The 267,666-nt window shown below is 43.3% G+C and overlaps 3 protein-coding genes and 1 non-coding gene across 9 annotated transcripts; 3 read left to right on the forward strand and 1 right to left on the reverse strand.

The window, feature by feature from the left end:
* The first annotated feature begins 44,255 nt into the window (after positions 1 to 44,255).
* LOC137348179 (gasdermin-A2-like) lies at positions 44,256 to 91,517 on the forward strand. Of its 4 annotated transcripts, none has more exons than XM_068013497.1 (12): positions 44,279 to 44,341; positions 65,781 to 65,872; positions 68,986 to 69,140; positions 71,732 to 71,943; positions 74,649 to 74,841; positions 75,740 to 75,893; positions 76,831 to 76,939; positions 78,161 to 78,223; positions 81,395 to 81,525; positions 86,088 to 86,262; positions 87,356 to 87,429; positions 88,216 to 91,517. In XM_068013497.1, the coding sequence occupies exons 4-12, from the start codon at positions 71,733 to 71,735 to the stop codon at positions 88,432 to 88,434; spliced, it is 1,329 nt and encodes a 442-aa protein (XP_067869598.1). In that variant the 5' UTR covers positions 44,279 to 44,341; positions 65,781 to 65,872; positions 68,986 to 69,140; position 71,732; the 3' UTR covers positions 88,435 to 91,517. The 4 variants fall into 4 exon arrangements, with proteins under 4 accessions (XP_067869597.1, XP_067869600.1, XP_067869598.1 ...); XM_068013498.1 differs by having other exon boundaries at positions 44,321 to 44,341; positions 65,785 to 65,872; XM_068013496.1 differs by lacking the exon at positions 65,781 to 65,872 and having other exon boundaries at positions 44,256 to 44,341.
* A 6,865-nt stretch (positions 91,518 to 98,382) lies between these two features.
* Positions 98,383 to 175,250, reverse strand: rapgefl1 (Rap guanine nucleotide exchange factor (GEF)-like 1). 3 transcript variants are annotated; one of them, XM_068013009.1, is made up of 18 exons: positions 158,509 to 158,594; positions 153,276 to 153,312; positions 145,595 to 146,172; positions 127,818 to 127,896; positions 125,387 to 125,537; positions 121,333 to 121,430; positions 119,854 to 119,890; positions 117,233 to 117,311; positions 115,207 to 115,380; positions 112,992 to 113,089; positions 112,660 to 112,782; positions 112,190 to 112,368; positions 107,992 to 108,082; positions 106,475 to 106,525; positions 105,736 to 105,823; positions 103,714 to 103,778; positions 101,373 to 101,427; positions 98,383 to 99,735 (listed from the first exon to the last, which is right to left on the reverse strand). In XM_068013009.1, exons 3-18 carry the CDS (start codon positions 145,980 to 145,982, stop codon positions 99,611 to 99,613), a joined length of 1,881 nt encoding a protein of 626 aa, XP_067869110.1. In that variant the 5' UTR covers positions 145,983 to 146,172; positions 153,276 to 153,312; positions 158,509 to 158,594; the 3' UTR covers positions 98,383 to 99,610. The 3 variants fall into 3 exon arrangements, with proteins under 3 accessions (XP_067869110.1, XP_067869109.1, XP_067869111.1); XM_068013008.1 differs by lacking the exons at positions 153,276 to 153,312; positions 158,509 to 158,594 and adding an exon at positions 175,218 to 175,250; XM_068013010.1 differs by lacking the exon at positions 153,276 to 153,312.
* A 163-nt stretch (positions 175,251 to 175,413) lies between these two features.
* Positions 175,414 to 241,576, forward strand: med24 (mediator complex subunit 24). The gene is made up of 26 exons (XM_068013500.1): positions 175,414 to 175,514; positions 178,057 to 178,204; positions 179,269 to 179,351; positions 181,568 to 181,606; positions 182,895 to 182,968; positions 187,517 to 187,740; positions 188,629 to 188,740; positions 194,945 to 195,092; positions 196,160 to 196,273; positions 197,667 to 197,714; positions 200,180 to 200,262; positions 202,703 to 202,789; positions 203,639 to 203,750; positions 205,644 to 205,786; positions 206,538 to 206,575; positions 207,592 to 207,674; positions 208,487 to 208,662; positions 209,974 to 210,073; positions 211,509 to 211,684; positions 215,689 to 215,953; positions 219,111 to 219,292; positions 220,347 to 220,440; positions 230,522 to 230,621; positions 232,964 to 233,044; positions 234,895 to 235,043; positions 237,208 to 241,576. Exons 2-26 carry the CDS (start codon positions 178,075 to 178,077, stop codon positions 237,322 to 237,324), a joined length of 2,958 nt encoding a protein of 985 aa, XP_067869601.1. The 5' UTR covers positions 175,414 to 175,514; positions 178,057 to 178,074; the 3' UTR covers positions 237,325 to 241,576.
* Positions 206,998 to 207,097, forward strand: LOC137348277 (small nucleolar RNA SNORD124). The gene has a single exon (XR_010969110.1). It is a non-coding gene; the product is annotated as a small nucleolar RNA SNORD124 (small nucleolar RNA).
* Positions 241,577 to 267,666: the final 26,090 nt, after the last annotated feature.

The raw sequence follows: 267,666 nt of genomic DNA on the forward strand, positions 1-267,666 counted from the left end.
AGGTGTTGCAGTTACCCACTGGGCTATCAGAGGAGCCTGTAGAGGCCTAGAATGTTTTGGATTTTGAAACAAAAATATTTTCATATTAAGAATATACATTTGGCCATGTGGTCACCCATCCAGAAATCACCATCAAAACAGTCACGGCAAGGGTTGCCACCTCTGGTTGGACATACTTCAGGAGGTTTCATCACATTACCTCCCACCGCCAATTGCCCCACCCTCACGCTCCTACCGTCGGTTGCCAGGCCTGACCATCATCACAGTGCACCATCTTCCCAGACAATCCCAGCAAACAAACTCTTCATTAAACAGTCCTTTTTATCCATTTAGAGTCATAGAGTCATAGAGTTAAACAGCACAACAATAGGCCCTTCGGGCCATCGTGTCTGTGCCGGCCATCAAGTACCTAACTGTTCAAATCCCATTTTCCACCACTTGGCCCGTAGCCTTGTATGCTATGGCATTTCAAGTGCTCATCTAAATACTTCTTAAATGTTGTGAGGGTTCCTGCCTCTACCAACTCTTCAGACAGTGCATTCCAGATTCCAACCACCCTCTGGGTGAAAACATTTTTCCTCAAATCCCCTCTAAACCTCCTACCCCTTACTTTAAATCTATGCATCCTGGTTATTGACCCCTCCGCTAAGGGAAGAAGTTTCTTCCTATCTAACCTATCAATGCCCCTCATAATTTTGTATACCTTAATCATATCTCCCCTCAGCCTTCTCTGCTCTAAGGAAAACAACCCTAACCTTTTCAGTCTCTCTTCATAGCTGAAATTCTCCAGCCCAGGCAACATCCTGGTGAATCTCCTCTGCACCCTCTCCAGTACAATCACATCCTTCCTATAGTGTGGTGCCCAGAACTGTACACAGTACTCCAGCTGTGGCCTAACTAGTGTTTTATACAGCTCCATCATAACCTTCCTGCTCTTATATTCTATGCCTTGGCTTCATTTCTGAAGTTTTTATAACTAATAAACCAAGCTGTTCAAAGAAAATGAAAAAAAAAACACTATTGTTTTAATGCCCAATGATTTTTCTCCTGAGCTGCTTGAACAGTGTTCTGAAGGGAAATGTTCAATTCCTGGAGAGTCCAGGACAGTCCTGGAGGGTTGGCAACTCTCGTTACAGCACCAACACTACAGGTCCTAAAACCAAGGCCAGGACTGCAGATTACAAACCTGAGTCTGAGCGATGTTCACTCATTGAACCCGCAAGTCCTCAAAACTGGGGATTAATATATGAAAAAAGTGCTCAACATGGGATATCACAGCACCAGGCCTAATCTACACATTCTCTACCTTCTGCCATACTTTACAACTTATACCTCAGCAATTTAACACCCAGAGGGATATGAAAAGGCATCAAAATGAATACACAAGTTCAGAAAACTCACTCACATGAAACAAATGGGCCCTTGTCAGGGATGTTCCTTTTTACGCGGGCTCCTGGTGCTGGAGTCACGATTATAATAGTGATTGAATCTTGTGCATTATTGATCCATGCCGCATACTGTGGCATTTGCATTGATATGAGGACATTGCCAATGCCAGCTGCCAAAGCCTCCACCTGGCAGGGCATCCCAGTGATTGACACCTTTCCCATACACTAACCAACAAGAGCTTCTTTCATTTTGCCCTTGATAAAAGAAGGTTTGAAAATGGCAGTGCCACCAAGACTATTGAACTGCAAAGGGCACCGTTAGATAAGTTCTGTTCTGGCCTCACCTGACATCGCCACCGATGCACTTTTCAGCAAGATTTAATGGACAATGGTCATAAGCAGGAACTCGGGCTGATTTTTCTCTCCCAGCAATAGAAAATCCAATCACACAACATCCACCTCTGCCTCACCACAGACCAAGGCTCAGACTTATTGCCTTCCTCATCTGTACAGCTAACTATCACATCATGTGATGTATTCGCCGGCAGGGAGCTCATTATTACAAGTCATTAATTAAGTACTGAAAAGACTATGGTGCTGATTCAACATTCACTTGCAAAATGAAACGTGATAGATATAAGAGCTTAAGAACATAAGAAATAGGATCCAGAGTAGGCCTTACAGCCTCTCTGATCTGCTCTGCCATTCAATACGATCAATTCCACTTTCCTGCTCCATCCTCGTTTCCCTTGGTGTCCAAACATTTGTTGATCTCAGTCTTGAATATACTCATTCACAGCCCTCTGGGGTAAAGAATTACAAAGATTCCTCTGAATGAAGAAATTTCTCCTTATCGCAGTCCTAAATGGTCAACCTCTTATCTGAGACTAGCTCTAGACTCTCCACCCAGAGAAAACATCCTCTCAGCATCAGTCCTGTCAATACTTGGGAATCCACGACTGTTAGAATACTAATGGAGCATTGCTGCTTTAAATGGCTTGTTTAAGTTTATTTTCCTGTTGAGATGTGACAATCTGTCCTCCTTTTTGGCTGCCAAATAATTTGCAGCTTCATTGCAGGGCTGAAAGAGACAGCTTGCAGGGTTCACTCATGAATTGAAAATGAAACTGCTTACAAGCCATAAAATGTAATTGGTTTCTTAACAGAATTTACTGGTGCAAAAAGTTACAGGGGAGAGGAAATTTTTATTAGGGTCAGTGAAGATAGGCTTTAATGGCTTAAATTCACAGAAGCAATGGGCGGTTACATGCTTAATATGAAAAAGCTGAAGCTCAGTAACGATTATTTCATTACAATGGACCATACGTGTAATGGGAACGTATGTCATCCTCCTTTTGCCTCATTCCGGGAGAATTACTTTCGATTGCTCCCTATCTGCTGTTTTGCGGCATTTATATTGGCATTTGGCCTCAGCCTCCTAGTAACGCCTCTCGCTGGGTGGCTGCGGGCAAGTCAAGGGAGCTCCTAGGAACAATTCATCATGAAGTGAGTAGCAGGCCTGGGAATTGACACTGAGATGGTTCCGTGTGTCAAGGTGTTATTATTGAAGTGGCCGCATGGGACCAAAATTCCTGGGAGCTGGGCCGGGCACATCTAAAGTGGACTATCTGCTGGAGGAGATGCCAGAAAATTGGGTAGAACCTGCATCCATTAGATTTCTATATTATTTCTGCCACATCCTAAATTCTGGGATGAATGGGGAAAGGGTTGACAGGTCAATCTTTTGCTCCCCCATTCACTACTGGCAGAGACTTTGGGGCATCCCCGGCGGTGTTACTGTGCTCCTCTGGGGATTACGCCCAGTACAGCACCCGATAGGCATGGAAGAACCTTTACCTTTTGATGTAAGCCCCACACTGGGCCATGAAATTGCCAGCAAGAATGGTAATCAATCCCAGAAGTGATTGGTTACCATTCATGCAATGCCCCTTTGCTCCCTTAGTGTTATTGGAAAAAAAATTATACACCCTTTTATCTTTGGCTCTTTCCCAGCCCTAGCTTCATCCAGTTGGAGTGGTAGGAGGTGCCCGCTGGAAACAGACAATGTATGTTGCAGTAGCAAAGGGATGAGAGGTTCATGTACAGAATGTAGAAGAACCAAATGGACTGGGACTTTGATCAGATTGATCACAAGATCAAAGGAAGGAAGGGACACCAGAGACTTGAGAGTGTCTGACACAGCAGAGTTACATCAAAGCATATCTCTGCCAACAAGCAGTTAAAGTGATAGATCACTCAGAACAGTGGTTGAAAGTAGAAGAATGTAGTTTTCAGACATAAACAGTAAGCTAGAAAGTGTGAAAGTAGTAATGCATGTGTGTGTGTGGCTTTGATGCATCCTTAGAATCACCAACAGCTGTACCGCCTATGGAAGAGGAAACTGGCTGTCACACTGGTACAAGATAAAAATGTTTAAAGTTAATGCAAACTTTGCATAGGTGGATCTGACCTAGGACTTTCAGCATCTGCTTCTGTAACCTGCTCTGTTCCCAGGCAAATTACACTCTGGTCAGTAAATACTGTTAACAGTAATGAATAAAACATTACTTACTTCTCTATAAACATATTTGTTAGATGTCTTGAATTGATAAAGAACTAAGAGTTTGCATTCATATAGCGCCTTTCACAACTTCCCAATGTCCCAAAGCTCTCTACAGTCAATGAAATACTTTTATCAGGACAGTTCTGATAAAAGGTCACAGACTTGAAACATTAACTCTGTTTCTCTCTCCACAGATGCTGCCAGACCTGCTGAGTATTTCTGGCACTTTCTCTTTTTATTTTAAACTCTTTTAGTGATATTGGTTGAGGGATAAATATTGGCCAGGCACCAAAATAGTGCCATGGAATCCTTTGTGTCCATTTGAGAGGGCAAACGGGGATTAGATTTACTGTCTCAACCTTGTCCTTGATCAGACCCTATCTGGAGTACTGTGTTCAGTTCTGGGCACCAGATTTCAGGAAAATATATTGACCTTGGAGAGTGCAGCACATTAAACAGAATGATACTAGGGCTGAAAGGGTTAAAGTATAAGGACAGCTTGAATAAACTTGACTTGTATTCCCTTGAAGATTGAGGGGCAATCTAATTGAGATGCTTAAAATGTAATTGGACGTGATCAGGTAGATAAAGAGAAATTATCTCCTCTGGTGGGAGGAACCCAGAACAAAGGGACATCACCTTAAAATTACAGCAAGGCCTTTCAGGAGTGAAAACAAGCACTTCTTCACAAAAAGGGTAGTGGAAATCTGGAACGCTCTCTCCTACAAGACTATGGATGCTGGGCCGATTTGAAGCTTCCAAGACTGAGATCAGCAGATTTTTATTTGATAAGGGTGTCAAGGGATATGGGGCAAATGGGATTGAGGTACAGATCAAGCAACCCTCTAACTGAATGGCAGAATGGCTTAAGGGGTCGAATGGACTACTCCTGTTCCTATGTTCCTGAGGTGAATGCTCCAACATTTCACAATTTTACAATCCTAATTAATCAGCATCCAGTATTGTAGCTTTCATTTCTGTTGATGAGCACTTTCAATCGAATACAACTCACCAGCTGTCAGGTAAGTTGCTCTTGCAGTTCCCTGATTAATGTGCTTCCTACTTATAGATCTATATTTGCTACAGAATAAGTTTACTGTAGCACATTTTGCTATCTGGCTACTATACTGAAGTTTTTGGAGATGAAATCACTTCAACGCCTTTATGGTCTACGCACATCATGCCCACGCACAAAGGGAAGTCAATGCCACTGCCCAACCAGCTTGTTGTGAGGTGTGCAAGTGAGGGCAGGACAGAATTTGAAACCTGTCATTGGATCTTAATAAGTTCTGATCTTATCCAACAATCATTTGTTCGTGAATTTTCACCAGCTTCACGGTTATCACAGTCAGCTCCAAGAAACTGGGGGTGAAATGGGTCGATGCCTGTAACGCGAAAGAGGCTCATGGCAAATTGGCGGCACATTTTAAAATGTGCCTGGATGTTCCATTGTGGAAAAGAAAAGGCAGCATGCTGTAAAACGGGCTGTCAATTTGCTGTTTGTGCTGCTGGTGCATTTCGCCCCTTTTTATGTTGCGTTTTAAAAACTACAGGGTAGAAATTGGATAGCCGCATTTGTTGGGCACAAGGGGTTGAGGGTCATGACCTGCCTGTGCCTGTTCAGATCGAGGTGGGCAGCACACAATTTTGGTGTACCTAGCTCATTTGAATGATGGTAGCTTTGGGCCGAATGGGTCCTGCATTGCTCTCCTCTCCTAAATGCTGCCTGTGGCCTCTACACTCTGTCCAGGTAATATTGTTTGCAAATTACATGGCCCAGCCAGCCTTCCTTTCTTAAAGGCAGACTCCCTATTAAAGGGAAGCTGCATTGCTGAAGAGAAGACAGCTAGCCAATCAACTGGGATGATTGCAGGAAGCAGAATAGCACAGCACACAAGGGTGCGCGCTCCCAGGTGTAGCGACATCACCTTGGAGGCTCCGGTAACCGAGGTGGGGTTCAGGAGAGAGGCTATATTTCCCCAGGTATGCAGGAAGCCATCACATACCAGTCTGACGAGGAGGTGAGAGCATGGTGCAAGGGATGTCAATGCCTGGAGTCTGGTGCCAAGGACATGGCGGCAGTGTTGGGAGAAGTACAATGACCTCACACCAGTGGTCAAGATGAGCGAATGCATCCTCACATTACTTCTCATGCCCACCACATCACCAAACTCTCATTCTGCTCAATGCACCACACCCCTATCACTCACTCAGCAGCACTCCCTGGCATTCAGGAGTCACACCTAACATACACATACAGCACCTCACCCTCATACACCTACCAATGCTGCCAGCATCACATTCACCTCTCGCTGCCTTGACAGACCTCCAGCTAGTCAGCTATGGCAGGCACATCGCCCAAGCACAGTGCCACACAATCACTGGCAGACTGCCCTCTCTCTTGCTGGGGATGTTTACGCACAAGCCAGCCAACCCACACTGCTGCCGCCCATTCTGTGATAGTGCAGTCCAAAGAAGGGCCCTCAAGGCCCAGAGCTGCTCGAGGGCTTCCTGTAAGGCCATCTGCAGTCTCCCCCAGTGAAAGTCAGCAGCCCTCCGCCAGCCATGCTGCAGCCACTGAGGTCGCTCTGCATAGGAGCACTAAGACAGGCAAAGGCCCCCGCAAGACGGGGAACTAAGGGAATAAACATAGGTTAATATTTTATTGTTGTTTGTATAATTAGATGGGTTGCTGTATATGGATGTTTTGTGAAGGCTTTTGTTGTGAAATTCGGCCAAGCGAATGCTGTTTTGGGAAGTGTGAAATGGATGTGGTGGTGGATCCATGTTGGGCTGGGGAAGTTGTTGAAGTGGAAAGGGAGCCTTGCAAATTGCTCACACACACAGCCCGTCCACTTACACGGGGTCTGGGATGCCTCCTCCCCGCCTCCTCCTCCCTCCCTCCTCACAGAGCTTACCTTCTCTGCTGTGCAACAACTGCCCCCATCCCTGGGTCAGGTAATCGTTTCTCCTTCTTGGCTGTATTCAGAAAATGGCAAAACAAAATACCTCCAAGAACCCAGCGCACTGCCTCCACAAACCGTACCTAAGACAAAGTTACTCAAAAACACCTCACCTGCAACTTCTGGCATGGCCCTTTAATTAGCACATGTTCAGGTCCCATTTTACTCCCATACATGCCCTTCGCTTCCAGCAGCAGCATGTGGATAGTGCAGGAAGCGGCTGGCGGTGCAGCCCGCACAAGAGGAATGGCGCAAAGCCTCCGTAGCACCACTGCAAGCAGGGCTACACGAGGTAATTTCACGCCTAACATATTTGCTTTTGTTTAGGTATGCATGGCTCAATAAATTTAGCATTGGGTTACAGTAAGTTGAGTGCCGGAATGACTTAATGCATTTCATGTGATAGCAAATCAATACACCTGAATTTTTATGTTGTGTGCTATTTATTCAGTATTAGAGGGTGTGCAATGAGAAATATCTGTCCAATATGCTGAAATGGACTATTAATCCAGCATTTGTGGATCTTCAGAAAAACGCACAGAAACAATCTTGAAATATGATATTCTTTGATTAAGATTCACCTTCAATCCAGTTCCTCTCTATATAGTTTGTTGCATCAATTTCACACCAAATCATCTTACATAAAGTAGCTATTGCCTTCTCCCCATCTTCACTTGCCATGTAAAATATGCCAGTGAGAGGCTCTAGTTAGGCTGATTTTTCTTCAATGCTTGAACCATCTTTGCCAACCGCCTGTTCCTTGCTGCTCCCCCTCGTCCTCCAGCCCCAAAGGCAGCCCTACCAGACCACCCAGCAGAACTGCTGTGAAGGCAGCCAAAATCAGTGCAGCTCCAACAAAATCTTCCTCTCAGCAGTAAGAATAAACTTTTGTCAGGAAATAAGCCAAAAAAAAATACACCCTGCAGTTAGCCAGCAGTGTAAAAGGAGGATAGAGCAACTAACCTGCATGTAGTGGATGAGCCCTGTAAATAGCAGTGCTGAAGGGTCTCTCCTACTGTAGACCCAGTAAAAGCACATATAGCAAAAACACATAAAAACTTAGTCAAAACAAAAGGGCTAGTCACACAACAATGAATAATGTATTAAAGCATAGGGAGGATGAGTAGAAAGGGGCCACAGCACACAGATAGTCAAGGAATTGTAGATAGTATAGATAAGACATATTGATGATACCAGACCCTGTCCTTGCACGTAGCAGATAAAGAGAGTTGTCATGGATACCAGATAAGATTTGACTGATAGTAGATAATGGGGAACTGTGAAGTTTTGAACAGGTTCTCACTGAGCCAAATAAGGAATTATCATGATGTCATTATACCAGATCGCTATGAGTAAGTAAGAGGGGCAGGTCTTGGAAACAAGATTTAACCCCTGCCTGAAACTGCGGAAGGTACGAGAACCCTGGGGAAGAACACTCGAGAAGATACCCTGAGCCAGGGGCTCAGAGAACAGAAGAGCAGCCGTAAGTCCGAGACTGATCACCTCGTGTCTTGACGGGTAGTATACTCTACAAGCAGTGAGAGCTTGTACTTTGATGAGGTTTGATACTGTACAAGTAGTGAGAGCTTGTATTTGATGATTTAGTGTGTGAATAAAATATCGATATACCTTTCACCAGTCGGATTCCGCGGATTTTTAACAGTAAGTGTATATTAGGCACCACACTACCTCTTAGCACCACAAGTTGCTGGTCAAGTTTAGCCTGTGGTAAGGCAGCTGAATATCAGAAAATATTTTAATTAGCCATTTGAGTAGTTCTGGCGTGTTCCCTGGACACCTAGGGAACAGGCCCATCCAATATGGTGGAAGCCATACTTGCGGCTCCCAGTGATCGCACACATTGGATGTTAGGCGCCTGTTTTGTGCATGAGAAACGAGTACAGTGCCATGGAATTTCGGCTCCATCATCTTTCCTCCTTTCAGGTGCCAACAGAGCTGCTGAGCCTTTTAACCACTGTGGTCTTCTATTTTTAAAATGTCTTAATGGCCCATTTGCAAGTATTCCACTTACAGTCCCGTTTGAGTCTTGTCTCAACATGAAATCACGTGGCATTGACAGAATGAAGCATTTTCATGTGGCTTTCACAGCTGCATCAAGCATTTGTAAACAAATATAAAAGGTTTTGCCAGGTATTTTTTCATTAAAATGGCACCAGTGAGGACATCCTGTGCAACAAATAGATTAGAGAATGGAGGCAGGCACTTTGAGCTATTGACATCATCGAGAGCCATGTTTATAATGCAGCAATGGACCAGCAAGAAAATATATCACAGCATTATATTATTTATTCAATTGGCTTAGTCAGTGAATAGATAGTTTATCAAGAGAGACAAATCTAAGCAATGACACTGAAGGAAATGAAAAACTCTCAAACCCTTATGAGATCTGATATATCATGCCAGTTTCACCATACATTCATTCAGTATTTACTCATTTTCTTCAGATGAAGGCCAATCACTTCTCCCAAGCCCCTGCAGCACAATGTAGCAAGCAGTTTTTTATTTTGTTGATCTACATTTTTCATTCTGTGGACTTTCGCTTCTGTTTTTCCTTACTTCCTCTTGCTGCTGTCATAGCAGCTCAAGCTGCTCTTATATTTCTCTCCCCTCATGGGGTCCTTATTGCTAGAGCTGGTTATTTTCTGTTTGTAATAGAATCTGCAAAGTTCTATGATGTCGCCGGATGCCCTGTGAAATCTCTCGGAGTCTACAGAAATTAACGTAAAAATGAGATTGATCTCAGGGGGTCCCCTGACTCCATGCAAGAAATGCAACCAATGGAAACATTTGTTTTATTTGTTCATGGGATGTGGGCGTCGCTGGCTAGGCCAGGATTTATTGCCCATCCCTAATTGCCCTTGAGAAGGTGGTGGCGAGCTGCCTTCTTGAACTGCTGCAGTCCTTGGGGTATAGGTACAGTCACAGTGCTGTTAGGAAGGGAGTTCCAGGATTTTGACCCAGCGACAGTGAAGGAACGGCGATATAGTTCCAAGTCAGGATGGTGTGTGGCTTAGAGGGGAACTTTCAGGTGTTCCATGCATCTGTTGCCCTTGTCCTTTTAGATGGTAGAGGTCACGGGTTTGGAAGGTGCTGTCGAAGGAGGCTTGGTGAATTGCTGCAGTGCATCTTGTTTATGGCACACACTGCAGCCACTGTACATTGGTGGTGGAGGGAGTGAATGTTGAAGGTGGCGGATGGGGTGCCAATCAAGTGGGCTGCTTTGTCCTGGATGGTGTCGAGCTTCTAGAGTGTTGTTGGAACTGCACTCAGGCAAGTGGAGAGTATTCCATCACACTCATGCCTTGTGCCTTGTAGATGGTGGATAGGCATTGGGGAGACAGGAGGTGAGTTACTCGCCATGGAATTCCCAGCCTCTGACCTGCTTTTGTAGCCACAGCATTTATGTGGCTGGTTCAGTTCAGTTTCTGGTTAATGGTGATCTCCAGAATTTTGATAGTTGGGGATTCAGCAATGGTAATGTCTTTGAATGTCAAGGGGAGATGTTTAGATTCTCTCTTGTTGGAGAGAGTCATTGCCTGACACTTAAGTGATAAGTAACATTTGCACCACACATCAGCCAAATCCTGGATGTTGTCCAGGTCTTGCTGCGTATGGACATGGGCTGCTTCAGAATCTGAGGAGTTGCAAATGGTGCTGAACATTGTGCAATCATCAGCGAACATCCCCACTTCTGACTTTATGATGGAGGGAAGGTCATGGATGAAGCAGCTGAAGATGGTTGGGCCTCGGACACTAGTCTGAGGAACTCCTGCAGTGATGTCCTAGGACTGAGTTGATTGACCTCCAACAGCCTCAACCATCTTCATTTATGATAGGTATGACTCCAACCAACAGAGAATTTTCATCCTGATTCCCACTGAATCCAGTTTTGCTAGGGCTCCTTGTTACCATAGTCAGTCAAATGCTGCCTTGGTGTCAAGGGCAGTCACTTTCACCTCACCTCTTGAGTTCAGCTCTTTTGTCCATGCATGAACCAAGGTTGTAATGAGACCAGGAGCTGAGTGGCCCTGGCGGAACCCAAACTGAGCGTCACTGAGCAGATTATTGCTGAGCAAGTGCCGCTTGATAGCATCATCGACAACCCCTTCCATCACTTTGCTGATGATCGGGAGTAGACTGATAGGGCGGTAATTGGCTGGGTTAGATATATCCTGCTTTTTGTGCACAGAACCTACCTGGGCAATTTTCCACATTGCCGAGTTGTAGCTGTACTGGAACAGCTTGGCTAGGGCCACGGCTAGTTCTGGAGCACAAGTCTTCAGTATTATTGCCGAATGCTGTCAGGGCCCATAGCTTTTGCAGTATCCAGTGCTTTCAGCCGTTTCTTGATATCATGCGGAGTGAATCAGATTGGCTGAAGACTGGCATCTGTGATGTTGGGGACTTCAGGAGGAGGCCGAGATGGATCATCCACTCGGCACTTCTGGCTCATGATGGATTCAAATGCTTCAGCCTTTTCTTTTGCATTGATCCACTGTCATTGAGGATGGGGATATTTGTGGAGCGTCCTCCTGTCAGTTGTTTAATTGTCCACCACCATTCACGTCTGAATGTGGCAGGACTGCAGAGCTTAGATCAGATCCGTTGGCTGTGGGATCACTTTAGCCCTATCTATTGCATGCTGCTTATGCTGTTTGGCATGCAAGTAGTCCTGTGTTGTAGCTTCACTGTACGCCCTAGTCTTCATCATGAACAAGCTGGGATGTAGTGTTCATTATGTAGTTGGAAGGTTACTCACTAGCTTGATTAATGGCATATCCCAATTACTTATTCAGTCTTGTGGTTCAAGCAAAATGTTCACATCTGTCGTCTTCTCTCCATTTCATTCCCACACAGTATACAACAGAGGAACAATGAAACTTATTCAACTGAGGCAAGTGACTTTGAAGAGTCTAAGGGGACTGAATTCTCACCTGGGAATCAAGCATTCAGCTGTTTGAGTTACTGAAGCAACCTATCGATACAAAACAACCTGGAACAAGTCATGTCTTGGCAAGTCAAGACATTTCACAAAGAACTGAAAATGGAATTCCCCCTTGATATTTTATAACATCACAGTCTTTATCATGTTTATGCCACAGTGGCAAGCTGGCCAACTGCCCATTTTACCCTAACAGTCTTCTTAAATAAAAGATTGACACCTGCTAGTCAACCATTTTGCTGTGTCTAGCCCAAAACTTCTTTCCCTCTCCAACCTTTTCCATTGAGATAAATGCTACTATTGCTGATCTGAACTAACCATTTCCTAAGTTCCAAATGCACCATTCTACACACCTGTCCACCACTCCACCTTACTGAATTGTTCCTGTGTTGACTCATCATTTTATCTGCTACTTTAATCAATTCTGTATCTTTCTTTTCATTCTATACCTTCTATTCTACTGAAACTCCTTATTTGTCTCAGCTTCCTCTTCCTCCTATAAACTACAGGCTTTCAACACTCAAATTTGGTGTCATCAAACCAATGCTTATTAATTTATCACTTTTTTTTGGTCATACCGCACTCTTGCCGGTGTCCTGGGCCTTGATCCATCGCTAGGCTTCTCAATTTAAAGAATCTTTGTGTCGCGTACTTATAGCTGATACCATTGGTACAATAAATTGACTATGTATGTCATATGCTCCTTATTTGGGGCTCACCATTCTGTCTAGGTCCAACAACAACTTGCATCTATATAGCACCTTTATCAGCCACGTAAGGAGACGTCAAAGACAAAAGCTGTGTCAAAGAGGGAGGTTTTAAAGAGCGTCTTAATGGTGGAGAGAGATATAGAGAGGTGGAGAGGTCTTGGGGGGGGGGGGGGGGGTGGTGGAATTCCAGAGCTTAGGGCCTCGGCAGCTGAAGGCATCATAATAGGATTGTTCCATTATAAGGTGGCCTGCCACATAGTCAGGCCTGCAGCTGCTACAGATCCCCATGTCGCTACAGTGTCGCTGATGTACTGTGGGAAAAATTAGCTTTGTCTTGATTTTCAAATAGACAAGACCATGACGGATCCACTGGTGCTATTTGAATTTTCAACAACTAACCTCACTTAGCCTCACAGTGTTTATATTAGCAGATTAAAAAGCTTTACAAGCTCTGAAGAATTGGAGCTGTTATAAGTCACTGGACCTGACTCTATATGAAATTGCATTCCTTATAAGTCACTGGACCTGACTCTATATGAAATTGCATTCCTTGCTTTTATAAAAGCTTGTCAGAATCATCGTAATAGCCTGAAGGATTTTGTTTTACAGGCATATAGTAATTGCATTCATAACTAGCTAGAAAGTCGTCAAGAGACAAAATTCCAAATTGCATTGTCTAATGTAAGCCCAGTCAAAATTGGCCTCCCTTAAGGTTCTGTTCCTGTACCATCACTATCCCTTTATGACAATAACAACCTCCCTAAGGTGCATTCAGATGCCAAAGCTGTTTCATATGCTGATGAGATAGCATTAATAATAGCTTCACAACTAAAGTAAAGCTTTTTAAAAGGTTTTAATTCAGAATATGATAAATGTGTCTCAGGCACAGATCTGTCTATCCATAAAGAAGGCTCAATTCTACTTGGTTGATGTAGTCCCTCAGTGATTATCCTCGAGGATACTGACTCTCCGAACTAGAAAGGATACAGCATCCTTTAGCGATCACCTTCAACCATAATATATCAGCAAAAACTTTCAATGTTTATTACTTTGTCTAACAGAGATAGTAGCAATGATAGTCAACCCTTAGGATATTGACAGGTCCACCTGGGCCAAATAGCTCTATGCATACTTGGATCACTCAATGAGATGTGCTAAAAATATTACAGCAACAGACATCTGTCTTTAAGGTAACTAAAGCAACCTTTGAAACATTTTTTCATACAAAAGCAAACTATTGCACATGTTAGAAATTTGAAATAAAACCAGAAAATGCTGGAAACACTCAGCAAGTCTGGCAGCTTCTGTGGAGAAAGAAACAGAGTTAACATTTCAGGTCTGTAACCTTTCTGATGAGTTCTGATGGAAAGTTATTGACCTGAAACGTTAACTCTGTTGTCACAGACCTGAAACGTTAACTCTGTTTCTCTCTCCACAGATGCTGCCAGACCTGCTGAATATTTCCAGCACTTTTTCATGCTGGTCAGGATCTGGCCACCAAATTTTCATCAGTTTCCCACAATGGAGAGTCCCTGAATGTAAACACAGCTACAGCTGTGCTATGGGAAAATAATTCTACCTTATGTTATGACCAGGTGAGAAAGGGGTCCAGCCTTCACCTGGTCTTACCATAACAGGGTTTAATTTTAAACACACTATTTTTTTTAGCTCCCCCTGAGTGAATCCTTGTTCACTAACTTCCCATTTTAAGGCAAAGAAACTAGCCAAACAGGTTTTCTTGGGTTTAAAGAAAAAAGGCTGATCATTATTAAACTTAAACTCTAATTTGGTTAACGCCTACTGATACGCGAAGCACCCACACTAACATGCATATGTGATACACACATGCAGATAGAGACAGAAAAGAGCAGAAGAAATAAAGTGGAAATGTTTGAGGCAATATCTGAAGATGGTTTTGGTTACTGTTCTTTGAACTCGCTGTAAAGTCCTTGATTGTAGGTAGGTCTTGCTTTTCGTTGGGGCCCAGTATTCTTCTTAAACCTTGTTCGATGTAGGAGTCTTTTCTCTCATGTGGTTCATGTGTCCTCAGTGGGTCCAAGAGGCTTGTGAGAAAGAGATGGGAGCAGACAGGAGAGGTCCTCTTACTCCAGGAGCAAACAGTCTTTTTTCCAGTACAAGCTCTTTGTACAATTCAGAAAATCCCAGGTTGCCAAGCAGGTTAATCACGTGACTAGCTGGTCTGACCACATCTGTTTGTGGATTCTCTTGTCTTAGCTGACCCTGGAATGTCTCTTCTTACACACAATACCTGGTGCTCAAAGTCCATTGTGGGTTAAATTGGAGCAGGGAATAGCCCCTTTGTCCCTCCAAGCGCTGATTGTTGAAATAGATTTTTAAATTTATTCCCATTTGACAGATGTGCAGATTACATCTACCCTTTTCCTCTATGGTATGTATGAACTTCTCAGGGGAACGACAAATTGGCAACAAATGCTGGCCTTGCCAGTGATGCCAGCATTATGAGAATAAATTCAAAGAAGCATTTAAACTTCACCAGACTCCATGTGGGTTCCTTTGCCCACCAGAGAAGATGAGTATCTCCTTTTGGCAATGGTGAGTCCTACTTACACGCTGGAAAATTCTGGTCATTTAAATCAGTTCAAATGGGAATAAATTTAAATATCTATTTCAACAATCATGATTGCTTTACTTTATTTGCATTTGAAAATCTCAATGACCATTAATCACAAAGGATCTGAGCACTTGGTTAACTACACCCAAATTAACCTGCAAATTGTCAACTTCTTACATCTGGGATATCAATATGGAGCAAGTTGGCTAGCAGTTGTATTCATCATGCAGAAGAGTTCTGAATCCAAACCTGAATTCGACTAAAATTTGACGCATTTAAATTATTGTCTCTTTTTAACAAAATATCCATCTGATCATCGACAACATTCCCATCCCACCAAAGGTTTCCCTTCTGCCATGGCAAAACAGGTTAATTAACAACAGAATATGCACTTCGTTCTTTGGCAATTTGGAGGAGGGGGAATTGTACATCAAAACCCTTGTGGCAACATTGTGGGCACTGTTCTGATCTCAACAGTCTCACCAGGGGGTTCGGAGGTCATAGTCGGTTAGTGCGGGAGATTGGATGTTTTAATGGGCTAGTGGTGAGGTAGAGTGGTGAGGGGGTTAATATACTTAATCTACCTGTTGAATCAAATGCCAGCATGTGTCCAAGTCTCTGCTGGGTTAGGAAAGATTTCCTTCTCGTTCACAGAACCTCAATATTAAAACTTTGGACTATGCAGGTCTGAATTTTTAAAACCCACAGATCTCATACTGTTTGAATGCTCCTTTTATCTAGAGCAACCTCAGTCTAAATGATTGCAGCTTCCTCTTGTGCTCTATTCAATCTTTAATAACTTCAGGCTTTAGCTCTCTCCCTAATTGTCCTACTGCATTTTCCATGTTCTACATTGTACTGCCTTTTCTCTCATTCTTCAGCTGTACAACTCACCTCTCATATTTCCAATATTTTCTTACACTTGTGAGTGAGAAGATATTTGTATTGTACCCAATAATGATTTGAACTTATAAAGTTCCATTACTGTAGCGTCACCCAATGAGGAGGAGTAAAGGTCACCAAGTATGAATTGGGAGAGGACTGTGGGGAGCTGCCTGAGGTGCAGTAAAGAGGTGGGAAGAGATATAGCAAGGGCGAAGAGCTTAGGGTGAAAGTTACAAAGTGAAGGAGTGAGGGAGGAATTCGAAGAGATGAGATGCAGGAATAGAGGAGGTTTCAGAGGCAGGGTGGTGAGACCATGGAGAGATTTGTGAATGACAGTGAGAAATTTGAAGCCAATGAGCTGGAAAATCAGGACCCAGTGGTCCTGGTTGACAGGACTGATTAATAAAGGATAAGATGCAAGCAGCTGAATCCTGGACGAGTTAGAGTTTGTGTGGGGTGGATCCTTGGAGGCCCTGGTGAATGTTACCCTGGAGGATATAAATGCATTGATGAGAGATTTAAAGGCTGTGGGGGTAAGGCAGAGGCAAGGTAGTCAATATTAGGTGTAGAAACAAGCAGTCTTGAAGATGGACAGCTCAGTTCAGGATCAAACATCACCCCAAGGTTGCACATCATCAGGCGCGACAGGCAGTCAGCCATCATAACAACACCCATGGAATCAGTGGTGATGACAATAAAACTGGCATCATCAGTGTATAAATGGAAGCTGAACCCATATTTATGGATGTCGCTGTGAGGTAGCATAAAGATGAGGAATAGGAAAGGGACAAAGGTTACATATTTGGAGCAGTGTAGAGGTGTTGGAGTGGCCAAGGGAGGAGACTTCTCTACAGGCAATGGGCGCGTATGTTGGGACAGTCGCAAATGGAACCATGAAAACACAATTCCATGCAGGTAAGCTGCAGATGAAGAGGATATAATCATTGATCATATAGAAGACCGTAAAGAGCTTGACAAGCACAAGGAAGAATAACACATCGAATATCATTGGTCACTTTGGTCAGTATAATCTTAGTGTTGTGGATGAGACAGAAAGCAGACTGAAGGGGTATAAACAGGGTGCGATGGGGACAGAGTTGTTTAGAACAGATAGAGACCTGGGTGTCAGATCGTGTGTGGGGAGTTAAATTGCAGGGTGATGTTGATTGAGAACTGAAGGATGGAGTAGTCAAAGGAGAGGTGTCGAAGCCATATCATTCTTCTTCCAGTTTTACAGAGAAAAAAGCCCCAAAATTAAGTGTAGGTTGAAGTTACTAAGAATGAGCAATTACTCCACCCATCTAGTGGTCATCAAATTAAATAGGTCCCTCTTTTTCTGTGGTCTTCCTCTCTATCTATTCCCCTCCCCTTCTCTTTCTGTTGATAAGTCCTATAACGGATCTCTCCAGCCTAAGCAAACCAAATCTAAAGCATGAATCTGTCTTTCTCTTCCAGATGCCGAATGGCCCGCTGGGCATTACCAGCTGATTTTTTTATACATCAAGCTTTCTAATTCTGGTGTTTTTTCTTTAAATCTCACAATAAAACAGTTTGAAGGGAATAATGGGATACTTGCCATTATTCAGACTGCCAAAAAACAGGCCCAGTTTACAATGCACGAGTTATTAAAGTCAATCAGGAAGTGCAAACCTATTTTACCATAAAGAACGATTTCTGAATTCATTAAACAATAACACAAGTCTGCACTGTACACTATGCTGATTCACACAATGAATGAAATCTGAGCGTCACTGATAATCAGGGTGTTGGTGCTTAGCTGGTGACGGTGAAATTAATGAGAAATGTGGTAAGGGGATTACGGCTGACAATCTCATTTACTTTTGTATATTCTGAGGGCCTCTGACATCTGCTCAGAGTGGTAATTCAAACCAGAGAAGTAAATGGTAATTCAGGCTTCAATTTCATCCACTTCTTAAAAAGACAGGGTATGATGATGGATGGCGTTATCGGTTAGTAAATGATTCTATCACCTCTGGGAGCTGGGTATGAATCCGACACAGGCATCACTGAAGAGATTGGGGGGTTGAATTTACTTGTAAAACTGAAGAAGAATGATCGTATCAAGGGAGCCTAGACGAGTGATTCTCAAACTTTTTAAGTGGAAGGACCCTTTACAAATGCATTAGTAATCACGGACCCCCCCAACCCACCCCGTCTAAATTATAATACTTTGTAATACTCATAATATGAAGAGTTGCGTGTAAAGGGTGTTTTAATAACATTTTTAAGAAAACAGGTATTTGCTTACAGGTATAAATGAGATGGGTGTGCCTGCTTCTCACTGCACTGTCTGTCTATCCTTGGTATGATTTTTGCCAGTGACGTTCATAAATCATTCTAGATAACAATACACATTTCTTGTTTTCCAGGGGGAAAATGGTTGAAATTACAAATCACCTGTAAAATCCCAAGTAATAAAAATTAGAATTTGATTTACTCAGTCTGGTTGATCAATGGCAGAGCACGAGGAAAGTGGCTGAAGTATGGGCTGAGGATTAGCTTGATTGCTTTGTGCTTCTCATTGAGTGACAGTGTACCCCCAATGCAAGACACTGCAGACTCGGGTAGCATTTGCCATATCACCCCATGTGGGGCTTTTAAACAGAAAGCTCAGGCCTATATCGCTGGGGTTTAAAAGAATGAGAGGTGATCTAATTGAAACATATGAAATTCTTAAGGGGCTTGACAGGGTAGGTGCTGAGAAAATGTTTCCCCTGGCTGGGAACACAGGGTCACCATCTCAGAATAAGGGATCAGACATATAGTACTGAGATGCTGTGAAATTTCTTCACTCAAAGTGTTGTGAATCTTTGGAATTCTCTACCCCAGAGAGCCCTGGATGCTCAGTAATTGAGCATATTCAAGGCAAAGTTCGATAGATTTTTGGGCACAGTTCTCAGCATCTTAGTCCTGAGTGGCTACTAGGTGACAAGGTGAGATCCAAGCCCTAACCACATTAAGGTTGGCCCTGCTCGGTAGGCACTCTCACATTATTTCACAGACCCTGTATAATATCTTTATGACCCCTAGGGGTCCACGGATCCTAGCTTGATAACCATAGACCTAGAGAGTTTGGAAGCTGTTGGTTTTTCAATTCCAAACATAGCGATTTAGCTTCCACTTTTACCCTTCCACCTCTTTCATCCTTATGGTGCTGAAATTAAAATAGGTGCACGGTCCAACTTATTCGTGGACCTCAATATTCAAAAAAGAATTGGATAAGTACTTAACAGGAGAAAAAAATTTACAGGGCGAAAATTAGGGGACTGGGATCAATTGGAAAACTCTACGAGCTGGCACAGGCTTGATGGGCCAAATGGCCTCCTCTGTGCTGTATTTTTCTATAATGGCACCACTGTTTACCTCTCTCTGCCTGTCTGCCATCATAGAGGCTTTTAAAACTAATGCTTGCCACTGCTTAACCAATATATCTTGTTTTACTTCAACATCTTACTCTCGGAAGAATGTCAAAGGAATGGACAATATACAGAAGAGATTCACTGATACTGAGGTTCAGCAAAAGCCAACATTTAAAGGGGAGCTAACATTTGGAACACTGGAAACTAATTTAATTAATTATTCTGTTCGATGCCTCACTCTTTCTACTGACCTCACACTGCCTCTGGACATTCTCATTTGTTCATAGTTAACCTGACCCTCGTTTAAAAAAATGAATTTAATTATCGATCTCAATTTATTTTTTAACTCTGAGCTGTCCTGTCCCCCTATATCATGTTTTGTTCTTTCGCTTTCAAGGGCGCTGGTTAAATAGCTGTTGAGCTTGAAGAACTAGTCCATGCTTGCAATTTAAATGATTTTACCAGAAATGGCCACTCACCCTTTAATTCAATATTGAAACCCACCCTGCACTTATTTCAGGTGGGTGCCAGGGCGACCTAAAAAAAAATCCCCGACAAGTTTGGCAGCGGGTGGAAAGCAAACACAATTCAGATGCGGGTTGTCATCCTGCAAAATTAATCATCATTGCGCCTGTTTTACGTCATAAAACAAGAATGACTATATTAGCTTTCCGCACCACAGTTCTGTTAAAAAAATTCCTCATTTACAATTTAAAAGATTAAATATAAAATGTGTGCTGAATAGCTTCTCTTGGAGTGTGGAAACATTTAAATGCAATTTTAGATTGCGTCACTTTCCAATTTACTTACCATAGATTAAGTCATTTTATTGGTTTTCAATTTCTTTTTCACATCATCCTATTTAATCTGAGTTTAGTCACCAGCGTTTTGGATGAATCTTTCACATTTACTATTGTGGCTTTGAGGGATTCAGTTTGCACTTCAGTAATCCCACAGTTCACCTCATCTCGCATCACTCCAGAATAATTTTGCAATGATTTCTTCACAGCTCCAGAGAACCATTCTTTCTACTGCTGACATTTTTTATTTGTTTATGTTTAAATCTTCTTACAAAAAAAACCCCAATGTTGCAACACAGAATTAACAACATAAGAGGGATTTTATAAGTCTCTCTTCCTATGAGTAAGTTAATGGTCCTGAATCATATACACAATACACACATTTCCTTGTCCGTAAGTCATGGAAAGCTAACATGCAGGTACAACAAGCAGTTAGGAAGGCAAATGGTATGTTGGCCTTTATTGCAAGAGGATTTGAGTACAGGAGTAAAGAAGTCTTGCTGCAATTGTATAGAACCTTGGGGAGACCGCATCTGGAGTAATGTGTACAGTTTTGATCTCCATACCTAAGGAAGGATATACTTGCCATAGAGGGAGTGCAACGAAGGTTCACCAGACTGATTCCTGGGATGGCAGGATTGCCCTATGAGGAAAGATTGAGGAGACTGGGCCTGTATTCTCTAGAGTTTAGAAGAATGAGAGGTCACCTCATTGAAGCATACACAGTTCTTACAGGGCTTGACAGGGTTGATGTAGGAGGGATGTTTTCCACAGCTGGGGGTGGGGGGGGGGGGTCTATAATCAGGTGCACAGTCTCAGAATAAGAGGTAGCCCATTTAGGACTGAGACGAGGAGGAATTTCTTCACTCAGAGGGTGGCGAATCTGAGGAGGCTCAGTCATTGAGTATGTTCAAGACAGAGATTGATAGATTTCTAGATATTAAAGGTATCAAGGGATATGAGGATAATGCGGGAAAATGGCATTGAGGTAGAAGATCAGTCATTATCCAGTTGAATGGTGGAGCAGGTTTGAGAGGCCAAATGGCCTTCTCCTGTTCCTATTTCCTATGTTTCTTGATACTCTTAACATATCATGACACCGTATTCCTAACTCTTGTGATGATCTGTAAATCACTGGTTTGGCCTCAGCTGGAGTATAGAGTCCAATTCTGGGCACCACACTTTAGGAAGGATGTCAAGACCTTGGAGGAAGAGTACGGAGGAGAATTATTAGAATGACACCAGGGATGAGGGACTTAAGTTAATTGAAAGAGTAGAAAAGCTGTCATGAGAGCGGAGAAGCAAAGGAGAGATTTAATAGAGATATTCAAAATTATGAAGAGTTTGATGGAATAAATAGGGGGAAACTGTTTTCATAGGCAAGAGGGTCAGAACACAGATTTAAGGTAATTGGCAAAAGAACCAGAGGCGAAATGAGGAGACATTTTTTTTGCACAGCGAGTTGTTCCAACCTAGACTGCATTGCCTGGAAGGGTGTTCAAAGCAGATCCAATAGTAACTTTCTAACGGGAATTGGATAAATACTTAAAGGGGAATAAAAATTGCAAGGCTATGAAGAAAGAGTGTCGCAAATTGGATAGGTATTTCAAAGAGCCAGTACTGACATGATGGGCCAAATGGTCTCCTTCTGTGCTGTGATTCTATCTTTCTCCATTGCCTGCTTCAATAGGCATGGAGTGTGGAAAGACAGTTAGTCAAATTATCAATAAGTTCACAAACCTCAAATACCTTCAAACCCTCTACCATATTCCTTGTCCCAACATTCACCAAACTGGCTTGCCACTGGGTTTTTTATATACACATCAGATTGGTGAACATGTGTAGCTAGCTAATTTAGTGACATTCAATAAGGTAAATAATTCTTTTCCATAGTAATGCACATTCTGCCTGTGCATTTTTTAAAGCAAAAAAAAAGGTTTAACTTGGAAGTGCAGACAATCTCAAAAAGATAGGCTCAAATGAGGGTACCTAGAATCCCCTCCCATCACAATACCCAACTGCCCCCTGAATGATTCCATAGGTGTTGTCTCCACCCCACCCGCAGACCACTGCAGATATTGGTCACTGTTTGTGAGTAGAAGTACTTTTTGACATCGGACCTGAACTTACCATTTATCAGTTTGTACCAATGTCCTTATCTGCAAATGTCTTTAACTTGATGTGGTGCTTTGGATTTTCCTTTTCTATTCGATTCAGTATTTAATAAATCTCTACAAGATCTTCTCTCCTTCACCTCTTTTCAACACTGAAGGGTTTGGTTTTTTTCTAAGCTTTCCTTCCAGCTCAGTCCTTTTACACCAGGGTCAGATTTGTGGCCCTTCTCATCTGGGGCCTTGAGCTTTCACTCATGCTTCCATGGCAGAACTGATATAAGTTCACTATTTTAAATACCATGGCGTGTTCTATCTGCAAGGGTTTCCATATATGCAAGTCAATTTGGTAGCTTAATCATTACATTATTCAGATAAATCCTTTTCCTCGAGTCACTTTTAGTCATTAATGAGTCAATCCTCTATGTGCAAAAAGAAAGACTTGTAATTCTCTAGTACCTTCCACAACAATAGGAGTTTTCAAAATTCTTTACAGCCAATGAAGTGTAGTCACTTTGTCATGTAGGAAATGCAACAGCCAACTTGCACACTGCAAGCTCCCACAAACAGCAATGTGATAATGATCAGATTATCTGCTTTTGTGATGTTGATTGAGGGATAAATATTGACTAGGACATTATGGATAACTCCCCTGGTCTTCCTTGAAATAGTGCCACGGAATCTTTTACGTCAACATTTTTTTTAAATTTCTAAAATATACTTTATTCATAAAAATCTGAAAAAATTACATTCCCAAACAGTTTAAAACAGCATCAAGTCAAAAAATACAAACATTGCAAGGGAGATCAGTGTCCTTCGATACAATCATGAGTTGCCTCCCAACCCTTCCATTTCATTGTCATGCCATATACATTTTTACATTTACAGCACTCAAAATTTTCCCGATACAGTTCGAGGGGTTCCCCATGGATCCAGCCCCTCAGTTCAGCTTGGTGGGGGGACCTTACACTGTGGTTTTTCCCCATTGAGCCTTTGCTGCAGCTGCCCCAAGCTTTAGTGCGTCCCTCAGCACGTAGTCCTGGACCTTGGAATGTGCCAGTCTGCAACATTCGGTCGTGGACAACTCTTTGCGCTGGAAGACCAGCAAGTTTCGGGCAGACCAAAGGGCGTCTTTCACCGAATTGATAGTCCTCCAGTAGCAGTTGATGTTTGTCTCGGTGTGTGTCCCTGGGAACAGCCCGTAGAGCACAGACTCCTGTGTTACAGAGCTGCTTGGGATGAACCTCGACAAAAACCACTGCATCTCTTTCCACACCTGCTTTGCAAAGACACATTCCAGGAGGAGGTGGGCAACCGTCTCTTCCCCACCACAGCCACCGCGGGGGCATTGTGCAGAGGGGGCGAGACTTCGGGCGTGCATGAAGGATCTGACGGGGAGGGCTCTTCTCACCACCAGCCAAGCTACCTCTTGGTGCTTGTTTGAAAGTTCTGGCGATGAGGCATTCCGCCAAATGACTTTGACGGTCTGCCCGGGGAACCATCCGACAGAATCCAGCGTCTCCTTTTCCCGTAGTGCCTTGAGGACATTCCGTGCAGACCACTGCCTGATGGATCGGTGGTCGAAGGTGTTTTCCCGCAGAAACTGCTCCACGAAGGATAGGTGGTACGGCACGGTCCAACTGCATGGAGCGTTCCACGGCAATGTGATCAGGACCATCCTTCGCAACACCGGGGACAGATAGAACCTCAGCATGTAGTGACACTTGGAGTTTGTGTACTGGAGGTCTACACACAGCTTGATGCAGCCGCACAACATGAGAGGGCAAATGCAGCCTCAGCTTAATATCTCATTTGAAGGATAAAACCTCCAGCGGTACAGCGCTCCCTTGGTACTATACAGTAGTGTCAGTCTTAGTTTTTGTGTTCAAGTCCTAGAGCGGGACTTAAATCCACAACCTTCTGACTTATAGGCACAGTGGTGCAGTGGTTAGCACCACAACCTCACAGCTCCAGCGACCAGGGTTCAGTTCTGGGTACTGCCTATGCGGAGTTTGCAAGTTCTCCCTGTGACCGCGAGGGTTTTCGTTGGGTGCTCCAGTTTCCTCTCACAGCCAAAGACTTGTAGGTTGATAGGTAAATTGACCATTATAAATTGCCCCTAGTATAGGTAGGGGGTAGGGGAATTGAGGAAAGGTGGGGATGTGGTAGGAATATGGGATTAATGTAGGATTAGTATAAATGGGTGGTTGATGGCTGGCACAGACTTGGTGGGCCGAAGGGCCTGTTTCAGTGCTGTATCTCTAAATAAAATAAAAGTACTATCAAGTGAGCCACAGCTGACACCACTTTGAGCCAACCACACTGTTATCCTGATCCACCTCTTCGAAAAGGGTTTTACAAAAAAGTTGGTCAGCGATCTATTCAAAGCCAGATCTTCAAGGACCACGGAGAATCTTAAAGGGGATAGTTTCCATGTAACCTTTTAGGCTAACTCTCTTTTCTTTGAGTGGGCACAGGAACATGGGTCATTCTAACTACAATGATGTCACCTGCAAATGAAACAATTATGATTTTTTTCCCCCAGACACAAGAACAATACTATCTGGACCAAATTGATTTGTTTTGAAATTCAGGTTCAAATTCAGTTTCAAAAGTCCAAAATGGAGTGTATTTCAGGAGTGAAATTTGACACCCAGTTATCTAAACATTGCAACACAGCTCAAAGCGACAGTGGCTAGTGCTCATGGTCCTTGCTCAAACTTCACTTCCACAAAAGAAGTGAGATTTTATATAGTTTCTCCCACTTCCCCAAAGGAAATGCTGATGGTGCAATTATCACTCTGACTTAGTCTAAGTTTTCTTTCTGTAAGAAGTAACAGATCTGATCTGTCTATTGCACTTTATCGTCACCGTAATCATATTGTCTGCGCAGCTGGTTGAGTGGCCTTTTGCCTGTGTGGTGGATCTTCCAGATTTGCCTCTGCTCAGCATGTAAAAAAATGTTAACCACTTTTGATCCTGGACTGCATGAGCCTTATTTCTGGTACTGATAGCAACATCTCGGAAAGTGGAAGTTCTGGTCGTGGGTTGGTCACAAAAAGGAATTCTGCGCAGGAAGTTACATAGGAACACAAGAACAGGAGTCGGCCATTCAGCCTATTGAACCTGCTCTGCCATTCAATACGGCACATTCAACTGGTACAACGGAATTCTGGCCGATATGTTGGCGCATCCACCAGCACAAAGGATTTTATTTTTATTCATTCACAGGAAGTGGGTATTGCTGGCAAGGCCACAATTTATTGCCCATCCTAATTGCCCTCAAGAAGGTGCTGGTGAGCCACTTTCTTGAATACATCCGAGTGACTTCTTAGGTTTTTTCAGTGGGAGGTTAAGAGTCAACCCCATTGCTGTGGTAAGGACGGTAGATTTCCTTCCCAAAAAAATACTTTGGTGAATGAGGTGGGTTTTTATAACAATCTAGTAACTTCATAACCACCATTACTGATACTAGCTTTTTTATGCCAAACTTTCCTTTTGATTTAATTAACTGAAATGGAACACTGCAGCTGCTATGATGGGATTTGAAAGCAATGCATTAGTTGATGTCTTTGGATTACTAGCCCGCTAACATAACCCCTATTCTACCACACCCAGTACAGGCAGCAACTTAGTACCATCATCTCACATGTAGGTATTCTAGGTAGTAGGTTTGTACACTCGCCTCAGAAAGGATGAATTCCAGGTTGTAGATTAATACGTTCACCTCAGCAAAGAGGAAATCTGGGTATTTGGTTGGTTCTACCACTTCCCAGAGACAGTTTTGTCCAGAGTCAGTAGTTCTCTAGACACATCTCTTTATCCAATCCCCTTGTTCACAAAATCAGGAGATTGGGGGATGGGAAGAAGAAAATCACGGACATACTTTTAGCTTATTTCTGTACATCTCACGGATCGATTCCAGCTGAGGAGCTGCATATTTAGAGGATATATTAAAATAAAACAACAAATGACTTCATTTGGTAACCATGCCCGAATATTTAATCCGGTTTCAAATATTAAATCAATTCCTGTCACTGAAGAAATAAAAAACATTTTCAATCTGCAGTGAAACTCGGAGATCTGATATAATAGAATGCTGGAAAATGTGGCTTCTGGCATGAGACCCGACAAAACTGTAACAAAATAATATTCAACCCTGTGCCTAAGGAATGACAGGAACAAACACCAAGATAATGGGGTAAATCCTGGCAGTTGATAGGTTTGGGACAGATGCACACTTCAGTGTTTCAGAATACCATTAGTGATTCACAGCCTCTGGGATAAATGTTGGCTCATGATTAAAGAATATTAAAAGCAAATCCTCATTTATTAAAGTAAAGATCTTGTCAGCGCTTGAGCCTAAGACTTCAGCATCTGTTGCACTTCATACATGGTTATAGACTGCTTGAGACTTCAGGGAAGCAAATTGTTGGCAGCCTTGGTCTGGTTACAGCAGGTACTGAGTAAACTACAAATTAAGAAGTGTGCGACATACTTGGATATTACTGGAGCGTAGACATTACCTGAAAGGCTGGTGCAATCATATTCCAAAGGAACTTTCGGAATACGGTTGCACTTGCACTTGAAGAGGACTAATTTGCAAAGCTGTGGGAGTAAATTGGACAGCTCTGTCAAAGAGTTGGTACAGACCAGATGGGCCGAATGGCCTCCTTCTGCTCTGTAAGATCCTATGATTCTTTGGGCTGAGACCCGAAAAGTAGTACTGTACCCCTGAATGGCAAAAACCTGCATTCAGAGGGGTGATTTTACTAGCAGTTAGTTCTAATGACTCACCAAGCAGTGCCTCACCCTGAGGCCTTGCCTTGGTTCACATGCTAAGCATAGTGAGAGTCTCCAGGGAGTAATGTTTGAACGCTTGGCGAATTTCAGACTTTTGAATGCGGCATTTCCCGCCCCCAGGGTCCTGATCCCAGGAAAGGTCCGCTGGTGGCCTCTCAGGTGCCTAATTGGCCCATCACTCGACAGACATTCCCCAAAGGAGGCAATGGGGGTCTCTTGCTGACTCTCCAGCCAGTGGCCGAGACCCACGTTGCCTCCATAATATTCCACCCTTTATTTCTCTTTCTCTACCTAATTTGACTCTAATTCACCCTATTTCCATTCTCCATCATTCCTCTGTTCCTTTCCCTATCCTTAAGCCTTATTGGTTAAGGAGATAAACTGTTGTTCCCACTGTTCACCAAGGTCCCAGGTGCCCCATTGCCTGTGCTATCAGCTCGCACTTCCAGCAATTTGCAGCACAACAAATTTGAGCTGAAGGGTCATTTGATTTCCTCGGGACTACAGTGAGGCTTAGCTGAGTTTAGGATAAGGTATGAAGCAGAGACAGAGACTGCAGCAGGCAGTTGAACATAAAGGCTTCTTCTTTATTCTGTTTTACTTTCACTTTCCCTTTGCTAGACTGTGTGTTCTACAGGAGCCTCTAGGAAGCACAATGCAATTGCAGTTTCAAAACACTGCAACGCTACAGGTGAGGGCAAAATTCTAACCTATAGGGTGCACCGTGAGATGCCGTGCTTCAGCAAACTCTGGGCCAGTAAGTTGAAGACGTTTAAATCATATTTGAGGCCCCTTTGGTCTGCTGAAAATCAGCTGCTGGACAAGAGTGGTGTCTAGAGACTCTCAGTGCTGGCGTTCAGATTTTATTGTTGATGCATGGGGGAGCTGGGTTGGGGGTGAAAGGGGGTTGGGGAGTGGAGGCGTGTAGAACATTGAGAATTATGGCGTGGTTCACTGAATGCAAGCTGCTGAGATGTCTCACTGAGCTCATCCGGAATGCACACCCAGTTTACAAAATATTTTGCTTTTATATATAACTGTTCTCCATTGCAATCCCGGGGCACATTTCATCTCAAACGCTGGGCCCAGGTTTAGAACAGGTTATAAATACAGCAATAAAATGTTAATGGGTGGGGGAAACATGCAGACCAAATTAGTTCCAATGAAACCTTCAGACAGCTGTTTTCCTCAGCATTTGGAGCACAGGCTGCCAACTGTCACTGTCCAAATCATTTCCACTACAATTAAAGTTCAATTTCTACTTTTAGTAACAATTTCTGAATTGCATCCACTCCACACCAGACTTTATCGAGATTAAAATTGTATGTTAACCCCTAGAGTACTGGATATTGTCCCAAGATGCTGTGAAGCTCAGGATGGTTTTCCTTGGCTGTCGTCTACAAGGAAGATATACGATGATCATAGGCTGCTGAATTTTAGTACCAATACTGGGAGGAAAGACACAAACTGCCAGTGCCCTGCTGCATTCATACCAACCATCAGCATTTGTGGTGCTTGTTTCAGTATTTGTGATGAGTCCGTGTTTGTGGCATTGTGTCCGCGTTCGTGGTGTTGTGTCCGTGTTTATGGTGTTGTGTCCATGTTTATGCTATTTCGGTGTTTGTGGCGTGTCCGTGTTTGTGGTGTATTTGTGTTTGTGCCGTATTTGTGTTTAGTGTGTGTCCGTGTTTGTGGCATATTTGTTTTTGTGGTCTGTCCGCATTGTGGTGCGGTGTCTATGTTTGAGGTGTGTCCTGTTTGTCGTGTGTCCATGTTTGTGGTGTTATGTTCATGGCAAAAGGAGGAGTGCAGCCGATTAGGGACCAAAAGGAGATTTTACGCATGGAGGCAGAGGGCATAGCTGAGGTATTAAATAAATACTTTGCATCTGTCTTTACCAAGGAAGAAGATGCAACCCTGGCAATGGTGAAAAAGGAGGTAATTCAGACACTTGAAGGGTTTAAAATTGATAAGGAGGAGGTATTGGATAGGCTGTCTGTACTTAAAGTGGATAAGGCACCAGGATGCATCCAAGGATACTGAGGGAAGAGAGAGCGGAAATTGCAGAGGCACTGGCCATAATTTTTCAGTCTTCCTTAAACTTGGGAGAGGTGCCAGAAGACTGGAGAATTGCAAATGTTACACCCTTGTTCAAAAAAGGGTGTAAAGATAAGCCGAGCAACTACAGGCCAGTCAGTTTAACTTCAGTGGTGGGGAAGCTTTTAGAAAGAATAATTCAGGACAAAATTAATAGTCACATGGACAAATGCGAGTTAATTAAAGAAAGCCAGCATGGATTTCTTATGAGAAAATCATGTTTAACTAATTTGCTGTAGTTTTTTGAAGAGGTGACAGAGAGGGTTGATGAGAGCAATGCTGTTGATGTTGTATACATGGACTTCCAAAAGGCATTTGATACAGTGCCACACAACAGACTTGTGAGCAAAGCTCATGGTATAAATGGGTCAGTAGCAACATAGATACAGAATTGGCAGAGTGACAGGAAACAAAGACGCTTTACGAGCTGGAGAAGGGTTTGAAGTGGAGCTCCCCAGGTGTCAGTGTTGGGACCCTTGCTTTTCCTGATATATATTAATGACCCAGGCCTTGGTGTACAGGGCACAATTTCAAAGTTTTGTGGATGATATGAAACTTGGAAGCTTTGTGAGCTGTGAGGAAGATATTGTAGAACTGCAAAAGGACATAGACAAGTTGGTGGAATGGGTGGACAGTGGCAGATGAAGTTCAATGTGAAGAACTGTGAAGCGATACATTTTGGTAAGAAGAACATGGAGAGACAATATAAAATAAAGGGTACAATTCTAAAGAGGGTGAGGAACTGAGGGCTTTGGGTGTACATGTGAATAAGTCATTGAAGGTGGCAGGACAGGTTGAGAGAGTAGTTAATAAAGCATACAGTATCTACAGTATTTACCGTGGAGAAGGTCATGGAAGCTAGCGAGTTCAAGGGAGGGAACAGCGATATCCGGGAGCATATAAACATTACAAAGGAGGAGGTATTGGAGGTTTTGAAGCGCATTAAGGTGGATAAATCCCCAGGGCCTGACCAGGTGTATCCTAGGATGCTATGGGAAGCAAGCGAGGAGATTGCTGGGGCCCTGGCAGAGATTTTTGTATCATTGCTTGCCATGGATGAGGTACCGGAAGACTGGAGGATAGCTAATGTTGTGCCTTTATTTAAGAAGGGCAGCAGGAATAAGCCAGGGAACTACAGGCCGGTGAGCCTTACAATAGAGGTGGGAAAGTTATTGGAAGGGATTCTGGGAGACAGGATTTATATGCATTTGGAAAGGCAAGGTCTGATTAGGGAGAGTCAGTATGGCTTTGTGCATGGGAAATCATGTTTCACGAATTTGATTGAGTTTTTTGAGGAGGTGACCAAGAGGATTGAGGAGGGCAGGGTGATGGACGTTGTCTACACGGACTTTAGCAAGGCCTTTGACAAGGTCCCGCATGGTAGGCTGGTCGAGAAGGTTTGAACACATGGGATCCAGGGTGAGCTAGCCAATTGCATACAAAATTGGCTTGGTGATAGGAGGCAGAGGGTGGTAGTGGAGGGTTGTTTTTCAGATTGGAGGCCGGTGACCAGTGGTGTGCCACAGGGATCGGTGCTGGGCCCTCTGTTGTTTGTAATATATATTAATGACTTGGTTGTGAATGTAGGGGGCATGATTAGTAAGTTTGCAGATGACACCAAAATTGGTGGTATAGTGGACAGTGAAGAAGGTTATCTAAGGTTACAACAGGATATAGATCAACTGGGAAAATGGGCAAGGGATTGGCAAATGGAATTTAATGCAGACATGCGAAGTGATGCATTTTGGGAAGTTAAACCAGGGCAGAACATATACATTCAGGCAGGGCCCTGGGGAGTGTTGTTGAGCAGAGAGACCTTGGGGTGCAAGTACATAGTTCCCTGAAAGTGGCAACACAGGTAGACAGGGTGATGAAGAAGGCGTATGGCATGCTTGCCTTCATCGGCCGAGGCATTGAGTACAAGAGTTGGGACGTCATGTTACAGTTGTACATAACGTTGGTTAGGCCACATTTGGAGTACTGTGTGTAGTTCTGGTCGCCGCACTACAGGAAAGATGTGATTAAGCTAGAGAGGGTGCAGAAAAGATTCACAAGGATGTTGCCTGGTTTGGAGGGCTTGAGTTATAAAGAGAGATTGGATAGGCTGGGTCTGTTTTCCCTGGAGCGAAGGAGGCTTAGAGGGGACATGATCGAGGTATATAAAATTATGAGAGGCTTAGATAGGGTAGATAGCCAGAGTCTGTTTCCCATGGTAGGGGTGACTAAAACTAGAAGCCATAGATTTAAGGTGAGAGGGAGGAGGTTTAAAGGGGATCAAAGGGGTAAATTTTTCACACAAAGAATAGTGGGTATCTGGAATGAGCTGCCTGAGGAGGTGGTGGAGGCAGGAACAGTAGCAACATTTAAGAGACATCTGGACAGGTACTTGAATGAGCAAGGCACAGAGGGATATGGAATTAATGCAGGCAGGTGGGATTAGTATAGATAGGCATTATGATTGGCATGGACATGGTGGGCCGAAGGGCCTGTTTCTATGCTGTACGACTCTATGAATCTATGGTATCCTGGGCTTCATTAATAGGGGCATAGAGTACAAGAACAAGGAGGTTATGTTGAACTTGTATAAGATACTAGTTTGGCCCCAGCTGGAGTTTTGCATCTAGTTCTGGGTGCTACACTTTAGGAAAGATGTGAAGGCATTGAAGAGATTAAAGAAATGATTCACGAAAATGGTTCCAGGGATGAGGAACTTCGGTTATGAAGATAGATTGGAGAAATTAGGACTGTTTTCCTTCGAGAAAAGAAGGCTGAGAGGACATTTGATAGGTATTCAAATCATGAGGGGTCTGGACAGTGTAGATAGGGAAAAACTGTTCCCACTCATGAAAGGATCGAGAACGAGAGGGCACAGATTTAAAGTCATTGGTAAAAGAAGCAAAAGTGACATGAGGAAAAACTTTTTATCCAGCGAGTGGTTAGTGTCTGGAATGAGCTGTCTGAGAGTGTGGTAGAGGCAGGTTCAATTGAAGCATTCAAAAGGAAATTAGACAGTTACATGGAAAGGAAGAATGTGCAGTTTGGGGAGAAGGCAGGGGAATGGCACTTAGTGAATTGCTCATTAGGAGAGCCGGTGCAGACACGATGGGCTGAATGGCCTCCTTCTGTGCTGTAACAATTCTGTGATTCTGTGTTAATGGTGTGCCTGTGTTTGTGTTGTGCCAGTGTTTGTGGCATGTGTCAGCGATTGTGGTGTTGAGTCCATCTTTACCCCGGATGTGGCACAGAAAATAGGCATTTACATAGTGCCTTTCTCAATCTCAGTACGTCCCAAAATGGTTCACGGCCAATCAAGCACATTCAAAGTACTAAAAGAACCAAAGTTCCCTACAACTTTAACCCAACCTGCTTTTCAATTCTATCCCTTTAGAAAAGAAGCCCAGCATTCTGTTGCTTTTTTATGGTGTTATTAACCAGTGCCGCTACTTTTAGTGATTTGTGCAACTGTCCCTCAGATCCCTTTATTCCTCTACCCCATTTAGACACATTTTTCCGAGGAGTATATGGCCTCCTATCAAAATGAACCACCTCACGCTTAACCATATTGAAATTCATTTGCCAATTACACGACCATCCTGCAATGTCTTCCTGTATTATCTCGCTGTCCTCATCTATATGAACTATATCTCCCATTTTGGTGCAAATTTGGAAATTGTACTACTCATTTCCAAGGCCAAATCATTTGTGTCAATGGTGAACAACAGTGCTTCCAGCGCCGATCCTTGTGGAAGACCACTTCCTGCCTTTTGCTACTCTGGGTAACTCAACCCCTACTCTCCATTTTACACCTCTTTGACCAAGCTTTTGGTTGCATGTCTTACCAGCTCAGTGTCAATTTTTGCCTTAGTATGCTCCTGTCAGGCACCTTGGGATCTTTTACTACCTTCAAGGCATTATAAAAATATATGTTGCTGTGATCTAAGCTCACATCAGATCAGCAAAGCTCCAGTACCATTTTAGTGGAAATTTAGGGAAAGAAATATAGTTTTGGGCTGACCCGACTTGACCCAGGATTCGGCTGAAATTCAGAAGCGACACCCTCCATCTCCAGTGCTGATTGTGAGTTATAACCACCTTTACATTCTTTCTGCTAATGGCGATTCATCAATTATTGATGGTGGGCTTGAGGTACACAACAACAACAACAACAACAACAACAATGTGTACCATTTCCGCCATCGGCAAGACAAAATCTGAGGTTAATCGAGTGACACAATGGAATCCAGGTACATGGAAATGTAAACAGCAAAATTCTGAGAGAGAATGTTTCAGATGTGGTAACTTGGTGCACTATGGAAGACATGCCTGCTGCCCTGCCAAGGGAAAGATATGCAGAAAGTGTAGAGGCAGAGACCATTTTGCCAAGAAGTGCAGAAGCTAAGCTGAACAGAGTGAGAAGCCTAGCAAACCATGTAAAAGAAAGAGAGGTGGAAATAGTACAACTGTGAGACAAGTTGAAGAAGATGCAGAGAGTGAGGACACGAATAGCAATCATGGATACATGTTTTCTGTCAATGGAAGCAAACATGAGAAAGTTCCAGTGATTGCTGTGGGTATCGAAGCATTATTATAGATTCAGGCAGTGACAGTAATGTCATCAGCAGGGCACTGTAGGAGGAACTGAAGACAAAGAGAAACATAGAAACATAGAAAATAGGAGCAAGAGTAGGCCATTTGGCCCTTCGGGCCTGCTGCCCATTCAAAAAAGATCATGGCTGATCGTCTGATTCAGTACCCTGTTCCCGCTTTCTCCCCATATCCCTTGAGAATCAAGTGCTCATCTCGAAAATGTGTCAAAAAGCTCTATCCTTACACATCTAACACTCCACTTCAAATGGTTGGATGTTTCACTGAGAGTGTAGGAGCTGCAGATCAGAGTGTGGAGGCAGAATTCATAGTGATTGAGGAGGATGGTGAACCGCTTCTGAGTAAGGAAACTGGCCAAGTCTTTGGGTGCTACATATTGGATTGAAAGTGAATTCTATGAAATCCTATGCGGAACTTCAAGAGGAGTTTGGACCAGTGTTTCAAAGAATTGGGAACTTACGCAACCGCCAAGTGAGATTAACAATTGACGAGAACATGAAGCCTGTAGCTGAGCCTCTTTGCAGAACAACTTTTGGTCTGAGTGGGAAAGTTGAGGCAAAGATCAAGGAACTGGTTGACCAAGACATCATAGAATTAGTTGAAGGACAAACACACAGATCCTCACTAGAGAAGGAAGCTGAATCGTTCGTGTGGTTTGTGGCAGTTCATGCTACACCGAGAGCAATCACAACTAGAGAGATTGAAAAAGAGTCAGACAAAGATCCGGAATTGAATGACAACAGACAGAGAATCCAAGTTGGAAATTGGGAGAATTGCCCATTCAGAGCATACATTATTATATGAGATGAACTGTGCACAATTGGGAAGTGTGTTCTCAGAGGTAACAGACTTGCCGTGCCACAAAAGCTTACGCCAAGACTAGTGATGCTAGCTCACGAAGGTCACTTGGGAGTGGTTGGTACTAAGCAAAACTTACAAACCAATGTATGGTGGCCAGGGATTGAGAAAGATGTGGAAAAGTTTGTCAAAACATGTTATGGATGCCAACTTGTCAGTACTCCGAATCCACCAGTACATGTTACCAGCTGGACCATGGGAGGATGTAGCAGTTGACTTCTTAGGTACATTTCCATCAGGAGAGTCCATACTAGTGGTGATTGACTATTACAGCCTGTTTTTCTGAGTATGTGGTAATGAAGTCTATAAAGGCAGAGAAAACAGTGTTTGCATTGACTGAAATATATGCAAGGCATGGTCGACAAGTCACTTTGTATTCAGACAATGGACCACAATTCATTTCACAGACCTTTGCAGATTATATGCAAGTCACAAGTATTCACCATTACAGAGTAACACCTGAATGGCCTCAGGCAAATGGGGAAGTGGAAAGACAAAACCAATCCTTAGAGAAACGGATGAGGATTGCTCAGTCTGAGGGCAAAGACTGGAAGGAGGTGTTGTTGTCCTTTGTGGCCATGTATAGAGCAACTACACATATGACGGGGAAAAGCCCAGCTGAGTTGTTATTTGGATGCAAAATACGCACCAAGATATCAGAGCTGAGGAACATCAGAGTTGATCAGGATGTTTGAGATCATGATGCTGAGAAAAAGGGTGCTGCAAAGTTTTATGCAGACCACAGAAGGAGAGCTAGACAGTCTGATGTGATGCCAGGTGATGAAGTATTACTGAGACGGGAGAGTCCGAGTAAGATGGATACACCATGTTATCCCAAGCCGTACACTGTCATTACCAAGGGAAACTGTGTGACTGTGCAGTCGCAGGGGTATGGTATGACAGAAATTCTTCATGCATCAGAAAGTATCATGGTGACAAAGACACAACAGATGAACCAGACGTAGGAGCTGAGGCGAAGCTGAAATCCAGCAATCCAAAATTCCAAGCCAGTGATGCTGATGGCAGGCAGACAGCTAGCAATCCAGAGGGAGAAACATCGGTTCCAGAGGGACTGACTACATTTCTTAATACCAACTCTGGTGATCAGAGTTCCTGAGACAACAGGAAGCCCACGGTGCGAGAGGAGATCACCAAAACGATATGAAGATTTTGTGCTGTGATTATGTTCAAAAATCAGGGACATGTTTTGGTCTGATAAGGGAGGGATGTCATAATGGTACGAGTGGGCTTGCATATGAGAGAATGTATGGTATTTGGAATGGAAACTGAAAGGAAGTCAGTGTTTTGGGGAAAACATTTGACCTGGGATTGTTGTAAGGTCAGATAGCCTTTGTAGCCACAGTGACCAGCAGTAAGCAAGAACTCTACAGAAGTCTTTAATAAAACACTTGTTAAATCTTGTTAAAGTTAAAGCTGTGATTTCAAGTGTGATTCATTTCAGCCTGAGAAGTGACACACAAACCAATAGGAGGAGGAGGCTATCCGGCCCCTCGAGCCTGCTTTGCCATTCTATTTGATCATAGCTGATCTCTTTGTGGTCACAACTCCACTTTCCTGTCTACCCCGGATACCCTTTGACTTCCTTGTTTGTCAAGAATCTGTCTTCCTCTGCCTTTAAAACATTCAATGACCCTGCCTCCACCAGTCTGCGGGGAAGAGAGTTCCACAGACTCACAACCCTCTAAGAGAATAAAGTTTTCCTCATCTCTGCCGTATATGGGAGACCCCTTATTTTTAAACTGTGCCCCCTAGTATTAGTGTCTCCCACAAGGGGAAACATCCTTTCAATATCGACCTAGTCAAGTCCCCTCAGTATCTTATATGTTTCAATAAGATGGGCGGCACAGTGGTTAGCACCACAGCCTCACAGCTCCAGCGACCCAGGTTCAATTCTGGGTACTGCCTGTGTGGAGTTTGCAAGTTCTCCCTGTGTCTGCGTGGGTTTCTTCCGGGTGCTCTGGTTTCCTCCCACATGCCAAAGACTCGCAGGTTGATAGGTAAATTGGCCATTAGCCATTGCCCTTAGTATAGGTAGGTGGTAGGGAAATATAGGGACAGGTGGGGATGTGGTAGGAATATGGAATTTGTGTAGGATTAGTATAAATGGGTTGTTGATGGTCAGCACAGACTCAGTGGGCCGAAGGGCCTGTTTCAGTGCTGTATCTCTAAACTAAACTAAGATCACCTCTCATATCAAAACAAGAAATGTTGGAACCACTCAGCAGGTCTGGCAGCATCTGTGAAAAGAGAAGCAGAGTTAATGTTTTGGGTCAATGACCCTTCTTCGGAACTGACAAATATTAGAAAAGTCACAGGTTATAAGCAAGTGAGGTGGGGGTGGGGCAAGAGATAACAAAGGAGGTCTAGATTGGACCAGGCCACATAGCTGACCAAAATGGCACTGAACAAAGGCAAACAATATGTTAATAGTGTGTTGAAAGACAAAGCATTAGTACGGATTAGGTGTTAATACACTGAATATTGAACAGCAGCAAGTGCAAACCTGAAGAAAAACAACCTGAAAAAAACAGTGGGTGAACAAACTAAGATGAAATGAAATAAATACAAAAAAAGATTGTAAAAAATGTAAAAAAGAATGTAAAAACAAGGAAGAAAAAATAACTAAAAATGAAAGTAAAATGGGGGGCTGTCATGCTCTGAAATTATTGAACTCAATGTTCAGTCCGGCAGGCTGTAGTGTGCCTAATCGGTAGATGAGATGCTGTTCCTCGAGCTTGCGTTGATGTTCACTGGAACACTGCAGCAATCCCAGGACAGAGATGTGAGCACGAGAGCAGGGGGGAGTGTTGAAATGGCAAGCAACCGGAAGCTCAGGGTCCTGCTTGCGGACTGAGCGGAGATGTTCTGCAAAACGGTCACCCAGTCTGCGCTTGGTCTCCCCAATGTAGAGGAGGCCACACTGTGAGCAGCGAATACAGTATACTACATTGAAAGAAGTACAAGTAAATCGCTGCTTCACCTGAAAGGTGTGTTTGGGGCCTGGGATAGTGAGGAGAGAGGAGGTAAATGGGCAGGTATTACATCTCCTGCGATTGCAGGGGTTGGTGCCATGGGACGGGGACGAGGTGGTGGGAGTAATGGAGGAGTGGACCAGGGTGTCGTGGAGGGAACGATCCCTTCGGAATGCTGACAGGGGAAGGGAGGGGAAGATGCGACTGGTAGTGGCATCACGCTGGAGGTGGCGGAAATGGCGGAGGATGATCCTTTGGATACGGAGGCTGATGGGGTGAAAAGTGAGGACAAGGGGAACCCTGTCACGGTTCTGGGAGGGAGCGGAAGGGGTGAGGGTAGAGGTGCGGGGAATTGTCCGGACACGGTTGAGGGCCCTGTCAACCACAGTGGGGGGAAAATCCTCGGTTGAGGAAAAAGGAGGTCATATCAGAAGCACCGTCATGGAAGGTAGCATCATCAGAGCAGATGCGTCGGAGGCGGAGAAACTGGGAGAATGGAATGGAGTCCTTACAGGAGGTAGGGTGTGAAGAAGTGTAGTCGAGGTAGCTGTGGGAGTCGGTGGGCTTATAATGGATATTAGTAGACAACCTATCCCCAGAGATGGAGACAGAGAAGTCGAGGAAGGGAAGGGAAGTGTCAGAGATGGACCATGTAAAGGTGAGAGAAGGGTGGAAATTGGAAGCAAAGTTGATAAAGTTTTCCAGTTCGGGGCGGGAGCAGGAAACGGCACTGATACAGTCATCAATGTACCGGAAAAAGAGTTGGGGAGGGGGCCTGAGTAGGACTGGAACAAAGAGTGCTCGACATATCCCACAAAAAGACAGGCATAACTAGGACCCATGCGGGTACCCATAGCGACACCTTTTACTTGAAGGAAGTGTGTGGAGTTGAAGGAGAAGTTGTTCAATGTGAGAACAAGTTCAGCCAGGCGGAGAAGGGTGGTGGTAGATGGGGACTGGTTGGGCCTCTGTTCCAGGAAGAAGCGGAGAGCCCTCAAACCATCCTGGTGGGGGATGGAGGTGTAGAGCGATTGAACGTCCATAGTGAAGAGGAGGCGGTTGGGACCAGGAAACTGGAAATTGTCAAAATGATGTAGGGCGTCAGAAGAGTCACGGATGTAGGTGGGAAGAGACTGGACCAGCGGAGAAAAGATAGAGTCTAGATAGGAAGAAATAAGTTCAGTGGGGCAGAGGCAGGCTGACACAATGGGTCTGCCGGGACAGTCCCGTTTGTGGATTTTGGGAAGGAGGTAGAAGCGGGCTGTCTGGGGTTGTGGGACTATGAGGTTGGAAGCTGTAGAGGGAAGATCTCCAGAGGAGATGAGGTCAGTGACAGTCCTTTGGACAGTGGCTTGATGTTCGGTGGTGGGGTCATGGTCCAGAGGGAGGTAGGAAGAAGTGTCCGTGAGTTGGCGTTGAGCTTCTGCAAGGTAGAGGTCGGTACGCCATACGATAACAGCACCACTCTTGTCTGCAGGTTTGATGACCATGTCGGGGTTAGACCTGAGAGAACGGAGTGCCTCAAGTTCAGAGGGGGACAGGTTAGAGTGAGTGAGGGGGGCAGAGAAATTGAGATGACCAATGTCTCGCCGACAGTTTTCAATGAAGAGATCAAGAACGGGTAAGAGGCCAGGGGGAGGGGTCCAGGTAGAGGGACAATGCTGGAGGCGGGTGAATGGGTCTGCTGGTCGGGGGGAGGACTCCTGGTCAAAGAAGTGAGCCCGGAGGCGGAGGCGACGGAAGAAGAGCTCAGCGACATGCCGAGCGCGAAATTCATTGAGGTGGGGGCGTAAGGGGATAAAACTGACACCTTTGCTGAGGACAGAACGCTCAGCATCAGAGAGGGGGAGGTCAGAGGGTATAGTGAATACACGGCAAGGGGTCAGATCAGAAGGGGTGGGGTCAGAGGGAAGTGAAGCAGAAGGAGGATCTGGAGGGGCATTAGTCCCCATCAGCTGCTGGAGCTTGCGTTCCTTAACACCTGAAAGGATGAAAAAAAGTTTTTTGTTAATGCGTCGGATGAGACGAAAGATGAAATGAAACTGCGGAGTAGAACAGCTTTGCGATAAGGTGAGGCGGTGCTGCTGGAGAGAGAGGTTCAGTGTGTGCATGTGGCAGCGCATAGCACTGAGTGTGGATCTCAGGATGCGGCGAGAGTAGCAGTCCGAGGAACGTTGTATTTCTCGGAGATACCTGTGATCCTGGGTGGTTTCAAAGCATGATGGGTGAAACTGCAGTTGGAATCCACGTGGAATAAGTCGGAGCCGGAGACAGTCACTGAGGAAGGAGATGTGGCTGTGAAAACGAGTTTTGGTAGATAGCTTATCAAACACCAGGAGGGAAATAGAAAGCAATGAAGGTGAACAAGGTAAAAGAGACAAACGAAAATCCATTCGGAGAGAAGAGCAGAACTTCTTCAAGGTAGGGATTCCTGGAAGAGAAGTGGCAGTGAATTAAACACTAAAATAAAAGCAAAATACTGCGGATGCTGGAAATTTGAAATAAAAACAAGAAATGCTGGAACCACTCAGCAGGTCTGGCAGCACCTGTGAAAAGAGAAGCAGAGTTAACGTTTTGGGTCAGTGACCCTTCTTCGGAACTGACAAATATTAGAAAAGTCACAGGTTATAAGCAAGTGAGGTGGGGGTGGGGCAAGAGATAACAAAGGAGGTCTAGATTGGACCAGGCCACATAGCTGACCAAAAGGTCACGGAGCAAAGGCAAACAATATGTTAATAGTGTGTTGAAAGACAAAGCATTAGTACAGATTCGGTGTTAATACACTGAATATTGAACAGCAGCAAGTGCAAACCTGAAAAAAAACAGTGGGTAAGCAAACTGAACAAACTAAGATGAAATGAAATAAATGCAAAAAAAATTGTAAAAAATGTAAAAAAAGAATCTAAAAACAAGGAAGAAAAAAATAACTAAAAATGAAAGTAAAATGGGGGGCTGTCATGCTCTGAAATTATTGAACTCAATGTTCAGTCCGGCAGGCTGTGGTGTGCCTAATCGGTAGATGAGATGCTGTTCCTCGAGCTTGCGTTGATGTTCACTGGAACACTGCAGCAATCCCAGGACAGAGATGTGAGCACGAGAACAGGGGGGAGTGTTGAAATGGCAAGCAACCGGAAGCTCAGGGTCCTGCTTGCGGACTGAGCGGAGATGTTCCGCAAAGCGGTCACCCAGTCTGCGCTTGGTCTCCCCAATGTAGAGGAGACCACACTGTGAGCAGCGAATACAGTATACTACATTGAAAGAAGTACAAGTAAATCGCTGCTTCACCTGAAAGGAGTGTTTGGGGCCTGGGATAGTGAGGAGAGAGGAGGTAAATGGGCAGGTATTACACCTCCTGCGATTGCAGGGGAAGGTGCCATGGGACGGGGACGAGGTGGTGGGGGTAATGGAGGAGTGGACCAGGGTGTCGTGGAGGGAACGATCCCTTCAGAATGCTGACAGGGGAAGGGAAGGGAAGATGCGACTGGTAGTGGCATCACGCTGGAGGTGGTGGAAATGGCGGAGGATGATCATTTGGATATGGAGGCTGATGGGGTGAAAAGTGAGGACAAGGGGAACCTTGTCACGGTTCTGGGAGGGAGGGGAAGGGGTGAGGGTCGAGCTGCGGGGAATGGGCCGGACACGGTTGAGGGCCCTGTCAACCACAGTGGGGGGAAATCCTCGGTTGAGGATAAAGGAGGTCATATCAGAAGCACCGTCATGGGAGGTAGCATCATCAGAGCAGATGCGTCGGAGGCGGAGAAACTGGGAGAATGGATTGGATCCTTACAGGAGGTAGGGTGTGAAGAAGTGTAGTCCAGGTAGCTGTGGGAGTCGGTGGGCTTATAATGGATATTAGTAGACAACCTATCCCCAGAGATGGAGACAGAGAAGTCGAGGAACGGAAGGGAAGTGTCAGATCACCTCTCATCCTTCTAAACTCCAATGAACACCGGCCCAACCTTTCCTCATAAGGTAACCCTCTCATCCCAGGAATCAGTCAAAAAACAGGGATGTGAATTTTGAAATTGACACTGGCGAAGCAGGGTAAAGTGAAGTTTACCATTCCTTCTCTATCTGGCCTGTTGGAGTGCTTGATGAGAATATTGGGTGCAGAGTGGATAAGAACTGCTGTCCCCAGCACTCACCACACTTAACGCAGTGAAACTACTTGAGAAAGATAGCTTCAAAACTGAACAAATCTCACTACCAAATAAAGGGAGTTCAAACAGAGACAGAATTCATCATCTCCTCCTGATTCAGCTGCCTTGCCTCACAGGACAGGAATATTAAAAGTAGGTAATCAATGGCAGGCTTGATTTGCTTTATAAAAATCCCTTTTTGGAAGAAATCACTTGAAAAGCAGCAGGAAATGCATCTTAATGTTTCATTGTAATCAGTGGGAAGTTGCAAACACTTCAGGAATAATACAGGAATAGTGGGACATCAACAAAGGCCATCTTTTAAAGCAGATTTTCATTTTATTTAGTTATGTTCTATTTAAATGGTCACCATCACCAATGTTAATGCTATGGGGCAGCTGTTCCTCCGGATGGGTTTGCTGCTGGGGGTGGGGCGGTGTGGGGCTTCTGCCCGCTGCCCAACCCCCGAAGTTAACCCTTACAGCACCAAAAGAGGAGAAGGCAGGTTAAAGGAATTTATCTTAAAGGGGACATGTTAAAGGGGCAAAAAGCCCTGAAGTTTTCATTTTGTTTTCAATTGGCTACAGCACCAAGCAGAGCCTTCTGCTGTTGCCCACCCCTCCCCCCACCCCACTCCCTCCAGCAATCCTCTGAGCAGGACTAATGTAGTGTTTGATTGATCAGGGTTTGATTGTATCACTCTGTCCACTTATCTGTGTTCACAGTGTTTGATTGCTTAAGCCTCCGGGTGGAGCTGCAAAGTCAAAAGTGAAACTAAGAGTGCTGGAAGCTTTTACAGAATACTGGCTGCTCTGAGGGACATGTACTGAAATTGTGTAAGGACTAATGTAGTTTAAAGTCTTGTAAATAAACCAGTTGGTTATTTAACACAAGTGTGATAACTGCATTGCTCCGAGTCAAATCAGATATTACAGACTAAACCCTGCAACCCGGCATAAACATAACAACTACTGTTGCTGCCCTCAAAACTACCATCTTCTGGAGGCTCCCAGGATTGGCAATGACATGAGTGGCATTGAGAGAATGTGAAATGTACCCAGGACGCAGCTCCCTCCAACATGTGGGCTGGGCAGTCTGAGCAAAGGAAACCAGGCTGGGGAATGAGGCTGCAGGCCTTCATTTCGTGCCGGCAGTAATTGTGCAGGAACTTTCAGCCCGTCTGGCACATGCCAATTTCATCACAAACAAAAGGGTAAAAATTATGCAGGCCGCTCTTTTTACTCAAATACTTTCCAAAGGAAAGTACAGTCACTAAAAATAAAGGCCTGCTACCCGATCCGAACCCGATGGGACCCGACGACATGTGTCGGGTTCGGGTCGGGTCGTGCTACTCTTCCGGGTCCGGCTTTCAGGCTCGGGTCCAGTCGGGCCAGGTCCGGGTCGGGGTTGGACACACACAGTAATTATTACATTTTGCTCTGCTGGGAAGTTGAGATTAGTAAGTGTCAAAAGTTGAAAAGCCTACCTGAGGTGGGAGTCGGGACGTCAAGGAGGGAAATTCTGAGTCTGCGCAGTGAGTGCGTGAGCATCTCTAGGACGTCATCGTGCTCATGCTGCAGCTTCCTGCAGATTCGGAATCGGAAGGTAGGTAAAGTGAACATTCCAGTGGTCGGGTCAGGCTCGGGTCGGGCTCGGGGCCGATGTTGTTCTGTTGGGTTCGGGTTGGGGTTTTTTTCCCCTTACCTGAGCAGGCCTTTAACTAGAAGTACCAAATAGAAGAATGTTTCATCAATGGATTTGTGGTGCTTTGACACATGGGAACAATGAGTTATTCTTATCACAAGGGATTTGTATGGAATCTCAGAACAATACATAGGAGGGGGTTGTAGGCTGTACAGATAACCTCAGCACCCTTAGCCTATAGAGGGGAAAACCCTTCCAGAATTCTCTCCTGATCATGATCTAGTGACCCTTGCTGGTAAAGTACATGTTGGAAATCAATGTAAAATCAGGATATGAAGCCTCATCTAGTCGAATAGTCTGAAAGCGTCGCTGCCTGGGCTCACAAGAAAATGGGCTCCTGAGGAGAGAGGGGTGGGGGTGTGGGTGGGGCATGGAGGGAGGGGGGAGATAAAAAAAACTGTTCAATTGGTTACATACTAGAAAAGGAAAAAAATGCAGGGCTATGGGGAAAGAGCAAGGGTGTGGGAATAATTGGATAGCTCTTTCCAAGAGCCAGCACAGGCACGATGGGCCAAATGACCTCTTTCTGTGCTGTATGATTCTTAATCCCCAATCATTAGTAAGTATCATAAAATCCAGCTGGCTGTTTAAATATATCAAAAGTCTAATCTCAGTGTAACAAACCCCAAAGTATTGGAGCCTCCTCATGAAACTGTTTCATTGCAGAAATTAAGTTTAACCACATCCTGTGAAATTGCTTACAGCCGATGTGTACATATCAAATGCTAAACCAGACGGCGAATAAACAAGTTGCTGAAGGGAGCACAGCCCATCTCTGACTTCAAGGTAAGCCTTAAACTCTTTTTATTTAGGGTCAGTTTGCCCCTTACATTATCCTCTGCCTTTCTTCAGACAGGTCTTGCCTTTTTAATTTCATTTCTTAAAAAAAAATAATTCAAACAATGGCACGCCAACTATTTTCCATACTGGTAAAGTGTGATCTCCGCAGATGGTTTCATGTTCATACCGACGTGCTACACAGGGGAAGTTGACACGGAGAAGCCTCAATGATTTACCACACTGTGACCTCACCTGATTTAAATGAGGACTGGTGTTAAAACAAGGCCAGGCACATCCCCACAGGAAGGGAAGTAAAAACGTCTGCTAAAAGCAGCTGGTTTATCATCCACTTTCCTTTTTTTGATACAGGAAGAACAGAACAGCACTAAATCCCTGTAAATGTGCAATGTAATTCAACTGCATTAGCTGTTCTAACCTGTTACATATTCGCTGATTTGCAGGATATTTTATATCTCTGATTTATCTCAGAGCAATGCAGAGAGGACACTAGTTCTAAACCAACAACAGGTTTATTTACAGTACTTGAAAATATCTTAGCACTTACAAGATTTCGACACATTGGGGGGAATTTTATGCTGTTCCCCCATGGTGGGTTTATAGGCGGGAAGAACATAAAATCGGGTGGGTTGGTGGCGGGGGAGGGGACCCCGCCACCAGCCAAAATTAAGTCCGGGACGGGAAGGCCTATGAATGGCCTTCCTGCTCCACCACCGCTTGAGGCCCTTAACAGGAAATTAATGCCCAATTAAGGCCTTCATCCTGTGGCTGCCGCTATTAGCCATGTGGTGGCCCTGTCGCCTCACGGGAAGCACAGCATGAAAAACTGTGCAGGCTGCTTCCTGGCTCCGGGGTGGTCCCTCATTAAAAGGCACTTAGTGCCTGAACAAGGAGCCTGGCATCGGGAAGGGGGGGTGCCTGCAGAAAGCCACCCCACTGTCCTTGCTAATGCCCCCCACTACACCCACCTCCCCCACGACCCCCATCCTGTGAGACCCCTCCCACCCTGACCTATCTGTAGCCTGGGTCCAGCAATGCTTCTGGGTCTTGCGTAGGTGTTCCGCCGGCAGCAGCCACCACTGTCCGCGATGGTGCTGCTCAGGTGGAAGACCTGTCAGTCTCTGATTGGCCAGCAGCTCTCCAAGGGCGGGATGTCTGGCGCCAGGGTTCTTGATCCTGTGGAAGTTCTGCTGCTGTCCACTTAAGTTCCCGATGGGCACTAGATTTGGCGGGCCTTCTGGAGAAGAGGTGACACAGGGATCTCGACGTCACCTTTTCTGGATGTCAAGACCCCTGTCGCCATTATAAAATCCCGGCCATTGTCTCAACCAGAACTCAGGTCTGTTTATTCCAGAACCTTCTCTATGGTTTCAGTTCCTTAACTTTTAAGCTCCACCCACAGGCTTAAGCAATTAAGCACACTGAACATCGATCAGTAAACAGACTAAAACAATCAAACAGATCAATTGAACACTACATAACCAAATATTTAAAGTTACCGTTTAAGTGAGTACAGTCAAACAGCAGTCACCGATGGAGCTTACAGTAAATATTTGATAGCAGAACGGACACAAAATCTCAATCTTCAATTAGTGATTGATTTCATTTCTTAAAAAATAATGGCACACCAACTATTTCCCATATTGGTAAAGTGTGATCTCCGCAGATGGTTTCATGCTCGTACAACGTGCTGCACAGGGGGCGTTGGCACAGAGTAGCCTCAATGATTTACCACACTCTGACCTTTTCGATCAATGAACAACACAAAAGGCATATTTTACTGAAGACTTTATTTTTTGCTAAGATTTCACCTTTTCCCAGGTTAAAGGCCCCAAATATTTCTTGTGTATTTTCTAATTCATGATCTGGCAATGAACTGCACTTAAAGGGTGGAATCTTACCAACTTTGAAATTTTTCTGCAGCTAGGACCAAAAGTAGGTCCTGACCCCCTGTGGTGTTGGCTTGCTGCAAAGCACCACGATCGCATGGGAGGCAGCCGGTTAAGAGACCGCCTCCCTATTTGCTGTCCAATTAAGGATGGCGGGCGAGTTCCAGAGGTGGGAGGCCCAATCAGAGGGTCTGAAGGGTTGGATGGAGAGGTGGGCGCTGCTGAGGTAGGTAGGGGAGTGCGAGGGCGATTCAAAATGGAGGCACCCACTCTGAAGAATGGCCAGGGCTGTCAGCCCATCGTGGTAGAGGGGGAGCTCCCTCCACAGGCTTGCTTGTTGTCACAGCTGTGCCCTTCTCATTCCAGTGGTTCCTTGATGGGGGATTAAGAGGAGGCGTTGATGGCCCCCTGGCCTGCTGCCAGGAGGCTGCCTCCAAGTACCTGCCAAGCTCCGGCCTCAGTGGGGGTCGGGGGGGCGGCGGAGGGGAGTGTGGTCCAACGAGGAAGATCCTGATCGCATGAGAACCTGCCCCCATTTGATGTCTTAATTGGTCTAATTGGCTACCTGCTGCTGTCGGGCGTGTAGCCACTGCCACGTTGACCCTGCCTCCAGCAAGATCGCTCAGCGGTGGGAACTCCAGGTAGCCAACTCAATGCATTATTTTCAAATTTTGCTCCCAGTTCTGTCTCCAACCCCGCCTCCGTGGGGCTGATAAGATTCCGCCTGCAGTGAGAGCAACTCATGGAAGCTGCGAAGCTTGCGGCTGTGAATTACCACCCATTGAAAGTTGACTTAATTGCCTCCATGCCAATTTCAACCTGACCCTGGCCAGTTTCCTGGTGCGGGCCTCATCCTAAGTGTAGGTTGGGTTTCTGGCAGTTTGGAAATCAGGCACAGAGCTGTGACTGACTTTTGTTGCTGGGGTTAAGTAGCATCTATCGGGCTGAGTGGGTAAGGGGAGTTAATTGGCCCCTACATACTGTGAGGTGGACAGAAATTCTGTGTAGTAAAGAGATGAGTTACTGAAACACACTAAATAAAGACTATAACATAGAATCATCGAGTGTTACAGCATAGAAGGAGGCCATTCATCCCTTTGTGCCTGTGCTAGCTCTTTGAGACAACAGTCTCATCTTGAACATTTCTGGTTCCTAAAGCAGCAGAGAGAGCTGGCTGGCGAGCCAGAGTTGCCAACCCTCCTGCACTGCACTGGAGTCTCCAGGAATTAAAGATGAGTCACCTGGAAACTGCTATGAGCATTCCAGGAGGAAAATATACCGGGGTTTTCCTTTTTCAAATGTACGCTATTTCAACTTACATGGAAACCCATTCATTTAAAATGGGCTGTCACTCAGCTAAAATAATGAACATCAAAAACTCATTAGAATGCGTTAGATGTTTTTCTGCTAATATTGGTAATTTCTAGACTATTATGTGAGCACTTATCAATGTTTACAGTAAATGCTAATTGATTTGAGCATGTCATTTTGAGTTATTCTCTTAATCAGTGTCTAAATGTCATGGGGATGGTAGCAAAGTGGTAATGTTACTGGACTAATGCTCTGGAGACCTGAGTTCAAATCCTAGCACAGCAGCTGGTTAAAATGCAATTAATTAATTAATAATTGGGAATAAAATGCTACTCTCATCAATAATGATGTGAAACTACTGATGCTGAGAAGAGCCCATCTGGTTCACTACTGCCCTGAAGAGCAGGAAATTGGCTAACCTTACCCAGTCTGGCCTACATGTGACTGCAGATCCACAGCAATGTGGTTGACTCTTAACTGCCTGCTGAAATGGCCTAGAATGCCATAGCAGAAGAAAGTACTGTGGGTCCACCTACACCACACAGCCTGCAGTAGTTCAAGAAGATGTCTCAAGGGTGATACCCACATCCCAATAATAATGTCTATCAATTTAACAAGTGGATTGAGACAGAGTGTTGTAGCCAGGATTGAAGATGGAGTTTGTTCAGGTTTGAATGGCTGCAGTTGCCTTTTGCAAAAGGGGCACAACTAATGAAAAACTAAATCATAAAAAGACAAACGGAAACTTATAAACTTAAATAATATTATTACTACCTGTGTCCAATACACAGTCCAGTCCCTGTGGTGCCCGCCAATCACAGAAGACCTCAAACTTACCGGCTGCATGCTCCTTCTCCAGGACCACCTGGTCATGCAGATTGCTGCAGGAGAGAGGCCGACAGACAGACCATCCCCACAGTTCATGCCCATCCTGGACCTGTGAAGGGCCACCTTGGCCAGACCCAAGAGCAGACTCACGAGGGGGCCCTTCAATTCTTCACCCACCCCTTTCCCCGCCACTTCTGCAGCGGGTGGCCAAAGATCAGGAGCTTGGAACTGAAGTGGAGCCAGTGATTGAGAGCAGCTCCCTTCAACTCATGACAGAGGATCTGCAACCTCTCGCATTACACAAAGGCATGGACCACAGTCTCGTCCAGGCCGCAAAAATTACAGGCACCCTCAGAGTCTGTAAAATAGCTTAAAAACCTATTAGATGGACTGCTGTGTGCAATGCTGTCCATCCCAGACAGCTGCAGTATGTAACATGGTTTTAAAGTTTGATGAAGTCATTCAATTTTAATTCAATGTTGGATAACAAAGAGCTCGGTAAGAAGTTTAAAATAAGAACATCACTCACTCAGCAGACATCCATGCAATCTTGGTAGTGATCAGGATTGGGAACCTAGGCTAATGATTTTGTTTCTCCTTCTAGCAACTCCAGGAGGTTTAATTTCCTTTGGTAGAGCACTCATTAATGTCACTTTAAACGCTGTGCTCCCAGAGAAAACTAAACTCCAACAGGTTTAGATTAAAATTTACATAATGTGCCTTACACAAACATATGAAAGGATGAAGCAAGAAAGGGTAATTCGATCCAAAGACTTGCTACTTCAATAAAACCAGTGCAATCTACAATATGAGGCACCATATCCCAGCTATTTAGTCCCATAAGGGAAACCTCTGCATGTATAGAAAAATGACAGTATTGCATTTAGTTCGCACTTTTCGCGACCACTTGACATCTCAAAGCACTTTATCACCAATGAAATACCTTTGAAGTGTAGTCACTGTTGCAGAAAAGGTGGCAGCCAATTTGCGCACAGCAAGCTCCCACAAACAAATGTGATACCGACCAGATAATCTGTTTTCATGATGTTGATTGAGGGATAAATATTGGCCAAGACACCGGGGAGAACTCCACTGCTCTTCTTCAAAAAAATCTTTTACATCCTCTCAAGCAGGCAGACGGGGCCTCAGATTAGCATCTCATCCAAAAGACAACACCTCTGACAGTGCAGCACGCCCTCAATACTGCACTGGAGGGTCAGCCTTGATTTGTGTGCTCAAGCCCTGGAGTGGGACTTAAACCCAGAACCTTGTCATTCAGAGGCAAGAGTGCTACTAACTGAGCCACAGCTGACACATGCACATCTGAGAAAAGAGAATTTTTTTGATGGTACATAGTTCAGAAGACATAATGAATCATTCGCATGGTCCTGAGACTGACATTCTGAATGAGTGCTGATGAGTGAATGATCGGGCTGTGATGCATTGAGCAGCATGAGAGGTTTACACACAGCTGAACAGGCAGCTGGGGCTTTGGTTTATTGTCTGGTCTGAAAGACAGCATCGCTGACAATGCTGTACTCACCAGCTTTTTACAGGAATACAGGAACCCAACATTTCAAGTACAATGCTGTGGATGCCGGAAATCTAAAACAAAAACAAGAAATGCTGGAAATACACAGTGTTTGAAATGTAATAGGTTTTAAGCAAGCGAAAGTGGGGGTGGGGGGGGGGGGTGGTGGTGAGGGTGGTGAGGAAGAAGAACAAAAGGGAAGGCCTGTGATATGGTGGGGGCGCAGGAGAGATTAAATGACAAAAGGTTTTATGGTACAAAGCCAAAGGAAGAAACAAAAGATGTGTCTGGATGTTGCAAATAGCCGTCCAAAGACAAAGAAAGAAACAAGGTGGGGCGGGGGGGGGGGGGTGGGGGGTTGGGGGACCAAACCAGCAAAAAAAAAGAAAAAATGGGGGCAGAGGTTATGATCTAAAGTTATTGCACTCTAATGTTGAGTCCCGAAGGCTGTAAAGTGGGCAATCAAAAAATGAGGTACTTAAGTTGAGCTTCATTGGAACATTGTAACAGGCCAAGGACAGAATGGGAACAAGGTGAGGAATTGAAGTGACGAGCGACGGGAAGCTTGGGGTCACGCTTGCGGACTGAATGGAGGTGTTCCACAAAGCCGTCACCCAGTCTGCGTTTAATCTTTGCAATGTAGAGGAGACCCCAACATGAGCAGTGAATATAGTATACTAAATTGCATGCAAGTGCAGGAGATGCAACACCTGCCCTTTTACCTCCTCCCCACCGTCCATGGCCCCAAACACTCGTTCAAGGTCAAACAGTAATTTACTTGTACTTCTTTCAATTTAGGATACTTGTATTAGTTGGATTTTCCAGTCAGCCTACTGGCCCCCCAGCCCCATCACTGTGGCATGGGGAACAGGTCAGCTGTCTGGAGGCCCCTCCCGGCAGCAGACCGACGGTCTGGGGGCCAATGCTCCAGGTTGACATTGAGGCCCTCCCTTCCTGCCTGGTCACAATGGTGGCCACAGGCCACCCTGGGGAGGGGCTCCCCCTCCACAATAGTGGCCCGGTATCTGTGGCTATTTTTTAATTGAGGTTATCTGCAGGGTGCCTCAAGATTCAGCCTCAAGATTCTCTTACCTGAAACGGCAGGCTGCAGCTTTTTCCAGCTGGAGGGCCTCCCATCGGTCCTCCAGCTTCAAGAACCCGCCCGCTATCCTTAATTGGACAGCGAGTGTGCCCTCTGGCCACTCATTCACCTCTGACAGTTCCCCACAGTGTGTGGGATCGGGAAACCCATTTGACCCTGACTTCGGGGTCCCAATCCAAAACCCAAAATCCTGGCCTCTGTTTGTGACAGTGTGAAGCAACAGGGAGCATCGACTCCCACCAAGTTCAGTGGTACACAGATACCATCTTGGGGTCATCTTGTGTTCACAGATTATTGTCTCATAGGCCTTAGAGAGGGCTTTAAGAAGGATCTCAAGCCCTTAGAGAGGTTGCAGAAGAGATTTACTAGAATGGCACCATTGATGAGAGATTTCAGTTATGTGGCGAGACTGGAGAAGCTGGGGTTATTCTCTTTAGAGAAAAGATGGTTAAGAGGATAATTGATAGAGATTTTGAAAATCAGAATCACAGAAATGTTACAGTGCAGAAGGAGGCCATTCGGCCCATCGTGTCTGCACCGGCTCTCCAAAAGAGCAATTTACTTAGTTCCATTCCCCTGCCTTCTTCCTGTAACCCTGCACATTCTTCCTTTTCCTACAACAGTCTAATTCCCTTTTGAATGCTTCAATTGAACCTGCCTCCACTGCCTCAGGAGCGCATTCTAGACTTTAACCACTCGCTGCGTGAAAAAGTTTTTCCTCGTGTCGCTTTTGCTTCTCTTACCCATTACTTTAAATCTGTGCCCTCTCGTTCTTGATCCTTTCACGAGTGGGAACAGTTTCTCTCTATCTACTCTGTCCAGACCCCTCATGATTTTGAATACCTCTATCAAATCACCTGTCAGCCTTCCCTTCTCCAAGGAAAACAGTCCTAACTTTTCCAATCTATCTTCATAACTGAAATTCCTCATCCCTGGAATTATTCTCATTAATCTTTTCTGTACTCTCCCCAATGCCCTCACATCTTTCCTAAAGTGCGGCGCCCAGAACTGGACGCAATACTTCAGCTGAGGCCGTAGTGCCTTATATAATGTTATGACCGAGGCGGGAGGAGTGCATCGTTTATCCTAGTTCCACTTCTCCACAGGTCACAACATATATTTAAAATTTCCCACTTCCGATATGGTCAATCATATACTCTATTTTTCCCAGAATAAAACACACTAAGCAACTTTCTTTAATGAACAACAAAATTATCAGTTTATTATAAAACAAGTTTTAACCAATAACGAAGTAAAGCATAAACACACAGATTAAAATTTTAAAGTCCCCTTTTTACCTTAGCCCCTTACACTCAAACACACATATACATCGGTTAACTGGAAACATAAAAGGGATTTTTGTTCAGAGCTCTGTTACAGACAAAAAAAAACTTGGGCTGAATACTTGCTCATTCTTGAAGAAAACAACAGATGAGATACATTGTGTTCCAAAACTGGCATATAGTCTCACCTCTGAGTACACATAGACGGGTAACTGGGATTTTTAGAACAGTTCTTTTCAGGCGGCGTTGAAGAACTAATTTAATAGGGTTTTCTTCAAAGATAGGAGATGAGATGAGTTGACACAGTGGACTTCTCAGGATCTTTTAGAGAAGTGCTGGAAAGCTGAACTGGGTTGTGGTCTTCTCTCCATCCTTGGGAATTCTCTTCTCCTTCTGCAGGCTTGACTCTTTAAACATTCAGCAAGAATCTGGTCTCTTCCTCTATGACACTTCAACAGCAGACACTAACTTTATCTCATTCCAGAAGGTAAACACTGACACTACAACCAAAAGATTGCATGTCTGCTGCTCTGTCAGGTGTGCGTGGCTGCTCCCGGGCTTGTCTGTCAAAAGGCACGTGACTGTCACTTCTCTGTACACATCTTCCCCCAGTTACCAGGGTTTCGGTTCTATTTTTTAACCTGAGTCATGTGACAACCTGTAAACATTGTTGCCAAACCAGTTCTTTCAGTGTCCTCTTGAAAAAAAAATTGGTCCAACATTTCTTCAGTTTGTCTATGAATTCCTCAAAAAATATTTTTTAACGAAAAACAGAAGCATCAAGTTCAACATAACTTCCTTGCTGTTGTACTCTATGCTCCCACCAATAAAGCCCAGGATACTGTGTGTTTTATTAACTGCTATTTAAAATATTTTGTACAGTAAATACAAGTATTTTTGGTGTCTGTTTTACCACTTTTTGTAATACTTGTGCTGAAAATAAGGGAAATGGAACACATTCCCAGTTCAGCATCACAAACTCCAGCATAAATAGACAGAAAGTTCCCTGAGCTCCACCTTAATAATTACCTCAGCTCCAACTCAGAACAGTGCCCCATATTGCACTGACGTGATATTTTTCATTTCCCATACTGGCCACAACGGGGCCTCTCTGTAGGAGACTGCTAAACTCATACCAATCAGTGCAGAATACAGGAGCAACTTTGTGCCCATTGCTGACTGCCTGCCTGACTTTCCTCTCTGCTCGGAGAACAGCGCGTGTGAAACAAGGAGATGTACTGAGAAAGGGAAAAAAATGTTAGAATTCCTTAGAAGAAAAGGCCAACTTGTTTTAAACATGGAGTTGTATTTGAAGAAAAAATAATTAACTGAGTGCAATTCTTGTTTGCATTACGGTGGAGTCTAGACAAACAAATAACCCACTTGAAGGAAAATTCCGATCCAATTGCAGAATCCCAATAGACCAAACCGCTTCCCATTTTTTCGTATTGTATAGACTTCCCAATCCAAGTATAATATTTAAATACAAAGTCTTGACCCTGGCATAGAATGCTTACTCCATTTTATTAGTGCTCAGTACACTGCACAAAGGAATAAATCCACAGCCACATTTCACCTAAACTCAGCAGCACATTTCAGAGCTCTTGCTGATTGTGTGTAAGATTTTTCTTTTTTGTTTGTAGTGTTTTCTGTTGGTTTGGTCTAAATTGATTTGCAGAACAAATTATTTTAGAGTCTGATCTACAACGATTTGCAGATCAACACTGATAGCAGCCTGGATTTGGAACGAGTTTCGATAGAGTAGATAAAGAGAAACTCTTTCCAATGGCGGAAGAGTTGGTAACCTTTGGTTTAAGGTGATTGGCAAAGTGTCAGAGGCCTTATGAGGAAACAATTTTTTATGCAGCGAGTTACTGTGATCTGGGATACACTGCCTGAAATAGTGGTGGCAGCAGCTTCAGTAATAATTTTCAAAAGGTAATTGGATAAAAACATGCAGGAAAAAAGAATTACAGGACTATGGGGAAAGAGCAGGAGATTGGGTCTAATTGCATAGTACCAAAGAGCCAGCACAGGTACGATGGGTCAAATGGCCTCATTCTGTGTTGTATCATGCTATGATTCTATGTAATTCTACCAAGAGACAGATTGAGGCACAAGTACTGAATGCAGCAGATTGATCCTCTGATTTGTAAAGGATTTAGTGATTTTATTTATTGGGTAGTGACTTCCTTTAGAAATGCAGGAGGGAAGGCTAGGAGTGAAGAAGAATCCAATTACTTTTAAACCTAAAGAAATGATATGAGTTTTATTTTTCTGTCAAGATTGATGTCAGTAAGGTCCATAAATCCACTTTTCAGTCATGTGGAGCTCATCTCCCTGAGCTTTTCCACTTATGCCCTGACAGACAAGCCTCCACATTCTGTTGGAAGTGTAAATGATGGATAGATGATAGTCTTTTAAAGGAGCATCCATTGCACATCTGACTTATTTGTCTTTAACCCTTGCTCTCCCATCAAACAAATGGCTCAACCTTTATTATATTGAACAATTCTGAAGTCTTTGCTTGTGGAAGATATGTGCACTCAAGGGGAAGCTAGATAAGTACTTGAGGGAGACGGAATAGAAGGATATGTTGATGGGGTGAGATGTCGTAGGGCGGGAGGAGGCCTGTGCGAAACTTGAACACTGGTATAGAGCAATGACCTATTTTTATGTTGCAATTCTATATAATAGGGCAGATAGATTTGTAATTCTCAAAAATTTTACCATAAAATTCATAATAGTACAATCATTAAATCCAGACCAGTTTACAACCATGATAACATTTAGTTTTCACTAAAATAATTTAAACAATGGACTGGAGGGAATTTTTTAATTGTGGTATTAGTGGGAAACACTCAAGCACTTGGCCTCCACTTAGCGGGCTGCATTTTACTTTGCCGCCGCCAAAATTGGCGGCAGATGTAATCCCTTCGCGGAGCCACCACGATATTCATGCAGTGGCTCGTTTAAATGGGCAGGGCAGACACCCACCCTGATGACATGGTGGGGGCAGCTAGCCCGTCTGTGGCAATGGCATCAGGCACCACTGCGCAGGCGCCAACGCCATTTTTAAAGGGCTTCAAGCACTAAATTGCAATTTTTAAAAAATTCATTTATGGGATGTAGGCGTCACTGGCCAGGCCAGCATTTATTGCCCATCCCTAATTGCCCTTGAGAAGGTGGTGGTGAGCTGCCTTCTTGAACCGCTGCAGTCTATTTGGGGTAGGTATACCCACAGTGCTGTTAGGAAGGGAGTTCCAGGATTTTGTCCCAGCGACAGTGAAGGAACAGCGATATAGTTCCAAGTCAGGATGGTGCGTGACTTGGAGGAGAACTTGCAGGTGGTGGTGTTCCCATGTATTTGCTGCCCTTGTCCTTCTAGAACATAGAACATAGAACATAGAACATACAGCACAGAACAGGCCCTTCGGCCCACAATGTTGTGCCGATCCTTTGTCCTCTGTCAAGGACAATTTAATCTATACCCCATCATTCTCCTTTATCCATATACCTATCCAAAAGCCTTTTGAAAGTCCCTAAAGTTTCTGACTCAACAACTTCCCCGGGCAAGGCATTCCATGCCTCGACCACTCTCTGGGTAAAGAACCTTCCCCTGACATCCCCCTTATATCTCCCACCCTTCACCTTAAATTTATGACCCCTTGTAACGCTTTGCTCCACCCGGGGAAAAAGTTTCTGACTGTCTACCCTATCTATTCCCCTGATCATCTTATAAACCTCTATCATGTCACCCCTCATCCTTCTCCTTTCTAATGAGAAGAGGCCTAGAATGTTCAGCCTTTCCTCGTAAGACTTATTCTCCATTCCAGGCAACATCCTGGTAAATCTCCTCTGCACCCTCTCCAAGGCTTCCACATCCTTCCTAAAATGAGGCGACCAGAACTGCACACAGTACTCCAAATGAGGCCTTACCAAGGTCCTGTACAGCTGCATCATCACCTCACGGCTCTTAAATTCAATCCCTCTGCTAATGAACGCTAACACCCCATATGCCTTCTTCACAGCCCTATCCACTTGAGTTGCAACTTTCAATGATCTATGCACATAGACCCCAAGGTCTCTCTGCTCCTCCACATGCCCAAGAACCCTACCGTTAACCCAGTATTTTGCATTCATGTTTGTCCTTCCAAAATGGACGACCTCACACTTTTCAGGGTTAAACTCCATCTGCCACTTTTCAGCCCAGCACTGCAACCTATCCAAGTCCCCCTGCAGACGACAATAGCCCTCCTCGGTATCCAGTTGGTAGAGGTCGCGGGTTTGGAAGGTACTGTCTAAGGAGCCTTGGTGCATTGCTGCAGTGCATCTTGTAGATGGTACACACTGCTGCCACTGTGCATTGGTGGTGGAGGGAGTGAATGTTTGTAGATGGGGTGCCAATCAAGCGGGCTGCTTTGTCCTGGATAGTGTCGAGCTTCTTGAGTGTTGTTGGAGCTGCACCCATCCAGGCAAGTGGAGAGTATTCCATCACACTCCTGACTTGTGCCTTGTAGATGGTGGACAGGCTTTGGGGAGTCAGGAGGTGAGTTACTTGCCTCAGGATTCCGAACCTCTGACCTGCTCTTGTAGCCATGGTATTTATATGGCTACTCCAGTTCAGTTTCTGGTCAATGGTAGCCCCTAGGATGTTGATAGTGGGGGATTCAGCGATGGTAATGCCAATGAATGTCAAGGGGAGATGGTTAGATTCTCTCTTGTTGGAGATGGTCATTGCCTGACACTAGTGTGGCACGAATGTTACTTGCCACTTATCAGCCCAAGCCTGGATATTGTCCAGGTCTTGCTGCATTTCTACATGGACTGCTTCAGTATCTGAGGAGTCAAGAATGGTGCTGAACATTGTGCAATCATCAGCGAACATCCCCACTTCTAACCTTATGATTGAAGGAAGGTCATTGATGAAGCAGCTGAAGATGGTTGGGCCTAGGACACTACCCTGAGGAACTCCTGCAGTGATGTCCTGGAGCTCAGATGATTGACCTCCAACAACCACAACCATCTCCCTTTGCGCTAGGTATGACTCCAACCAGCGGAGGGTTTTCCCCCTGATTCCCATTGACCTCAGTTTTGCTAGGGCTCCTTGATGCCATACTCGATCAAATGCTGCCTTGATGTCAAGGGCAGTCACTCTCACCTCACCTCTTGAGTTCAGCACTTTTGTCCATGTTTGAACCAAGGTTGTAACGAGGTCAGGAGCTGAGTGACCCTGGCGGAACCCAAACTGAGCGTCACTGAGCAGGTTATTGCTAAGCAAGTGCCATTTGATGGCATTGTTGATGACACCTTCCATCACTTTACTGATGATTGAGAGTAGGCTGATGGGGCAGTAATTGGCTGGGTTGGACTTGTCCTGCTTTTTGTGTACAGGACATACCTGGACAATTTTTCACATTGCAGGGTAGATGCCAGTGTTGTAGCTGTATTGGAACAGCTTGGCTAGGGGTGCAGCAAGTTCTGGAGCATAGGTCTTCAGTACTATTGCCGGAATATTGTCAGGGCCCATAGCTTTTGCAGTATCCAGTGCCTTCAGTCGTTTCTTGATATCACGCAGAGTGAATCGAATTGGCTGAAGTCTGGCATCTGTGATGCTGGGGACCTCAGGAGGAGGCCAAGATGGATCATCAACTCGGCACTTCTGGCTGAAGATTGTTGCAAATGCTTCAGCCTTATCTTTCGCACTGATGTGCTGGGGTCCCCCATCATTGAGGATGGGGATATTTGTGGAGCCACCTCCTCCAGTTAGTTGTTTAATTGTCCACCACCATTCACAACTGTTTGTGGCAGGACTGCAGAGCTTAGATCTGATCCATTGGTTATGGGATCACTTAGCTCTGTCTATTGCATGCTGCTTACGTAGTTTGGCATGCAAGTAGTCCTGGGTTGTAGCTGCACCAGGTTGACACCTCATTTTGAGGTATGCCTGGTGCTACTCCTGGCATGCCCTCCTGCACTCTTCATTGAACCAGGGTTGGTTGGTCTCCTGGCTTGATGGTAATGGTAGAGTGGGGGATATGCCGGACCATGAGGTTACAGATTGTGGTTGAGTACAGTTCTGCTGCTGCTGATGGCCCACAGCGCCTCATGGATGCCCAGTTTTGCATTGCTAGATCTGTTCGAAATCTATCCCATTTAGCACGGTGATAGTGCCACACAATACGATGGATGGTATCCTCAATGTGAAGGCGGGACTTCGTCTCCACAAGGACTGTGCGGTGGTCACTCCTACCAATACTATCATGGACAGAAGCACCTGCGGCGGGCAGATTGGTGAGGATGAGGTCAAGTATATTTTTCCTTCGTGTTGGTTCCCCAACCAGCTGCCGCAGACCCAGTCTCACAGCTATTTCCTTTAGGACTCGGCCGGCTCGGTCAGTAGTGGTGCTACCAAGCCACTCTTGGTGATGGACATTGAAGTCCGCCACCCAGAGTACATTTTCTGCCCTTGCCACCCTCAGTGCTTCCTCCAAGTGGTGTTCAACATGGTGGAGTACTGACTCATCAGCTGAGGGAGGGCGGTAGGTGGTAATCAGCAGGAGGTTCCCTTGCCCATGTTTGACCTGATGCCATGAGACTTCATGGGATCCGGAGTCGATGTTGAGGACTCCCAGGGCAACTCCCTCCCTACTGTATACCACTGTGCCACCACCTCTGGTGGATCTGTCCTGCCGGTGGGACAGGGCATACCCAGGGATGGTGATGGCAGTGTCCGGGACATTGTCTGTCAGGTATGATTCCGTGAGTATGACTATGTCAGGCTGTTGCTTGACTAGTCTGTGGGACAGCTCTCCTAAACTTGGCACAAGCCCCCAGATGTTAATAAGGAGGACTTTGCAGGGTCAACAGGGCTGGGTTTGCCGTTGTTGTTTCCGGTGCCTAGGTCGATGCCGGGTGGTCCGTCCAGTTTCATTCCTTTTTATTGACTTCGTAGCGGTTAGATACAACTGAGTGGCTTGCTGGGCCATTTCAGCGGGCATGTAAGAGTCAACCACATTGCTGTGGGTCTGGAGTCACATGTAGCCCAGACCAGATAAGGACAGCAGATTTCCTTCCCTAAAGGACATTAGTGAACCAGATGGGTTTTTACAACAATTGACAATGGTTTCATGGCCATCATTAGACTAGCTTTTAATTCCAGATTTATTAATTAAATTCAAATTCCACCTTCTGCTGTGGTGAGATTCGAACCCATGTCCCCAGAGAAATACCCTGGGCCTCTGGGTTACTAGTACAGTGATAATACCAGTCCGCCACCGCCTACCCGCGGAACATATTTAAAGGAATAGTGAATGTAGAAATTTATATAAAGTGATCCTGACCCTCTCCCAACCACCCCCGATAAGCATAGAAGTAATTACCTGCCGTCTCCCCCCTTACCCCCCAAAACAATTACCTGTGCTGCCGACCTTCCTCCCGCCCCACAAAGTTCATCAAGTTTAAACTTTACCCCTGCCCACTACCCCCTATACCCTTTCTCAACTTGAGAAACATGCACAGTACAAAACAGTCACACATATGGAGCGAGCTCCCATGGGCTGCTACCCACATGGTGTCTGATTTGAAATGCGATTCATTTCGCTGATTTAAAAGGAGTGCTGCCTTCTGACTGCCTTCAGAGATGCTTCCATCTGGCTTCAAAAAGGAGATCTGTGCATTGCAGGCTGGCACAGTGCCACTCATACTTAGAAGTATAGTTTTGCTTCCGTCAAGGCAGCTTAGTGTATCAGGACCCGCACTGTCACCTGTGGATGAACTGGTTATGATTTTGCCCCGTGATTGTGTATCTAATTTTGTGCTATGGTTTTGAGTGAGTGATTTTAATCAATGTAACACATGATTTTGTTTGAAAATAGGGTTGTGGTCATGACTTGGGTGTATTTAAATAATCAGGAGATCATTAACTGTGGGCTGTGTTATCTGCCCCAACACAGCTGAGGTTACTCTTGCAAGAAACTCTGATGGATTTAAAGATGTCGGCATAATTTGGCAAGATGAAACTCTATTTAGCCAGTAGAATTTTCACGCTACTTCTCATGTAAGACTCAAGATGAAACTTCCCTCTATTTGCAATTATGGTTTTACTTTGATCAATGACTGGTTACAGGAAGCATTTAGACAGCATCTTTTAACAGCATCTTTTAAAGCCCCAAGGTGCTTCACAGAGAGAGCATCAGACAAAAGTGGATGCTGAACCAAAGAAGGAGGTATTAGAACAGGTGACCAAAAGCTTGGCTAAAGAGGAAGGTTTTAAGGAGGGTCTTAAAGGAGGAGTGGGAGCTGGAAAGGCGGAAATGTTGAGCGAGGAAATTCCAGAGCTTTGGACCTCGGCAGCTGAAAACATGGCCTCCAATGTTGAGTCGATGGCGTGGGGGATATACATGAGGCCACAGTCCGAGGAACCAAGTGTTCTGGGAGAAAAGCCATGAAGAGGTTGAAACATGAGGGTGACATTTTTGAATTGGAGGCACTGGGGAATTGGAAGCCAACGTAGATCAGCAAGGACATGGATTTTTAGAGGGGATATGCACATCATGAGAGTGGATTGACATGTTATGATTTTATTTTATGGTTCCGTGTGTGTGTGTATGTGTGTGTATATACACTTATGTGTGGTGTATATTACTGCAAGGGTCGATGCATGTGTTTGAGGCGTGTGCATGAGTGTGTAGGCATGCTTCACGTGTGCATGGTCGCAAAGCTGTGCTGTAGTAAGTTTATCATTAAATAAAGCACCATCATTATTACAGAATAAGGGAAGCAGTTAGCTAGTGTTTGGTTACTTTAAAATGTAATTCCAAGTTTGGCTGGCACCACGCCAGCTTGCCCTGCACAGATCTCCGCTTTGAAGCCTGTTTGAAAGCTTTAGTTCAGCATCTTATCTCTGACTATTATTGCTGCTTGCTGCTCATTATGTTAATATTTGCTAAGATTTGTTGTGACAGGTTATGTTGAAATAAGCAAAGATTCTACTACTATTTTCATATGATGGGAAAGGTTTATAACGGGATGTCCAGCTTGACTTTCTGAGATGCCGTGGAGTGAAATGAGGTGCCTCCCACAACAGCCCTTAGTGGGAAGGTTGTTGTGATCCATTCCATGGTCTGAGAATTATGGCCACAATCACACTTCAGTTCATCCCTCATCATCCACTTAAGGAGCAAGTGTGGTAGGTAATGATTTGTTGGCACTCAAGAACTGGCATGTCCTCTCCATTTGGGACTTGGTGCAAAGTTTTTCTGCTGACATCCACCCATTCTACGTCTCCAGATTTAGAAATGTAAGTGTCCATTTGTATATAACATTTAAAGGTATGGAGCAATTCGGTCTCCTTTAAGGAATAATCACTTTCACCCATAAATTTCCGTTTTACTTTTGTTGTCAGACTCTTGTCATGCAGAGGGAAGAGTTTCAAGTCAATGGAGTCTCTGAATAAAACTGTGTTGTTGAGGCTTCAAGCGGGAAATCCATTCAAGCTGGGAATAAGTGAACTAGATCCTTCTGTTTGGGAAGCTATTATTTTTCTTGCTTAAAGAGACATGGTTTACCCGAAATGTTGTTGGCAAGCCTAGTAGTTACTTCAGACATGCCCAATGTAACTGTGTGCATCCTATGGATTTACATTATGTCAGGCAAACACCCCACCTGCTAAGACTGAGGCACACATTATTTCGCCACATGAATATTAAAACTTTAAAAATTGCAAGTGCTTGACTGGAAAGACATTTGCATAGAACCAGACAATGTTGAAACACAGGGAACCAGTCCCTGCCCCGATACACAGAAGACACCTGGTCAAGTCAGTCAGTCACATGACCACCTGCTGGCCAACTAGGGGAGTTTTAAACTGGAAAAACAGATTTTGAAGCGATAAAGCCGTGTGCTCATGGAGTAAAGATCTCTCCTGGAACTGAAGCAAGAATTACAACCTCCCCTGTCTGCCTGCTTCCATCTCCTTCCCATGGAACTGAATCTTGTGAAAACACATGAAACTCAAAGAGAGAAAGGTTTCCTACGTGAACAAAGCTTTAAGAAGACTACTGGGCCCCAACGAAAAGCAAGACTACTTACAAAAGGACTACAGTGAGCTCGAAGCACTGTAATATTGCCTCAAACCCCTCTCTACTATATTTTCCTCTTCTCTTTTCTGTCCCTATCTGCATGTGATATCACATGCACATGCGAGCGTGGGCACGTTGTATATCCCTAGGCATGAACCGAATTAGAGTTTAAGTTTTAAGTTTTAATAAAATTTCATCTTTCTTCTTTAAACCTGAGAAAGTCTGTGTGAATTGGTTTCTTTGGGCTGAATTTTATTTGGGCGCCATGCTGCACGGTGGCGCTCTTTCAACTCGGCGCAGCACCTGCATTTAGCAGCCACCACAGAGCCCACGTGATATTACGCGCAGATGCTCATGAGCATCACTGCGCCAAGCCTCCCCCCTGATATTACGTGGGGAGAGGCAGGACCTTCGGCGCAGTGAGGAACCCTTTGACAGCTGTGCAGCAGGTGCTGGGGCCCCATTTTAAGCACCCAGCACCTGCTTCCTGACAGCTGTCAAAGATATACTTACCTGACTAATGAAGAGTCGGGCTGCTGTCAATCTGGCAGCAAAGCAGAAAGTCCTGCAGAAATCCAGCAAGTCAGGCAGCAACTATGGAGAGAGAAGCAGCGTTAACTTGTCCAGGTTCACAGACCTGAAAGTTAACTCTGCTTCTCTCTCCACAGATGCTGCCTGACCTGCTGAGTGACCCCTAGCACTTTACGCTTTGCTACCACATACTTACCCTGCTGTGTCCCAGTGTCCTGTGAAGTTGCGATCCTCTTCTCCCACTGAAGTGTAACATTCCTTCTTGTAGACGTGCTGCACCTGGGTGAATAAACTTAAATTTGTACATTCCATGACGTGAGACTTAAATAGACCATAAAAGGTATTACAGAGGTTGAAGAGAACACACTGACACAAATGGGAATGCACAGGTGTCACAGCAATGTAAATATGTCTCTCGTTAAATGTTCCTCACCAATATGTGTGTCCTTTTCTCTGTGTGAATGATGTGTGCCAGCATGTAGTGCCAATGTCACATCTCTTTGCACCATTGGCCCTTCAGAAGAGCCAATGTATGCAATAACATCATTGCCATGCCACCATTACACATGAGCATCTCCACGGATGCAGTGACATGGACATTGGCTCAGTCCAGCTGCTGCCTCTAATGGTTTACACAGGGATGCTGCAGATGTGGACTGGTGCACAGCAGGTGAGCGAGGGTGATGTGTGGTTTGCAGAGCTCATGTCGGTTCCTATGGAGCAGAGAGCCTTTGTCTGATAAGCCAGTTCCGTACATCCCTAGCTCACTGCTAGCCCTGCATGCAGAGCCTGGGTGCCATCTGCCCTCCCATGCGTCTTTCACGTTGTAGGTCCTCAGCGTCCTCATAGTCCGAGGAGGAATCCTGTTGACGTCTCTCCTCATCATGCGAGGCTTGGCCCCTAGTGGGTGCATGGTTGTGCAGAGCAGCAAAGAAAGGAGCTGGACTTTTCAGCCTGTAGTACACAGGCGTTGGAGGTGCTCTTTCAGCACGGTGATCTCCTGCTCAATGGTGGCTCATGTAGCTCAGTGGCTGGCTTTGATCTCTCTTCTGCAGCAGTGGTGGGAGCCATGTCTGCAAAGGATAGCCCTTATCTCCAAGAAGCCACCCCTCCATCTGAGCCAGTTCAGTGAACAGTGGTGGCAGCCAGGACTGGCGCAAGACCCAGGTGTCATGGCAGCTCCCTGAGAAGCAGTCACACAGTTGCTGCAAGCATCTGCAGTGTTCACATACCAGCTTCACCTAGACTGAGAGGGCTCCTTTAACAGTGACATCTGCAGGTGGTAGCCTGGCAGTAGGCCTGATGGCCACGAGTGTAGTCTATGAACATTACAACCTATGGTTGTCGGGCAATGGTGCCAGAACCAATAGCCATCTGGGCCTGGCTGTGAGAGTCTGTGCTGAAGTGGGCATCCTCCCACCCTCCGGTGCAGGGCATTGGTGACCTCCCTGATGCAGTGATGCACTGCTGACTGTGTGACCCCACAAAGGTCTCTGGTGGGTCCCTAAAAGGCTGCAGAGGTATCAGGCTTGAGAACCGCTACCAGTATGAGGAACAAAGGCATGGGATGTCCACCGGAGCCCATGAGGTGCAGGTCATCCTTGAGCAGAGCACAGAGACATGTCACCACCCTCTCTATATGCGCAATCTCCTCTGACGCTGGTGCTGTGACATCTGATGGCATGTCATGTGGGGCCTGTAGATGCACGGCAACCGTAATGGCGGGCTCCCCTTGGGGGCTGCTGCTCATTACTGGGGGCCTCTACGTGGATCACACCTGCCTGTTGATATTGCCTCTGGCACATACGGATCCTCATGTGCAGAGGATCACACAATGTAGGATGAGCCATATCTATTTCCATGTGATAAATAAAGTTGAACCCTGCATATATATGAAAGATCCTAACAGGGCATGGATTGGTGTTGACGGGTACATCAGTTGCTTCCTTGGATCAACTATGTGGCCTGCCATGGCATCGCCCATCTTGGCCAACACTCAGAGTGGCACAGCATGACCACATCAAGATGCGACCAGCTGTATCGATTGCCCCCACCATTCATATAACCTTAATGTTCCTGCCCTTACTGGCACAGGGTGCCAAGTGTGCCATTGCCCCCTAATAAACACAGAGCGCACACTGTTAATGGAGGGATGGTACACGGTACCTCCCTTCATGCCAGCATAGCTTTCCCTCCAGTAATCCCAGACCCCCTCCCTTTCAGAATGCAGAGTGAAACCCCTGTGTATTCCCCTCCCTCCTCCCTTCCATAATGCAGAGTGAGGAACCGTCGGCTTTTCAGATCGTGAACGGGACGGCAAGTGACGGTCGCCTGTTCAACGAAAAATCCGGCACTGTCGGTGGAGAGGCAGTGGGCTGCATAATCAGCAAAGGTAAATAATCATTACTATATGTTGATTGTGTTGCCGCCTTGGTGTGGCGGGGGGTGGGGCGCACCGAGGTCCCGCCGCGGCCGGTAATATGCGGTTGGCCCCTCTCGCCGTCACGGGTCGAGGTGGGCCTCTCCCGGCAACGACGACGAGCCAGTAAACTTCAGCCCTTTGTCTTATAATTGGAAAACTGTGAACAAGGATTCATAATAATGGGAGCTCAAAACACAGTGTGTTTAAAATTAAACCCTGTTACAATAAGACCAGGTGAAGATAGTAACAGACCCCTAGACACCTTTCGCACCTGGTTGTAACAATTATTATGTGATGTGTGTAGGATATCATCATGATGGAAATTACACAATAGTTTTCGTTCTGTAAATTACCTCAACTGCCCACCCTCAAGCAAAACAAATTGTGAAAAAGTTTCATGAAGGGCGTTCCATTTGATGTCATCGGAATTTTCTCAACTTCTGTTAAGGCAGGTTTAAAAATCTGAGAATCAGCACACCAGATAACAAGACCTTGGACCGAGGACACATAGATGGGAAGAACTGCAACAAAATAAGAAGTGTGAGTCTGTGGGATATCACTATAGTGTTCAGGGAGGGACAGAGTACCACGGTGTACGAGAGTGTGTGCAACCATTACTTCTATCTGTGTTTGTTTTGGCCTGCTGAATTCAAGTGGTTTTGTATCCTCTGTGTGTGCGCAAGAGAGAGAGAGAGTGTGGGGAGAGAGGAAGAGGGAAAGAGGAGAGTGGGAGAGAGAGGGGGAGAGAGCAGGGGAAGAGAGGGAGAAAAGGAGGTGAGAGAAAGAGGAGAAACAGAGGGGAGGAAGAGAGGGTGTGGGTGGAGGAGATTTGGGGGTAGAAAGGTGGGGAGAGCCACAGATGGGGGGGCAGAGAGAGAGGGAGGGGACAGAGTGGGGAGAGAGAAGGGGGGAGAGAGAGTGGGGAGAGCTGGGAGAAAGAGGGAGGAGGGGGGTGTGAGAGGGGGAAGAGAGGGAGCAGCGGGGACTGCCAGAGAAGAGAAAGGAGGGGGGGTGGGGAAAGAGCTGGGGAAGAGGGGGAGGGGGCAAAGGGGGGAGACAGATGAAGGGAGGAAGTAGGAGAGGGGAGTTTTTTATTTGTTCATGGATTGTGGGCATTGTTGGTAAGGCCAACACTTATTACCTATCCTTAATTGTCCTAGAGAAAGTGGTGGTGAGTCACCTTCTTGAACCACTGCAATTTGTACAGTGTAGGTACACCCCATTGCTGTGAGATAGGGAGTTCAGGATTTTGATCCAGCAATGATGAAGGAATGGCAATATGTTTTCATGTCAGGATGGTGTGTTACTGGAGGGGAATTTGCAGGTGGTGGTGTTCCTATGCACCTGCTGCCCTTGTCCTTCCAGGTGGTAGAAGGTGGAATTGGAAGGTGCTGTCGAAGGAGCCTTGGTGAGTTGCTGCAGTGCATCTTGTAGATGGTACATACTGCTGCCATCATGTGTCAGTGGTGGGGGGAGGGAAAGTTTAAAGTGGTGGAGAGAGTGCCAATTAAGCGGGCTGCTTTGTCCTGGATGGTGTCGAGCTTCTCGAGTGTTGCTGGAGCTCTACTCATCCAGGCAAGTGGAGAGTACTCCATCAAACTCCTGACTTCTGCCTTGTAGATGGGGGAAAGGCTTTCGGAATTCAGGAAGTGAGGTATTTGCCAAGAATTTTCAGCCTCTGACCTGCTCTTGCAGCTACAATATTTATTTGGTTGGTCCAGTTAAGTTTCTGGTCAAGGCAGACCCCCAGGATGGTTGAGTATTAGGCGATGGTCATGCCATTGAATGTCAAGGGTAGATGGTTAAATTCGCTCTTATTGGAGTGAGTGCATTGCCTGGCACTTATGTGGTGCAAATGTTCCTTGCAACTTATCAGCTCAAGCCTGAATGTTGTCCAGGTCTCACTGCATGTGGGCACAGACTGCTTCATTATCTGAAGAGTTGCAAATGGTGCTGAACACTGTGCAATTGTGAGCAAACATCCCCACTTCTGACCTTATGATGGAGGGAAGATCCTTGAAGAAACAGGTGAAGATGTTTGTGCCTAGGATATTGCCCTGAGAAACTCCTGCAGCAATGTCCTGGGACTGAGATGGTTGGCCTCCAATAACCACAACCAACTTCCTTTGTGTTCAGTATGACTTCAGTCAGTAGCAGAAGAGAGGGAGAGACGGAACTGTATTTTAGATGCTATAGGGACAATTATAACCCACCCAATGGGATTGAGTTGGGTGTCTTCCCAACGGACTCCTGCCCGCCACCGTTTTAACTGCCAGATTTCTGGCAGCATCTGGCGCACTCGGCCGAGGCAGGTGTTAACCTCATCAATATGTAAATATTAGGGTCCTATGATGCAATTTGGACACCAGCACAATTTTAACTGCTGATTTTGCAAGTCATGCCCATTGCTGGGCCCATTGGTGGGAGGCAGGAGAGGGGCCAGAACAGGCCCCCACAGTGAATACATTTAGATTTTTTTAGTTTTTTTTCTCTGAGGGCTCAGAGAAGCAGGAATGTTCCTCAGACCACACCAGGAAAATCTGGGCCTCTCCCACCCCAGGCTTCCCTCTCTCTTTCCTGTCCGCAATGCCCCCTCTGGACCAACCCACTAACCACTTACCTCAGTGCTGGGTATCATTGCCAGACGACCCTGGCGATAACTGCCTGACTGCCCGGAATTCCATTCCAGACCACCTACCAGCAGGGGCTTCAAACCAACATGGCAAACTGGGTCTGGGAATCTGCCAGGTCTCACACTGACACCCATCCTGTCCTGTGCCCTCTTGGCTCCCACCTAGAATTAAAATCTGGGCTCAAGTGTTTGAAACCACACTGTGAGATATTAGTAACAAGAGTATTAGTGTGAAATTGCTCCATGTGTTGCTTTAACAAAGGTATGAATCAGTTGGTCAGAATATCAGAAAAAGCCGTTGATGCAGTTTTTTCTGTTAGTGAGTAAGCTGGATCCCATACTGGTTGTATCAGAATCTGTTTTATTTGAGAATGTTGTAGCAAGGATCATATTGTAACTTTACTTTGCTGAATAACAATAACATTTAATTTACATGGAATTCTAGCCCGAGGGTAGGTTGTAGGGTTGCTCAGTGTTAGTGAGTCACACTGCATTGCAAAATTCTGGAGAACCATAGCACATCAGTGATTTATTTTAACACTTTGATTGCACATTTTCCAAAAGGAAATTCCTTCTCCATGCCACAAACAGCCTTACACCGAAGGCTGGAGACACTGCCAGGTTTCCTGTACTTCCCTCCTCCTCTGTTCTTCGGCTATAACCATTTGCAACTTCAATGTAATTCTTGACTTGTTCCATTATCACCTCCATTTGCATTGCACCATCATCACTTTTGGCATTTAATCACTCCTGCCTTCCACCCTATCACAGACCTTCCCTTCTGTCCTTTATCTGCCCCCTTTCCCCTGGCCCTGTGCTTGTTTAAAAGCTGTTAAATCTCTAACCTTCCAGTTCTGATGAAAGGTCATCGACCTGAAACGCTGGCCCCAATATTTACCGGGTCGTTTGTTTGGAGTGCAGAGCAGAGGAGTTATGGGCAGTAAACCCAGAAGTGCGGATTTCATGAATGTTCTACAGTTACAAACCTTTACATTTTTCCTCCATGTTTCCCACCTGACAGCCAGGCTGATCGACAGGCTGCTCGACGGGTTGATTGACAGGTTGACCGACAGGCTGATCGACAGGCTGCTCGACAGGTTGATCGACAGGTTGATTGACAGGTTGATTGACAGACTGGCTGTCTGTCAAGTGGACAAGGCCACCGCCAAGCTGCAGGTAGGGAGAGATCGTTGTCAGGGATTCTAATGCAGAGGGAGAAGAGATTGTGGAGGAGTGGAGATGGTGGTCTGGGGGAGACCTCACTGTCAGAGTGGGATCGAATACGGTGGTCTGGATGGAGATCCAATTGCAGGGGTGGGTTGCAGATATCGTGGTGGGGTGGAGAGGGCAGTCGGGGTAGAGATCGCGAGGGGTTAATGAAGGTAATTGAGGAGGATGTGCGATCATGGGGTGGGATACAGACAGATGGGGGGGGCGCGGAGGGGTGAACGGTTTACAGCTTGCGTATTAGGCCTGGAGGAAACACTCTGCTCCTCCTGGCCCACAAGCAGTGCTGTAAAGCACTTACCTAATGGATCCATCTCTTCTCACCTCCTCTTACCTGTTGGGTTTCCCAAGACGAGGGAAACTTGACCGACATGAGTTAAAAATACAAAGGTTGTCACAATGGAGGCATGCAGCTTCCTTAAAAGACTTTACCGACTGACCCCTGCCTCCTGAGAGCCGATTGATTGCCAGCCCCCATCTCTCCTCCATTAAAACCAGAAATGAACTGGTTTGAGGTGCTTTGGAGTGACGTTTGAAATGTTCAACATTTCAGCTTCTCACCTGACCCAAACTTATCCAATTCTGAACGGCTTTTAATTTCAAAGAAAGAATATGATTTCCTTCCTTGTAGCCAAATTCAGGGCTGAGTTCATCCAGGAACTAATTGTAGCGCTGCTTTGAGATCAATAAACTCGTTGTAGAAGCAGAGGGTGGGATTTTCCCAGAAACGGGGAGGTCCTGATGTCGGGGAGTTTTTCGGTGGCTAGCAGGCTCAAGCGGGACACCAGACTTCACCCGCGATGTTGTCAGGAGGAGGCAATCAAGAGCTGGCTGGCGGGGGATGTGGTTAGTTAATGAAGGCAGGTGGGCTTTCCACACTGCTGGCTCAATCAGAAGGCTGGCAGCTCTGGAGCCTCGGCAGCACCACCGAGAGAGGTAACTGCTGCTGAGGCAGCAGGGGAACCGTGAGGGTGCCTTTATTTTGAGCAGGCTCCGGCGATTGGAGCGGAAACCCCAGCAGGAGTGTCGGGGCTGCGGGGGAGGCCCTTGCTGCTGGCAGCCCCCTCCTTTGGCCATCTGGCTCCAATGACCTCTTCCCTGGGAAGCCGTAGGGAGGCTGCCTCCTTGCAGCTGATGGCCTCCCCATGTGGCGGCCATCTGCTCCGTCACCAGCAAAATGCCAACGGCCTGGGAAAATGGTCCAACCGTTAATTGCCTGAGTTGGCTACCTGCCTCCAGTTGGCAGGCAGCCGAGCCACTGGTGTTCCCGCTGCTGGGAAACTTCACCGGTGGCAGGACTCCATTGGGGAGTTGTCCCGATGCGACTCCCTGGTTTCTTAGCAGCACCCCCCCCCCTCCTAACCCACCACTTGGGGGCCGGTAAAATTCCGCCCACTGATTGAGCTTGGGGCCTCTCTCATCTGTGCTGCTCAGTATCACATTATTTACCCACTCAGACAGTGAGGGAACTGCTGTGTCCCTTTAATTGACACCAGATTATTTAGAAAGACACATCTGTATATTTACTGGCAAATTCACCAATGAAGGTTTTCATAACTTTCTTGGTCAGTTCTTACCTGATCGACGCAAAGAAAGTATTTATTCTTAGGTTATAGAACAACTCCTTCCAACAACAACAATTTGTATTTATTTAGCACCTATAGTAAAATGTTCCAAAGCACTTTACAGGAGTGTTATCAAATAAAATTTGACAGTGAGCCACAGAAGGAGATATGAGGTAGATGACCTAAACCTTAGTCTTATCATATATCTTCATCTCTCTCTCTCTGTCTCTTTGTCTCTGTGTCGCTCTCTCCCTCTGTGTGTGTGTGTGTGTGTGTGTGTGTGTCTCTGTCTCTGTCTCTCTCTCTCTCTCTGTCTCTCTCTCTCTCTCTGTCCCTCTCTTCTGTTAACTACCGAGTGGTCGAAAGAATGCACTCGCTGACCTCCTTTAGCAACCAGTTCCGAAACACCTCGATTTTAAAATTCTCACCCCCGGTCCCTACCCGTTCAAATCCCTCCATGACCTCATCCCTCCCTGGTTCTGTAACCTCCTCCAGCCAGACAACACTCTGAAAATTCAGCATCCCTCCAATGCTGACCGCTGGTCCATCCCCTACTTCCTGTCCCTCGACCCATCAGGCCCCAAGCTGTGAAATTTCCTCCCTAAACCTCTTTGTAACTCCACCTCTCTCCTCCTTTAAGAAACTCCTTTAAAGCTACTTCTTTGGCTCAGCTTTTGGTCACCTGTCCTAATGTCTCAATCTTTGGCTTCGTGTCAATTTTTGTCTGATTACTCTTCAGTGAAGTACCTATGTTAAAGATGTTACGTGATTGCACGTTGTTGTATGGATGGATTCTTGCTTCACTAATTTTTCATGCCACTAATTCACGGTCTCTGGTATGATGGGATAGTGCCAAGCAGAGCCAACATGGAGAGAGAGGAAGTCACACTAAGGATGTGAAGTTCTGCCACGTCATAGGATCTGGATGTATCGTCAGATGACATCTAATTGAATATGGATTTTTCCTCATTTTAGGATGTTTAAAAAGGCAGTGCAGCACCTTATTGCGCAAATCGATTCCGGAGGTGGTATGATCCCAGTGGCCAGTGCGTATGACTCAGACAAGTATAAACCTCTGCGCCTGGTCTGCAGGAGAACAAACGGCCCATTCTGGAGAAAGCCCAAGTATTGCTACACTGAGTTCGAACTGAAACATGTATTGGTTGATGAAGACAACTTGGTGCCAGGTGAGTTACCTCCTGTCCAAGAGTGAGTTCATTGAGCAATATTGTCAGGGTCCTCAACAAAACAGGCAGGCAGAGGGCTGAATGAAGAGTTTTGTCCATTTTGCCAAGTCCTTTTCTCCCTAACGTTTTTATCTCCTTTCCTGAAAGTGTTGACTCGTGTCGGTTTACTGTTTTGCCAGTCCATCTGGTACTCACCCAAGTGGGCAGTCTTCACACATGAGGCCAGATAGTGAGTCAGGTGTTTGTGGGTTCAAGTCCCACTCCAGATCATAATCCATGGTGATACTTCAGTGCAGTATTGAGGGAGTGCTGTAGTGTGGGAAGTCCCATCTTGCAGATTGAACCCTTAAACAGAGCTCCCATCTGCTCTCTTACGTGGGTCCAAAAGATCCCATGGCACTATTTCAAAGAACAGCTGGGGAGTTTTCCCAAGTGGCCTGGTCAATATTTATCCCATAACCAAGGCCAATAAGAAACAGAAAATGTTGGAAATATCCAGCAAGTCAGGCAGCATCTCTGGAGGCAGAAACAGGGTTAATGTCTCAGGTCGATGACCTTTGATCAGAAACAGTCTGTTTCTCTCTCCACAGATGCTGCCTGACCTGCTGAGTATTTCCAGCATTTTCAGTTTTTTTTTTCAGATTTCCAGCATCCACAGTATTTTGCTTTTGTATCAATGAGAAACAGATGGTCTGGTCAATATCACATTGCTGTTTGTGGGAACTTTCTGTTTGCAAATTCTTACATTACAACTATAACTACAGAAGAAGTATTTTAGGACATCCTGAGACTGTGAAATTACCTGTATAAATGGGAATTTTTCTTCTATTTGATATCGCAGCAATGCCTGATCCTCCGCTATCTGACATCCATATTTAGGTCATTGGATAACAATCAAGAAGGGGAACTCAAGCTGATTTTTTCCCACTTTAGCATTTGGAATAATTGGAGTACCCTAATTGATGCCTCAACTCAGACCACCTAACTGAACATAGATTATGGGTTGACCCCAGAGCTTGCTTGTGTCTGTAATTCAGAAGCCCATCATGTGGTGTTTTTGCTATTAACTTAATCACAGAGCATTCTTTTAAACCCTAATGGAAGATCTTGCAGAGTCTCAGCACGGGGAGGGTTATTATTATTGATATCTGCATAAAGAATGATCAAAATTATGGAAGTGAACTTTACAACATCTGTCATAAAGTGAATTTGTGCTCTCAACCTCTTGTTCCACTGAGCAACTTCTCGGAGCTGTGTTGCTATGGAAAAGAACTGAATGGAACTGAGGAGTGGAAGGGGGGGGTGGGGGGTGAAACTGTGGAGTGGAGAGGTTGGAAAGGGGAGCGGGATGGGGGAAAGAGGTAAAATCAAAAGGAGATCCAGTCCAGGCCTCTCCCATCATGGTCACAGTTTTTGCTCAAGGATAAGCTGAGAGGTAACCAACCATGGCTTTCTTTTTGTCAGAGGAGTAAAGTACGACAGCATCAGTTTAGGAAACACTGAGCCTATTTGAAAATCTATGGAGGAGAAATACAACTTGCGCCTAAAATAATTGGCAATTGCTCTGCACCATCCTGAGGCCCAAGCTAAAGTTAGGCATTCGGACTCATTTCAGTGGCAGCAATGAGCTGTGGACACTAAACAGGCTACAAGGAGGCAAGGCCACCTGTTGAGTTTAGATTGGGCAGTCTCTTTGCAGGTTATTCAGACAATTCTAAAATATAAACCAAATACCACCTGGCGTAAGTAGACAGCAATTTGTACTGTATTTCTCCATCTTAAAGGGTTTAATCATTGGTTATATAAAGTCAATAAAGATTACAATGAATTGCCATCATTAGAAAAGATAATTATACCAACAACAACAACTTACATTTATATAATGCTTTTGATGTCCCAAGGCACTTCTCAGGAGCATTATAAAACAAAGTATGATACCAGGCCACAAAAGGAGATATTAGGTCAGATGACCAAAAGCTTGGTCAAAGAGGTAGGTTTTAAGGAGTGTCTTAAAGGAGGAAAGCAAGGTGGAAAGGTGTAGAGAAGGTATTCCAAAGCTTGAGGCCTAGGCAACTGAAAGAGCGGTGGAGCGATTAAAATCTGGGATGCACAAGAGGTCAGAATTACAGGAGTGCATGTTATTTGGAGGGTTGTGGGACTGGAGGGGATTACTGAGATAGGGAGGGGCAAGGCCATGGAGGGATTTGAAAACAAGGTTGAAAATTTTAAAATCAAGATGTTGCTTGACCAGGAGCCAATGTAAGTCAACGAGCACAGGGCTGAAAAGGGAACAGGACTTGGTATGAGTTAAGACATGGGCAGCAGAGTTTTGGTTGACCTCAAGTTTGTGGAGAGTAGAACATTCTACGCAAAGAAAATTGCGCAACCACAAAGCTGCCCTCAGCCCCGTTTTGCACGCCTCACCACTCCTTGTTTTTGGTTTGGAATTTACAAAAGGTTGAAAGGCTGGGTGTCTATTCCTTTCCTCACATCTTTCCCCTTGTATCTCTCCCCTTCCCTCTGTTGCTTCGCACTGTGTGCTATTGCTGGTTGCAAGGCATTAACATCAACTTCAGTACCAGTGGGAAAGAGATTTCACCTGGCAATTGTTGCTGTTACTGAATGAAACACATTCAAAAAACACAACAGTGGGAAAATCTCAGCCTTGTTACATTTTAATGAGCACTTCATTTAATTTTATACAGTTCAGCAGAAGGAGTTGTCCTTCAGTTTCTTGGAGGCAGTGGATGGATTGATCAATGGGAAGGCAAAGGTCGATTTAGATCTGCTATCAGGAAAAGTTGAATGTATGAAAGCCATGTGCAACACCATTGAACTTCAAGGAACAGAACAACTTTATGTCAATATCTCAGACCTAATTGAAAGTTTGAAAAAACGGTAACGTACAATAATGAGGATATACCTTTAGTGGTCATTTTTTGATAAAGTTGCTTTAAAATGGATCAATTGTTACTATAATACAAACATATGAAATTGACAGACTGGAAAAGACAGGCTGGTCCATCAAGCCTGTCCCATATTTGTGATGGGTAGAGCATCACTTGTTCTTTCCCCCTCTTCCCTCAACAACTAGGGTTAGTACATTGTCAATAGAGAACATTTCACAGTTTTTAGCTAAACAAGGTTTAAAATTGTGTTAAAATGAGCTTTGTGGAACTCATTAAAAGATTTTTTTGGGGGTCGGGGGTGCCGTACAATGTCTTGAAGTAAGCTACATTCTTACCATTCATAGAATCAGAGAATAGTAAGTACAGAAAGAGGCCATTCAGCCCATCAATTTTCTGCCAGCTCGTTTGAGGAGCAATTCATTTAGTCCCACTCCTTCGTAATTTCCACATATCCCTGCAATTGTTTCTCCTTCAGGTATGTAATTCCCCTATGAGAGCTACTGTTGAGTTTGTATCCACCAGGCTATGAGGCAGGACATTCCAAATCCTAACCACTCATTGTGGGAAAAAGGTTTTCTTCATATTCTCTCTGGCTGTTTTGTCAATCACCTGAAAACGGTGTCCTCTGGTCATCCATTTTTCAGTGGTTGGAAACAGTTTCTCTTTAATTAATCTATCAAAGCCCTTCATCATTTTCTTGTCATGCATCAAATAGTAATAGGTCAATTGGTGTAACAGACTCCAGGTGTACCTGGAATCATCTAATGATGTTAATGGTGTCCTCTAATTCTAGGGTTGTCATTGGGTTTGGATACCAGGATATCAGGTAGATTTGTAGATTGGATGTTGTGAAATTCCACTTGTTTACAATTTTCTTTCTCTTTCAGAAAAATTGGACGCTCTTGGGAGCTGATTAAAAATAGTTACTCAGGAGATCTCTGCGTGGTAACCGAAGCATTAATGGCTGTACAGCCCATCACAGTGAAGAAAGTTAATAAAGGGGGATCAGAATTGCACATCACATTACCCTACATCTCCAAGGTAAGAGTCGCTGCAACCCTTGGGCATGAAATGACCAATGACACCAAGTCAGTATTTCCTTTCCAGGACTGCTATGATTTCCCTTCTACATAGATGAATGAAAAGAAAAAATGGTTAAAGAAAAAAGGATTTTTTTGTAAATAGAAGTTTTGGACATGAAACCATCTACTGGTCCATCCAGCCTGTTCTAAACAGATGCCTTGTGCATCACAACACAATAGCCTGCATTTATATAGAGCCTTTAATGGACTAAAATGGCTCCAAGCACTTCACAGGAGTGTTATCAAGCAAAATTTTGCACCCAAATCACATCAAGAGTTATTAGGACAAGTGACCAAGTGTTCAGTCAAAAAAGGTAGATTTTAAGGAGTTCTTAAAGGAGGAGAGAGTGAAGAAGTTTAGGGAAGGAATTCCATAGCTTAGGTCCTAAGAAATTGAAGGCATGGCCTCTAATGGTGGAGCGACTAAAATCTAGGATATACAAGGGCCCAGAATTGAAGGGTGGCAGAGATCTCAAAGGGTTGTAGGGCTAGTAGAGATTAGAGAGTTTGGGCATGGCAAGTCCACGGAGCAATTTGAATACTACCCACCTCACCTGAAGCCATGTAATGTCCTGGGAGAGGTAATAAACCAGAGTAAAAATCCAAACCAATTAGCAGGAAAAAGATCTGGAAAAGTCTGCACTGAAACCTCTTTGGTGATCAAAACTAGTACTGGAGACCACCCTGGCCCTGATTAACATTATAAGGTTACTGAGATCAACCTAGCTTTGGAGATCCTGAAAAAAAAACAAGAAAGTTCAAGACGGTTAGATACATCTTTGGACTACAGAAGAACTTAACTCAATGGTCATGCTCTCTTAGTTTATGAGGGTTGTAAATCTCTATTGTTCCATGTCTCATGTTCATTTCATCTTTTATGAGTATGCCTTTTTTAGGCAGGTACAAAATGCTGTATTTCGACAGAGAAGACACTGAATATTCCTAAAGGAACGGTCCTTGCCTACAAAGTGTGGGACCTGACTATTTCAGAAGATGACACACTCAGTAAGTGATTGTTTTTTTTTATTTAGAGATACAGCACTGAAACAGGCCCTTCGGCCCACCGAGTCTGTGCCGACCCACAACCACCCATTGATTGCGCAATTGAAGTGTTTCATCGATTTCCCCATGCCAGACACATTCCCTTCTAAAGGTTTGGGCAGTAACCCAGCACGATGCCTCCTTCTGTAAATGGCAGCTCCATGCTGGAAGTCTCTTGCTGGCGAGCCTTTTCGATTGCTTCTAACTTCTGCTGTAGTAACTTTTTTTAAATTGAGAAACTATAGTGAAGAGTCAAGGCAGAAAAGGATAAAACTGGAAGACTTTGTAAATCAGGAACTAGTGACTAGGCAACATTAAGCTTGGCTTTTAAAAGCCCGATGATTATAGCAAAAGGAAAAAAAATCAAGGAAGGGCTGGAATTCTCTTACTCTGGAAGTATGAGAGTGGGAAATGGTGTGATGAGCATTGATTTCAACACGGCAAACAAGCCGGCAGTTAGATGAGTGTCTGGGACAAGGGGAACAAGAGAAAAGGAGCCATAGTGTGGACAAAATAGAAAGAAGTGGGAAAGGCTGTGTCAGCAGGAGCTTGGTGAACACAAGAGAGAGGTGGGGGGGTCATCTATAAACAAGAGGTTTTTTTCGCATATCCTTTCCAGGTATGTGAGAAGTATGCCCAGATATTTGAAGTTTTGCACGGACTTGGGCTTTGGAGCTCAGACACTTGGCCATCTTTCATGTGTAAATATTGGTGAGAATTTTACCATGAGGGACATCATAGCCAAGCTCCATGTGCTCACTCAACATCCACATATGTACAGGTGTCAGTGGACAGTATTCAGGAGTGGGAAGTATGGCTGATTTATTTTTTCTTCCTAGTCCAGGGCCAATTGCAGTGTCCCTACCTTTGTCCCAGATATCACGAGCTAACTCAGCTCAAAGCAAGGATTGAATCAGGAACCTACTGTGTCAGCAGGGGTGCTTTTCACTCAGTAAAGGGCCTCACTTTCCTTGCCTTCTACATTATCTGCAAAATACCAGAACTTCAGAAGCAGTTCAGTCGCTAAATCGTACATTTAACCACTTCAATAAATATCAGAAGCTCCATCAAGTAAATATTTCTGTGTACACAAGATAGTAAAATATTCGAAGTTCGTGGCGAGCAGCTCTTACAGGCTTCCAGGTTTCCTTTAACTCAATGGCTCTATTTCTTTTTCTTTTTCAGGAATCTCAATACCAAAAAAGAAGAACCTACCAAAGTCTTGGTTGTGTCTTGACAATATAGACGGTACAGTCTCTGGTGTATCCAGTAGGAAAAAATTGAAAGATTAAGCAATGGTGGTGTTGTGTATTAATGAAGAATTGAACAACAAAATGTAAAGCCAGAGAATGAAGGAATGTAGTTTCAGCTCCTCCATTCCAGCAAAACAATGCCAGCTGTGTCTCAGTTGGTAGCACTCTGCCTCTGAGTCAAAAGGTGGTGGGTTCATGTACCCACTCCAGGACTTGACACTCCAGTGCAGTCCTGAGGGTGTGCTGCACTGTTGAAGGTGCCATCTTTCGGATAAGATGGTAGACCAAAGGCCCCGTCAGGTGGACATAAAAGGTCCTGCAGAATTGTTTCAAAGACTAACAGGGGAGTTATCCTCATTGTCCTGGCCAATATTTATCCCTCAATCAATATTCACTTAAAACAAGAGTCTGGTTATTATCACATTGCCGTTTGCGAGAGTTGTGTGCAAATTGGCTGCCGCGTGTCCTACATTTACAACAGTGACTACACTTCCAAAGTACTTCATTGGCTGTAGAGTGCTTTGGGACATCCTGAGTCATGAAAGGCGCTAAATAAGTGCAAGCCTTTCATTTCTTTCAAAATAGTCTGCAATCAAAAGGCAAGTTTCCATATGTAACGATGACTCTCAACACTGCCTCACCAGAGCTTTTGGTGTATCAGACAACAAGACCTGCAACTCAACATTGACATTCTATGTGGCTCATCCCAGCACTTATGTGCTCTGATGCCGACTCCATCAACCTCCTTGCGTGGTTGCTTGGCTAAGCCTGATGGTGTGCTCTCTTGTTGTTCTCTTTGACTGTGAGCTGAGCTTTATTGCACCCCCCCACCACTCCCACCGCCCCCCCCACAATCCAGTCTCTCATGAAAGCCATCTCCTTCCACGTTGACAGTATTGTCCAACTAACTGCTGAAACTCTAGTCCACGCTATCATTCCCTTGAGAATCAACTTTTTAAATGTTCTCTATGCTGTTGTTCTGTCTTCACCCTTCAGCTATTCGAAACTTCTACAGTTTGAGTTCTCCCTAAATTTGGTCTCTAACAGCATTATCCTTCAATGGTTCTCTATGTCCCAAAAAAATACGTTTGAGATCTTAATTTTCAGTTTTACATTCCTCTGTGGCATTCCCCAGTCTATTTGGGAAGCTGCCAGTCATAGCCACGACTCAGTGGTTGCTTGCTCACATCTTGAGTTGGAAGGTTGTGGGTTCAAGTCCCCCTCCAGGGATTTGAGCCGATTGGAAAAGTAAAATACTGCAGATGCTGGAAATCTGAAATAAAAACAGAAAGTGATGGAAATGCTCAGCAGGTCTGGCAGCATCTGTGGAGAGAGAAGCAGAGTTAACGTTTCAGGTCAGTGACCCTTCATCAGAACCTGAGCAGATAATTTAGGCTGACACTCCAGTGTAGTACTGGGAGAGTGCTGCACTGGCAGAGGTGTCATCTTTCAGATAAGACATTAAACTGAGGCCCTGCCTACCTTCTCTAGTGGACATATTAGATCCTGTGACATTATTTCATTGAACAGAATATATGCAGCAAAGAGCAGGGCAATTCCCCCTGGAATCCTGACCAATATTAATCCCTCAACCAACATCACCAAAAATAGATTTTCTGGCCATTATGTCAGCACTCCCTTGTATTGCACTGAAGAGTTAACCTAGATCTCAAATGCCCAAGAACAGCCCTAACGAGCCCCTACCGTATTATCACTAACAGGTAAAGGCCAAAGTGTGATCCAGTGCTTCCGAAGCCTTTGCTGAGCTTGCCCACAAATGAGCTGACCTTGTCTCATAATACAAAGTCATCTCGTTATAACATTTAAATCTTGTTCCTCGTGTGTTGCTCAGACTGTGAGAGAGTCCATGGACTTCCAGTGCAGCAGTGTATAGACCACTGCTCCAGAGGAAAATTGGTCTTTTGAGGCACCAAAGCTGAGCGAGAGTTAAGTTGGATTATCCTGGTGGAAATTCAGGTCACCCAGTTTACCTCCTGCTCCCCTTATGTGCCTTAATTTTCCCCCAGGACAGTGGCCGGTCCAAACTTTTTCTACAGTCCCTCCCTTGCAGCCCCCATTTGTGACAGGAGGTGAGCAATTGTAACCACATTATCTGTAGCAAACCAATTACATTAAAATGTGGGGTCTTACTGAGACTTCCGCACACTGTCTACACAGACCCCTTTGTGTTGGCTGGACAAATTGGGGTGTGCTAGGTAATTTAGATGTACAGTCATCTTCGGGGCTTTCATGCCTGATTACACAGGGAGCTGAAGCCAGATTTTGTACCATTGTGTTATCAGCCCATAGAGATTTCTCCCAGCCTTCAGTGATATTTTCATGTGTTGATTTCATAGAATCTTATCGCACAAAAGCAGGTCATTCTGTCCATGGTGCCTGTGCCGGCTCTTTGAAAGAGCTATCCAGTTAGTCCCACAACTCCACTCTTTCCCCATAGCCCGACAAATATTTTCTTTTAAGTATACAGCCAATTCCCTTTTGAAAGTTACTATTGAATCTGCTTCAGGCAGTGCATTCCAGATCATAACAACTTGCTGTGTTTTTTTTAAAAAGTCTCCTCAACTCCCCTCTGGTTCTTTTGCCAATGACCTTAAATCTATCTTCTCTAGTTACCAACCTTCCTGCTGGTAGAAACAGTTTCTCCTTATTTACTCCAGCAAAATCCCTCATAATTGTGAGCACATATATTAAATCTCCTCTTCACAAGAATGAAAGCTGCAATACGTTTCATTCAAGAACCCTGTGAACAGTTTATTTCAAAAAGTGGATTTCGAATGGTGGCTCTGGGGAGATGTCAACCAAGGGCTATGAAATGGAAAAGATTAACCAGAGCTTCTGCTTCTGACTACTTTCCGATTGTCCCTGCTGAAATGCATGTGCATGTCTCATTGCATCGCTCTTCCTTCCACCAAGGATAGAGATTCATGTGCTGATCTTGTACAACATGACTACTAGTCCTCCTCTTTGAAAACTTTCCATTTGAATTTTCTACACATTGTATCCACTATTGTCTGTTGGTTGGTGCAGTCAACACTAATTCCATTATGCCAGGGTTTCAAAAAAATTCCACACAACATTGGTAATGCTTCTCCAGAATTTTACTGCTTCTAACACACCACTTTTTGCTGAATTCTATTTCTTTCAGTTAAAGGAAAGGAAGGATTTGAAATCTGCAATGAATTTAAGTGTCTGGAAAATGTTTTGAAGCGTCAATTCCTGGACCTCACATGTCAGATTATTGAAGACTCTGAACTTCATTCCGTTCTCAGTGACACGGTAAGATGAGATTTTGATTTAAGTATGGAAAGGAAATGTTGCTAGAGAAGGACTGATTCCACATTTGATCCCTCAGTCGGTGCTGTAATTGTCTCAAGTGTCTCTGGATTAGGGAAGAGAGTAGGAGATGCTTCTGATCACTATTTCATAAATCCATGTGGAAAACATATGTGTGGGGAAGTTATGTGAGACAGGATTGAGTTTGGTTGCAATGTTCCTCAAATAAGCTGCTGATTTTGTTGTCTAGGCTGACATATGCAGAATAGCCATGAAGAAGCCTAGGCAGTGAATGTCACCAAGGCTTTTCAACTGTAGCTGAACTCAGTCCTGTCCTTTGCTAACATCCACATTCATACAGTTTTTATTCAGGGTCACTGTGTAATGATAAGGCCTGGCCAATGTTGGCCCAACCCCTTCCCAGCCCACACGCACTGAGGCTAGTTCCAACACCCAAACCATTGTCTTCACTGAGATCAGGTTGGTGACTTAGCAGAAATAAAGAAATACATAAGAACATAAGAACTAGGAGCAGGAGTAGGCAATTCAGCCCCTCGAGCCTACTCCGCTATTCAATACGATCATGGCTGATCTCATCTCAGCCTCGACTCCACTTTCCTGCCTGTTGTCCATAACCCTTCAACCCATTATTAATTAAAAATATGTCTATCTCCTCCTTAAATTTACTCAATGTCCCGGCATCCACCGCACTCAGGGGTAGTGAATTCCACAGACTCACGACCTTTTGAGAGAAGTAATTTCTCCTCCTCTCTGTTTTAAATCTGCTACCTTTTATCTTAAAATTATGACCTCTCATTCTAGATTGTCTCACAAGAGGATACATCCTCTCTACGTCTACTTTGTCAATCCCCTTAATCATCTTATGTACCTCAATTAGATCTCCTCTCATTCTTCTAAACTCTAGAGAGTAAAGGCTTAAACTGCTCAATCTCTCTTCATAAGACAAGGCCCTCATCTCTGGAATCAATCGAGTGAACCTCCTCTGAACTGCCTCCAATGCAACTACATCCCTCCTCAAATAAGGGGACCAAAACTGTGTGCAAAACTCCAGGTGTGTACAGTTGCAGCAACACTTACCTACTTTTATATTCTATTCCTTTAGCAATAAATGTCAAAATTCCATTTGCCTTCCTTATTACCTGCTGTACCTACATACTAGTTTTCTGCGATTCATGCACGAAGACACCCAGATCCCTCTGTACCGAAGCACTCTGAAGTTTCTTTCCATTTAGATAATAATTTGTCTTTCTATTCTTACGACCAAAATGGAAAACCTCACATTTATCCACGTTAAACTCCATCTGCCAAATTTTGTCCCATTCACCTAACCTATCCATATCCATTTGTAAATTTCTTATTTCTTTATTGCAACTTACTGTCCCACCTATTTTAGTGTCATCTGCAAATTTGGCTATAGTACCTTCTATCCCTGCATCCAAGTCATTAATATAGATTGTAAATAGTTGGGGCCTGAGGACCGAATCCTGTGGCACCCCATTAGTTACACCTTGTCAACCAGAAAAAGACCCATTTATCCCGACTCTCCGTTTTCTGTTGGTTAGCCAATCCTCTATCCAAGCTAATATATTGCCCCTAACCCCATGTGATCTTACCTCGTGTATTAACCTTTTGTGCAGCACCTTATCAAATGCCTTTTGGAAGTCCAGATATACTACATCTACAGGATCCCCATTATCCATTTTGCTTGTTATATCTTTGAAGAACTCTGGCAAATTAGTCAAACACGATTTACCCTTCCCAAAACCATGCTGACTCTGACGGATTGCTAAGTGTCCTGTTATTACTTCTTTAATAATGATTTCTAACAATTTCCCCACGACAGATGTTAAACTAACTGGCCTATAGTTTCCAACTTTCTGCCTCCCTCCCTTTTTCAATTCATGAAGCTTCTCATTTCAATTGCATCAGTGAAGACAGCTCCTTCACATTATCCAAACCAGCTCCTTTAGAATGGAGATGATTTGTCACTTATATGGAACCCGTCTAAATGTTGGTATTTTTATTAGAAGCATGCAGAGATCTGTAATGCAGTGCACTGGTAACTTCACCTTTAAGAAATTGTACCTTTAAGAGAGCAGGCCACTGATGGAACTGATGATGTCATCAGGCATATATATGGAGACACCATTTTGAAAGGCTCACTTAACACATGGCTTTCCAGAGAATAGATATACACCAGTGAGGAAAAGACCTGCACCTGAAATCATGCAAATGTACATATGTAAGACAATAAATAGTGCTTGTGTTGAATCCAAATATAATTCTTGCAGTTGTAATTTAAAGAAGACTTAAGAACACAGCACAACACTACAAGATCAATCAACACTTCCATTTTGGGCACTCTTAATTGGCATCAAATATTCCCCAGTGAAGGGTCAGCTGTGGGTCGACATTAGATACCGGGGGGCTAGGTACAGAATAAGCAGCCGTCTACACTGTTGCAACTATGGGGTGGAATTTGTTGAAAAAATAATAGTGTGAATTGCCACAAGTTTCTGAACGGTTTACTGTGCTGCTCCATTAGCTTCACAAAAACAACACCTCACACTTTATCACTTCATGAGTTCCGTGAAGTTGCTGCATTTGCACATTAAGCACCTATTGAACTTGTCACAGAAAGTTAAGCCTAGTAAGTAATATCACATCAAAAACAGGTTAATTGCAAATGACTTCTGGCCCAGAAAGCGAACAATTAAGTTAGGATTTAATAGACATGTTAGGAACAATTAGTGAATTATTGTTTGGCAATTTTAAAAATGGCAAATTTTAAAAGTAACAACTTTTAAAAAATTTCTCCTTTCTGTCTTTTTCTCTCTCTTATTCCAATCTTTCTTTACCTCTTGTATTTCTCTTTCTGTAACTGATTTGACATTAAGTTCACCCACTCTAATTCACCCTCCTTCTCAGTCCTTCCTTTGTTTAGATCTAAATCCTTAAATCTCATTGGTTAAGGAGAAAGACTGTCGATCCCATTGTTTATCCAGGTCCCAGATGTCCTGTTACCCTCCCTGCGCTGTTGTTAGTTTGCATTTCCAGTAGTTTTAGAGGGCAAATAAAATTTGAGTTGAAGGGTGCAGGAGAAAGTTTATCTAACTGGGCACGTCACAAGATGCTCAGCTCAAGCAAACTCCAGACCATTATATCTTAACTGTATAAAAGGGCTTTCTTTAAGATAAGTGTACATTTTTACTGTTAGCCATTCTTGTGGTCTTCTTAACTAAAGTTGTCAATTTAATGTGTTGAATTATGGGCTGCTTTCTGCTGTGGATTCATGTACTGATATATTCAAAGAAAGAAAGAGCTTGCATTTTTATGACACCTTTCAGAACGTCCCAAAATGCTTCACAGTCAATGAAATACAACCACTATGGTAACGTAGGAAAACACAACAGCCACAGCAAGATCCCACTAACAGCAATGAAATAAATTACCAGATGATCTGTTTTAGTGAAGTTGGTTGAGTGATAAATGTTGCTAGGATACAGGGAGAATGCCTCCACTATTCTAGTGACATGGGGTCTTTCACATCCACCTGAGCAGCAAGGCAGAGCCTTGTTTAAATGTCTCATTTAAGAGACTCCCTCATTATCACACTAAAGTGTTACCCTGGATTATGTGCTCAATTCCTGGAGTAAGGCTTGAACTCACATCCTTAGTCAGAGGCAAGAGCACCACCACTGAGCCAAGGTTGACACTTAATTCAATGTACACTTGCCAGTCCATTTACATTCCACCAGCATCAGCTAAACCGTATACTAACCGATAGAGTAACTCCAAAAGTAATGTGGCTCTTGTTTAGGAGATAGTCATATTCCCTTAATTTTTAATTGGGGAAATCAAATAATTTCACAGGGATTGCAGCTCTTTTATGACATGATCAAGTACTGATTATTGGGTTTCTTGTGTGCTATTGGAACCCTCATCTCCAGGCTCAACTATTTCGATGCTTTCCTGGTAGGCCTCCCATCTTTCACCTTCAATAAATCCCAGCTCATTCAAAACTCTGCTGCCCGTATCCTATCCGATATCCAGTTCTGCTAACTTATCACCATCATGCTCACTGACTTATACTGGCACCAGGTCCCCCAACATCTTTAATTTAGAATTCAAATCCTTGTGTTCAAATCCCTTCATGCCCTTACCCTCCCTATTTCTGCAACCTCCTCCAGCCCTGCAACACTTTGAGATTTCGGCATTCCTCCAACTCTGGCGTCTTGTAAATCCTGAATTCTCTCCACCCCTCCATTTGTGGCCATCTCTTCAACCATCTAGTCGCTAAGCTCTGCAATTCCCTCCCTAAACTTCCCTACCACCCTCCATTACTTTAAAGCCTTCCTTAAAATTCACTTTTTGACCAGGCTTTTAGTTTGTCCTCCTATTATCTCCTTTTTTGGCTCGATTGTTGTTTGGTTACATTTCCGTGAATCTCCTCCGGATGTTTATCCATGTTAAAGATGCTATTTAATTAGCAGGAAGTTGTGGTGTTAATCATGTTTTTACACTTACACTCTTTTGTTTCCCAGCTCTGTGATGCTTGTGCTGGAATCAAATATAAACTCTCTGATTTGAATAAGTTGGATAAAAAGGGAAAAGAATGTGCCGAGAAGCTGTTGGGAATCTGGAGTGAGGATCAGTTGCAGAACGCAGTTGAGAACCAGCTTCTCAAAGCAGTTTGTCTTCTCATTACAGCATTGGAAGGTAAGGAGCCAAATCTGAACCTTCAGTGTGGACCGACAAAGAAACATCCAACCCTTCCCACACTGAGCTATCCTGGAATAGGTGCAAATGGGCACAGTCTTCTAAAAAGGGGGAAAGGTTGTAGTGTATAGTAGTGTGATGGTTATGTTACAGAATGAGAGGCCTGGACTAATAACCCAAAGAACATGAGTTCAAATGCTGCAATGGTAGAGTGAGTTTGAAAAGAAAATTAGAAGCTGCCAAATTGATGTAAAAAACCAAATGGTTCACTAAAGTCATTTCGAGAAGGGAACTTGCTATCCTTATCTGGTATGGCTTGTAGAGTCATAGAGAGATACAGCATTGAAACAGTTCCTTCGGCCCACCGAGTCTGTGCTGACCATCAACCACCCATTTATACTAATCCTGCATTAATCCCATGTCCCCTACCACATCCTCACCTTCCCTTAATTCTCCTACCACCTACCTACACTAGGGGCAATTTACAATGGCCAATTTACCTATCAACCTGCAAGTCTTTGGCTGTGGGAGGAAACCGGAGCACCCGGTGGAAACCCACGCGGTCACAGGCAGTACCCAGAACCAAACCCATGTTGCTGGAGCTGTGAGGCTGTGGTGCTAACCACTGCGCCACTGTGACTCCAGTCAGTCTTAACTCTCCTTTGAAGTAGCCCAGTAAATCACTCAGCTGCAGCCCTGCATCATGGTGCACTCACAAGGCTCCAGAATGGGAATTAATTGGCAGCCTTGCCAGTCATGCTCACATCCAGGAAATGAATTAAAAAACCTTTTGATTTGTAGAAACTGTGGCCTTGATTTTAAATCCTCAGCCAATCCCGGCCCAACCAGACAGGAAAGGGTCAGGCAAGGGGTTAAAATCTTGAAATTTGAAAAGTCGCTGCATTCTTGACTACTGCAGTAGTAATGTCGGCGATTCAGGCGCTTGGCAAAGATCCCGCTAAAAGCATGCAGGGAGCTACTTAGGATGCAGAAGTCATCAGGACATGCGTAGAAAGTTGAAGAGAAAGCAACAGGAGCTCAGGATGGTTCTTACTCGAGGATCTTTGCAAACGTTCTCTTTTCCTGTTTACAGATCTGCCACCAGCAACGCTGCCATTGTTGGTTCAGAGTTTAAAGATGCAAATTCTACCTCAGCAACTCAACATGGTAAGAAGTGAGCTGATACCGTGAAAGGGGAAGGAAAGAGGCAGATGAATACATTTGTGGTAAAGAATGCCAGGGAATTAACTAAACTAGAAATAGTGGACACATGGGAATTAACAAAATAGAAAATAATGAATACCTGAGAATAAATTAAAAGGGAAAATATAGATATTTGAATTGAATAATGGATATTGGAAATAAAATAGGAATAATTGACACTGAGTGCAATAAATGGAAGTAAAATACACTCAATAATTAATTAAATTGAGATAAATAAAGATAATGAATGAATTCCAATTGGAATCCTAGATACCTGGGAATGAATTCAAATGAAAATAAGGTGGCATAGTGAATTATGTTGGGAATAATCAATACCAGGAAGTGAACTAAATTGAAAGCAATGGATATGTAGGAGTGCTAGCCAGGCAAACTAAATTCAGCAGCTCAGCTAATTTTATATATGTGAAGAATGAGCCTCCCATTTACTGTACTGAGTTGCCTCTGACAGCAAGAGTACCCTGTGAGTGGGGTACAGGGAGTTTTTCATAACTCCAGGTTATGAATGAAAATGGCAATAAGCAGCCACTTCTGGCAGTAAGATTGGATCTGCCATTTGGTGTCTGGCTGTGAGTACGTTTAGTGCTCAGCATAGACCATACATGCAATAAAAATACTTGGCTGCCCCCTTTATAGCTGCAATCATGTCTCAGTGCTGGGCCTGCCTGTAAATCTTGTTTATGGAATTGAAAAGGTACAATCCTATCATTTACCTGTGTGCTCTTTCTGAAGGTCACCAGTATCGTCGATGATCTAGAGCATAGCCAAGTGGGCCAGGTTCTGAAAGTGGATACCCGAGGTTTGACGGAGGGTGCGTTTGGAATAACTGCAGAGATCCTGAATGAAATCGGAATTCAGCTGGAGAAAGAAGGTGTTCAAAAAAAGAGAGAAACGAATCTCTGTGAACTGTCCATTACTTTATACTGTCTGGAAGCACTGAGCAGTCACTGATAGAGTGAATCCAGACAGACTCAACATGCTGATTTGTCTTGTCTTGGTTATTGCTGCGGAGCTGAGAGATGGTCTGCGTGCATTTATGTCTGTTAATTCTACCTTCGGGACGTGCTTTGAACTAATAATCTGAGTGTCTCTCATAAATACTATTTTATCCTTACTGAGAGAAGATTACAAATGGCTAACTTTCTTTTGCATTGTTCTGAAAGGTACAAAACAGTAAAGTAATCCGCCAAAAGCCAAATAGGTCCCTCAACATAGAATTTATAGAATATACAGCACAGAAACAGGCAATAGGCCCAAACAGTCCATGCCTTCCCCCATCCTTTCTCATCTAACTCCATCTAACTCATCAGTCTTCATTTCCTTCTCCCTCATATGCTTCCCTTTAAATGTATCTATGCGATTCACCTTAACCACTACCTGTGGTAGCAAATTCCACATCCTCACCACTCTCTGGGTAAAGAAGTTTCACCATTTTCCAAGAGATTCATTGGAATATCAGAATAATTTCCATTACATAATCCTGATTTGTATATAACTCACTTTATTCTGGTTAATTTGCATTTTATAAGCTACAAATATTAAGCTATTTCATTGCTGGCTTTATAGCTTTCCTAAATTTGTTTTAAAATTTTAGTAACCATTCCATTTTGTGTTTATCAAAACAACGACAGGCAGAAGAAAAAATTCCCTGCCTTGAAGGGCTCATCGCTCTTCCAAACCACATGTATCTTTCTTGTGACATGATTACCGAAACAGAACACAATATTCTAAGCGTGGTCTGACCAGTAATTTGTAAAATTGGAACACGAGCTCTGTGCAGGGCTGTACATCCTGGAATTGCATGTTGATCATTGAACATGACATGATGACTATTAACCCAAAGTTACTTCCAAAGACTGCCTGTGTTCATTCATTGCATTCTTAAAACCTGCAAATTTGAAATTTGTGCGCAATGTTTTACATTTCTCAAGTGTTAAATTTTGTCTGCCAGCTTTTGTTTTATTCATTCGTGGGATGTGGGTATCACTGGCAAGGCCAGCATTTATTGCCCATCCCTAATTGCCCCTGAGAAGATGGTAGTGAACTACCTTCTTGACAGCTGAATGGCTTACTAGGCCATTTCAGAGGGCAGTTAAGAGTCAACCACATTGTTGTGGGTCTGCAGTCATGTTAGAATGGCAGAGTTCCTTCTCTAAAGGACACTAGTGAACAGATAGATTTTTACAACAAGTTGGTAGTTATAGGGTTACAATTACTGCTACTAGCTTTTTCTTCCAGATTTATTTAATTAACTGAATTTAAATTTCCGAAGTGCCGTGGTGGGATTTAAACTCATGTATCTGGATCATTAGTCCTGGCTTCTTGGATTACTAGTCCAGTAATATAATCACTATGCGACCATACCCCTGAGTTGATAGCAGTTGAGACAATAGTTAGTATTACAACTGGCCCAGTGCCCTGGGCTAGGGAAGTGACAAGTGGCCACAGTTCTAGGTCAAGGAATTGCGATCCATTATTACGCTTCATTATGCATGTATGTGGATATCAGCTGAGTGAAGGGTCAGACTGGGCTGTGATATCTCCCATGCTCAAATGACCAGCTGACGTCCACTGTCTAGACTCACCACTGAAGAATTGCTGCTGTGGTAAGGTAATGGAGAAGATTGGTGCCTCTGTCAGGTGTAATTCTCAGCTCCACAGGAGGAGCAACACTGATCAAAGTGCTCCAACGGTCGGTTCTTAAGGGCAATTAGGGATGATTAATAAATTCTGGCCTTGTCATTGATGCCCTCGTCACATGAATGAATAAAAACAAACTAACTCAGCAGAGACTGAAGATTGTATCTGGGACCTTCTGGTCTCACACACACCGTTTGTGATGATGAACAATTATTTTTGTAGATTTACCACGAGGTTTCGTATTTCAATTCCATGGAGTATCTTTTTTTGTACATTTATATGACCATAGAGTGTTATTCACATTTTTGCTAGTAAATTAAAAGATTTACTGTGTTGAAACCATTGGCAGCTTCAGTAAGAGTGTCAAACCCATCAAGGGAGGATAGAAGAATGAAGTGCTTGCATTGTGAGAAAGTACTGCGAATTGTTGGAGAGAGAGAATAAAAAAGGACTGGGCACAAATGGGTTTTGGGGGAGCAAAGGACAAAGCTACTTGCATTTTAAGTAAGCTTTATGAAGTGCTGAATAATATTCCAGATAGTAGTTCTATGAGGCACTGTATCTTCAGGTAGAACATACACTGCTTCAGTAAATTTGCTGTATTACAATGTTTAGCCGACAGTGGAACTGCAGTGAACAGAAAGCAAACTTCAAGTTCCAGACAAGGAACAGGAGGAGGCTATATAGTCCTTCGAGCCTGTTCTGTCATTCAGTGAGATCATGGCGGATCTTCCACCTCGCTCCATGTACCCACCTTTGCCCCATGTCCCTTAATACCTTTGGTTAACAGAAACCTATCAAGCTCAGATATAAAATGAAAAATTGACCCAACCATTTGCAGAAGAGAGTTCCAAACGTCTACCACCCTTTGCATGAAGAAGTGTTTCCAAACTTCACTCCTGAGAAGTCTAGCTCTAATCTTTAGATGATGCCCCCCAGTCCTAGATTCCCCAAACAGTGGAAATAGTTTCTCTCTATCTACCCTATTTGATCCCCCTAATATCTTGAAAACTTCTATCAAGTCACCCCTTAACCTTCTAAATTCCAGGGAATACAACTGTAGTTTGTGTAATCTCTCCTTGTAATTTAACCCTTGGAGTCCAGGTTTCATTGGAATAGAGCTACACTGCACTCCCTCCAAGGCCACAATATCCTTCCTAAGACTGTCCATAAGCAATGCCAGAGGTGATCAACTGATTAATGTATATGTAGCTTGTGTTTAAAAGACTTGAGTGTCAGGGACTGGAAAACAGCAGAAAAATTCCAGAGCTGTCACATCTTTCAGTGTTTTCTGTAACTTCTTGTGACTATTACGCATTCGGGGTGTAATCAATTTGGACTTCCTTGTCTGCCTGCCCCGGCACCAAGAGGAATGAATAGCTTTCTGTAAATGATCTCAAATGTGCCGTCTCTCATTTCTGCTGAGCACATTGCTCGCATAAATAAGCTGCAAATACCATCCCAGCTGTCCTGATGGTGCCAATGCATTCATTAACTTCGAGTGTGTAGCTGTTATCTGTGCACTCTGAGGGCAAGACATTCCTGGCCCTGGGATGGAGGGGGAGGAGGCAGTGGAGGGTGGGGGTGCTGGAAAATAGCTGGGAGCCACGTCAGGACGGCTCCCCGACACATTCCTGTTGCCGGAGAAGATTCCCCAGGGCGGGCAGGAAAGTAGATCGGCTGCCCTCTGCAAGGCTGTGGGCAGCCAGTCTGCATATTGAGGGCCCTAATTAAGGGCCATTGACAGTGCTCACCAGCATTTTGCCAGCAGCATGCGGAGGCCACCAGCTTAAGGGAGGCGGCCTTCCTCCGGCAGTCCGGAGGAACCATCCCGCAAAGAGGGGGCGCTGGCAGCAAAGGTTGAACCTATGGCCCAGACACTACCACAGGAGGGGGTTTCCCCTCCAATTGGAGGGGACTGTCTGCTTAAATTTTTTTTAAATTTAATTATTGTCATCCATTCGAGGCAGACAAGAGAATGTGAGGGTGCCTTCATTTTGAGGCATTCTCCTACATGCCTCAGCTGTGCCATCACTCTCAGGGCTGCTAGTCTCTAGAGCTGGCACCACCAGGAGCCCGGCTGCCATCCTTAATTGGATGGTGAGCCAAGTAAGAGGCCGCCTCTGTGAAAATAGCTCCCCCAGTCTGGCTCCTGGCAAGTGCGGTCTCAGGAGCTCACATTTGATCTCGATGTCAGGACCTGGAGCCTGATGGAAAATCCTGCCCTAAGAGTCTGCAATAGGATTCTGTCTATTATTGAGGCTGGAGGTTATTATTGAAGTCACCTTCCCTTCCTCCCGTCTCTGACTTGAGCTGATATAATGCAACAGCCATCAGTCACCGTTGGTTGTCTCATTATTCACATGCAAGTGCGGAGTGTGAGTATGGGCTTGTTATTTAACTGTGGGAACAGAGGAGACTATCACCAGATGAGTTCAGCCCTGTCCTCGCCTCAATTTAATTTGTAAATCGACAGGTAAATGACTTAAACCACGAGCGGATTTATAAACTGTAGAGAAATAGCGGGGAAGAATTATCAGACGGTGAAAGCAGAAATTTGCCAAGCTCGTACTCTCCAGCCTTCCCAATCAAACAACACAATTTCCCTCACAGATACGTGCTTATATGCATTTTCCAGCAATATAGAAATAACATTTATATAGCATCTTTCAAGACCACAGGACATTCCAAAGCACTTCACAGTCAATGAAGTACTTCTGAATTGTGGTCACTGTTGTAATACAGGGAAAGGTGGATGCCAATTTGCGCACAGAAAGGTTCCAGAGATAGCAATGCAATAAAGGGTCAGGTCGTCTATTTTTTTAGTGATGTTGGTTGAGGGGTAGATATTGCCCAGGACACTGGGGAGAACTCTCCCGCTCTTCTTTGACTAGTGCCATTGACACCACAGTATTGCAGTCATCTAATAGGTCAGATAGGGCCTCATCTGAAAGCTGATATCTCTAACAGTGCAGCACTCCCTCAGTATATGAGGGGCATTGATGGGATAGATAGGAAGAAACTTTTTCCCTTCGTGGAGGGATCAATAACCAGGGGGCATAAATTTAAGGTAAGGGATAGGAGGTTTAGAGGGGATTTGAGGAAAAATATTTTCACCCAGAGGGTGGTTGGAATCTGGAACACACTGTCTGAAGGGGTGGTAGAGGCAGGAACCCTTACAACATTTAAGAAGTATTTAGATGAGCACTTGAAATGTCATAGCATACAGGGCTATGGGCCAAGTGCAGGAAAACGGCATTAGAATAGATAGGAGGAAGCACTGAGGGTGGCAAGGGCACAGAATGTACTCTGGGTGGGGGACTTCAATGTCCATCACAAAGAGTGGCTCGGTAGCACCACTACTGATCGAGCTAGCCGAGTCCTAAAGGACACAACTGCTAGACTGGGTCTGCGGCAGGTGGTTGGGGAACCAACACGAAGGAAAAACATGCTTTACCTCATCCTCACCAATCTGCCTGCTGCAGATACATCTGTCCATGACAATATTGGTAGAAGTGACCACCACACAGTCCTTGTGGAGATGAAGTCCCGCCTTCACATTGAGAATACCCTCCATCGTGTTGTGTGGCACTACCACCGTGCTAAATGGGATAGATTTTGAACAGATCTAGCAATGCAAAACTGGGCATCCATGAGGCGCTGTGGGCCATCAGCAGCAGCAGAATTGTACTCAACCATAATCTGTAACCTAATTGCCCGGCATATCCCCCACTCTACCATTACCATCACGCCAGGAGACCAACCCTGATTCAATGAAGAGTGAAGGAAGGCATGCCAGGGGCAGCAACAGGCATACCTCAAAATGAGATGTCAACCTGGTGAAGTCGCAACACAGGACCACCTGCGTGCCAAACTGCGCAAGCAGCATGCGATAGACAGAGCTAAGCGATCCCATAACCAACGGATCAGATCTAAGCTCTGCAGTCTGCCACATCCAGCCGTGAATGGTGATGGACAATTAAACAACTAACTGGAGGAGGTGGCTCCACAAATATCCCCATCCTCAATGATGGGGGACCCCAGCACAGCAGTGGGAAAGATCAGGCTGCAGCATTTGCAACAATCCTCAGCCAAAGGTGCTGAATTGATGATCCATCTCGGACTCTTCCTGAGGTCCCCAGCATCACAGATGCCAGACTTCAGCCAATTTGATTCATTCCGCGTGATATCAAGAAACGACTGAAGGCACTGGATACTGCAAAGGCTATGGGCCCTGACAATATTCCGGCAATAGTACTGAAGACCTCTGCTCCAGAACTTGCCACGCCCCTAGCCAAGCTGTTCCAGGACAGCTACAACACTGGTATCTACCCTGCAATATGGAAAATTGCCCAGGTATGTCCTGTACACAAAATGCAGGACAAGTCCAACCCAGCCAATTCCCACCCCATCAGCCTACTCTCAATCATCAGTAAAGTAATGGAAGGTGTCATCAACAGTGCCATCAAACAGCACTTGCTTAGCAATAACCTGCTCAGTGACATTCAGTTTGGGTTCCGCCAGGGCCACTCAGCTCCTGACCTCATTACAGCCTTGGTTCAAACATGGACAAAAGAGCTTAACTCAAGAAATGAGATGAGAGTGACTGTCCTTGACATCAAGGCAGCATTTGACCGAGTATTGCATCAAGGAGCCCTAGCAAAACTGAAGTCAATGGGAATCAGGGGGAAAACTCTCCCTCGGTTGGAGTCATACCTAGCACAAAGGAAGATGGTTGTGGTTGTTGGAGGTCAATCATCTCAGCTCCAGGACATCACTGCAGGAGTTCCTCAGGGTACTGTCCTAGGCCCAACCATCTTCAGCTGCTTCACCAATGACCTTCTTTCAATCATAATATCAGAAGTGGGGATATTTACTGATGATTGCACAATGTTCAGCTTTATTCGCGACTCCTTAGATACTGAAGCAGTCTGTGTAGAAATGCAGCAAGACCTGGACAATATCCAGGCTTGGGCTGATGAGTGGCAAGTAACATTCGCGCCACACAAGTGCCAGGCAATGACCATCTCCAACAAAAGAGAATCTAACCATCTCCCCTTGACATTCAATGGCATTACCATCGCTGAATCCCCCACTATCAACATCCTGGGGGCGACCATTGACCAGAAACTGAACTGAAGTAGCCATATAAATACCGTGGCTACAAGAGCAGGTCAGAGGTTAGGAATCCTGAAGCGAGTAACTCACCTCCTGACTCCCCAAGGCCTGTCCACCATCTGCAAGGCACAAGTCAGAAGTGTAATGGAATACTCTCCACTTGCCTGGATGGGTGCAGCTCCAACAACACTCAAGAAGCTCGACACCATCCAGGACAAAGCAACCTGCTTGATTGGCATCCCACCAACAGACATTCACTCCCTCCACCACCGACGCACGGTGGCAGCAGTGTGTACCATCTACAAGATGCACTGCAGCAATGCACCAAGACTCCTTAGACAGCATCTTCCAAACCCGTGACCTCTAGTAACTAGAAGGATAAGGGCAGCAAATGCATGGGAACACCACCACCTGCAAGTTCCTCTCCAAGTCACACACCATCCTGACTTGGAACTATATTGCCGTTCCTTCACTGTTGCTGGGTCAAAATCCTGGAACTCCCTCACAGCACTGTGGGTGTACCTACCTCCCATGGACTGCAGCGGTTCAAGAAGGCAGCTCACCACCACCTTCTCAAGGGCAATTAGGGATGGACAATAAATGCTGGCCAAGCCAGCAATGCTCACATCCCATGAATTAATTAAAAAAAAGGTGCTTGATGGCCGGCACAGACACGATGGGCTGAAGGGCCTGTTTCTGTGCTGTATAACTCTATGCCTCTATTTCACTGGAGTGTCAGCCTGAATTACACGCTCAGGTCTCTGGAATGAAATTTGAGTACATGCTATTCAGAATCAGAGGTGAGAGTGTTGTCAACTGAATCAAGGCTGACAAAGAGTCACATGTGTAGGAATCCTGGATCAACTTTCCCCTCCATAGGCCGACTGTAGCTGCTTACTAATGCTTCAGGGTAACACAGTATAGAATAAGTGATCAAGTGCAGAATCTCATAGTCTGTGAGATTCAGTTCCAACCTTGCAGCATCCCCTACCCACCAGCAAGAGGCTTTATTTTATTCTTGAGGGATGTCAGGGTTTGTACGATTTGCACAAGGGGTTGTTGTCAAGCCCTTCCCAATTGGGGGAAGGTTACAAAGTAACTCTGCTTCTAATCTGTGCCTAAACCCCACGGCTCAGAAAAGCACCCAACAACAACCATCTGCATTTATATAGTGCCTTCAGCATAGCAAATTGCCCAAAGGTGCTTCATAGGTGCGTTATCAACAAAATTTGACACCAAGCCACAGAAGGAAATATTAGGTCAGGTGACCAAATGCTTGGTCGAAAAGGTAGGTTTTAAGGAGCATCTTAAAGGAGCAAAGGTAGAGAGGCTGAGAGGTTTAGAGCCGAGGGCCCAGGCAGTTGAAAGCATGGCCATCAATGGTGCAGTAATGAAAATTGGGGATGTGCAAGAGGCCAGAATTGGAGGAGTACAAATATCTTGGATGGTTGTGGTACTGGAGGAGATTACAGAGCTGGGTGGGAGGTGGGGGTGGGGAAGGGGAAGGGGGTGTGGTGAGATTGATGAGGCCATGGATAGATTTAAAATCAAGAATGAGAATTTTAAAATTGGGATGTTGCTGGACCAGGAGCCAAGGTCGGTCAGCGAGCACAGGGGTGACGGGTGAATGGGACTTGGTGCGAGTAAGGACACAAGCAGCAGAGTTTTGGATGACCTCAAGTTGACGAAGGGTAGAACATGGGAGAACGGCCAGGGGTGCATTGAAATAGTCAAGTCTGGAGATAAAAACGGCATGGATAACGATTTCAGCAGATGACGATGAAGCCTGGCTACCTGACCTAAACCCGACTATATGTCTCGGGTTCAGGGCGGGTCGGGTCTGTATTTGACGTCCAGCATTCGGGCTCGGGTCAGGTCGGGCTGGACTGTACGGTTTTGTTCCATATTGTTTTTGTTTTAATTTATGATCTTTTTCTGTTTCAAAAATATGTTTGTTATTTTCGGGTCGGGTCGGGCATTTAAAAAAATTAAAGGACTCGGGTTGGGGTTGGCTGTTGTCGGGTCGGGTTTTAATTTTATACCCGAGCCAGGTTTTAGTAGATGACCTATGCTGAATCAGTGTGACTCCCATTCCTTACAAATCTGCATGTTTAACATTCTTCTGATTACAATGTGTAACACAGGCCCTTTTACCGCATGTGTCTCTTTTAATTATTTGTTCACAGCAATGTATGCCTTGCTGATGAGGTTGTATCTACTGCCAACCCCTAGTTGCCCTGAGAAGACGATGGTGGGTCTTTCTCCTGGAATTGCTGGAGTTTTTATGGTGATGTTTTTCCCCACAGAGTGGTTAGATTGAGTGTTCCAGGATTCTGAATGAAGGATTGGCAGCAATATATTGTGCATGACTTGGCAGGAAACTGAGAGATGATATTGCTCCTATTAAATAGTTGCTCTTGTTTTTCACCAAGGAGGGGATTGTAGGGCTGGGAGATGCTGTTGAAGTAAGCTTGATGTTTTGCTGCAGTACATCTGGTATATATATAGCCCATACTGTGCAACAGCCCCGACAAACAAATTTCTCTGCAGCACCTGTGGAAGAGCCTGTCACTCCAGAATTGGCCTTTATAGCCACTCCAGGCGCTGCTTCACAAACCACTGACCACCTCCAGGCGCGTATCCATTGTCTCTCGAGATAAGGAGGCCCAAAAGAAAAAGAACTGCAGGCACTGGGAGCTGGAGGTGGAGGGTATAATCTACAGAGATGCTAACATTATAGAAAAGGGAATTGGATAAGTATTTGAAAAGGAAGAATGGAAAGAACACTTGGGGAAATTCGATCAGATAGCTCCAATTGAACAAGAACAATGGGCCAAATGACCCCTTTTTCAGCTGTAATTTGCATGATATTCCATAATGACGATGTAAATTCATTTGTCACTTTTAGAAAAAGGTCAAAACACTTTCTAAAGGAACCTGATTCTGAATGTGTTACCGATCGCGAACCTTCATTACAAATGGCAACCAGAGGAATTCCTAGCCCCGCATTCCTAATTCTGGAAAATAATCCGAAACATTAACCAGACTTTTAAAAAAAATTGTTTATTTCTTTACGCATAATTTCAGTCTGATCTGTAAGTGCTTTACAAGTAGACAACACATAGATAATTTGATGAACACTGAATATATCCCATAAACTTAAAATAAATCCAAACAAGTAAAAGCATTCTTCGTACAAAATTTAAAAAAAATCATAGAAACTATTTCCTAAATGCAACATTGAAAATAAAAACTGATAGAAATAACTCATCCCTTTTATATTACAATGTAAATTCTACAGCAAATCAAATATGGATACAACTCTAAACAAACATGACTCAGTGTCAGACAGTGGAAATGTTCCCCTCCAATGGCAAAGCCTAATAATGCTCTACCTGTTGGTAGGGTATAAAATTGCAATCATGAATCCCCCGAGAGATGGTATACAGCAGCTCGTAGCTTTTCCACACATGGAGGCAAAGGGGCATAAAGAGTGTGAGTGCACCCTCCCCATTGAACTTCAGGTCACTCTCACGTCTGTCCTCCTGTCTCAGGGTAGCATCAATATTGAGTGAGAAACTAGTGACCTGTCTGTCATCTGAAGTAGGCAGTGAGGTGGGAGGTATTATAAACAGGGGGAAATTAATAAATATTTAAAATTGGAAGGTGAGGGTGAGTAGTGTTATTACCAGTCACTGGTTTCACATTTGTAATGATGCAACTGCTTTAAAACTTACACCATCTGTTACTTACCAACAGAGGGAGCAAATGTCCTGGGTCACTGTAGTATAAATACTGAAGACATAGGATTTACAGCTACAGTTAAGTCATTAGTGAATCATACGGGTACACTCAGAAATGAGGATATTCCCGAGAAAGACACGCACACATATATCTCCCCAGCCTCTCCACTTCCCCACTCTGTTTTAGTCCTGTGTTGTTTGATAGTATCTCTTGGTTTCTGAATGCATTACCCCATGATTTTGTGAAACAAAAGACATCAAAAAATAATTGTCCTAGATAGCTTGCAGGCATTCAGTGTTCTCTGTTTAAGGTCCGACATCAGTGCACAAAACTCTTTGAAATACTGGGCACACACCACAAGCATTCCTGGCTTTCTGCAGTCCAGTGTAATATATAGAATGCGTGAATGTGTCTGGAATAGGTCTAAACCAGGTCCGGTTCACTTTGAGAAGATCAGCTTCTCTAGGGCACATTCAGCCTGTGGCAGGCGCAGATCTCTTTTGGTAAGTTGGTGGTTCTACACAGTTACACACAGTGAGTTCAGATCTGCAGTGGCACAGCCACGTACACTTTCAATGCCATTGGCTAGCATTGCAGACTGGCAGCAAGGCAGAACGTCCCATGGTTATGGGTCCTTGGGCTCTAGTCTGTAAGAGAGGTCATAAAGCAACTGCTGATTGTCAATCACGTGGAGCTGACGGATGTACGCCTTAATCTCGATGTGGTTTGCAGCCGATTCGGATTCTAGCCCTATTTGAAAGGGAAAGAAAAGCCATTAATAAGAGATTACAAATTCTCAGCTCCAAACGGCTCAGTTAGTCTCACTCTCGTCTCTGAGTCAGGAGTTTGGTGGGTTCAAGTCGCACTTCAGATACCTGAGCACAAATCTAGGCTGATGCTTGCAGTGCAGTACTGAGGGAGTGCTGCACTGTTAGAGGCGCCATTTTTCAGTTGAGGCATTTAAACAGTGGCCTCATCTGCCCTCTCAGTTGGATATAAACGATCCTATGGCACTATTTCGAAGAAGAGCATTGTTCTGACCAATATTTATCCCACAACGAACATTAATAAAACTGCCGATTATCAGCTCATCGTCACATTGCTGTTTGTGGGAGCTTTCTGTGCGCAAATTGGCTGCTGCCTTTCCCACATTATAACAGTGACTATGCTTCAAAAGTACTTCATTGGATGTAAAGTGCTTTGGCAAGTCCTAAGGTTGTGAAAGGTGCTATATAAATGTAAGTTCTTTCTTCTTCCTTTCTCTTAGTTGCCAAATGCAACACCCAGTAATAAGCTGAGTGACACAGACCAGGAAAATCATGAGTCCTTTCTCAGGCTGTGCTGCTTTAGCTGTTCGTGGCCAATATAGTGATGGGGGTGATACAGATGCTTTCAGCAATCCCTGGATCAGGGAGGATAAATATGAGCCCAGTCTCTGCCCCTACTTGCTATCCAGTTACTCTCGCCAGAGCGTGGATGTAAGGTGTGACTATGATATCCTTCCCAGTTGATAACCTACCAACATTCCTACCTACAGTTGTCACTCAGGCAAGGGACAGTTGGAATGAAAAGAGCCAGCACCTTCAGTGGTGGGATATTTGTCACACCAGAGTTAATATTACCGGCCTATTGACTTATTAAATTATCATTAGCTTTTCAAACATTATTTACCGATAAGTCACTATTTGTGGAGTTTTCACAACTGATTGAATTACCCTTCCCCCCACCCCCCCCCCCCCCCACCGCTTTCAAAACACTGGATTGCCAATGTCATGGAGTGTGATACTAGAGTGTTTATGATACTAGATTCGGAACATCAATGTCAAATCCCACCACGCAAGCAGTGAAATCTGGTAATTTGTGGGCTGGCACCCGACAAATGACCATATAAGCTGCCACTCGACTGGTTCACTAATGACCTTCAGGGAAGGGAGCCTGCCACCCCTATCTAGCCTGGCCAACTCCTCTCCAGTCCCAGTGGTTGACTCTTCATGCGGTCTTAAGTAGCCCAGCTAACCACTCAGCTGAAGAAACAATTTTGAGGGGAATGCCCAGGACCGCCTTCTCAGGCAACTGTAGCCTTAGCAACGTCATCCACATCCTGAGAACAAAGTGTTATTCTAAAAAGACAGCCCCTCAACACAACATCAAGTACACTAAAGCTGGGTCTGGCTTTGGACAAACCCAGCAACCTTAGTCCCTCTAAGAGAGAGGAAAAGCCAGACAGGCAGAGTTATTTACTTTGTTTGAACCAATATAAGTTGGGTTGTGTGGCCCCACATCATTAACCCTCAGGGTCACATGCAGTGACATCTATTCCCACTAAAGTTGACAATCTAGTGTTACGGACAAAGAGCTGCCTCTTTAGTTTCTCTCTGTTAACTTACTGAGCGAGGTACTTCGATATTTCCTCATGGTCCGCACTGCGTTTGCCACCATGTGCTGTAAGAGAGAAGGGGATGATTGATCCAATGCAAATAGCTTGATAATATACCAAAGATCAAGATCTTTTTTGACACAAAATTACACGTCAACTGCCATTGCCCTTGTACATAACTGTTTTCCCACTCCTCGTCAATTTTTGTCTGATAACATTCCTGTGAAGCACCTTGGCATGTTTAACAAAGGTGCTACATAAATGCAAGTTGTTGTAAGGATGGCCCTCGCTATGCAGCCATTCCCTTACTCACCTTGGCCTCTGCTGCTCTGAATTCCAGCTACCTGGACATGCACTGAGAGCAGCCAGGCCAACTGTACACCCTTCTCCTCCCCTTCAATAAGATAGGGAAGAGACAAGGAACTCACAGTTTGTGGAAATCATGAGTATTCATCTACCGAAAGTTCGCATTATTGCGGTATCACAGCTCACCGAAAGTACGAACAGCCCACAAATTTAACTATTTGCGCTGCAGAGTGAATCAGTGTTTCAGAACTGCTGCTTGTCAAATGTGTCTTCAGAGTAATCCATTTATCTGTCGGACGGAATCATCTCCCAGTCCCTCAGGACACAATGTACAGCAGCTAGGAATCCTGCCAAGCAACTTTCACCAAGAGACCCTGCCGAGTACCCCACAGTGCAGTTTTCTGGAAAACAGCTTTGTGCAATGAGCACGCTCTGACTAAGCGCTAGGGTTAAATTCCATTTCAGGGGTATGCTGAAAAATAAGAGAGTTCATAATCACCGATTAGCAGTGGTGGACCTGCACTCTAGGCATGAGCTGGGGAATCTCATTGATGAAACTGTCTGTAACTTCCTGAGATCTCTCTAGAGTCTGGTTTCTTGGCAAGATTCATGCTAAATGGAGTTATATCGGACACCATATTCCATCCTTTGAGATACTTTACGTAAAGGTGCAATAATGTTACAACTGTGACTACTAGTACAAACAGATGCTTTTAATGAAATGAACTCAAGCACTGAAACCAACGCAGTGCCTGAGCCAATTAGCAGAGAGTTAGAATTAAACCTGGCATCTTTCTGCACTTTGTACCTTCACGTCGACTGAATACCTTCTTAGAGTAATCAGATATTACAAGTATGAATGCTGTTTCAAAAGAGTTTTGTATTAAATCACAGTGTCTGCATGCAGTGTAGATCAGCATTGTGCTTCTGAGGTGCACTTTTAAAACAACACTCTTCCACAAATCGTGCCTTCCTGAAAAGCGCCTAACGTTGTGACTGGCAGCTGGCTGGCGTGCCCGTTACTTTCAGGTAGTTTCAAATGTCTCAATATCCTCATCAAATCATACGATTCAAATGCATGGACGGTGTTAGGCTACAGCGTTCTAGAACATGTTCCCATTGGAGATTGAACAGATTGGGTGGTGCATTGTTCTAGACCATTGTCCCTTTGGATACTGGGTGGTACAGTGTTCTAGAACACAGTTCCTTTCAAGACTGGGTGGTGCGGTGTGCTAGAACATTGTTCCTTGGTGCAGTGGTCTAGACCACTGTCCCTTTGGAGACTGGGTGGTGCCGCGTTCTGGACCACTGTCCCTTTGGAGACTGGGTGGTGCATTGTTCTAGACCACTGTCCCGTTGGAGACTGGGTGGTGCCGTGTTCTAGACTACTGTCCCTTCGGAGACTGGGTGGTGCAGTGTTCTGGACCACTGTCTCTTTGAAGACTGGGTGGTGCCGTATTCTAGACCACAGTCCCTTCGGAGACAGGGTGAGTGCTGTGTTCTAGACCACTGTCCATTTGAAGACTGGGCGTTGCAGTATTCTAGACCACTGTCCTTTTGGAAACTGGATGATGCAATGTTCTAGACTACTGTCCCTTTGGAGACTGGGTGGTGCGGTGTGTTAGACCACTGTCCCTTTGGAGACTGGGTGATGCGGTGTGCTAGACCACTGTCCCTTTGGAGACTGGGTGGTGCCATGTGCTAGAACACAGTTCCTTTCGAGACTCGATGATGCAGTGTTCTAGAACACTTTCCCTTTGTTAAATGGATGGTGCAGTGTTCTAGACCACTGTCATTTTGGAAACTGGGTGGTGCAGTGTGCTAGGACTCTGTTCCTTTGGAGATTGGGTAGTGCTGTGTTCTAGAACATGTTCCTATGGAAACTGGGTGGTGCAGTGTGCTAGGACACCATTCCTTTGAAGACTGGGCAGTGCAGTGTTCTAGAATACTGTCCCTTTGGAGACTGGGTGGTGAAGGGTATTAAAACTCTGTGCCTTTCTGGATTGACTGTTGGAGTGTGCTAGAACAGGCAGAGAAATACTCACCATTTTCTCAAAGTTCACCAAATGATTCAGGAATGTTTTGTTGCCCTCATGTATGAATGTCATGTCTGCAAAAGTCACAAAGGAAAAATCATTGTAAATAGTCCAGTAATTATAACTATCTCAAGCCACCAAGATGTTGAATAATTCAGGCATTCTATACCCCTTCCCAGGATACATGAATATTTAGCACTTAAAAAAAAATCAATCTATAACCTGACAGTATTTCTCACCCCTCTCTTTTTCCACGGCCTCTGTTTCACTCATTGTTCTCTGGTCCTTTCCACACAGAACTCAGAATGCACCTTTTATTTCTGGGCAACAGACACAGTCAAATTTGAAACTATTTCTCAATAATTGTGTTTCCAGAAAGTTAGGGATAATCTGCCTAGCTCTGTGAATTGCCGGCAAAAGGTTATCTTGAGACTGGGCTGGCTTTGAATCTCGGGGCTCACTTATATCAGGAAGCACGGCAGCTCTGCTCATTGTGAGGAGCCATCAACCTTTCTATGTTCTATCCAAGTGACTGTTGAAGGGTCTTCAAACTGCTTCGCTGCTGAGCCATTCATCATTCTACTGCTGAATGTTGTGTTCCTATTGAGAATTTGCCCCTTATGTTTCTCTCCAATCCCGCTGATGAAGGAGCTGGTGTAGTTCCGTTGGCAATGGCCCCCCCCTGGTTCCTTGAAATTTTTCACACATGAACCTAGATGTATGAATGCAAATATCAAACAGTTGTCCGTCTTTCGGATAAGACGTTAAACCGAGCCCCCGTCTTCCCTCTCAGGTGGACGTAAAAGATCCCCTGACCCTATTTCGACAAACAGCAGGAGAGTCCTCCCTGGTGGCCTGACCAATATTTATCCCTCAGCCAATATCAATAAAATATTTGGTCACTACCACATTGCTGGTTGTGGGATCTTGTTCTGCGCTAAAATAGCTGCCGCGTCTCCTACATTCCAGCAGTGACTGCACTTCAAAAGGTACTTCATTGGTGGTAAAGTCCTTTGAGACATCTTGATATCGCGAAAGGTGCCATATAAATGCAAGTCTTTCTATTACTTTTTCTAATTCAATCACAGCATGGATCAATGTTGCACTCACCCAATGTCCACTAGCACAAAGCTTCCAGTTGGGTTCAATGGATAGTGAAAGTGGGCAAGAACCCTGGATGATTTCTTCACCCCTTTCCTTAGCCCAGAGGTGTTAAGGCTAATCATAGAGATCCTGTCTCCGGGGAGGTATGTCTGACTCTTAAATGCCCTCTGAAATGGCCTAGCATGCACTCAGTTCAAGGGCAATTAGGGATGGGCAATAAATGCTGGCCTAGTCAGTGACGCCCACATCCCATGAACAAATAAAATAAAGTCCAACTGAGTTTTGATCGTAAACCAGTTGTGGACCATAACTACTCTTATAGCAGACGGAGCAGGGCTTGCAGTGCCTCTGGAACCAGCTGAATTGGAATAACCCATTCCAGTTTTACAAATATTGCTTCCTTAAAAGGGCTTGTCATTAGTCCTGGTTGGGATGAAGTCAGCCACTTAGCGTCAAACTAACAGCAAGCAGCTCAGAAGATGACTTCAGCTGGAACACAGCAGAGGCCCTTCGCACTGAAGTGTAGTGTGCCCGAGCTCTCAGGGGTTACAATAGAGTAAACAAGGAGAAACTGGTTCTCTGGCAGGAGGGTTGGTGACCAGAGGACACAGATTTGAGGTTATTAGCAAAGAAACCAGATGGGAGATGTTTTTATACAGTGAGTTATGATGTTTTGGAATGCACTGCCTGAAAGGTCGGTGGAAGCAGATTCAGTCGTAATTTACAAAAGGGAATTGGATACGTACTTGGAAAAGAAACATATGCAGAGATATGGAGAAAGAGCAGGAGAGTGGGACTAATTCGATTGCTCCTTCAAAGAGCTGGCACAGGTACGATGGGCCGAATGCACATATCCTGTGTTTTAAGATTCTGAAGCCAATCTGTACCAAGACAGACATGATTCTAGTGACAGTGCGACAATCTTACCTTTAAGCAGCAAGGGAACAAAAGGAATAAGGGGAGGGTTCATTCTGGCAATGGTGTCTCTGTAGGATTTATGATTACGTGAGGGATCCTGCAAAAAAGAAAAGTAATTTCATAGTTAGGTATAATAAAACTGAGAATACCCACGTCATTTATCTGCCTTCCTGAATATTGGACCGAATTTTCCTGGTTCAAAGTCTTGCATGAGACATTGTGCCACAGGCCATGAGAGATATGTTGCCGCAATTTGGATCTGGGATGAAGTCCAGCCAGAGAAGAACGGAAGGGTGTTTGCCTTCTGCAACTGATAGTGAAACTATTAGCCCAGTGAAGAGGGAGGGGCCAGTACCAGCCGTGGACTTTAAATATTACACCAACTGTGGTGCAATGGCAATTTCCTTTCCTGCATTATAGAGGGGGCGGCCATGACATATGGCTCAACATAATTCTAAAGCTGATAGATGAACAGTCAATCAAAAGGTGGAGAGCTCAATACTATTCAATAGACCAAGGGCTGGAAGTGTACAATCTCAGTAGACAATCCAACCACTATGGGTGGGGGTCAGTAGTTTGCAAAGGGCTCCTGCTGACTTTCCAAAAGTGCGAGTGCCCATTTAGCATCTGGTCAGTTCCAATGAACGTCTCCCTCATGGGGATTATTTGTTATATGCAAATGAGCGTGAAAATCCAACATCCCCAACCGCTGGGACAGACCATCTAATCCAGAGTGTCCGCTACTCACCGTTAAGCTCTCGAATTTCTGGAACAGCTTTTTGCATTTTGCAGGCAGTTTCTGTAAAGCAAACAAGACAAAGTGGAAATAAAAATGTTATTTTTGGGAAGTTCAGTAAAAATCAGAAGCTGTCAGGGACAGCGCATTCCACTTGGGCTACATGTGCTATTTACAAGCTCGCGTATCACGCTAAAATCTAGCTTGATAAAGACTCACAGTGACCAACATTAAGGCCATGAAAAACTCTTGGGTTGATGAACAAGTGATCTCTCTCTCGCCCTTCAACCTCTTGCTTTCCATCTGAAACTTCCTTCTTTCTCTATCTTATCTGAACCAATATCATCATTGTTTTTAGAAACTTTCCTCTTTTGCTACACTCCATGATCCTGCACGATCTTCCTCCACCCCATGCCGTTACCTCTTGGCATCACTGTCCCATCATCTACTCACTTTCCCAAGCCCTTAGCATTTATATTCATATGTGATGCTGCTACCTTCTTCTGGAGAGAGAAGTTTATGTGCCATTCTCTCACTTGTACATTCCGGTAGGGGAGAGCTAGTCTCAGTCGGCTGTTGGGCACTATAGAGAGCAAACATATGGGACTGTGCTCTCCACACTACAAAACCAGCCTCCCTTATCCTGAAGACAAGATTGTACAGCCACTTTTTCGCTGAGACTGGACATGCTCACACAATGGATCGCAGCCAATGGACAACTGCGTGTCTGTAATCAGCAGCACTTCAATAGTGTAAAAGCCCCTTCCTCCCAAAATCGACAACTATGGATATTTTAGCCGCCACAACCACCTACATTCACATAGTGCCTTTAACTTGGCAAAATGGCCATGATGGTTCACAGTTGGGGGAAAAGTGAAATTAAGCTGAAGTGCAGTCAAAGACATCGATTTTTGAAGTTAGAAAGATATAGAGCAAAGCGGAGGGTGCTCAAGAGAGCAGACGATAAATGGTTGAAACTCTGAGCTGATTATAGAGGGGAGAGGATTGCGCAGTAGAGCATATTTAGAAAAGTGGAAGACACACAGTAGGGACATAAGACTGAAGAAGGTTGTGAAAGTAGGATAGACAAGGTCATTTGAAGGATTCAAAGACAAATATTTTGAAAAAATTAAGGCTTTAGGGGACGGAAGGCCATCAAGAATTGGGATGATTGGTCAGTTGGATGAGAGGTGGGGAATAGAGCTCAGGATGAGTTGAAGTTTATTTGTTGGAGTTTACTTGTCAGTTTGGCTGAGCTGGGTAGCACTGTCTTGCCTGAGACTGAAGATTGAGAGTTCAGGCTCCATTCCAGCAAAGGAGAGGGGAGGAGAAAAGTCCAGGCCAGAAAACAAAATCTTCCATTTGTGATAATGAATCTGGTGAACTAGATAGCAGAACACCAAAGATAGTCAGAAAACTTAATGGATTAATTAGTAATATTAACATGTTCATAATAACTGTGATAATGAGTATAAACAATGCAATACATAGAATTCAGGCACACTTTGATTGTTCTGTGGTCCACTTACCTCCCAGGTCAGACAGAGGCGGCTGACTGCTGCATTGCACAAACCCATGATGATGGCAAAGAACGAGAACAGGTTCTGCTTCTCCTTACAGCTGGAGGGTGAAGGAGACATTAGGATTGACATGGAAAAACAGGTGAAACATTGCTGACTAACAGGGAAGGGCAAATCAACATAAGTGTTTTCTCACGTCTAAGTCCAGTAACGAGCACCCAAGGTGCTTCACAGCTTGGTCTAAGGAAAGGAGTTGCTAAACCAGGAAAGGAGTGACTGGGAGGGTGACAAAAGCCGCTTGGAAAAGATGGGTTTTGCAGAAGCTTCTCAAAGGTGAGGCGGAATGCTAGAAGGGTTTAACAAGGTAAAGTCTGAAGCCAAAGGTTAGGGTCGCCAGTAGCCAGGAAATATCAGTTTCAATAATTGGGAATCAAAGATCCCTCTGTTCATAGCTATATTCAACAAAGCATGTCAAATCATCAACTAACACTTATATATCACCTATAATGCAGTAAATGTTCTCAGGCACCTCACAGGGGACAGGCAGACATCAAGACTCTATTTTTTCTCTGCTGGTCCAGTCTCTTCCCACCTACATCCGTGACTCTTTTACACCCTACGTCATTTTGACAATTTCCAGTTTCCTGGCCCCAACCGCCTCCTCTTCACTATGGACGTCCAATCGCTCTACACCTCCATCCCCCACTAGGACGGTTTGAGTGCTCTCCGCTTCTTCCTTGAACAGAGGCCCAACCAGTCCCCATCCACCACCACCCTCCTCCGCCTGGCTGAGCTTGTTCTCACATTGAACAACTTCTCCTTCAACTCCACTCACTTCCTTCAAGTAAAAGGTGTTGCAATGGGTACCCGCATGGGTCCAAGCTATGCCTGTCTTTTTATGGGATATGTCAAACAATCCTTGTTCCAGTCCTACTCAGGCTCCCTCCCCCAACTCTTTTTCCAGTACAATGATGACTGTATCGGTGCAGTTTCCTGCTCCCGCCCCGAACTGGAAAACTTTATCAACTTTGTTTCTAATTTCCACCCTTCTCTCACCTTTACATGGCCCATCTCCGACACTTCCCTTCCCTTCCTTGACTTGTTCTCTATCTCCATCTCTGGTGAAAGGCTGTCTATTAATATCCATTATAGGTCTACTGACTCCCACAACTACTTCGACTACACTTCTTCACACCCTGCCTCCTGTAAGGACTCCATTCCATTCTCCCAGTTTCTCCGTCTCCAACGCATCTGCTCTGATGATGCTACCTTCCATGACAGCGCTTCTGATGTCTTCCTTTTTCCTCAACCGAGGTTTCCCCCCCCACTGTGGTTGACAGGGCCCTCAACCGTGTCTGGCCTATTTCCCGCAGCTCTACTCTCACCCCCTCCCCTCCCTCCCAGAACTGCGACAGGGTTCCCCTTGCAATCACTTTGCAACCCATCAGCCTCCATATCCAAAGAATCATCCTCCGCCATTTCCGCCACCTCCAGCGTGATGCCACTACCAGTCGCATCTTCCCCTCCCTTCCGCTGTCAGCATTCCGAAGGGATCATTCCCTCCGTGACACCCTGGTCCACTTCTCCATTACCACCACCACCTCGTCCCCTTCCCATGGCACCTTCCCCTGCAATCGCAGGAGGTGTAATATCTACCCATTTACCTCCTCTCTCCTCACTATCCCAGGCCCTAAACACTCCTTTCAGGTGAAGCAGCGATTTACTTGTACTTCTTTCAATGTAGTATACTGTATTCGCCGCTCACAATGTGGTCTCCTCTACACTGGGGAGACCAAACGCAGACTGGGTGACCGCTTCGCGGAACACCTCCGCTCAGTCCGCAAGCAGGACCCTGAGCTTCTGGTTGCTTGCCATTTCAACACTCCCCCCTGCTCTCATGCTCACATCTCTGTCCTGGGATTGCTGCAGTGTTCCAGTGAACATCAACGCAAGCTCGAGGAACAGCAACTCATTTACCGATTAGGCACACTACAGCCTGCCGGACTGAACATTGAGTTCAATAATTTCAGAGCATGACAGGCCCCCCATTTTACTTTTATTTTTAGTTATTTTTTTCTTTTTCCTTTTTTTTTTGTGTTTATTTTATTTTATTTCATCTTAGTTTGTTGAGTTTGCTTACCCACTTTTTTTTTCATGTTTGTACTTGCGTCTGTTCAATTTTCAGTCCATTAACACCTTTTCTGTACTAATGCTTTGTCTTTCAACACACCATTACCATATTGTTTGCCTTTGCTCCACGACCTTCTGGTCAGCTATTTTGTGACCATGTCCTATTTACACCTTCTCCTTTGTTATCTCTTGCCCCACCCCCGCTTTACTTGCTTATAACCTTTCACGTTTCTAATATTTGCCAGTTCTGAAGAAGGGTCACTGACCTGAAACGTTAACTCTGCTTCTCTCTCCACAGATGCTGCCAGACCTGCTGAGTATTTCCAGCATTTCTTGTTTTTATATCAAGATGAGTAGCACAGCTAAGAAAAAGAACTTAAAGTCTAGCCAAAAAGATAGGTTTTGATGGAGCTTTAAAAGGGTAAGGAGAGACGGAACAAGGCAGAGGAGTTTAGGTAGGAAGCTTTAGAGATTAGGGCTGCGATTGGTTAATGTCTGTGACATTGATGGAGGGACCAGGGATGCATGGGAGCCAGAAATAAGACTAAAGGCCGAGATGGACGTAAAAGATCCCAAGACACTATTTTGAAGAAGAGCAAGGTGTTTTCCCCCAGTGTCTTGGCTGATCTTTATCCCCAGCCACTAAAACATATTTTCTGGTCCTTATCACATTGCTGCATGTGGGATCTTGCTGTCTGCAAATTGACTGCCGAGTTTCCTACATCCTATACAACAGTGACTGCACTTCAAAAGTAATTCCTTGGCTGTAAGGAGCTTTGGGATGTTCTGAGGTTGTGTAAGGCGCTATTTAAATGCAAGTACTTTCTTTCTTCCAACTGCAAAAATAAATACTGGAGAAGATCCTTAAAGCTGCAAGGGCCAGTAGGAATTGTCTTGCAGCAGCTGGATGATTTCAGTTCAGACAGTTCAGAGTTGGGATGACAGAGATGCAAAGTAGGAGAGTGCAAGTGTGTGCGGGATCCAATCCTGTCAGGGTGCCTCACCACACAGCAGAAGCTTGGGCAGGCCCTGCCTAAAATTTTCCAACCAGCATTTTAAAGTTGTCAGAAAATCATGGGCAGCACATGACCAACTTTCTGCTCTTGGACAGTGAGACTCACTGCTAAATTGGAAAAGTATCCTTTGAAAGTAAGTTTACATGTGCAAAGATGCAGATGAATATATCTGAATAGAATTAATTTTTTAAGGCTAATTTAATATTAATTATTACTGTTACTGCATTTCTCAGAGGGTCTGCGCCGCCTACCAGTATTAGGTAATGATGTGACCCTGTTGAGTTTATCGCCCCGTGTGGATTAACAGTGTTTAGAGTGCTTGGAAGGCTCTGCTACGTGCTCATGCTTGCTGCTGTGTTTGTGAAAGTTACGATGGAACATCTATTACTGTCGGTTAGTCATTAACTAGCGAAGTTTTACTGATGACAGATGTTCAATTCTACACATTAGATTTCCAATGTTGATGTTTAGGTCACCTGAACAGGTGCTGAGGGAGCTGTCAGGTTAAGGAATGTGAATTTTAAAGAACTGGCCTCATTGTGTAAGTGACTGTATGTCACCTGCTGTGTGATTCACTGGGTGGAGTCAGTGAACCCTGGACCTGACACACAGACACCCCTTAAATTCTGGGAATGGCAGATGTTGTGGTTGCCCTGAAAGTGAAGCCTCTGATTATCATGTGCGATCTGTGTGATATGTCTAGACTGCCTGCAGAAGGTAACATCTGATTAATGCTGGGTAGAGCACTCCCCTTGCCTTATCACAAACAACATCCTTTATCTCAACTGCTTCAGCTCATACACCTGACAAGGGCAATTCTTTATCACTTCTAGTAAACTGAAGGATTTCTTTTTTCTGTCCCTCCTCTCTTGACTTGTGGACACAGGCACGGGATGAAACATGAGTGACTCCTCGTCTAAATGGCATGCTGCTAAAACCATATTGTTACAATTCTTCAAAAGCAAAAAAGGTGTTACAATTCTTAATGCATTCTACCGGCTTTCCTGGTCCCCTCCCTAACAGACACTAATTGCACCCTTTAATTCCAGGTGAGCACTTACAGAGCAGCGATATTAATGAAGGTTTTGAGAAGCTGCACTCGTTTGCTGAGGCGTTCACACATCAGTATTTCGGTAGCGACCCAGTGCTGCACCTCACTGCACCGCTGCAGCACCAGCTCCAAGTTCGCTGTTCGTCTCCGAATGCTCTCATTCCGGAAGACATAATGGATCAGCTCCAGCTGTAAGGAAATGAGCATGCATGTTAACACAGCATAGAATTTACAGCACCGAAACAGGCCATTTTGGCCCAACTGGTCTATGCCGGTGTTTATGCTCCACACGAGCTTCCTCCCACTACTCTTCATCGAACCCCATCAGCACATCTATTCATTTGTCCCTCATGTGTTTATCCAGCTTCCCCTTAAATACTCTTTGCTATTCGACTTTCCGATTTCCCTTTAAGCTGTACGCAATAAGTAATATTATACAGTGAGGTTTGAAAACGTGCAGGAGGGCCCTAGGCTTTGTACCTCATGAACGCAATTTAGAAGCTCCCAGTCAAAAGTCGTGATCTGATTGGCCATTTCCACCATGTTCATTTCGTTAACTTCTGGCCCTTCATGAGGGAGACGCTCGACAGCTGGCGGCGGAACCTGTGGTTAACACGAGACGGGAGAAACAAGAGTCAGTATTCACACAGCACGTAGTCAGTGTTACATTTGCCATCATTTTAAGCAAGGATGAGGGCTCCTATTTAATAGTGAATGTCATCATTTTAGCTCCTGAAGGTATAATGTGACATAAAAGCTGATAAAAAATCAAGGATGAGAATTTTAAATGTGATGGGATGTTTCTGCCTCACCAGTGATTCCACAGACTCCCTTGTGCAGGCGAACAGATGAGTGTTAACGCCCAAGGTCGTAAACACGGAATCCTCGTCCGACCGAAACATCGTTTTCTCTGCAAAATTAAAGCAAAATGTTTGAGCATCACGTTGGAAACACAGGCTCTGTGTTACTAAGGCAACAAAGAATCAGAAGATGGAGGTGCGTCAGAGAGTTTTACCAGTCCTGGCTGAAAGTTTTGGCCTCGGTTGAGGGAATAATATGGACATATTTGAAATTTTTGCTTGGATAATTGTTATCAGCTTTGATTTTCACCTTCCTTATAATCCAGTCACCCTTTTACATAGAGTCATAGAGTTATGCAGCACAGAAACAGGCCCTTCGGCCCATCGTGTCTGTACCGGCCATCAAGCACCTATCCATTCTAATCCCATTTTCCAGCACTTGGCCCGTAGCCTTGTATGCTATGGCATTTCAAGTGCTCATCTAAATATTTCTTAAATGTTGTGAGGGGTCCTGCCTCTACCACCTCTTCAGACAGTGTGTTCCAGATTCCAACCACCCTCTGGGTGAAAATAGTTTTCCTCAAATCCCCTCTAAACCTCCTGCCCCTTACCTTAAATCTTTGCCCCCTGGTTATTGACCCCTCCGCGAAGGGAAAAAGTTACTTCCTATCAATGTCCCTCATAATTTTGTAACCTCAATCATGTCCCCCTCAGCCTTCTCTGCTCTAAGGAAAACAACCCTAGCCTTTTCAGTCTCTCTTCATAGCTGAAATGTTCCAGCCCAGTCAACATCCTGGTGAATCTCTTCTGCACCTTCTCCAGGGCAATCACACCCTTCCTATAATGTAGTGCCCAGAACTGTACACAGTACTCTAGCTGTGGCCTAACGAGCGTTTTATACAGCTCCAGCATAACCTCCCTGCTCTTATATTCTATGCCTTGGCTAATAAAGGCAAGTATCCCATATGCCTTCCTAGCCACCTTATCAACCTGTGCTGCTGCTTTCAGTAATCTATGGACAAGTACACCAAGGTCCGTCTGACCCTCTGTACTTCCTAGGGTCCTACCATCCATTGTATATTCCCTTGCCTTGTTAGTCCTCCCAAAATGCATCACGTCACACTTCCCAGGATTAAATTCCATTTGCCACTGCTCCGCCCATTTTACCAGCCCATCGATATCTTCTTGTAATCTAAAGCTTTCCTCCTCACTGTTTATGACTCCACCAATTTTTGTGTCATCTGCGAACTTACTGATCATACCTCCTATATTCATGTCTAAATCATTAATGTACACTACAAACAGCAAGGGTCCCAACACCGATCCCTGCGGTACACCACTGGTCACAGGGTTCCACTCACAAGAACAACCCTCGACCATTCGCCTCTGCCTCCTGCCAAGAAGCCAATTTTGGATCCAATTTGCCAAATTGCCCTGGGTCTTGTCTTTCAGATGAAATGTTAAACCATTTTCTCTCTCAGGTGGATGTAAAAGATCTCCAGACACTATTTGAAGTGAAGCAGGTGAATTCTCTCTGGTGTCCTGGACAATATATATCCCTCCACCAAGATCACTAAAACTGATGATCTGATCATTAATTTATTGCTGATTGAGGGATCTTGCTGTGTGTAAATTAGTTTCTGCATTGCCTACAATACAACAGTGATTACACTTCAAAAGTACTTCATTGGTTGTAATGCGCTTTGAAATGTCCTGAGGCTGTGAAAGGTGAAAAGTAAATGCAAGCCTTTCTTTCTCTTCTACTCTTTTTAAACTTGGTGGTGTCCTACATTACCAGCCTTGGCCTATGGCTAGGGTACTCAATAAACTATACCTAGACCTGATGTTGACAGGTTAACCGCTGACGCACATGTGTAGTATACTTCAAGAGTCAGGAGTATCTTATATTTCAGAGAGTTTTGTACAAACGGAGTTCTTCAGCAGATGTGAGGAAAGACAGTGTGACTCATTTACAGCAATTTACTGATTCATTTTTGCAGAAAGCACACTTAAGTAATGTTCATTTAACAGAAGAGATGAAGGGATGGCATGGGATAATACTATGAAAACCACACTGCCCCACTGAAAACCAAGATAGTTGGAATCCCACCAACAACAGGCAGAGGCTCAGGACAAAAGAGTAGCACCAATATTTACTGAGTATCAATGTATAAGCTGGACCTACAAAGAGAAAGGGTTTCACACATGTCGAGTAACAAGGTCTTACCCCCCGACGATCTTATAGCAACCAGTAGCAGGTTCTTGTGCACCGGCTCCTTTGACTCTTCTTCTGAGTGCTGAAGTTTTTCAGCTACAGACAACACAATCTCCTGGACCGATGCTGATAGTCTGCTCTTGATGGTCACGTAGGAATGGTCACTTGCGTAAACACGGCAGAAAACTGGTGGGGGAGGGGGAATGAAATGAACAGCAGTGTCAGGGTAATTCAGATAGAATCTGGCATCTTAGCAAACACAAAACATGGTCTGAACAGAACCAGTAACAACAGAACCTTTTCCTTTAAGAACCACGTACAGTTCTGTCTGTCGTTTATAGGATATGTCCAAGTCCATTTAATTTTCGCTTTCCACTAACATTTCAGCCAGACTGCGCTGTACCTGACTAAATACTACATTTAGGTTGTTATAACTCAGATCGCCAGGCAGTTAAGGATATAACTGGAACCACAGTTCTGCATGAGGATTCTTTGCCTGGTGTCATGCAATCACTCCCTGCTAGCTTATCTCCTCTCCTTTGCTGTGTGCAAATTGGCTGCCATGTTTCCTACATTACAACAGTGACTACACTTCAAAAGCTTTTATTTACAGAGACACACATTACATATCGTGTATGTCCAGTCCAATAACCCAGACTGCGATCTTCACTTTGCTAGTGTAAATTATTATTCTGTTGTCAGATTTGGATTCCCACAATTAATGAGCAGAAAATTATGGATCTGTGAATTGGGCACATGCCTGAGTTCCCAATAAGCACTCCCATAGAAATGTAGCAACATAGGAACAAGAATTGGCTATTTAGCCCTTCAAGCCTGTTCCGCCATTCAATGAGATCACGGCTGATCTGTGACCTAGCTCCACAAAGCTGCCTTTGCTCCATATCCCTTAATACCTTTGGCTCACAAAAATGTACCAATCTCATCATTTATCGGTCAATAAAATTAACAACTGATCTAGCATCAATTGCCGTTTGTGAAAGAGAGTTCCAAACTTCTACCATCCTTTGCATGAAGAAGTGTTTCCTAATTTCCCTCCTGAAAGATCTGATTCTATTTTTCTGACAATGCCTCCAATCCTAGACTTCCCAACCAGCAGAAATAGTTTCCCCCAATCTACCCTATCTGTTCCCCTTAATATCTTGAAAACTTTGATCAAATCATCCCTTAACCTTCCAAGTTCCAGGGAATACAACCCTAGTTTGTGTAATCTCTCATAATTTAACCCTTGGAGTTTAGGCATTATTCGAGTAAATCGACACTGTAGGCCCTCCAAAGCCAATACCAATACATCCTTCCTAAGGTGTGGTGCCCAGAACAGCTCATAGTACTCCAGGGTGTGGTCTAACCAGGGCTTTGTATAGCTGAAGTAGGACACCTGTGCTGGGAACAGTAGAGAGGAAAATTTACACCACAGTTCTGCATGAGAAGTCTTCACTTGGCGTCAGGCAATCACTCCCTGCTAGTTTACCTCCTCTCCTATGGGATCTTTCTGCGTGCAATTTGGCACTCATGTTTCCTACATTGCAGCAGTGACTACACTTCAAAAGCACTTCATTGGCTGTAAAGCATTTTAGGATGTCCTGAGGTCATGAAAGATGCTTTAGAAATGCAATTTTTCTTTTTTTAAATGGGTTTATTTAATTAGCAATTATCCTGCTTCATGTTGTGAATTTTTTGATGCCACAGCTCTTGCCTGAGTGGAGTCATACACTTGGAAGCTCTTATGATGTTGATTCATCACCTGCCTCTTACCTGAACACACCAGAGCAGCGGCAACAACTGTTTTTGCATTTCTGAATCAGCAAGTGAATCAGTGCTTCTTGGTCACAGCTCAATGCAAACCAGCTCAGCATGAATGTATCTATGAGTTTCAGTGAGAGGGCGTACCCACTTAACATGGGTTGCTTCAGTTTGACTGAAAGCATTTACCTGTCTAACATGAGTTTGGTTCACGTGTGCCTGTTTCAGTTCAACGCAGCTCCTCATACAGTAACAATGAAGAACGATTGAAACTTACTCTCATCTGTGCCACGTAGAGGCTCCCTCTGCTGTAGGCAGATATCAGTACGACTGAAGTGACGGAACAGGGGCTTAATCTGTTAAATAGAGAGAGAGAGAGAGAGAGAGAGAGAGAGTGTGTGTGAGAGCATAAACATCCTTTTGCTGTCTCCTAAATATCAAGTAGAATTTCTATTCATTAGAATTAACATATTACTGAACAGTTTATCGAGAAAAGCCTAAAAATACTTTGCAGAACTTATAGCAGAAAGGGCTGTCCATTACATTGCAGATTTCTTCCTCTGTTCCTCTCTAACCATTTTGCATCTCTGGTTGGTTCCCATTATCATCACAGAAGCAAATCGTAATGCTGTTATTTAGAGCTGAGTTGCTCAGTATTACCAGACCGTGCTTATCTTAAGGTACCTTCTAGGTCCTTGCAGCAGTTACATTTTCTGGCCTTTTGCCCATCCAATGGTGACACAGCCTTCAGCCACCTAGGCCCCATTGTTGGTAAAGATCTATCTAAAGGCCACCAATTTCCTATTTCTTCTCTTGCCTCTCCAAGCGCACCTGTGAGACTGTGCTTTCATTGCTCGCTCTCACTGCTCGCCTTATCGCTCTCCTTTGTGAAGCAGACTGGGGTGGTTACGACATTAAAAGTACTGTTTAAATGCAGTAAATGGATAATCTTGGGCAACACTTCAGTGCAGTAATAAGGGAGCACTGCAATGTCTGAAATGTCACCTTACCGGTGAGATGTTAAATCAAGACCATCTTCCTGTTTTGAGATGGACGTAAAAGATCCCCTAACATTATCTGAACAAGAATAGGGGAGTGCTCCTGATGTCCTGGAGAACGTTTATAAATAGAAATTACCACATGGTAATAGACCACTGACCCCAACCAGTCTGTGTCTGTGATTACCCACCGCATGAGCAAATAATCCTGCCCTGTTCCCATATTTCTTTATCCTCTTTTCTTTCAGCCACCTATTCAATCTAATCTTGAATGTTGACATAGTTTCTGCCTTAGTCAAGGACCCTGGAATTAAATTGCACAGCCTAAGATCTCTATGTAAAAAGCTTTCTCTTGCTCTCTCGCTTCTCAATCTGTTACCTTTAATCCTGTACCTACTGTAGATTGACTAGTCATTCCTTTTAGTGGAATCTTGCTGTGTGCAAATTGGCTGCCATTTTTGTCTACATAATGACAGTGACTACATGTCAAAATAACTCATTGGCTATTGGTTGTGAAGCACATTTTAGACATCCTGAAGATGTGAAAAGTGCTAGCTAAAGGTGCGTTTTCATAACTTGTTGTGAGTCTTGTGACCCACTAAATGCATGAAGCCAATTTGGCTCTTCTGGTGTTATGGAATTACACAGATATCACAACATGGAAACAGGCTGTTTTAGCCCAAACAGTTTGTGTTGATGTTTATCCCCTACACGAGCAGTGCCATCCTCCTTTGTTCCTCTTTCCTTCAAACACCTATTCTTAAATATTCACACAGTCTCTGCTTCAATCACTAACTCCAGCATTCCACAGCCCACAAACTTCTGTGTAAAAGAAGTTTCTCCTGCTCTTTGTCTTAAATCTCCTATGTTTAATAGCATCAAGATATCAATATTCTTAATAACTATCTACTCAAAATGCTTAAGATTTGAATGGAGAACTGTAATGCCTTGAGTATACTACAGACATGGTCTCCATATTCCTAACTAATGTTCTATGAGTCTATGGTGAGTGTGTCAGGTAGGATAAGATGAACAGTGAAAAGTAGAGTACAAAGGCTAGTAATAGTGTCGCTCTCCCAAACCTGGATTTTTATTAGCAGTAAGGTAACAAATGGATTTTTAAAAATAATAAGCAATTGAAGTTTCATTTATTATCCCTTCTCCTTCTAACGCTCTCTTTGCTCACTACCATAGTGATTGGGTTCAGTTCCACTGACCATGTTGAGCTGCAAGTTCTGGCCAATCCAGTAAACTTATCTCCATTCCACTACATCAAAAGGCATAACTCACTTTTTTTTAAATAAGTTAAATTTGCATTGTTTGGACCAAGAGGAGGGACATCAGTGCTGGGAAGTGTAATACTTCCCATTTTGAAACTCTTCTTTTCAGGAGGAGCACAGGTCAGATGTAGAATACATTAATTTAATCTCAGAGGAGTTCCTGGTGTGGGTGTTTGTATTTTATCAGATTAGCCGTCCTCATGGGTCCTTTGAATGAGATCGCCAACTCATTGCCATTTTGTGCCATAGTTTTGGGCTACGTGCTCACTGGGTTCAATTCTGGCCCACGAAAAGCATGAGCTAATTTAATACATCCAATGTCATGATGCCAATGGCATTATGATAACTGTAAGGTCAACAGCTACCCAATTAAAAGGTTCAGAGTGAAACCTAGAGCTAAAATGAAATTGATATGCTGCTCACATGGTCATGAGTCTGGCCTGAGATTTCCTACACTTATTTCACATAGGTCAGTAGGCAGAGGTCTTCAAACAATCAATCTAGGCTGGATTCAACATAAAACTCTGTGTGTTATCTCACCACTCCCCTCAGTTCCTTTTATAAACAATCCACCCATCAGTTCATTCTTTAACTATATATAAAATGAGGGGAGGTTTTACCTGTTTCTTTCTCAAGTGGCTGCATTCCTCAGGTGGCCTGCATTTGAGGTAAATAAACGGTGTTAATGCTGTAGCCTGTGTCGCACTGAGTCAGTGTTACAATACAGGGTAGAGAAAAATGTTTAGGCACTTAAGTAAACACCCACACAGCACTGTCAACAACTAATAGAGTGTTAACAAACCTCACCATTTTAATGAACTTCTCAGGATAATTCCACCAATGCCAGAGGGTGGTTTATTTGCTGTGCAGTTATCATAGTCAGGCACTACAATCTATTATAAAACATCACTTAAACAAGCTAGGATTTTGATCTCCCATGGATGTGGACTGGACCTAATCTATTCAACTAATAAAGAATATCAATAAAAATGTTTGTTGCAATACTAGCATAGTTTACCCTTTGGATAGTTGAGATTGTCTTTTGGAAGATAGGTCTCTGGGAATATGCCAGTTGGGCTGCCAACTCTGGTTGGAGGTTTCAGAATATGCCCTCCAGTTTCTAACCACCCCACCTCCATATTCCCACCGCACATGTCAATCCACACAGTGTATCACCTTAAATAATAAAAACAAGAAATGCTGGAAATACTCAGCAGGTCTGGCAGCATCTGTGGAGAGAGAAGCAGAGTTAACGTTTCAGGTCAGTGACCCTTCTTCAGAACGGTTCTGATGAAGGGTCACTGACCTGAAACGTTGACTCTGATTCTCTCTCCACAGATGCTGCCAGACCCGCTGAGTATTTCCAGCATTTCTTGTTTTTATTTCAGATTTCCAGCATCTGCAGTATTTTGCTTTTATTTTAGTGCATCACCTTCCTACACGTCGGATGTCGGAATGTGAACAGATTCTTTCTTAACTTTCAGCCAAAGAGCCTTTTATTGCCCCTCTCCAATACTTCTCCAACTAATAAACAAAGCATGCAAAGATCATTTAAGAAGCACACAGATAATGTCATAGGGCACGATAGTGTCATGGTTGTTACTGGGCTTGTAATCCGGAGGCCTGGATTAGTAATCCAGAGAATGAGAATTCAATTCCCAAATGGCAGTTTGTGAATTTGTATTGGGTTTAATAAAAATCTGGAAATAAAAAGCTGGTATCAGTAAAAGGTATCTGACTATTCATTAGCGCTTTGTGCCTGAGCCTCAATGGCGTGTGCTACAGGCTATTTGGCTATCACAACCAAGCCAGATTTTACCCTCACCTCAAATCCTTTGCATGATTGAGCAATTTACCCTGGAGTCCTCCTTCCCTCTTTAGCCCACGAACACGAAGGTCAACGTCAGTCCTCCTACCAGAGCTCTGGCTGGGAGTGGCCAACTCAGGGTAGACGAGGGTTTCAAATTTGGAGTCTACACTTATCCCCTTAATTTCAATTCTATCAGATATGTACCTGACATAGCGTTGAATTTCGCATGCGTATGGTTCCCCTGCATTGTGCTGTCTATAGCTTGTATCTACACAGTTGCACTCCTAACCTGTATTCCACTGTTTCCACCATATGCTGAAGCCTTGTCAGCTCTGCATTCAGATTGGGATAGAGGCGCAGGTCCTTTCTGGCGATAGCATTCAGGTCCTATTTGATGTAAATGAATACATAGGTATATATTTTTTTAAACTGCCGAGTTAGCAAACCTGCTGAAGAGCAGCAATGCTTGTCTGAGCTAAATATGGAATTTACATATTTCACAGCGTGAAAATAGGATATGGCTCAACACACAAGCAGCAAGCAGAGAATGCAGGCGTTTTATTAAAATACTGTCACCAACAATGATATTATCTAGATTTCACAGAAGGGAATGACAGTGCCTTTGGCAGCATAGAGTACAAAAATATTAAAATGGAACAGATCAGGCAAATTCAGAATTTTAGTTAAAGTTCAGGCCAGTAGAACAGGAGTGCATTAATTTAAGACGTTTACAGTACAAAAGGAGGCCGTTCAGCTCATCGTGCTTCTGCCGTCTCTCGGCAGGAAGAATGTTAGAATAATCCCACTGCTTAGAACCACTGAAAAGTAAATTTAATACAGATCTTAGAAAATGAATCTGTATTCAAGGAAGATAAATGTTCGGAAAGATCTACTGGGTCAGGTAAAGGAATTGAAAACATTAGGGGATTTCTAGATGTAGTCGGAGCTAGGTTGGTAGAGGCGAATGGACTTTCTGGCCATAAAGGGTGTTTTCTCTTTCCTCTCCCTGGCAGCAGTGAAGTGTGAGCTCTGACAACCTGAGCTAAAAGAGGTTGCTGTTTATTCCGTCAAACTGAACACCCAGCCAGCCTGCAAAGGCCAGCAGTGTGTGGTTTGCAAGTGCTAGCTGGTATGGGCCTTCCTGCAACAGCTGGGCAGGGGTGCAGCCAGAAAACCAAAGTCACGCTCCTGACTTCTCAATAACTGTGCACATGCTGTTGTTTTTCTATGAACCAGGAACCAACACGTACCAAACAGCTTCACTTGAGGTAGGTCTGCACAACATAAATTGGCTACAAGTTTCATGAAAATGATTTGACAATTACTGGGATTTGTGTGTGAATGCCAAAAGGCAATTTCTGAGGCTTCTAGTGGCTTTGTGTGCGTTCTTCCAGCCCTGATAGGACTGAAGTTGCAGACAGCAACATTGCGTTGAACAACAGTTTAGCAACTTGTATCTCAGAATATCATACACAATGTGTACTAGCTGTGGCTCAGTTGGTAGCACTCTCAACTCTGAATGAGAAGGTTGTGGGTTCAAGTCCCACTCTAGGACTTCAGCATCAAAAGCTAGCACTCCAATGTAGTGCTGAGGGAGTGCTGCACTGTTGGAGGTGCTGCCTTTTGGATGGTACATTAAACTGAGGCTCCGTCTGGCCTCTCAGGTGGATGTAAAAATTTCCATGGCACTATTTCTAACAAGAGCAGTGGAGTTCTTCCTGGTGTCCTGGCCAATATTTATCCCTCAATCAACATCACCAAACAGTGTCGTTATCACATTGCTTGCTATGTACAGATTGGCTGCTGTATTTCCTATAGTTCCAGTTTATATCCTCCAGTTACTGTAGCACTTGTTCTTGCTAGCTCCCAGAACATCAAGGTCCCATCCTTGTTTCCAAAATTTCTCCAGGGTTATACACCACCTTATCTCAGCAACTTCCACCAGCCGTACACTCCACCCCTCCAGCTCTCAATTCTTCCTCATTCCCTGCTTTCTCCACTTCACCACTGGATTTCTAACTTTCAGTCACTGAGCCCTCGCTTACTAACACACATCACCTTGATATCCCTCAAACTTCCTGCATAAGCTTTCATAAGAACCTACTTTGACTGCGTTTTTTCTGCACTCCACCCAAGTCTTTCTGATCTCCTGCTCAACAAACACCTCTCCCTCCCCTGTAACCTGCTCTGAGGAATGTCTTGTACTTGAAGAGAAGGGATCTTATATAAATGCAAATTGTTGCGACTGCATTGTTAAAAAGTAGTCGGACTGTTCAGCTGATGAAATGTTGCTGCTGTGTTTTGCTTTCCCTTGGACAATAGGTTTTCCAATTTCTGCAAGTCACACATTTTTCACAGCCTGGTTTACAGCATTTTAGAATGAGATAGGTCATAATGTCACAAACAAATTGATCATGCTCACCTATCACTCTGGGTTTTAGAACAAGTATATCAGTTTGAATCATAGAAAATTTACGGCACAGAAAGAAACCATTTGGCCCATCATGTCTGTGCTGGGCGGAAAACAAAAAGCCACCTAGCCTCATCCCACTTTAGAGCATTTGGTCCGTAACCCTGCAGGTAATCTCATTGAAACATATAAAATTCTTAAAGGGATTGATAGGGTAGATGCTGGAAGGATGTTTCCCCAGGCTGGGGGATCGAGAATTAGGAGTCACAGTCTCAAAATTTAAGAGGTCAGCCATATAGGATGGAGATGAGAAGAAATTTCTTCACTCAGAGGATTGTGAATCTTTGGAATTCTCTACCCCAGAGAGCTGTGGATACTCAGTCATTGCGCATATTCAAGACTGAGATCGATTTTTGGATTCTAAGGGAATTAAATGATATGGGGATAGTGCGGGAAGGTGGAATTGACATAGGAGATCACCCAGGATCGTACTGATTGGGGGTGCAGGCTCGAAGAGCTGAATGGTCTACTCCTGCTGCTATTTATGCTCATGAGTCACGGCAGTGTGTACCAGCAGACTATTGAGTCATGGAAAGCATCACAGCCAAGTCCAGTCTTGTGCACATGTGCACACTTCCCAACAGGGGCTGGGGCCATTAGAAATCAATCTGGCTGATTTTGTCCCCGTTAAGGCCCGGAACACAGAGGCCAATTGGAGTAGCTCTAGCTGAGATCAGCTAACTCAGGTCATGGTTCAAACCCAGGAGCTGGCTGGTCTCTATGGCTCAGTAGTTCTTGACTCCACAGCCAGGGTAAACATCCTTTCAGCATCTACCCTATCAACCCCTTTAAGAATTTTACATGTTTCAATCAGATCACCTCTCATTCTTCTAAATTCCAGGGAATATAGTCCCAGCCTACTCAATCTCCCGTCATGGGACAATTCCTGCATCCCAGGCATCAGTCTTCATTGCATTCTCTCCAAGGTTAGTGCATCCTTCCTTAGGTAGGGAGATTAAAACTGAATCACAAATGCCACGTTGGAGGGCTGCTGGTACTCAGGGAAAATAGCCCAGCAAAAGTCAGCGGTATCCAGTAGCGGTGGCCACTGCTGGAACTGCAGCCCAGCTGAGGACATGGAGCCAGGACTGCAGGTAAGTTTGGGTTTCCTTGCTGGGGTAATCGGTCGGGCCCCGGCGAGGCAAGAGTGGTCGTTTGGGGGGCGGGGGAAGGTGGGGGGGGTGCGTCTTGGGTCCTGGGAGTGGTTAGGGAAGCAGGGATGGCCCTCAATTGGGCACCCTGTGCCCGATTGTCAGGCGCCTCCATCCCCATGGCGCAGAGAGGCCGACAACTCTCACCGGCGGCCTTTCCCAGCTCCAGGACGCCCACTTGCCATGGGTAAAATCCTCGTGGAGGCAGGCGAAAGCCCTTAAGTGGCTGTTAAGTGGTCACTTAAGGGCCTTGATTGGCCTGGGGCAGGCTGCCTGTTTTTCGCCCCCCCCCCCCACCCTTGCCCTACGTAAAGTGGGGCTGAGGCGGGAGCGGGTCGGGTTGGCCTCCCACTCAATTTTAGGCCACCACCATCCCCCCCACCCCCTGCCATCATCCGACTCGCTGGGGTGGCGTAAAATTCCGGCCCATGTTGCCAGGTGATACTGAGCTGAAGAATTAAGGCATTAGTTTCAGAGAATTAATAAATATGCTAAAAGTCCTTGGTATATTCAGTTCTGATGAAAGGTCATTAACCGGAAATATTAATGCTGTTTTTTTCTCCATAGACACTGCCTGACCTGCTGAGTACTTCCAGCATTTTCTGTTTCTATTTCAGATTTCCAGCATCTGCAGTATTTTTAGCATATTTTTCACAGTACAGTAATAGAATTTCAGTCAAGAAATACAATATATATATATATAACCAGGGAAAATCGCTTACCTTCAGCAACCTTACAGCAACTTCATCTTCCAGCAGAAGATCCTTGCACTTCTCTGCCCATTCAACTGTGATTCGCAGGACATTCTGTTTCTTCAATTGAGGGTAGGCTTCATTCCAGTTTTCAGCTCTTTCAGAAGCACACGTGCGGTACGTAACATGCTGTTAAGGAGAACAGCCTTGAAACCTTATAAGGCAATCCTGCTATAGTTCAGTGAACGGGTGAAGGGCCATTTGGAAAATTTGAAATCAGCTAACGTTTTACTACATTGAAATCGCTATATAAGTGCATGTTGTTGTTGAAGGTACAGAGAGAGATCCAGATGTTATCATATCTTTTACCACTTTACTGGGTGTTCATTATGATATATGGCTTGTGCAGGTGGTTTTATGCATTGAGTTTCTTCAGTACTGTATCAGGCATTTCGATGGTCAAACCAGACCTTTTTTTTTAGCGATTAATGTGCTGAGCCCCTTCAACCCATTGATCAGCACTGGATTATAATTCTGTCTCTACAAATCAGAAGGTAGTGTTCCTTTCACCTCACCCCCACATTCTCCTTCTCCCCTGAAGGCACTAATGCTTGTTAGTGTTGTGTCCCATAGTGTGGGGCAGCCCTCTGGTTCCTGGCTACCCTGCCCATGTGAACCTTGACAGGGGCCGACATAGCTGAACCTCACCTCGTCCTCATCCAACACGCTAATGTACAGACACACGTGCACCTACGCACGCACGTGCACACGCATTTCAACATAGATCAAAAGATGGTGATCATGAGTGCTAACTACAGCTAATATTATTCCCTGGTTCCATTCCAAGGATATTGAGTTCAGTGCCCCTACAGCTGCCTTGGCTGAGTTCAGCAAACTCAGCCTAGACAGGGAATAGAAATGGGACCCTTTCCACTCGGAGTCCCTCAGTTCCCCACCAAATGATGCAATTCATCTACTTTGCTATAAGAGCTCAGAGCATGTCACCAGGAGGAGACTTTATCACCGCAGGGACCGAGCCTGAATGCAGGTCTCTAAGGGATTGCGCTCCAATCTTGGGTATCACTGTTGCGTTACTATAGCGAGCGCCATAGAAACATTTCATGCAACAACAGGTTGTTAATTGTGGAATGTGCAGCCTGGCAGCAACAACATTGCTAATGTAGGACTAGGATTGGATATAGGGCAGAACAGGATGGCTGGGGTTATTGTGGGATGCTTATTAGGTTAAGGTTATATGAGAACACTGCTCTAGATTTCACATTCCTAGAGCTCCCTCTCATTGATGGAACTCCTGAATGACCAAGCATTGCTCAAGCTAATGGGAGCAACGATTGACAGGAGGTACACTACCTTAAGTGAAATTCAGCCATGCAGGGCAGAAGGGGCTCAAGTTTGATCCCAGACAGAGCTAAATCGACTGACCTTGGTAATGAGTGAGGTCGAGGTGCTGTATTTATATTCAGCACCACTCAATTGGGGAAGCAGAGAAAAGAAAAATTCCTCTTCTTGTTGATTTCCAAGCAGCCCACCCTGATTGGACGTCAGGTGAGGGCTGAGCTTTGTTCTTTCCCTCACAGTCGAACAGCCTCACTATAATGGCTCATACGTGAAAACTGGCCACTTGGACTAAGAATCAGATGGTGGCAGGGACGCATGGAAGCATATGCCAGGAGTTGGTGGCCCAGAAATTGGCAGTCGCGCTGGTTTTCCATCGCGATTGGAACGTACATTCATAGGTGCTGGCCCAAGGCTCACTAGAAATTGGTCCTCTGGGTCTCGTGCGTGTAACCAGCATGCTGACGGTACCGACTGGGTGTCCTGATGTAGGTCGCCGGATGGGCCATTAAGAAATACATCTGGCTCCGACACCAAGCCGGCCCACAGGTAATTCCTGTAGCGGGGTATGGGGGTTTGGGTGAACCCAGGTCAACAGAGGTATGCGGCATTCTGTACAGCCAGGAGAAACCGTCCATTAAATACTGTACGCATATCCTGTCTGATTAGGACAGGAACTGGGACCCTGATTTGCATATTCTAGGCACATAACGTCTGCTCTAGGGGCTCCTTAGACACTTGGATTTGCATCCAGCGCACTTCTGGGGAAGATGGGGTGCATCAGATCGGGACCCCAAATCTGTTCCCCCAAAGCTCAAAATAACGGGCGCAACGAGGGTTATTTTCTCCAGAAGTAGGGCAGAGAACATTAGGGAGAAAAAGAGATGGAGGAGTTGTGTTCAAATGCCAGAGATTATGGGAGGCCTCCAATTAAAACAAAACAAAAGTACTTGGATAATCATTAATGTGGGTGTATATTTGTTTATGGATAAAAGACTTTTTACTCAATAGCTGATGATAGGAATATTGCAGGTTTCGCCAAACAGATGTAGTTTCCCGTTCGATTTAATAATGAGTGGTGCAATGTTTTCCAAAGGAAGGATATTGTTTGTGTAAAACCTGCAGCAGCTTGTCAGTTGGCATGAAGACTGAGTGGGTGAGAAGGAAATCATCCAGCAAAATCTCTGTAAGATGACGAAAAACCATCAGAAACAGACCCAGGTTCACTGCTAACAAATATATATTTTACACACGACTTTAACTGTGGTGAACTCACTGCAGCCAATGACACCATAACGCCCGGTCAGCTATGACATCTGGGAACTGAATGGTATTAAAAAGTCATACACCAGCTCTGCAGGATCTGAGCTCTCGCAGTGAGGTGTGAGGCAGAATACAAATGAGGTGTCCCACCCGAGGAGCTGCTGCAGCCGCTAATTGGGAGGTCCTGGGAACAGCTACAAAGAGAAGCTGTGAAAATAAATATTAACAGGAGTGGTGTAGGATTCTTGGCAGCCTGATCAAGGGTGTAACACAAGATTTGGTATTCGGGCGGCTTTCGCTATGGAGTTTCCAGGCTTCATTTTTGCTGTTTAGTGTCGCTGGCACCCGCCACCACTTTCTTCACCCTCACTAGGCTGTCATGCTTTTCCTGAGTTTTACTCTGGAAGTTTGTATCGTGTAACTGCAAGAGAATATCAAAATGTAAACGCATTAGGAAGTTGCGTCAGGAGCAGTGGATTCCGCGCTGGCTTTTTACAAAGCCAAGTATAGATCAGGGAGGTCATTCCTCTCTCATTGCCTACCCTACTGTAGGCAACAAGGTTTCTCCCCATCCCCACACCCATAGCATTTAACTGCCTCTTGACCGATTCCATGGTGTAAAGGAATTAAACATTCTGTGCACATATTGCCAAATGTGAATTTTGTTTGTACATATTAAACTTTTCCTGCAATTGTGGCTTAATTTGAAAACTGTTTTGAATGAACATTAATCTAATTATCTTGGCTCAGTGGCAGATATCACTCTTGTCTCTAACTGTCGGTTTAAACCCTATTCCAGTATTGGGCACACAATCTAGGCTGACACGTCAGTGTAATACTGAGAGAGTGCTGCAATATTGGAGGAGGTGTGTTTCAGATGACACGTTAAACTGAGACCTTGTCTGGCTGGTTCTGGCAGATCTAAAACATTCAAAAGCAAAATTTGAATAAGAGCAAGGGATTTCTGGCCAAGGGTTATCCTTCATCACCAAAAACAGATAAACAGTCCAGTTGTCTCAATTGCTGTTTGTAAGATGTTCTTGTACACAAATTGGCAGCTGCATTTGACTACATAAGAACAGCGATGCACTTAAACACTTAATTGGTTGTGAGTTATCCTGAGATTTGACAAGCACTATATAAATGCAAGAACACTATTTTTACTTCTTTCTATTCCACTCACTATCTTATATATATCTCTAAGTTCTGAAATGTGGATTCAAATCTACCTTAGACTGAGCAGGTGAAGGTTTCTTCAGCCTGATGGCTGCAAGGATTCTACATGAAATGATTAACCCTGTTCTCTCTTGGGAATGAGCCCACAGCACGAAATAGCCCTAATGTAGCACTAGATTGACAATTTCAGGCAGACATCACAGGGAAGCTGGTGTAGCATTATTGCAGCTGTTAGAAAAAGGAGACATTTAATCCCATCAGTCTGGCAGGAATTGAGCTCATGTTTTAAAATCATATAATCATAGAATGACACAGAACAGAAAGAGGCCATTCGGCCCATCGTGCCTCTGCCAGCTCTTTGGTAGAGCTACCTTTAAAGGTGATGCACCCAGTCTCCTATGCAACTTTCTAGATATCTAACTATCACTTCTGAATGAAAGAATTGCATTTCTACAGCGCCTTTCATGATCTCAGGATATCCCAAAGCACTTCACAGCCAATCAAGTAATTTGAAGTGCAGTCACTGTTTCCTTATATCACAACAGTGACTACATTTCAAAAGTACTTCATTGGCTGTAAAATGCTTTGAGATGCCCTGTGGTCGTGAAAGGCAGTATATAAATGCAAGTCTTTCTCTCAGAGGTGCTTACCATGCTACACTTTAATTGTCCCCACCCCTGCCTTAAAACCACTGAACACAAAACTGCCAATAAGTTAACTGTAAACCGTGCGTGTCTCATACACCACCACTAAACATGTCTGTCGCAATCCCTGATGCAAATAAAATTAGTTCCATTGCAAAAAAAAAATGTTGTGGCTGCTACTGCTTCTTTCACTGAGGGATATCACGGGAAATGTTCGTCTTCATTTTACACATAGAATTTAAATCTGCATCAAAGCAGCATTGTTTCTCTCTGACCAGGCAATCATTTAATTACAAGATTACACAAAAACACCAAGCAAAAATTATTTACCAGGGATATAAGCACACCTACTCAATGACCTTTGTTGTACAGTCATATTGTTTTCACATTGCACAGGAGCAATTACTGAGACACAGTATACACAAATCTGTGTAAAACAATTTTAAGGAAATACTTTTGACATTTTATAAAGTACTGATAAGGACACACTCAGGAGGAATACTGTACACTGTTATGAAGGTGCTTCTGTTTTTTGTTAAAAATATTTTTTTAGTGGAATTCATAGTCAAACTGAATAAATGTTTGACCAGTTTTTTTCCCCCAAGAGTCATCAAGGGGACACTGAAAGAACTGGTTTAGCAACAATGTTTACTGGTTGTTACATGACTCAAGTTAAAAATAGAACAGAAACCCTGTTAACAGGGGGAGATGTGGGCAGAGAAGTGACAGGCACCCCTTTTGACTGGACTAGCATAGGAGCCTGAGAGGGCAGCAAACTCACAAGCTTTTGGTTGGACTGTCAGTGTGTTTTACCATCTGAAGTGAGCAGCTGATAAAGTGAGCCTGCTGCAGAAGAAGTGAAGGAAGACCACAACCCAGCTCACTTTCCAGCATCTCTAAAAAGACCCTGAGAAGTCCACTGCGTCAATTCATCTCGTCTCCTATATTTGAAGAAAGCCTGCTAAATTAATTCTCAACTCCGCCTGAAAAGAACTGTTCTAAAAGATCCCAGTGACTGTCTATGTGTACTTGGAAGTTAGACTGTATGCCAGTTTTGGAACAACATATCTCATCTGCTGTTTTCTTCAAAAATGAGCAAGTAATCAACCCAAGTGCTTTTTTTTGTCTGTAACAGAGCTCTGAATTTTTAAAAATCCCCTTTATTTTTCTGGTTAACTAGTGTATATATATATATATATAATATATATATATATATATGTGTGTGTGAGAGAGAGAGAATGAGGGGCTAAGGTAAAAAGGGGATTTAAAAAATTTAAATGTGTGTTTATGCTTTACTTCATTACTAGTTAAGACATGTTCTATAATAACCTGATAATTTTGTTGTTCATTAAAGAAACCTGTTTGGTGTGTTTTATTCTGGGAACAGTAGAGTATATGATTGACTATATTAGTAAGTGGGAAAATTCAAAAATATATGTTGTGACCTGTGGAGAAGTGGGACTAGAATAAACAGTGCACTCCTCCTGCCTTGATCGTGTTGGGAAGTGTACCTGTAATAGCGTCAGCCATGGCACAGTTGGTAGCACTCTCAGCTCTTGAGTCAGAAGGTTGTGTGTTCAAGTCCCACGCTAGGGACTTGGGCAAAGAATTCCAGGCTGACACTTCAGTGCAGCAATGAGTGAGTGCTGGACTGTCAGAGGTGCCGTCTTTCGGATGAGACATGAAATCAAGGTCCTGTCTGCCCTCTCTGGTGGATGTAAAAAATCCCATGGCACTACTGCGAAGAAGAGGAAAGATCTACTGACTAACCCTCAACCAATAGACTAAAACACAGATTATCTGGTCATTATCACATTGCTGTGCCATGTCCTGTTGTTGTCATTTTTATGTTGAAAATTTAGGTGTCTGATGTGGATGGAAACCCTGCTTAAGAATCTCCAAGCCAAGCTCCTGAGAAATCCATAGAGGTGCAGTTTCTGTTCTCCCAATATGGAGTTCACACTCTCTTCCTGTAGAGAGATATATCAATTATATAAGTCCAGAGTGCTTCGGCACAGGTTGGTTGCAGCCAAGGCTCAACAACCCTGAAGTGCAAGTGTTTTGCCATCTTGCTTCTAAATGAAGCATGGGTGCATAGCATGTTCCATTGAATGGTGATTCCACCTGTTGAAGGGGCAGAACTTTAACTGCAACTGCCCATTTTGCTGCAGCCCCACCATGGTAGGGACAAAACCCCTGGTTATATGACCATCTATATCATATTTGGACTCCGTATAACGTCGTCCAGCAACTGTCATCTCAAGTGGTTGTACTTTGGATAGATGGCGAGACAAAATGATCCTCCTCTGTATAGAATTGGTGCAAAAAGTCCATTGATGTTTGGCCTTGATCAGTCAGTCGTGCCTGTAGAGCTTCTGAATCATCCTAATTTGCAAGCTCATTAAATTAGTGTAGAATAACAATGTGTGGGTAGGCAGGTGGACATTAGAAGGAAAAGAATACAATTGAAGGTTTTGGATGATACAACATTGATATTGACAACTAATGCAAGCATTTTAAAAAAAATTTTATTTAGAGATACAGCACTGAAACAGGCCCTTCGGCCCACCGAGTCTGTGCCGACCAACAACCACCCATTTATACTAACCCTACAGTAATCCCATATTCCCCACCACCTACCTACACTAGGGGCAATTTACAATGGCCAATTTACCTATCAACCTGCAAGTCTGTGGCTGTGGGAGGAAACCGGAGCACCCGGCGAAAAACCCACATGGTCACAGGGAGAACTTGCAAACTCCGCACAGGCAGTACCCAGAATCGAACCCGGGTCGCTGGAGCTGTGAGGCTGCGGTGCTAACCACTGCGCCACTGTGCCGCCCAAGTTTTAAAGAAGTTTTTTTTAACTACGAGATCTTGTTAGTGTCTAATTCCTTCCCATTTGGGGATTTTTCCAATTTTTGTTTCCTCTTTTACTGGAAGTAATGACTTGTTGAGGGCACAGTTCCAAGAGTGCTGGCTACCTACTGGGACCCTGTCCAACTGAGCCAAGACAATGAGCATTAAAAGCTGTTTGATTGTGCAACAAGGGTTACTGGATAGCAATAGGAACGCTGACGAACCCAAGCATGCTAAGGCCAACTGGAGAACCCCATCGGCTGCTCACCTCCCTTTTGCTCAAAGATACAGTTCCCTCTTATTTTTCTCCAAACAGTCTTTCTCCTTTGGTTGTTCACCTCTGTTGTCTGAGAAAGGGGGCACCCTGCTATCAGGTGACCACCAGTCACTGTGGGATGTGTGAAATTTGCCTCTTTTCAATAGAAAGACAGAAGAGGGCCATTGCAGATAAGATCATAAACACAGCAGAGAGTGAGAGAAGTGAACCTGGGGGTCTCACTAATCCATCACAGCACACTTACTCTAATACGCTCTGTTACACATGACTACGTCTGGTTATAGTTACATCTAATGCATTACGGTAGAACCTTATCTGTATCATAAGGCTACACTTACTGGTATAAAACATTATTCGTGGTCTTTCAATGAGCTATTATATCAAAGAAATTTACTTGTAAATGACACAACTATTATGGTGCCATTTTTATGTACAAATGTGCTTGTTATGACCTGTTCTTAAAAAATTAAGGCAAGGTTTTTGGTTTCTGTGGAATGGAATATATTTCCACTTCATCATCAATATGGCGTCAAATGAAGTTTAATGTAGGTAAATGCGAAGTAGTACATGTCGGCAGGGCACATACTCCGATGAGTCTAAAGGGGTCTGTGGGTACAGATACACAGCTCACTAAAAGTAGCAACCTAGGTTAATAAGGCCATAAAAAAGCAAAAAAAAAGCACCACGGTTCATTACTACAGGGATAGAATTGAGAAGCAGACACGTGTTAAATTTATATAGAATCGTAGTTAGATATTCGAAACCACACTTGAAGTTCTGTGAACAGTTCTGGTCTCTATTTTATAAAAAGGATATGGAGGCGCTGGAGAAGGTGCAATAAAGATTTACTAGAATGATATCAGAACTGAGAGTTGGGGCCTGATTTTTAAACTCTGTGTAAGTGAATGGATTTTTAGTGAGTTAAAATCTTGCCTGTTAATTCTCTCAGGAAACACCGAACAGGCTGGGGTTCTTTTTTTTATTCATTCATGGGATGTAGGCATCACTGGCTATGCCAGCATTTATTGCCCATCCCTAATTGCCCTTGAGAAGGTAGTGGTGAGCTGCCTTCTTGAACCGCTGCAGCCCATGTGGGGTAGGTACACCCACAGTGCTGTTAGGAAGGGAGTTCCAGGATTTTGACCCAGCGACAGTGAAGGAACGGCGATATAGTTCCAAGTCAGGATGGTGTGTGACTTGGAGGGGAACTTGCAGGTGGTGGTGTTCCCATGTATTTGCTGCCCTTGTCCTTCTAGCTGGTACAGGTCGCGGGTTTGGAAGGTGCTGTCTAAGGAGCCTTGGTGCATTGCTGCAGTGCATCTTGTAGTTGGTACACACTGCTGCCACCGTGCATCGGTGGTGGAGGGAGTGAATGTTTGTAGATGGTGTGCCAATCAAGCGGGCTGCTTTGTCCTGGATGGTGTCCAGCTTCTTGAGTGTTGTTGGAGCTGCACCCATCCAGGCAAGTGGAGAGTATTCCATCACACTCCTGACTTGTGCCTTGTAGATGGTGGACAGACTTTGGGGAGTCAGGAGGTGAGTTACTCGCCTCAGGATTCCTAGCCTCTGACCTGCTCTTGTAGCCACGGTATTTATATGGCTACTCCAGTTCAGTTTCTGGTCAATGGTAGCCCTTAGGATGTTGATAGTGGGGGATTCAGCGATGGAAATGCCGTTGAATGTCAAGGGGAGATGGTTAGGTTCTCTCTTGTTGGAGATGGTCATTGCCTGGCACTTGTATGGCGCGAATGTTTCTTGCCACTTATCAGCCCAAGCCTGGATATTGTCCAGGTCTTGCTGTATTTCTACACGGACTGCTTCAGTATAAGGAGTCGCGAATGGTGCTGAACATTGTGCAATCATCAGCGAATATCCCCACTTCTGACCTTATGATTGAAGGAAGGTCATTGATGAAGCAGCTGATGATGGTTGGGCCTAGGACACTTGCTTCTTTAGAGAAGAAAAGATTGGAGGGACAACCTGATAGAGGTCTTCAAGGTTATAAAAGTGTTTGATGGGGTAAACGCACAGAAGATGTTTCCACTTGCAAGTGAGACCAGAATTAAAGTCCATAAATATAAAATAGTCACGAATAAAACCAATAGGGAATTCAGAAGAAACTTCTTTATCCAGAGAATGCTTAAAATGTGGAACTTGGTACCACAAGGAATAGTTGAAGCAAATGGCATAAAAACATTGGAGGGAAGCTAGATAAACACAGGAGGGAGAAAGAAATAGAAGGATATGTTAGTGGGATTAGGTGAAGGCGGCATTGGTGGAGCATAAACACCTGCATGGACTTAGTGGGCAGAATGGCCTTTTTTTTCTGTAAATAGTTTGTAAGCAAGAACTCCAAACCAGGTGTAGGATATTGGGTAAGACTCATTCTACTTTTTTTTCCCAACAATGCGCCTAGTTGTCAACTTCAGAAGAGCAACTTCCACAGCAACAGTGTGATTCTTTTTCCATTATACCAGTTAGGTAAAACAACCAACTTGTTTCCAATTAGTACTAAATTGTGGCCAGTTTTATTTACAGACAGATGCCCATTGCGACTGTCTGAATTATTTTCATGTAAAAACTTTATGCTCGAGAGAGAGGGAGAGAAAAAGAAGGAAAAGAGACTTTAAGTCCATCAGCCTGGGCTACACTGGACCTGAATTGCCAGTGCTAAAGGAACCCATCACCGCTGTGTGTGACTTTCTGCAAGATTTCAGCAAATTAATGAACAGCCTTCAGGGGCCTGTTGTATTTATTCAAATGTCCATGTTAAAGGGCAAGGTTCTCAACTGGCATGCAGTAGTATGTGAGATTAAAGACTCACTTTATTGTTTTATTGTCTTCATTTGAGAACAATTCTTTAGAAGTCTATCTGACTGTTTTATGTCAAAAAGAGAATTTCCATCTGGCGAGATATCAAGATCTTTTCAAAGTTGCGGCAAAGCCAAGGTGAGCTCCAGGTGATTCATTGAAAAAATGAAAAAATAGGTTAATACTCAGGTTCCTTGTGTCAGGTCTGGTTCACAATGAAGTTTACAAAAGCCAATGCGGCTGTTTACTAGTGTTGATCTGTGCAGTGTTAAGCCTGCAACTACTGGAAAATACTGGCTCAAAAAGAGCAGACAAGGAGCTACAACTCAGCTGTAAGGCTGCACAGGGAAGAAGCAAAGGAATGCGGACGGCAGCTACAGATGCTGAAACTGAAGGCTGCAAAGGAGAAATGAGAGGCGAATGAATGCTGAAAAGTTGAGGGAAGAAAAAACGCTTCAAATTCGAGCTGATAAGAAGAAACATCAGTGCAGATTGAAGAGGGACGAATGAGAGAAACAGGAAACGTGCTTAGAGGTCTTATGCAAAGAGCAGGAGGTAAGCAGAGATTGGCTTCAGCTGTGGCTCTAGAATGCTTGTCGATGGCAAGAGGAAGCTGAGACGGTCGTGGCGGGGCGCGTTCAGGAGTTCTGATGTCCGAAGAAGAGTGAGTTAGAGGAGACCACAGCAATTAGTGCATCCAATGGCAACACAAGAAAGATGTGGGGAGATGGAAAGCGAGTGTCAGGCCGTTGCTCAGTACCTCAGTACAGATTGGGTTGTCTGTGTGTGCTGATCACAGGCACAAACCCTTGACCTACTGCTCCATGGCACAGCAAGCAGTGTCAGCTTTTTCCCTTTATTAATACTATAATGAGTGTCTAGGACTAGTTATACGACTTAAGGGATTTAATCTGGCTAGACTTTAATAGGTTAATGAACAGTTATCATCTTAACATTTTAAACAGTGACAGTGGAGAGTCTGGGCTGCAAAATAAATATACACTCCTCATTATTATCCACGTAACAGAACAGTCTCCCAGAGGTACGAAGCAAGAGTAAATTTTGGCAATGAAATGCATATTTGATTTAACAAGTAGAAAATGGAATTGGACAAGAAGAGAGAGTTTGATAGAATGCATATTGTGTAAGTGCTCATTTTAAAATGGATTTTCCTAGTACTTCTCAACAACGCTCAAAATGAGCATTTTCTTTTACTATTGGAAAGAGATAGGGCTCAACAGCATCACAATATTTCATTTTCAACTGATTTATTACCTAGCTCATTAAAAACGAGGAAAAGTTTAATTTTTGTCTGGAAACTAAATGCCTCATTGTACTATAATAGCTATCCTTTGCCATTTCATTGACACAATTCCATTTATCTTGAGGTTAGGCAAATTGGCTGCCCTGTTTCATACAACAGCGAGAAACTTCAAAAGTAGTTCATTGGCTACAAAGCACTTTGGAACATCCTGAGGTGATGAAAGGTATTATATAAATGCAGCCCCTTTTTTCTTTTAGTAACTACTGGTAACATTCCCAAGAGGCGAAACAAATGCAGGATGTCTCTCAAAACTGCAAGGTAACTTAGCAGAGCACCATTCCAATATTACAATCTGCTTTCTTCCATCTTGACCAGTCACGTTCCAAAGATGACGGGCTGGATCTGGGGCTGGTGGCAGTGGTCTCGCTGCCGGCCCCGAAAGAGGAGTGGGGGGGGGAGGGGTGAACCCGCTTTGGTGATCAGTGGGATTCAGGGCTGCATCTCGTTAGTGGCAGCCAATTAATTGGCTGGAGGAGGAGGGCACATCAATGGACGTGCGCCCTCGTAACCAGGTAAGTGGGGTCTGGGTGGCTGGGGTGGTGGGGGGGTGCTGGTGATGGAGCTAGTCAGGCAGGCCCCGGCGAAGTCGGGGGTAGTGGGGTTGGTGAGGGCAGGTGGCCGCTGATGCCAGGGGATCTGTTCCTGGGCCAGAGAGTTCCCAAAAAGAAGGGGCCCCCACTCTGGAGGCCGCAAGGGTTTTCCTGGTGCTCTCCCCAAGTGGTGGAGGACCCACTGCTGCTGATTAAATGCCAGCAGAGTCGAGAAGGGGCCCTTAAATGGCCATGTAAGTGGTTCAATTGGGCTGCGGATGGGAGGGATATCTGCCAACCTTCCCGCCGCTGGCAAGATGGCAGCGGGAAGACAACAGGCATGCCACCCACCGCGTTCCTGCACCATCTTGCCAGCCTTCCCACCTCCCAGCCCATCCCCAAGGTGCTGGTAAAATCCAGCCTGTCATTTCCAAACTCCAACATCACAATGCCCACTATGTTTCATACAGTGCTGGTTGTATACATTTCAACTTATTGCTACAGCCTTCAATTCTGTTCTTAGCTGTCCATTTATCCAGCCCTAGTCAATGTCGCATTAACTAGTCTTATAGAAGGATTAAGCAGGTTGTGCTCCATGCAGCATGAAATCATATTCAAGTGCATCTGACTTGTCACTCCACACCCGGCCCACAATGGCTTTCGGAGTAAAAGACCATGTGCCTGTGCTGAGATAGCTGAACTCCGTCTATAATTTTAGTAAATATCAAGCTGATGTCAGACTGGGGAAGAGAACACTTTTCCACTTTACCCATCTTCCAGATGAGACATTAAACTGAGGCTGTGGTTGCCTGTTTAGATGGACATAAAAAATCTATGGCACTATGCAAGGAGATGTCTCGATGTTCAGCCAACATTTACAAGTAAAACAAATTAATTGGTCATTCTACTCATTTCCTGTTAATACCATCGTGCTTTGCGTAGATTGCTGTGTTTACAATAGTAAATACACTTCAAGAGTAATTTATTGGCTGAAACATTTTTCATCTTGCTGTTACGCATCCGACATCAGTAATAGGCATTCCCAGGTCAGGTACAGAATGGATGTGCAGAATAAACACCCTTTCTTTTGTCCTAGGAATGAATACACCTTAATAGTAAACCCTAAAACAGCAATGCAAAATAGATCAGTGATACGTTGGGCAGGATCTTCCCCTCGGGCTTCAGGAGCCTGCCGTCAGGCTCAAATAGGGGTCAGAAGCCCGCACTGGGTGGGGAACAGTCACTCACCTGTGATTTTCCCCGAATTGGCCAATTAGTGGCCAGAGGGCGGGCTCGCCATCCAATTAAGGATGGTGGGCAGGCTCTCAGAGCTGGAGGGCCAATAGAAGGCCTGCCAGCTCCGAAGCAGCAGCAGGATGCCATTGCATGTAAGTGAGGTCCGAGATGGAGACAACTTCTCTCCAACCTTTTTTTTTAAAGTTTAAAATTTTAAAAATAGAATCAGCAACCGGGCCACCATTGTGGAAGTGGGGAACCCGTCCAGAGGGCGGCCTGCGGCTGCAGCTGAAGCCATGCAAGGAGAGAGGGCCTCTAAGCCTTGCCTCTAGTCTGCTGCTGGGAGGCTGCCTCCAGGCAGCTCCCCTATTCCCTGCTGCCTCTGGGGACCTGGAAGTCAAGTGGAAAATTCCAGTCAGCCTCCAAAAATCAGCCTTAATATGCCCTCATTAGCTGAATCGGCTACCCGCCACTTGCAGGCAGGTAGGTAGCTCTGCCAACCCCACCCTGCGCCCGTCCCGCCTCCGGGAAAATGGCCCAGGGGTGGAACGGTGCCCAGGCACTGGCACGCCAGTTAGCAGCGCAAAGTTCCACGCCCGCCCACACCCATTGGGGCCTAAAAATTCAGCCCCTTATTTCTGCATTAAGCTATCTTTATGTCCTTCCTAAATGAAACGATCGATTTAAAATCAGAGAATTTTTCCACATTTATGCTTGCACCTGAGTTTAAAAAACTTGCAGAATCATCCCTAAATGATGAAAAACTATTGCCATAGGTTTTTTAAGTTTTGTAAAAAATAGAAAAAAGGACTGAATTTCTGTAAGGAGTCGCCTTCTCGTCTGCTGTAACCCACTCTATCACCACATATCTTAACTTTAAGTGATAATTTACTCTCAAAATTGGTGGTTTCCACACAAACAGCAAGACTGAGGAATGATTATTTACTTAAAAAAAACAATTAAAGGTAGGCCTCAATAAAAGAGCCAGGTTAAAGCAGCTACTTGGCACTTGCAGGAGTCAGACTGCTTGGCGTGATACCGGACTAGGGTGATCCTCCTCCCATGACTTAGTGGCTGTTTATTTCTTCTCCACCTCAAACATCAACAAAGTGAGACTTGCTGATGCATCCAGGTTATTGTGTGGACTGAAACAGCTGAGTGTGTCTCTTGTTCTGCTATGCATTGGATTAATGCCAACTGTCTTTGCTGCCTTAATGTTACCTTCGAGCAGGTGTCATTCAAATAATGTGGGTTTGAAAGCAAATGCAAATTTGCATGTCCACCTTTAACTGAAGAGTAATGAGCCCTTAAAAAACAATAGTTAACCCTGGGTCTGTGGATTAATGTGCAATAAACTGGTCCAGTCCCCTGAGGAAATTTGGGGGATCAGCCATGATCTAATTGAATGACGGAATAGGGTCGAATCACTGAGCAGCTACTTCTAATCCTGTGGGAGGATAAACAAAAATGCACTGATGTTCTGTTAGTGCTCAAACAACAAATCACCGCATATTAATGCTCACTTAGAGAGTGTGTTAACTCTAACACATGGTGTAATTTCATTATTCTGCATTTTCTGGTGAATGCTTCCATTGATGAAAGTAAGGGAAGTCAGTGCAAGGGAATGAAACACTACTGTTTTGCACTGAATGTTGGCATCACATTCAACCTCGGTAAATCACGACTCAGAGTACAACTTGCATCTGAAATTTGAACACAAAGTTGAAATGAGCTCATTTGCGGATGTGGATCATTTTGAGAGATCAGCCAAGCAGTGAGTTTCTCTAATGCAGCAGAAGTCACTTAGACAGATATCACATGTTAAAAATATGCCTACTCAGGATACAAAATGCAACAATAACCTTAACTTTACGAACGTTATCATGTGGCATTGTATTAACATATAGGCAAATATCTCCCTACTAACGGCTTTAGTTGGATTTTAATCTTGTGTTATACGTCACCTTGCATTTGTAAGACTCTGTACAGTATAACCCTCATGAGTGTGAAATTGTTAAATCAATAGCACGCTTGAGTATATGAGTAAACTGTAGAAGATGGTGCAATCTGAAAATAATGGACACAAGCTACTTATTGAATAACTTACAGTTATTGAATTGGTTTCTCAGCCAAATTGAATTTCCACTTATGGAAAGTGCTTACATTGTGAGCCCAGTCCAATAACAGAGAATTCTTGATGCAAAATTAATGGCAACGTTTAATTGCACTTTGACTTATGGCTTTCCTTACACCAGTGATTGTCAGGTCTATACATCCATCAGGGTCTTCCAGTGCTTACTCTGAGAACAATGTGGTAATAAATTTTTTTAAAGACCTGCATTTATCTAGCATCTTTCATGACTGCAGAACATCGCATTTTACAGCCAATGAAGCACTTTGAAGTGTAATCATTGTTATAATGTAAAAAATGCAGCAAGGTCCCGCAACCAACAATGTGATGATAATGACCAGATAACCTGTTTTTTGTGATGTTAATTGAATGACAAATATCAGTCAGGATGCTGGGGATAACCCCCCTGCTCTGCTTCAAAATAGTGCCATGAGATCTTTTACAACCACTTGAGAGAGCAGACGAAACCTTGGATTAACATCTTACCTGAAAGAAAGCATCTCCAACAGTGCAGCACTCCCTCAGTACTACAGTGGAGTGTCAGCCTGGATTTTTGTGCTCAAGTCCTGGAGTGACTTGAACCCACTAAGTCGAGAATGCTACCTGAGCCATGGCTGACATAGGAAGTTCCCACTTCTCCTGATACATGTGACAGCCTTTGATCTTTGGAAAACTGTGGTTTCAATTATTTTTCTTAAGGAATTTTCAATTAATGGTATGTTATGCTCACAAATATGAATTTCATGAGCTTCCTTCTGCTGGCATGTTCACTTATCTGGCGGAGAGTGTATAATGTGATTCATACCAGAATAAAAGGACGAGGGATGAGCACTCAGATAAACACATTCAGATCCGTTAAAACTACATCTCTTTACATTCAATTTCCCTTTCTCATTCTACAAGGGAAGAAAGGGCTTGCATTTATTTATTGTCTTATCCTATCTCTTGCAAAGCCCTAAAGTGCTTCACATCCAATGAATTACCTTTTGAGGTGCAGCCATTCCTTTTTGAAGTGCATCGTGCTCTCAGTACAGCATTGAAGTGTCAGAATAGATTATGTGTGCAAGTTGTAGATTGGGGCTTGAAGCCACGACCTAATGACTTAAGAGTTGGGATGCTGCCAACTAGTCATTCATCTATATGCACAACATTGACAAAACCACCCATGGTGTACACAACTACAAGACCACCTGAGACTCTTTTGTGCATCGAACATCGAATGGGTCACATATTAAGTCAGAGGCACATTGGGAGACAGGTGTCAGATATCGACAGGTGTCCGATATCGCATGGGAAATCTGGATGTAAGTTCAGCCTGTCTCAGTGGCATTTTAAAGCAGCCACCTGATTATTGTTTTACATTCGGGTTTGCTGTCAATTGCGCAACAACGGGCATGAAGAGGACCTGCGTGACTCGATCTCAACTCCAGTATTTAAAGGGCCAATCCAAAGATGGAATTTGGAGGAGTAAGTAAGTTTGGCACAGAGACAGCAATTGCAGAATATGGACTCAGGATGCTCAAAAGCTGTGTCCTATTTAAATGACACCTCCCTAGATGTACTGCTGGGGGCTGTGAAGAGTGGAGAAAGACACTGTTCCACAGCAGTGGGATAAAAGGAACCTGCTGCTGCCACATAGAAGGTGTGATTGGAGGTGGCCCAGGAGGTCAGCAGCAGGAACACAGTGGCACGCTCCTGGATTCAGTGCAGGAAGTGCTTCAATGACCTTACCAGGCCAGGAAAGGTGAGTAGTGTTGCACATTCACCTGCATCCTGCTGTGCGCATCACTCCACCCCGTCACTCTGCCTTCTCAAGCCCATTCCATCACGTCAATCCTCGCGTCCACTTACCTGGCAGGCATACCTGTCCTTCTCTTTCTGTGCACCTCCTCACAGCCCCATCCATCCCTCAAAGTCACCCTCACCAAATGCACTGTATCCATCCGATGAACATATGCTATTACAGTGATTCATAGTTCTGTTTTTCTCTGTTGCAAAAGACAGCACAGAACACAGGGAGAGGGAGAGAACGGGAAGTGGGCCTCCATTGATTTCCCAGTTGACAAGTGCAGAAAAGGAAGAATGGAGATCAGTAACACCCTTGCAGTTCTCGAATACTCCTGGTTGATCTAGGGGTGCACAGATTGCCACGTATGTGAAATCAATGCCATATCCTGCACTCATGGGAAGGCAGGCAGAGACTCAAACCCAAGCACCTGCTCACTCTGACTGGCATCATCACAGGCAAAGTTTACAGCATTGCCGGCCCTGGTAAACCACACATCAGTCACCTGTCTTATACATCTCTAGTCCACCAATTGGGAGATCCTGGATATGACCCTAGCAAATCCCTGGAAGGATTCAGAGGTCAAGGGTGGTGGTCACTTTGACAGCCACTGTTAATGAGTGGTCAACAGGCCCAGCTGTGAGTTGGTCTTCTTATAGGAGGCTGCAGATGTCTGCCACCACCTGACAAGACAACCTGAGCCCCCTGAAACACTGCTGTTCCAATATGTCAAGAGAAACTCAGCCTCTGCCTGTAAACCCTGTGTGGACGGTTGTGTCTCCTGGGAGCTACACCCTCTGCTAGTCCCCTCTCTGCTGTCCCACTGCAGTCTCTTAACAGCATGCCACAGTTGCTGCTGGTCATATTGTTTCTCGTCCGAGATCCAATCTAAGGCAGCTAAAGCACCATCCCATTATAATGTGATCTAGAAAACCGCTACGTGTAGAAAGCAACCGCTCAGCAAAACTACTGACCAAATCCTTTTCCACTAGTAGGTAAGAAAGCAGCTGAGGGTACTAAATATTTATTGCAGTATTTCCAGGAGATTGAATCAGCCCTGTATTCTCACCTCACTTTCACTGGCAAATTTTAGGAGGCCCTGGAAACCCTTGGATTCACATTAAATTCAAAACTGGGTTGAAATATCATTCCAACTCAATGAATAGCACAATTTATTTTATTTGTTCATGGAATGTGGGGCATCACTGGCAAAGCCAACATTTGTTGCCCATCCCTAATTGCCCTTGAGAAGGTGGCCTTTTAACAGCTGCAGCCCATGTGGTGTAGGTGCACCCACAGTGCTGTTATGGAGGGAGCTCCAGGATTTTGACCCAGCGACAGTGGAGGACCAGTGATATAGTTCCAAGTCAGGGTGATGTGTGGATTGGAGGGGAACTTGCAGGTGGTGGTGTTCCCATATGTCTCCTGTCCTTGTCCTTCTCGGTGGCAGAGGTCGCAGGTTTGGAAGATGCTGTTGAAGGAGGCTTGGCGAGTTGCTGCAGTGCATCTTGTAGATGGTACACACTGCTGCCACTGTGCACCAGCGGTGGAGGGAGTGAATGTTGAAGGTGGTGGATGGGGTGCCAATCAAGCGGGCTGCTTTGTCCTGGATGGTGTTGAGCTTTTTGAGTGTTTGAGATACACCCATCCAGGCAAGTGGCGAGTATACCATCACACTCCTGACTTGTGCCTTGTAGATGGCGGACAGGCTTTGAAGAGTCAAGAGGTGTGTTACTCAGGAGAATTCCCAGCCTCTGAGCTGCTCTTGTAACCACAGTATTTATATAGCTGGTCCAGTTAAGCTTCTGATCAATTGTAACCCCCAGGAAGGTGATGGTGGAGGATATGTTGATAGGCAATCTGCTTCTCCTGACAGGGTTCCGCGCAAACAGCCTAATCCGCTCCAATTAAATGCAGAAATCGGCGGGTTGGAGCTGGCTTCCCAATGCGTTCATATTTTTTATGCTTTTAAACCCCTACCACCTGCACCCAAACCCAAACATTCCTCCAGGTTAAAAATCCCTCCCCCCCCCCAATTGCTTTTCCATTACAAAGGGATCAGATCCACCATGACCTGCAGGGTGAATGCCCACTACCAGACTGCTGGGAAAAATGGACAACTACCCAGCTACCCACTACAGAACCAATAATAAAAACATGTGAAGCATAGAAACCCAACAACCCAATTCCCTCTCCCCGAAAAAAAAACAGCAACTACCTTTAGAGTGACCAACACTTGTCATGATGCAGGAAAATAGTGTGACTGGACAATGAAAACACTGCAGAAATTACAAGAACATTACATCCTCCTGTTGCCATGATTTTGAAAGAAGCAGACACATTTAATCTAAGTTTGCTCAATTTTCTGGAATATCATCATTTTGTCACAATTGAAGTCTCAGGTTCAGCACTCACGTTTAATGGAGAGCCGCAGCCTGGTTCACATAGGATTGTAGGCCCACACATTATCCAATTGCAAAGTATCTTTCAAAGGAGACCACAAAGTCATTTGGGTTTGGAACTAGAATGGCATTTGGGAAATCCCAATGGAGCTTGAGGCACTAATAATGTTTTGCTCTGATCTTGAGTAAGCTTTAAGCGTGCTTTCACAACCTTTGGCACAGAGCCAGGGAAATTGGCGCCGGATTTGTGGAAATTGACCTGAATCGAGATTCAAAAATAGGACATATTCAAAATTTGATCGATTGATATTTCTAACTCTGCTCAGTCAGTGCTCCTTGTCAGCTAGCACTCTGACCATGGTTTTTGACAGTTGTATTGCTGTTCAAATGCATAAGTGCTACTTCCTTCAATTCCTAGTTGTTGGCAGCGTTTTCACACTTACCTGCATCAATGCTGTTCTTACTTGTCTCCACCAGTCCCTCCAGCACATGCTCCACGATGTTCTCTGGGGTGTCTGAGAGATGCCACAACTTACTGCTGAGTGTGGATCCATTGGGGCTGATTTCTCCTGATGACAGGGAAGGGCTGGTCAGGTCATCCTCTGTGTCTGTCCACTTACTATCCAGGCATCCAATATCTGGGCTAAACTCATCCTTGGGGCTAGGGCTGTCACCCCCGGACACTGTATCCTTTAAAAAAGGGAGTATTTTGGATGCACTCGGCCGTCGTTTCAGTGTCCCCGGGAAAAAGCCATCCTTATCTACACGGCTTCTGGTCAGAGTCGAGGTCTGTTTCTTCAGAAATTTTTCTATCTGCTTCATCCCTGTCATCGTCTTTGAATACTGATCAGGGCTGAAGGATTTCAGCGAGTCTCAACGCCTATGTTTTCTGGGCGGGGCTCTACCTCATCACGAAGGCTGTTTGTTTCAAATGAAGGCGAACACAGTGCTGGAGGGCAGTTCACTCCCATTGACTGTTTGAAGCAAAACAGGAATTTCCATGGTAGTCTGCAAGCTGATACTAGTAGGTGAGAGGGAGAAAGAGGGAACAGAAGCAAAAACAACACAGCAATAATCAGACAAGGTGCTAGACAGTCGGAGTGAAATTAATTCCAAAACTTGAAAATAATGCAAAGGGATTTTTCAGAGACTCAAATGCTTGACTTTTGACATTCTTAATTTAACCCTTTAAATCCTCCAGTCGGATAGTTATTCTCTGCCTTCTTTCAGCCCCCTCCCAGTGTCATTTATCGTTTTGAGCTCGAAAGGGCAGTCAAGGAAGGTTTGCATTTATATAGTGCGTTCCATGAACTGCTGGATGTCCCAAAATCCTTTACAGCCAATATTTTTTGAAATGCGGTCACTGTTGGCATGTAGGGAGCTCTTCCCATGGTCCCACTAACGCTGATCTGTAATTGGCTACCAGGAGTGATGGTGAGAAACTCCGGATGAAACGCACACCAAATTTTCAACCCTCCCAGGATCAATGTTTAGCTCTTACTCGACACTTTTGCCCTGTTTCGCATCTCCCACACCTCCAAACCCCTCCACTGATGACCAGGCCGAGAATGGGAACTCAGCACATGGGGGGGGGGGGGTGCTGTTGCAAAGACAAATCTGAATCCACAACACCACGTAGGTCAGTGTTGGTACAGCATTAAACCTCCGGTTCCTACCCTGCAGCTTATGACAAGAACATGTAACTCCTTAGATGTATTTTTTTTTTTACATCTCTTCAAACTAAAGTTATCTTTGCTCAGATTGGGAAAATTTTCCCTATTTAAATCAAATCTTTAGGTGATTTCAACTGGATGTTACAACTGTTCCCAGTATCCCAGGATTATAAATCAGCCAGGATTCCTGCTCCTGATTACAATCCAATGACTTTTGCTGGAAATGTGCATTGAATCATAGAATCTTACAGCACAGAAGGAGGCCATTCAGCCCTTCATGCCTGTGCCAGCTCTTTGAGAGCAATCCAATTAGGCACACTCCCAATGGCCCTGCTGTTTTTTTCCTCTCCAAATATATCCAATTCCCATAAGGAAGTTACTGCTGCATCTGCCTCCACTGCTCTTTCAGGCTGTGCATTCTAGATCATAACAACTCACTGCATTAAAACAAACATGATCCGTGAGCAAGGATAAGCTCCAGCTCTGTTGTGATGATTCTCCCAGAGGTTGAACTGTGTCCTGTCTGCCCCAATGTGAAAATTGGGCCCTTGAAAGCAGAGGATCCAAAATTCATAAAACTGTCCCCAGCATGTGTCAGCAAGTTCAGGAGAGGAAAGAAGCCAAAAGAGGACAGTGGCCAGAAAGAAGATCATATTCTGATTGGGATAGCACAATCTAAGAGGTCCTACAAGCTTCTGCACACTTGCGAAATAAGTTGCACTGACAGATTACATGAAGTCAATTCAACCATTCTCTCCCTGGCCAAGCTATTATGAAAATGGGGTTAGCCTGGAAGATGGTCTCAATGAGGGATAATGGTCTCATGGTTAGCAGAAGTTATTTTCTTTTAGTTTAGTTTAGTTTAGAGATACAGCACTGAAACAGGCCCTTCGGCTCACCGAGTCTGTGCCAACCATCAACCACCCATTTATACTAATCCTACACTAATTCCATATTCCTACCACATCCCCACCCGTCCCTATATTTCCCTACCACCTACCTATACTAGGGGCAATTTATAATGGCCAATTAACCTATCAACCAGCAAGTCTTTGGCATGTGGGAGGAAACCGGAGCACCCGGAGGAAACCCACGCAGTCACAGGGAGAACTTGCAAACTCCACACAGGCAGTACCCAGAATTGAACCCGGGTCGCTGGAGCTGTGAGGCTGCGGTGCTAGCCACTGTGCCACCCTAGAGCCATTTCTTTACACTATCCGCATCTCCCTTCCCCCAAGAAAATTAGAAAAACATACTTAGGTTAATTTGACAAATTTTTAGCACGGCTGTTTCACTGCTATCATGTCCTGCATTAAACACACGTTACTGCCTCATTAAACAGCCCGGCAGAAACTCAGATACAGAAGCATCAACTGAAAAATATCAAAACAGGGCGGAGACTAAATTTAAACAATGTTAATTATTATTATTCACATCACTGTTCATCACTTAGAAAAGCAAACTTCAGTGACTGACAGGAAGAGTAAGTTGCTTCAGTCTAGTTAACCTTTAATTATTGGAATCGTTACCAGACTTGATATGAATATTGCATATTGTAGGAACACGCAGTCTTACACAGTTGTAGTACCCTATAAATTGTTTTCTTTAAACTCCAAAGGTTGTAGTGGCAAGTAAAACTCATAGTAAGGATATGAATAAATTGCCTTATTTTTTCAGGAAGCAGAAAGAAGCCGTGATGGTTTAGTACTGAGCAGTAAAGCCCAGGAAGATCCCAGGCACAATCTTTTATATCAACAACTTAATATTTATTTATTTAGAGATACAGCACTGAAACAGGCCCTTCGGCCCACCGAGTCTGTGCCGACCAACAACCACTCATTTATACTAACCCTACAGTAATTCCATATTCCCTACCACCTACCTGCACTAGGGGCAATTTACAATGGCCAATTTACCTATCACCTGCAAGTCTTTGGCTGTGGGAGGAAACCGGAGCACCCGGCAAAAACCCATGCAGTCACAGGGAGAACTTGCAAACTCCGCACAGGCAGTACCCAGAATCGAACCCAGGAGCTGTGAGGCTGCAGTGCTAACCACTGCGCCACTGTGCCGCCCTGCTAATATGCTAATCTTAGGCCAGTGTGGGAGTAAGGGGGTTACAAGTGGCCTCGGCACATCTGGGCTTGGGAGGGGGATGAAAATAAACCTTCCCACTCCTGATCATTAGTCACCCCTGCTGGAAGTGTGGATAGTAGATGAGGACAGGCATGGGCCCAATGCTATGGTGCAACAGCAGTTGGCACCTATGGAACTGAACCCTATTATAATTCAGCGTTTTCAGGTGAGAAGAGAATACTGAAGGATGGAAGAAAAAAAACCATCACAGGATATTTGATCTCAGTTAGCCAGATTGTACCATCTTCCTGCTTCCACATCCCTTTATCCCTGATTAACTCCTGTCTCCTAGTCCTACATTTCATGTCTTCTTCCAGACTGACAACTCATGCTTCATGATACACCCGTTCAGAACCTCCTCTTTCCAATTGACTGACTGCACGCAGCCCCCCCGCCCCTCAACCCCATGTAAAATACTAGATATACACTCATCCAAATTAGATCACTAAGAGTGTTGAGAGTCGGTGAAGGCCATTTGAATCTTGTATTCTTTCCCCTTCTGATTTTCTCACTTTTATGTGATTCCATATGTCATCCACTGACACCTTAGCCAAGTAGCCATTTTCCATGTGTGAGTCAACAAGGTTATTCAAGCATTTTGCCTTTGACAGCCATGCCACTGTGTAGCATGGAGTCTTGGGGGTGACATACATAAATTGAAAATCCAGGTTCCCATTGCTGATACTAACAGACCTTAGTGTTCTGATTTAGGGTTTATCCACCAATGAGGTAACAGCACCAAGGACAGCCCTTTCCAAAAAATCCCAGCAAACAAAATTCAAACCAAGGAATAAGAAATATGAACACGAATAGGATGGAGCTGACTGGGCTTCGAGGGCCAAAATGCCTCAGCGCAGGGTTGCATGTTGCCAACAGACAGAAGTTGGACACCCATGGCACAGGCAGTGAACACCAGAAATGTATTTGACCATGGGACAGATCACAACCCAGCTGGTCCTGTCCTCTCCGGACATCCAAGCACTTTCAAGCAATGGCAATCAAGAGTGGGAACCCTTGCTGATTATTTTCTGCCCCCTAGCACAGAGATACCAAGACCGATTACCCCTACTGCTGCTCTGTATGTACTTCTGAATTCATATTTTGCATAGAATTTACAGCATAGAAACAGGCCAGTGTTTATGCTTCACATGAGCCTTCTAGCACTCTGTTTACTTCATCTCACCTGATCAACAGAGCCTTCTATTCATTTTTCTGTCATGTGCTTCCCTTAAATAAGTCTATATTATACGCCTCAACTTCTCCATGTGGTAGCGAGCTCCACATTCTCACCACTCCAAGTAAAAGTTTCTCCTGAATTCTTTATTGGATTTATTAATGACTATCTTATATTAATAGCCCCAGTTTTGGAATACCCTGCAAATGGAAACATCTCTACGTCTATTCTATCGAACACCTTCATCAATTTGAAGAGCGCTATCAGGTCACTGCTCAGTCTTCTCTTTTTTAGAGAAAAGAGTCCTAGGCTGTTAGTCTTTCTTGATAGCTATACCCTCTCAGTTCTGGTATCAACCTTGTAAATGTTTTTGTATCATTTCCACTGTTTCGATGTCCTTTCTTCCGTGCTACGTATTTATCACAGTGATTTTACTTTCTCTTTTTTCTAACCATCCACTTGCTTGGATAGTAACTAGATCCTCAGTACTGGGAGGGAAAAAAATCCTGACCTCACCGTTTTAGAATTCCATCCCTCGCATTAATTTAATTAGACAGGTCTGTACATGGAGCAGCAAACCTATCAAATCTCATTCAGTTGAGTTTAGATTCATTCATTTAGCCAAAAAGTAGAAAAAATTGCATTTGGTGTACGGTTATAGGGGGATAGATGTTCTTCGGACAAAAATGTCTGCAAGGTAGAAAATTCCCCAGGGTAAGGAATGAAGCATTTTGATTGCCATTCATAGAATTTTAGAATGATACTGCAGAGAAGATAGCTATTCCACCCATTGTGCCTGTGCTGGCAACTCATTGACTATTCATTGGAGGTGGTGGCATAGTGGTAATGTTACTGGATTAGTAATCCAGAGCCCAGGGCAAATGCTCTGGGGACATGGGTTCGAATCTCACAACAGAAGATGGTGAAATTTGAATTCAATTAATAAATCTGGAATTAAAAACTAGTCTAATGGTGGCCATGAAACCACTGTCGATTGTTGTAAAAACCCATCTGATTCACTAATGTCCTTTTGGGAAGGAAATTGCTGTCCTTACCTGGTCTGGCCTACATGTGACTCCAGACCCAAAGCAATGTGAGCATTGACTCTTAAATGCCCTCTAAAACTACCGAGCAAGCCATTCAGTTCAAGGGCAATTGGGGATGGGCAATGAATGCTGGCCGAGCCAGTGACGCCCACATCCCACAAATGAATTTAAAAAAAGCCAATCAATGTTTTGCTTAATGTACTGTTTTTTTTTTGACAGGCTCAGATGCCCCACTGAGTTAAAAAAAACAACCAATCAGCATATTTTGCTCAACAGATAGTGCATTTTGCTTGGCTAGCTTTTAAAGTAATGAGATAATTTAGCAACATTAAACGATCAAGGAATTTTGTAAAATTCTTACATAAAAACTTCACTCATTAAAATGCACCAGTGAATAACAAAGTGCCAGCCATGACTCAGTTGGTAGCACTCACCCCTCTGAGTCAGAAGGTTGTGAGTTGAAGGCCCACTCCAGGGCTTCAGCAAATAATCCAGACTGACACTTCAGTGCAGTATTGAAGGAGTGCTGCAGTGTCAGAGGTGCTGCTTTTCAGATGAGACAGAATCACAGAATCATTACAGTGCAGAAGGAGGCCATTCGGCCCATCGTGTCTGCACCGGCTCTCCGAAAGAGCAATTCCCTCAGTTCCATTCCCCTCCCTTCTCCCCTTAACCCTGTACATTCTTCCTTTTCATATAACAGTCTAATTCCCTTTTGAATGCTTCAATTGAACCTGCCTCCACTACATTCTCAGGCAGTGCATTCCAAACCTTAACCATTCACTGCGTGAAAAAGTTTATCCTCATGTCACTTTTGCTTCTCTTACCAAAAAGTTTAAATCTGTGCCCTCTCGCTCTCGATCCTTTCACGAGTGGGAACAGTTTCTCTGTCCAGACCCCTCATGATTTTGAATACCTCTATCAAATCACCTCTCAGCCTTCTCTTCTCCAACAAAAACGGTCCTAACTTCTCCAATCTCTCTCAATAACTGGAATTTCTCATCCCTGGAACCATTTTCGTGAATCTTTTCTGCACTCGCTTCGACGTCTTCACATCTTTCCTAAAGTGGGGCGCCCAGAACTGGAAGCAATCCTCCAGCTCAGGCCGAACTAGTGTCTTATACAAATTCAACATAACTTTCTTGCTCATGTACTCTATGTCCATATTAATAAAGCCCAGGATACTGTATGCTTTATTAACTGCTCTCTTAACCTGTCCTGCCACCTTCAATGACTTATGCACATATACACGGAGGCGTTAAACCGAGGCCTCACCTGCCCTCTCGGGTGGACATAAAAGATCCCATGACACTATTTTGAAGCAGATCAGGGAAGTTTAGTTTAGTTTAGTGATACAGCACTGAAACAGGCCCTTCGGCCCACCGAGTCTGTGCCGACCATCATCCACCCATTTATACTAATCCTACACTAATCCCATATTCCTACCACATCCCCACATGTCCCTATATTTCACTACCACCGACCTATACTAGTGGCAATTTATAATGGCCAATTTACCTACCAACCTGCAAGTCTTTTGGCTTGTGGGAGGAAACCGGAGCATCTGGAGAAAACCCACGCAGACACAGGGAGAACTTGCAAACTCCACACAGGCAGTACCCAGAATTGAACCCGGGTCGCTGGAGCTGTGAGGCTGCGGTGCTAACCACTGCGCTACTGTGCCGCCCAAAGTGTTCTCCCCAGTATACAAGCCAATAATTATCCCTCAACCAAAAACACTAAAATAGATTATCTGGTCATTATGTCATTGCTGCTTGTGGGATCTTGCTGTGCACACATTGGCTGTTATGTTTCCTACAATACAACAGTGACTGCACTTCAAAAGTACTTCATTGGCTGTAAAGCACTTTGGGACGTCACAAGATTGTGAAAGCTGCTATTTAAATCTTTCTTTCTAATAATCAACAACCACAAAATAACTAATATACAGCACTTGCGGTGACGGAAAACACCGAACAAGCAACATATCTGAAAATCTAAACCTCTACTATTCAGACGCATTTCTTAGAATATCTGATGCAATCTTAACAGTGCCTTAATGTCAACAGCAGGAAACAAAGAGAGATTTTCACACCTGCAACAGTCTTCCTGTGAACAGATCTTCAGTAATACTGTGCAAGGGAAGAGAAATGGAAATGAAACACATGGTCAAACTCACCAACCATTGAGATGAATACATACACATAAAGGATAGTAGTCTCACTATTTAATTGATGTCCTTGGGAATCTCCTTTGCTCTAGAGGTTTATAAATGGATCAAATAAACTCCACACTTGATGAATGCCCTGTCAATAACATCCACACCATTCAGTACATTTTTTTTTAAAGTAAAAACGAAAAGGCTACAAATTAAGTGGCTGTAGTTACCAAACGAAATATTTTTCTGAAATCTATTCTCTTTTGTGCAACCGATGTATAGACATGAAATATTTTTAAAATAGGAAATGCACAAAAATAAATTCTGTAATGCACGAACTGCAGAGTCATCTTTGTGACATCCCTGATAAAAAACAACCAATTAAACGCCAGTCTTGTCATTTCTATGGACCGGGAAGTCCTGGATCAGCTCTTAATAAAGTCGGGCACAACATTTAAAACATTTTTTTGGGTGACTCCCTGCCTTATTTTAGGAAACGGTAGATCTCCAGTGGCATTGCTCACAGTAAGTGGAGGTGGTGGTGTAGTGGTATTGTCACTGGACTAGTAACCCAGAGACCCACAGTATTGCTCTGGGGACATGGATTCAAATTCCACCTTCTGCCTTGGTGGAATTTGAATTCAATTAATAAATCTGGAAATAAAACAAAAACTAGTCTAATGATGGCCATGAAACCATTGTCGATTGTCGTAAAAACCCATCTGGTTCACTAATGTGCTCCAGGGATGGAAATCTGCTGCCCTTACCTTGTCAGTCCTACATGTGGTTAAATGCCCTCTGAAATGGCCGAGCGAGCCACTCAGTTGTATCAAACCGCTACAAAGTCGTTAAGGAATGAAACTGGACGGGACCTAGGCAACCGCAAACCCAGCTCTGTCGACCTTGCAAAGTCCTCCTTCCAAACATCTGGGAGCTTGTGCCAAAGTTGGGAAAGCTGTCCCACAGACGAGTCAAGCAGCGGCCTGACATAATCATATTCACGGAATCATACCTTACAACGTCCCAGACGCCGCCATCACCATGTCATCCCACCGGCAGGACAGACCCAGCAGAGGTGGCGGCACAGTGGAATACAGTACTCCTCCATGTTGAACACCTTTTGGAGGAAGCAATGAGGGGGGCAAGGGCACAGAATGTACTCTAGGTGGGGACTTCAATGTCCACCGCCAAGAGTGGCTCAGTAGCACCTTACTGACCGAGCTGGCTGAGTCCCAAAGGACATAGCTGCTAGACTGGGGCTGCAACAGGCGGTGAGGGAACCAACTAGAGGGAAAAACATACTTGACCTCGTCCTCAGCAATCTGCCTGATGCAGCTGCATCTGTCCATGACAGTATTGGTAGGAATGACCACCGCACAGTCCTTGTGGAGACGAAGTCCAGTCTTCACATTGAGGATACCCTCCATCGTGTTGTGTGGCACTACCACCGTGCTAAATGGGATTAATTTCGAACAGATCTAGCAATGCAAAACTGGGCACCCATGAGACGCTGTGGGCCATCAGCAGCAGCAGAATTGTACTCAACCACAATCCGTGGCCTCATGGCACGGTATATCTGCCACTCTACCATTACCATCAAGCCAGGGAATCAACCCTGGTTCAATGAAAAGTGCCGGAGGGCATGCCAGGAGCAGTGCCAGGCATACTTTAAAATGAGATATCAAACTGGTGAAGCTACAACCCAGGACTACTGGAGTGCCAAACAGCGTAACATGCGTGTGATAGACAGAACTAAGCGATCCCACAACCAATGGATCAGATCTAAGCTCTGCAGTCCTGCCACATTCAGTCGGGAATGGTGGTGGACAATTAAGCAACTAACTGGAGCTGGTGGCTCCACAAATATCCTCGTCCTCAATGATGGGGGAGCCCAGCACATCAGTGAAAATGATAAGGCTGAAGCATTTTCAACAATCTTCAGCCAAAAGTGCCAAATGGATGATCCATCTCAGCCTCCTCCTGAAGTCCCCAGCATCACAGACGCCTTCAGACAATTCGATTCACTCCACGTAATATCAAGAAATGACTGAAGGCATTGGATACTGATGTGGGCCGTGACAACATTCCGGCATTAGTACTGAAAACCTGTGCTCCAGAACTTGCCGTGCCCCTAGCCAGGCTGTTCCAGTACAGCTACAACACTGGCATCTACCTGACGATATAGAAAATTACCCAGGTATGTCCTGTGCACAAAAAGCAGGGCAAGTCCAACCCGGCTAATTACCGCCCCATCAGTCTACTCTCGATCATCAGTAAAGTGATGGAAGGTGTCGTCGACAGTGCTGTCATGTAGCACTTGCTTAGCAATAACCTGCTCAGTTTGGGTTCTGCCAGGGCCAATCAGTTCCTTGATATCATTACAGCCATGGTTCAAACATGGACAAAAGAGCTGAACTCAAGAGATGAGGTGAGAAGTGGTTGCCCTTGACATCAAGGCAGCATTTGACCCAGTACGGCATCAAGGAGCACTAGAAAAACTGGAGTCAATGGGAATCAGGGGAAAAACTTTCTGCTGGTTGCAGTCATACCCAGCGCAAAGGAAGATGGTTGTGGTTGTTGGAGGTCAATCATCTCAGCTCCAGGACATCACTGCAGGAATCCCTCAGGGTAGTGTCCGAGGCCCAACCATCTTCAGCTGCTTCATCAATGACCTCCCTTCAATCATAAGGTCAGAAGTTGGGATATTCACCGATGATTGCACAATGTTCAGCACTATTCATGACTCCTCAGATACTGAAGCAGTCCGTGTAGAAATGCAGCAAGACCTGGACAATATACAGGCTTTGGCTGATAAGTGGCAAGTAACAATCATGCCACACAAGTCCCAGGCAATGAGTATCTCAAACAAGAGAGAATTTAACCAGCTCCCCTTGATGTTCAGTGGCATTACCATCGCTGAATCCACCAATATCAACATCCTAGAGGTTACCATTGACCAGAAACTGAACTGGAGTAGTCATATAAATACCATGGCTACAAGAGCAGGTCACAGGCTAGGAATCCTGCAGCAAGTAACTCACCTCCTGACTCCCCAAAGCCTGTCCACCATCTACAAGGCACAAGTCAGGAGTGTGATGGAATACTCTCCACTTGCTTGGATGGGTGCAGCTCCAACAACACTCAAGAAGCTCAACACCATCCAGGACAAAGCAGCCTGCTTGATTGGCACCCCACGCACAAACATTCACTCCCTCCACTACAGACGCACAGTGGCAGCAGTGTGTACCATCCACAAGATGCACTGCAGCAACGCACCAAGGCTCCTTAGACAGCACCTTCCAAACCAGCGATCTCGACCACCTAGAAGGATAAGGGCAGCAGATGCATGGGAACACCTGCAAGTTCCCCTCCGAGCCACACACCATCCTGACTTGGAACTATATCACCGTTCCTTCACTGTCGCTGGGTAAAAATCCTGGAACTCCCTTCCTAACAGCACCGTGGGTGTACCTACCCCATATGGACTGCAGCGGTTCAAGAAGGTGGCTCACCACCACCTTCTCAGGGGCAATTAGGGATGGGAATTATATGCTGTCCTAGCCAGCGACGCCCACATTCCATGAACAAATAAAAATATAAGTAAATCCCGAGCACATTCGTGATGTTTAGCTGATAACATGGAGTTGTGTTTAAAATGGCCTGTTCCTTTAAGTACATCTTGTGGAGAACAGGCAACTAATTCCAAGCTGCTTGAAAATTCCTCTGTTTTTTTTTTAATTGCTTTTTTTTTGTAATAGAGGGTAACATCTGCAGTGTGACAGAAGGTTGCACCTGAAGTGTGACGGAACCCGATGCCTGCTGTATGACAGACATGTAATTGATGCTGTTTTTCTATATGCCAATGGATCTCCAGTGGAGCTTCCCGCAGTAGGTCTGAGGGTTCACTGTTTTACAGCATTATGCCACATAACTCACCGTGTATTATTTTGCTGCGAACGTGCAGCTATACACAACTGTGGTTAACCTTTAAGGCAACAAGCTCCATCTCCCTTGGTCGATGTGAGGCTAATAATTCTTACCTTTTTTTTCATACTTTTCATTTAAGAGTCAATTAAAGGGTTTTTTGTGGAAGTTGCTCTGTATATTTGAATAACTGGGCTTTTTTTGTTTAACGTTTTGATATGACACAAAAATTTGCACCTGTGACCATGTAGACCTGAAGAATGATGGATAGATGTGTCTGCAAACCTTTGCAGAGAGACAGGAGTAAATATATAAATATATTATCTACATATAGACATAGGTAACAGATTAAATGGATCGATATGCATGGGTATCAAATATAATCTGTGGAATTCTGAAAGTCAGATGCTTAAAACAACATTGCAAATGTTATTTTTCTCCTGCTCCCTTGTCAGATGTATTGCATGAATAATGCAGCAATCTTTTACATTTTTAGCTCCATCAAGATATTATGCAGACATTTGGAGCCTTTTATTGAAGGAATTGTGACACTAAACACTAAGGTGGAGGAGATATGAAAAAAGTCATTCCCGGGTATATGATGGGAGCACTGAGAGATGGAGAGTTCTGCTGATGCAGTGTCCTTTCTATTTTACAGAAACATCTGTAGTTTATGAATGAGATTTTATAAAGCGCTTTATTGAATACGTGCAGCGAATGGTGGAGACCACCAGTGAAGGGTTAGCTATGGGCATCCTCAATCAAAGTATGAAGTGCAGCAATTTAAAATTTAAATAGCAATTTTAATCGTGAGAAGATATTTTCTCAATAAATTAAGCATTTTTTGTGGGGGGGGGGGGGGGGGCGGTGAGTTGGGGGGGAAAGACAGGCAAGATTAAAGAACTATTGTTCAAAGTGGTTTCAAAAGGAACTTGGATGGACATGCGAGGGAAGTAAACTTACAGGGCTGTGACAATAGAGCCAGTGGCCAAGACAGATTGGATTGCTCTACATAAAGCCGGCATGGACTCGATGGGCCGAATGGCCTCCTTCCGTGCTGTAATGACTATATGTATGCATGAACGATTCCCTAATGATTCTGCTGTATTCCTCACAGGGATTGGGAGGATGCATTAATCAATATGAGATTAAGCACAACAGAGATACTTCTGAAATTTAACTGGATCGAAATCATATTTTAAAAATTCCCTTTGCGGAACTTTTCATTGGACTTTAAAACACTTACCCGTCAGTTTTTCAGGCCTGCTATGGGAGAGGGGAGATTTTCCCTCTGATATATCATCATAAAAATGAATGTAAAGGAGAAAATAATGAAGAACTAGGAGGAATGAAAGATTGCATTTAGTAAGTGCAGTGAATTTCAGAACTATCAGTTGTTATGTAGAAATACATTGCAGCTATTTTGCTCTGCCAAATTACCAGAATGAAATGAATATCCAGTTGTTCTGTCTTGACAGAACAAACAATAAGAGAGCATTTTGTTTTTGAGAGTGGTGTTGGTTTTCAAAGAAGTAGTCTTCATGTTGAAGAATTTTATAAGATACTTTGACCTCTATGGAGAATTATCTGCCGTACAATTTTCTGCTTTCAGATGAGACATTAAACTGAGGCCCCGTCCGCCCTCTCAGGTAGATGTAAAAGATCCCATGGCATTATTTCAAAGAAGAGCAGAGGAGTTATTCCTGGTGTCTTGGCCAATATTTATCTCTCAATCAGCATCACAAAAACAGACCATTTGGTCATTATCACATTGCTGTTTGTGGGAGCTTGCTGTGCGCAAATTGGCTGCTGTGTTTCCTACATTACAACAGTGACTACACTTTAAAAGTACTTCATTGGCTGTAAAGCACTTTGGGATGTCCTGAGGTCATGAAAGGCGCGGAGAAATTGGAAATCTATCTCTTTTTCTTTCTTTTAATATCTTGTGATTCTTTCGGTGACATGAGAGAAGGAAGAGGGTTTGTTTGGGTGCCAATTGATAGGAAAATTCCAAAGGATGCTTTTCTTAGTTCAAAGAGGCTCAATTCTGGTACAATGCCCAAGTTACCGACACTCATACTCTTTGCAGTTCTGTGTGTTACAACTATGCTAATGAATAACTAGATTTAGTTTAACTTATCAAATGTAATTCATGTATGTACTTAGTGTACTTAATAACCAGTTAACCTACTGCCTGCATTCAATAATTAACTTCTCACTAACTTCTTTAAAAATCTAGTCGTGGAATACGTTTTAGAAATCAGCCAGTTTCTCAATGCAATTAATATTTCTGTCTGAATTAAATTTATTTCAGATGGCTTCACTATAACAGAAGACAAAAGGAATGCCATGAGAACCCATTAATGTTCATTTGCTAATATCAACAACAGTGATATTGAACTCAGGTCTGCTGTTACAATCTTGCTCATTTTACCAATAAACAACGTCAACTGATAAAAAGCCACTTATTTCACACCACAGATTTGCAAGGCAGTTCATGAATAGTGATCAAGAATTCAAACACTGGCTGACTTTCCCCTTCCCTTGCCAAGAAAACATAGGAACGTGGAGTAACAGAGTCATTTACGGCTCCGAGGGAGGCATTCGGCCCATCAAGTCCATGCCGGCTCTCCATGGAACTACTCTGTCAGTCCCACTTCCCCGCTCGATCCCCGTAGCCCTGTCATTCAGTAAGCCATTCAGCCCCTCAAACCTGTTCTGCAATTAAATTAGATCATGGCTGACCTGTATCTTAACTCCAGCTACCCACCGGTTCGATGGTCCTTCGTACCCTTGCCAAATAAAAATATATCAATCAGCCTTTTGAAATTTTTGAGACTGAAAACAATTGTAATACCTCCATTGTAGAAACATGAGACAGGGAAACAAGAAGGAATAACAGGACCACATTTCTGGAACAAAATGTCTGGTGTATGGCTGTAAACTAAGCTATATTATCCCCTCTCCACCCCATGATAAATATTCACCTAGTCTGCTTAAAGTGGCATCATTTAGCCTCCACAAATTATTTGGATTTTTGGCATCTGGTGATAATTGCATAATGCAACAACATCATTGTCCGTACAATAGGATCATTCCAGTCTTAGAAAGTCACCACCTCACAAAGTATTTGCATTGACTGCGTGCGATAGCATCCTTATGCACAGCTTTTCCATTTCTCAAGATGACAATGCTCCCCAGAGTGGGAAAACAGCCTGCCAGGCAAGAACTAGACACATGATCCACCACCAATGCACTCAGTGGGTGATGTGCAGGGACTGGTGCAAAGCCACATGTTCCCTGTGGAGATCCTGGGAAATCGGCAACATTACAGCGCACATTTCAAAATGATGCAGTGCAAAAACAGCTTTGTACCAATCCTAAATATGTGTCTAATTGATTGCTACTCTACGATTTTTGCATCTCCAGCTCTGCCGGACCTGTTTCTTTCTTTCAGACTAAATGGCACAGTAGATAGGATGAGCTATATAGACTTCATTGAAGTGTGTATAATGAAGGGAGTGCCCAGGATAATTGCCAAAGGCATACTGTTCAAGGAATACTGAATATTGGCACCAGGTATAAAGAGACAAGAAAGCTCAGTTTTCTACTTCTATCAAACCCCACCTGAACAGCAAAAGAAAAATGTTATCCTCAAATCCCATTAATCGATAAACAAAAGCAATCATTTCTTTGAAGGGCTGTACAAGTGCTGACTGTTCGCAGCCACATCACAAGTACAGCTGTTCCCACTTACTGAAGTGAAGGGACAAGTTGATACTTGCCTGCATTGCCCAGCAGTTGAAGATGGGGCAGGTGTTTGGAGAGAGTGGCTTGTTTACCTCAAACACAACCAAGTGTGCTGCAAAACCTGAATTCCTAACCCATCAGTCTGCTGACTAATAAAATGTGAATGGAGATAATCATTACAAGTGGCCATGTGCAGTGATTAACATGAATGTATTGCACGGCACTGGAAATTTCCGACTTAGGAAAGATTGTTGAAGATATCAAGCAGAGGAGGAAAAGAACTGTGTTAGGGGTTAAATACCCAAAAAGGTATTTAAAACCTATACTACTATGAGCACTCTTTGTAGCATCTTTAATGTCGGAAAATGTCCCGAGGTGCTTCAAGGAGAGCAAGACAAAAATTAACATCAAGCGATATTAGGAGGGGTGACGAAAAGCTTGGCCAGAGATGTTGGTTTTAAGGAGAGGCTCAAAGGAGGAGAGAGGAGTGGCGAGGCAGAGAGGTTTAGTGGAGGAATTCCAGATCCAAGGTGAAGGTGCAGCTGCCTATGTGGAGCGGAGGGAGTGGGGGATGCACAAGAGACCAGAGTCGGAGGAACGCAGAGTTCTCGGAGCATAATAGGGCTGGAGGAGATTACAGCAACAGGAAGGGGTGAGGCCATGAAGGAATTTCAGCATGAAAAATTTTCACTCACCCAGGAGTCGTCAGCACTACACTGAAGTGCCAACCGAGATTATGTGATCAAGTCATGGAACGGGTCTTGAATCCACAATCTTTCAGACTTGGAAACAAGAGTGCTACCAACTGAGTGTACACAAAGTTCCAGTGGTTGTGAAAATGCTGGTTTCTGAGTGGATTCTAATTGCTCCCCTTCTCACCATTTCCCCCCCCCCCCTTCCCCACCCCAACCCAGGATATTGCACAGCACTTGAGCATAGTATTGAAGTATGAATATGACAAACTGTGGTGTAAGAACTTGGTCCAGTTTTATTGTGTCTGGTTTCAGAACAGCTGGTTCAGATTGTCAGGTCCTTATCTTGGCATGTTGAGCTAGATTAGAAAGGAGGCCAGTTGATGTGGAGACAGATACACTACATGGCAGCTTATGCCTGAAGGAAAGGAAAATGTTTGGAATGAAAACATACAGCAGACAATATGACTTTGGCACATGAAGAATCGCACTAACATGTGGCTCAACACGTGGGTAAATGGACGAACAGACAGTGGTGTCACAACAGAGCGGAGGAGTGCAGTCCAAACAGAATATTAGAGGTCAGGGCAAAGTTATTCAGCTGAAATCATGATAAGGCAGGGGAAGGAGGGGTTCAGACACTGTACATTATAAATTCTGAGATGGAATAATGAATGGTCTGTACGCATCCTCAGCCCTGAGGTGGAATTACAGATTTGTAACTTATTGCTGGGTATGATATATAATCAGTAATTAAAAATGAAGGATTACTACCTGCGCATGCTTCACTATGGCAGTAAAGTTATGATAATGTAACAAAGGACTAAATGAGTAATTGCGATACTTTGACCTGCATATATACACAGTACCAAGTTACAGGCACCGTGATATTAAATGGCTGTTTCAAACAGCAGGTTATTAGTGTGTGTATATATAATATATATAATATATATATGTTCCTGTACTTCATTGTCAGAAGTAACCAGCTCCTAAATCATAAATCCCAAATCCTGGGCCATATAGCATGAAACATGACAGCATAGAGAGGAGACAAATAGTGTTCAATAAAATTTGTAGTGTTGCAATAATTTACATTTCTCAAAGAAAGATAAAACCTGCATTAATATAGAACCTTTCACAGCCTCAGGATGTCCCATAGTCCATTACACCCAATGAAGTACTTCTGAAGTGTAGTCACTGTTGTATTGTAGAAAATACGGCAGCCAATTTACCCACAGCAAGCTCCCACAAACAGCAATGTGATAATGACTGAGATAAGTACATCCAGAATTCTCCAAAGATCAATTCTTAGCTCCTCCTTTGTCACATCTGTACGCTGCCCGTTACAATATCATCCGGAGGCACAGGGTCATCTTCCATATGTACACTGATGATAGCCAAATGTACCTCTCCAGCACTGGTTTCATCCTCACCACCAGCTCTGTGCGATCAGATTGTATCCCGGTTATTAAGTCACGAATGATCGAGCATTTCTTCCAATTTGACATTGGTGAAACCAAATCCATTGTCTTTGGTCACCAACAAAAACTCCACTCTCTTGCCATTGGCACTATCCATCAGGCTGCTCGCTTAGGCTAAACCAGGTTATGCATAATCTTGGCATTCCGTTGGGCCCTGAGATGAAGTTCTGGACCTTTATCCAACCCATCATCAAAACCCCTTCCTTCCATCTTCAAAACATTTCCCACCTTCATCCCAACTCAGCCTACTTAACCAATACAATCCTCATCCACTATTATCAACTCTAGACTCAACCTTTCCAATATTTTCCTTGTTAGCCTCCTGACTTCAACCATTTAAAAATGCTCCTACCCTGTATCCTGTCCCAGACTTCTAAAATTTGTTCTGGAATTTGGGTGGCGCTGACAAAACTACATTTACTGCCCGTCCCCTGCCACCCTGAGAATAACATGGTTTGCCTTCTCCTTAAACCACTGCAGGTGATAATGCTCCCATAAGGTCTGACCCTCTTACTCATGGTGTCCATCCTCACTGATCTATATTGGCTCTCTGTCCCACCAAATTTATAATCCTCATCTACAAATCCCCCCATGGTCTCACCCCACCCAAACTCTGTAACCTCTTCCTGGCCACCTCTCAACTTCTCTAAACTCTCTACTATACTCTCTACCTTTCAAAAGCTCCTTAAAACCAATTTCTTCAACCAAGCCTTTCACCACCTCTCTAAACTCATCCTCTGCTCCCAAAAGCCCTCTTGTCTCTTTCTCTCTCTGTGAAATGTCTTGTGATGGTTCTCTATGTTGAAGGTGCTATGTAAATACAAGTTGTTGTTTTCAACAATTCCCTTTGATTGTCAGATAAAACTTAAATGCACTCAGGAGGTCCTGAGAAGAACCCTCTCCAAATAGCGAACCTCACCAAATGTTAACACGTAAATTCAATGTAATATAACGGCGAAGAGAAACAGAGCATCAAATTCAAACAGCTAATACTTTAGCCCCTGGAGGAGTGTTGTGCTGTTAATTAGATGCATTCATTTTTAATTTAAGTCTGTGGCTTAGCTTGGGGGACGTGGCGCGTGTTTTTAGTCACATAAAATTAATTTTTCATTACACTGTGGTATAAGGATGGTGTTTCGATACAGCTTATGCGGTTTCACAGTATGTAACTGTGAGGCTCGCTAAGACAAAATGTTTAAGGGATTAATCAGTCTAGTAGATGTAAAAGATCCTAAGGGCACCACTCGAAAAGGAACAGGAGAGTTCTCCCCAGTGCACTGACCAATATTTATCCCTCATCCAACAACACTTATAAAGATGGATCTGGTCATTTTCTCATTGCTGTTTGTGGGAGCTTGCTGTGCACTAATTGGCTGCACATTTCTCTACATCACAACACTTTGAAAGTACTTCATTGGCTGTAAAGAGTTTGGGTTGTCCTGAGGTCATCAAAGACACTTTATAAACACAAATCCTTTCTTTTTTTCCTTAAAGCGAACATGTTGCTCTTTCTGTCTGTGATGCCATCTAAACTCTGAGATGTATTAGTGTCTTATCGACTGTATTTTCTTAAAAGTCATGACAGAGCTTTCTTCTTTAATCCAACTGATTGAGAAGTGCAGAAACAAAACCAAAGGAAACACACTCCAAATTTTTTTTTTTTACAAATGAAGACTCCTTTTAATTTAAGGATGTCACTTGACGCCCGACATGTGCAAGTTAAAAGGAATTTACCGTACACTAAGGTGTAGTATTACCTGCCACTAATCCACTGCGGTCATAGTAGTGTTGAAACATCACATCATAAATTTAATCTTCCTCCACCCACCATTGAAGATCCTCACTCTTTACATGGAGGCAACATATTGTACTAAATACATATATAGATAATAATAATGCTGCTTCTTCCAGTAGTTCAGATATTTTTACTCCAAGACATCTATATCAGGAAGATCCAAGATTTTATCCCCAATCTATACTGAGTTGCCTCATTTTAGCCTGGTGTAGGCATTAAAATTAGGGAAGAGCCCCTGGATTAGAGAAGGAAAAATCTTCCAACACTCTCACTCCTGATTGCTATCCAGCAACTCCTGCTGACAGCCCATTTGCATGGGTGCAGTGTTAGGACACAATGGACATTGAGATTAATCTCCTTTTGGCTGACAGGCAGTAAGAAATTAATTTGAGCCTCACTTTCGCAGTTTACGTTCCTCATAATGAGATTATTTTCATTGTCATCATTCCCACACACCCATTGTTAGCCACATCAAGGCCATTCAGCCCATCGTGTCTTGGTGAGCTTTCCAATTAGTCCAAGTCCCCTACTCTTTCCCCATAGCCCTGCAAATCTTTCCTATTCAAGTATTTATCCAATTCCCTTTCAAAGGGTGCTATTGAATCTGCTTCTTCCTCCTTTCAGGCAGCGTACATGAAACAAATCACACATCTACAAGATTGAAGCCACTAGTACTGGCGGTAATATATTAAGCTTGACTGGGAACTGGCTGAATGGATGTAGGCAAATAGCAACTATCGATGGGTTTGGATCTGTTTGGAGACCTGTCACCAGTGGTGTCCTGCAGAGATCAGTATTGGGACCATTGCTCTTTACAATGTTTGCTGGTGATCTAAATGTAGATGTTGAGGGCACGATCTGAAAATTCGTAGATGATACCAGGATCTGTGCGAGTGTTAGGACCGTAGACAATACTCAACTGCCTGAGGCTGATCTTTATGTGTTGGGAGATTGGGCTCATGACTGATAAATAATGATTAATTTGGTAAAGTGCAGTGTTATGAATGTGGGCAGAACAAATGCTCAACAGACATACACCCTTCAGGGAAAAGCATTGAAGTAAATGAAAGAATGAGATCTGGGCATTCTAAAGGTACATGAACAATGCTGTGAAGCAATAGATAAAGCAAACAGAATGTTGAAGCGTATTCATAGGACAATTGATTATAAGACAAGGCAGATAATTTTGTCTTTGTACAAGACCTTGGTCAGGCCCTACTTGGAATACCATGTCCAGTTTTGGTGGTCTCACATGGTGGGGGATCTCGAGGCTTTGGGAAGGGTGCAGAGAAGGGCCGCTAGACTAATTCCCAGTATAAAGCATCTTAGTTATCAAGATAGTTGGAACTCCAGACTTTACAGAAGCGGAGTAAAGGGTTATGCGGGGGAGGGCAGGGAGTAAAGGGTTATGCGGGGGAGGGCAGAGAGGAAAGCGGAGTTAAGGCCACAAACAGGTCAGCCATGATCTTAATGAATGGCAGAGCAGGTTCAAGGAGCCGAATGGCCGACTCCTATTCGTATTTGTTATGCTCTTATGTTCCTGTAGATTTAGGGGGCGATCTGATTTGAGGTTTATAGGACAATGAAAAGAATAGATTAATATTCCAGTTTACAGTTTGTTCCAATTAAGGAGGTTAGGGAGGACCGGGGTCACAATATTAAGCTGTATAAGGCCAGATCTAGTTTAGTTGTCAGGAGGAGGTTCTTTTCCCAGAGAATAACGGACCTCGGGCACAGGCTGCCATCGCGTGTGGAAGATGCTAATTCGCTGAATTCCTTAAAGCGAGAGCTAGACTTGTTTCTGGCTGGGACAGACATCTTACGATAGGCACTATAGGGAACTCAGGACAAGAATAATCTCTTGGACTAGTTTCAATTGCATGGATAGTCAGAGAGGAAGATACAGCTTTTTCCCCCCCCAAATTGGTGTGGGTTTTAATCTGGGTTTTTGGCCTTTCCCAGGAGATCACATGGTTTTGGTGGAATGGAGAGTGTATCACAATTGTGTGAGACAGACTGGGAGGACGAAAGGGTCTTTACCTGTCTGTCATTGCTCATGTGTGCATTTAAGCCATTCTCCGCTATATCAGGGTAGCTCTCAGGCTGTGTGCAGTTCTTCTTTTGCTCAAAAAGGGTACTTGATTTTGTACATGGTTGGCAATAGACTGCAGTCTGATTAAAAGATGGACTGGAATATTTCTGTAGAAGGGGAACGGCTGGTATAACAGCACAGCAGCACCAAAGATATCCACATCTCTGTACAAGCATCTGGCAGATATGCCACCACCTCAACTAACACAGCCCAATTTTGGGAACAGGACACACTTGGGTGAAAAAGTGTAAACTGAATGTAATTTGTAATTGACATTTAGACAAGAGCAGCAAACTAGGCAGTGAATCCAGCCTAACTTGGCTATGGAACAGGGTCAGGATGATTTTAACTTCTGCAATATGATAATCGCGTGTGGGGTTTCAGATTTAATAATAATGCTGCAACTCTCTGATGTCTCAACTGCCAATTGGTTGGGTTTTTCTGAGGAGGGAATGGGTGTGTTCAGTGAAATAATAGACTATATCACAGAAGCGTTACAGCACTGAAGGAGGCTATTCAGCCCATTGTGTCTAAATATCAGGCTAATGAACTAATATCCTCCTGTCTCAATATCTGAGACCAGAGATGATGGAAGGCAGTGACAATTGGAACGCAATGGTACGGGGTGTGCCACACAAGTATTTAAATCATCGATGAATGTAGAAGAATGAGAAGTGATCTCATTGAAATATACAAAATTCTTACAGGGCTCGACAGGGTAGATGCAGGAACAGGATGTTTCCCCTGGCTGGGGCTTCTAGAACCAGGGGACACAGTCTCAGAATATGAATTAGGCCATTTAGGACTGAGATGAGGAGGAATTTCTTCACTCAGAGGGTGGTGAATCTTTGGAATTCTCTACTCCAGTGGGCGATGCAGGCTCAGTCATTGAGTATGTTCAAGACTGAGATCGATAGATTTCTAGATATTACAGACATCAAGGGATGTGGGATAGTGCAGGAAAATGGCATTGAGGTAGAAGATCAGCTATGATCTTGGTGAATGGTGGGGCAGGATCAAGGGGCCAAATGGCCTACTCCTGCTCCTATTTCCTATGTTCCTATGCTTAAGATCCATTTGGTTCTTTATGGAGTTTGAGGTCCAAGGTGTACCACAAGGCAATTTACAAATTTTGCTGTTGTGCTGAATTTTAGAATGCTGTACAATGTCAGAATCGTCTAAAATTCAGGCGCACTGGCAGTCATCCGATTTCTATTTCTGGTTCCATTCCAGTGTGTCCTGATCTCTTTTTATGTTCTGCCAGTCAGCATGTAAAATCCACATACAGATCTGTTCTGACTGACACTCACATTTCAGCGTTTTGTTCATGCACAACTGAGTGGAAACCAGATTCCGAGGAGCGAGCATGAAGCAAAGCATGTTAAAGATCGCATTGATTCCTGTGCCTTGTGCAATGCGAGTGTATTTTTTGCCCTAGTTATACTGAGAAAAATCAATGAGCACAGCAAGGTTGTGCCACCACTGATGTGGTATTTTATTATTTAACGGAAAGTACTGAATTTTGTTTATTTCTCAGTTTGGCTCAGTTGGTGGTATGCTTCCCTCTGGGTCAGAAGGCCATGGGTTCAAACCCCACTACAGGACATAAGTGCATAATCTAAATTGACAGTTCAGTAAAATCGCTGGAGCAAGCATTTTTTGTTTTTGGATTAGATATTAAACCAAGGCCTGTTGTGTCCACTCAGGCAAATGCAGAACGTCCATTGCACTTAAAAGATTTGCTAGAATAGTACCCCAGGAATGAGGGACTTCAGTTACAGAGACTAGAGAAGCTGAGAGTGTTCTCCTTAGAGCTGAGAAAGTTACGGGAAGATTTAATAGAGTTGTTCAAAAATCGGGAGGAGTTTTGATACAGTAAATGAGGTGAAAATGTTTCCAATGGCAGAAGAGTCAGGAACCAGAGGACACAGATTTAAGATAATTAGCAAGAATCAGAGGTGAGATGAGGAGAATGTTTTTTTTCGCAGCGAGTTATGATAATCTGGAATGCACTGCCTGAAAGGGTAGTGGAAGCAGACTCAATCACAACTTTCAAAAGGGAAATTGATAAATACTTGAAGGCGAGAAAACTGCAAGTCTATGGGGGAAAACTAATTGGAATCCTCTTTCAAAAAGCTGGCACAGGCATGATGGGCCAAATACCTTCCTCTGTGCTGTAATATGCAATGAACTCTATAACTTGACAGTGTTCTGGCATTCCTCAACACCAAAACAGATTAATTGATCTTTCCTCCCACTTCTGCATGTGGGACCCTGCTACATATGTGATAGCTGATCTGTAGTATATGTTAATTTGAGGCATTTTTACCATGTATGGAAAACCATGGACTGCCGACACATGATCCTGATGCTGATCAGTACTCCTAGGCATAAAATAATGCTCCACTTCTGTGGAGCTGACAGCAATATGGAAGCTGGGTCAATTGAAATTTTTAACACTGAGATCAACAGCTTTATAGAAGTAACGTAATTACGGGATATAGAGCAAAGCTGGGTAAATGGAGTTGAGATACAGATCAGCCACAATCAAATGGTAGAACAAACTCGAGGGACTAAATAGCCTATTACTGTTCCTATGGCAAAGCTCTCTCAGAATCTGAATTGTAACATTAAAGGTCTGGAACACAGGCAGCTCTTTCTCAGACATAATGTTCTTTTTCTTGGCTTTTGAGGTTGTCTATATATTATGAGTAAAGCAATTCACTGTGAATGAGATCTGACTTGAGATTAACGTGTCAACTGTTAAGGCTTGTGAACTGTGATGCCTTTCACATCAAATTAAAGAATCTTAGTCATCGTGATATTTCACTTTTCGAGGGATTGCTTATATAGTTACTAGCTCAGCAGGTGGATTTTATCATTAAATTTAAGTGACCAATTTATATCAAGGACTTCAGATGAAATGTTAAACGAAGGATTCTTCTGACTATTTTGGTGTTTCTACTGGGAATTAAGCTCGCAAAGCACGTTTGAAGAAGAGGAGAGAGTTCTCCCAGTGTTCAAATCAGCATTCTTCCCCCACTCAACTGCACCAAAACATATTAATTGGCTAATCATCTTCTTGCTGTTTCTGGGGTTTTGCTGTACACAAATTGGCTGCCGTGCTGGCTTATGTGGCAACAGCCATTCCACTTCAAAGTAATTAATTGTGTGAAGTGCTCGGAGACATTCCTGAGAGACTTAATAAGGTCATATTTTCCATTGTACAAAGTTGATGGCACAATAGAATTATCTTTTCCAGTTCATTTTTTCTATTAGTTGTCTCTTCAGAAACCGCAGCCTAGTTTATGAGAGAACAAAAATGGAAAATGGAGTGTCAGCGTCACTGCTCTTTCTTATCGGGGAAGGGACATGATCTGCATCAGAGGTTTCAATAGAAAGTGGCACAAAGAAAATTAGGAAATAGCTGACTGCTAGGGCATGTTGTATCTATATAATAAAGTATTAATTCAGGTATGTCACATTCCAAGATGTTTTCGACCATTTTTCCACAAAGAATTTGGGAAAAGAGTTCCTTTAAAAGTGTAGCGTAAAAGCATAGTATATTACTTCAAGTGAAACAAAAAGAGGGTTTGAATCAGTAGGTAGTTAAATCATAGAATTTTACAGCACAGAAGGGGGCCATTCAGCCCATCTGTCTGTGCTGGCTGCCAAGTAGTCATACAGCCTAATCCCACTTTACAGCTCTTGGTCTGTAGCCTTGTAGGTTCTGGCACTCCAAGTACCTTTTAAATGTTATGAGGATTTCTGCCTCTACCGTCCTTTCAGGCAGTAAGTTCCAGAACCTCACTGGGTGAAAAGATTTCTCCTCGAATCCCCACTAAATCTCCTCCCTCATACCCTAAATCTATGCTCCCTAGTTATGGACCGCTCAACCAAAGGGAATAGGGTCTTCCTATCCACTTTATCTAGACCCCTCATAATTTTAAACACTTCAATTATGTCTCCCCTTAGCCTCCTCTGTTCCAAATAAAATAACCTTAGCTTAACCAGCGGCACAGTGGTTAGCACCGCAGCCTCACAGCTCCAGTGACCCAGGTTCAGTTCTGGGTCCTGCCTGTGCGGAGTTTGCAAGTTCTCCCTGTGACCGCGTGGGTTTCCGCCGGGTGCTCCGGTTTCCTCCCACAGCCAAAGAATTGCAGGTTGATAGGTAAATTGGCCATTGTAAATTGCCCCTAGTGTAGGTAGGTGGTAGGAGAATGGTGGGGATGTGGTAGAGAATATGGGGTTAATGTAGGATTAGTATAAATGGGTGGTTGTTGGTCAGCACAGACTCGGTGGACCAAAGGGCCTGTTTCAGTGCTGTATCTCTAAATAAATAAATAACCAATCTCCAGTCCAGGCAACATCCTCATAAATAAAAAGCAAAATACTACAGATGCTGGGAATCTGAAATAAAAACAGAAAATGCTGTAAATACTCAGCATGTCTGGCAGCATCTGTGCAGAGAGAAATGGTGTTTAGGTTTTACCTTCACTTTTTAAATCAAAAGGAACCATTAATACTTGGCTAAAGCTCATAAATACAATAGAGAGATGTTTCTGTTGAAGGGAGAGGAATCTAATTTTCTCGTCAGTTTTGCTTTAAAAATTATTTTTTGAAAAGAAAAATTAGTTTTCCCAAAACTGGCTTTTTGTTGCACCTGCTGGACACTGTTCCAAATGCAGTGTATCTGCGAGGGCTTGCCAATATTCAAACGATCACCCTCACCCACAATTTTTTTTTAAAAGCATACTCTTCTCAGCATATGTTGGCAAACCTGATTTTCCTACTGTTAAACTCTCAATACAATGACACAGTTTCCAAGCTGCAAAGATGTCGTGCCATTTTCTATTGAAACCTCTGATGCAGATCATGTCCCTTCCCAGAAAAAGACAGGCTCACCCCAATTGCATTCATGTGTCATATCCTATATTACAAACTTGCATACCTGATGTCTTTGTCTTTCTCTCCTCTTAGACTAAGGAGGGTTGGGAGAGTTATAAGGGTGTGAGGAAGGAAATTATTTACTCAAAGCTGCTTACTATATTGCAGATTAATCAATTTTAGGAAAGGTCAGTTTAAAATAGTGCTGTTCAGGGAGATCACTTCCGTATCGCTTACTGTTTTGTTTACTACATTATTGCCCTTTGATTTGAAAAGGTCCAATTAAAGCAAGTGACAACATGTCCTAATACAAAACAGAAAAATGCAGGAGTTCTCGTCGTTTTGACAGATCAGCAGATTAGATAAAGGTTATACAATCTTGTCAGTGTGGAACAACAGTAAAGAATCTTGCAGCTCTGAGAGCAATATGTGATCAGACGTGGTATAGCTGGGGGATATTAATGTTTTATTACAATTCAAATTCTGGCAGCTTCCAACCAGTCCTTAACAATGCATGCATTGGGAACAGCCATGCCCAAATTTTGCCTGGCAGCATTCGACTACAATTAAAGCTCCAGCAGCCAAACAAAGCTTTTGTTTGGAGCTAAGCCACATGGAGAATGAAGGAATTGGTAGCAACCCCCATATGAACACTTCTTGTAGCTCAGAATATTGAGGACCTCTGACAAGTACTGTTCGCATATATTAAGGTACAATAGGAGTAATTTGGCAATCCCATGTTCCTGGGGGGTGGGGGGGGGGGGGGGGGGGTGGGAACAGCCATGCCCGTTGGAAGCATGAGCCCAGAGGTGGGCTTTCAAAACTGTCGCTCAGTTTCTGCAACATACAGTCCCTGCGAGTGCGACACCTTGAAAACATGGGACTGTGGAATGTATCCTAACGCATCATATCTGCAGGGTTTTTTGTGCTGATCAAGGTAAGGGAAGTTAGTGCTGGGAAATGGATCACTTTCATACTTAGGCAATCAGTGCCAAGCAGTCCCAGGTCAGATCCAGCCTCAGTTACATGCAGCACCTACTGTAACAGTGTGATGATACTTCCATTTCCCAGACCATGCCCGCTAAATGCAGCTGATTGCCAACATAGTGGCAAATTTGGAACTGTTTTTTACCGTGAGCCCATTTCACTAAAAGCTGTGTTGAAACTAACCTAATTGATTTCGCGTAGTACATATTGTGGTGGAACAGTTATACCCAACATCTCAACCTCTCTTTCAGATACATAATGCCCTGCTATATAACTCCCAAATTTTCATGTTATCTCTTACTTATGTTCTATTTTGCTATTTTCTGTAATTTTGCTGGTTTTAGATGCTGAGAGGATGTTTCCCCTCATGGAGGAATCTAGAACGACGGGGCATAATTTCAGAATAAGGGGTCTCCTACTTAAGATGGAAATGAGGAGGAAAGAATTTTTCTCTCAGAGGGTTGTTAATTTTTGGAATTCTCCACCCCAGAGATCAGTGGAGGCTGGGACATTGAATATATTCAAGGCTGAGTTGGACAGATTTTTGATCTACAAATGAGTCAAGGGTTATAGGGTAGGCAGGAAAGTGGGTTTGAGGGCACGATCAGATCAGCCATGATTTTATTGAATGGTGGTGCAGGCTTGAGGGGCCGAATGGCTTTACTCCTGCTCCTAATATGTCCTTTCTCTGTTATTCTTGCTCTCCGCCTCCCAACAAACCTCAGAAATGGCAATAATCATTTCATAGCTGATGCTGAGACTGTCACAGCTGTTTTGAAAATAGGCACAAAAAGGAAAGATTTGCATTTATATGGCATCATATAGGACCGCCAGACATTGCAAAGTGCTTTACAGCCAATGAAGCGCTTTTGACGTGCAGTCACTGTTGTAATGTCGGAAATGTGGCAGGAATTTGCGCACAGTAAACTCCCACAAACAGCAACATGATAACGACCAGATTTTTTTTTTATGATGTTGATTGAGGGATAAATATTGGCCAGAACACTGGGGATATCGTACCCGCTCTTCTTCGAAATAGTGCCATGGGATCTTTTACATCCACCTGAGGGGGCCTCAAATTAATGTCACATCTGAAAGGCAGTATAAAGGGCAGCACAAAAACATCGTACAATAATGGGATTTGGCATCTCTGTGCCAGGAACTACTGCCTTCCCTGATGGTCAAACCTGGGTAAAAGCACCTCCTAGTGTGGGACTGTACTGTATGGATTGCAGGTGGAACTCCTAGTCTGTGCTGAGTGTGCTAAAGTCACCAGGAGTGCTGCTGGAAGCCCCAATTGGCTTCAGTGTCCCTTGGCTGGAGAGGGGGAAAATAGTCAGCCAGTTTTCTTGCCCCTGCCGCAAGTGGTAAGAACTGAATTGGGCTCGGCTGTGATATCTCTAACAGACAAACAACCTGCCAACACTTTATGTCTGACCCTACTGAAGAAGTGCCCCTTTGGTATGGTAGTGGAGACTACTGGCACCTGTGGGGTTGCACCTCAGCAAGTATCAGACTGGGAGAGAAGGGCATCAAACTGAAAAACAAATAGGAGAATCTCTCTAATTCTGGGAATATGGGGAAAAAAACATTAAAGAAAACACCTTTTTACTGTTGCAAAGGAAAATTTCGACATATTGACCAAGTAACCAATACTATTGAGTCCATGCAAAGTGCTCCGTCACTCTGAGCTGAATGTTTAATGGAGCAGGAAATAAACCATGGCATAAATTCCTGGCATTAAAAAGACTCAAAGATGGACTTTATCGCGTACAGATTCAGAACAATGATGAGCAACCAAATTTCTGGGGGTGGAATAGCGACTCATTGGACTTAGATGGAGTATCATGCACACCCACACGCAAAAAAAGCAAGCTGACCCCATTTTCCGGGAAGCGCAACAGAATCAATAGGACATCTGTCACTGCACCCAACCTGCAGGCAGGGTGGCGGCAAGCAGGGCAATGTGCATTAGCATTGCAATGCTGCAACTGTTGTTAAAAAAAAAAATCATAATCAAATGAACCAGGAAGACAGAGCAGTCTCAGGAGAAATTCAAGTGCTCAAAAGGGAATGAACCTTTGGATCCCAACCAGCACGAAGAGGTAGACAAACAACCCATACCATTTAAAGAGATATATAAACAGAGGCATCTGACATTTGACATGCAAATTCACATATATGCACACACATGTCTGCAGACAGATGCCCCTATATTACCCTAAAACCAGATCTCATGGATTTTAAACTGCAGCAGCAAGCCTCACTTACCATCTCTGCGCTTTCAAGGCAGGTGACAGGGAGGTGCTCGCGGTGCCCGCTGGGAGTTGTAGTTTTCTCTTCCGCCTTTTCGGCGGAGCCGCGGCAACCGCGGACGACAACTCCCAGGCGGCACCGCGCTCGCCACCACCTCATTGACTCCATTGGTTAGACCAGATTCGACATCCCCCAATCGCCGGCGGCCTTGTTGGTTGGTGTGTCCTGGCGGATAACATGGCGGAGTATTTTGCTTGAGGCGCAGGTCGTTGGAGCGACGCTGAGTTTGGGATTTTGTCAGAAATATTTCAGGTAAAGCGTCTTTAGTTGCGGTTTACTCCACCTTACATTTTTCTTTCGGAAGGAGGTTCATTCTTGCAGCTTGGCACCTCCTAACATAGTTAATCATAAACTGGCAGCCTCTGCATGGTTAATAGTAGACTGGCACCCCAAAACCAAGCATCACTGACCCGAAACGTTAACTCTGCTTCTCTTTCCACAGATGCTGCCAGACCTGCTGAGTGATTCCAGCATTTCTTGTTTTTATATCGCTCACTATGGACCGGCACCCCAAACCAAGCATCACTCACTATAGACTGGCACCCCAAACCAAGCATCACTCACTATAGACCGGTGCTGCAAACCAAGCATCACTCACTATAGACTGGCACCCCAAACCAAGCATCACTCACTATAGACTGGCACCCCAAACCAAGCATCACTCACTATAGACTGGCACCCTAAACCAAGCATCACTCACTATAGACCGATACCCCAAACCAAGCATCACTCACTATAAACTGGCACCCCAAACCAAGCATCACTCACTATAAACTGGCACCCCAAACCAAGCATCACTCACTATAGACTGGCACCCCAAACCAAGCATCACTCACTATAGACTGGCACCCCAAACCAGGCATCACTCACTATGGACTGGCACCCCAAACCAAGCATCACTCACTATAGACTGGCACCCCAAACCAAGCATCACTCACTATAGACTGGCACCCCAAACCAAGCATCACTCACTATAGACTGGCACCCCAAACCAAGCATCACTCACTATAGACTGGCACCCCAAACCAAGCATCACTCACTATAGACTGGCACCCCAAACCAAGCATCACTCACTATAGACTGGCACCCCAAACCAAGCATCACTCATTGTAGACTGGCACCCCAAATCAAGCATAACTCTATAGACTGGTCCCCCAAACCAAGCGTAACTCAGTATAGACTGGCACCCCAAACCAAGCTCACACTTGACTGACACCCCAAACCAAACATCATTCTCTATCGACTGTCACCCCAAACTAACCTCACTCTTGACTGGCACCCCAAACCAAGCATCACTCGCTGTAATCTGGCACCCCAAACCAAGCATAACGCAGTATAGACTGGCACCCCAACTCATGCATAACTCTATAGATTGGCACCCCAAACCAAGCATAACTCAGTATAGACTGGCACCCCAAGTTAAGCATAACTCTATAGATTGGCACCCCAAACCAAGCATAAGTCAGTATTGACGGGCACCCCAAACCAAGCTCATCATTGACTGGCACCCCAAACCAAGCTCATTATTGACTGGCACCCCAAGCCAAGCATAACTCACCATAGACTGGCACCCCATACCAAGCATAACTCACGATTGACTGGCACCCCAAACCAAGCATAACTCGCTGTAGTCTGGCACCCCAAACCAAGCATAACTCACGATAGACTGGCCCCCACCCCAAGCATAACTAATCAGAAACTGGAACTCCAACTCGAGCAGAACTAATTGTAGATGGGTGCTTTACCAGTCAGAAACTGGCACCTCAGCTCAAATGTAACTAACCATGATCTTGCACCCCAACCAAACATCATTCAAAAGAACTGGCACCTACAACCACAGCTTGCCATTGACTGGTAAATCAACTGAACTATAGCGAACCACACACGACTATCTAATACAGCCAACTCCAAACTCCTGCCCACCACCCCACTCCCCCCAAAACTGTGCCATAGCTAAGCATAAACAAGCACTCCAACCTGACAATAGATTGGTATGCCAAATGAATTCTGCTATAGTTACCTACAGGTTGGCATACTCACACCAAGTTTTCCAATAATTGACCACACCATAACCTGTCTGTATATATCACCTTTAACATTAAAAATGTCCCAAGGCACTTTTCCGAAACATGCTGGGTAAATGGATGATGAGCCACAGAAGCAGGAATCAGGACGGGCGATCAAAGGCTTTGGAAGCTTAGTGAAAGAGCTGGACTTCAAAGAGAGTTGATGGGACATGGAATACTTTATCACAGATGTAGTTGAGGCAGAGACCTGCATTCTTTTAAGAGGAGAGCAGATAAATGTTTTAAGCAGAGGAAGATTAGGGCCATGGGGAAGGAACAGAAGCGTAAGATTAGTTTGGATTGCAAGAGCCAACAATTGACCAAATGCCGTCGCCTGTGTTGTAAATTTCTACCTCTAATCTCTGTGGTTATTTGCACCACCCAAGTGTTTTACAGCCCAAAAATAGGGTCTGCGGACAAAACCCAAGTTTGGAAGAATGACATTTCTAAGTACTGCTGGTGTTTTTCCCAGTTCAATTGAAATAAGCATTTCAGCCATGCACAAATTAGCTTTAGTGAACCTGAAATCTGTATTAATTAGGCTTTTCCAGAGTCAGGAATAGTTTAATCCTGACCAAATCATAGCATAGCTGCAGTACACAAAGCCATAGTATTAGGGAGCCCTAGTGATAATTCATTTGACTATTCTGATTGCAATGTAATAAGCTAATGACATCAGCATGTTTGGCATCATGGAACTGCTTTCTTTTATTTTTCCCTCCTTTTAGTGATTATAGGGCTGACAGATGAAGGTGGTGAACCTGAGGCAGGCCATTCTTCAGGCCTGGAAGGAGCGATGGACAGACTATCAATGGGCCATAAACATGAAAAAACTTTTCCCAAAGGGTCCAACATGGGACCTCCTTGGCCTCTCAGGTGAGACTCAAGAGCAGGAAGTCTGTTTCTGAACTTTTGAAATGTGATTGATCAGTTTAAAACAGAAAAGCAAAAAACTTTTTTAATGGATGAATCTTTGTTTTTTCTCCAATAGATTTAGAAAGTAGCTAATTTTTCTGTTTTGTTTAACCCTTTAACAGTTTAACCTGGCTGCTGATATGAAAAAAAAATTATCAGATATCCAGAGCCTAGCTATCTAGACATGATCAGAAACAAAAGCCCAGATGCCGTTTCAGCAAATTACAGAATATGCTGGAAACATTCACCTGGTCAGGTAGCATCTATAGAGCAAACACATAAATTAGTGTTTCTGCTATAGATCCTTTTTCAAAACAGCTGTTGATTTTTTGATTATAAGCTGGTAAGAATTGCCTTTGTATTCAGTGATGGAACTGGGATTTGGGTTCCTACTGGAATGGAATTTTTATCCCTAACTTTTTTACCAGTCTGCTGCAGGCACTTGCACACTGGGTACTGCCTCATGGGCACCATCTATCTTTGCTTATTTTATTCAAGTGTCCATCGTTCATGCATGGATCTAAACAATGAGTTTCAGCAGACTTTTTGACTAGGTCCCATTGTGGCCCAGCCTGATTCTAACTTCAACCGATGTCCGCAAACACCGACTTTCAGGCAGCTGTCATTATCTAGGAGTTGAGAGAGGGAACCCAAACTGATTACCTTCCTGCTCCCCCAGCTGAGGAATGCTGAGGCAAATTTATAGTGTCCTTTCAACCACTTCAGCTATGATCAATTAACAGCACAGTCCAATAAAATCAAACATGAGAGTTTTCTATCACGTAGATTGGTATACATCATAGAATGTGTTTACAGAACCATTACAGGAGTAACTGCAATGAAATACATCCTCAATTTGCTATTTAATGTTTCTGTGCTATATGAATTGCAGTTCTCATATTTGAACAAGAGAAGGATCCACACTTAGGTTATGGTATTACAGGGTACTCAATATGCTTAAAGTTTTTCGGAGTGCTTTTGTTCACTAAGTAAAGTTGCTCTGCTCTTTTTTGAATTTTTTCTAGATCATCTCCTGGAACAGGCCTTGGTTGGCCCATCTCCCAATCCTCTGATTATGTCCTATTTGAAATATGCCATTAGTTCACAGGTAATGTATCTCAAAACTCCATAAATGAGTAATGTCCAAGCTGTGAGTTGTAAGCCATATTTAGTTCCCAAACCATGGTGTCTGGCTCTCGAAGCCCAGACAACTCAATCCTATTTACACTTGTTTTCTTTATTTATTGTGTGCACTTTGTAAGTTGAGATCTGAAAAGGACTGTCCTTTTGTGCTCTTGCCTCAATACCAATGAGTGTTAAATCAGAGCACCAGCATCTGTTGGTCTCAGCAAACTTGAGATAAATGCAAATTAAATGGGCACTTGCAATTAAACTTTATACATTTGGCCCTGAAGCTGCATGGTACTCACCTATATGGCCGACAAAGACAAAACTTGGCCACCTCTATAGTGAATATCTCTATCTTTCTAGAATAAAAGTTGTTACGAAAGTGCCTCTGTTTTGTTAAATACATTCTTTGAGGATTAATTTTTGAAAGATGGAAGGAATGTTAAACTTCGGGGTTTTCAAAGGGGGTCACGTAAAGGGCCTTTGACTTTGAAAAACGATCCCTGGAAATGGTTTTTAAAAGGGGCGCTGAGAGGTCTTGTGAAGAAAACCAGCTTTTCTGGGAAACCACCTGACTTCCAGCTCAATAAATAACAGAGAACTTTGGATACCTGGAGAAGTTGTTTACAAAGAAGTGACAGTTCAAGATTTATGGAGGTCAAAAGATTGACATCCTGTTGTCAGTTTTGCTTTTGAATTATTTTGAGTTGGGGTTGAAATGTATAAAAAAGGGAGAGACTGTCCAAGGAGAGAAAAGAATCTCCAAGGAGAGAAGAGAAGACCACGACCCAGCTCAGCTTTCCAGCACCTCTCTAAAAGACCCTGAGAAGTTCACTGTGTCAACTCATCTCGTCTCCTGTCTTTGAAGAAAAGCCTACTAAATTAATTCTCAAAGCCACCTTAAAAGAACTATTCTAAAAGATCCCAATGACCCATCTATGTGTACTCAGAGGCCAGACTGTATGCCAGTTTTGGAACACAACCTATCTCATTTGCTGTTTCTTCAAGAATGAGCAAGTATTCAGCCCAAGTGGTTTTTTTTGTCTGTAATAGAGCTCTAAAAACCAAAATTCCTTTATTTTGCCAGTTAACCGGTGTATATGTATGAGTGTGATGGGGCTAAGGTTAAAAGGGAACTTTAATATTTCAATCTGCGTGTTTATGCTTCATTACTGGTTAAGACTTATTTTATAATAAACTGATACTTTTGTTGTTTATTAAAGAAATCTGGTTTGTGTGTTTTATTCTGGGAAAAATAGAGCATATGATTGGCCGTATCAGTAAGTGGGAAAATTTAAATATACGTTATGACCTGTGGAGAATGGGACTAGCATGAACAGTGCACTCGTCCCGCCTTGGTCGCACCAAAGTGTATCCATTTGTTGTAAATTTTGCTTCAGTAGGCAACTTCATTAGATGTACAATTGCAAGAAATCAAACGGTTATTCACCAATATTGAAGATTTGAGGTCGATGTCCGAAGTAGATTAGCCCATTAAAATCATGTGATCCACTGGTTATTAAATTGTATTTTTTGTTTTCAAATGGTTTGATTTCTGGCATTTCTCATTTACAATCTGTAGCTTTGCTTTTGTTGTATTTCTGCAGTCTTTTAACTTAAGAACAAGTGGTTCCCATTGACATGATAGATGCATTTAGCTGTGGCTTGGTGGAACATTTCTGGTCCAGATGAATATCAACTGACAAACGCTTAAGAAAGCCTGCACATTTGTAAACTGTAGGAATTTTGCCAGCCACCTTGTTGCCCTTTCTTGTTTCTAAAACAAATGATCTATCATCTCGAAAGCCTTTATTCGTTGATTGTCATCATACTACATGTTAAGTGTGAGGAAAAGATTGTACAGGAAACAGAAACTAAAGTCCAGTCATGTTCCTGGAAGTTTTTCTTTCAGTTTTGTTCTAACCTATTTTATTTTAAATTATTCCCTCCACATTTCAGTTCCATTTGGCATAACCAGACTGGTATTTGAAATGAGGTGTAGCTGGATGTGGTTAGTAAGCATGAGTTTGTTAACTTCTAATGCAGAGGAGACAATGAAGGGATATGTAGTGTGATAAGTGTTGAGGGATTGTCTGTTTAATTGCACTATCATGTATAAAGATATATATCATAACTTCATTGTGTTCAAAAAAGCTATTACTTCAGTTCCTGATTTTCTTCCATTTGTTTTTGCAGATGGTGTCTTATGCAAGTGTAATGTCTGCTATTGCTAAGGTCTGTATTTAAATTAGTGCAACGATTTTAGAATGCATAAATCTGCTAAATCATCTGGTACATGATTTCAGAGAATGCTTTTGTGTACAAGAGTCAATATTGTCTTTTCTATTCTCCTCTCTCCCTCTCTTCCACCCCCCTCCTCCCCCCCCCCCCCCCCCCCCCCCCCCCCCACCGCCCCGTCTCATGCTTTGATGTGAAGGTGGAATGTTAGCTGACTAAAATGTCACCTGATGGGGTTTTGGCAGTAGTACTGCTTGAAAGTATTGTTAACTGCTCTTGAACGTTTGTCTGAGATACCTATCCAGTTGCAGAATATGGCACATTTTTAATGACTGCGGTAAAAGCCAAGAATGCAGCTTCATGAACAATATCCCACCACACCTGACATAAGTAAAGCAGTATAAAATATGGTGATTGAGTCTTCTCACCCTTATTGACTTCAGACCTTAGGAAATGTCCTCTTTCTCTTGTCTGTTTCACTCTTCCACTACCTTGCTCAGTATTTTGAAGCAGGCATGTGTATGCATGCATGAACACACAATTCTGCCTTTCCGCTGCCTTATTAAGTTGATTTATATATACCATCCATCAGTTTTCACCTCATTCTTTTTCTTTTAAAGAAACCTATCAAATCAATTAATTGCCTTTCTGTGCACAATTCACTATACCTGCCTCTTGACAAGCACGAGTTATTCTTCCCCCGCACCCTTACTTTTTTTTTATTTACTCCTATTATGGGGGCTCTTTTATCAGTCAGTTTCCATTTATGATGATGGGTTGACACCAGAACATGCATCTTTCTCCTCGGATACTGATGAACAGTGTTCCCTAATGCCACACAGCAATTTGCAACATATCGCGTAGTGAACCAAGCAGGCTGCATACAATAGACATCCCTTTAACATGTGCAAGTGTGACTACACAGCAATCTTAAAGAAATTGAATGCGCAACAAACAGATTGTGCACAACAAAGGAAAATTAAGAAGGAACTTTGCTGATGAACCAACATTTTCTATCATTAATTTCTAACGAAAAGAGAATTATTTATCTTCTCTCTTCTATTGGTACTCGCAGTGGGCAAACATATAAGTGTAATAGCTGAAACTAAACAGCACAGCTTTTATTTGGATGGTTTTTGTTTGTTATTCTGCTTGCAAATAAAATGATGAGCCTTCAAAATATCAAATGACTTAATTACTTAATCTGCAAGAGCCATGCAGATTATGTGTTGTTGAAGATCACTATATTTAGAATGAATAAACATTTTAAAAAATTGTATTTCAGTTCGAAGATTACTCCAGGGAACTGTGTGTTAAAGCTCTGCTGGAACTAATGGACATGTTCTGTGATCGACTCAGGTCAGTAGTGGTTCATGCTCTTAATTTGTTTTTCTCCCCAACTCCAGTACCTGTCTGCCCTTTGCTCGCAATGTGAAAAGTACTTTTTGGGAGGAGATAGGCAGGAGGCCAACTAAGCTGACATTTGGAATTAAGCAGTTAAACTATAAGGAGAGATTAAGAAACCTCAAAACGTTTATGCTGGAGAAAAGGAGGTGCAGAGGAAACCTGATCCAAGATTCGAAGGGGTGGAGATCATTTGAAACCTAATAACATGCATGACATAACAGCAAACACTGTAAGTATGAGGCATAGACTCAAGCTCAGAAAAGAGAATGTGAACAGACACTTGGATTTAACTACTACAGGGCAGCAGACGCATGGGAACAGCAACAGCTACAAGTTCCCCTCCAAGTCACACACCATCCTGACTTGTAATATATCACCGTTCCTTTACTGTCGCTGGGTCAAAATCCCGGAACTCCCTCCCTAACAGCAGTGTGGGTGTACCCGCACCAGATGGACTGCAGCAGTGCAAGAAGGCAGCTCACCATCACCTTCTCAGGGCGGTTAGCGATGGGCAACAAATGTTGGCCTTGTCAGTGACACACATACCATGAAAGAATAAAAAAAAAAGGGTGGTGTATGTATGGAACAGACTGTCCATAAACAGTAGAGGCAGATAGCACTGAAAACTTTGAGGGAATTTTTTTTTTTTAGTAGAAGAAGCAATAATATAGAAGTAGAATTAGGCCTTTTGGCCCCTTGATCCCCTTTTGCCATTTAGTTAGCCTTAGCAGCTTTATCTTTTTAATCCAATTCCCAGTCCTTCTCCGTATTCTTTAATACCTTTACTTCTAAGTAGGCGTCCATCTCACTTTTAAATATCACAATTGATTCTGCATTGATGGTATTATGGGGTAGTGAATTGCACATTCTCACAAGCCCTTGTATGAAGAATTTGTTTTTGGATTCAGTTTAAATCAAACTCCTAAACCTTTGTCCCCTTATTCTGGATTCCTTGCACAATAGGGAGGAATTGTTCCAATCCTGTCAGCTTATTTCATTATTTTAAATTTCTCAATCAAAATCTCTTTAAGCTTTTCATCTCCAGGAAATACAAATTTATTTCTTTTATCATAGTTAAGTAACTTCATCTTATAGTCCAATGACGATTCACCAGGCTATCTCCAAATCCAATATATATTTCTTAAAGTAGGGCTCACAAAACTGAATATAACATTTCACGTGAGGTATACCCGGTGCTGTGTAATTTTAATAGTACTTCCTTGCTTTTATATTTCTTCATCTTCTGATGAAGCCCCGATCACATTTTCCTTTTGATTGCTTTTTGCACCTGCTAGTAAGTGTACTTATGTACTGACTTACTGCTTGCCATTTCTGGATCCAGCCTATACTACCATACACTTTTTTACAGGCTGCATTTCCTGACAATGGAACCACTGGGTGGTGCAACCTAGCACAGGCACAAATGTTGCCTCTTCCACTGAAACGTCACTGTCTGCGATGTTTCAGGCAGCTGCCAGGATTAAAGATGGCGCTTCTCAATTTATCACAAAAAACAAATTCAACCTGAAAATCCCCTTAATGGCTGCCAACATCACCTCCATCCCACCCCTAACAGTCCCCCGCTCCCTTTTGCCATTGTGCTTCTCTTTGCCGCTCCCTCCTGCACCCGTCTTCTTGCCGTTGGCTCCCTGCTGCCTTCCCTTTTAGAACACTAAAATAGGTGGGACAATAAGTTGCAATAAAGAAATAAGAAATCTACAAATAGATACGGATAGATTAGATAAATGGGCCAAAATTTGGCAGATGGAGTTTAACGTGGATAAGTGTGAGGTTATCCATTTTGGTCGGAAGAATAGCAAGGCAAATTATTATCTAAATGGAGAGAAACTTCAGAGTGCTTCGGTGCAGAGAGATCTGGCTGTCCTTGTGCATGAATCGCAGAAAACTAGTTTGCAGGTACAGCAGGTGATATGGTAAATGGAATTTTGGCATTTATTGCTAAAGGAATAGAGTATAGTAGTAGGTAAGTGTTGCTGCAGCTGTACAAGGTATTGGTGAGACCGCACCTGGGGTATTGCGCACAGTTTTAGTCCCCTTGAGAAAAGATGTAGTTGCATTGGAGGCAGTTCAGAGGAGGTTCACTAGATTGATTCCAGAGATGGGGGGCTTGTCTTATGAAGAGAGATTGAGCAGTTTAGGCCCTTACTCTCTGGAGTTTAGAAGAATGAGAGGAGATCTAATTGAGGTATATAAGATGATTAAGGGGATTGACAAAGTAAACATAGAGAGGATGTTTCCTCTTGTGAGGCAATCTAGAACGAGAGTTCAGAGTTTTAGGATAAAAGGGAGCAGATTTATAACAGAGATGAGAAGAAATTACTTCTCTCAAAGGGTCATGAATCTGTGGAATTCACTACCCCAGAGTGCGGTAGATGCCGGGACATTGGGTAAATTTAAGGCGGAGATAGACAGATTTTTAATTAGAAATGGATTGAAGGATTATGGAGAACAGGCAGGAAAGTGGAGTTGAGGCCGAGATGAGATCAGCTGTGATCATATTGAATGGCGGAGCAGGCCCGAGGGGGTTAATTGCCTATTGCTGCTGCACGTTCTTACGTTCCCTTAGCCACTCGCTCCAGCCTCGCCGCTCCCCCTTCGCCTCCGGCTGCTCACTCCCCGCCTCCCCTCCTCCCACCTCAGCCACTCGTTCCAGGCCTCGTCACTGCTTCCCCCAACCCCCCTCCCCTCCCCTTGGCCGATTGTACCCTGCTCCTCACTTCCCCCACCCCCATTCCGCTGTCTGGGCGCTCGCTCCCCACTTCTCCCCCCACCCCCCCCCCCCCCCCAAAGCCGCTAGCTAGCTCCAGGCTGCGCTGCTTCCCTCATCTTGGCCACTCACTCCTGCGTTCAGTCGTTCTCCGCTGCGCCGCCCGAAGAGGCAAGGCAGGCCTTGAGGGGTGACGGGGCAACGTAGATGTGAGTGGCCGAGAGGAGGGCAGTGGCACGGCCTGGAGCTAGGGGTAGGGGGCCAGGGAGCGAACGGCCGGAGAGCGGGGGCGGGGGGGTGGGGAAGTGAGGTGCGGGGAACGATCGGTCCAGGGAAGTGCGGGGGAGCAGTGGCGAGGTTTGGAGCGAGGGGTTGAGGGGGGAAATGGTTGGTGGGGAGGTGAGGGGGAGGAGAAAGTGTCGAGGGCAGGAGCAAATGGCTTGGATGGGGGAAGTGGGTAAGCCTGGAGCGAGTGGCCGAGGGGTAGAGCGGCCAGTTGGGCAGGGGAGAGTAGCTGCAAGGGGGAAGCAGGAGGGGGGAGAGTGACTGAGGGAAGGCAGCGGCGTGGTGGGGATCGAATGGGGTGAAGCGACAATTAAAGCAGGGATGGTGGGAGGGAGTGGGTGCTGTTCGGGTGAATGGTTCTGGAGACGGCTATTGAGGGGTGAGGACGTCATTGCGTGGTGATGTCATGTGCGTGCATGTGCGCATTCATACTGGCAGGCTGACAAATGTTCAAACGCATTGATGATGTCAGCGATCGCTCTGCGCATGCTCTGCGTTGTCAGGCGTCACTTTTTTTTATTCCTTCATGAGATGTGGGCCTCAATGGCAGGCCAGCATTTGTTACCCATCCCTAGTTGCCCCTGACAACTGAGTGGCTTGCTAGGCCATTTTAAAGGGCAGTTAAGAGTCAACCACATTGTTGTGGGTCTAGAGTCACGTGTAGTCTAGACTTGGTAAGGACGGCAGATTTCCTTCCCTAAGTAACTTTAGTGAACTGGATGGGTAATTATTGTCAACTGTATCTGGCATTATTCTGCTCACTTATGTTTTCTATGCCCTTTGCAGTTTTGTGCTCTCTTTTACAACTCAGTACATATCCTAGTTTCGTACTGGTTGCAAAATTTGGAAAGTTTGATTGGTTTGAGTTATATAAGGGAGCATTACAAGGTTTTTATTTTAACTTTGGATCTGTCCGGATGGATTGAGTGGCGTGCTGACTTTTCACCCCAAAAAATCAGATCATTTTATTGGCGAGGCAAGACTCTGTTTTGCAGTATTAAATATAGTGGTCTAGGGACTGTGCAATCATTGCAATGTATGTTGTTTCACAAAGTCTTCTGCCTGGATCCAGTGTTAATATATTTCTCCACAGAAATCTATTCAACCAGTAAGTTAAAAACAGAAAATGCTGGAAATACACCTGTCGGCCAGCATCTGTGAAGCCAAAAGCAAGTTATGATGTTTCAAGTGTGTACCTTTGAGCAGATAGTAATGAAAGGTAGAACCCCAAAACATCATAACTTGTCTTTTGTTTTCACAGACACTGACTGACCTCAGTATTTCTAGTGTTTCTCTGTTTTTTCTTCCAAATTTCCAACTTTGGCAGTTTTTACATTTTTATTTTTCAAATAACCAGGTATTTGGTGTCTAATGATTTGATAGACTTGGAAATTCACATATTTCCCACAACTCATATATAATTGAATTATTTTCAGAGCTTTCAGCATAGGTATGTCAGAATCTAATGTTGTTTTCTAACCCTCCAGCTGCCATGGGAAAGCAGAAGAATGCATAAGTCTCTGCCGATCACTGCTGAGCACGCTAGCATGGTTGCTGAGGTGTGCTGCTTATTGTACTGAAAGGCTGAAGGAGGGGTCAGATGCAGCCTCTGGGGAAGAACAGCTCCAACTCTGCATTAATCAGATTGAGAAGACTGTGAACAGGAGGAAGAATAGGGCCCTTCTTCATATTGCACGGTTGGAAGAGCAAGGTACATGTGTCAAACTAAATTGCTGACTCAAAAGTTATCTGCTTTACTTCACTTGAATAAACAAAAAGACTGCCCTCGTGATAGTCTAATGAGTAAATGGAGCGAGCAGTGTGCTACTAAGCTATATAGCCCAGAAGGCAAAAATTTTCAATCCCCAGGCTGCTGAATCAGCTGATCACAGAACAGGCACCAGCTGGGGTTCTGCTTTTAACCTCAATGGCCCTGGGTTAGACTAGTGGAAGTCTATCTTTGTTCCCCCTGCTGATTGCTGTCCAATGATGCTTGATGGAAACTCTGTGTATGTTGCAGAGAATAGGATTCGGTTTGACTGTGGTGCTACAGTTGAGGCTCTGGCACAATGAATGGCTGCGGACAAATTACTAGAGTAGCTTCTATCCATGGAGCCATACCTTCAACAAATGGGGAGGAGTTTGGATAATTGCCATTTATTTCTGTACTGCAGTATAAAAACCTACTTGGAAGTAAAGCTGGAAAATTCCACTCACTTGCCAACTAACTAGTGGTTGATTTACTTTTTGCCTTTCACTGAGCTAATTAGGTATTTTCCCAGCTTGTAAATAGCATCACTGTCCCTCCATTGCCATTCATTTCTGAATATTTCTGTTCTTTGAAGAATTGTTACTTGAGGGAACAGTTGTCTTTTTTTCTACATTTTAAGACCAGTTTTGCTCATACAGCTTATGCTGGTGTCTCACCTGTGATACAAGTAATATGTGACCTGATCTATTGAGATGTACAGGTTGAAACAACATATCATCAGCTTCAGTGACTGAATATTGTGATTGGTACACAGCTAGGTAGTGAACATTAAGAAGTCTCTCACAGACAAAAAGTGATTATAATCTGTTCATGTATTCTGCCCTTTAGTTACATGGACTAATATGGAACAGGCACTCATAAAGCTTACAGAAAACCACAACAAGATAAGCAATCAGCAGCTCAGACTGAGGCTGGAGGAGTGCATTGGATTGGTTAAGAGGTAAGGCTGGCCCTTTCTTCTACTATGACAAATTTCTAGTACCATATCCAAGTTGTCTTGTCATCAACTGGATTTGAACCCAGAATGAGAAGTTTACTTGGCCCTATCGAAATTGAAGAGGAAAGATGGACTGAGGACACTGGTTCCAAGTCATGAGTCATTAGAGTGAAATTTCACGATCTCAAACCTCACAGGTGTGCAACACAAAACAGGCAACATGGTAGAATATATTTTCCCTTTAAGTATAGCTGACTATATTTGTCAGCTATGGCTCAGAGGGTAGAGAGTCAGAAGGTTGAGAGTTTAAGTCTAATTTCAGGGACTTTGAGCATAAAATTTAGGCTGACACTCCAGTGCAGTACTGAGGGAATGCTGTACTATCGGAAGTACTGTCTTTAGGATGAACTGAGACCCCATCTATCTTCCTAGAGGGACAGGAAAGATCCCATTGCACTATTTGATGAAGAGCAAGGGAGTTACCCCCTCGACTACACTTCTTCACACCCTGCCTCCTGTAAGGACTCCATTCCATTCTCCAGTTTCTCCATCTCCGAAGCATCTGCTCTGATGATGCAACCTTCCACAACAGCACTTCTGATCTGTCTTCCTTTTCCCTCAACCAAGGATTCCCCCCCACTGTGGTTGACAAGGGTCTTCAACTGTGTCCAGCCCATTTCCCGCACTTCTGCCCTCACCCCTTCCTCTCCCTCCCAGAACCGTGACAAGGTTCCCCTTGTCCTCACTTTTCACTGCACCAGCCTCCACATCCAGAGGATCATCCTCCGCCATTTCGCCACCTCCAACATGATGCTACCACCAAACGCATCTTCCCCTCGCCTCCCCGTCAGCATTCCGAAGGGAATGTTCCCTCCGCGATACCCTGGTCCACTGCTCCATTACCCCCGACACCTCGTCCCCTTCCCACGACACCTTGCCATGCAATCGCAGGAGGTGTAATACCTGCCCTTTTACCTCCTCTCTCCTCACTATTCAAGGCCCCAAACACTGCTTTCAGGTGAAGCGATTTACTTGTACTTTCAATTTAGTATACTGTGTTACGACCAGGTAAGAAAGAGGGTCCCTTTTCAGCCTTCACCTGGACTTACCATAACAGGATTTTATTTTTAAACACTTTTTTTTAGCTCCCCCTTTGGTGAATCCTTGTTCACCACTTTCCAATTATGGCAAAGAAACCAGCACAAACAGGTTTTCTTAGGTTTAAAGAAGAAAAGTTGAAATTTATTAAGCTTCAACTCTAATTTGGTTAACGCCTATGGATACACGCCGTGCCTCATGCTAGCATGCATACGCAATACAGACATGCAAATAGAGACAGAAAAAGAGCAGAAGAAAAATAAAGTGGAAAGATTTGTTACGGTTCTTCGAGCTCACTGTAGAGTCCTTGATTGTAGGTAGATCTTGCTTTTTGTTGGGACCCAGTATTATTCTTAAACCTTGTTCGCTGTAGGAGACTTTTCTCTCTTGGGGTTCATGTCTCTTCAGTGGATTCAGAGGCTTGTGAGAAAGAGATGGGAGCAGACAGGAGAGATCTTCAATCCAGGAGCAAACCGTCTTTCTCCCCAAACTGTTCACACAAATTCAAAAAACTCAGGTTGCCCAGCAGGTTAGTCATGTGACTAGCTGGTTTGACCATGTCTGTGTATTCGGCCATCTTAGAAGTCAACCTGGCATGCGAGCTCCCCCACCTTCAACATCTGGTGATCAAAAGTCCATTGTGGGTTGAATGTCAGGGAATGGCTGCTTTGTCCTTCCAAACACTGACTGTTAATATGCAAATGTCTTTTCCAGCCACGGCTGATCTGTTTAACAAGTCTTCTTCATTCCAGTAACAGTTTAAAATCAATGTACATGACAAAATTAATGTGCCTCATTCTTGGCAGATGGGGGCCTCGAATGACAACTGTTGTTACTGCTCACAATGCGGTCTCCTCCTGCCATGGGGAGACCAAACGCAGATTGGGTGACCGCTTTGTGGAATACCTCTGCTCAGTCCGAAAGCATGACCCCGAGATTCCGGTTGCTTGCCATTTCAACACTCCCACCTGCTCTCATGCCAACATTTCTGTCTTTGGCCTGCTCCAGTGTTCCAGTGAACATCAACGCAAGCTCGAAGAGCAGCACCTGATCTTTTGATTAGGCACGCTACAGCCTTGTGGACTAAACATTGAGTTCAATAACTTCAGAGCATGACTGGCCTTTTTTAGTATTTTATTTTTTAACCATGTGTCTGCTTTTCATGCTCGTTATTCTGCTATTAACATTCTCTCTAGACTAATGCTTTGTCTTTCACCACAAGCATAAATGCACTCTCTGCCTTTGACCCAGGACTGCTTTGTTGTTTAATCTCTCCTGCCCTCTGCCCTATCAAACACATTTGTGATGAAACATATATATAATAGACTTAATTAGGTAGAATTTCAGTGTAGCTAATATATTATACCTTTTAGAATTAAAGATTGAATAAATGGTCAGTTTTCAAGACTCACTGAAATTCCCTTTTTTAGAAGGGAGAGTTAGGAATTTCAAGGTCTTTCAAGGTTCCTGTTACAATAGAGTGTAAACAAGAAACACCCTTTAAGCTGGGAAACCATTTCAGCGTTTCTGTTGCCAGGGAGTTGGAGGATAAACACACATTGAAACATCCTGTGTGACATCAGTAAGAGGTAGCAATAAACTTAATTGATAGTGTTGGTAAAATGTAAATAGATCGACTCAAAAGGTACCATAAAAAGACAATTATAGATAAAATAATAAATGGAATAGTACTTACAGGAACAGATGTCAAATAAACACAATAATCAACATTTTGACCAGATAAATGCTCACAACTTCAAGAGTAGGGGAACTCCAGCAAAACATTAAGTGGAGATGATAGTTAATGATACTACCAAAAATGGATTTCACAAGCAGGAAAAACACACAGAAAGGTAACACCTATCTGCTAAAAGGTCAGATGATACCTTGGAAACAGTATAAACATGAGGGTTTCTGAAGCAAAAAATTGAAGTGCTGAATTCCTCATCAATACTTCTCACCCTGTGGCTTACTTGGGGAATTTAAAGTAAAAGTTTACTTGAAATTTTGATGGGTATTCTAAGATATTTTGCTGTAACATTGGCAAGGTTGAACTTTGGGATTCTTGTTTAGAAATAAGATTATGTGGTACATCCCTTCGTAATATTTGATATTGTGATATACTTATCCAATTACAAGTGTATTACATGTTCAATTTTTTTAATAAATATATAAATCATCTCACGTAGTATTTTGTATACAACTACAAGAACCCCCTCTCTGTGTCTCTTTAAGTGGAGAGATACGTATTGAAGAGTTACTCTAAGTGTTTTAGCCAATATTTATCCCTCTGCACACTTGTTGCAATCTGATAATGGGGAGATGAGTCAATGTAAGATAGCCCCTGCCAGTTGAGATAATGATGTTTAGCATATTATAATACGTTCTTCTGCAATGACTTTTCCTCCTGTCCCAAAATTCCATTTTTGGTCACCTTCCTTTCCTTATATATATGGATATAAAATACCTATATGCTGCCCCTTGGTGACATCAACAAGCATGAGTCAGTTTTCTCATGTAATCTGATGACAGCCAGTTTTTCCTCTCCAAAACCACTTGCGATTCGACTGTCACGACTGTCTGTTGTGGATGACTAAGTCTTTTCTCCAACTTAATATTGACAATGTCAAAAACATTCTGTTGAGCTCACACCATCTTTCCTGATTCCATTCCCACCTCCTTCCATGCTCATGCAGGTTAAATCCACCAGTATGTAGCCTCGGTGTCCTGTTGTGCTTCATCCACATCCTATTCATCACCAAGACCGTCTGTTTCCACCTCCGTAGTATCACCTGCCTGTACCCTTACTGTCTGTCCAGTGCTTTGGAAGCCCTCATCTATACCTTTATCACTTCTGGCCGCAACTTCCTCTAGTCTTTTCCTCACCAGGCCGTCCAAATGCCATTCTACATAAACTTGCAGTTCAGCCAAAACTCCACTGGCCATATTTTATCCTGCATTAAATACCAGTCGCCACCGCGCCCCCCCCCACCACCCCCCCCCACATCATAAGGGGTCAGAAGTGGAGATGTTTGCTGATGAATGCACAGTGCTTAGTATCTTTCGCAACTCCTCAGGTGCTGAATCAGGTGCCTGCATGCAGCAGGACCTGGACAACATTCAGGCTTGGGCTGATAAGTGGCAAGTAACATTTGTGCCACACAAGTGCCAGGCAATGACCATCTCCAACAAAAGAAAATGTAACTATCTCCCCCCCCCCCCCCGACATTCAACAGCTTTACCATCACTGAATCCCCCCACCATCAACATCCTGGCGGTTACCATTGACTAGAAACTTAACTGGACTAGCCATATAATTACTGTGCCTACAAGAGCAGGTCAGAGGCTGGGAATTCTTTCGCGAGTAGCTCACCTTCTGACTTCCCAAAGCCTGTCCACCATCCACAATGCAAAAGTCAGGAGTGTGATGGAATACTGTCCACTTGCCTGGATGAATGCAGCTCCAACAGCACCCAAGAAGCTTGACACTATCCAGGACAATGCAGCCTGTTTGACTGGCACCCCTTAAACATTCACTCCCTGCACCACCTTGTCAGTGCATCTTCAACAGCACCTCCAAACACGCAACCTGTACCAATTAGAAGAACAAGGGCAGCAGGTGCATGGGAACACCAGAACCTGCATGTTCGCCTTAAATTCACACACACCATCCTGACTTGGAACTATATCGCTGTTCTTTCGTCGTTGTTACAGACAGGAGGGAGATGGTGTGGATGATTTCCACTTTCACCTCTCAATTGACTGCAGACAGTGTTCTTAAAAAAAAAATACTATTTTAGTCCCTGAGTGTTTTAAGGGTCAAATAAATGGACAAATGACAGGTTTTCTCGTAGAATTAAAAGAAAAAATATTTATTAAACAATACCCAAAAAATATTGCAACTTCACCCACTCCCCTTTGCACCCACACAACAAGAGATAGAGATTAGAGGATAGCATGCATTTAAGTCCAATTTTTGCAAAAAGAGTTCACTTTGAAACCTCTGTCTATCGGGAGGATTTTTTTTTTTAACAGCAGTGCAAGCCTGACGTTCCTTTTCTTGGTTCACTGAAATATTGTAGGCTCCTCTGGTTAAGATTCAGTCAAAGTCGGTGGCGAAAAGTCTGTTATGATTTCTCAGGTGGGGGACTTTTCAAGGTCATCTTGCAGTGCCTCTGCCTCTGTGGTTTAAAGATGTTACAGGCAGGGTCTTCTTGGCTGGAATGGATCTTCTGCTTCCTGGCTCGCTGGCTTTCTGATCTGTTTTTCAGAGAAGTCTCTTTTTTTAGGAAAAATACCTTATCAGGTTTGTTTTCAGTCAAGTGACCTTAGATGCTCTCCCCTGTTGTGTTCATAAAGTGTCTTTGTACGTGATACACAATGGGGTTTGAATGTGGCTTAACTTGATAAAGTGGTGTTATGTCCTACCTAATATCTTGGCTTTGAATCCAGAGTCTCCCTATCTGTGAAGACCTTTGTCAGTGCAGTTCTTAGAGATAGGAGGCATTTAGCATTGCATGGGCTGTTTAGAATTTTAATGCGCCCTCCCAGGATTAGTTCAGACGTGATGATGGATATGGTCTCCAACAGTCCCTGTGTATATTTGCTGTACAGGAGAGGTCACCTGATCTCATACTCCATCTTGTCTGCAGCAAAAGTGTGTCCATTTTTTGGCGTTTAATTCATCAGTTCATTTTTACAGATCATAATTACTTCAGTTCATAACTGTTCCTCACGTGAGTGTGACACTGTCACTGGGTCAAAATCCTGAAACTCCCTTCCTAATAGCACTGTGGGTGTACCTACACCACATGGACTGCAGCAGTTCAAGAAGGTGGCTTGCCATCACTTTTCACTTTGGGGTGGGCAATAACTGCTGGCCTTGCCAGCGATGCTCCCATCCCATGAAGGAATAAAAAAAACTGATTGTTCACTTCTGGGATGCAATTTGGAATGTTTTTACAACCTTAAAGGTGCCATATATGAATGTAAACTCTACAGGGGAATGAGGAAAAGTTATTTGACTCGTGGCTTAAGCATATAAGTCACAAAGTTATATAAAGTGCCATGTTTTTGTATCCCATATTAAGCCATATAATTTACTTACAGTATTCCAGTCATAACAGCTCAGTCTGAGCAGAACACTAAGATGGAATTCCCCACCGTTCATGCTCTAATCATGTTGGAAGGGACTCTCAACCTCACATCTGACACTCAGTCACTCGTGGAACAGTTGATCATGGTGAAAAGGATGCAGGTAACTGGAATCCAGTGGAATTTTAAAATTGCTCTCGTGTCGAAATAATGGTTATCATTGCTGACTTATTGTCATGTTGTGAAACAAATTTCCAAAATTGTTCAGATTGACATGGAGTCAAACATATAATGATTTGCAAATAAAGTTTTATGGCATTCACTGCTAGCTGCTAAAAAATTATACTATAGGTATAGCAGCATTACCAAGGGCAATTAGCAATGTTGCAATATTTTCCCTTCATCCCCATGTGCCTTTTTTAAATAAAAAGTCTGCAAGCTAAGGATGTGGGTTCCTGGAAAACAAATGGTTTGATTGATCATTTTGATTTTGATATCCATGGTGTTTGGGGGGGAAAAAAGAAGACTCTTTGGCCAATGATTTAAACAAATTGTGTACAGATTTTGGGATCAAGGCTCTATCCAGCGTAATCTCCTGAGAAGCTTGCTCAATAAAGGGCAAAACAGTCAAGAAGATATAACACTGAAATAACTCGTGGAGTCTGAGGGTAATAGGATCGCAGCAATATGAATTCAAATATGAATGCAACCATTCAACAGTGAGTTAGGTAGCTTGTTATTATTCTGCCGATTATGATTTCCTGGAGCTGTTATTCTGTTATGGAAGATTGGGGTGAATGTGTAAGCCCGTGCTACATTTGTAAAGTTAGCTTCTTTATTCCATGACTCTATAATTCTGCCACTCAGGAGTCAGTCATAGCTATCTATATACGGTTGGCTGGCGGCACAGATACATGCTCCTACAATCCAAATTCAACAAGTGCCATTGTAACAGCGACACATGATCCCAGCAGGACTGGAATCATAGTCCTTCATAGCTTGTTTGGTTATCTTTGCTTGTTCATATCCGTGCTGTTATATTGATGCATATGTGTATTAGGATTGAGCCAGATGCGGATGTCATTGCAATATCACCTGTGTTGAGCCACTTGATGTTGGAGAATCAGACTGTGGTTCCAATACAGTAATTTTGATCAGAAGGAGTTTTATTCTAAACATACAATACATAATGCTCTTGGAAGCATTAACTGTAGCTTTTCTCTTTCTTAGCGAATCCCCTCACCTCTCTTTTTACTGGAGATTTGGAAGGCCTGTTTTGTTGGTCTTATTGAATCGCCAGAAGGAACCGAGGAGTTAAAGTGGACTGCATTCACATTCCTCAAGGTAAAGATATCACCTTTCATTTCATGACTCAGTTAATTTTTGAATTTTTTCTTGAAAAAAGACCATGACACATTTTAACGACACTATCTGGTTCTCTTCCTGTTGGAATTCCTGGTCCCTCAAATAAACTATGTGGCACTGTGTTGCAGAGGAACAGGATGTGTACAAGCTATAGCGTGTTAGTCCACAATAGCTGTAGGTGTAATCTTGTTAAGCAGTTCAGCTTGGGCGTTTTGAAGTACAGTAAATGTACTTGATTATTCATATCCTGTTCAAAAATTGATGTTTTGGTGTCTTTATTGGTTTAAAAAAAATCTGAACAGGCTGTAGCCTGCTTATAGTGCAAGACATCAGAGTACACTGTCTGATGTCTGGAAAATACATTTGTGCTTTTACAAGCTGCAGCCGATATTACTTCCTTGAATATGCAGATTTACTATATTATGTCGCTATAGATAGAGTTGAGATATTTGAGTAGATCTGTTGTGTTTCCCATTTGAATTATTTTTATTCAGATGAAAAAATTAGGATGTATGTTGTATACTTAGTCCTTGGTTAATGTTCCACCAGCAAAATATTTAAGGATTTGGAGATAGTCCAGGATGATGGAGTTGATGTAGATGATCAGCCATGATCTTACTGAATGCTGGAGCAGGTTCAAAGGGCTGTTTTGACCTAGCCCTGCTCCTATTATTTTTTTTGCTGTGTTAGTCTAAGCTTTAGGTCACTTATTGGCACTCTAAATGTAAACGTATACTTTTTTTTTAAGAATCGGGCTGTTTACTGCAGGCCAGTGACTAGGCTGGAGAGGAAATGCATTCAGTAATTTTCTAATGAGTTGAACTGCTTGCTCTTTTAGTGGGATGAGTTACCTCCTGTCTGCCTAGCGAGTCTCCGAACCTCCATATACTGGCTTACCTCCTTGGGAGAGTGGAGAAAGGCAGGGACTCTTTGGTTCGACATTCATAGCAAAGGGACACTGGAGCCATGTTGAACTGAAGAGACATACTTGGTAGTCTGTTAATTCAGCCAGGATATACTGAAACACTATTGATGAAGGCCCTTTGGTTCATTTCATCCCATCTTTCCAGAATGCCATCATGTCTAGCATCTCACTCTTAAATGCTTCCACTGTCTGGCTTTAACCACCCCCCCACCTTTCCAAACACTCCGCTCCCCCACCATGTTTATCAGACAAACTTATCTTGTCGTAAGAATAGTGAAGAAATCAAGTCAACTTATGATTTCGTCAAGCTCTATTCAAGACCATGGAAGTGATTTCAGTCATGTTTTTGATTGGAAGACAGTATTTGTCTGGAATTCCAAAGATTTCCTATGGATTTGTTTGAAAGGAGTGATGGTATCATACTGACCTCGTGTCTAATCTTTGCAGATTCCACAAGCATTACTAAAGCTTAAGAAATATCCTCTTGGAGATAAAGTAAGTTGCTTTTTGTTTTGGGTTTTTGTTTTGTCTACCTGTATCTCCATAGTAATTTAGCTAATAGCAATAACCAGTTGAGTTTAACTTTTAGATTGAGAAACATGGATGAAGGGCCTAGGGCTATAGTGTAGGATACTACCAAGCTTGAAAAAGAGTAGAAATACAAAATATGTCAAAAAACAATGGTTGAATGAGCTTATACTTGGGTTATGAATACCAGTAGATTATAGGAAGAACTGAAGGAGGTAAAGAATTCCACAGTTTTGATATAGTGGAAGAGAATGAGTAGGCGACAATATGATGAGTCTTGATTTGAACAGCAAGTGGAAGAAGACTGCAGAATGGCATATTTTGAATTTAGTACTAACCAGAGGAAAGTTGAGAGGGAGAGAGAATGGTGATGAGAGAAAGATCACTTGTGTGGGTTAAACTTGCATTCCCTCTGTTGCGGCACTGTAGGGTATATTTTCTGATTACTGAAGTGCCCCTGTGATAGTTTAACGCTATTTGTACACAAGTGTTAGCCCATTTAAAATTAACAGCTTAATGCTGACCTGCAAATAACATTTAGAAGAATTCAGTATGAGTGTGTTAAGCATGTGACCACGACCTTTGTCAGTTGGCGAATAGACCCACGTGTATCTACCTAATCGGTCTGAGTATGTGTGGCCTATTTGTAATCGAAAAGATTAATGTCCACAGTAGGTCCCCCCTCTCCCTTTGGCTATGAAAGATTGGACCTGGTTAAGTGAACAAAAGGGTGAAACAATGGTTTGAATTTCGCCACAATTCTGGGAAATGACACAAAGCAGCAAATGCATTGGTCCTGTGGCACTGTTTACAGTGGCTTGTGGGTATAACCGCTAGAGGAATCTGAAAACCTGTGTTACAGAAAGCAATCGTGAACGATGCGTTTTAAAAAAATGTTTTTGTAAACAGCAAAAGATCTGAAAGGGTAGTCAACATAGTCTCGCCCACATTTCTAATAAGTGATCCTCAAATTCTGCGGCCAACATAGGGGAACTTTATCAGGCCTTGGTGCATCTTCTACACAAGGATTTCTTAACTTTGGAAATGATCCAGCTGGAAGATTCAATGAAATTTAAGGCTTGCATTTAATTCCTAATTATTTGTACCACACCCACAGTCTGATTGGATTTACTTTGTTACTCTGAGCTGATGGTCTCATGTTACTGAGCTGTAAATATCAGCAGAATATTTAGTATTGATTCACCCAAGCTTGGTGTATCACTAGCAAGCCTGGCAATAACTGGTTAATATGAGGCGGAATACAAGAAACCAATTCAGGGTCATGAGAGGATGCAGAACATCGCTTCTGCTGCATTCGTATGTTAGGTCAAGCACTTTAATGCACTTGTGGATGATGTATTTTAAAAAACATTTTTTGGAAATTAAATACAAATAAAACAAAAAGGACATCACTAAATTATTTGAAAGGCTACTTGAATATATTCAGAGGCATTGCAGAGTGAAACAAATAGAATAAAAAGGAGACAGAAAGATAAGCTTCCCAGTTTTCGGGTAAGGGATGGAGAGAAGTGAAACGAGGAAGAGAAAAATCTAAAGGGATAATCAACCTAGTCTAGTTCACATTTCTAATAAATGATTCTCAAATTCTAAGGACAACATCGAGGAACTTTATGCTATGAAAGCAAAATACTGCAAATGCTGGAAATCTAAAACAAAAGCAAAATGCTGGAAATATTCAGCAGGTCTGGCATCATCTGTGGAGACAAAAACAGAGTTAACGTTTCAGATCAATGTCCTTTCATGGGAACTTTGATAGCGTAGGAATCATAGAAAGTTTACGGCACAGAAAGAGGCCACTTGGCCCATTGTGTCAGTGTCAGCCGAACAACAATCCACCCAGTCTAATCCCACCTCCCAGCATTTGGTCCGTAGCCCTGCAGATTACAGCACCTGAGGTGCATATCCTATGTCCATATATGTCCTGACAAATCCAAAAAATCCATGCACTTATCCGACTGCACAATTTCCTAACCAAGTATCATTCTTAAAAAGAAAAACAATGAGGATGCTAGTTTCTGATTGAAAATAAATGGTTTGCTCTACCCATAGCTTTATATAGTTCTCGTGTAACTTAACAGAGTTACTTTTCACATGTCCCACCACTTTGCTCTTTCATTAGTGACGATGTTAAATCGAATTCACTATGGGTTCCTTGCTGGCAGATAAAAAGTGCTGTTAAGATGGTGTTTACTTAGTTCAGATTGCTGGTGGGGTGGGGGGTGGGGCGGCATCTGTGGTTGGTTCCTTCATTAACTGAAGCCTGTTCTCTCGTTCAGGTGTCAGAAATATAGACACCCCCCCCCCCCCCCCCCCCTCCAAAAAAATGTACTCTGCACTAACCAAGGGTGTACCTTGGTGTTTATTTAAGTCTCTTGGTGCCTTGATGATTTTTGTGCTTATTTTTGGCGTAGGACTTCACTGAAGATGTAAACACTGCTTTTGAGTTTTTGCTCAAACTTACTCCACTTCTGGACAAAGCAGATCAACGTTGCAAGTGAGTGCTGCGTCACATTTTTGAGGTGCAGGGCGGGACTTTGGGTGTTTTGGAGATCTATAGTGGTGTTACTCGCTTTGGTCCCTTATTATGTGTTGGGTGTGTTAGTACATTGGGTGGTGGTTGCATCTCTATTCTTTCTAAAGTTTTTTCTCTGAAGTTAAACTCTTGTCTATTGAAAGGCACTTTACGCTCCACCCTAAAACAGGTTAATGTACTAATTAATATTATGACCTGAATTTACTCATAACAATGCTGTATCCTTCTGTCATGCTAGATCAGTGGGTAGAGTGCAGTTTTCAGTTAGGAGAGGATTTATACAAAGAAACTGGTAATTTGAACTGCTAATGTTGATCAATTGCACTGGGTGAGTAGGTGGGGTAGGTCGATAGTGACACATTAACAGGAGCGTGTCTTAAATTTCCTGACACATGAGGCAGCTTATGGTAAACAGAATGTACACAATTAATCCTATCGAAAGGTTTGTTTGTAGCACGCCCACAGACCAGGAGGAGAGGGGCCAACAAGTCCTCTGTCTGATTTTTGATGCAGATATGCAATTTGGGCAACCCTGCAATCACACGGCTTGAATGAGCAGTCTAAGTAATTGCAGGCGCTTAACCACTTGGCCTCGTTGACATCTCTGGTCATCTGTTTGAATAGCTGCCTTCACTGTTAATGCATCCTCACTGAACTTATTCTTGTCACTGATTTACTTGATTCCCAGTACTTATCACCATCTATCATGCAATATGGTGAGTATTGCACAGAGTTGTGAATTGCATCCTTACTGTGTCCTAAAATTTAGAAAGGCAATCATAGTGCAAAAAAATTAAAATTACTGCTTTGCAGGTATTGATTGACAAGTAGGACTAAAGGTGAGGTTTTATTGCCAAAGGTACTTTACGATACCAGTGGGCAGTGCTGTTTTAGTGAGTTCAGGACTAAATGTGGAAGGCGAGCTTGCAAATCTTTCCAATGGGTTTTAATTTTAAATTAAAAGTTTTATAAAATACAAAACACAAGTGAGTTGTTATTCAAATATTCAACATTCTTAAGGGCATAAGTTGAACCCATGCAATGTAATAAAGATTGCCACAAACTCTAAAAGCTGGGGTCCTGAGCTCACAGTTAGAAGTGTGCAAAGGCAATTTACATTAAACTAAGCAGAGGGTGGTGAATCTGGAAAATAGACTGTCCCTGTAGGCAGATGGCTTAAAGAAAGTTAAGAGAGAATTGAATAGATATTTCAGAGTGTGTCAATTGAGAGGCATTGTTTTTTCTTTGGACTGGCCAGATGGACTGTGGATTCTTTTCTAGTCCTCTGCTTTCTATACTTCTGTAGTGGAATGGTGCAGTGGGTTAGCACATTGGTTACTGGGCTCTGAATTTTAATCCAGCCTAGACTGATAGAATGTGGACCTTCCCTGTCTGCTGGATGTATATGTCCTATGTAATCTAAATGGTAATTAATCCATACTATAAAGCTACACATAATGTACCAATAAAGTAGTAATGGGTCACAGGTGTAAGAAGTGGGAAAGTTTCCTTTGACATAGTAAGAGATGCTTTTCTAAGGTTGGGGCTGAACTACATTGAGGGGCAAAAGAACTAACTGTGCTCAGGCAGGCTTAGGAATGCTTCATGTATTTCATTCCCTAGCACTTACCATTGCTCGCCCTGATGTGCATAAAATTTGCAAAATAAAATTGCCATAATGTAAACCCTTTCATTATTAAAACATTCATTCATTCCTAAGTTCATTAAAATATTAATGAATGTACTTAAAGCATGGAGAAAATAAAGATGTAGGGCTGCAGCAGGGTGGAGGAAATTAAGAACTGTAGGTGCAAAACTGTACCCAACCATTCCATAGGTGTTTATGATTACAAAGGTCAGTGTTGCTTACAGTTTACATGATTAAAAAGCAAATCATTTAGCAGTGATCATGACATGCAGCACCATAGACTGGAAGCGAGAACAAATAGTAGCAATGCTAGTGGGCAAAAAAATACTTTCTCTTGAATTGAGCGACATTTGCACACACAATTTTCTGGTCTATGATGTGACCTCAGGTAAACGGAGAATAGTTGTTTGGTAGTACAAAACTTGAGTATTGCTGAAAATAGAGACATGTTGTCGAAGCTTTTTGTCTTGCACTCATCAGGACAATCTGCAAGAATATCAATGTAAGGGAAAACAACAACTTTATACTGTATGAGAAGAGAGTGCTGATCGTTTGGCAAATGAACTTTGATTGGTAACGTCATTGCCATGGAGAATGCACCAGTTTACAGTGACTGACAGTTAACTGCCAAGTTTTGTTTGAATTTTGAACCAGGCAGCTTGACTCAGGGCAATGCTTTGACCAATCAGAGATACAGTTTTATTAAACTAACTTCTACTGCATTGGATTAATGTATTCTTCTTCGCAACATAGCTGTGACTGCGTCAGTCTCCTGCTTCAGGAATGTGGAAAACTGGGGCTTCTTTCAGAGGGTAACATGAAAAACCTGGTCAACAAAAGGTAAGACTGATAACTATCTGTGATGCATTTTGAGGAAAGGTGAAGGCCAATCTTTTGCTCTCCAAGTGTCACTGCACAGCATGTATCACTTGGGGAGTTCAGTGTCTGAAAAGCACTGCTTACTTTACGACTGAAAAGTTTTACAGTTTTTGCAAATTCTGTTCTGTTATGGTGTAAGGAAAAATGATAGAAGTAGAAATAAAAATGGAAAATGCTAGAAATACTTGGCAGGTCTGGCAGCATCTGTGGAGAGAGAGAAACTTTGCTGATGAAAGGTCATCGACCTGAAATATTAACTCTGTTTTCTCTCCACAGATGCTGCCAGACCTGCTGAGTATTTCCAGCATTTTCTGTTTTTATTTCAGATTTCCAGCATCTGCAGTATTTTTCTTTTGTATAAGGATAAAAGTAGAACATGATTCTGTTGAATAATTTACATAAATTTCAATCACTAATTATGTAGTTCAAATTTGGAGAGGCAGTATCCTTTATTTTCAAACCTTTCTCTTATGGGCAGCTGGAAGAAAATTATGATCTCATATATTAAATGGCTAATTTTACAGGTACATTGTAATCTGGAATTTGTAAGAAGGGATAGAATTTGCAGCATGAAAGGAAAATTTAATCTGGGAAAGGGAGGAGAATGATCAATGACATTAGTCACCTGCTATTGTTTTAGGTTGACATTCAGAGCTGTTTCAAAGATGTGATCTTATTTTTGCCACTGGATGTTGCCGTATATGAGGCTCCACTTAAGATCAACGGACCAGATCAAATTGCTTGGGGATATTCAGACAAGTTTAAGGTTACTTCTGATATCTGAAGCTCTTTTTCTGTTTCATGTTGCAGAACAGCAGACAGGGAGTTGGCTCCAAGACTCAAATCTGCTGAAAATGCCAGTATTCAGCCCAATCCAGGCCTTATTCTGCGTGCAGAACCCACAGTCACTAATATTTTAAAGGTGAATTTTTATGTTTTGTTTTCATTAACCATTTAAATTTTTGTGCAGAATTTTGTCAGCCTTTGCTCAAAGGTAGTACTTGCACCTTTGCTTCCAAAGATCATGGGTTCAAACCCACCTCCTGAAATTTGAGTATATAATCTCGGCTGATATTTCAGTGTAGTATTGAGAGTGTTGCACAGTCAGAAGTGTCATCTTTTGGACAAGACTTTACACTGAGACACCATTTACTTTCTGGGTGTGGTGTTACTTCCAGTCCTTGAATTAAAATCCAGCCTAAATTTATGAAAGTTCCAGGAAATAAGGTTTTACCTTTCTCAAAGTAATTGCTGTTGGACATGAGTCGACCCATGCACTTTTGAATCATGATTAATTGAAATTAAGTGATCCAATATTGTGACTCAGATATTGTATCATTACTCTTTTGTTCAGTTATCAAAATGTTACTTGATGGTGTTACGACCGAGGTGGGAGCAATGCACTGTCAATTCAGTCCATTGTTCCACAGGTCATAGCATATTATTAAAGTTTTTCCATTTACTGGAAATTAGTCAAATTAAACACAGTGGCGCAGTGGTTAGCACCGCAGCCTCACAGCTCCAGCGACCCGGGTTCAATTCTGGGTACTGCCTGTGTGGAGTTTGCAAGTTCTCCCTGTGTCTGCGTGGGTTTCCTCCGGGTGCTCCGGTTTCCTCCCACATGCCAAAGACTTGCAGGTTGATAGGTTAATTGGCCATTATAAATTGCCCCTAGTATAGGTAGGTGGTAGGGACAGGTGGGGATGTGGTAGGAATATGGAATTAGTGTAGGATTAGTATAAATGGGTGGTTGATGGTCGGCACAGACTCGGTGGGCCGAAGGGCCTGTTTCAGTGCTGTATCTCTAAACTAAACTTAAAAATTACCCCCCCCCCCCCACCCCCAGAATAAAATAGACCAAACCAGGTATCTATAAACAACAACAAATTAACTATTAATAAACTAAATTTTAAACACTATTGAGATAAACCTTTGTCTGAAGACCTTATACCTTCTTATTATCCTCACCTTCATGCAAACACATACATTCAAAAACCAACGGTTAACCGGTTTAAAAATGATGTTTCTTAGGAATAAATAAGTAGCTGGGTTGTAAGTCCTGGTGATTTACGTTCCCGGTTGGTGAGGTATGCCAGAGTAGAATAGTCAGATGCCACTCAAAGTCTCCAGAAGAATTTGATGAACAGTCTTTAAAGGATAGCCATTCAAAGCACTTCGGTTGCAGCAGGCATCACACAGTTCTTTCAATAAGTAGTATAGCAAGAGGTCTGTTTGGATTTTTAAATTGGCAGTCTTTCAGTAGAAACTTCACACCAACAATGCAAATGTTCTTTTCCAGGGTTTTTTCCCCTCTTTAGGCAATACACAGCTGGTAGTTCAATGTAGATTTTCTGCTAGGAGAGAGGGATCCTTCCTTCAGTAAGCACGCTTTGCTGGTCTCTAGATTAAACTGGTTTTAGCCAGTCTTTACACACAGTTAACTGATACATTATAGCAGATGGCCCTCTCTCTCTCCTGCTGTTGCCTAGGAAACAGACTTGCTGCTGGCACACTGTGCCCAGGGATTCAAAAAGTCTCTGCCTTAAAGGTACACAGACCCCCTTAGTTTTGAAGTAGGGGAGAAAAAAAACTACACTTCCATGACAGTAGTTAAGAATTGGAATGTTATATTCCTGTTACATATGTGTGTAAGCTCTCATGTATATTAATGTCACTGTTGTAACATGGTATACCCTAACTATACCTAAGTTCCAAAGAGCTTCTGCATTATAGGCATTCGTGTTTCATGTTCAACACCATTTATGTAGATGCAATATGCTGCATTATTTAAACTACTCGCTCTGTACTCCTTCAGACCATGGATGCAGACCATTCCAAATCTCCTGAGGGACTTCTGGGAGTTCTGGGCCATATGCTTTCTGGGAAGAGCTTGGACTTGCTACTGGCAGCTGCTGCTGCTACTGGGAAATTGAAATCCTTTGCTAGGAAATTTGTCAAGTAAGTGCAATAAATTTTACAATAAAAATATTGTCATAGTTGTTGATGGTAGTAATTTCCTTTCTGATATAATTTCTACCAGATTGATCTATTCTTAGCAAGGATAACAAGCTTCTATGAATGGTTTAATTTCTCAGATGAGTACCATTGCATTTGACTAATCATAAGCAGAAACAGAAAATGCAGGAAATAAACAACAGGGTTGGTTAGTATCTGACGAAAGCTAAATATCTGAAACATTGACTCCTCTCTTCCCTTGCTGATTGACATGTTGTATATTTCCAACATTTTCTGTTTTTATTTGGGCAAGCATAGGGATGATAGCTGTGTAAGACTGGTGTGGGATAGGATACAGGCAGTAGAGTTTTCGATGTGCTGAAGATTACAGTACGTGGAGGATGGCTAGGAAACCAATAGGAAATGTCAAAGCTGGAGGTTGCCTTGACAGATGGGCTAAAGTGGTAATTAGACTGTGACCTCACAGGGACATGCAAGTTATAATATTCCGGCATGCATTACAATATAAAACAATGCAACATCTGATTTGCTATCAGCAACAGCATGAGCAATCTGCTAGTATTAAACATGTAATGCCTACTGTCTGTTTTTTTCAAAGCTGTTTCGTCTGTGGGAACCATGTGACTGTCTGTCTGATTTCTCCTGGTATTGATCATTCTGATTTGTGGTTATAAGGATAGCAACCTTGAACCTCTAATCCACATTTTCTCCAATTCTGTTGTGTTTTATTCAGATTAAATGAATTTGCCAAGCACATCAGCGGGGAGGGATGTAAGTATAATTATGATCTTCAAAGTAAATGCGCTATGGGTCTAGAATAACTTACTGAAAGAAACTTTTTTCCAGGCTTGTTTGTGCACTTCTTTTCTGAATCATATTGGGTTGAGATGTGGCTTAATGTGGCCCAACTGCCCAATCTTCCTGTGTCACCACAGAAAATAAATACTGACCATTCCATTGTGTGGGTCATCATAACTGTACACCAAGATGTCTGTCCACACACTTACTCTTCCCAGTAGGGGTGATTGGATAGCAGTCAGGAGTTGCAACCCTGGCTCCACCACGCTGAGGGATCCTGAGAACAATTCCTGTCCACATTGGTGGAGATGAGCTAACAGCAGAGAGTGCATTTATATGGTCACTATTGCAGTGACCCAGTAAAGTAGCTATGTGGGTAGCTCGGTACACTTTCTGTATTAAGAGAAAGGAATGATGTGTTACAAAAGTACCAAGAAAAGGATTCTGCTTTGTAATGATTGAACTTTAGCTATCGCTGACCTTCCTTTAATGCTCAGAGTGATGTGGTTACACTCCCATGACTGATTGGTAAAGAGGCTGTATCCTGTCGGTTATTTGTTGATTTTCCCATGTTAATTGGATACAGATATGCAGATCTAGACAGGCAAAAATATGTGTTCATTGGAAGTGAGTCTTTTTATTTGGTGCGTACAGCTTGTCAGATGCCTTGGGTAAAATGCATCGCTAAATGGACTTGACCTATTTTAATATTAAATCTCAGAGTACAGATCTAACACCAGATGGCGCTTAAAACCTGGGTAATTATAAATCTTGTGGAATACACTAAATTATAAGTATGAAAATGGAAAGCAAGTATTACACAATGGTTTCAGCACTCTAGTGACACCAGTTTTGCGATAAAGTTAGCTCACTGACTTCTTAAAAAGTTCTTGTTAGGTTTTACATAACCCAGCATAAAATTTTTGCCACCCTAAGGCTACCTAAATAAAACCCATTGACTGATATGTTCTGCCTTTCCTTGTTTCCAGCAAAAGCAGCATCCGTCCGAGCACTGCTGTTTGACATTTCCTTCCTCATGCTGTGCCACGTTGCTCAGACTTATGGATCCGATGTAAGTGCAACCTGGGCTTGTAAATCTGTTAGAAATTAAATTTGCTGTGTATGGCAAGCATACTATATTTAGGCATCACCATCATGATAACATAGTCACTCTTGTAGCTGCAAATTGCTACCACTGAATGAAGATTCAGATACTTCTGATAACTATTCCCATACCTACATCATCACAAATGCACTTTGTTGGTCCAAACGTTCTCCCCTGTTTGTACTTATTTATGTATCAGATACTGCATGCAAATGGTAGCTCTCATTCTTATCTTGGATGCTTTGATGGGGCTTATTTGGAAGCACAAACTGGTCGGGCTGACTCATCTCCTTCATCAGTTACATGGATAGGTTGGAGAAACTGGGGCTGTTCTCCTTAGAGAAGAGAAGATTGAGAGGAGATTTGATAGAGATGTTCAAAATCATGAGGGAGTTATCAGAGAGAAACTGCATCCAATTACCTGACTCTCAGATGGAGAGAATACTGCCTTTGCTGTTTTGGCTCCTCACACTGGCTGTAAGTCTGGTGCTAAAGTGTTTAAATTCAGCAACAGTCTGAGAGGTTGTGGATCCAATCATAGTGTTATAAAATTATTTGATAGATTTTATCCGACACCATGATATAGTACCTTGATTTCTTGACAAGATCTATGAATAGCTGTTGTGAAATTATATCATCCAACCTTTTTTTGCTAGCTTATGGGCATCGTGAGGACATGTAACGTGCTATATAAATGTAAATTTGTTCTATGTTGCTGCAGTCATTTAATTCTAATTTTGCAGGAAGAACTGGTGACTTTGACTGTGTCTTGGTTCTAGGTAATTCTGTCAGAGCCCAGCACATTAGGGGAGGTAGTGTTCTTTGAGACATGGATGCTGACCTGCATGCCCGAGGAAGGGAAGATCTTAAACCCAGAACAGGGGTTCCGTGCCGACCCTACTAAAGTGGAGTCTCTGGTGGCTCATCTGAACTCCTCTACTGAAATGAAGCTTGTGTATGTTGCAGCATGCTTTTGGTTTTCAGTCATTCTGCGTGATGATTATTTTTGACATGTAGAACAGTGAGAGTCTCGTCCACCTGTGTATTGACTGACATGATTTGACTGATCTCAGTTGCCCTCTCAGAATGTTAAATATTTCATGCATTGTTTTGAGCAGCAACTGTGCAGGACTTAGCGCTGCAGTTTTCTCTGTTCTTACAGTATGTTAATTTCTAGACAAAATAGTTAACGTGGTCAGGTGCCATCAGGAGAAATCGGTACGAAAAACTTTTTTTTTTAAAAAGGGCGGGAGAAAGGCATTGAAACTGCCAGTAATAGCTAATATTTCTGCTATGAAATAATGGAAAATGCTAAGTACATAACAGGTCCTTTACCAACTGGTCAAAGAAAAGCCAGGTTAATGTTTTGGGTATAGATCTTCTGTCAGAATTCAGTTCTGATGAAGGGTCTACTTCAGAACTGATTGGATCTAAATCCTGAAAGAGTAACCTGCCTTTATTCCTTCTATTTGTTGCAGGAGGTGCTCTGTATTTCCTGCATAGTGAAGTGAGAGTCCCCTGCACTCGTGCAGAGGCTTGGAATAGTTTGTCTGATCTCAATTATCTCTCGGATAGTTCAGTAACTCGTGCCTATCTTGGAGCATGATGTGTGCAAGACTTAGCAGTACATGTTATCCTGCCTTTTTTCAGATGCTGTGTGTTCCTAGCTCTTTTGTTTTTCTTTTAAATTTCAATACTTGCTGAATTTTATTAACCCTTATGTGGATCAGGTTATGTGGTGAGCAGTTGCATTGTTCAAACAGTTGAATTTGTGATATGCCTGAGACATTTACAGTTTTTGCTAATTGTAGATTATACAGTCTGGTTTTGTGGTACGTATTGTGCCTGTTAAATGGTATACTGATGCAGATCTTCTGACCACCAGTTCCATATATAGAACTGAAAACTCTTGAAACAAATAACAACTAGAAATTTGATTAGTACCTAAAAGCGATAAGTCAAATTTACTGTTCCAAGAACCAGTACTTCAAATTCACATTATTCAATGTCAGTCAGTATCAGAAAGAACTACTTTAAATTTATAGATGTTTGAGTGATGAAGCTGTGTAATTATTAATTTTTTGTATGCTCTTTCTGTGATTTTAATTCTATCTTTAAGTGTTCAATTAGTGCGTTGTACCTTTATTTTTCTACCCATCTGTTTTTGCTGGGTTTTTTCCCCTAAACATCTGTTACCATATTGCCATTTGGAATAGTGTAGCATATCCAAGGTGTAACCACACTCCTTTTTCATTTTACTTTCAAGCCAGGTGAAATGGCATGAAGTATGTTCCTGTACACCGGCAGCTATCCTGGAGGTCCTCAATGCTTGGGAGCATGGACTGTTGACGTTTGAAGCTGTGCAGGTAATGCTGTAGTTTTGCTATGCTGTGATGTGAGGGATGTGTACTGATCAGATATAAGGTAGTTGTGCATTTCATCAGTACCGAACTAGGCTGCAGATCAATGTTACATATAAGTTGTGTGGCCACACACAAACCCAGAGGTTCCAGCACAGGATGAGCACAAGTCGGTCCCTTTCTGTTACCGCTCGGACGTAGCCGTGCAAAAAATTTAAAGATTCCACACACTTAAATGAATAGGCCACTCACAACAAAAAAATATTGGAGAGGTTGTTGCTCCAGATTACTGCCTCTGGACTGCGTCACGATCTGAAAGCGTGCTGAGCTCAAGATCTAATTGGTAAAGTCACCATTCAATTAAGCTACACAAACCAAATGATTCATTCCTTGCTTGTGCTAAGTTAGCTGATTTCAGTAGGGTGGCAGTGAAAGAAAAATTAGCCAGGGTTCCCACTCCTGATCGCTATTGAGTAATTCCTGCTGGAAGTGCATGTAATTAGGCTGTAGGCAAGGAAAATATTGGACTTTCTATCTTAGATTGTAGAATAGTCTGCTAAGATGGACAATAATGCGCTGAGCAAGGTATCAGAGGGCGGCTGGTGCCAGTGAAGCTATACCCCAGTAGGTGTCAACACTGAGAAGAGGAGAGAAAATTGCAGAATAAGTGACCTGGGAAAATGAGAGTAGATCACCTCCTTGCTTAGTGTACCAGATGCCTATTGCAATCTTTTTAAGAAACCATGAATGCAGAAATAAAGATGTTCTTTCTGAATTCCAGACGATCTTGTATTTTTCTGATGTTGAAGTCATAACCTCTGCTTCTGTTCCAAAGACTCTAAAATCACAGTTTTATTACTTTTACATCTAATCCGGTTGCCCTTTTTTTCCCCTCTTGTTTATTTTGAGCCTATGTTGTTGAACCCTTGTGCTTTATTCCATTTCAAATGCCATTCGGCTTTTGAAGAGTTGAGGTTTTTGTGTCCAAAATTGTTACACTATCCTTGTAGCTTAGCTTAGGAAGTAAAGTTGGGTTTATATACAAATTCACACAACTCCACTGTTGTGTAAACTAAAATAAAAAGCACAAACTTCAAACCTGGTGTTGTCTGTCGCCTGAAACCAGCGTGAATTGAAATTGAGGAAATGGACATGAAGGCCAATCAACAGAGTCTCAAAACAGATTTCGCGAAAGCTCCAACTTCCTCAATAAACTAGTATATGTAATGGCTGTCATTCCATGGGCAAAACACTGGCATAACAGGGCAGGGTCAATGGGGGTCATTTCATGATCCTATTATAATGGATCAGATGGTCGTGTCTATATTAAAGCAGGTAAAAGTAGTTTATCGCTCCTAATTCCTTCCAGTTAGTGCGTGTTCTCTAACTCGTAAATTTGTGAGAATCATTGCTTTATTGTTCTATTTTTAATCTGAGCCAGAAAATCACTGATAACATCAAGGGGAAGATTTGCAGCATGGCAATTTGTGCGGTGGCATGGTTAGTGGCGCATGTTAGGATGTTGGGCCTGGAAGAGCGTGAGAAACCGTTACAGATGATCTGCCAGCTTGTAACACCGCTGTATGCAGAGAACACCCTTCAATTCTACAATGAAAGGTAATTTCATTGCATTTCAGCATTGGAAGGTGAACCCAGAAAATCTGCTCTGTTTGAGTCTGAGGACTGCCTCCTTTTCTCTTTATTTCCCCTTTCTCAAGCCTTCCCAGGCTGAAAGGGTAGGTGAATGATTTGCTTCCAGGTCTCTATTATTGCTGCCCTGAAGAAGCCTGTAAGTAAATGTGTCCAAGCTAACCAGGGAAGGAGTGTACCCTTCATTTTCTTCATTTCTTGTCAGGTTAACTGCTAGAGTCTATTTTGTGCCCGTAATGGTTGAGATTGGGAGCTGATCTCGTCTTCCTGAATCTGGGCAGCACCCAGAGCTGTTCAGCTCCACACCATCCTTTTCTGTTCTACGCAAGTTATAATGTTGAATGGATTGGTGGCCATGTAGCTGACTGTGTCTCATTTTCCCTCATCATCTTCTCTTTCCCCCCTCTTCAATATAGGTCTTTAAACTGGCTCATAAGTGCCTGTTTATTTCACTTAAAAATTTGTTACAAATTGCAGTTCCCAGAATTTCTTTATATTTCTATGCACAAGCATAGAGAAATAATCTGTTGTTTTTTTCCAACCTAAGTATTACAAATATTGTCACAATGCATTTTCAATAGGCCCTCATCCTGGTTCAGTATAGATATGTCAATACATTATATTTTAGCATTAGCTCTCAATTTAGCAATAATCATCTTACCTCAACTTCATGTTTCTCCATAATACAAGCACAAATTGCAGCATCTGGTTGTATAAGTGTCCTCTTTTGTATTTTGTTTTAATCCCCAAGGAGCCGCATTTGTCTCAATCTTTGACATTAATTTTGTGACTGGCTGGTACAGCTACAGCTGTGGTTAAGTTGGATACCGTTGGATGCATTTTGGCAGTAGCAGCAGAAGATAGAAACAGAAAAATAGCAACAGGAGTAGGCCACTTGGCCCTTAGAGCCTGCACCACCATTCGATACGATCATGGCTGATCATCCAAACTCAGCACCCTGTTCCCGCTTTCTCCCTGTATCCCTTGATTCCTTTAGCCCTAAGAAATATATCTAACTTTTCTTGAATACATTTAATGATTTGGCCTCAACTGCTTTCTGTGGTAGAGAATTCCACAGGTTCACCACTCTCTGGGTGAAGAAATTCCTCCTCATCTCAGTCCTAAATGGCTTACCCCTTATCCTTAGACTGTGACCCCGGGTCCTGGACTCCCCCGCCATCGGGAACATCCTTCCTGCATCTAGTCTGTCCAGTCCTGTTAGAATTTTGTAGGTTTCTATGAGATCCCCTCTCATTCTTCTAAACTCCAGCAAATACAAGCCTAATCAACCCAATCTCTCTTCATATGTCAGTCTTGCCATCCCAGGAATCCGTCTGGTGAACCTTCGCTGCACTCCCTCCATAGCAAGAACATCCTTCCGCAGATAAGGAGACCAAAACTGCACACAATACTCCAGATGTGGTCTCACCAAGGCCTTGTATAATTGCAGCAAGACATAATGAAGATAATGAAGTTGTGCCTTGTTTTTAGACTGATTTATATTAGTATTTTTTTTTTCCCTCTAGTTTTCTCCCTTCCTCTGCTGGAGGCACTGTTTATGGTGTGTTGTTGTTCTATCAGTGTAAGCACCCCTCTAAAACCTTACCAAAGTGGTCATTCTTCATGTGAAAGTCTAGATAGGCTACTCAGTATCACAGCCAAGCCCATTCTTCACCCACGTGTGCTGTTCCGGCAGAAATCATTGGAAAATAAATTGAAAGTTCATTGATTAATTTTATTGCTTCCCTCGTCCACAGGTACTGTGACCAATTGTAATTACCATCTATCTGAGGTCAGCTCAGCACAGCCTGATGATCCTATCTTGACTCTATCTTTTCTCCGCTGGTCCAGTCTCTTCCCACCTACATCCGGGACTCTTTGACACCCTACGTCATTTTGACAATTTCCAGTTTCCTGGTCCCAACTGCCTCCTCTTCACTATGGACGTCCAATCGCTCTACACCTCCATCCCCCACCAGGATTAAGGTTTAAGGGCTCTCCGCTTCTTCCTTGAACAGAGGCCCAACCAGTCCCCATCCACCACCACCCTCCTCCGCCTGGCTGAACTTGTTCTCACATTGAACAACTTCTCCTTCAACTCCACTCACTTCCTTCAAGTAAAAGGTGTTGCAATGGGTACCCGCATGGGTCCTAGTTATGCCTGTCTTTTTGTGGGATATGTCAAAAATTCCTTGTTCCAGTCCTCCTCGGGCCCCCTCCCCCAACTTTTTTTCCGGTACATTGATGACTGTATCGGTGCCGTTTCCTGCTCCCGCCCCGAACTAGAAAACTTCATCAACTTTGCTTCCAATTTCCACCCTTCTCTCACCTTTACATGGTCCATCTCTGACACTTCCCTTCCCTTCCTCAACTTCTCTGTCTCCATCTCTGGGGATAGGTTGTCTACTAATATCCATTTTAAGCCCACCGACTCCCACAGCTACCTGGACTACACTTCTTCACACCCTACCTCCTGTAAGGACTCCATTCCATTCTCCCAGTTTCTCTGTCTCCGACGCATCTGCTCTGATGATGCTACCTTCCATGTCGGTGCTTCTGATATGATCTCCTTTTCCTCAACCGAGGATTCCACCCCACTGTTGTTGACGGGGCCCTCAACCGTGTCCAGCCCATTTCCCGCACCTCTGCCCTAACCCCTTCTCCCCCCTCCCAGAACCGTGATAGTTCCCCTTGTCTTCACTTTCCACCCGATCAGCCTCCATTTCCAAAGGATCATCCTCCGCCATTTCCGCCACCTCCAGCGTGATGCCACTACCAAACGCATCTTCTCCTCCCTTTCCCTGTCAGCATTCCGAAGGGATCGTTCCCTCCGCGACACCCTGGTCCACTCCTCCATTACCCTCACCACCTCGTCCCCTTCCCATGACACCTTCCCCTGCAATCGCAGGAGGTGTAATACCTGCCCATTTACCTCCTCTCTCCTCACTATCCCAGACCCCAAACACTCCTTTCAGGTGAAGCAGCGATTTACTTGTACTTCTTTCAATGTAGTATACTGTATTCGCTGCTCACAATGTGGTCTCCTCTACATTGGGGAGACCAAGCGCAGACTGGGTGACCGCTTTGCGGAAAACCTCCGCTCAGTCCGCAAGCAGGACCCTGAGCTTCCGGTTGCTTGCCATTTCAACACTCCCCCCTGCTCTCGTGCTCACATCTCTATCCTGGGCTTGCTGCAGTGTTCCAGTGAACATCAACGCAAGCTCGAGGAACAGCATCTCATTTACCGATTAGGCACACTACACCTGCCGGACTGAACATTGAGTTCAATAACTTCAGAGCATGAGGGGCCCCCCATTTTACTTTCATTTTTAGTTATTTTTTCTTTTCTTTTTTACATTTTTCACAATTTTTTTTTTGTTTTTCATTTCATCTTAGTTTGTTCAGTTTGCTTACCCACTGTTTTTTTCATGTTTGTACTTGCTGCTGTTCAATATTCAGTCCGTTAACACCTTTTCTGTACTAATGCTTTGTCTTTCAACGCACTATTAACATATTGTTTGCCTTTGCTGCGTGACCTTTTGGTCAGCTATGTGGCCTTGTCCAATCTACACCTTCTCCTTTGTTATCTCTTGTCCCACCCCCACCTCACTTGCTTATAACCTTTGACATTTCTAATATTTGCTAGTTCCAAAGAAGGGTCACTGACCCGAAACGTTAACTCTGCTTCTCTTTCCACAGATGCTGCCAGACCTGCTGAGTGGTTCCAGCATTTCTTGTTTTTATTTTATATGAGGTCTTCAGGGTCTGTTAGGCTTAGTACATAGTCAGTGCCTTGACTCACTATGTCATCAAGAGATAAAAACAAGAAATGCTGGAACCACTCAGCAGGTCTGGCAGCATCTGAGTGATTCCAGCATTTCTTGTTTTTATTTCAGATTTCCAGCATCCGCAGTATTTTGCTTTTATGTCATCAAGAGAGCCCATTATTAGTGCTCCTATCTTTTTTCCAGAGTGGTTATCATGAGCCTAATCTTGGAGCAGATGTGTGCTGATGTCCTGCAGCAGACTGCAACCTCCATCAAGTTTCCTTCAGCAAACCTGGATCCCATCCCATACCGGAACCTGCTGCCAGTGAAGAAACCAATTAAGGAGGTGCTCATCACTAACTTCAACGACATACTGAATAAAGGCTGGGTGGACAGCCGCTCCATCCACGTGTTTGAGGCGTTGCTACATATGGGAGGAGTGTACTGGTTCTGCAATAACCTGGTCAAGGTAGGTGTGCCAAGTTGGGATAGTTTTGTGACTGGAAATTATGCTAACATTTATAATTTATCTCACCTTTGTGTTCAAGGCATTGTTGTGAATCTAATTTGGGCAATAATGATAAGTCATTCTATTGAGATGAATCTGTTCTGAAGTAATGTAGGAATTTGCTCTAACCTGTGCCTGCTGTAATTATATGAAGTAAGAACATGAATTTGGTAGATATGATATTTTCCTGGCTGCTTTTTTAAAAAAAAAGAAAGCCAGTTGCATTCGATTGTGTAATGTACGACTTCCACAGTAGGCTTCTCTATCATTGGTATTCCAACAGGCTGCCTTTATTTCCAATTCCCATTGACACCATGAAATGAATCAGTTGGACTGAGGAATTGCTATTGGGTTGATCCTTGTTTGATAGTTCTACAGTTTGTGTTGTAACGTCTAGCCGTAGAACCGCCGATATTGTAAGCCTTTAGTCCTGCTACAATTTTAGCCAGACAAGTCTACCTAATATTCCTTTAGAATGAGTATAAATTTTTTAACTAAATACATTGGTAATTCACAAAGTTTTTTTAAAGAAAACTTAGAGGTTTACAGCACAGGAGGAGGACATTCTGGCCATTATGTCTATGCCAGCTGTTTGTTAGAGCAATCAAAAATTAATCTCACTGCACCACTCTCTTCCCATTGCCAAGTATCAGCATCTGCTTCAAATATTTATTCAATATTCCTTTAAAAGATGCAGTAGTTTCTGCCAGTGGCAAAGCATTCCATGCTTCACCAATTCTTTGTATAAAGAAATGTCTTCTGAGCTCTCCTTTCACAGTCTCAGTGACAGTTTTATATTGATAGCCCCTCATTACTGACTCCCCAACTAGAGCAATTACTATTTCCGCATTCAATTTTATCAAAACCCAAAATTTAAAACTTCTATTAAATCTCCTCTTGGCCATCTCCGCTCTTGTGAAATAGTTACAGTATCTCAAGTCATTCCGCGTAACTATTTTTTAAAATCCCTGGCATTATCCTGGTGAATCCTTTGTGTCTACTCTTTCTGGTATTAATGTCCTTTTTATAATGGGGTGTCCAAAACAGCACCTAATATTATAACTGTGACCTAACAAATATTTTGTTCAAATTTATTATTACTTTTGTACTCTTGCCCTTAGCATCGAGCTTGTTAACCAATGGTACTTACAATCCAATGGCCAGAGACACACACAAAAGCAATATACTGCAGAGGCTGGAAATCTGAAATAAAAATAGAAAATGCAGGAAATGCTCAGGTCTGGCAGCATCTGTGGGGATGCTGGATGACCTTTCTGCAGAGACAACTGATAGCATATTGCAACTTCACACATGGTGCTGTGCATTAGTGAGGCAGAACATAGGTTTGCAGTCTTACTCAGTTTATTCAGACTTCAACTGTGCTATCTTGGGGGGGGTGGGGGGGAATAGCAAGCAGAAGCTAAGAACGAAAGCATTGCCAACAAACTTTCTGCAAGTCCCTTAGTGGCAAATTAAAGTTGAACTAGTAGAAGCCAGGGCTAGTGCAAGGCAATAAGAGACTGAAGTGGCGCAGTACTTTTTGGAATTATGTTTGATGGCTTTTCAATTGTAATTTTAGTCCTAACTAAAGTGTAATTTTCAAGATTTGAGTTTTATAGCAGTGCTTTTCCAGTTATGGAGATTAGTTGGTTGAAATTGTGATGAGACATGGACAAGTGCAGCCTCCTGGAGATTGGTTAATTTCCTTAGGGCAGAGGTGCCTAAACCAGGGGTGCAGTGAGTCGTTCTTGAAGCGTGAGGATGGGTGGCTGGAAAGCTAAGAACAAGAGGCACCACTATAGCCTCGTATAGTTCTCGGAGATGTATACGAGCCAATCTAAGTGCAGGATGTTTGCACTGATTTATGGGTGGGCATTGGACACATCAGTGCAGTTTCTGGTGCATAGTAACTGCTTAATGTTAATACCAGCAGTAGCTCTGATAGGTCCCCGCACCGTGCTGTAAGCACTCCATAATGAATCTCCTCTAGCTAGTCGAGGCTGCATCAGTTAAAGTGGAAAACATTTCTGTGGCATCTCCTGATTGCTGCAGGAAAATAGAGCTCTTTGAAGCAGTTGGCAATTTGAGACACACAACTCCATCATAATTGAAGGCAGAGTGAGCATTTTGAATTTCTTTCAATTTTTTCCCAGCTTTTGAAACCAATCGTATTCAGCTCTTCCATCTTCTAGGGGTCTACAAAATAATGTTTCTCAGAAAAAGAAGGGAGCTGTGAATGGGGCATGAATCTGAAGAGGGGCTTGGCAAAACAAAGTTTGACATACTGCCTTAATCACATGCATTTATTTCCTTTATCAGTAAAGATTGGTGTGATTTTCTGTAACATCATATTGATTATAATGGAGCAGCTGATTCTGAAGAGATACCCTGAAATAGTTGGCAGTTTCTTGCTGGTTTTGTGCCTCTACACATCATTACTTGGTGGGTGTTGGTTGATATGTGACGTTCCCCAGTCAGCTGGATGGGTCAGTCTTGATGGACCTAATTCTCTTTTCTTGCCCGTTCTTTTCACATGTTCATTAGTTGTAACAGCCAGATTTAGCTGACCTACAATGTTTTCGCTGTAGACATATCAACTGCTGTCCCTTAACTATGATTTATTTTAAAGTTACCTTATTTACTCCAGTAGCACAACAGTGATTCGAATTTTGCATATTTTTTCATTCATGGGGTATGGGCATTGCTGACGAGACCAACATTTGTTGCCCATCCCTAATTGGTCCTTGATAAGGTGGTGGTGAGCCGCCGTCTTGAACTGCTGCAGTCCATGTGGTGTAGGTACACCCACAGTGCTGTTAGGGAGGGGGTTCCAGGATTTTGACCCAGCGACGACGGAAGTATGGAGATTACAGTTGATAATTCATACTGTACCACTCTATGACACTGCTTTGTAACACAACAACCTCTGCAGCAGTGCATGCATTAACTTGTAACTGGTTAATGGAATAAATTTCAGTCTATTCAGTTATGTCTAGTAGTCTCCAGCATTAACCGCAATCTGCGTCCCAAGCGTAACCTGCCTCTTCTCTTCCACTTTGAGACGATTACTCCTGCATCGCCAACAGGTTGCTTGATTTCTGCATTTTGTTCTCCTTAGGAGCTACTGAAGGAGACAAGGACGGAGCACTGTTACAAAGCTGTCGAGCTGCTCCACAGTGTGTTCTGCTTGGACATGCAGCAAATCACCTTAGGCCTGCTGGGCCATATCCTGCCCGGACTCCTGACTAACTCTTTGAAGTGGCAGATGCTCATGGACCCACCTGGACGAGCTCTTGCCAAGTAAATCCATTTTTTTTCTTAACCATTCACATTACTGGAATGAAATCATTTTATGCTGTAAAGGCAGTTTGTTCTGGTTGCTGACAAAACTCACGGGTCATAGTACAAAACCTTGAACACGTATTGCAGTATTCCCAGGATCTTACAGAAGGAAAAGTTCTATATGTCTATACGTTGTCTAGCTCAGCTTTATTATAATCGGGAAAATGTGTTCTAAGGAAAATGGTTGAATAGTAACCCCAAACGGCTCTTTCAGGGAATAACTGAATACCTCAGTACGAAGCAAAAATAAATTAACTTATTTTTCACTTTTATCCTCCTTAAAGGCTCTGGCTTTTTGCTAAAGTACGATTCTCTGGGTGCTGGTAACCCTTTAGTACCTCACTTGGTAGACATTTGTTATATGGGGTGATGAGGTGTTGTATATTGACAGTGCATTTAGTACACAGAACAATCACAGTCAAACCAGATTTTATCTTCATCTGGCATCCACACAGGCACATGTTTCAACAGGAATTTTCCAGATTGTTTTATTTAACTTTAATTTGCGAAGTGAATGGGTTGCTTCTGTATGGCATATTATGATAACACACAGAGTAAGCCCCTATTTAAGCAGTACATCTGCCTGTAGACCATGCAGCAACAAATTGCAAAATTGTTTCTGAATAAGGAACTGTGAATGGTAACAGCAGAATCATTACTAGCACACTGTGGAGCAAGTGGGGAGCCTGACCTGACTTCAGAGCATAGTGAGGCAAGAATCTCTGGAAGGTTTGCTTCCCCTTGGACAATTTGTAAACCTACCTAAACTTCGTTTAAATGTTTAGCAGACAGAGATTCTCTAAACATTTCCGTTTCTAACTTTTGAGAGGCAGGTCTGGTTATGTTTGTATCCAGGTATGAGCAAAACTCACTCCAGCAGGGCAGTAAAGGACCAAACCTTGCCCTCAAGTGAGCATATTGCCACACTATTTTTTTATGATGGTTTTATTTCATTTGTTGTTTGTTAGGAGAGGGATTCCAGTAATTTGCCTTTTTCCTGTTTTTAATGCAGGCTATCGGTCTGGTGTTCCCTGAGCGCTCATTCCTCACATAACAAGAGTCAGGCCACAGCCAAACAGAGGAAAAGACACCGAGAGGATATTGAGGTGAGAAAGGTGCCATTTCAACAGTGTTATTAATTTCCTATTGTATAGTTACCTGTCTGTTGATGTTGCTGGGATGGTACATTAGTAAGAATAGTGAGTTGATCTCAATAAGATTCCCTTTCCAACCCATTAAGTTTTTTTGTTGCGAGCTCTAATACTGCTCTCGCAGAACTAACAGAAAATGCTTGGTGTTCTAAGTGCATTTAGAGAGACCATTTTCAATTTTGTTAGAACATAGAGAAGAGTCCAATGCATATTTAAAAAAAGATATGTTTTGTTTCCTATGAAGTGGTAATTAAGGCGGGATATGTTGGTGCTGGCTGCTGAAGGTAGGACGTTCCACTTTCACTAATTAAGTGCAAACTGACTTGAATCAGCTATAAAGCTATAACACTTATTCTGCACTGAAGAGATTTAAAAACCCATCAAGTAGCAACAGAATTAATTGACGGATTGTTTGCAGCTTCAGTATTTCCTTTACACTTGTTAATCCGAGCTCCTGATGTTTGGAATCCATACTGATGTGTAAATTGTAGTGTAGGAAAATGGCGCACTGACACGGAACACAAAAGTCCGAGTGTATCAAGCCTGTGTCCTCAGTACATTGCTCTATGGCAGCAAGGCCTGGACAACGTATGTCAGCCAAGAGCGACGTCTCAATTCATTCCATCTTCGCTGCCTCCGGAGAATACTTGGCATCAGGTGGCAGGACCGTAATCTCCAACACAGAAGTCCTTGAGGCGGCCAACATCCCCAGCTTATACACACTACTGAGTCAGCGGGGCTTGACATGGCTTGGCCATGTGAGTCGCATGGAAGATGGCAGGATCCCCAAAGACACATTGTACAGCGAGCTCGCCACTGGTATCAGACCCACCGGCCGTCCATGTCTCCGCTTTAAAGACATCTGCAAACGCGACATGAAATCTTGTGACATTGATCACAAGTCGTGAGAGTCAGTTGCCAGCAATCGCCGGAGCTGGCGGGCAGCCATAAAGGCGGGGCTAAAGTGTGGCGAGTCGAAGAGACTTAGTAGTTGGCAGGAAAAAAGACAGAAGCACAAGGGGAGAGCCAACTGTGTAACAGCCCCGACAAACAATTTCTACTGCAGCACCTGTGGAAGAGTCTGTCACTCTAATATTGGCCTTTATAGCCATTCCAGGCGCTGCTCCACAAACCACTGACCACCTCCAGGTGCTTACACATTGTCTCTCGAGACAAGGAGGCCAAAGAGAAGACGGATGTACAAAGATTTAAATTATTCATGGTATAACTTTGATTTAAGTTTCCTTTTCTAGGCAATTCTGTCTATTAATACTAATGATGATCAAAGAAATGAAATATATGCTTAGAAGTTCTGCCTCTAGGCACCCTCCTCCTGTTTACTGGCCACCTCCCCAGCAGTGCTCTTCTTGCATGCCATAAGACACTGGCCTTTGTCGAGTTGTCACGTCAATGTGAAATTGGAGATTTGATGCCACGGGCCTGAGTAGAATGCCACAGGAATTGATCTCCTTAGTTTTATATATAAAACAAGTTTAGCTTTTAAAAATACTGGATTACACGAATGAGCTTATGGACGGTCAGACTCTTGAGTGTGCTTGTATGGGTCCCTCTTTACTCCTCCATGAATCTCTGAACATAAGGGCTTAACAGCGTCTGCATCCAGTGTTCAATAAGTGCAAATGATAGGGAGTATGACAGAGGCTTTGTTTTCTTCATTTGCATGTATTTACCATGCACCCCCCGCCCATCTACATATGTGAGCTGTTTCCAACTTGCCCTCTAATTTCTTTTTGGAGTGTGCGGGTGATTTATTTAGATGTGCGGCCCTTTAGAAAATTTTTGTGCACCATGTGCATGCAATAATGTAAAGGGGCCAACTTGTGTGTGGCCTGCTTGGGTACTTCTGGGTTGCTACATTGCCACACACCTTACAGCAAACATTTAGCTGTTTATCGTGATGGGACTGGTCAGTGTAAAATCATTGGGAAATGGCAATGCAGTGGATGGCGATTGTCTCCAAATTGCTTTCTACTTCCACAGACATCAAATCTGCTGAAAAACTAATGGCTGAGAGAGAAGACTGTGGAGAGGCAGAAAGTCTGTTCCACTCTCATATTTCAACCTCTGAACAATGTTCCAGCAATTACTTCAGCTTTTTTATTCTGGGCGAGTGGATAAAAAAAAGTTCATCCATGCCTCTGACCTGTTGCATTAATACGCCTTGATCCTTGACTTCAGATCCCTTGTTGCACCACTATAGCTTGACTTTTCCATTTCCTACACCAGCCATCCTATGGAACTCTTTGAGATTGTCAGTTTTAGTACTGAATTATTGGACAGTAATAGACTGGATTGCTGCCAGTACAGATGGGATTAAAATTGTTTAAACTCTACTTATGCAACAGAGCGAAGAAAGTTGAATAGGTATATATTTTCCCATTGGTCAGCACTGACATTAACTCAGGTATCAGGAATGATTGAGCAGTGTTGTAATTCATTATAACATCTCCTTGTAATATTTTTCACTATCAATGAAATTAAGTATAAATATTGTCATGACCAGGTGAGAAAGGGGTCTAGGGTTCCCTGTCAGCCTTCACCTGGTCTTCCTGTAACCGGGCTTAATTTTAAACACGCAGTTTTAGCTCCCCCTCGGTGAATCCTTGTTCACTGCTTTCCAATTATAAGACAAAGAAACCAGCACAAACAGGTTTTCTTAGCTTTAAAAGAAGAAAGGTTGAAATTTATTAAACTTAAACTCTAATTTGGTTAACGCCTATGGAAACACGACGCGCGCAAGCTAGCATGCATACACGATACATGCAGATGGAGACAGAAAAGAGCAGAAGAAAAATAAAGTGGATAAGTTTGAGGCAATCTCGGAAGAGGGTTTTTGTTATGGATCTTTGAGCTCACTGTGGAGTCCTTGATAGTAGGTAAATCTTGCTTTTTGTTGGGGCCCAGTATTCTTCTTAAACCTTGTTCGATGTAGGAGACTTTTCTCTCTTAGGGTTCACCTATCTTCATTGGATTTGGAGTTCCGTGAGAAAGAGATGGGAGCAGACAGGGGAGGCTGTGGTGAGCCAGCCAGGAGAGGTCTTTTCAGTCCAGGAGCAAACAGATACTTTGAGTTCAAAAAGTTTGTACAATTCAGAAAAACGCAGGCGGATTAGTCATGTGACTAACTGGTCTGACCACATCTTGGCTCTGAGGATTGTATCATCTTAGCAAGGCCTGGAATGCGCTTCCCTGCCGTCACTGTCTGGTGCTCAAAGTCCGTTGTGGGTTAAATGGATAAGGGGAGTAACTTATCTTGTCCCTATTGGTATGTAAACGTCTTCCAGACAAGTGTCTGGCAACCCTTGTAATAGGCCTTCTCTTCTTCCCAGCCACAATTTGAAATTTAATGTCCATGTGGTGACATTAATATGCCTCATTCTTGGCAGATGGGGGTCTAGCATGACGATATGCAGTTGAAATCCTGTACATCAGAAACAAAGACCTTTTAGATTTACAATTAAAATTCATTTTTCCTTTGTAAATCCTCTTTCTGGAAATCCACTGCTAGAACCCACCTTTTTTCAGGTGCATGTAACAGATCCCATGACACTATTCAAAGAACGGGAAGTTCTCCTCAGTTTCCAGGCCAATATTTATCCATCAATTAGCATCACTTCATAAAAAGGCAAAGATTCTAATCTCATTATCTCAGAGCTGTTTTTGGGGTCTAGTTGTATATAAATTAGCTGCGGTGTTTCCTACATGAGAACAGTAACTAAAATTCAAATGTATTTAATTAATTATGAAGCACTTTGGGATGCCCTGAGCTCGTGAAGCTCGCTATATAAATCTAAGTTCTTTCTTTCCAGGAACATAGGAGCAAGCATAGGCCATTCAGTCCCTTGAACCTGCTCCGCCATTCAATTAGATTATGGTTGCTTTGCACCTCCACTCTATTTTCCTGCTTTTGCTCCATATCCCTTGATACCTTTTCCAAACAAAAATTTATCTATCTCAGTTTTGAAAGCTCTGTTTGTCCTAGCATCCACTTCTTGATTCCTTGAAAATGGATGGATGGGGTATTTGGGAACAAATTGGAAGGCAAGTTCACCCTGTTTTAAGGGTTTGTGGATTACAGAGCCCTGATATTGGTTTACATAGTGCCTGACATTGCTCAGCAGTCTGCTTTCCAGACTTCATTTAGCATACGTTACAGTTTCCCATGAGAAATAAGTTTGATTACATTGAAAGTGTTTTAGGGGAAGAAAAAAATCAATTATTGAATAATATTGGTATATCCACTTCCTTCTTACTTCCAACAATTGACCACAATTATTTTCTGTAAATTCAAAAGCGAAACCAATTTTAAAAAAGAAGCAAAGTTCCCTTAAAAAAACTAGACTAGCAAAATGAATAGAGGAAATCAATATGAAAATTGGATGCTTGCAAAATAGTGTGACGGTTTAAGAGAAATTAAAGTTCAAACCAAAATAAGAAATGAAAGACTAAGTGGAAAAGATGGTTCAGTGGTGAACGATTGAACCACAGACATTCAAATCCTCACTGGTGTACATTGAGCTGGTTGGCCTTAGCTACATTGGTAATGTGGATGTTACTGTTGTCCTCACTATACTCTAGTAAAGTTCCTACCACAGATGACTATCTAGTAATCCCTGATAGTGTACTTATTGGACACAGGCTAAGAGCAGGTTTCATTTGAGTTAAGAAGGAGTTCACAATTTAATTGACTTTCATCGTCCAGTCACAGAAATGTCCACAGACTGCGACTGCCAGTGAACCTGTAGCTGTGCATGAGTCAGTGAGCAGCAAGGGAAAACAATTGACTGGCAAATGATGGTAAGAAAGGCATCTGTGTCCAGGCTTTGGTTTTACCTGTTAACAAAGAAAATTTTAACAATAGATCTTGAGCTGGATCTAGAATCAGAGAATCTCATAGCGCAGGAGTAGGCCATTCAGACTGTCATGTGGAAGAGACACGAAGGGTTGAATGGCCTATTCCTTTTCCTAGGTCCAGTGCCTCTTTAAGGGTGGAATCTTATGCCGTTAAAGATTAATCGCAGTTCGGAACCATTTCCAGGTCCAAACCCTGCACCTGTCGGCAATGCGCCCACCAGCGGCCTCCTGATTGGTTCACAATTGGGCACGAAATTATTTAGAATGGCTACCCGCCACTGCCTTTGATAACCCAGCTCCAGTGAGATCGCCCGGAGGCAGGGACATGTAGGACCATTGACCTGATGCCCTTATATGTAAATTCCTCCCAGACCCCACCTACAAGCTCACCTCCACGGGTCAGGGCAGATTCCACCCTGAAAGAGCTATCCAGTTACCTCCACCCTTTCAGGAAATGCATTCCAGATCATCATAAAAGAGATGTTTAAAAAATAAATCTCCTTATCTTCCCTCTTTTGCCAATTTTTTTAAATGGGTGTCTTTGTTTTTTTAAAATGTTTTTTAATTCATATTCATGGGATGTGGGTGTCACTGCCCAGGCCAGCATTTATTGCCCATCCCTAATTTCCCTTGAGAAGGTGGTGGTGAGCTGCCTTCTTGAATCGCTGCAGTCCATGTGGGGTAGGTACACCCACAGTGCTGTTAGGAAGGGAGTTCCAGGATTTTGACCCAACGACAGTGATGGAACGGTGGTATAGTTCCAGATCAGGATGGTGTGTGACTTGGAAGGGGAACTTGCAGGTGGTGATGTTCTCATGCATCTGCTTTTCTTGTCCTTCGAGGTGGTAGAGGTCGCGGGTTTGGAAGGTGCTGTCTATGGAGCCTTGATGCTTTGCTGCAGTGCATCTTTTGTTTTATTCATTCAGGGGATGTGGGCGTCACTGGCTATGCCAGCATTTATTGCCCATCCCTAATTGCCCTTGAGAAGGTAGTGGTGAGCTGCCTTCTTGAACCGCTGCAGTCTATGTGAGGTAGGTACACCCACAGTGCTGTTAGGAAGGGAGTTCCAGGATTTTGACCCAGCGACAGTGAAGGAATGGCGATATAGTTCCAAGTCAGGATGGTGTGTGACTTGGAGGGGAACTTGCAGGTGGTGATGTTCTCATGCATCTGCTGCTCTTGTCCTTCTAGGTGGTAGAGGTCACGGGTTTGGAAGGTGATGTCTAAGGAGCATTGCTGCAGTGCATCTTGTAGATGGTACACACTGCTGCCACTGTGCGTCGGTGGTGGAGGGAGTGAATGTTTGTGGATGGTGTGTCAATCAAGCGGGCTGCTTTGTCCTGGATGGTGTTGAGCTTCTTGAGTTGTTGGAGCTGCACCCATCCAGGCAAGTGGAGAGTATTCCATCAGACTCCTGACCTGTGCCTTGTAGATGGTGGACAGGCTTTGGGGAGTCAGGAGGTGAGTTACTCATTGCAGGGTTCCTAGCCTCTGACCTGCTCTTGTAGCCATGGTATTTATATTGGCTACTCCAGTTCAGTTTCTGGTCAATGGTAGCCCCTAGGATGTTGGTAGTGGGGGATTCAGCAATGGTAATGCCATTGAATGTCAAGGAGAGATGGCTGGATTCTCTCTTGTTGGAGATGGTCATTGCCTGGCACTTGTGTGGCGCAAATGTTACTTGCCACTTATCAGCCCAAGCCTGGATATTGTCCAGGTCTTGCTGCATTTCTACACGGACTGCTTCAGTATTTGAGGGGTCGCGAATGGTGCTGAACATTGTGCAATCATCGGTGAACATCCCCTCTTCTGACCTTATGATTGAAGGAAGGTCATTGATGAAGCAGCTGAAGATGGTTGGGCCTAGGACAGTACCCTGAGGAACTCTTGCAGTGATGTCCTGGAGCTCAGATGATTGACCTCCAACAACCAAGCCATCTTCCTTTGCGCTAGGTATGACTCTAACCAGCAGAGAATTTTCCCCCTGATTCCCATTGACTCCAGTTTTGCTAGTGCTGCTTGATGCCATACTCGGTCAAATGCTGCCTTGGTGTCAAGGGCAGTCACTGTTACTTCTTGAGTTCAGCTCTTTTGTCCATGTTTGAACCAAGGCTGTAATGAGGTCAGATGCTGAGTGGCCCTGTCGGAACCCAAACTGGGTATCACTGAACAGGTTATTGCTAAGCAAGTGCTGCTTGATGGCACTGTTGATGCCACCTTCCTTCCACTTTGCTGATGATTGAGAGTAGGCTAATGGGGCAGTAATTGGCCGGGTTGGACTTGTCCTGCTTTTTGTGGACAGGACAGACCTGGGCAATTTTCCACATTGCCGGGTCGATGCCAGTGTTGTAGCTATACTGGAACAGCTTGGTACGGCAAGTTCTGGAGCACAGGTCTTCAGTACTATTGCCGGAATATTGTCAGGACCCATAGCCTTTACAGTATCCAGTGCCTTCAGTCGTTTCTTGATATTACACGGAGTGAATCGAATTGGCTGAAGAATGGCATTTGTGATGCTGGGGACTTCAGGAGGGGGCTGAGATGGATCATCAACTAGGCACTTCTGGCTGAAGATTGTTGCAAATGCTTCTGCCTTATCTTTCGCACTGATGTGCTGGGCTCCCCCATCATTGAGGATGGGGATATTTGTGGAGCCACCTCCTCCAGTTAGTTGTTTAATTGTCCACCACCATTCACGGCTGGATGTGGCAGGACTGCAGAGCTTAGATCTGATCCGTTGGTTATGGGATCGCTTAGCTCTGTCTATTGCATGCTGCTTATGCAGTTTGGCACGCAAGTAGTCCTGGGTTGTAGCTTCACCAGGTTGACAGCTCATTTTGAGGTATGCCTGGTGCTGCTCCTGGCATGCCCTCCTGCACTCTTCATTGAACCAGTGTTGGTCTCCTGGCTTGATGGTAATGGTAGAGTGCTGGGCCATGAGGTTACAGATTGTGGTTGAGTACAATTCTGCTGCTGCCCCACAGCGCCTTATGGATGCCCAGTTTTGCATTGCTAGATCTGTTCGAAATCTATCCCATTTAGCACGGTGGTAGTGCCACATAACACGATGGAGGGTATCCTCAATGCGAAGGCGGGACTTCGTCTCCACAAGGACTGTGCGGTGGTCACTCCTACCAATATTGTCATGGACAGATGCATCTGAGGCAGGCAGATTGGTGAGGATGAAGTCAAATATGTTTTTCCCTCTTGCTGATTCCCTCACCACCTCCGCCTACACAGTCTAGCAGCTGTGTCCTTTAGGACTCAGCCAACTCAATCAGTAGTGGTGCTGCTGAGCCATTCTTTGTGATGGACATTGAAGTCCCCCACCCAGAGTACATTCTATGCCCTTGCCACCCTCAGTGCTTCCTCCAAGTGCTGTTCAACAGGGAGGAGTACTGACTTGTCAGCTGAGGGAGGGCGGTAATTGGTAATCAGTAGGAGGTTTCCTTTTCCATGTTTGACCTGATGCCATGAGACTTCGTGGGGTCCAGATTCGATGTTGAGGACTCCCAGGGCAACTCCCTCCTGATTGTATACCACTGTGCCGCCACCTTTGCTGGGTCTGTCCTGCCGGTGGAACAGGACATACCCGGGGATGGTGATGGCAGTGTCTGGGACATTGTCTGTAAGCTATGATTCCGTGAGTATGACAGCGTCAGGCTGTTGCTTGACTAGTCTGTGGGACAGCTCTCCCAACTTTGGCACAAGCCCCCAGATGTTAGTAAGGAGGACATTGCAGGGTTGACAGGGCTTGGTTTGCCGTTGTCGTTTCCGGTGCCTAGGTCGATGTCGGGTGGTCTGTCTGGTTTCATTTTTATTGACTTTGTAGCGGTTAGATACAACTGAGTGGCTTACTAGGCCATTTCAGAGGGCATGTAAGAGTCAACCACATTGATGTGGGTCTGGAATCACATGTAGGCCAGACCAGGTAAGGACAGCAGATTTCCTTCCCTAAAGGACGTTAGTGAACCAGATGGGTTTTTACAACAATCGACAATGGTTTCATGGCCATCATTAGACTAGCTTTTTAATTCCAGATTTATTAATTAAATTCCAATTCTACCTTCTGCTGTGATGGAAGTTGAACCCATGTCCCCAGAGCAATACTCAGGGTCTCTGGGTTATTAGTCCAGTGACAATAACCACTACGCTACCGCCTCCCCTACCAACCCTGCTGCCAGTTTAAACAGTTTCTCCTTACTGACTGTATACAAACCCTTTCTAATTTTAAATCTTTCCTTAACCTCCTCTTTAAGGCGGGGCTGAGAGGAAATTTAGATATGAGGACATCAGGCTAGCGGTCCGCTCATTCCCACCTCCAGGCAATCTTACCAGAGGCGGATCATCAAAGCCAGCAGCTACCCGTCTGCCAGCTTCTCCATTCAACCATATAACTGAAGCCCCACATGCTTGGGATCATTCTTGTAAATCTGCTCTGCATCCTATCCAACTTCATTATTTTTAAAAAATTCTATTTAACAGTGATTGAATAACAGGAGGAATTAATTGTAGTTGAAGTGTAAGATTTCTGTACTCGATCAACAAGTCCAGGTTTAGAATAAGCCTCATCCACAGTGCTTCAACAATGTTCCATCAGCTCGTCATTTGAAGACCACCCTGCCACTGCATCATGTGACTAATGTACGCAACCCCAAAGATGTGCTTTACTAATGCCAGCCCCAGACTATATTGGTGTAAAGTTTCCATTTTCTATGCCCGCCACCCTCTGAGTAAGGTTACCCCTTCCACTGGAGTTTGATTGAGAAAGAAACAAGCAGACAAAGCATTTCACTGCACTCAAATATAAGTCAGAGGGAAAGCATGGTTTTCGTAAAGGCAAGTGCCACTCGATCTCCCGATTATGTTTAATCTTATAAATGAAGAATGGCCACGTAAGTCAGGTCTAGTACTAGAGGGTAGCTGACACCCATCGAACCAGTATGGATCAGTGCTTTTAAGAGTCTGGGAAAAAAACTGGAGAGGCAATCAAAAAAGACGTGTAATTTGCTCTTTCATAGTCATTTTTTTGCACTGGGCTACTGCACTTCGCTTTTTGATTATTGTTCAAAATGTGGTTGGAAGTGCTGTTTTAAATTTTACTAACGTACCATACAAATCTGGTGGCACAATTAAATATGATGGGCTCCTGTTTCAATAGGATTATATCAACCTGTTCCCTCTGGATGACAGCCAGCCATCAAAACTGTTACGACTGTTGAGCTCAAATGAAGAGGATCCAAATATCCTGTCCAGTCCTGGTGGGTACTCTTGACTCAAATCACCACACAGCCAAAAGAGCAGTGGGCTTTATTAAACATTAGCCTGGCGTGCTGTATGTTGTATTGCTGCTTAACAATATAAAAAAGTTATCATGAATAGAACTCAAAGGACAGCATATAGTATGAGTAATACCATGAGAAATAAGAGCATAACCACGAGAAGAAACTCCGCATGATACATGCCTGCTGATACTATCCCACAAGTTGAGGATGGAACTGTAATTTTCCAGACATGCTGTTTTCTTTCACAAAACTCTAACAAAAGTGAAAGTGCACCTGTATTTGTAATAACATGCTTAGTGTGTGTGTGTCTGTCTCTATATTGATTGTAGTTGACAGCTATAATAATAAACTGTTCACCTCAGAGTGCAGAGGGTAATAGAGAACACGTCTTCCAGCAGTTTATTTTTGAGCATACAGACAGTGTTTATGCTATCGGACTCAGAAGTATTTGTTTTTTAAAAAATAGAGTGATGATCAGATCCTGTTTTATTTTTATTCAGCCATGGAGTCCATCACCATATTCAAGAGTCTCCAAAGCAAGCTGTTGTATAATCCACCCGCCTACAGTTTCTGTTTACCCAATGCAGAGTCCACACTCTGGGCTGAATTTTTATTTACCTGACCTGCTGGGGTGGGGTTGGGGGTGGAATCTGGAAGGGACAGGAAACCCAGAAGTCGGGATTCCCCCACAGCTTGCACTTGACGTCGTTCACCCACCCCAAAGCCAAGCCTGATTGACGGGGCTAGGCTTGCATTGGACAGGGAGTTGGTCGGTGAAAGCTGCAGGGCCAGCTAAGTCCCGTGCGAGAGCTGGTGGTTGATTGAATGGGCTGCTAATTCCTCGCCGGAAAGCTGGCCAACCAAAGTTAAAGCCGAAAAATTAATCGTCAGGCTTGCAGCCATATTATCGTATTTAAAGTTCCAACCTGCCACCTTGGAGTGGGTTGATTGGTCACCCACCCATTTTCCGGCCTCAGTTAAAGCCAGAAATAGGCAGGCTTGGGTGGGGAACAGATTTTTCAGACTTTAATTCCCCACCCTCACCCCCCTCACCCCCCACACCCATAACCAGACCCAAACCTGCTGCCCTTTTAGGTTAAAATTCAGTGCTCTCTCTAAGTAGAGACATACCCCATTTACCTGAGTCCAGAGAGCTAACATGGAAATTGGCAGAACTAAAGCTTAGGGATCCTCAAATGTCCACAGGGGCACTTCTTAATTGACTAAAACCTTAATTGACTACAGTCTGCCAGGACTAAGCAACAACAAATATCCCATCTCTTGTCCAGCAAGAAACCACACTCCCATGAGGGCATTGGCTTGCAGGAGTATATGGAATATTGAATGGGAAGAACCCCAGCTCTTATTGTCCAATCTACCCCTCCATTCCCATTAATGAATTAGGCTAGCTGTTCAGTCTTACCCATTCCTTAAAGTGCTGCCTGCTATCAATTACCATGTCTGGCCCAGAGAGTTGACTTGGTTACAAACTTCCATCACCAAATATGTCCTTTTGAAGCCAGCTCGACCCCAAAGAAACACTTGTTTCCATCCCACTCTCCCCAGTCAGTGACCAATCACAAAAGCTGAAATACTGCATAGAAAGTGATAAAGATGCAGATCATCAACATGTGAAAGAGAAAGATGTTTCTATTGGGACCTTTGTCAGAACAGCCCACATCTGTTGAAGCATCCCACCGAAGCTGTACCAGCACCTTCAGCATGCACAGTTTTTCATTTTATCTCTACATAGACAGCATTCTTGGCTCCTAAGTAAAAGTGCAGTTGTTTTGGCAAATTGTGTTTGGTGTGGTATTAATTACATTTCTTGGAAATATTTTCAGTGGGTGTCAGTGTATGGAACTCAGTTCTGTTGCCTGTAGATGACGCTTACTGAAGTCAGTTTGCTATTGCCTGGTAACAGATAATGATGAAAACATTTAACTTTCTCCAAATATGCCAGCTGTATTCAATCCAGATACTTTAGAATGACGCAAAATTGTTTTTCACCATTTTAAAAGCCAATGAAAATTGCCAAATTCATTTTTGCACAGAATTCCTAACGGAGACTAATGTGGATATGAGTAGAGATTGCATTCCCCCATGGGTGTAGTTATGGTGGACTTTTGCAACATAGTATGTTAAAACATTATGTACTGTTATGGCAATTCAGTTTTCTTTCTAATCTTTTTATATTTTTCTTTAACTGGAAATGAAGTCATTTACAATTTGTCATGTTTTTCCACTTCTGCTGTTCTGTCATTTTAGATAAATGTTTGTTCACTTTACTTTAATTATTTAAATGTATAATCTTTTAGGTGATCGTACAATGAGTAGCTCACTGTCTGCCTCTCAGCTTCACAACATAAACATGAGAGACCCCTTGAACAGAGTATTGGGTAAGTGATGGGTGCCCACTAAAATCTGTTCAGGACCATGTTGTTACACAGGCAATAGGCCACATAACAGCTTTATATTCGATATTTCCTTGAAAGTTGAATTGAGTGGCCAGTTTTTTCAATGCACAATACTTTTAAATTCCTTTTGTGTGGCATTTAACACAGAACAAGGCCTGCACATGTGCGCAGTTTAAGGGAAACCATTGTTTATTTTTCATTGTCCAAAAGATGTAAAAGATGCTCTATAAAAACACAGTTTTTTGTTCTTTCTTTGGAAACTGCTTTTTGTACTCTTAGCTTTATGGTATTTTACCCATTTTGCATCGAGATTTTCTGCTGATTTGTAGCTACTCAAAGTTTGATTGCTGAGGAAATTCATATCTCGATAGGTTGCTAAATTGCATATTCATAAGGGGGTTTCTTGAAGATTAATATTCTATGTTCCTTAATACTCAAGTAGTCTCCCTCATATGATTTATGAAACCTACATAAGGGCAAGCTTTACTTACAAAAAAGGAAGTTGAGCAATCTTTGAGAGGGTAGGAAGGTTTGCATCATATTTATTCAGTGAGAACTTCCAGATGGTGGAAGTAACCAGGAAGAAGCTTCTTCCTGTTGCCATCGCATTGGCTGTACGTGTAACAGTAGTGGAGTTTCCATAAAAGTGAGACTACCACAAGCTGGTTTGTTGCTTATTGCTAAACTCCTAATGCTATTATACTGTGTGACGGAGGTTTAAATCAAAACTCAGATTGTCGGTATCCATTGCTGAAGGCTGCAAATTTGTTTAGAAAAATAATAATTTAATTTGAGTTATTTTGTGCTTGTTGAAGAAAGAAAGAGCTTACACCTTTCGCACCCTCAAGAAATCCCGAAGCATTGTGCAGCAATGAATTACTTTTGCAATGTTACTGTTATCCAGGCAAACATTGTAACCAATTATATACAGCAAGATCCCACACACCACAATAAGATAAATGAGTAGCTAGGCTGTATTTGGTGATATTGGTTGACGAGGGAGTTTTGGTCAGAACACTTGGAAAAACTCCCAGTGCTTTTTTCAAATACTTTCATGGGATCTTTAACATTTACCAATGCAGAAAAGCAGCATCTCAGATTAGTATTTGGGGCTTAGTTAAGCCCTGTGGTCCCTTAATAATTAAGGAGGAGAGAAATCAGGCAGGTGCTCCTAGTACTAAATACTCCATTTGGTGGATGTTGGTTGAAAACAGAGCTGAGCTATGATGCACCACATGGTTAAATAGCCTACTGGCACTCAATGTTCAACTTACACATGAAGAATCGTCAACTGAGTCAGATAGAGTACTAGAGGGCAGTTGACAACCTTAGAATGTACCCCAGTATGGGCCAGTGCCTTTACGTGTTCAGGGAGAATACTGGAGAGAAATAAACCAAAACACAAGTTTTTACACAATATTCAAGTAATTTTAATTCTGATAAACAAATTAAACATATTGATTGTATTTATTTCTCATTTTTGAAAGGGGGGGCTGGATCCTGTTAGACTTCTTTTTGTAATCCTTGCCGTAATAAGGGTACAAAACTCAAGGGTTAATCTCATTGCAATTAAAAACAGTGGAGCATAAGACAGCAGGACAGATATGCAACTCCTATTTTATTTCAGTGGATGGAAGCCAGTATCTTGTTAAAATTTCATCTTGTGAATGCCCGTGGGAGGATCTCCCAGCTTTAACTGATCTTCTTTTGAAAGGGGATAATGTGAGAGGCTTTCTTCCAATGATGCAAGGTTGTACAGCTGAATTTTTAGAACAACTTGGTCAACAACATTTAGGACATTGACCCACAAATTTTCCCAATCTCCTTTTCAGCAAACTTGTTCCTGTTGATCTCCTCAATCCTGAGCTCGAGGGTGGCTGGTCCACACACCCAGTTTGTTCAGTGGTTCATGGAAGAATGTGTGGAGTGTTTGGATCAGGGGAGTCGTGGTAGCATTCTCCAGTTCATGCCTTTTACTATGGTAAGTCAAATCTAGAGACCAGCAGAGGTAATGGAAATATTATGCTCTTTTTAAATTAAAAGATTAATATCTATGTACAATGGTTAGCATTGATGCTATAAAACCGACGTGCACAACTAGTCCATTTTGCAAAGACTCTTTCTTTCTGGATTAACACAATTTAGAACACTTGGGCTGTTCAACTGGATTGTACTCCATCAAAATTGGCCAGACATTCAACATGTTAAACAATGGTCTCTGCCCACCTGCATATGTATGTCCTAAGACAGATCATTCAGAACAGCCAGAATCACTCAAAATTGGAGAGTAGATCCAGGTAGAGGAGTACGTAATTCCCTCCTTATATGAAAAGGTTAATAAAGACCTTTCGGAACATACTGGTATTTGATCATTCCTCATGTTTAATTGGTATGAAGGGTTCATTGCATAGTATATAGCCTAGTTATACACAACGCCAAGATGCCACTCACCCTCCTGAAAAAGCAGGAAACAAATGTAGCTGTTAAATTTTCAAAGGAATATGAAGCTGGTTTCTGTGTGTTATTGTATATGTATGTGTGTAATTTGAACCCTGAGATTTATTGGACCTCTAATGGGCAAAATGAAGTCATTGGGATCATTTATACTTCGTCTCGTGATCATTTAATGCTTCCTATCTTGTTATCTTGTTCATCGGGAAAGTATATTTTTCAATGGCCCTCAGCTGGCTGTGAATAGATAAACATGCTGGCATTTGAGGATGTGTCATGGAAGAATGAGTGATATTGTGATAGCAGCATCCTGTAAAATTACTTTATCCTCTTCCCTCCTCTGCTGAAGGAACTGACTCACTGTAGGGTGCTGTTCTATGGGTATCAGACTGTCTCCAGTTTTTTGCCAATGAGGGCCTTCCTGTAAGAGCCTGAATATCAAATGTCTGCAGGCAATTTGATTGTGGTTGGAGCTACAGATGTAAATTTGCTATCTTTAACTTGTTGCTGGGTTCCTTTCCAAAATCCTAGGTAGTGTCTCAACTAGATAACTTTGAGTTTTGTCAAGAGTGGGAAACTGACAGTCAGTAGACTATGCATTGAGGGTGTTAAGCTCTAAGCAGTGTTTCAAAATTGAGGAATGCCCATAATTATCAGTGGAAACTAATTTGATTCAGCCTATTATAACGAGTCGTCGATTCAGGTGTTTCAAATTTGATTTATCGTTCGAATTTCACATCAATTAATTTTTAATTGTTCAGCCTTCCAAAATTTTCTGTCATTCTTGTTATTAAAGTAGTGTTTCTGCATTGGGCTGTTTAATCACTTTGTAATTAGAGCTTCAAATTGAATATTTCCGTCGTCTTGATCATAACGTTTAGTAAGGTGTCAGCCTTGATTCAGTAGCAGCACTCTTGCCACAAATCAGGGTTGAAGCCCCCTCTGGAAAGTCGAGCACATAATCCTTCGATGCAGTATTGAGGGAGATGCTGTTTTTCGAATCAGACGTTGAAATAAAGCCCCATCTCTCCTATCAAGTGAACATATAAGATCCCACAGTACAAGAAAAGCAGGGGACTTCTCCCAGTATCCTGGCCAACATTGATCCCTCAACTAACACCTATAATGATCTGGCATTTATTTATTTAATTGCTATTTGTAGAGTTTGCTGTACACAAATTGACTGGTGAATTTCCTAAGTGACCACTCTTCAGAATTGACTAAAGCACTACGGGGTATCATGAGGTCATGAAAGCCGCATTATTCATTAAAGTTTGTTCTTTAAGTTGGCCAATATTTATTGTGTAAGAAGCTTGGGAATCTATTGTAATGCAAACTTTTAAAAAATTCTCTTCATTCTTTTACTGTATGCATGTGATGTACATTGCAGTATTTTAGTTATAATGCAGTATGAAATGGTGAAAGTTTATGCCATTCTTTACAATTCAACTCCCTGCCAGCCAGCCTTCAGCTACAAACTGAGCTTTAGATTTGCAAAAACTGGAAGCTTCTGTTTTCATGCTGGAGCAAGCACATATAAAGACCATCAATTAATTTTAAATAGTTGAGACTTTTTTTCAGGAGCAAAATGTGTCTGCAGGTTTTAGAATGAAGTTTTGCCACTTGGTGTATTATTTTGCACTTTGGATGTGTTTTCTGTTTGACGTCAGTTTACATCTTTTTTGCTGAAACAGGTTTCTGAATTGGTGAAACTGCCTGCCATGTCCAAACCAAAAACAGTGCTAGCGATAACTGATCTGGGTCTCCCTCTGGGACGCAGGGTGGCAGCAAAGGCCATTGCTGCTCTTTGAAGAAGGCCATTTCGTCTCTTCAGGCCTAACTAGGTGCAAAGGAATAAAGACACACCGATGAACTGTTCACATGCACCTGATACAGCGCATGCATTTACTTCATTCACAAATATTAAGCTAAGAAATTTACACATCAAAGAAATAGATTTGGGAGCAGCAAAAACAGTGTCAGAAATCCAATGTTGCATTTTCAATTGAATTGTGTATTTCTACAGTTATTAATTATAAATTTTGGGGATAATTATGCACTTCCAGCAAGAAGCCACACGGAAAGAGAATGCAGATTACGGAATCGGGACTACCTACGCACTCTCCAAATACAGCTTCCCAGCTGGGAACATATGATTGCCTCTTTTGTTTACGTTATTTGTGCCAGCACACAATAATTTATTGAGTCTCTTGGAGTTTTATGTATTGAGGTATGTTGTGCAGGGTTGTTGAGACAAAATCATTAGGAATGTTCAGAATACACTGGTTGCTATAATGGGAAAGCTAGGGATTAGCTTTGTTAAGTCAAATAGGCCTTTCTTGTCATCCAGTTTTCTTATGTTCCACTTTTTAGCACAGGACTACCAGTTAGGGTCATTTCTTGAACATCACCAATGGGAACATTGGGTATACAAATTGTGTACCTTTCCTGTATGTGTGCATTATCCTTTTTTTTTTTTCAAGTAACCTTCATGTCCCATTTATCCCTATCTATGCTGTTCTATTTATGCTGGGGTAGAGGTTTAAAATGTTCATCAAATCATTAAAATCTTACGAAGAGATTGATTTTTTTTTTCCCCCTAAGACAATTGAGGAAAGCTGTTAGTTTACCTTGATCATTGTAGTTAGGAGATTGGCTTGACTGTTCCTCAGAAGCAACAGTGAAGCAAGTTTGGTTTTGATTTAGGAAGTTATATTGAGATGAAAAGCAAATTTTACCATTAACGCAGTTGCCATTCCACTAGTTCTCTCAGAAAATTAACCCCCTCTCAGGTCTGATGATGTCCTTTTCTGATGAAGCATGAGTTATTGAGCCACTGCTACATGTCCATGATTCCTGTCAGTTCCAGGAATTCACAGGATGTCTTTTTAGGTCTTTCAGTGTTCAATTTAAGTGGGATTGTTAGAGGCCTGGAAGTTAGTCACTGTACGGTGTAGTAAGAAGAAAGAAATTCAGCTCTCTGCCACCTACTCAGCATGCCAATGTGGTTATATGTTGTTTTTTAAACTTGTATCTGAAACTAGTTACACAGTACTCAGGAAAATGGGAGTTGCTTGGGTGCAAAATTTCAATAAGGCTTTACATCTTGTGTCTAGCAACATTGCAATTGAAGAATTTCCCATTAGAACCTACATTTCAATTCACTTCTGAACCCAATTCCATTTGTATTGTGTTCTTTCAAACTGGTGAAGAGGAAGTGATTGGATGGGTTCAAAGATCCATGCCAAGCACAAACTAATGGGATTAAAGTTTCCTTTCAGTATCTCTTTGTCAGAGTGCTCGTTGAGTCCGTGCAGTCATGAACCAGTTCCACATGAACAACCATTAAACTCAGCTCCTAAAATTAATAGTTGATATTAGTTCAATCAAAAGAGTGCATGTGATATTGACAGAATTGCATATAAATGATTGATTTTTGGAAGGAGAAGTTAGTTTGCTGTTTGCAACATTTGGAAAAACAGTACAAATTCATACCTCCTTTCCAAGTAAGCCGCGGTTCTGTTCAAGATGTATGTATACCTTCAGACAAACAGTCGGAGATCTCTCTTCGTAGCAAGGCTATTCATGGTCACTGCCAGCAGCTTGATCAAGAGCACTCAATTACCCAGTGGAGACATGGAGGTTAAGAAAATAATGCCTATGCTGTTTGTCAGCAGATGTTCATCAACCTCATCTTGCAGTTACCCAGCACTGTTGAATTGTCAAACTTCTGTTGAGTTTTAATTGGTTACAGAGCAACCAGTGATCTTGTTCATTGCAGCATTTCTGCAGAATCCACATTAACCAGCTGCAGTACAGAATCAGGAAAAGCCACCTTGAAGAAGGAATTTGAAGCCCATTTCAAGCTAGGTGAATAGGAAATAAAAACAAGAAATGCTGGAAATACTCAGCAGGTCTGGCAGCATCTGTGGAGAGAGAAGCAGAGTTAACGTTTCAGGTCAGTGACCCTTCTTCAGAACTAGCAGATATTTGAAATGTGTAGGGAGGCACAGTGGCGCAGTGGTTAGCACCGCAGCCTCACAGCTCCAACGACCCGGGTTCAATTCTGGGTACTGCCTGTGTGGAGTTTGCAAGTTCTCCCTGTGTCTGCGTGGGTTTCCTCCGGGTGCTCCGGTTTCCTCCCACAGCCAAAGACTTGCAGGTTGATAGGTAAATTGACCATTGTAAATTGCCCCTAGTATAGGTAGGTGGTAGGAGAATTGAGGGAAGGTGGGGATGTGGTAGGGAATATGGGATTAAATGTAGGATTAGTATAAATGGGTGGTTGGTCGGTACAGACTCTTTGGGCTGAAGGGCCTGTTTCAGTGCTGTATCTCTCTATGACTATGAAAGGTTTTAAGCAAATAAAGCATGGGGGTGTGGCAAGAGATAACAAAGGAGAAGGTGTAAATAGGACAAGGTCACAGCGAATAGCTGACCACAGATGCTGAGTATTTCCAGCATTTCTTGTTTTTATTTCAGATTTCCAGCATCCACAGTATTTTGCTTTTATTTTGGGTGAATAGGAACATTACTCAAATACAGTGTCCTCTAAGCAGATGTCTTCAAAAGGCTGAAGCATGGCATTCAAGGCCAATACAATTGAAGGAATATGTCGCAAAGTGTTTCAGCTGTCCTATTCGAAAAGATTCAGCTCTAACTGATTGCTTAGCGTTTCACTTAGTTTGTGCCAAACATTTTACGGTTATCCCTTGAATAAGATTATCTGGTTTAATTTTGTTGTTGTGGATGTTCAAGATTTATTTTACTGTGCTCACTATTTTATATAAAGATTTTTACACTATGTGTACTGCTGCATTAAATTAATTCAACCAGATTTTCAAATATCCTGCCTTTGTCACATGAATTTTTCAATTGAAATTAATATTTCAAAAATTTGCGATGAGATCATCCTATCCTCCAGGTCCCTCTCTTCACCTGATTGCTACTGATTTAGCTGCTTTCAGTTGGAGTGCTCTTGGTGATGACGCTGCACTTGGCCTTATGTCTTTGACGTTGCAACCATTTCAGTATTTCTGGATAAAGAAAAGAAAAACAATGTGATAGTCCCTACTCTAACCAGTGGCATGTGTGCATAGCAGCTGAGGACTGATTGGACAGCACAGTTATCTTCTCCATGAAGGAATAACGCAACACCCTCCGCGTCGAAAGTAACATACAAAAAAAAGACACTTGGACAAGCTGTTGGTTGATGTGTGACAGGAGGGATAAAGGGAGAAAATTGGAGACGGTGGCGAAGGCTGGAAATTTAAAATGCCGATTATTCCTTGTTTTCTATGCACTACTGTTGCATTTTTTAATTTTAAAAAATCCAACAAAACTAGAACGGATTTTATTTTTTCTGGCAAATTTTCTGCTACTTCAGCTGCCAGGTTGAGTTGTGAGTAATAACATGGCCATTGTAATAATCTTATACTATGTTTTTGGAATTCTGTAAAGGTTTAATAGATACTGTTACTTTTTGCAACCAAATGATGAAGTGCTTTGTCCTATCTAGCTGTTAAGCTGCTTAGTGAAATAAAAATGTCTCTATCAATAGTTAGTTTATTAACCTGACTAATAAATAGAGATGTAAAGGCCTTCCTTTATTGGGCTGTCTGCAGCACCAGCTACTACATTGAGTTCTGTCTTTCCTCAGCTGTAATTAGTCTGGCCAAATTTAATATTTTCATTTTAATGTGTCGGCACCATTATCTTCAGTAATTATAATGTAGATTTATAAACAGACTACCTTAAGGCGGATTCTGGTCATTGATCAACCATGTAAAACTGCATCTTCCAATGTAGTAGAACTTTGAATTTAGGTTGTTGCAATAATAATAGTGGGCTGGAGGAGTTAGAACTTGAAAGGTATTTAAGGGCACAATTAGACTGCAGGGACTGCTGCATGTTATGCTGTGGTCAACTAAAACTGAAATGGCAGGATAACAGCTTGCAATGTACTAAATGAAATGTGGATTTTTTTTTAGCAATTTATACACATACACACTGATTTCAACCATGAGGCAAGTTTCCTGTTGGTTTAAAAGATTCTACCTATTATTGCAGTGTTGCAGTACTCTTATTTTTATTACCAAAGACCCTCAGCAAACCGTGCAGGTAGCAGAAAATAACATTACTGCGAAACTGTTATTTTCTATTTGGTGTGGCTGAATGCTCCACTGTGCCTGGTATAAAGCTCATAAGGACAGGGTCCTTGTATCTCCTGGATGATGGGCATTACTGTTTTGTCGAACAAAGAATGATGAAGCTGTGGCTTAGATAGATAATATAACATTTACTCGATTGGTCATTATAAAGATGTTCTGCATATCCTAAATATGAGGGGAAAAAAGACTGGTCCTGGATGTCGAAATTTCCCACAGCCAACTCAGGTGACGAATTCGCAGTAAAGTTGAGCAGCAAGGTGAAGAAATGTGAAAGGATAACATGGGAGATGAAGAAGCTACCAATCACAACTCTTTGGTTCTCTCTGTGGCTTGATTAAATTAAAGAGAGGAATCTCCCAGAGCTTTTTCCACAATTGGCCTCCATTTTTAACCACTCCTCAGAGTTTGGGACTGCGTAGCTGGAGAGGGAGGTGGTTAGTGGAAGTTACGCCATGCACAGACTCAATTGGAGCAACTGGTTGTTATTGGTCCTTGTTTGTATGTTCTTCTGACTTCAAGATCAGGAATTTGCCAATGTAGTGCAAAGAGCATTATCGTGTTCATGCCACATTTCAAAACCAACACACCATATCTCTATGAACCAGAGGTTCTTCAAAACCTGTAGATGTAACTATGAAATTACAACAGTGCACTTAGTGTTTTTGAAGTGGTCATTATTGTTAGATGGACAAATGAGGCAAACAATTTGCCCACAGCAAGGGCCCAAATAAAGCAATGAGCTAAATTACTAATTGTTTTGGTGTTGTTGGCTGACGGATGATTTTTGGCCAGGACACTGGAAGAATTTCCTGCTCTTGGAGTAGTCCCATGGGATCACTTACGTCCACCTTTGGTTTAATCTCATCCAAAGGTTAGTACCGACAACAATGCACCACTTCCTGAAGTGCCCAGCAGTGAATGTTGAACTTTTGACCTGACACAGGTGGCAAGAATGCTACTACTATGCCAAGCTGACATTGTGTTAGAATAATGTCGCGTTAGATTCATATGCATCTGTTTGGTTCCAATTCTCTTGAAGTTTATTAAGTTATTTTTGTGAAAGAAAACATCTGATACTGTGATGAAATTTCAAAAAATTAGTAGAAATTGCGCACTACAGCCAACACCAACTACTTCCTTTCAACCATAAGTAACACTTTTGAGCAACTCAACAACACATGACCTTGTTCTCTATTCTGAAACCACAGTACAGAATAAACAATACCTTGTTTATTCCAAATCACACGTGGGTGGGGAATTATACTGAAACTTTTGCATTTATTTTTCTACTTCCAAATCACTCATTTAGGCTAAATATCAGTAATGCACTGAACATAACAAAGCAAATTTCCTCATTTAGTGAAGCAGTCTAAAGGGACAGGAGACCCTCTGATGTGATGTGTTTGTATATGTGCTCAAACTGAAGAATGACTTCATATTCCAAAGAGACGCTAATCCACCTTGAACACTTGCAACAAGAGTTAGTACCTTGATTCAACTTGATTTTCACAAAATTAATCAGTCCAATTGTGATTTATTGATTAAAACTGAAACTCAAGCTGTCCTACTCTCTTTTACTTTACCTACTATATGCAGCGGTTCTATTCTCAGACTTCAAAAGAATATGTAATGAGGCGGTGCAGTCATCTCTTCAAAAACAATTGCTATCTTATGACATAATTTGCAGGTCCTATTATTCATTTCTGTGATCAAGCAGATCAAGATTGCAGTTTGGCACAGTTGTGATTTTTTTTTAAATTGAGAAACTAATGTGAAAGGCCGGCTGTTGTGCAGGACATCAAGATTGAAGAGAATAAATCAGAAAATAAGGTAAGTAGGGGCAGTGATTAAGTGATACTATGTTTATACTAAAAGCCTGAAGTTTTCAAGAGAAAGGAAATTAATAAATTTCACAGTTTTGAGGTGCAAAGAATAAATGAGTAAAAAAAGTGACGGGTTTATTGTAGAGGATGGTATATTTCGAGCGTAGAAAGAACGAAGTATAAATCATTCTCAAAAAATATTAATTGCAGTAACATCAATAAATTAAATGAGAAATTGGAGGCCAGATGTCAAAAAGATTGGTTATCAAATGAAAAGCTTTCTCCTGTACCCTGTATTTATTTTAGAAACATTTGGATATTGCATTGAGGGGGCTGAAGGGTCTACAGGATAGATGAGTTAAGATGGGCTGAATAGCCTCCTTAATTCACAACAATCTTGTGTTCATGAAATGAAGAATGGAAAGTGTTGGCTGATAAGCAGCAGAGGTCACAAAGATGAAGAAGGAACAGTGTATGGAAGATGACAAAGCCTGGGGAAAACCTTTTAATCATTTTTGACTCTTCCCAACAAGAAACGTGATAGCCACAAACATCGTTTTGGTGGCAACACTATATAATGGTATCTTGTTTAGAAATTCATGTTTCTGGACACTTGGGGGCTTTGGTGAGTTTTCTATTGCTTGACTATCTTCGGCATATTCAAATGCAGAGATAAATAATAAAGGCATTGACAGGGATAGCCATGCTGAAAGTACCTTTTGTAATGGGTATTTACAATATTAACTGCAGATTTCATTACTTTAGTAATTTATGAATGAAGTGCTTTTGACTGCTTGAAGAATGAGGGGTACCTTTCAAAGGGACAGGATGCACATAAGAAGAAGGAATAGTAGACCAGAAGTAAGGGATTTAAGAAATATAGGACTTGTTAAAAGTTCTGATTCTCGCATATTGAAGATGATGGATGGGGTACCATCAGAACTAGAAATGTTATTGGGAGTCCAGAGAGTAAGATTGTTAGTTTATCCATTTATGGGATGTGGGCAGTGCTGGAAAGGCTAGCATTTATTACCTTTCCCTAATTGCCCTTGAGAAGGTAGTGGTGAGCTGTCTTCTTGAATTGCTGCAGTCCATATGGTATAGGTAAACCCACAGTACTGTTAGGAAGGGAGTTCCAGATTTTAACCCATTGGCAGTGAAGGAACACTGATATAAGTCAGGATGGTGTGTGACTTGAAAGGGAGCTTGCACATGGTGGTGTTCCCATGCAGTTGCTGCCCTTCTAGGTGGTAAAGATTGTGGGTTTGGAAGGTGCTGTCGAAGGAATCTTGGTGAGTTGCTGCAGTTCATCTTGTAGATAGTCCACACTACTGCCACTGTGCTGATGGTGGTGGGGGTGATTGTTTAAGGTGGTGACTGGGGTGCCCAGCAAGTGGGCTGCTTTGTCCTGGATGGTGTCAAGCTTCTTGAGTGTTACTGGAGCTGCACTCATCCAGGCAAGTGAGGAGTGCTCAATCATGCTCTTGACTTGTGCCTTATAGATGGTGAACAGGCTTTGGGGAGTCAATTGAGTTACAGAATTCCCAGCCTCTGACCTCTTGTCACCACTGTATTTATATGGCTCATCCATTTAGGGTTTTTAAATTCTTTCATGGAATGTGGACATCACTAGCAAAGCCAACATTTGTTGCCTATCCCTAATTGCTCTTGACAATTGAGTGGCTTGCTAGGCTATTTCAGAGGGTAGTTAAGCGTCAGTCACATTGCTGTGGGTCTGGAGTCACATGTCGACCAGACCAGGTAAGGACAGCAGATTTCCTTCCCTAAAGGAGATTAGTGATCCAGATGGGTTTTTATGACAATCGATGATAGTTTCATGGCACCCTTATTGAGACTAGCTTTTTTAATCCTAGATTTTTAAAATTAATTAATTGAATTTCTGGTGGATGGTAACCCCCAGATGTTGATGGTGGGGTTTCGGCGATGGTAATGTCATTGAATATCAAGGGGAGATGGTTAGATTCTCTTTTATTGGAGAGGTGATCATTGCCTGGCACTTGTGTGACGTGAATGTTACTCACCACTTATCAGCCCAAGCCTGAATGTTGTCCAGGTCTTGCTGCATGTCAGCATGGACTGCTTCATTATCTGAGGAGTTATGAATGGGCCTGCACGCTATGCAATCATTAGTTAACATCTCCATTTCTGATCTTACCTGGCAGGATAAGTGGTCAGTGGTCTTGGTCCTTCATTTAAATCTGCTACACTTCAAACAGCAGCCTCTCTCAGGCACAGTGAAGGAGAAAAGGGTGGTCTTTGAGTTTTTCATCCACAGGAACAATCAAATTGACAGTGCCGAATATCCTTCTCATCGTCCTTCTTTAAGGAACGCTTCTCTCTTTTGCCTCACCAAAACAAAGTGAATGTTTTAACAGCTTCTCATCCATTTTATACAGCTATCAAAATGTTAAAACACCATGCAGGATCAGGCCACTGAGGGTTAATAAACCATTAGTTCAGTGACACAGCTAACACGGACAGGAAATCACAGGACACTAATGTTATACACAAACAGAAACATAGGCATACATAGGTTTTCTTCCTGACTCCTGCCTAAGTCTGTTCAGGACAGTTCCTAAACAACCCCAAATTATTTACTGATGACCTTCTAAGATCCTTTATCTTTCCACATGACTGCTGCGCACTGCGCACACACTTCAGAACCATAGAAAAATTACGGCACAGAAAGAGGCCATTCAGCCCTTCGTTTCTGCATTGGCCAAAAAAACTAGCCACCCTTATGTGTCCATGACACAGAGCTACAATTCCCTTTTCTGTTTTATCCTTCATTTGTTTGTTTGTTCATTATCCTAGGTGACATTTCAATTTCTTAAAAAAGTAACTTGCTAAATTACACTGGACATTTTTCACCTCAAAATTATCCCAAAGTGTTGCTGGAGTAACAGGTTTTGTTAATGTTCCATTGATTTCTTCCCTAAAGAATCTTATTTCTCTATATTCATAAAAGCCACCTAGACTGCTTTTTTTTGTTTTTCTAAATTTGGTTATCCCCTTAAACTTCAAAACATCTCTATCAGGGAAGATAGCATTTTAGATTAAATTCCAATTGTTTCCAAACTTTTAACATTTTTGTAAGAGGTTCCTAACCCAAGGATTTTTTTTGATACAGCGAAGATTATTCCAAATTCCAATTCACAGCAATAAACATTTGCCAATGTTATGAGTGAGCCTTATATCCAGAATTAAATACTCCCTCATACCATGAGATGATAACTTTGAAGTTCATTGTGGTTTCTCATGAAATTCCAGTTTTCCCAACTTAACAAGTCAGTTAACCTTAATAATTTAAACTCAATTCAAACCAATGCTTATTAACTACACACAGAATGGAATAGTACCTGCCTTTTTTTTAAAAAAAAAAGGTAAATTACGTCATTTTTCATGTTCTTTCTTCAGGTGCCTTTTCAAATGACTAATAAAACCAACAAAACTAAAGAAAAAGATTTAACGTTCTTACAACAAAATACTTAACACCAGTCTCTTAAACTAACTTTAAAATCTTTCCCCTATCTCCTTTATTTATCCTTTCTCTCCCTTAAACCAATTTTCAATTCCTGACGTGTTACTTAAAAACAGTCAGTAAGGCATGTTTTTAATTTAAACTGCAAAAAGGCAAAAGCAGATTTTAAAGCATAGTGTTTTACAACTTCAAATTGGAATTTTGCCAGGCATCTTCAAGCCTGAAGCTTATCTGTTACAAAATTCTTCATTGCCTTTTCACAGTTGCAAAACCAACTTTAAAATAAGAACAAAACATTACACCAGCATCTTTAATTTAAAATGTAATTCAATTTTAATACCCCATTTCTGGATGCACAATCTTGAATTGAAATGAACACACAACAGTCACAGTCACACTTCCTTAATTCCAAACAGCATAGAAATATTGATTCCTGTAATGAGTTATGAATTCAAAGTACCAAAAATCTGCATTAAATTCCCAGTCCCAAGCCCAAGGAATGCACACACAGGTTCAACTAGTTCACACCCAAAACATGACTCAAGGTAAAGGCCTGCTACCTGACCCGAACCCAACGGAGCCCAACGATATGTGTCGGGATCGGATCAGGCCAAGTCCGGGTCGGGCTTGGGTTGGGTCGAGCCGGTCACACAAGGTAAGTGCTCTGCCAGTAAGTTTTGAAATCAAAAAACTTACCTGAGCTGGGAGTCCAGGACAAAACTGAGTCTGCACAGTGAGCAAGTGACATCGCTATGACGTCATCACACATACGCTGGAACTTCCTGGAGGTTCCGTGTCGGAAGGTAAGTAAAGGGATGGTTGGGTCGAGTCGGGCTCGGGGCAAAATCGGAGGGACTCGGGTCGCATTGGGCTCTGGTCCGCTGCGGTTCGGTCAGGTTCTTTTTCCGGACCTGAGTAGGCCTTTAATTCAAGGTTCCCACAGAAATATATATGTGCAAGAATAGAACAAGTAACAGACTCACTTTCAACATTAAATCCAGACCACAAAGGATTAACAACTGTTACCCCAACAGAACACAAACCACATAGACAAGGACAATAATTCATGGAAGCTTTCAGCATTCATTCAGACTTGAACAAAGGCACAGTAACTTGCTTTTACTCACTTTAAATTTCGCTAAAGCATCTTGTTTGAGTTGTCCCTCTTACCTCAACCTCTCACTTTCCCACTCTGGCTCTCGCCCTTCGAACACTTGTAACCTGTCTCTTCCTGAGTTAGCCTAGCTAATTCAGACTTTCGGACTGATAGCACTTGCATAATATTTGTCTGTCTTTCCACCATTCTTTATGCTTATCTGGGGTCCATGAGGGATCCCAACCTTCCTTGATCATTTTATCTAACGTCGTCTTGTCTCTGGCTGTCAAAAATACAGTGGGGACCTTTCGGGTCCCCACTCCAGATCCCTGTTTGCCATGGCTGATGTTTTATAGTCTATTGTTACAATTTGTGTGGGAAATGGACCACTCCTTTCCTCTACAGTCATTTTTTACTTCGCCTGGTTTACCCCGAGAACAATATTACCTCCTTGTTTACCCAAGGAACCGCGATCCTGGTGCTGCGCCATCCTTAGTTACTCCACCTATAGACCCGTTCTTTGGTTCAGATCCTCAAATCGGCCCACCAGCTTCCCGTCCTGAACGCCGACCTCCCTATCTAATGGGTGGTAAAGTAAGTGTACTCACCCGCTCGCTGAGGCCAACGTTTGACCAGGTACTGGTGACCGAACCTCAAGGGTCCTGCCGACTATGCCAAACTGTTGTGGAAAAATCTAACCATTCTAGAGTCCACGGGATTAAAGCAAATAAAGACTTTATTTCAAACATATGCAAGGGAGAAGACTTTAGTTAACCACCCCGCCCCCGCCCCGAGAGCCTTCTCAATGATGCAATGTTTTACAGCACACATAGGATACAGTAGTCATTACTCATTGATCACATTACCCCCGATGCATACCAGGTTTACAACTTGATCAATGAACTGGATTGTATGGCCCCAACATAGGTTTCCTGTTATCTCAGCCCCCAGCCTTGACGCTGCTAGTTCCTGTGGCTTATTGTTGCCTGTCTAGTTTTTGTGACAGACCGAAAATGTTAACTCTGTTTCTCGCTCCACAGATGCTGCCAGACCTGCTGAGTATTTTCAGCACTTTCTGTTTTTATTTCAGATTTCCAGCATCCGCAGTATTTTGCTTTTATTTGCATGTTTACACAGGCTGTTTGATTCAAAACTACAGCGTTCTAAGATTATTAATGCATTCTAATGCTAAATCTACTATTGTTGACCCTTTAGCCCCACTTCAAGGACAGTAGGAGTCAACTTTCATAAGCAAAAGAGAGTGTCTGACATCAGTGAACCTGAGTAGATATCTGTGACGCACCTAAATTTGTAGCAGTCAGCTTGGCTCACTGTAGTACTCTGAATCAGAAGCCTGAGGGGTGAAGCTTTTGTGACTGAAACCTGTAAGAAAGAGCGCAGGGTCAATGATCAGCTATAGTCCTTTTGGCGAATACCTTTGTGGCAAGGAGTTTCTCGTGAATTTATATTGGGCTATCTGCATGTGTATCATCAGTCAGTGGAGAAACTGCACTAATTTGATTTCATGGCAATATTTCAGGGCATTAGATGTGAACAGTCATTTTCAAGGTTGAATGTATGTAAGAAAGTAGCTCAGGGAGAAGTGCCTTTATTGTTGTGTTATGTGACGGGAATAGCAAAGTTTGCAATGAGTACCGTTCACTTTAACTATTTAAATATAAATTGTCTGTTGGTTTATGGCCAAAGTCTCAGTATGATAGTATGTTTATTAAACACATCAAAGATGAGAAGTGCTTGGCAGTGCATGATATATTTTAGTAAACCAGAGTACATAGGCAAGGGTTCGCGGTTCCATATCTGGATACCTTAAAAAGCAGACTCTGAATTACAGAAGGCATGACATCCATTCATAGGGAATGGTTGTTGATGCTGAAGGCAAGTAAAATATCTAGCATAAAGTCCAATACATAATATTTTAACTATCTCACCATCACTCTCCCTTACCCCTTCTTTCTCTCTCGTTCCCCCCTCCTTGCCCCACATGCTGCTTTCAGTCAGAAATGTTGCTTTGTCACCCATTGTTCCCACATACGTGTCAGTAATTCTCTTTTATAAAATGAAAATATAGATCAGAGCATTATTAAGAAAGATATGTTTTCCAAGCATACATGTAGTTCTACTTTATAACATCTGAAGAAGTTCACGCAATCACTTTATTTATTTAGAGATACAGCACTGAAACAGGCCCTTCGGCCCACCGAGTCTGTGCTGACCAACAACCACCCATTTATACAAACCCTACACTACCTCTATATTTTCTACCACATCCCCACCATTCTCCTACCACCTACCTACCTACACTAGGGGCAATTTACAATGGCCAATTTACCTATCAACCTGCAAGTCTTGTGGAGGAAACCAGAGCACCCGGCGGAAACCCATGCAGACACAGGGAGAACTTGCAAACTCTGCACAGGCAGTACCCAGAATCGAACCCGGGTCACTGGAACTGTGAGGCTGCGGTGCTAACCACTGCGCCACTGTGCCGCCCAAATAGCAGATAGAAACTTTCAAATGATTTGTTAGTCAATTACAGATAGACATACTGATCTCAATGGAATAGATATACTGCTGATAGATTTAACTGTAGATCAGATCACATATCAAATGTCAGAGTAGAACTGAAAGTAGCACTCTAAATATTTCGGTCCTGGGCGAGTCTGAATATGTATGGTACGTTGTGAAATTGGCCTCTTGTCGGAAACCAAAATGCGAGCTATTCAGAAATGACAGGTCAGATCACACAATGCTTACCATTGTGGGCTCCAGGTATAAAGTAGATGTCTGCGGCTACATGATAATTAAGTATGAAAATACCACCTTGATCTTGGTGTATGGTGCAGTATGTGATAGCTAACAGTGGAAAATGTGGACTCCAATCCAGTGTTTTAAGTTATGTGGTGATTTCATCCCCCCACCCCCCGGTGCTATTTTGTACATTTGCACGCCATTCCTAGTGGCTGTTACAACCGCCTCTTTGCTGTGGTTCCTGCAAACCTGTAAGTCGTAGTGTGAGTATTCAAATCTTTACAAGCTACCATTCCTCCTGCCCCTTTCAACCACCACAAAAACAACCCATCTCATATCACCCGGGTCTCCATCACTAATTGGTCAGGACCGAGGTGTTACCATCCAGATAGTCTCCCACATGCAACAAATGTATTTGAACTTAAGAATACATATGAACATATGTATTAAGAGTAGGAGTGGGTTGCTTGGCCCTTCGAGCCTGCTTCGCCATTCATCAAGATCATGGCTGATCTGATTGTAACCTCAACTCCACATTCCCACCTACCCCCAATAACCTTTCACCCCCTTGCTTATCAAGAATATATGTGCCTCTGGCTTAAAAATATTCAAACACTCTGCTTCCACCGCCTTTTGAGGAAGAGAATTCCAAAGACTCATGTTGCTCCGAAAGAAAAAATTTCTCCTCATCTCTGTCTTAAATGGGTGACCCCTTTTTTTTAAACAGTGACCCCTAGTTCTAGATTCTCCCATAAGATGAAACATCTTTCCCACATCCACCCTGTCAAGACCCTTCCGAATATTTTATGTTTCAATCAAGTCGCCTCTTACTCTTCTAAACTCCAGCGAATACAAAAGCCAAGCCTGTCCAACCTTTCCTCATAAGACAACCCGCCCTTCCAGGTATTAGCCTAGTAAACCTTCTCTGAACTGCTTCCAACGCATTTACAACCTTCCTTAAATAAAGAGACCAATACTGTACACAGTACTTCAGATGTGGTCTCACCAATGCCCTGTATAACTGAAGCTTAACCTCCCTACTTTTGTATTCAATTCCCCTCACAATAAACAATAACATTCTATTAGCTTTCCTAATTACTTGCTGTACCTGCATACTAACTTTTGCGATTCATGCACTAGGACACCCAAATCTTTCTGCAACTCAGAGCTCTGCATTCTCTCACCATTTAGATAATATGCTTTTTTATTCTTCCTGCCAAAATGGACAATTTCACATTTTCCCACATTATGCTCCATTTGACAGATCTTTGCCCACTCACTTAACCTATCTATATTCCTTTGTAGCCTCCTTATGTTCTCTCACAACTTACTTCCCTACCTATCTTTGTGTCACCAGCAAACTTAGCAACCATACCTTCAGTCCTTTCATCTGAGTCATTTATATAAGTTGTAAAAAAGTTGAGGCCCCAGCATTGATCCCTGTGGCACACCACTCGTAACATCTTGCCAATCAGAAAATAACCCATTTATGCCTACTCTCTGTTTCCTGTTAGCTAGCTAATCTTCTGTCCATGCCAATATGTTACCCCCTACACCATGAGCTTTTATTTTCTACAATAACCTTTGATGTGGCACCTTATCAAATGCTTTCTGGAAATCTAAGTACAGTACATCCACCGGTTCCCCTTTATGCACAGCACATGTTACTTCTTCAAAGAACTCCAGTAAATTGGTTAAACATGATTTTCCTTTCACAAAACCATGTTGACTGTGCCTGATAACCTTGAATTTTTCTAAGTGACTTGCTACAACATCTTTAATCATAGCTTCTAACATTCTCCCTCTGACAGATGTTAAGCTAACAGGCCTGTAGTTTCCTGGTTTCTGTCTTCCTCCCTTTTTTAAATAGAGTTATGTTGGCTATTTTCCAATCTAATGGAACCTTCCCCAAATCTAGGGAATTTTGGAAAATAAAATCCAGTGCATCAGTTATCCCACTAGCCACTTCTTTTAAGACCGTAATGTTATGACCAGGGAAGAAAGGTGTCTAGGGGTCTGTTACTGTCTTCACCTGGTCTTATTGTAACAGGGTTTATTTTTTAACACACTGTGTTCTGAGCTCCCCCTTTGTGAATCCTTGTTCACAACTTTCCAATTATAAAGCAAAGAAATGAGCATAAACAGGCTTTCTCAGGTTTAAAGAAGAAACATGAAATTTATTAAACCATAAACTTAAACTCTAATACGGTTAACGCCTACGGATATACGACACGCCCATGCTAGCATGCACATGCAATACATGAAAATAGGGACTGAAAAGAGCAGAAGAAAAAATAAAATGGAGAGGTTTGAGGCAGCTTCTAAGCAGTTTCCAGCTCGCCGTAGAGTCCTTGATTGCAGACTGCTCTTACTTTTCATTGGGGCCCAGTATTCTTCTTAAACCTTGTTCACTGTAGGAGACCTTTCTCTCTTTGAGGTTCACGTGTCTTCAATGGTTTCCAAAGCTGGTGAGAGCGAGATGAGAGCAGACAGGAGAGAGGTCTTCGCAGTCCAGGAGAAAAGTGCTTTCTGAGTTTCAAACACTCTGTGGCAAGTTCAAAATTCAAACAACTCCAACAGTCAGCCAGCCATGTGATCAAACTGGTCCAACCACATCTGTTTGTGTATTCAGCCATCTTAGCAGTTCACTTGGAATGTTAGCCTTTCCACCATCAAGTCTGGTAATCAAAAGCCCATTGTGGATTAAATTGGAGCAGGGAATAGCCCCTTTGTTCTTTGAAGTACTGTCTGTGGATATGCTAATGTCTCTCTCCAGCCAAAGTTTCCAATTGTTTTTTAAAGCAAGTTCTTTCTTCACCATCAGCAGTTTAAAATCAATGTTCATGTGGCAAAATTAATTTTCCTCATTCTTGGCAGGTGGCGGTGTGCCAGACACCTCCACACTCGGGGGAATGAAATGCGATTTGAAGAAAAATGGCATATTTCATTACAGGGTTTGAGAAAAATATAAGATACAGAAAGAAAAACCTTGCATTTCTCTCATTCATTTCCATTCATTCACCAATCTTAAAGCTTATTAAAAGTGGTCTTTTCTGGTGCCAGGGCTACTTTAATTTTCCCTTTATTTCCTCAGGAGCAGTAGTGGGCGGGTCTATCCTGAACAATCTGAGTCATGCAAAGACTTTTTACTTCAGGGGATAGGTGGTTCCCTTTTCCTCTGACTGTGGGGGAGGAGTCTTTTTTACTATCCCCTTTGTTCTCTGGGACACTCCTACCTATAGGTATTTGTGCAGACGGCTGCACTCTCCTGTGGCACTTCGACTAGGTGGGGCATCACCCTCATGGGTTTTTTCTGCCCCCTAGAGGTCTTTTTGTCTCTGCAGGTTCCTGTAAATGCTGGTCGCAACTCTGGTGGGGTGCTTCTGGAGTCTGCATTTACATAGGAGGATGTGGGGTCTAACTTCACATTTCTCGGGGTTGGCTGACCAGACAGTAGGGGTTTTCATCTGGGATTCTTCCCGGACTTCCTTTAACCTGCCCTCTTGGTCACTTTTTCCCCTTCTCTTTCTAAACTTTTGCCAGCCGTGTGCCTGCCTGTCCCATCTGTTTGTTTATTCGGCCATCTTAGCAGTTCACTTGGAATGCTAGCCTTTCCACCTTCAAGTCTGGTAATCAAAAGTCCATTGTGGATTAAATTGGAGCAGGAAATAGCCCCTTTGTTCTTTGAAGTACTGTCTGTGGATATGCTAATGTCTCTCTCCAGCCAAAATTTGCAATTGTTTTTTAAAGCAAGTTCTTTCTTCGCCATCAGCAGTGTAAAATCAATTGTTCATGTGGCAAAATTAATTTTCCTGATTCTTGGCAGATGGGGGTTTGCCTGACACTAGGATGAAGTTAGCCCACAGCTCCAACAATTTGCTCAGTACTACTTCCCTGGTGATTGTAATTTTCTTGAGTTCGTCCTTCCCTTCCATTTCCTGATTTACAGCTATTTCTGGGATGTTACTTGTATCCTCTATAGTGAAGACTGATGCAAAAGATCTGTTCATTTGCCATCTCCTTATTTTCCCTTATTAAGAATATTCTACATTGATTCCTCCTGCAGCATACAGTGGACATCTGCACAATGTGTTTGTGATCAGAATGCTATCAGAATTCAAACAATGGAATTAATTAATGGCATTTCAGATTTTGTTGGGGGGGGGGGGTGGTTGCTGTCCATAGCTTTTTGTTTCCACTCTTTTAAGGGTTAATCAAACTGTGAAACCCGAGGCCTTGCATTCCAGCTTTTAAAGCCCAGATAACTCAATCCTGTTTGCACTTTTATTTTGTGTTCCCTGCTGTGTTTTGCTCAAGTTTGTTGAGCCTGGAAGTTTGGAAAGGGCTGTTCTCAAAACTGCAACCATATTGGTGGATAACTTCTAACTTAGGACAGCATTTTCTGTCAGTAACAGCAGACGGAAATATGAAAGCTAATGGGAACATGAATTTAAACTTTGTGTGGCTCCAAGAAATGGACCCATGTAACCAACAACAACAAAGCTTGGATCTCTGTCTCAAAGGGATGTTTTGTCATAGTTAAGGTAATGCCTTTTGATCATCTATTTTGCTCATGCCTATTTTATTTTAAATTTCCTCAGTTGCTGTCTTTCTCCTGCCAGCAATACTTCTTGATGAAAAGCAAAAAATTCCAGAAATATACTGCAAATTCATTAGCTTGGTAAAGAGAATTGACACATTGAGGTTTCCTTGGACCCTTTGCACATTGCAGATTTCCAGTGTTTGCAGTTCTTTTTGATTAATTGTATCTTTTTATTCAATTATTCTTGGCCTTTAGGTTACTCTTTTCCTCTTTATTCAGGATTTTAGACTTGCTCTTACTCCTCATCCTGATTTTAATCTCTAACCCAGTTGCCCTTGCTATCCCTGCTCTGAAAAGACAGACGGGATTAACATCGCATCCAAAATAATGTAGCACTCCACACTACGACACTAGAGGGTCAACCCAGATAATGAGCAAGGTCTGGAATGGAGCTTGAACTTACACATTCAGTCTCTGCTAGCAACTGAAGTAAGCTGAGATGATGGGACACAACTAAACTCTCTGATTCCCAAGCACAAATGGTTGCTCGTTCTTTAGCTGCTCCAAACTCAGCGTAAACTACTAAAAGCTTAGATGTTGGGAGAGGAGAGAGTTCAAAAATTGGAATCTTTGCCCCCTTCAGCGACAAAATCTTCCATTATACAATTGGAAACAAATTTCCAACTGTGGGGTTTATGTGGAGGAAGGGAGGACAACTGAAGGCATGCACAAAAACACAGTGAAGTGCACGTCTTTTTCAAAATTGGAAAAGGGCACTGCCCACCTCACTGCTTTATGAAACCCCAGAGGACTGGCTGAATCAATCTATGTTCTAAAGGTTGACAAAATTTCTAATTGCATTAGTTTGGTTGCAATAGGGGATGGAAAGGCTCAACTTACGTGACTCGGCTTACTTGAGCAATGGCAGGCTAGTTCTGCAGACAGCCATTTCCGACTAGAATGGTGCGCATCTGAAACAAAAGGTACAATTAACCTACAAAGAAATGTAGGCGGCACAGTGGCGCAGTGGTTAGCACCGCAGCCTCACAGCTCCAGGGGCCCAGGTTCAATTCTGGGTACTGCCTGTGTGGACTTTGCAAGCTCTCCCTGTGACTGCGTGGGTTTTCACCGGGTGCTCTGGTTTCCTCCCACAGCCAAAGACTTGCATGTGGTAGGTAAATTGCCCCTAGTGTAGGGTGTAGGTAGGTGGTAGGGAATATGGGATTACTGTGGGGTTAGTATAAATGAGCGGCTGTTGGTCGGCACAGACTCGGTGGGCTGAAGGGCCTGTTTCAGTGCTGTATGTCTAAATAAAAATAAATAAAATGAGACCTGGTTAATGTGTGCCAGCTAGCCAATGTTCTGCAAATGAATGCATTTCAGAAAATGGTAGTGGGTAGAAAAAAAAGATACAAATAATAGAAGCAAATGATACAAACTGGTACAAAAAGGTCAGACAGTGTCTGAAAAAGAAGACTAACCTGAAAGGGGAATTCCACCTAAAATATTAACTTGGCTCTCTGTTAGATGCTGATTGATTTGCTGTGCTTATTCGGTTTATATGGTAGATAACTGAATTGTGGCGAAGACTGAATGGTGACCATGTCAACTGACATAACATCAGCAGAAATCAAGAGAAGCCTATTTGGATGGAAAGAGAGAAAGGCAATCATCTTTTCTTTTGATTTTAAAGGCTTAAAGATATTAGGGGAGATGTTGCTGAGTGATATAGTTCATATACTGAAACCTACAAGTGTCTGGTCTAAAGAATAATTCTAATCTTCCAAGTCTAGATTACAATGCAATCTTTCAAGATTACTTTGCTATGCAACAACCAAACCATTTCCTGTGAGGGGCATTTTTAAAAAAAATAGATTTTATTGAAATGAATTAAAAAATAAAACAATGTTTTAGTGTCCTATAGCATGCTGTGAGCACTATTTATCTCCAAACTTCTGCATAACAAAGTGTTATGATACAGATTCACATTCAATATGTCTCAAAACCTTTCTCCTTAAAAAGGAAAAACATCAGGAGGATTAATCCCTGGCATGTGCCCTCCTGTCCCTCCTGGTAGTTGGCTGTAAAGTAGCACTGACATCGGGACTGGGATAAAACCTTCAGTCTTCCCTGTCAGTTGGAGAAAGTGCACAGCATGGAAAGAATGCAAGAAAAAAAGGGATTATTACATTTATATAGCTCTTAAAATTCTCAGAAGCATCTCAAATTGTTCCAACTTAAATTAATTAGTTTTGTGCAGTGATTGTTATGCAGTCATAGCATTATACAGCACAGAAACAGGCCCTTCGGCCCATCGTGTCCGTGCCGGCCATCAAGCACCTAACTATTCTAATCCCATTTTCCAGCACTTGCCCTGTAGCCATGTATGCTATGGCGTTTCAAGTGCTCGTCTAAATACTTCTTAAATGCTGTGAGGGTTCCTGCCTCTACCTTCAGGCAGTGTATTCCAGATGTGGATGCAAATGCAGCAGCCCTCAAACAAAAGTGAGATGAATGCAGAATTACTTTCTTTTGTTAATGTTAGTTGAGGAAATCATGTTGGCCAGGAGAAGAAAGGAAATATGTCGAAATGCAATATTGAATCTACCACGTTTTTGATAGTTTAACATCAGTTGTGGGGTAGTTACTAGAATCTATCATTGGGGACAGAGTGACTGAGAACTTGAACAATATTAGCTGATCAATGAGCATCAGCATAGATTTGTGAAGGATATGTCATGTCTTCCTAATCTAGTTTGAGGAGGTCACATGTAGGAGATTTAAAGTAGCATAATTGGAGGGATGTTACAATTAGTGTTTCCAAAGGATCTGTCCTGGGATCTCAGATTTTTACCACATATTTTAATGGCTTAGATGGAAGAATGCAGGGTTGAATATCCAAGTCTACAGATGACGTTAAGTACGAAGTGATAGTAAGTTGTGTAGATGGAAACAGGAAGTTACAAAGGAATAGAGACAGATGAAGTAAGTGGGCAAAACTAAGGCAGATGACATTCAATATGGGGAAGTGTGAGGTCATCTACTCAGGTTGCAAGAAAAACAAATGGGAAATTTTCATAAAGCGGAGAGACCAGGAACTGCAAAAGAAGTTTTTATGTCCATAGATACAAATTACTAAAAGGTAGTGCTCAGGTGCAAAACGTAGTCAAAAAGGCGAATGAAATGTTGTTCTATATCTCAATGGGGCTGCAATACAAAGGGGAGGAAGTGATGCTTCCACTGTAGAGAGCTTTGATCAGACCCCATCTGGTGTAAATGAATTCAGTTTTGGGCACCACATCTCAGGAAAGAGATATTGGGCCTTGAAGAAGGTGCAGTGCTGATTCACTTGAATGATAAAAGGTTGAATTACCTATTGATGACCTGTTGATTTCGTCATTAGAGGCTTAACAGTGGGGAGAAGACTCCCTGGACTGGGCAGTGCCACTGAAACAACAGCTTCAGAAAAATTCTAAATCCATGATGGACAGTAAGGGAGAAAGAATAAAGCAAATGAATAAAGTACTTGCACCTTAAGCAAAAACTGAAAATCCAGCATGAGAGATAGAACAAGTATAAGATATGTTTTAAAATCACAGATTTGTTACAGCACAGAAGGAGGCCATTCGGCCCATCGTGTCTGCACTGGCTCTCCGAAAGGGCAATTCCCTCAGTTCCATTCCCCTGCCTTCTCCCCTTAACCCTGCACATTCTTCCTTCTCATATAACTGTCTAATTCCTTTCTGAATGCTTCAATTGAACCTGCCTCCACCACACTCTCAGACAGTGCATTCCAAACCTTAACCACTCGCTGGGTGAAAAAGTTTTTCCTCGTGTCACTTTTGCTTCTTTTACCAAATACTTTAAATCTGTACCCTCCCGTTGTCGATCCTTTCACGAGTAGGAATGGTTTCTCTCTGTCTACTTTGTCCATACCCCTCATGATTTTGAATACCTCTATCAAATCACCTCTCAGCCTTCTCCTCCAAGGAAAATAGTCCTAACTTCTCCAATCTATCTTCATAACTAAAATTCCTCATCCCTGGAACCATTCTCGTGAATCTCTTCTGTACTCTCTCCAGTGCCCTCACGTCTTTCCTCAAATGCGGCACCCAGAATTGGACGCAATACTCCAGCTGAGGACAAACTAGTGTCTTATACAAGTTCAACATAACTTCCTTGCTCTTGTACTCTATGCCCCTATTAATAAAGCCTACGATACAGTCTGCTTTATTAACTGCTCTCTCAACCTGTCCTGCCACCTTTAATGACTTATGCACATAAACACCTAGGTCCCTCTGCTTCTGCATCCCCTTTAGAATTGTTCCCTTTATTTTATATTGTCTCTCCATGTTCTTCCTACCAAAATGAATCACCTTACATTTCTCTGCATTGAACTTCATCTGCCACCAGTCTGCCCATTCCACCAACTTGTCTATGTCCTTTTGAAGTTCTACACTATCCTCCTCACAGTTCACAATGCTTCCAAGTTTCTTATCATCTGCAAACTTTAAAATTGTGCCCTGTACACTAAGGTCTAGGTCATTAATTCTTCTTTGGCCTCCTTGTCTCGAGAGACAATGGGTAAGCGCCTAGAGGTTTGTGAAGCAGCGCCTGGAGTGGCTATAAAGGCCAATTCTAGAGTGACAGACTCTTTCACAGGCGCTGCAGATAAAATTGGTTGTTGGGGCTGTTACACAGTCTTCTCTCTCTCGTTGCGCTTCTGTCTTTTTTCCTGCCAACTGCTAAGTCTCTTCGACTCGCCACTCTTTAGCCCCACCTTTATGGCTGTCCGCCAGCTCTGGCGATCACTGGCAACTGACTCCCATGACTTGTGATCAATGTCACAGACTTCATGTCGCATTTGCAGACGTCTTTAAAGCAGAGACATGGACGGTCAGTGGGTCTGATACCAGTGACGAGCTCATTGTACAATGCGTCTTTGGGGATCCTGCGATCTTCCATGCGGCTCACATGGCCAAGCCATCTCAAGCGCCGCTGGCTCAGTAGGGTGTATATGCTGGGGATGTTGGTCACCTCGAGGACTTCTGTGTTGGAGATACGGTCCTGCCACCTGATGCCAAGGATTCTCCGGAGGCAGCGAAGATGGAATGAGTTGAGACGTTGCTCTTGGCTGACATACATTGTCCAGTCCTCGCTGCCGTAGAGCAAGGTACTGAGGACACAGGCTTGATACACTCGGATTTTTGTGTTCAGTGTCAGAGCGCCATTTTCCCACACCCTCTTGGCCAGTCTGGACATAGCAGCGGACACCTTTCGCATACACTTGTTGATTTTTGCATCAAGAGACAGGTTACTGGTGATAGTTGAGCCTGGGTAGGTGAACTCTTGAACCACTTCCAGAGCGTGGTCGCCGATATTGATGGATGGAGCATTTCTGACGTCCTATCCCATGATGTTCGTTTTCTTGAAACTGATGGTTAGGCCAAATCCGTTGCAGGCAGCCGCAAACCTGTCGATGAGACTCTGCAGGCACTCTTCAGTGTGAGATGTTAAAGCAGCATCATCAGCAAAGAGAAGTTCCCTGATGAGGACTTTCCGTACTTTGGTCTTCGCTCTAAGACAGGCAAGGTTGAACAACCTGCCACCTGATCTTGTGTGGAGGAAAATTCCTTCTTCTGAAGACTTGAATGCATGTGAGAGCAGCAGGGAGAAGAAGATCCCAAACAGTGTAGGTGCAAGAACACAGCCCTGTTTCACGTCACTCAGGATAGGAAAGGTGTCTGATGAGGCACTACTATGCTGAATTGTGCCTTGCATATTGTCATGGAATGAGGTGATGATACTTAGTAACTTTGGTGGACATCCAATCTTTTCTAGTAGTCTGAAGAGACCACGTCTGCTGACGAGCGCAAAGGTTTTGGTGAGATCAATGAAAGCAACGTAGAAGGGCATCTGTTGTTCGCGGCATTTCTCCTGTAGCTGGCGAAGGGAGAACAGCATGTCAATGATGGATCTCTCTGCTGGAAAGCCGCACTGTGCCTCAGGGTATACATGCTCAGCCAGCTTCTGCAACCTGTTTAAAACGACTCGAGTGAAGACTTTCCCCACTATGCTGAGCAGGGAGATTCCACAGTAGTTGTTGCAGTCACCGCGGTCACCCTTGTTCTTTTTCGAGGGTGATGATCTTGGTATCGTGCATGTCCTGTGGTACTGCTCCCTCATCCTAGCACAGGCAAAGCAGTTAATGGAGTGCTGAGAGTATAGCAGGCTTGGCACTCTTGATTATTTCAGGGGTAATGCCGTCCTTTCCGGGGCTTTTCCACTGGCTAGAGAATCAATGGCATCACTGAGTTCCGATTTGGTTGGCTGTACGTCCAGCTCATTCATGACTGGCCGAGACTGGGCTGCATTGAGGGCGGTATCAGTGACAACATTTTCCCTGGAGTACAGTTCTGGGTAGTGTTCCACCCAGCGGTCCATTTGCTTGCGTTGGTCAGTGATTGTGTCCTCTGATTTAGACTTGTGGGGGGTGATCTTCTTGATGGTTGGCCCAAAAGCTCTCTTAATGCCATCATACATTCCTCTGATGTTTCCGGTGTCGGAGGCCAGCTGAATATGACTGCATAGGTGTTGCCAGTAGTCATTTGCACAGCGCGTGGCTGTTCTTTGTGCAGCACTTCTGGCTACTTTAAGTGTTGCAGATATTAACTCGCTGGGGACTTTCTTGTAGTTCAACAGTGCAGTGCGCTTAGCAGCTATGACAGGTTCCAGCTCTTCAAAGTGAGATTGAAACCAGTCTGCATTCTGCTTCCCACGTTTGCCAAAGGTGGTCATTGCTGAGTCATAGATGGCATCTCTGATGTGGGCCCACTTAGTCTCTGCATCCCCTGTAGGAGTGTTTTGAAGGGCTTTTTCAAGTGAAAAAGTGCCCATTCCACCAACTTGTCTATGTCCTTTTGAAGTTCTACACTATCCTCCTCACAGCTCACAATGCTTCCAAGTTTCGTATCATCTGCAAACTTTGAAATTGTGCCCTGTACACCAAGGTCTCGGTTATTAATATATATCAGGAAAAGCAAGGGTCCCAACACTGATCACTGGGGAACTCCACTACAAACCTTCCTCCAGCCCGAAAAACATCCATTAGCCACTACTCTTTATTTCCTGTCACTCAGCCAATTTCATATCCATGTTGCTACTGTCCTTTTTATTCCATGAGCTACAAGTTTGCACACAAGTCTGTTGGGTGGCACTGTATCAAATGCTTTTTGAAAGTCCATGTACACCACATCAACAGCATTTCCCTCATCAACCCTCCCTGTTACCTCCTCAAAAAACTCCAGCAAGTTCGTTAAACATGATTGTCCCTTAAGAAATCCATGCTGGCTTTCCTTAATTAACTCGCATTTGTCCTTGTGACTATTGATTTTGTCCTGAATTATCTTTTCTAGATGTTTCCCCACCACCGAAGTTAAACTGACTGGTCTATAGTTGCTGGGCTTATCTTTACACCCTTTTTTGAACAGAGGTGTGTCGTTTGCAATTCTCCAGTCCTCGGGCACTATCCCTGAGTCTAAGGAAGACTGAAAAATTATGGCCAGTGCCTCTGCGATTTCCATCCTCACTTCCCTCAGTATCCTTGGATGCGTCTCATCCGGCTCTGTTGCCTTTTCCACTTTAAGTTCTGACAGTCTGTCTAATACTTCCCCTTTATTAATTTTAAGCCCCTCTAGTGTCTGACTTACCTCCTCTTTCAGCATTGTCTGGGTTGCATCTTTCTTGGTAAAGACAGATGCAAAGTATTCATTTAACACCTCAGCTATGGCCTTTGCCTCTATGTGTAAGTCCCCCTTCTAGTCTCTAATCGGCCCCACTCCTCCTTTTACCACCCTTTTACTATTCATATGCCGATAGCAAACTTTGGGATTTCCTTTAGTGCTAGCTGCCAGTCTCCTCTCATGCTCTCTCTTTGCTCCTCTTATTTGCTTTTTCACTATAATGTATAAAACCTTGGATTAAGGAGTTAGGGAGAGGGAAAAATACGTTAGATCGTAAGCAAGTTTAGTAAAGTAGTAGATAATTACTATTAGAAATACTTAATCTGTGTATCTTTTGGTATAAGTAAAATCTGTAATATTTTTACCTTGAATCAATAGTGATTTGTTGCTTCAGTGATTTGCTGTTGTATTACAGCAATGGACAAACTTGTTTCGCCTGCAGTGAGACAGCAGGAAAGTTAAGAAACTGCTCTCCTTGTCCTAGACTACACAAGCAGTGTCACAGTATAATGTGTATCAAAAAAGTAACATTGTTGGTCAGACATGGGAAATTTGGGACAAACAAAAAACACGAGCACTTACTTCACTGTCTCTGACCACAGCTCTCACACACGTCTTTCTCAATCCTTTCAGGGGCCGCATTGCTTCCTTGACCACTACTAGCACATTTTTTTTCTTTTCATTCATGTATGTGGGCATCGGTGGCTAGGCCAGCATTTATTGCCCATTTCTAATTGCACTTGAGAAGGTGGTGATGAGCTGCCTTCTTGAACCACTGTAGTCCATGTGGGGTAGGTACACCCACAGTGCTGTTAGGAAGGGAGTTCCAGGATTTTGACCCAGCGACAGTGAAGGTACGGCGATGTAGTTCCAAGTCAGGATATTGTGCGGCTTGGAAGGTGGTGGTGTTCCCATGCATCTGCTGCCCTTGTCCTTCGAGGTGGTAGAGGTCAAAGGTTTGGAAGGTGCTGTCTAAGGTGTTTTGTCGCATAGCTGCAGTGCATCTTGTAGATGGTACACACTGCTGCCACTGTGCGTCGGTGGAGGGAGTGAATGTTTGTAGATGGGGTGCCAATCAAGCGAGCTGCTTTGTCCTGGATGGTATCGAGCTTCTTGAGTGTTGTTGGAGCTGCACCCATCCAGGCAAGTGGAGAGTATTCCATCACACTCCTGACTTGTGCCTTGCAGATGGTGGACAGGCTTTGGGGAGTCAGGAGGTGAGTTACTTGCCGCAGGATTCCTAGCCTCTGACCTGCTCTTGTATCCACGGTATTTATATGGCTACTCCAGTTCAGTTTCTGGTCAATGGTAACCCCCAGGATGTTGATAGTGGAGGATTCAGTGATCATAATGCCATTGAATGTCACGGGGAGATGGTTAGATTCTCTCTTATTGGAGATGGTCATTGCCTGACACTTGTGTGGCGCGAATGTTACTTGCCACTCATCAGCCCAAGCCTGGATATTGTCCAGGTCTTACTGCATTTCTACACGGACTGCTTCAGTATCTGAGGAATCGCGAATGGTGCTGAACATTGCGCAATCATCAGCGAACATCCCCACTTCTGACCTTTTGCTTGAAAGAAGGTCATTGATGAAGCAGCTGAAGATGGTTAGGCCTAGGACAGTACCCTGAGGAACTCCTGCTGTGCTGTCCTGGAGCTCAGATGCTTGACCTCCAACAACCACGACCAGCTTCCTTTGTGCTAGGTATGACTCCAACCAGCGGAGAGTTTTCCTCCTGATTCCCAGCATATGAAACAGCATATCCTCTAACACACTCTGAATGCTGTCATGGTAGATCCACTCATTCCATTCATTTATTTTGTAGTATTACCCTGCTGGTTATTTGGCTGCAATAGCCCCACTTCCAGAAATGCTAAAGCAAAATGGAAAAACAGAGATCTTTTCCAAGAAAAAGCATTTGCATTTTTAGGGTCTTTTTATACAGGTTACCAATAGTCTGTAATTTCTTATTGCACTGCAGTGCAATCTTGATTATCCATCATAATGTAAATTGATGGATCCTGGCAGCCCTGATGCCAAATGGTCTTGTGTACCCTAACACCTGAAATCATCCCATTGTTTTGCAAAGATATGCCTTAGTGCCAGAGGTTAGGGGTGGGACAGTGGCGCAGTGGTTAGCACCACAGCCTCACAGCTTCAGGGACCCGGGTTCAATTCTGGGTATTGCCTGTGCGGAGTTTGCAAGTTCTCCCTGTGACCGCGTGGGTTTTCGCCGGGTGCTCCGGTTTCCTCCCACCGCCAAAGACTTGCAGGTGATAAGTGAATTGGCCATTGTAAGTTGCCCCTAGTGTAAGTCGGTGGTAGTGAATATGGGATTACTGTAGGGTTAGTATAAATGGGTGGTTGTTGGTTGGCATAGACTCGGTGGGCCGAAGGGCTTGTTTCAGTGCTGTATCTCTAAAAAAAAAAAGGCCCGAACCAAATCCCTGACCTAGTGGTGTAGCACATTGGACAAAGAGATAATGCAGTACACTGTGCACAAAATACTTGACTTTGTCCGTTAATCATTGCAATATCAATTGGATTCCCAATGATCTATTTGATGGATAATTGTGATTGTCGATAATCCATTGCACTGCATAGTGGATTTAGAAAAAGATTATAGCTTCCCTTGATTTCAGTCAAATGATAACCCAATTTGTAAACTGTTAGAGAATCCCCCTCTATCTCCCTCCCCTTTTTGTGGAATTTCCCAATTTGAATTTCAAGGTTTTAATGCAGGAAGGTTTTCTGAATGAAACGTGGAAACCAACAAAAATGACGTAGATTGTATTGGAACTCAACAGTCCTACAACTTTTTATATGTGTCATATTTTTCTGCTATTTTAAAACCTAGTGCAGTGATTCAGCATTTTACTACAGCAATTATGTTTCATAACTTCTTTCATAGGGATGAGAATAGCTGATTTGCATGCCCTCAGTAGCGTGTCAAAATAGTCCTTCCTCACTGGTATTATGATGAACTCACAAACTTTTGTTTTACTCAGAACGAGGAAAGGCAAAGCAGGTGTCTTTTATTCTCTGGTGATCTACTATATTTGGGCTCATTTTGTGTGTGTTGCTCGTAATTTGTATAACACTGTTTTTTAACTTGTTATTTTCTTCTTGCCTCTTTCCTGGCACAAGTTTCCTTTGACTGTCCTCAAAAAAGAAACTTGCATTTACATTGCGCCTTTCACAATCTCAGGAAGACCAAAGCGTTTTACAACTCAATGAAGTGTAGTCACTGTTCTAATATAGGAGCTCATCAGAGCTGGATTAAGAATTTTTAGAGCCCTGGGAGAGGTCCAAGAAAGGAAAAAGAGAGGATATAGAATGAGAGCAGGTGATGCAAGAATATAAATCAGAAAATAGCTGGAAACAAACATTCCAGATGGTATTTTGTTAGGCTAGGTATGAAAGTTCTTGTGAGGTATACTGTACTAATTGTAGTTATAGGGGTATAAAATTGTCTAAGACAGTAATACAAAATGAGTGATTGCGAATCCACAGTCTATTTTTGACGCCTATCAACCGTCTTTTCCATTGGCATCAGTGGATTGCCGAATTACTACTGCCTGTTTTGTTGCACCACTCAAGATTAATTTGTTCCTCATAGTGATAGAAAGAAAGACCTGCATTTGTATAGCGTCTTTCATGGCCTCAGGACGTCTGAAAGTGCTTTACAGCCAGTTAAGTACTTCTGAAGTGGAGTCACTGTGTCATGTAGGAATCGTGACAGCCAATTTGCACACGACAAGGTCCCACAAAAGCAATGAGATACTGACCAGATAATCTGTTTGTTTTTAGGTGTGGGTTGAGGGATAAATGTTGGTCAGGCCAATTTGATAATATCATTTGGCGTGCCAAGTTTAAAACTTGTGGGTTTTTTTGTCAGCATGCAATTTCCTTTCCTCGCTCTATCTCTGAAGCATTAGTCACGCTTGGTCTACAATCTTTGAACAGTTACTCTCGTGAGTGGGGATTAGCGTTCTTCCCTGTCCCAGATGCTGATCCCAGATCCATGCCTGTACTAGTTCAGTTGATGTTGGGCTGGGATCAGTATACAGAACAAGAGGGTCTGATGAGCTGAGCAATCAGTGCAACACCAATCAAATGCACTCTTTTGAAAATTAAATCAACAGCTTCTTTGATTCCTATCTGAGCATTAGATCCCAGAATAAACTGAGATTATAATATATCTCAAATGCCATGATTAAATTGCCCACTCCTCTGCAGACATCTCCATCAGAACCCAATGAAGTTGTGCAGTTTCCTGGATGACCTGGTGACTTAACAATTTTACAATGAACACAATTGGAAGAGTGTATCACAGTCCATCTGGCCATTCCCAAAGATCAAAAATGTCATTCGCAATCAACTCATATCTTTAAATTGCTTTCTCCAAAATTGTCTATTTCCATCTCAAATTTTTCAGAAGTGCCCATCACCTCATAAATTAATCTGCTTTCATATTGATATTTTGTTATTCTCAATTGAAAA

This window comes from Heterodontus francisci, chromosome 33, assembly GCF_036365525.1.
Source record: "Heterodontus francisci isolate sHetFra1 chromosome 33, sHetFra1.hap1, whole genome shotgun sequence".
In the NCBI taxonomy this organism is placed as follows: Eukaryota; Metazoa; Chordata; class Chondrichthyes; order Heterodontiformes; family Heterodontidae; genus Heterodontus; species Heterodontus francisci.

Excerpts from the sequence above, each read along its gene's own strand:
- LOC137348179 (XM_068013496.1), top strand. The coding sequence starts at position 71,733 with ATGTTTAAAAAGGCAGTGCAGCACCTTATTGCGCAAATCGATTCCGGA. Across the intron at positions 71,944-74,648 it reads TGAAGACAACTTGGTGCCAG|TTCAGCAGAAGGAGTTGTCC; the intron begins GTGAGTTACCTC and ends AATTTTATACAG. Across the intron at positions 75,894-76,830 it reads CATTACCCTACATCTCCAAG|GCAGGTACAAAATGCTGTAT; the intron begins GTAAGAGTCGCT and ends TGCCTTTTTTAG.
- rapgefl1 (XM_068013008.1), bottom strand. The coding sequence starts at position 145,982 with ATGACAGGGATGAAGCAGATAGAAAAATTTCTGAAGAAACAGACCTCG. Across the intron at positions 115,381-117,232 it reads TCTACGTGGCACAGATGAGA|TTTTCTGCCGTGTTTACGCA; the intron begins GTAAGTTTCAAT and ends CTCCCCCACCAG. Across the intron at positions 105,824-106,474 it reads AGAAATTCGAGAGCTTAACG|GATCCCTCACGTAATCATAA; the intron begins GTGAGTAGCGGA and ends TCTTTTTTGCAG.
- med24 (XM_068013500.1), top strand. The coding sequence starts at position 178,075 with ATGAAGGTGGTGAACCTGAGGCAGGCCATTCTTCAGGCCTGGAAGGAG. Across the intron at positions 203,751-205,643 it reads CAGTCACTAATATTTTAAAG|ACCATGGATGCAGACCATTC; the intron begins GTGAATTTTTAT and ends GTACTCCTTCAG. Across the intron at positions 206,576-207,591 it reads GCACATCAGCGGGGAGGGAT|CAAAAGCAGCATCCGTCCGA; the intron begins GTAAGTATAATT and ends CCTTGTTTCCAG.